This window comes from Balaenoptera physalus (genome assembly GCF_965194825.1).
Source record: "Balaenoptera physalus genome assembly, chromosome: 9".
Taxonomy (NCBI): Eukaryota; Metazoa; Chordata; class Mammalia; order Artiodactyla; family Balaenopteridae; genus Balaenoptera; species Balaenoptera physalus.
Window position 1 is genome coordinate 70,146,464 of NC_138888.1, and position 288,358 is coordinate 70,434,821.

At 39.1% G+C, this 288,358-nt stretch overlaps 7 protein-coding genes and 1 pseudogene across 20 annotated transcripts in view; 2 read left to right on the top strand and 6 right to left on the bottom strand.

Moving 5' to 3' along the window:
- Positions 1-1,687: 1,687 nt before the first annotated feature.
- On the bottom strand, positions 1,688-45,966 carry SLC35A1 (solute carrier family 35 member A1). 6 transcript variants are annotated; one of them, XM_082473987.1, is made up of 8 exons: positions 45,946-45,966; positions 26,035-26,212; positions 15,166-15,325; positions 14,822-14,974; positions 9,745-9,811; positions 7,527-7,703; positions 6,937-7,071; positions 1,688-4,978 (listed from the first exon to the last, which is right to left on the bottom strand). In XM_082473987.1, the coding sequence occupies exons 2-8, from the start codon at positions 26,169-26,171 to the stop codon at positions 4,851-4,853; spliced, it is 957 nt and encodes a 318-aa protein (XP_082330113.1). In that variant the 5' UTR covers positions 26,172-26,212; positions 45,946-45,966; the 3' UTR covers positions 1,688-4,850. The 6 variants fall into 6 exon arrangements, with proteins under 6 accessions (XP_082330113.1, XP_082330110.1, XP_082330112.1 ...); XM_082473984.1 differs by lacking the exon at positions 45,946-45,966 and adding an exon at positions 30,327-30,466; XM_082473986.1 differs by lacking the exon at positions 45,946-45,966 and adding an exon at positions 28,499-28,681.
- Positions 39,841-77,932, bottom strand: CFAP206 (cilia and flagella associated protein 206). Of its 3 annotated transcripts, XM_082473942.1 has the most exons (18): positions 77,830-77,932; positions 76,278-76,406; positions 74,952-75,036; positions 74,164-74,194; positions 73,159-73,251; positions 72,367-72,717; positions 70,996-71,104; positions 68,960-69,043; positions 66,014-66,104; positions 63,550-63,738; positions 62,606-62,764; positions 61,286-61,494; positions 52,454-52,573; positions 51,116-51,314; positions 49,071-49,211; positions 45,946-46,139; positions 43,848-43,991; positions 39,841-40,303 (listed from the first exon to the last, which is right to left on the bottom strand). In XM_082473942.1, exons 1-18 carry the CDS (start codon positions 77,854-77,856, stop codon positions 40,073-40,075), a joined length of 2,586 nt encoding a protein of 861 aa, XP_082330068.1. In that variant the 5' UTR covers positions 77,857-77,932; the 3' UTR covers positions 39,841-40,072. The 3 variants fall into 3 exon arrangements, with proteins under 3 accessions (XP_082330068.1, XP_082330069.1, XP_082330070.1); XM_082473943.1 differs by lacking the exons at positions 73,159-73,251; positions 74,164-74,194; positions 74,952-75,036; positions 76,278-76,406; positions 77,830-77,932 and having other exon boundaries at positions 70,996-71,108; positions 72,367-72,507; XM_082473944.1 differs by lacking the exons at positions 73,159-73,251; positions 74,164-74,194; positions 74,952-75,036; positions 76,278-76,406; positions 77,830-77,932 and having other exon boundaries at positions 72,291-72,367.
- Positions 77,649-133,201, bottom strand: LOC309666530 (uncharacterized protein C6orf163 homolog). The gene is given in 14 exon segments (XM_082474021.1): positions 77,649-77,996; positions 81,776-81,832; positions 81,963-88,800; positions 102,310-102,588; positions 104,020-104,123; positions 104,390-104,518; positions 105,482-110,223; positions 116,768-116,970; positions 122,083-122,190; positions 123,646-123,740; positions 130,033-130,113; positions 130,748-130,799; positions 130,801-132,119; positions 132,425-133,201. Coding segments are annotated over 7 exon segments (1,011 nt in total). The 5' UTR covers positions 130,837-132,119; positions 132,425-133,201; the 3' UTR covers positions 77,649-77,996; positions 81,776-81,832; positions 81,963-88,800; positions 102,310-102,588; positions 104,020-104,123; positions 104,390-104,518; positions 105,482-109,787.
- LOC309666524 (density-regulated protein pseudogene) lies at positions 127,389-129,244 on the bottom strand (annotated as a pseudogene). The gene has a single exon. The product of its transcript is annotated as a density-regulated protein pseudogene (transcript).
- Positions 133,202-133,351: 150 nt separating the features above from the next.
- On the bottom strand, positions 133,352-144,281 carry SMIM8 (small integral membrane protein 8). Of its 4 annotated transcripts, none has more exons than XM_082474018.1 (4): positions 144,196-144,233; positions 140,583-140,679; positions 136,356-136,513; positions 133,352-133,820 (listed from the first exon to the last, which is right to left on the bottom strand). In XM_082474018.1, exons 3-4 carry the CDS (start codon positions 136,488-136,490, stop codon positions 133,662-133,664), a joined length of 294 nt encoding a protein of 97 aa, XP_082330144.1. In that variant the 5' UTR covers positions 136,491-136,513; positions 140,583-140,679; positions 144,196-144,233; the 3' UTR covers positions 133,352-133,661. The 4 variants fall into 4 exon arrangements, with proteins under 4 accessions (XP_082330144.1, XP_082330145.1, XP_082330143.1 ...); XM_082474019.1 differs by lacking the exon at positions 144,196-144,233 and adding an exon at positions 144,072-144,092; XM_082474017.1 differs by lacking the exon at positions 140,583-140,679 and having other exon boundaries at positions 144,196-144,281.
- Positions 144,282-144,379: 98 nt separating this feature from the next.
- GJB7 (gap junction protein beta 7) lies at positions 144,380-167,239 on the top strand. The gene is given in 3 exon segments (XM_082474003.1): positions 144,380-157,670; positions 166,445-167,120; positions 167,123-167,239. Coding segments are annotated over 2 exon segments (669 nt in total). The 5' UTR covers positions 144,380-157,670; positions 166,445-166,471; the 3' UTR covers positions 167,143-167,239.
- Positions 167,240-185,427: 18,188 nt separating this feature from the next.
- Positions 185,428-277,789, bottom strand: ZNF292 (zinc finger protein 292). 3 transcript variants are annotated; one of them, XM_082473925.1, is made up of 10 exons: positions 277,682-277,789; positions 275,318-275,473; positions 274,922-275,118; positions 228,581-228,735; positions 228,308-228,386; positions 225,896-226,031; positions 210,341-210,543; positions 204,098-204,234; positions 201,680-201,821; positions 185,428-194,993 (listed from the first exon to the last, which is right to left on the bottom strand). In XM_082473925.1, exons 3-10 carry the CDS (start codon positions 275,087-275,089, stop codon positions 187,851-187,853), a joined length of 8,163 nt encoding a protein of 2,720 aa, XP_082330051.1. In that variant the 5' UTR covers positions 275,090-275,118; positions 275,318-275,473; positions 277,682-277,789; the 3' UTR covers positions 185,428-187,850. The 3 variants fall into 3 exon arrangements, with proteins under 3 accessions (XP_082330051.1, XP_082330052.1, XP_082330053.1); XM_082473926.1 differs by lacking the exons at positions 201,680-201,821; positions 204,098-204,234; positions 277,682-277,789 and having other exon boundaries at positions 275,318-275,703; XM_082473927.1 differs by lacking the exons at positions 225,896-226,031; positions 274,922-275,118; positions 275,318-275,473; positions 277,682-277,789 and having other exon boundaries at positions 228,581-228,599.
- Positions 275,349-288,358, top strand: part of LOC309667348 (uncharacterized protein) — a gene marked incomplete at its 5' end in the record, with an annotated part of 23,260 nt that continues 10,250 nt past the window's right edge. Inside the window, 4 exons of the mRNA XM_082475726.1 lie at positions 275,349-275,508; positions 278,167-278,783; positions 287,507-287,543; positions 287,637-288,358. The exon at positions 287,637-288,358 is cut by the window's right edge and continues 10,250 nt beyond it. Of these exons, the coding sequence (XP_082331852.1) occupies positions 275,349-275,508; positions 278,167-278,783; positions 287,507-287,543; positions 287,637-287,737 (915 nt within the window). The 3' untranslated portion in view covers positions 287,738-288,358. The remainder of the gene's footprint in view (positions 275,509-278,166; positions 278,784-287,506; positions 287,544-287,636) is intronic.

Genomic DNA, 288,358 nt, shown 5'->3' on the forward strand with positions numbered 1-288,358 from the left:
ATTGTGGTCTACTGGAGACAAAGGATTAGAGTTTAAACTCTGGCTTGAGGGTTTTTTTGTTTTTCTTTTTTAATTGAAGTATAGTTGATTTACAATATAACATTAGTTTCAGGTGTACAACATAGAGATTCAATATTTTTATAAATTAAACTCCATTTAAAGTTATTACAAAGCAATGGCTATATTTTCCTGTGCTGTGCAATGTATCTTTCTTCCTTATTTTATACATAGTAGTTTGTATCTCTTAAGCCCCTACCCCTATCTTGCTCCTCCCCCCTTCCCACTCCCCACTGGTAACCACTAGTTTGTTCTCTACAGCTGTCAGTCTGTTTTGTTATATTCATTTGTTTGTTTTATTTCTTAGATTCCACATATAAGGGATAACGGAGTATTTGTCTTTCTCTGACTTATTTCACTAAGCATAATCTCTAGGCCCATCCACGTTGTTGGGAATGGCAAAATTTCATTCTTTTTATGGCTAATATTCATGTATATACAGCACATCTTCTGTTGACGGACACTAGGTTACTTCCATATTTTTGCTATTGTAAACAGTGCTGCTATGAACATTGGGGTGCATGTATCTTTTTGAATTAGTGTTTTTGTTTTCTTCAGATATATACCCAGGAGTGGAATTGCTGGGTCATATGGTAGTTCTATTTTTAGTTTTTTGAGGCGTCTCCACACTGTTTTCCAAAGTGGCTGCACCCATTTACATTCCCACCAACAGTGGGAGTAAAAGTCCCCTACTGTGTCTGTGCGCAAGTGTGCACACTCCTCGTGAGCAGTGTCCAGGCTTCCCACAGCCCTCCTGTCCCACCAGCCCTCGGACCAGCCAGGGGGCTGCCTTCCCTGTGCCGGACCCAGGGCTGGGGTGCCCAATATGTGGCTTGAACTGCTCACTTCCAGGGAGGATCTCCACCCGTGTGATCTCCCTTTTTCTGAGTCCCCTCCCTGGGGCACAAGTCCCAACCTGCTCACTTCTCTTCCCTTCCTACCCGATTCTGTGTGGATCTTTCTTACAGCCTTGGCTATACAGGAGTCTTTCTGCCAGTTTCCAGTTAGTTTTCAGTGAGACTGTTCCACATGTAGATATACATAGATAGATAGGATTTTTTTTTTTTAGTTTTTAAATAATTTTTTATTGAAGTATAGTTGATTTACAGTGTTGTTAATTTCTGCTGTACAGTGAAGTGATTTGGTTATACATATTCTTTTTCATATTCTTTTCCACTTATGGTTCATCACAGGATATTGAATATAGTTCCCTGTGTTATACAGTAGGACCTTGTTGTTTATCCATCCTATGTATAATAGTTTGCATCTGCTAATCCCAGACTCCCATTCCTTCCCTACCTTGGCAACCACAAGTCTGTTCTCTATGTCTGTGAGTCTGTTTCTGTTTTGTAGATATGTTCATCTGTGTCATATTTTAGATTCCACATATAAGAGGTATCATAAGGTATGTCTTTCTCTTTCTGACTTACTTTGCTTAGAATGATAATCTCTAGGTCCATCCATGTTGCTGCAAATGGCATTATTTCATTCTTTTTTTTATGGCTGAGTAATAGTGCATTGTTTATATATTCCACATCTTAACCCATTCATCTGTCGATGGACATTTAGGCTGTTTCCATGTCTTGGCTATTGTGAATAGTGCTGCTATGAACATACAGGTCCATATATCTTTTTTTTTTTTTTTTTTTTTTAATTTATTTTTGGCTGTGTTGGATCTTCATTTCTGGGCGAGGGCTTTCTCTAGTTGTGGCAAGCGGGGGCCACTCTTCATCGCGGTGCGCAGGCCTTTCACTGTCGCGGCCTCTCTTGTTGCGGAGCACAGGCTCCAGACATGCAGGCTCAGTAGTTGTGGCTCACAGGCCCAGTTGCTCCGCGGCATGTGGGATCCTCCCAGACCAGGGCTCGAACCCGTGTCCCCTGCATTGGCAGGCAGATTCTCAACCACTGCGCCACCAGGGAAGCCCCATATATCTTTTTGAATTATAGTTTTGTCTGGTTATATGCCCAGGAGTGGGATTGCTGGATCATATGGCAATTCTATTTTTAGGTTTTTGAGGAATCTCCATACTGTTCTCCATAGTGGCTGCACCAATTTACATTCCCACCAACAGTGCAAAGAGGGTTCCCTTTTCTCCACACCCTCTCCAGCATTTGTTATTTGTAGACTTTTTAATGATGGCCGTTCTGGTGTGAGGTGGTACCTCATTGTAGTTTTGATTTGCATTTCTCCAATAATTAGCAATGATGAGCATCTTTTCACCACATGTAGATATATTTTTGATGTGTTCATGGGGGGAGGTGAGTTCCACTTCCTCCTACTCTGCCATCCGATCTCCTCTGCCTTGACATTTCTTACAGTGCCATTCATCCAAAAACTCTTCTTGTAACTGAGATTATGTGTTTCCATGTTTTAAAATTGATGAGGAAGAAAAATGTCAATTTTCTTAGAATTATGACTGTTCTTAATAAATTTCAGGAGCACAAAATTGAGCTTTTTGGTCAATACAGCTGACAACTACTCCCAGAGAACAGGTCTCATACTTTTCATGGCTGTATACAGGTAACTCTTACCAGACTATGTGAACTGGGGCATTGAACACATTTGAATAACAAGGAATTACTTTACAGATATCGAATTAGGATCTTTGTAAAAATTAGTCCATTAAACCACATTTGAAATGGAGTTTCTCAAACAGTTTCATGTATCTGCGTATTGGTAAGGATATTTTGTGTGACCTGCTTTAGGAAACATGAGTAGGATGTGATCTGTTTGATGGTTACAGCTATCCTCATCTGAGAATTTCCATTCAGATCTGTTATAATTTATTCTAACTGTTGCTACTAGAAATCTTCTGAATACCAATGACAATCTAATTTTATGCATAGAGAAGCAAATTAGCATGAACTAAAGCTTCTTTAGTTGAATGAGCATAGTTTTATATTGGCAAGTATGGTATACCTTCTTAATCCTAGAAAAGACTCCAATTTTAAGTGAATTATCTTCCAGATTGTTTTATTTTCTACTTAAAGTATCATCAGTATTTCCTTAGCACAAATCAGCCATGGAATAAAAAGTTGGGACATGTTTTACACGTCCAATATCTCCCTCCCCTTCTTTGAACAAACATTCCCCTTCCCAGATCTGTGGTAGCTTCTTTAGTATTTGTTTTTTTTGGGGGGGGGGGAGTTGTTTGTTTTTAATATCTATATATTTATTTTGGCTGCGCCGGGTTTTAGTTGCTGCGTGTGGGATCTTTAGTTGAGACATGAGAACTCGTAGTTGCAGCATGCATGCAGGATCTAGTTCCCCAACCAGGGATCGAACCTGGGCCCCTTGCATTGCGAGCGTGGAGTCTTACCCACTGGACCACCAGGTAAGTCCCTTCCTTATATTTGAATCTTGAGTAAAATGACACAAGGGACAGTGATGGTTAGAGCCGAGTCTCTCTGAAAGCAGCTCTCTGAAAAGGCTGTTCATTAATTCCTACAATCTAGAGCCATACAGCCTTGATTGCAGTCCTTATAAATTCCTTTTTTTTTTTTAAGGCTAGCTGGAGGAGGTTTATAGCCATTTTTTGCAACCAAAGAACCTTGATAAAATTACAACATACAGAAAGTAAAAAAATTAATGTTTTGGGCTTGTGTTTATGTTTCTGCATTATCTTTTTTTTTAATTAATTTATTTTATTTTTGGCTGCATTGGGTCCTCGTTGCTGCACGCAGGCTTTCTCTGATTGCGGTGCACAGGCTTCTCATTGTGGTGGCTTCTCTTATTGCGGAGCACAGGCTCTAGGGACACAGCCTTCAGTAGTTGTGGCACACGGGCTCAGCAGTTGTGGCTCGTGGGCTCTAAAGCGCAGGCTCGGTAGTTGTGGCGCATGGGCTTAGCTGCTCTGCAGCATGTGGGATCTTCCCAGACCAGGGCTTGAACCCGTGTCCCCTGCATTGGCAGGCAGATTCTTAGCCACTGAGCCACCAGGGAAGCCCATTTTTGCATTATCTTAATGGTCATATCTACAATACAAATAGTGATCAAACAGGTTTCATATAAATAAATTTTTATTGCTGAATTTTCCCATAACATTATAGAAATTTTTTTTTAAAAACACTGAAATTTCACAAATTATTGAGCTCAACAGTTAAACATACTTCATAAAAAAAAGTACAAAAGTGACATTAGAAATATTTTTTGAAGAAAATTATATCATCTAAGAGCAAAGAAATGTGAATCCAGACAATGAATGGCACAAATACAGCACTTTAAAGGAGTACTCAGTCACCATCCAGAAATCATTGTCTGAGTTATGAAATAGATTCAGTTTGAGAAGTTATATATTCAGTTTGTTTCTGAACTAGCCTGTCTTGTTTTTGCCTCTCTTTTGTAAGAAAAGAGCTAGGTCTTTACTGCTGCTGGGACCAAATACTGTACATGCATTGGAGAATAAGGACGGGTCACCCTTCTCCCCTGGTACCTGCACAAGAGAACAGTTAGTACAGAAATGGCTTTGGCACTTTAACCCTTAACATAATCCCAAACCTTGTTAATTAAATATTGTAGCCTTGCATGATTTTTTTCTAATACCACATCATCTCCATACTTTATATGTACATTATATATACAATAGTAAAAATCCTTCACTCTAAAACAAAACAGGTTGATTCCAAACAGGCCACATTAAATCTTTGTAGCAATACACTCACGTAGCTTTCTTCTTAATGCTTATGCGACACAGTTTTTGTTCATTTTTTTAAGCTACCTTCTGGGATTGACTTAAGGCTCTAGTTTAATGCAAATGGTTTAGTCTTAGCAGGAATCTCTTTTGAGGCTAAAATCACACACCACCGACTCTCTCTTTTGAAGTTGGTTCTCCTTGTTGGATGGATGTAGTGTCTTGCCTGGGTAATCCATAGAGATATATAGAAACACATACAAGAAGAGTACCCAGAGCAAAGGTGAGTGCTGAAAAGAAGAAAAAAAAAAAAAAAAAAAGAATCTGTATTTGTGTCCTTAAAACTGTGTAACAATGATTAGTTTAAAATTTTGAAGACTTTCAATTGTGGGTTTACACTATCAGATTGCATGGAAAATAAATTTTAGTGTTCTATATGATGATGGTAAGGTTTAGAAAGGTCATCAATTCTAGCTCCACCCCCACCCCACTCACCAAAAAAAGTAGTGAAATCAAGGGAGTGACAATCACTGACTACATACTTTCCAAGAACGCAAGTATGACTGTCCTGGACCACTGACAAAGAACATACTAACATCCCTCTATGCTGACTGAAAGAAAACGCAGTGGAATATGGATTTTCCATGATACTAGAAACCTGTGAAAGTTTTAGAGTAAAAGGCAGTTAAGCAAAATTCAAAGAGTTAGGTGACCAATGATTCAAACCATTGAAGATTTCTGAATAGGAGATGAGGTGGTGATTTAATGAGTAAAATTCCATTTTCTGCTAACATCTTTTTTTTTCATCTTAATCCTGAAAATCTGGACACAACTGAATTACAACTTGCCCAAACTTGACAAGTAGGCATCATATAAATAAATCCTTATGTCAAAACTAAACCATATTCTATGTGGAGTACAATGGCACAGTCTTAATAGCTTTAAAAATGTCATGCAGAGAAACAACATCGAGCTATGACTTTTAGTTCATCCCTAACTAGAAAAGACTAGCTTTGCCTTCCAAAAGGGGAAGAGGGTAAATTAAATCTAAATAGGAAACTAAGATTGCTAAGACATTCTAATTAATTTCCTTGACCATCAGTAAGACAGAACACTGACCAAAAAGCATTTATACTGTTTCCAAATATTCTTTAGGAGCACAGGCATAGGATTTGTTGAGCATAAGGATGGATCAGAGCTACAAGTGAAAATTCACACAAATCAGGTAAGAAAAACATCAGAAGGAGGGCCTAGAAATATCTGTTACTGAAATGGTAAGTAGTTGGCTTTATACAAAATACCTACCTACTATGTGCCAGGCACTGTTCTAAGCACTTTGCCTAAAACAACCCTACGAGATAGGTGATATTATCATTCCCATTTTACAGACAAAGAAACTGAGACATGGGTTAAGTAACTTCCCCAAGGTTTTACAGCTAATAAATGGTACAAGCAAGATTTGAACCAGACTATCAAATTTTTTTCTAAGATTTCTACAAGGTTGGTATTCTATTTGCATTTATAACAAGTCAATTTTAAAATGAAATGTAAATATAAGCCAGATCTGTTTCTTTTATTTAATGTTGACAGATTTTTCTCATGTATTAGTTTATGGTATAATTGATCAGTAAAGAAAATTATCACAGCATAAAAGCACCAGGAAATGTTAAGTCAATATCACTGCTTAAATAATTCAGAAGCCAACTAATGGTGGATATGGCTAGGGAAAATTATATTAGAAGGACCAGCATAAAGGAGGTCCTAGAATGCCAGCTATAGTAATGAATTTTGTATTAATTACATATTAAATGAAACAAATAGCTTTATTAAAGAGAAAATTTAGATTTGGATTGTAGTTTCAAAACCAGTTTATACCCAAGTCTAAAACAGGAAGGTACAAACTAAGGGGGAAATGAAAGAAGTTCTCTGTTCTTACCTCAGAATAAAAAGCCAAGTTTACTCTAATTCCACTGTGTGGAAATTAATCAGGGAGGCCTTGTCTGCAGAAACACTCTTTCTACTGAGTAGCCTGATCACTTTCAGCTCTAGAACCATTTAAACAACCTAAGTACTGTGGACCCACATTCCACACCACTATGAACTGCTGCACCTGTAGGATAAATTGTAACAAAACTAGGAATTTCTGTAAACTCTACAAGCAACTGCCATATTTAATGAAAGATGAAATGAACCAAGGAAGTGAGACGCTCTTCCATGTTAAAAACTTACAGTACAAACTAAGACATACTTATCTGTAATCCAAACAGCATCACTGAAGCAATGGTAGAAAGGACAATGGCTGCTGCCGCAGAAAAGCCTTTCATGATGTTGTCTGTGTACTTGACCACAACAGAAGTGTAGAGGCCTCCAACACTAGCAAGAACTCGCATACAGAAAGAAAGAAAAGCTTAACACTCAAATAAATGAAACATTCTATGATGGAGAGGCAGTTTTCACCCCCAGAGATGCCACACTAATTTACCTAGGAAAATACTATTTTCCTTAGAGGCAGCCATCTGAGAGATTTTGTACTAGGAGTCATAGTTCCTACAAAACAGCACTGTTTTTCAGATGCCCAAAGGGCTATGTAGTCTACTGCTAAACTGTACACATTTATTGCTAACACATTAGATACTTTTTGATTGTGAAGGCAAAATTGCTTTGGGATAGCTTTGCCACAAAAGTAAATCAATAAAACCAAAATTACATTTTCAAACTGGTATTCACAGTATCAAAGGAACAATTTCAAAACGCTATAAAGGCTTAAACTGGACATCTAACTTGAGGAAAAAAAGGGGGGGGGAATCTACCCAGAACCTTTAATTCCTGGATACTTACAGATGACAAGCCAGACATAATATGTGTAACCATAGAAAAATCCTTTTTCTTTAATTTCAGCTCCATCTGACAAGTAGACGCCAACTAATGTCACAACAATCCCTGATAGATACATTTGAATGTTTCTCACCCAAAGGGAAGTGTCTGAACTCTTTAAAACTTTTTCAAAATACACTCCTGAAAGAAAAGCATGCAAATATGAAATAGATATTATTAGAAATTAATCTAAAATGTCTTTTAGAATAATAACCCAAAAATATGATAATATAAAGTATATGATTTGCGGAACAGACACATTTTACATTAATTAAATGCAGATTTATTATGTTGGTTGTGACGCATGGCATACCGAACATTACCAATTTGTATTTTTACAGAGCATCTAGAATTAATAACCAAGAGGGAGCTTTCTAACCCACATTTAACAGGAGACTCATATTACTATTAATAGTTTCCGCCTTTATTATAGCAGTGAGATAGACCACAAAAGCTCTTTATTAATGCCACTAAAAGACTTGCTTTGGTCAGCTGGAACACTATACTATTAGAGTCAATTATCTTAAACATACCCCTATAATATCTGCCTAGTATGAATACTCCCAACTTTGCAAAATAACCTATATAATCACCACTTAGGATTTTTTCTGAGTGACACAACCAAAATAAAATTTAAATAGAACTTGCTGAGTGAAGCCATTTTCCTTTAAAGCAGGGGTCCACAGGCCAAGTTCACCCACAATGTCAGAAGGACCGTGAACTCCCTAACTAGATATGTTTTGTGTCTATGTGCATTTTTCTGGGGGTGAGGATCTGATGCTTTTTTAGGTGCTCCAAAAGCGCACATGAGTCCCCACCCCACCCCCAAAATCACATAGCACTGCTGTAAGTTTTATACTTAAAATGAATGCATGTTTAGCAAGGACATTAAAGATTTTTGTTATAAACACTGTGTTAATTAGAGACTTAGGAATTGCCACTAAAGTACTAATCAACTAAAACTTCAAATGAAAACCAAGATTGTTTTTGATGAACCTATGTTGGAAAGAACCAGAGAATGGAACAAACATATAATAGCTTTTCCTATTTCTACTTTTGATTTTCCTATCTGGGAAAACCATTTAACTATTGGAAAACCATTTAACTATTCAGTTCTCAGTTACTCCAAGCATAGAGGAATAGTAAACCATGTACCATTTCCTCAACTGTGTATTAAGAATACACACCTTATGGTAAATAGACTGTTGGACACAAACATTTTACTGTTCAAAACAGTGCTAAAAATCAAATAGTGTATTATTTGGGGGGTAACCCAATTTTTGTTTCTAATTTGTTGTTTCCTAAGAATAAAAGTTTAGCATGATGCTATCATTAAGTATATTCCTAAATTTAGATTTTCCCCTCTTATCAAGTGACTAGATACAGAAGTGAAAAATACTTTCCTAGTCAAAAATAAAGAGTACTATTGAAATAGCACAAATAAAGATAAATAATAAAGATGTATGGCTATAACTAATATACTCTTTACTTTCAGTTTCTTCTCTGTTGGAACTATTTCTAAAACATTTCTTACATTGCACTTAACATTCATACTTTGTCTCTTCTTGATTCAGTGAAGGATAGCCTGTCCCTACATATATGAGTCCAGACTTCCACATTTATTTGATGTTAGTGATTTTGATTCTTCCCTCCCCTTTTGGCTGTTACTTCTGGGTATTAGGTTTTCTTAGGTATCACCCCCCTTTCCTCCCTACTCCATAATTCCAAATCTGTTGAAGCAGAGGAAGAACTTGAGGTTACCAGGGAAATACAGATACTGAGCTAGTAACTAACAACCTAAAGCAGCAGAATCGAAACTGAGGATAGTGCCAGGAAAACAGAAAGAGGTACTTGAGCTTTCTGATGGCTAACTTCCTCCATTTTTGAATTTATTTGGGGGTTCTTGGCTGGACCGGGCATAGTCAAGGATAACAGAAACACATTCTTAGATAACTGCAAAGATGAATAAGGACTGAGGTCTAAATTGAGTTAAACACTACCACATGCTTACTGGAAAAACAGCTGACATAAAACTATACAGCTATTAAGTAAGAAGGTAAGCTTTAATAGGAATACAATTGTTTGTTAGTTTGATAAAGCAAGATAAAGTCAATCCCTATTTAAAGTCTGATGTTTTTTAAAAAATTTGACAACAGAATAAAATGATGCTTTTATGACTTACCTGCAAATCCTGAGCACAATACAGCAACAGCTATAGCACCAAACCCTAATAATGGATTCTGTTCCACCTGCAACAGTAATGTTTTAAGAGTTATTTTTAGTGACTCATAAATACAATTCATCCAAGAGAACAAACAAATGAATACAAAAATCTGTTTATAGTTCTGCTGAAAGTAGGTGCCATATCAGACATGGCTATTCTATAGAATAAGATAGGACCAAACAAAAGGCCATCCCAGAGATAAGCCAAAGTACTTAAGTTAAAAACCTATCCCTCAAATTATAGCCAGAGTAAACGCTTGATAGAACGTGTGCCTACTTCCTAATAACAATGGGCACCCAAGCACAGAACTGTGCAGTCAGCCCGCCTCTTCATTTTAACTTCTGCCACCACCATAACTCAAGCTCTTACAGGACCAAGCATGGAAATGGTAGCAGTTTGACTTGTTTAATTTATTCCCTATCACCTACAGGATGGAGTAATAACATGTAAGATTTCCTACTTCACTGAATTTTTATCAGATATTAATAGCATGCCATCTATGTGCCAGATATACTGTTTTATATTCTAAATGAATAAAGATGAAGATGATACACAGCTTTGATTCTTAAATAGTTCATGGATGGGAGAGATGGACACATATATATAATCACAATACTTTGCTAACAGATGCAGGTATATGGGCCCCCAACCTATTGTTTCAACTTTATTTCCTCTTCCCTAAACTAACCATCAGGAGCTTTCATCAGTCTTTCCTCAGAGATAAATGTTATCTCAGTGGTAACACTGAAACTAAAGGGTTGAGACACGTGTCTGTAATATGACAAGCACATACCTTGTTCAAAATAAATAAGCCTGAGAGAAGGAGGGTATTACTTGATGTTAAGTACCTGAGAGAGAAAGCTTGGTCTGAAATGTCTGCATGAAGATAAAAGGAGAAATAGAAGACATTATGGACTAATGGTTCTCAAAGTATGGTGCCTGGACCAACAGCAGCAGCATCACCTGGGAACTTGAGAGAAATGAAAATTGACAGGCCCCTCCCAAGAGCTACTGAATCATAAACTATGGGGATGGGGCCTAGCAATCTGTTTAACCTTCCCGTTGAGTCTGATGTACACTGAAGTTTGAGAACCACTACTATAGACTACAACTGATAAACATGGATGCTTTCCTAATACAAACTACAAGGCCAGCATAGAAAGGAGAAAAGATAACGGTGTGAGATTTCATCTATCCCAACAACTGCTTGGAAGCTCAAGCTACTGAAGACAGTGTCTGTCTGACAAATTCTTGGTTACTTTTCTGCCGGTTTAATCTCTACAGTTAGGAAAAATGGTGATAGTCGACACTGCTTCTCTGGACTTAATTCTGACTGATAAGAAACTGCTGGGTGGGACTTCCCTGGTGGCGCAGTGGTTAAGAATCCACCTGCCAATGCAGGGGACACGGGTTCGATCCCTGGTCCGGGAAGATCCCACTTGCCGCGAGCAACTAAGCCCTTGCGCCACAACTACTGAAGCCCACACGCCTAGAGCCCATGCTCCACAACAAGAGAAGCCACCGCAATGAGAAGCCTGCGCATCACAAGGAAGAGTAGCCCCCGCTTGCCGCAACTTAGAGAAAGCCCACGTGCAGCAAAGACCCAATGCAGCCAAAAGAAAAAAGAAACTGCTGGGTGATGAAGTGGAAGTGATGGAAACCTAGGAAAATGGCAACCATGTCGTTTTAGCATGAGCAATAGCCAAACACAGCATAGTTAAGAGACTTGAGCTCCAGTCTTGAATAAATCAAATTCAAAAAAATAAAACTTAGAATTCCATAGCTAGTGGGAAGATGGGTTATGAGGGTAAGAGTTTCTTAAGAATGACAGTAAAGAAAGAAATCAGTGTTACTAATTAAGGGCATCTTCAATGGATTCTCATTTTATAGGAACACTAAAAAAAAAAAAAAAAAACTACAGTACACAAAACCAAGAGGAACCAACCAGGAGTTTTAGTATCAAAACATTGAAAACTCAGTATAAGTGGAGGCTTGCAAAATTTAAAGAAGGCCTTTAAAAGTATGTTTAGTTTAGGAAGAAAAGAGTATGCTTCTTCAGCTAGATGACATACTGTTAGATAGCAAGAAAATAAGAGTCACCCAAACCTAGTTTCCATTTTCTCTGTGAATAATGATTTTAAATGAATGAATGGGAACCAAAGTCCAAGACATGTGGTTTGCTGTTGTGAGAACACCTACCTAAATAAATTCAGAAGTATCCTGACCAAGAATAGTAGCAAATCAAGGTACTGATCACTGTATCTCTGAAGAATAATGGGGCATAGAAGCTATGCCAGAAAATTTGAATTGGGCAAATACTGTCCTGATTTTCAAAAAGGCAGAGGGAAAGAAAAGCTGCAGAAATTATAAACAGCAGCTTGAGACCTGTAAGGCGGCCCAGTACACTCACCAAGAGCATAGGCTCTGGAGCCATGCTGCCTAGGTCCAAGCAAGTTTGAGTCATTGCTAGCCTTCTTTGCCTATCAGTTTCCTCATAAGAAAATGGAAATAAAAATACATGCCTCGTATGGTGGCTCTGAGCATAAGTGAGTTAATGTATGTAAAGCGCTTAGAACACTGCTAGTATCCAGTATGACATGTGACTGCAGCTGCTGTTGTTATTACTGAATACCAGCGAAATGCTACAACAGGTGACATGGAGAACTTTTGAAGAAACCATCAAAAGTGTAATGGTCATCACAAGAAAATGGTGTGGCTTCCATAAGAATACGACTTACCAAATTTTCTTACTGAAAGAATTCCTAGTGTAAGTGCTGAGGGGAATTCCATAGAGATAATGTTTAGCAAGAAATCTGACAGATTTGCATAATATTTCTGTGAACAAGACAGAGAAATGTAGTGAGGATAACAGTAGTTCTATTCACAGCTGAGTGAGTGCTCATATAGCAAAGTGCTAGTTAACAGAATAAAACCAAGCTAGACCAACAACCAATATCAACCAGCCAGGCATATGAATAAGCCATCCTAGAAACAGATCCTCCAGGCCTAGGCAAGTCTTCAGTTGACTGCAGCCCTAGCTGATATCTTGATTGCAACCTTATGAGAGACCTCAAGCCAGAATGTCTAAAAGAGGCCAGCTCAGGCACCCTCTAATTCCTGACCCATAAAAACTGTGAAAGAATGTTTCTTAAGCAAGGAAAAAGAAAAAAAAAAAGTCAAGCTAAAGAGAGTCCAGAGGTATGGCCACAGAACTCTGGTCCTGTCCTGTCTAAAATTTTCAGTGAAGACCCAGAAGACATAGGCGTCAAATCTGTAGAAAGCATAACATTCAAAGAAAAAGCTAATAATGCATAAGGACTGGAAAGTCCTCAAAGGCTTGAACAATAACCCAAAGCTAACAAGATGGGCTTAATAAATATAAACACATTTTGCATTTTGGTTTAGAAGAAGCCCGTGGCACAAAACACATCTGAGACAAACTATTTGTGTGAAACAGCTACATGTGGTTGTATAATCCGTTATATAATGGATAGCCTCCTCCAGCCAAAAAAAAACCTAATATAACCTTACGCTGATTTAACAAGTCTCTGGTATTTGGAACAAAGGAGGTAATTAGCGAACTACACCTCACACCACTCAGTCATTATCTGGAGACAGAGTGAACTTTTAGGACACACTGAGGAAAAAGAACGGATAAATGCACCTAGAAAAGAAATGCGAATCATAAAGTCTCCAGAAGCCATATTACAGAAAGAAACAACAAGGTTGTCTCCGTGGGGTAGGAGAAAAGACACGGAGGGTGGAGGTGCGACACTGTTCTCAAACATTCAAAGGCTCCTCGTATGGCGTTAGCAGGGATTTGAGTTACTCTGACAAGAACAAGGAACAATGAGAGGCAGTTACAGGGAGCTACATTCTGTTTAAAATATGAAAGAACTTTCTAGAGTGCTCCAAAAGTAGAATACTCTGCTTTAGCTTACTAAGCTTTTCACACATATTACCTAGGTGAGGTGACCCTTTTCTAAAGGTGTAGGGTGTTACTGGAAGTTCATATTTAACTTTTAAGTGTTTGCCTTACTTCCCAAACAAATTCTTTACAGTTCTACATCTGAGTTATACGTGCAGTGCCCAGTTGATCAGTGTTTTGAAATGTCACCGAGAATATGAGCACGTTTAAACATCATGTAAAGACAATACATATTAATTTAAAACTCACTTTCTGGGGAAAAAAATTCTTCCACCAGGCCAGAGAGTAACTACCTAAAAAGGAGCTTTCTATTTTCACAAGCTCTGCGTACATCCCCAGCTGCCTTATACTCCTAAGAGAACCATGGTCTTTCATCTGCTAAGAGTTAAGAGTGTGCAGTTGCAGAGAGAAGCTCCTGACCTTCAGGCCCTTCACTATAGTTCCACTTCCTACTTCTTCGGGAAAATAACCAATAAAAGCATACAATATATTAAAAAAAAAAAATCAGGTATGTACTTTAACATTTAACTCTTGAACTAAAAGTCAGAAGTAAAGGCGCTTTTTGCCCTATTGTAGTTACCAGTTATTGGGAAAAACACTACTCTTCTGTAAGCCCTACTGCTGACAGTGGATGCGTGTGCAAAATGATAAAAAATTTTGTGAGTTGCGGGAGAACACGAAAATTAGATGGGGAAAACTTTGCCCAGTATTTCTGAGAAAATGTCTAAAAGAGGCCTAGAAGTTGTGAACATAGCCACTGTGTGGAAGTTGGCACAACTGAGTTATAGGTTAGCTGTTAACTGTGCAACTGTGGGTATGTCACTTCACCTCTTTGGACCTCAGTTCTGTTATCCATGAAACGAAGGAGGTGCATTATATGGAGTCTAAGATACCACCCGTCTCTAACGTGGTTTACGCACATTCTTCCTTCTCAAAAAGGAAGCCCGGAGGTATTGCTCTCCTTAACAATGACATCATCCTAAGGGGGAAAGGCGCATCTATATGGCAGAGGTTATGAGTCATGCTCCCTTCTTTTCAGTGTGACTGTGCAGTGCTCAGGTCTTTGGGAAGTTCCCGTTTAGCTACAGCAAGCACTTAGCTTCTTACCACGACTCCCGTGGCCTGGGCTGGTCTCCACTGTACGAGGACGACTCCTCCACACAGCATAAAAACTGAAATCCACTGTAACCTGCTGAGCGTCCTGTTCAACATTAGAACAGTACATAGAGCAGTACAAGGAATCTTCAACTGGTACGTCACCTACCAACAAACAATGAACTCATCAGCTCGGTTAACATTAGACTCTGACACAAATATATTATTTCTGATATCATTAACAGAACTGTAGAGAAAAATATTCGATAGTTTGATAAAGGGTTAGTAAAAAATCTTTTCACCGTGAAAACATTTTTTAAGATTTTGCGCCTGCCATTATCATCTACTTCACCTACCTGGTATACTGCTGCATCCAGATTGCTAAGAGCCAGGAAAGCCATGTTGTTCTGCACCGCATACACTAAGGAAGGCACGCTCAACTTCATCAGTTCCTTGGGGCTCCCCAAGACATTTTCTCTTAAAGATGCCTTGAATCTACCCAGATTACCAGTTTCTCTTTGAAAACAAAAAGGGGAAATGAGAAGGGATGAGGAAGAAAATGAAAGATCATCCTTTCTATTAGATACTGTTACACATAGGATAGCTACATTGTGTTAAGTTCATCGATATAATTTAGCAAACTTATTTCTAGAATTTTTAACTAATTTTAGATTTATTAAAAGAAGCAAACCAGCAATGCATCCCCATAAAAGAAAAACAACTACAATCTTTATGTGGGAAAATATGACAATTAGGTTTATCATCCTCATCCTCTGGTCAGAGTTTCAGGGGCTTTTGAGTATATTAAACAATGAGAGTAACAGGAAACCAGAATTGCCGATATTACCTATGAAAAATTAATTTAATCCCTGCCACTTTAACTGCCATTGCATCAAGTTCACCCAGATTATGTTTTAGATTAACCAGGTTGCATATACATTTTTTTAATTTTTAACATTACAATAGATTTAAATTGCAAACAAAAGAAAAAAGCGTTAGTAGTTATAGAAGTTACTTGGGATAGGAATTGAGTGATGCAGGTCAATATTATTTGTAAATTAATTCCGTGTTTGTGCAATATGGTAGAGAGTAAATCTTTAAATAAGCATATTCTCATAAAATTCAAGTATCTGTATAATTTTGCAGGAAATCTGAATAATTTACTAATATCAGTAGGGTAAACTGTACCTGTAACATACATAAAGCTTACTACTTGAGTGCATATTGATTGATGCATGCTCTTAAATATTCTTATTTTTCCTCAGGAGGAACTAGCTAATCTGGCTCATATTTCCCCCTGTTGTAAATCAGCTCATTTATTTCCTGAAAATACACATCAAAGAACACTTTTATAAGCATTAACACCAAAAAAAAACTACATCAAAAGGCTCCTAACTGCCCCTCACAAGATCCTTAAAAGGACCATAATACTTTGTTGGGAAGATCGAGCTATTTCAACTCACAATGAGCCTCTATATTTTGGGTTAACAATAGAATCAACAGTCACTAATTGGATATGTTCATATTTGAATAGTGCAAAAATAATTACCCAAGTTCTGAGGAGGAGCAAAAAGTCCATAATGTCTAATTAACTACCTATGCCTATCCACTGTAGAACACTCCAGCCCCCAAGAAAATTATTAAGACAGGAAATTTGGCCTAGGCCACAGAAACAAAAGATGCCCTTCTTAGTTACAGACCTTACTTTGCTGCCAAAGCTACATGCTGAAAAGTAATGCACACAGCCTGGAGGGAGACTATACACTCCATGCAGAAGAGGAAGAGAACACCAAAAGATTACTGGGAAAGTCTGCACCGTAGTTTTCTAGATAGCTGAAGGTGGGCCCTTTAAACCAACCTGGCCCTTTAAACCAATGGTGAAGACTTTACCATTCTTTTTTTTAACACAAATCTAAGATGTTCTATATAATTCTCCACCTCTTAAAAAAGAGTATAAAGAATAATTTCTCAAAGTTTTCCCTCAATTATAAAATTGAAGAGAAAAAAGATTAAAATTAAAAAGAAGAATCACAGAGGTCCAACTCAAAGAACCATCTTAACAAGGTGATATAATTGAACATTTTCTTTATTGTCCTAATGCTCACTAGGAAACATGATGGCAGAGACATAAATCTTACAGGCTGTGTGAAGTACAGGACACTGCTTTTACTGTATCATTACTTAATGCCCTTCCAAAATGCTGACTTCTATACTAATATATCTTCAGAGTGGCTCCCTAAAGAACTACTGAGAGGTACCTGTTTGTACCCATCTTTCACAGTCCACCTCCTTCCATGTCCATTTATCTCCCACATACAATTCCTCAAGCTCTAGTTTAGTAGCCACGTATCCCTTCCCTAATCCCTAGCTATGGGCAATGCCATCTTACCTCCACTCCTTAGACATACTCTAAACCCTCAATGGTAGCAAATGAATTTCTGCCTATCCAGAGAACAGAGTTGATCTCTTTATCACTGGCTGTCTTTGCTCTGCTAGAATACAGGCTGCTTAAGGATCTAACAGCTTCTTCTATTAACCACCATGCCTGTACCGATAATCAAGGCTGCTGTGGTCCCTTTTCTCCCTGTCACTTTTATCTTTTCTCCCACACTTTTCAGCTTTCACATCAAATGAAGGGCCTGTGAGACATCACCAGCCAATCTGAGTACTCCTTTCCTTCAACATGAAAAACCAGTAGAGTACGGTGTGTCCAGATTAACCTTCAGGTCTTTGGCTCTTCTGGCTATATCCTTTTTATTGGATACTTAGGAACTATTACTTCTCCACTGCCGGGAAGACTTTACTATCTTTTTCTGCTTCCTTCTCTAATGCAGATATTAGAGAAGCCAAGGTATACCAGAATGCTAACTACTGGAAAGCTCAAGCTTCACCATGGTACCTTAGAATTATATCAATATTATATAATTATAACAAGATATTTTGAAATAAGTTACAAAAAATAGCAGAGAATGCTAAAAGAACTTGTAAAAGAAAACAAAAGCTCAAAATAATGATATTAGAAAGTAGAATAAAGAGATTTAGGAGGTATAAGAAAGAATATAGGGGACTGTTACCACACAGAAGGTTTTAAAGGAGGAAATAAATTATTTCAGTATTAGATTATATCTTGCTTAATTTAATATATTTAATAAGAATACAGCTCTAAAACTTACAGTTTTACTCACTAAAGTTAAAAAAAATAATAGCAATATATCTTCCAGAAAACACTAGTAATCATCTATCCTTTTGTTTTACTGTTAAGTAGACAAAGATAAATGATCAATTCTAAATATACTACAGCCTTGAATAGTGTTCTCTGAATACTAAAAAAACATAAAAACCAAAGACCACTTTTTCTTCCATTTTCCTGCTCTGATATTCTCTGGAAATCAAATCCCAAGCACTTTAATGAGTACCTTTTGTTAAAAACGAATTTATTGAATTTAATTATATAAATGACATTGTGAGATAAGAGAAAGCATGTGTATAATCAAAAAGCATACACTAATTTTTTTAGATATAGTCTGTCCCATTAAATGTACTGTTTGATTTTTATCACTGGAATAGAATCCATGTGCAACCTGTTACCTCAAGGAATGCTGAAGCCCCATGTTGACTGCAGAGATTCCACTGCTGCCCCCCCCCACAGTTCCTATCAACCAGCTGAAGCCGATTCTTTCTCATCTACGTTTGGTCAAAAGTAGACCTCATTCTTCCAGCTCCTGATCTGAGGAGAACTACTAGGAGGCCTAAAATCCTTGGCTAGGTTACCAAGGCACTGTGCAAAATGGAATCATACAGCAGAGGTTACTCATGAGCTTAAGAAATTTAAATTTCCCTTACAAATTTCTTATCATCTGCAAAGTTAATTAAAATTAACTCACATAAAAAGATTTTGGGGAGCTAGGTATAAAAACCAATAATGAGGTCATTTGAGGACAAAAATACCCATCATATGAGGTACATGACTTTTACTTCCTCCCCATGACCCTAAACCCCTTATAGCATTGAGTACAAAGAGGCAGTCAAAATGTAAACTCAGCAAGAAAAACAGAATAGGGCTGGATAATCTATGACATAAGTACCTGACAGCTTCATTCATTATTCTAGATAATACTATGAAATAGTAAAATAATTTTCTCCAGTCTTATCTGGATAAGTAGTACAAAGATTTAAGATGCATTTGGTTTATTACTAAACACACCCAAAGTGTATGTACATTTACACCTCCTTCTAGGTTTCTTTAGTCTTTACAGGCTGTGGTGGATAGCAAACAATAAAAAGCTGACTTCGTTCTAAGACAACATGCAGTGTTTTCATTTCCTTTTCACATCACAAATGACAGACTTAAATCAAAAGTGTCAATTTTAATAGCTATGACAGGGTTTAGTAAAGCATACAGCTAACTAGCAATTTTCCTGTGAATTGTTATAGTAATTATTTTATGAAAAACTAAAATATTTTTAAATGTACTGTTTGATGTTTCAACTGGAATTGTAACTTAGAAATTGGTAACTTAGTCAAATACTTAAAAAATAACTTACTCACATATAAAGCTTTTGCGACATCCAACTGCTAAGCTGCTCCCCTCCCCAAAAATAGGATTTATTAATTTCCTTTTCGATATAAAAGTGGTCTGATGTAATTATACATGTGCACAGCAGTGTATATAAAAAGATAATTATTACGTCTTCGTCTTGTAGTAGCAGAAGACTGGACACACCCAAATGCCCATCAATAGAAACTGGTGTATGTGATACATCCATATAGTGGAATACCACACAGCTCTTAAAAAGAATGAGACAGATTTCTATGTACAGACATGGAACCATCTCTAAGATAAAACATTTAAGTGAAAAAAAAGTTAAAAAGCAAAGCAGTGTAAACTGTATGCACACACAATGCATGTAACCAAAACTCCCCAATCAGACCGTATAAACCTTAAACCTTATTTATCAAAGTAGCCATTCATTAATTCTTCCCCACACTCCCCTTTTTTTCTTGCAGTTCTAAATTAACTTTTGATTGAAACAAGTATAATTTCATATTCCAAAGATTACTGGAAATTGTAAGTAAAAGCAACAAGGATGGCGGAAAACTCCAAATTAATTACAAACAGAAACCAAAAAAAGAAAAAACAACCCTGTCAGTTTTTTTAATAAATACCAAAATTACACTGAAGGAGAAAAAGAGAACTAACCCAAGTATTCTAAAACACAGTCTTTTTACTATATGCTCTAAAACTAAAGGCAAAAAAAACTACATACAAATACTGAACTTTAGTTAGTAGGTTTGCTTTTTCACAGCTGTATCTTAGAAGTTCTGAATCTACTTATTATGTATTCTAGGACTGAGCAAATAAGTAAATATCTTGAGGATAACGGAAGTCAAACTCACCACCACTGGAAAAGGGAATACGGAAAAGGGAACAGTTGTAATGAACTCTGTGGTACTGGATCAGAATTGCAGGTATCAAACAATATATAACTCATAGTTGTATACACAAACACATATATATACAGAAACAGAGAAACAGACAGGTATGTATGTATACACATACATGTTACCTAGCTCTGTCTACTGAAAGGGCCCAGAAGTTGTGATACCTCCAGTAGCAGTGTGCACACCTCATGTCTAGATTCTGGTTTCTAAATACCATTTTGGGAAAAAAGGAACAAGCCTTCTTAGAGAAATGTATGATTTTGGGATTGGGGCAGGGAAAGTATAAGATAAGCTTTGAACATCTTGCTATGCTAAAAAGAAACTGCTCAAAGGCTGATGAAAATATGTAAGTGAAAAAGAAAAGAAAAGAAACAGGAGGAAGCTTGAAGATGATCCCACTGTCCAAATCTGGGACAATTTGAGCATCGAAATAAATGATAATAATGGATTCCAGCCAATATAATAAAATAATCCATGAATCTACACTGAGAGGGAGAAGGACAGGTGAGGGGGAGAGAGAGGAAGAGGGAGAGAAGGGAAAGTTTCTTAGAGTAGAATGCCAACCAATAAATGCATAGGGAATGATGGAACTGGGAAATTACCATTTGGCAACATCAAAGGACAATAAAAATGATGAGAAAGAGGATATATACCTAGTTTCAAAGATTCTCTCCACAAGATACTTAATAGTTAAAAAGAGAAAATTGGTAACTTTATCTGAAGAGACCTGGCAGGCACTACCTTAATCAAGGAATCAAAGTTAAATCACCAGTAATGGGGCAAATGGATATTATGTGCTTCATGATGCACTGCACTGAGAAGGACACATCATTTTCGTGATATTCCTGACCAAAACCCTAAATTTAATCATAAGAAAGCAATCAATAAACATAAACTGTGGGACATTCTACAAAGTAAATGGACTATGCTCTTCAACAATGTCAAAGAAAAAAAAGATGGAGGAACTGTCTCAGATTAAAGGCAGCTAGAGATATAACACTACTGTAAAGTGTGATTATTTTACTGTTAAAGGACATCAGTGGGCAACAAAATTATCTAAGGTCTGTGAATTAGATAACAGTATTGTATCAATACTAATGTCTCAATTTTGATATTCTGTTATTATGTAAGAGAATGTCCTTGTTTTTAGAAAATATGCACTGAAGAATTTAGGGACAAAGGGGCATCTTGTGTAAAACTTGCTCTCAAAACATAAAAACAATATACACCCACACAAATACATAGCAATCAAGAATATGGTAAAATTTAACATTTGGAAATAAAAACTTAAGAGAAAAAACAAAAAATAAAATTATTGCAATTACTGAAATGTCTAACAATGTTACTAAATGCTTATCTTTGCCCTAGCTAATCACAAAACTGCTCAATTATTTTGTTCTAAAATACTTATAATTTGAAAATTAGAAATCAGGGAACTTGCCTCCTAATCCTATCACTGCCAATCACTTTCTAGGTACCTCTGGCAAATGAAAACTTCCCTCAACCTAAGATTTCTCATCGTAGAAGATGAAATAATAGCTAAGGCTAAAGCAGTGGTACGAGAATGAAGTGAAAATTAGCTGTGTTTACCTGCATGTTTCCCTCACCGTTTTTTTAGGGGAGACAGGGAAGAATGTTTCCTTAACACCTTCGCTCTCTGGCAGCCTGCCATTCTCAACAGCAACAATCCTGAGTGTCTGAAGGCAGCAAAGTTAGTTGCTGCAATCTTAAAAGAGGATGTTTGGCACTTTACGTAACACATTTTGACAGTGATTAACAGTTGGTATTCCAGAGTGTAGTTACTTGCTTTCTAAAGAAAAGAAGTTAGATATCTGCTCATTAGGTTTTCAAAAATTCATTTTTCGCAACTGCCCCCCAAAGAAGCATTATTCTTTGATTTTTCTAAGGCAATTTCAAGTTATAACATTATATATTATAGCAATCAATAGTGCTAAAGTGCTGGCTAGTGTCCCTTAGTGCAAGAAAGCTGTGATGTGCCTTATGGAGAAAATACATGTTAGATAAGCTTTGTCCAGGCATGATTAATAGTGCTGTTGGCCCTGAGTTCAATGCTAATGAGTCAACAATACATATTAAATAAGGTGTCTTTAAACAGAAACATGGTTATATAGTGATCAGTTGATGAAAATGTTGTGACCAGAGGCTCACAGGAACCCATCCCTGTATTTCCTCTAGGAGCAAAAGTTCAGTATTCAGTAATTCAGTGTCCGTGGTAACTACTGAGATAGTAAGAATCAACAGTCACCAAACCCATCACCAAGTCCTATAGATTCTACTTCTAGAACATAACTCAAATCCATTACCTTCATCACCTGCGCTGTCGTCATGGCCACAATCCCTGGGCTCTAATAAGCTCCCTTACTTCCAACTCTTATACCCTTCCAATCCATTCTCCTCAAAGGAATCAACAAAGTAACTCAAATATGGGTCGCCATGTTAGTCCCTGATTTAAACCATTCAGTGATTTTCAATGCACTTGAGATAAAATCCAAAATCCTTTACAGGCCCATAGGATTACTCTTGATACCCTGCCGACCTCTCCTGCTTCATCTTAGCACCACTCCCCTCTCACAGCACTCCAGACACACTGATTTGTTGTTCTTCAAACACACTGTTCTCTTTGCCTTCTCTCTGCTCTTCTCTTGCCCAACTTCCACTCAATCTTCAGGTCTGGGTTTAAACGTAACGTCCTCAGAGAGGAAGCCCTCAACATTTTCACTGGGTATGTTTCCCACACAGCTATGCTTTAGTTTCATTAACTATTGTCTCATGACATATTGCTGAAGAAGCTGAAGATGCAATCACGATATCCTTTCATTTCATTCCGTAGCTATCAACCTGTGACCTCATAGGGTAAAATAATTCTCCTTTCTCTATCACTCTTTTACCATTCCAAGAGATTAACATTTTTCACAGATGCCCTCTTAAAAGTAATCCCTTTGCTCCAAGAAATATTTTCTTGTTATGAATAGCAGGTATTCCATTCTACCAATGTGTTTTGAATAAGAACATGATAATTTGCCAACATGTTTCTCCATAAAAATTATATTTGCTTTAAAATCCAGTAATTTTAAATGCATTTCACTTCTTTCATGCTTTATGATTTTCCAGTGCTTTTTCCACTTGGAAACTCGTTGTGTTTTAAATGATTCTTCTTCACAGCCAAATTCTTGTTAGCCATGTAGTGTCAAATGCCAGCCACCAAAACTCTGTGTCATAATACTTTACTTTGTCCTGATTGTCCCTGGTCTTGTGTACTCTGCAGGTAAATGTTCATAAAAGCCTCTACGCTATGCTGGTGACATACACAGTAACTGATTACTGGTGATGATCATGATGATGAAGTACAGTATTTAGTTTTCCACACTGTTGCTATTTCAACACCATTATTGGGACTTGTCTGGTGAACTCTTGGAAACTTTTCTGCTTTTATTAATATTTTGATATAATTTCCAAAAACGTTTCCACAAAACAAACTACAAATGACCATATCCATAACACTGAATAACTTAAGAACAGCAAGCAATGCAAAGCTGAAAAAGCATCAAAATAAAACAAAAAGTCATGCAGGTGGGCTGGCAAGACACTAGCCCAACTGCTGAGTTAAACCAAAGGCCTCATTGCTTTTCTGCACATCGGTTTTTAAAAAGTCTTAACAGTTACGAAACAACAAAACCATGATTTGATCTTACAGTTTAAAATAGCTCATTTCATGCTTGACGGCCCTATTTCATTCCTGGGTCATAATTTTTTCTCCCTAAGGAGCTGGGGAATAAGGAGAAGAAATGTGTTCCCCTATTCCCCTTTTTCCAATACCGCCATTTTTGTTTTAAAAGAAGTTAAGCCCTAAGATTTTATTCATTTATTAACGCTTAAATTGTTATATGGATGTTGTTCTAGAGCTTCAAACAGAGATTTTTTCCTTTGGAACACTGCCTTTTAAAGTTTTAAAGGTACAGTAAGGCCTCTCCTTTACCTGACATTATGCAGAATAGTGGAAGCCAAATTTCCTTAAAAATGGATCTTGTTAAGTAAAAAGCTGTGAAAGGTCTGAGGTTTTACCCTACTTGCAACCTAACAAGTTAGGCTGCCACAGTATCTCTGCCTACATGATAAATTTTAAACACACATTTTCTATTAAAGCTTTCCACCATCAAGTCTCAAGTTATTTTTCTGTTCTTTCTTCCTTCCCCAAGCCATTTTTAGAGTATTTTTTTCAGATGGTTATTTGTAATAATGTGTGTGTTTACTAGTTCATTTTCTGTCTCTTCCACTGAACCTAAGTTCCAAGCTAGCAGAAACCATATCTATTTCATTCATAGCTGTATATCCAGCACCCATTATAAAACTGTCACACAGAAATCACTTAATAAATATTTGTTAAATAAAATTTTAAAGTGTTTAAATGTAATTAAACCTACACACACGCTATTCCTCACTACTTCCCACTCTCACCAGCCCACATCTTGAAACCTAGATGAATTCACCCACCCACATGACCCAGATGGGTCCCCATCTCAAAAATCGTTCCCCAAGTAATTTCCTACCAGATTTTATTTAATTCTCACAGCCCTATTTTCTCCAATTAAGAAATGAAGAAACTATACAACATAACCCAAAGCTCACCTCCTCTTGTTTCATTTTCTGTTGTCTGTTGTTGCTGTTTTTCTCTCATCCACAGACTATGGCTGTTTTCCTCTGTCTTGAATGGACTCTGACCCCTAGTTTTATAGACTCAGTTTCTAGAATTTCCCTTTTCAGCCCCATAAACTCACTGCATATATTTCTTTATTGGTGGTGAGAAAGTCATCTGATTTTTATCAGACAAAGTATTCCAGTCTATGAATAATATAATGTGGGAAATGAAAACAGACAAGCATAAAACTATTGGGCTTATGGGCAGGACTGAAGACTTATTAACATGAACTTTAAAAAAAAGAAGAAATGAAGAAACTAAAGCTCAGAGAAGTTAAGTAATATGTGGAAAGTCATAATCCCAATGAGTCTAGGACTAAAATTAGGTCTGTCTCACTCCAAAGCCCCTATTCTTAACCCTCTCTTACTTGGCTAAAACGATTTTCATAGGATGTTACTGATACAAAACCCAGTGCTGCCACATAGTAACAGTACAACAAGGAGGAACCTCAGATGCTGTATAGATAAAATAGGGGTAATTATAGTACTTAACCTAAAAAATATATAAAGATTAAATGAGATAACTAATGAAAAGCACTTAGCACAGTGCCTAACACTTAATACAGGAAACACTCAAGAAATGTTAACTATTATTATCATTATATTCCTCTACAGCAGAAGTCAGCAAATGTTTCCTGTAAGAACCAAATTGTAAATAGTCTAGGCTGTGTGAGCCATACTGTCTCTGTTGCAACAAAAATAAGCAGCAAACTGGATTTGGCCAATGGGCCACAGTTTGCTAACCCGTGCTTTAGGGTGGAATTCTTCAACTTCGGCACTACTAGTACGTGGGGTTGGATAATTCTTTGTTATGGAGTGCTGTCCTGGAGGACGGGACACTGTAGGATGTTTATCAGCACCCTTGGCCTCCACCTACTTGATGCCAGCAGCATCCCCCAAGTTGGGTCAACCAAAATAATATCTCCAAGGGAGCAAAACTCTCCTGAGTTGAGGAAGACTGCTCTAAAGCAATCAAACATACGAAGATGTAGCTTGAATCTTCTGATAAAGAACATAACTGAGTAAAAAATTAATAACTTAACACACTAAAAAGTATTTATACTCACTTAGCTAAAATTCCCACACTTAGCAATAACTTTATAACTTCTGTGATACACACGGCTGTGGCTGAAAAGTAGAGTTCTTTGTCTGATGTCCTTGTGTATCTTAAAGCTATGGTATAAGTTGCAGCCACCAGGGTCATCACTGCCAAGCAGTATAACTTGAACAATAAATGGACATTTTCTGGAAAATACGTGCAACAAAGATATTATTTAGTAGACAATATTATGTATATAAAAGTTAAGCAGTGTTATACCTCAAAATGCTTTCCAATTTCAAGCACAAAATACGTTTAAAAATTTATTTCAAAACAATATTTCCCAACTACATGAACAGAAACAAACATACACACACAAAACACAGCTGACTTTAAGTATCAACTGGTTAGGCATAGATTTTGTTCCTGGGGAGGGCTTAAGTGCAAGGTTATGTGGCATAACTAACTCTAGTTTAGGATGTTATAAATCACGTACTTTATATATCTTTATAATTCATACTTGTGAAAGCAAAACACGAAAGCAGGATGAAAACGATTACTGCGATGTATGTTCTAAATAGAGAGACAGCAGAAAGAAAACAAAAGGAATAACGGAGTGATAAAATAATATAGAACTTCATCATAATAAAAAACAAATTACGTCCAGCCTCTCATTTCATAGCGTTATAAGAAAGATAATTCATAATACCATAAAAGAGAGTATTAAGAATGAAGTTCTGTAAAACTTGAAATCCAGAAAATATACACAACTTATGAACACTCAACTTAAGAACTTCTTGCAAGTATATCTGAGCAGCAGCCATCACTCAGGTGCCAGGGCCGGTCCAACACCTTCAATAAAACCACAAGCACCGGGGTACCAGGGCTCCTTCCGTACGCCCAGCCCTGCTCTGAGACTACCATCACCTAATGCTCAAACTATGTCTACTTTCTTTACCCACTTCACACCTCTCTCATCCCCAGCTGTCTGTAACCTTCTTTCAAATCTTCAGGCACATGTTAAACAGGGATCAGCAAATTTTTTTCTGTAAAGGGCCAAGAGTAAATATTTTAGGTTTTTTAGGCCACAAGGCAAAATCAAGGCTATCATGTTGGTACTCAGGTGACAAAAGAGAAAATATACTTTCACATTTAATTTATATTTAATTGGACAAATTCAAAATATAATAATAATTGAGTACAATGCTTTACAGTATTGAGAAGAAGGGAATTCTATGGGGTGGGTGAGTAATATTTTGCTTCATTGGTCTTCAAAGTTAGGGTTCCATCAGATTAATTTCAAACATTCACCTGTAAAAACCATTCTTAGCTGATAGGCCATACAAAAACAAGTGATAGGCTGGGTTTGACCAATGGGCCATACTTTGACAACCTGTGTTAAGAACCAGAGGGACAGGGGGTAACTCTGGGCTGCTACTGTAACTACATTACACCTAAGTACACTTTTGTTCACCGCTTTGGAAGCCTAACCACAATTCTAAGGTGACTTGCACAGGAAAATAAAACAGGAGTTTCAAATAAATTATATGATACGGTAGAAACTCACTAGGAAACAGATTCTTCAATATAAATATTTTTCCCTGGGTGAATTAAAAAATTATTTGTAAATTTCAGGCAGATTTTTTAAATTACATTAGGTCTTAACTAAAAAGTAATATGGTAGAATAGAAGAAATAGAGCTTCTCTGACTAAACTTTCTTTCCAATAGATCCGAGAACCCAAAAAGCAATGTTAATGTAAAAGGGATTGAAGGAGATTACTATAATACTTGGCTTGCTCTAAAACTTTCCTACACAGGAGGAAATGTAAGACTTAAAAAATAAATAGCAGTACAGGAGAAAGCATTTCCCATCTTCTGGATCAGGGGTGAGTAACATTCCTCTCATTTTTATATGACCTGCAAGCTGAGAGTAGTTTTACATTTTTAAAAGGCTGGAAAAAAGTTTTTCGTTAATCTTTTGGGATGCGTGAAAATTATATGACATTCAGATTCAGTGTCCATAAAAAAGTTTTACTGGAACACAGCTACACTCATTTGTTTCTGAACTATCTGGGTACTTTTTTTGCCCGGCAACAGCAGGGTGAGTAGTTAGACCGAGACCATCAGCTGTTAACAGAAAAAGTTTACCAGCCCATGTCCTAGATTATCAATACTTTCATAAGTAAGAGAGGTTAGGATTGCCAAACTAAAAACTACTTTATTTTAGCTCTTATATAGGTTCCTGATTCCAAAACAACATAGTGAATGTTTAACACTTTGAAAGTACACCTCTTAGCATCGTGATTAATGGGAATATAGAAGATATTCTTGAAAATAACTAGTGATGGAAATAGAAGCGTAAGCAAATAAGTTTAGATATTTGTATAACATATAGGGCTTTGGTATAGAATACCACTTTTGAAACATATAATAAACTTTTTAAAAATACTTAATGCTTTTTTAAGCATTATCTTCTCTAATTTCAGCTTACCATTAGATCAAAATATCTTCTTCACTCCAGTCATTAATTCTCCAATATGAAAGTTCAATTATTAGCAATTTCAATTTTTTTCAGGGTAATATCAAAAGTCCATACAGGGACTTCCCAGGTGGGCCAGTGGTTAAGACTTCGCGCTTCCACTGCAGGTGGCGTGGGTTCCACCCCACATGCCCAGAGGCTCCGCCACGGGGAAAAAAAAAAACAAAAAGTCCACAACTCAACTGCATTGTTGAGTGGGCCCACTGGCACATCAGCACTGTTTTCTCCTTCTCACAAAGTTCCCATTAGCTCCCACGCAGTATCTGTTTTTGTGTGGAAAATGCCCCCCAAACGAAATTTACAGTCTGGAGTTAAATCTTTTGCTCAGTTATATTTTACTATATTTTAGAGGAGACATTATTTGTAACACCTGAGAACTTGGAAATTCAGTAAGTCCCAGATAAATAAATCCTTTGTGAATATCAGGAAGCTCAGGAAACTGCAATTTTGTATTACACATTTCTAGTGGGCATATAAGATTTATAACATGACCCAGGCACAGCAAATATGTATTGGCAATAAGCCTAAGTCTGTAAATTGTGGCAACTATTTCAGATAATGATTCGACTTATGTAATTCTGAAGTTGCCTTCACCATTAATCTCGCTATTCCTATTTTATGTCAGTTATCAAAACAATTCTACTTTTTTCCCTTTACTTCCTGTGTTGCTACAAAAAGACTCTTAAGGTTGGGCTTATTTGAGAAGCAAGTAAGAGAAGCATATGCAACTACAGACAATACCCCCTGGGCAGGGCCTTAATGATAAACGTGGCCTCTTCAACCAGGAAAATAATTTGGCACCCATGCAAAAAGCTGTTCTTTAAATATTTGTTCAACGTTTATTCAGAGGTAAAGCCAAGAGCTCTACGAAAGAAGGGTGGAGAAAGAATCCGGGTGTTGTCCAACCTCTCCTAGCTACAGCTCTACCATTCAGAAATGCAGCTCTGGTCCTTACTTACTTACCGGACTCAGCAAAGCAAAAGTGCTGCGGAGTTAATCAGACTCACCCTCCTGAAATGGCAATTAGTCATCAAACAGTATTACTCTAATGTGCTATCCCTGGGGAAGGGGGCGGGGGGGGGGTGTGGATCTCGCCCCACCCCTCCGGCAAAACATCAAAGTATTCCTTCTAACAACATACAACATTCTCCTTGGGAGTAACTCTGTTAACGGCTGCTTTCTCCACCTCGTTACGGTTGCAATGCTATTTTAATGCCGCAATGATGTTTTTAGTGGCTGTTACGTTGGCCAGTCGCTGCTTAGGCTCTGCACCCGGAGCATGCCCTTATGCCTCTGAGCATCCTAGGGCAGGAGGCGCAGCGGAGACCGCAGCCGCGGTGACCCCGGCCGGGACAGAGACCGGTCCTGCTTCCCGCTGGGTGATGCGTCTCCAGCCCCGCACCTGCGCCCCGGCCCCTCGCCGGGTCCGCCGCAGCCCGGGCCTGTCTGAATTCGGTTCCCACCCACTGCCAGCTCGTCGAGGCAGGCGCAGTTTTGGGCTGCCGAGCTGTCCAGCGCGGAGTCCGCCGCGGGGAAGGCAGCCGCAGTGCGAGGCTGGCTGCCCCGCACTGCCCCGAGCGGCGGCGGCGCGCGCTCAAGCCCGGGAGCGGCTCAACACAAACTCCTGCTGCCCGACGCCCCGGCCTGGCCCCTGGGCCCCAGAGCCCCGCGGGCGCGGAGGATGGCCGGCCGCCGACAGGTGCAGACCAGCGCTGACGCTCGCTCGCCACCGCCCCCCGCGGGGTCCCCAGTCCCCAGTCCCGGCAGCCCCCGGCCTCACCTCTCACGGCAGCCATGGTTCCCCGACAGCACCGCGCGGAACTGACGCGCACCCCCTTCGCGCGCGCTGCGCAGGGCACCGGGGACCGCCTCCTGGGTCATAGAGACGAAAGCCGCTCGGCCTAGAGCGCCTCGCCGGCCGACCAGCCACAGATTCCCGCCCAGCCAAGCACAAAGATTAGGCGGACGAATCGGAAGGCTGCGGAAAACGGGAGGATCCGGATGGAGGAGAGGCCTGTTCCGCCCAGTCTATGTTGACGAGTGCGTAAAACTCGGTTCCAAGTCGCTCTCTTGTAAACTACAACTCCCGGCCGGCTAAGGAAGCCGGAGCCAAGGGAGCGGAGCGTTGCCTTCTGGGAGCTGTAGTCCTCACCAGGTGACTAGGCGGCAAATAGGAATTGGGCTTAGACTTAGGGATTCGTGCCTGGCAAGCTGTTGTAGCACCTCCAAGAACTCGTAAAGTAACAGAGACTACTTTCGACAGCGTTGGCAACTTCTGTAACTTCCTCCTTCATTAAACTCCTTTGTTACCTCTTATTTAAACTTACAGTTATGTCCCCTATATACCAACCTTCAGGTGGCGAACTTTCAAAGATGCGAACGTGCATGCCATTAACGTCAGGCGTGAGTGGAATTGCAGCTTGCCCTCCCTCTCGTATTGCTGACGATCCTTCAGCTCTACCATCTCCCACACCTTCTCCCTCCTCCAGTCAGTAACTCTTCTTGCCTGTTCACTCGATGCCAGCGCCTATATGCCAGCTGTTGTACTGTACTACTGTACTTTTCAAGATACTGTACTATAAGGTTTCAAGTGTTTTATTTTTTGTTTGTTTTTATGTATTATTTGTGTGAAAAGTATTATAAACCTATTACAGTACTCTGTAGCCGATTATGTTAGTTGGGTACCTGGGCTAACTTTGTTGGACTTATGAACAAATTGGACTCACAAACATGTTCTTAGCACAGACCTCGTTCTTATGTAGGGGGCTTACTGTATAGTTTATATTACATATTGTTCAGAAGTCTTGTGCCTGTGTCCTCATCGTCAGCATTATCATTAATTATATTTACCTAGCCAGACATGCTAACTGCACGATCTTCACACAACGAAAGGGCTTCGAAAACATTAGACATATCAACAGGCATTTACTTCAACTGCTATGATCTCCACGTTCACTGAAGCATATTAATTAGCATAAGCGATGTTAGAAATAATTCACTGGCAAAATGAATGGTCATCAAGATATGTGGATTGATTAAAAATACTACGTAAGTACCTCAGTTCTTACAGGAACGTGAGTACAAGATTCTGAGATGCCCAGCAGCCTACACCTTCTGTGGCATGATCTTTCTCCAAAATGACTTTTTGAAGGTTTGGGTGGTCAATGTTATATACCATTGTCTTATCATTATATACATAGATACAGATATATATATATATATAGTCTATTAACATTATTGGAATATTTTGCATTCCTTATTAGCATCACATTCATATCAGAAGGGGCTCACAGAAGGAGATCACAGTTTATATAGTCAGACATCTGAGTAACCTCACTTTGGAACAGTGTTGGAGCTTCCCTCTGCCTGGTGTATGTGTGCTCACTGGTGCTGATCACCTCTTCCTGTAACTGGTACAGTTCTCACTTATGGAATTATTCAGTTCCATGCTGTGTACTTCTTATACGTGCACTTAAGCAAAAACTCATATGTGTACTTGAAATTAATTGTGAAAATTAAAAATATTCTATCAGACATTTCTTCTTTTGTTTTATAACTACTGCTCTGTACAGTTTATTTATCTCTTCCCATTTTGGAGTATCATTATAGTCTCAACTTCAATTAACTATAATTATTCTCCTCTGGACACTCAAATTGTCCCAGTATGGTCCCTGTAAGCCTACTCCTTTAAATCCGCACAAGCTTTTTGAAGCATTTTTGATTTCCAGGTTCCAGGTTCCAGGTTCCAGGCCAGTCTTCATTCTTCCCTGTCCTAGGCCATGGAATCAACTACACTTCAAGAAACTATGGTTCCTTCTGGGGGAGAATAGTATTACACACACACACACACACACACACACACACACACACACACACACACTGATCATAATTAGGGTGGTGGGTAAAATGCTTTTGGGCCAGTTTTGTGGCATTTCTGGTTCACATACATATCATGTTGCTGAACCCCACCTTTCCTGTAAATTTTCATTGCCTGTGAAGAATTTCTACTCCATTGCCATAAGCCTTGACTAGATTTTGATGGCCTTTGTCCTAACGTGATCAGCCCAAAACCACCAGGGACAAACCTATAGTCAGACAGAGTCAGGATTATTGGCTCATTCCAGCGAGAGAGACTACACACCAAAATAACTGTGGGAGGTCTCAGGAAACAAAGGAAAAGACAGAGTTATAGAATGTGGGGGAAGAATGGAGTTAGGTGAAATTTAAAAAGAAGCGATATTTTGCAACAAAAAGAATAAAATACCTAGGAATAAACCTACCTAAGGAGACAAAAGACCTGTATGCAGAAAACTACAGGACACTGATGAAAGAAATTAAAGATGATACAAACAGATGGAGAGACACACCATGTTCTTGGATTGGAAGAATCAACATTGTGAAAATGACTATACTACCCAAAGCAATCTACAGATTCAATGCAATCCCTATCAAACTACCAATGGCATTTTTCACAGAACTAGAACAAAAAAATTCACAATTTGTATGGAAACACAAAAGACCCCGAATAGCCAAAGCAATCTTGAGAACGAAAAACGGAGCTGGAGGAATCAGGCTCCCAGACTTCAGACTATACCACAATTCTACAGTAATCAAGACAGTATGGTACTGGCACAAAAACAGAAATATAGATCAATGGAACAGGATAGAAAGCCCAGAGATAAACCCATGCACATATGGTCACCTTATTTTTGATAAAGGAGGCAAGAATATACAATGGAGAAAAGACAGCCTCTTCAATAAGTGGTGCTGGGAAAACTGGATAGCTACATGTAAAAGAATGAAATTAGAACACTCCCTAACACCATACACAAAAATAAACTCAAAATGGATTAAAGACCTAAATGTAAGGCCAGACACTATAAAACTCTTAGAGGAAAACATAGGCAGAACACTCTATGACATAAATCACAGCAAGATCCTTTTTGACCCACCTCCTAGAGAAATGGAAATAAAAGCAAAAATGAACAAATGGGACCTAATGAAACTTAAAAGCTTTTGCACAGCAAAGGAAACCATAAACAAGATGACAAGACCACCCTCAGAATGGGAGAAAATATTTGCAAGTGAAGCAACTGACAAAGGATTAATCTCCAAAATTTACAAGCAGCTCATGCAGCTCAATAACAAAAAAACAACCCAATCCAAAAATGGGCAGAAGACCTAAATAGACACTTCTCAAAAGAAGATATACAGATTGCCAACAAACACATGAAAGGATGCTCAACATCACTAATCATTAAAGAAATGCAAATCAAAACTACATTGAGGTATCACCTCACACCAGTCAGAATGGCCATCATCAAAAAATCTACAAACAATAAATGCTTGGAGAGGGTGTGGAGAAAAGGGAACCCTCTTGCACTGTTGGTGGGAATGTAAATTGATACAGCCACTATGGAGAACAGTATGGAGGTTCCTTAAAAAACTAAAAATAGAACTACCATATGACCCAGCAATCCCACTACTGAGCATATACCCTGAGAAAACCATAATTCAAAAAGAGACATGTACCACAATGTTCATTGCAGCTCTATTTACAATAGCCAGGACATGGAAGCAACCTAAGTGTCCATCGACAGATGAATGGATAAAGAAGATGTGGCACATATATACAATGGAATATTACTCAGCCATAAAAAGAAATAAAACTGAGTTATTTGTAGTGAGGTGGATGGACCTAGAGTCTGTCATACAGAGTGAAGTAAGTCAGAAAGAGAAAAACAAATACCATATGCTAACACATATACACGGAATCTAAAAAAAAAAAAAAATGGTTTTGAAGAACCTAGGGGCAGGACAGGAATAAAGACACAGACGTAGAGAATGGACTTGAGGACACAGGGAGGGGGAAGGGTAAGCTGGGACAAAGTTAGAGAGTGGCATGGACATATATACACTACCAAATGTGAAATACATAGCTAGTGGGAAGCAGCCGCATAGCACAGGGAGATCAGCTCGGTGCTTTGTGACCACCTAGAGGGGTGGGATAGGGAAGATGGGAGGGAGACGCAAGAGGGAGGAGATATGGGGATATATGTATATGTATAGCTGATTCACTTTGTTATAAAGCAGAAACTAACACACCATTGTAAAGCAATTATACTCCAATAAAGATGTTAAAAAAATAATAAATTAATTAAAAGAAGCAATATTTTGATAGCTTCAAAGCAGGGCTGTGTGTGAAAAACTCAACATCAGATCTGGACTGCAGAATAGTCTCAGGATCCTGTTTCTTGGAAACCCTGAAGTTACTATAGATGTGGACTGTTTTATTCAGGAGACCCTTAAATGAAGGCTTTGCACCTACGTTGGAAACTGAGGCTGCTTCTTTGTGTCAAAGTGACTTAAATCCTTCAAGCAAGGATGGAGTGTTTCATTCTTACTGATACAATTTCAACAGCAAGGTTCCTAGTAGCGTACGATTTTAGAGAACAAAATTTTTCAGTGAATTAGAAAGCAGACACTCAAAAAAGGGGGTTGTTATTATAGTTTACAACTGTAGCATATCCTCGAGAGGTATGTTATTCCCTGTTAACTTTGCAGCTGGGATTTCTGTGTTCGTTATCCCAGCCCAATGAATGGCCAAGCAGATATTTATATTTTTAGTTCAAGCTAATTTTTACTTTCTCATTTCTAATTATCCTAAGTCTTCGAGGACAAATATCAGTTGAATGTGTTTCTTTTATGTATGCCTAGTTTTCTATACAAACCTTGGTTAGAGCAAGGAGCAGCCATCTTCAACACGTGAGCCATAAGCTCATTTGCCTGATGATGAAATAACCTTACAGCAGCTGTTGCTATTTCCATTTCAGACCCCAGTGATATTCCTGATTGTCCCTACCAAACTGCAGCATTTGTCTCGATACCCTGCTCACTTCTATCTCTGCTCTGGTATCAGAGCTACCCTAGTCTCAGTGAACTGTGCGAAAGGAAGCCCACTATGTCTCCATTAGTAACAAAGCATATAAAAGTGTGAACTTCATTCATTAAACAAGAGGACTGTGCAGGAAGCAAATACCAAAAGGCTTAAGGAGGCTGTAGTTCAACTATGGTAGCTGTATAATAGATTATTAAAAGTGGTAAGGTTTAAAGTATAGTAAACCATTAACCATAAAGAACTGTGTAGACAAATCTCAAACAGTAGACAGAATGAGATTAAGCATATTATTCTCGTTCTGCTATTAAGAAAACTTCCAAAACCAATTTGCTAGGTTATTATTTTAAAACAACTCTTTCCTATGGTATAAAATTACTAAAGATAAGCCAGAAGAACTGTTGCATTTTAGAATTGAGAAAATTTGTTTAAAAATACAAAGAGACAATGTACAATTCAGTGTCTGAACTAAAAGAGTTAAATGTGAGTAAAAATCATCAGTATCTAAACATTTCTTATTTGAGCTTAACTCTCCCTTGCCTCTTCTTCCATTTTTAGTTACCATAATCCCGTTTCTCTTTTCCTGCCAGTCACTGGTAAGTACTCTGTACTTAGTTCTACAATTTTCTGCTTCGCTGGCTGCAATCTTATTTCTACTCAAGCCAACTCTATTAAAACAGCTTAGCAGCTGCCAACTCCATTCCTTATCCTCTTGTGTTTGTTCATCAGACATTTACTAAAAGTCCTAATGTGCCTAGCATTATTCTAGGCACTAAGAGCTAGAAAACAGAAATTGGGGAAAATGAGGATGGGAGTGCAGCAGAAATGAAACACTGGGGCTTCTCTCCTCTCCTGGCTAACAATGACAAGGCACTTACCAGACAAATGCTTTACACGTGTTAACTAACTCATTTAATCCTCTCAACAACCCAATGAGTTGGGAAATGTTATTACCCCAGTTTTTATGATGAAGAAACTGCAGCAGAGAGAGATTAAATAACGCAGCTAATAAGTAGTAGACCTAGACTTTACTTCCATAATCACAGAGATTCCTTTACATCTTTTTCTACTCTTCTGACTGCTCCTCTGTCTTATCTCTTCCTCCTCATTCCATCCCCATTCGTTGGGGATGATCCCCCAAATTATCTTTCTCTAGATCAAATTCCAGTCACCTCTGCTTTACTATCTTTGTCATTTCTTAACCTCAAAATTTCTAGTACTGAACACATTCTTTTTTGACCAACCAGTTCCTCTTCTCAGTTATCCTCTGTTTCCTACAAACCCTAGGGTAGAGACTTTGATTTTCCCTTCCCTTCCCTGGAATGTTAGATTCCCTTCATTAAATCTCACATTTGCGCCTTCATGTCTTCCGTTACTGCAATGCCCTAACTCTTGTGACAGCTGCCTCATCGTCTCCCCAATTCCAGTATCTCTCTCCCACAGTGGATCTTCTGTTCAAGAATCTGCCACAGTTTTCTAATATCCTACTACAGGAAGGCAAAACATTCCTCTGCTTGGCTTTCAGTGTCCTCCAAAATCTATACCAACCCTGCTTATCCAACTTTATTTCCCACCACCTTCCCCATAGATGATCTTCCTTTTCCTCTTGGTTTTTCTCCCTCTTTTCCAAAAACTACTTTGTGACTAAACTACCACCTTGATTATGAGAATAATCACTCAACCAGTACTCTGCTTCCAGTTTGTCCTTTCTTTCATTCCTTTTCTTTTAAAATCCATTCATCCAACAAGGTACTATAACAATACCAGGGATATAAGAATGACTAAAACACAGTTCAAATCTCAAGAAATGCACAGTCTAACAGGGAGACTACAGATGGACACATATAGACCTTTTTACTTCAAGTGTTATAATAAGAATATGAATAAAATCCAGTGAAAACTCAAAGGAAGAGCGATTAATTCTCTCAAAGGTGATGGGGAAAACCTTCACTGAAAAAGTAAAATCTGATCAACAGATTTCATGGGAACAAACAGATTTCCTGAGGGTGTCTGTGGAGTACATTCCAGGAGACAGAGTGACAAGCAAGCACAGAGAGGGGTGGTATCAGAGACCGTAACATACTCAGAGTTTGGGCTCCATTTGCCTGTATGTATAGTGTGTGCAGAGAGCATGAGGGGGCAGAAAATGAAACTGGAAGATACATGGATATATATGAAAAGTCTTATATAATATGGCAAGGAGTTTTTATCCCCCAGATAATGGAAAAGTGTCTTTTTAAGCAAGGGAAGTGAAGGTTGTAGGCGAGGAAGCCAGGTGACCTGATCAAATTTGTGTGTTAGAAAAATTACACCGATGAATCAGGCAATAGGACTAAGTCCTAAACTACGGCAATAGCAGTGAGAATAGGAAGACACGGTTCCCAAAGGCAGATGAAGCCAAATCAACAGGGCTTGGTGACTAGTTAAATGCAGGGGCTGTGTGAGAGAGACAATCCAGAAGTTTTTAATTTATCCTACTGAGTAGGTAGTGATGCCTTTGACCACAGAAGGAAATACACAGGGAGAAACAAGTTCGGTAGAGGAAATGAGTTCGGCCTGTGACCTGCTGAAATGGGGGTAAACAACTGACACTGGCTCCAACATATGGTTGGAAATCTTTAGAGAGTGATGGGGCTTGGGTAGACAGTGGAGGTCTTGGGAGAAGATGAGTTTACCGTTTGATCTAGCTCCCTGTATTCTCATTCTGTTGTACTTACCAGATGACTTTCTGATATTTAGCTTTTCAAATAGTATTTGGTATTTTTATGCACTTGGCAATTCTACTTTCAGCCCTAACTTGGTAACCCCAAATTGTGGCTTATCAGCCATCCTTTTCTGTGTTTAGGAATCTTGCAGAATCAAAGGAGGGTTGATTAGAACAGGTAAAATCAAATTCCTGAATTTGCAAAGTTTAGTATTAGCTGTAATCATCCCACCCTCTTCAGGCACAGAGCCCTCCCAACCCCACGTCCACTCCACACCACCTCCACCCCCAGGCCCTGCCTCAACAGCCAGCCAGCCAGCCCATCTTTAACTTCATTTTTAAACTACAGGTATGATAAACAACAAGGTCCTACTGTATAGCACAGGGAACAATATTCAATATCCTGTAATAAACCATAATGGAAAAGAATATAAAAAAGGATGTAGATATATGGATAACTGAATCACTTTGCTGTATAGCAGAAATTAACACATTGTAAATCAACTATGCTTCAATAAAAAAATTAAACTACAGGAATGAAAATCATGACAACTTAGAAGTAGATCTGTTTGAAGTTTACCTTTATAGTATCTGAGGAAAATGGATTTTGAAGCATATCATATTATAAGTAACATTTAACCTACATAGAAAACAAATTATACAAACACCTTAGTAAGAGTCACCTAAGCCAAAAATATGTGCTAAATGTAAATGACACCCCCTGCCCCCAGGCTGCCAAGGCAAGTTTTAACAGTCCCTCCGCTTGAGAGACTTCATTATCCATGCTTAGGTACTGGGAGTGTGTAAGGCATTAACAAAACAACAGCTCTAAAATTCGGCTATCAGTAATTGACAGGGGCCCTAAACACAACCTATGGAGTCAGGCAAATAGGTCAAAGGAGTGAAGTAGGAGACCCGTAAGGCAGCAAGAATTAAAACCAGAAGTACCTGCCCTATGAAAGGGCAAAGCTACTAGTTACAGGAATCCTGGCCGAGTGCTGCTAGATATTCCGATCTTTTCAAGGGGCCAGAATCCAGATTCCATGTAAAATTTCCAGATTTTAAAAAACCTCATGTGGGACTTCCCTGGTGGTCCAGTGGGTAAGACTCCGCGCTCCCAATGCAGGGGGCCCAGGTTGGATTCCTGGTCAGGGAACTAGATCCTGCATGCATGCCGCAACTAAGAGTTCACATGCCCCCCACATGCCGCAACTAAGAAGTCCGCATGCTGCAACTAAAGATCCCGCACGCCGCAACGAAGATCCTGCATGCCGCAACTAAGACCCAGTGCAGCCAAAATAAATTTTAAAAAATACATAATAAAAATAAATATTTTTTTAAATAAAATTTAAAAAAATAAAAACATCATGTGGATCTTTGTTCTAACTGTTCCAAATTAGTGAGGTCTTATTACATATCAATTTAATCCATGTTACATTTAATAGCTAATGAGGCTGAAAATATTGATTATGGTTTAAATTTTTAATGTTCAACATTAAATATGATTTTAGAAATAAACTTCTATCCCAGGCACAATCATCTTATATCAATATATAAAAAGTTATCGAAATAAATTTCTATCCCATGCATAACAATCTTATATATATTAATATCTAATCATCTTATATTATTAATATCTAATAATTTCAGTCTTAATGCTGCCAAACTTTTTCTTCCAAGTCAAAGAGGAATGGACAGAGTTTTACTTTGCAATTTTAATAGAATGAAAAATGTATTACAGAAAACAATTTTTCATTTGTTGTAGCAGTTTGACAGTCCATATGGGTGAGAACCCAAAAACATTCATACCACCAATGAACGTGCCAGCCCCACAAAATTAGCTAGTTTTCATGGATGCAAAAATACTTTTAAATATATGCCATTGTTCACAATTCAGTGGTATCTACGTTAAAAGTGTGGTCTCTAATTAGGTTTCATCAATGGCCCTAGTTAAGTTCACCTTGACTTCATAGGTGGTCTTGGTATGGCCCCCGCGGAAACCAGCTATGTAAATCTGGGGCCGGGGCACTCGGCTGCTGCCTTCCCTCATTGACTGTGTGCTAGCATCCTTTGAAGGGTACACCTGGGAACAATTTTCTCTTCTCATGTGACTAAGATCAGTCTGTACCGAGTGAGTAACTTTCCGACGCAAATTGGCCTAAGTAGAAAGAGAATACACAGGAATGAACATTTCTCTAAAGAACAAATAAAATACTCTCGGGTACCAGTTAGTATCGGCTTTTTTTTTTCCCTCAATCCACAAAGAAATTAGTCCTGCAACATAGCATTTTCTGCAAAACATTAAAACATTGGAAAATTTAGAACATAATAGAAAAGAAATACCCTTTGCTGAGAAGTAGGAAAATAGATTAAATAATGAAAATGGACCCAAAGAGAGAACAAACAGATTCAAACTTACAGTGAGCTCAATTCTTTGTTGATATAATAATATAATAATTCATTCATTATTATACTTTGAGAGTCATACAACTTGGATTTTCCCACCATTCTTGGCTTATTTTTTTAAAAAACAAAAATTTAAGATTTCCATTGTCTTACCTAAATGGGCTTCACCCAAAACTTTTAATAGAAAAAGCTCTGATGTTTCCAGATAATACTTTACATTTTTCTACATTATGCTTACTCCTTTTATGGATCGCAACTAAACATGAGGTTAAACAGACTGCTCAGGCTGGGAAGCAAGGAGGAGTTTATAAAAAAGAGAATAAGAGTTTTATTGAAGTTGTGGTAAAGTCCAAGGAAAAAACTCAGAAGGGATTAAAGCATGTGAGTTAAGAAGGAGAGACCTGGAATTAGAGGAAACATTTCAGCGTTTGAGACACTGCAGGTGATTGAGAACCAAAACTACTTCTCCCACACACAGCTTATCGTCTACATTAACAGAACTTTGCTATTCCTTTGTCTTCACTAGCATAATTTTACTATTCCAAGAGACTCTTGCCAAAGCAAATAACTTGATTGTTCATTACAGAACATTCTGAAAGATGCATGACTCTTCAGTGGTAAGCATTAACACACAGAAGAAGCCCTAAGACTCTGCATCCCTTGCCTGAAGATTCACCTTGCTATTCCCATCAATCCTGGACTGCTTTTTCATAATCTTTACAACCCAGTTCAGGCCCCCAACACATCCCCTGACTGAGCCCAGGCATCAAAAGACGTGCCTTCCACCAAACTTCAAAGTCTCAATAAATCCTGACCTTGCTGTTCCCCCTCTGAGACACCGCAAAGCTCTGCTGAAGGGGTGGTTTCCCTTACAGCTCTAAGCCATATACTCAGCTTTGTCTTATCGACAGGTCATGTTGGTAATACACGGGGAGCTGGCATTCAACATGCTGCAATTCTAGGGGATAATTCCGTCTAAGGTGGGAAGAAGAATGAAGTCGAAGAGTGAGAAGAGAGGGTCCAGTCAGTATGAGGTTCAGCCCCACTGAACACTGCATTCTCTTAACATTTCCAGGCCAGACCTAATCTGCCACCTATACCTCTCATATCCTGTCCAACCATCACTCCACTCTTCTCCTTTGTCTATGTGTATCTCAAGACCAACTTAAAATGTCACCTAAGTCAATGGAGTAGAATTTTTATTTCACTTCTGTTATACCACATACCAAGACATACCAAAATATTTTTAGTGTATCAATGTCACTTGCTAGACTATTAGTTCCTGAAGAACAAGGTGGTAGGATATATATACGTTACCCAGTATACATCTGATGAGCTCAAATGAGTCTGGTATTGATAGATAACAGAAAAGAATGCAGGGAATGGGAGCTTCATGAACTACAGAAGAGTAACTGGTAAGAATGCTAATGGAACAATGATCCGGAACAGGGGTCCCCAACCCCCGGGCCGAGGACCAGTACCGGTCCGCAGCCTGTTAGGAACCGGGCCGCACAGCAGGAGGTGAGCGGCAGGCGAGCGAGAGAAACTTCATCTGCCGCTCCCCATATCCCCCATCGCCCCCATCGCTCCCATCACCGCCTGAGCCATCTCCCACCTCCCCTGCGGAAAAACTGTCTTCCACGAAACCGGTCCCTGGTGCCAAAAAAGTTGGGGACCGCTGATCTGGAAAATATTCCAGGAAGCTGAACCTTCCGCATCTTGAGAAATCAGGGGACTGAAAAGCTGCCACCAGATAGGGTGGCAAGGGAAATGATGTGGTTAGTGAAAAGAGAGACTGAATATACAAACGGACCTAGGTTGGACCTTATATGATAACAGAACTCTAACCCACAACCTCTGCAGCAACCAGTCTTGGAAGCCAAACCACAACCTCGGTAGCTGTAGCAATCAGCTCAAAACAGCAGAACCGCCCTATTTTTTTTTTTCTCCTGCTGCCTCCCTTTCCATCTCTGGACCAACCAGAGAAAGCCAAATATGCTCACTAAGCCAATCACAAAAGATGCCCCCCCATCACCCGCTGCTAGTTAGCCCGCCTCCAGTTTCCCCTGTCAATATCCTCCAATCAGAGGAATACCTGAAGCCTTCCCCTTTTTCACTATCAAACTTTCTCACTCCTCTCCCCAACTTTGAGTCTCTGCCAAACACAAGTGATGGTGACTGGCTCCCTTGATATAGCAAGTTTCGAATAAATAGCCTCTGTTCTCATTTGAGTAGTCTTCCTTTATTTCCACACCTGATTTCCGTTAAAGAGCTGCATAAAATATACTGAGAAAGGCTACAGTTATGAAAAGAGTTTGTTCCTTCACACTATAAATATTTATTGTTTAAAATGACCAGATACTATCAAAAGGAAGAGTGGGGGGAATTCCACTGAGTCAGATAGGGATGAGAGCTTCAAAGAAGGCTTCAAGGGTAGGTACCTACTGTGATTAAGATGACTGCGAATCAGAAGGACAAGTGAGACGTCTGGAGAGAACAAGCTGACAGTAAGAGGGGACTGTATCTGTGCTATAACAGCAGTAGCATTCTGCTCCTCAAACAAAAGTCCAAAAAAGAGAAGGGTATGCTTTAAATGATCAGAGGAAACTGCAGGGCTTTAAATACTAGCACCTCATAGGTTAGCACAATTAATTAAAACTATTATATACATCAGTAGACAGAGTAGAGATTGAGAAAAGGAGATAGAGAGAAAGATAGCAACTATCATTGTTCTAGTTACTGGCTGATATAATTTGAGAGCAGTTTCATGCTTCTGTATTTCTATATATGCTTAAAACTAGAAGATAGGGACTTCCCTGGTGGCGCAGTGGTTAAGAATCCGTCTGCTAATGCAGGGGACACGGGTTTGATCCCTGGTCCGGGAGGATTCCCACATGCCTCGGAGCAACTAAGCCCGTGCGCCACAACTACTGAGTCCGCGTGCCTAGAACCCGTGCTCCGCAACAGGAGAAGCCACCACAATGAGAAGCCCTCGAACCGTAACAAAGAGTAGCCCCCGCTCGCTGCAACTAGAGAAAAGCCCACGCGCAGCAACAAAGACCCAGCGCAGCCAAAAATAAATAAATAAATAAACTAATTTTTTAAAAAAACCTAGAAGATAATCTTACAATGTAAAGCTGGAAAATTATAAATTATACTAATTATTTTTATTTTAGCAAAAAAAACTGTGTACAACTCACTGTTTTATATAAATAATTTAGCTTACCAACTCTATGAGTAACAACATATTAAAATTCCCCAACCTATAAATAATTTTAGAAAATATTGTTACAAACCAGTTTTATAGCTTTTCTTCTTAATTCCCATTCATTCCACTCATATGATCTCACAATTGTTGGTGGCAATAAATGTGTATCCGTCTGTGTGCTACTTTCACACTTTGCAATTGGTTTTATATAATGTTTGTCAACCTCTTTCATCTAAAGAAGTGGAGTTTTGTAATTAATATTTGTAAAAAATAAACACTATTTACAGATAACTAAAATATTTAGCTAAAACTGACAAAACATTAGGAAAACAAGAACATGAAACATACTTGTAAATACCAGCAAAATTTTAAAAATTTCATAATTAGCAAGCCAAATGTAATTATTTTCCCAGGCATTATGGATTTGTGCCTGATTTTTTGAACTTAATGTAGGAGGTGTAGTTTGGAAGGAGAAAACCTAACATCACTCATCCCAAGTCAAATGTCCCTCTCCAATTTTCACAGTGGGGACCATAAGTGAATACCTTATTGGAAATGGATAGAAGTTTAGAATAGCTACTAAATATTAGGTATACATCACATTTGTTTAAAGTATCAGAACATCTTTAGAATATATCTTAAACTCAAGCTCTGCGTACATAGCAGATTATTATCTATTTTAGTGGAATATATTCATCTTTCTGCCAAAGCACCAAGAAGCTCACTATTAAAATATTAAGTATTCAGTGATTCCAGGCTAAACAAGTTATGATTATGCTGGAAATGAAGTTGCTGGAGCGGGTGGCAGAGGTTTAAGAAACTCAAGTCCTAGTAAAGAGGAGGGGGAAGAGATGAACTTCTTTCCCCAAATCAAGAAACAGATGATTACTGAATGCCTACCATTTAGCATAAGATATAATTTTTGCCTTCAAAATGATCTTATGACATACTTAGGTAGGTAAAAAGATGCTGAAAAGATAATTTACAATATTATGCAAGTAAATAGCAAGAAAAAATAATGAATACAGCATTGAAATATGAAGAAAGAATACTCACTTCCATAGGTATTAAAGGTCAGTGAAGGATTCAATACACAGGATTAAATACACAGAAAGGGAAGAACAAGACCAGATATGTAGAGGAAAACTGTTCTTTAATAGAAAAGTATCTATGTACGTAACACCTTCCTGGTGATCTGATTCTAGCCTTTCACTGTCTTTGTGCTTTCTTAAAAGGGCAGCTGGAGCATCACATCAACAGACTGGCAGCTGTTGTCAGAACAAGAGTGCCAACAGCTGCCCCCTTCTGACCACGTTGTCCTTGGCTGGTTGTCAGTCTTCCTGCCCAAGTGTTCAGACCATCCTCTGTTCCTCACTGTCACCAGCCCCATCGTCCTCTTACCAGTCACTGCTGGGATCCCTGCCAACCTGGTCAGTCGTACCCACACCAACCTGCTTCACTGTCAAAATGTTGATAAATACAACAAACACAAACCATTCATAAACCATGTATTGCAGGGTTTTAGTTTAGTGAGTTTAAAAGAGGTAAATTAAACAAGAGAGGATGACAGAAAGAGCAATTAAAATGTGAACAGTACAAATGAGAGACAAAGAGGAAGAAAACAAGGACACACAGCGGTAGAATGTGAGCCCCGTGCGGGCAGGGATTGCTACCTGCTTTGTTCACTGTGCCCAGAATCATGCCTGGTGCACAGCAAGCGGCTCAGTAAGTGTCTGCTGAATGAATTAAGGAATCGGCACACACACACACGGAAACACACCTTCAGATCCATTTTGTGGCCTTTCAGACTACTGCAATTTAAACCTGTTAAATTATTTTACAATTCTGAGCCTAAGTTACCACCTATGTTATCTGTGCTAAGCTCCTTCCATTTCAGATAAGGAAATACTGTAGTTCCAATGATTTATCTAAATGTAGTCTTGCTCTTTCAGATTTTTCCAGTCTAATTCATCAATTTGACTCCTTACCCTGTTTTCATTTATTCTTTGTGGATTTCCTTAGTTTCCATCTTTGGGTGTGAACCCCTTTCAGATAACCTGTAAAGGCCCTCATTCTGACCCTGTCTCTTGCCGGGACTTGGGGGACCATTCTACAACAAAATGTAACTTTTTTTATTAACTACACCTTTAAATGTCATGAATTCTTAAAACGCCAACCCTGCTTACCTGAGAATATGGAATAAGGGTTTCAAACTGTTGATGAAGTTCCAGTAGCTGAATCAATTCTGCATTTTTTTTGGCTTTTTCTCTAATTTTATCAATGTAATTTTCAGGATTTTCTGCAAATGAATATGCAGCATCTCTGGTATTGAAAGTGTAATACTTTTCTTTATATTTCAAAATTCCAATTGCTGGATTTCCTGAAAATTAAGAAAAGGAATTGAATTCGATATGAAATACTGAGACTTCCCTGGTGGCACAGTGGATAAGACTCTGCGCTCCCAGTGCAGGGGGCCTGGGTTTGGTCCCTGGTTGGGGAACTAGATCCCGCATGCATGCCACAACTAAGAGTTTGCATGCCACAACTAAGGAGCCCTGGAGCCGCAACTAAGGAGCCCGCCTGCCGCAACTAAGACCTGGTGCAACCAAATAAATAAATAAATATATTTTTTAAAAAAGATATGAAATACTGATTCTTTGTTTATAATACATTCATAGAACCATTCCCTATACTCTATTTTTAACATATCACTTATGTCTTTATTAGCTAAAATGTTACAACTAGCAATTTTAAGTTATACATTTCGTTAAATTATATTTTACGTAAAATTCAAATGAAATTTATTTTATACATTTTTTATTTTATTTTATTTTATTTTTTGGCCACACCATGAAGCATGCAGGATCTTAGTTCCCCGACCAGGGATCAAACCTGTGCCCCCTGCATTGGAAGCACGGAATCTTAACCACTGGACCACCAGGAAGTCCCATATTTTTAAATTTTAAATTATGATTTTTATCTAAAAATATTTCACTATCCAGATATAAGTTGTTTAAAAATCTTTTATGAGAAGCCACTTAATCATCTAGCAGGTTTTTCAAATCTCCTTAAACTAAACTAACTACTAGAAGCACTGTTTTTAAAATAATTCTGTAAGAACTACAAAAATGAAACATCTGTTCCAAAATGTACATTTGCATGTTAGAAAGTATCTCCCACTATGAAAAGATACTACATAAAATATGGGTTAGAAGTATCCACAGTTTGTGGGAATTATATAGGAAACATAACACTGTCTTATTTATTTATTCTTTCACTTATTCAACAAATATTTACTGACCCTGTTCTTGGCACTGAGGATACAGAGAAAAGAAATCAATCAATATACCATAGCCCAGAGAGTGATCAGTGCTACAGAAAACAAGTAAGCAAAGCAGGTTAAACACATAGTAAAAGGAAGAAGGGCGAGACTGATATTTTAAGTTGGGTGATCAGAGAAGGCTGAATAAGATGAGGGAGCAAGGTATGTAGCTGTGGGGGAATAGAGCTGTCCAAGCAGAGGGAATAGCAAGTGCAAAAGATTCGAGGTGAAAATGAGCTCGGAATGTTCGAGAATAGCAAGAAGGCCAGTGGGGCTAGAGCAGTGCACAAGCGAACGAGAGGTGGGCAGTAAAGTCAGTGATGTCATCTGAAAAGGACCCTGCCTGGTAAGCCCCAGCATTACCCGGGGACTCAAGCCCTGTGGTCTGCAGTCCCGAGGAAGGAGGGACTCCCAGGGGATTCCTCCGAGGCAGTGCAGGCGGCTGATGCCCAGGAAATATTGTAGCACGTAGAAATAAAGTCTCCAGACTAGCTGATTCTGAGAGGATTCTAAACCCAAAGCCCCTCAAGCCCTTCTACGTTTTTTCTCTTCCTCCCCCTTTCTTAGAATCATAGTTGGTAGGAGCTGGAAGGGACCAAACACACCTCCTAGTTGGTCCTTCTCCTTTTCCTGACGTGGAAGCTGAGGTCCACAAGAGACAAGAGATTTGCTGAAAGTTACTCTGTTTATTAATGGGACAACGGGGACTAGACCCAGGCTCTCCCGGGACTTCCCTGGTGGTCCAGCAGTTCAGACTCTGCGCTCCCAACGCAGGGCGCCCGGGTTCATCCCTGGCCAGGGAACTAGATCCTGCATGTGTGCTGCAACTAAGAGTTCGCACGCGCAACTAAGAAGCCCACATGCCACAACTAAAAAAAAAAAAAAAGATTCCGCATGCCGCAAAGATCCCACATGCCGCAACTAAGACCCGGCACAGCCAAAAATAAACAATAAATAAATATTAAAAAAGAAAAAGAAACCAGGCTCTCCCAATCTTGGCCCATAGCTTTTCCAACCACATCATGCTACCTCTGTGTCACCCCACATCCATGTTTCTGTGTTTGTGTCTCTCATGACTCCCTTCCCTTCTTATTTGTGGAGGGAGGGAGAGAGAGAGAGAGAGAGAGATTTGAGGGGGGGGGGCAGCGAAGGGAAGGAAAAAAAAGACAAGGGGAGAGAGAAATCATCTCCAGTCTATTGCTTTTTACTTCTTCATGGCTCTTGATTGACTTCTCCTCAGTGTCAGTGATCCTCACAGGACCTCAGAATACTATTCTCTCACTTCTCCAAAGGTAAACCTTTTATTACTCCCATAATGAAAAAAATCTCTACCATAAAAAAAAGAGTCAATGTGATGTTCTCTAGCCTGTATACACACAATCCCAATAATTCTTTGTAATAATTCTATTGCCAATTCACATGGCACTTTTTGGATAATAATTTATTTCATCTCAATTTCTGATTTACTCTTTAGAGAAGTTCTAGTGATATATACATCATAGAGAAATTTTACTTGATAAAATATTGGCCACGTCCTTATACAGAAATCCTGATCTATGTTAATGGGATATAACCATAAAGTGACAAAGAATATTGTTTAATAAACATATCAGTCAAACTAGTGTTGCGCTTTCAAGTAATCACTTTGGAAGATGGTCTATTTTAGGAATGCCACATGACACTTCTGAAATCCTTCATTGACATAAGAGTCATCCCCCTTTTATGACAGCGTAGCATCCATATTTCATTATATACACATTCCATCACTTATCGCTTGTATTATAATTTCTTGTTTATGTCAGTCTATCAGGTTATGCCGCGAGCACTTCAAAGATAAATACTGCATTTAGGTCATCTTTGTAGCTCCTTTCCTAGTTCACCATTAGAGTCCATAAAATTTTACAAAGTGAGTGAGTGAGTGACAATGAGGGCACATCATTTAAAGAAAAAATTGGAGAAGGGAGAACAGTATTATTTCCAATGACGTACCTGGAAGAAGAAGACCATCTGTTGTAGCAAATGTGTAAGCACAAAATCCCCGATACTGAATCAACAATTTGTCAAAATTGGCTGTTGTTTCTGGGAAAAGCCATTCTAGTTTTCTGAAATCCGCCAGATTTACTCTCTCTTCTAAAATGAAAGAGGAGCACAAGAAAAACGGTATTCAGTGGGAAGAGTAAACCACCCAGGAAATGAGCAGAAGGCACTTGGCTGCTATCTGACTAAAACAGAGATAAGTTAACTTCGTTCAAGACAGTGTAGCTCTTAATAATATGCGAGGTGGCAAAATACTTTGAATATGATGCTCATATACTAGGACTGTCAGTTCTTTAAACAATTGAGAATGTTCTGAGCAGAAAGAGGCAAGGAAACATCTCTTAGTAACTTAGTGATTTTGGTAACAGAGGATATACTTTTCTGTTATTCACACTTCTAAAAAGTCTTCCTAGTTTTGCCAATTTTTTTTAAGCAAATAAAAACGTGAATTTATAAAACACTGATCCCCGAGGTTCTTACTTTTGCAGTGCTACCTACACTCCTGTTTCTGGCTCTGTATCCAAACAGCAGACACTACTAGTGACCCCGTGGCTACAGCTGAAAGTAAATGCATACTTTGGAGGAAACAGACCTTCTTCACTCTTTTTTCCTGATATGCCTGAAAGCCTCAAACGGTGATGAGATGTGGTGAGTGTAAATTAAATTCTTTCAAAAGAACACTGGGTCTCCCAATTCCCTGGAGCAGTAACTTGATAAACTGTGTTCTAGTGAATAAAAACGTTTGACTTATAGTAGGAAATGGCACGTCTTGCCAATATAGTTGAGTTTAATATCTACTGCTGAAGTGACTTTAATTTTTCAGTTTCATTTAGCATTTGCACAGATATGCTGTTTTAACAAAATGAAAAGAGTAGGAAAAACTAACTGGAAGGATGTTTTTGAGTCTCTCTGGTTTCATTTTCAGATTTTATGTATTCTAATAATTTAAGAATGCAAATTACCGCTACTTTTTTGTTTCACATCTTTATTGGAGTATAATTGCTTTACTATGTTGTGTTTGTTTCTGCTGTATAACAAACTGAATCAGCTGTATGTATACATATATCCCCATAGCCTCTCCCTCTTGAGGCTCCCTCGCACCCTCCCCATCCCACCCCTCTAGGTGGTCACAAAGCACCGAGCTGATCTCCCTGTGCTATGCAGCTGCTTCCCACTAGCTATCTATTTTACACTTGGTAGCATATATATGTCAGTGCTACTCTCTCACTTCATCCCAGCTTCCCCCTCCCCCCTGCCCCCATGTCCTCAAGTCCGTTCTCTACGTCTGCGTCTTTATTCCTGCCCTGCCACTAGGTTTTTATTTTTCGCTTTTACAAAAACAGAATGTGAAAAGGAAATTTGGAGAGTCCATGATCTAATTTCACTTTCTGGAAAAACTTTCTTTTTAGGCAACAATTCAAATCCCAGACTCTATTTTGACATTTCTCATGAATTTTGAGTTGTCTTTAAGAAGACAGCAGGGACTAAACAAGTAAAAGGAAGTTTATTGATAAAGACAGCCTTTCTATAAGAATCAATGCATCTCTTAAAGGGCCTAAAATAAGCTCAATTTTATAGGGATAACATTTATTGATTTATAAATTTCAACCTGAATCTGGGTAGATATATGGCAAATAGCATTCCAAAGAAATGGAGCTTTATTTTCAACAAATATAGCAAGGATTAATACCCTTTTCTACTACAAACCGATAATAAAATCACTAAGACTACAATAGAAACCTATAAGCACAGGAAATCACTGTTAACCAAAACACTAACAATAACACTAGGAATGGTTGTTGCTGGATAGCAAACTCTTCAGTTTATATATTTTCTGTTTTCCATATTTTCTATAATGAACATTAGCAGTCTTACAATCAAGAAAGATATTCAAAACTTTATCAGAAAGATACAACTGAAAATTTTAAAACAAAAGAGTGACTTTATTCTAGAGGTAATTTTAGGAGGAAGAGGAAATAATGGATGATTTCTGTTACCAATGTGCTCTTTCATTCTACAGACATCAGTTTTCACAGTCACTCCATCAAGAAGAGCTTGCGTCACTTTCTCAGGAAAGAACAGTTCATGAGTCCCCAGAAATGGCTCAAGATGAGTAGTTAAATTACTGAGGATGCTAATCAAAACAGTTTCATCCTGAAAGCTAGTCCACAGATTGGAAAGGGCAATGAAGGTGGGCTGAGGAAGAGACAAAAATGTTCAAAATGTCACTGTTTAATAAAATTACAAATCACTCTACTCTTAAAAATAAGTACAAATTTTTGTTTGTAAAGAGATTAATTCTCCCGTAAGACAAGTAAAAGTAAAAGTCTCATGAAATTAGACAACAGAATCTCAGTAGAAATTGGACTCATAAATTATGAGAAAATAAACTTGTATTTCAAAGCATTTTATTTTGCTATGATTGCCAGTAAGTTAGTTTACTCAAAAAAGCCAAATACACATGATCACCTAAGAAACATTCATGGACGCTTCACCTCAAAAGGTCTAGGGGAAAATAGCTTCTTTTTTTAAAAAAAAGCTAAATATGACTCATTATAATTAGATTTATCTGGCTTAGTTACAATTCAAAAGAACTTGGAAAGTCTAGGGATACATCTTGGGCCATTTCTTGTGAGCTTATGAGTTAAAGATTTTGTGTCAGTGACATAAAGTATTTTTTTATTCCTATTAAAGGTCACTGACTTATACAACAAATAAAAAATTAATCAGGCCCTACTTATAAGTGAAACAACTTAGCCTTTTGTTTCCAGGTTTTTAAAGTCGAATGTTGGGAATGATTACAGAAAATGATCAGAGACTCAAAATGCTCTATAAAATACTGCATGTACATCTTGTACTTCTTTGGGGCTCCCAGATTTGCCCATAGGGTGGTATAGATAATCAGAAAGTCAGAATAAGTGCAGGCCTGGTAAACAAAGTGATTTTATCTTGTCTTTTCAGAAAGGTCACAAGTTACATCACCTCTGTGCTGAAGGCAATTTCTTAACCAGCTCCTGTAAAAAACGTTTTCAGCACTGCACTATGGATTATTTTTGCTGCCACAGACAATGCTGATATTATGGTTATTACAATATATACCTGCACTTTGTTGAGTAGCAATGGTCTACCAAGGGAATCCTCTCATCCAACTTGTAACATCCTGGTTATATGATTATTACTACAAAATAACCAAACACAACAGGATCACCTCACATAAAGCTAATACTATTATTTTTAGTAATTAAATAAAATTAAAATTACTTCTGATCCAACTTTATAGGACTTAAGAGTACATTCACCTTTAAACAAGGTCAAAGTGGATGACAAATGCTTACAAAGACTTGTGATGTTGGGACAGCCGTCTTTGATTTTACGGTAAATTTTAATTGTTCCAGTTGGGCTCCTAACTGCTTTATCATCATTTCCACTTCCTGAGCACAAGTAATTATATCCGACTGTGAAGACAACATAATTGGCATTCATATTTTCATAATTTTACTGCAAACGTTATGTATGTGCTAAGCCCTACCTGCTCCCCACATCTCCTGAAAGTAAGCTCAGCGAGAGCAAGGATTCTGCCCTCCGTGGTCTCCCCAACGCCAAGGACAGAACTGCATGTGGATGGTGCTCCAGGAACATTTGTTGAATGGAGGAATCTTTTGAAATACAATGGCTATAATTTTTCTCAAATGTATACAGGTATTCTTTGGTATTCAGTATAATTGCATTCCCGAGCAGTGGATCCTCTGACATAGTTTTCTAGAACTGTTCTTTTCCCATTCCTCAAAGGTAAAATTAATGAGGTATTCCTTTGAAAACTACTTTGATACCCAGATTTTTAAAAATTGCATTCAAGAATGCAGAAAATGTTACAAATCATAGCACTGAAAGAAAAACAATATATTTCTCATACAACCATAGCAATCTGAAAATAAGGTGTTAAATGCTGACTCTGAAATAATTACTAACATTTATTCTTATTATGGGCTAAGCACCATATTAAATACTTATAAGTAAAAAAAGAGGTAAGTACAAATAAGAAAACCAAGGTACAGAAAGGTAAGTAAATTGCCCAAGGATACACAGCTAATGAGGGGTAGAATCATGGTTCTACACCAGATCGTCTGAGCCCAGGGCTCTTATCCTAAGATGTGACCAGAAATGGCAGTGGTATGGGGTTATTAGCACAGTGTTAAAGAGTAACAATTACGTGAAGAGAAAAAAACTGCATTTGAATTCTCAGATATCTGTAGCCTAACTATATGTTTTACTAGACTATTTTTAAATGACAAAAAATTATTACTTCATAAGACATATCAAATATCATCCGTGTATTTCAACTAATGAATTTTTTTATTCACAATGTAAAGTGCATCCTGTTTCAATTTTACCCATACTACTCTTTAAGCATCTCCCCTCCTCTTGCCTCATTCTCCCATTATTTATTTATAATAAAATTTATAATAATAATTTACATATTGTTTATCCTATCTAATAAGTCGCTTCTCTAACCCTCAGAGTTTTTTCCCCTTGATTGCTAGTTTTCTTTTAGGAATCAAATAGGAAAATGTAGTCCTTAAAGTCTTTAGAATTGTACACAAACAACAAGAAACAGAAATAATTCACGTATGTTCTCCAAAGTAAAAGTTACATTCAATACATAACACTTCTTTAAAAACTATAAGTAAAGATACTCCAGACCTACTCCCCCAAGCTATGCTTGCAGGCTCCATTCACAGATTAGGCACACAGAACTTCTTGATTTTTCCTGATAGTGTCCTAGAACAATCACTCTGTTTACATTTTACCAAAAAGAACTTGTTCACAACCATGTAGAATTTTTAGTTGCAAAGTGAGTCCTCATAAATAAAGGGAAAGATATTCCCTGCTCAGGGATCAGAAAAATTAATATTGTTAATATGACCATACTACCCAAAGCAATCTACAGATTCAATGCAACCCGTATCAAAATTCCAGTGGCATTTTTCAAAGAAATATAACAAACAATCCTAAAATTTGTACAAAACCACAAAAGACCTCGAATAGCCAAAGCGTCTTGAGAAAGAAGAACAAAGCTGAAGGCATCATGCTTACTAATTTCAAATTATACTACAAAATCACAGTAATCGAAACAATACGGTAGTGGCATCAAAACAGACACATAGATCCATGAAACAGAACACAGAGCCCAGAAATAAACCCATACATATATAGTCAATTAATTTACCACAAAGGAGCCAAGAATACACAATGGGGAAAGGATAGTCTCTTCAATAAATGGTGTTGGAAAAACTGGACAGCCACATGCAAAGAATGACACTGCACCACTATTTTATGCCACACACAAAAATCAATTCAAAGTGGATTAAGGACTTGAACGTAAGACCTGAAACCATAAAACTCCTAGAAGAAAGCATAGACAGTAAGGTCTTGCCCTCAGTCTTGGTGACAGTTTTTTTTTTTTTTTACTTGACACCAGAAACAAAGGCTACAAAAGCAAAAATCAACAAATAGAACTATATCAAACTAGAAAGCTTCTGCACAGCAAAGGAAACCATCAACAAAATGAAAAGGCAACCAATGGAGTGGGAGAAAATATTCGCAAATCATGTATCTGATAAGGAATTAACATCCAAAATATATAAAGAACACAACTCAATAGCAAAAACAAACAAAAAAAACAATACAATTTAAAAACAGGCAGACGGGGGCTTCCCTGGTGGCGCAGTGGTTGAGAATCTGCCTGCCAATGCAGGGGACACGGGTTCGAGCCCCGGTCTGGGAAGATCCCACATGCCACGGAGCAACTGGGCCCGTGAGCCACAATTACTGAGCCTGCGCATCTGGAGCCTGTGCTCCGCAACAAGAGAGGCCGCGATAGTGAAAGGCCTGCGCACCGCGATGAAGAGTGGCCCCCGCTTGCCACAACTAGAGAAAGCCCTCGCACAGAAACGAAGACCCAACACAGCCAAAAATAAATAAATTAATAAATTTAAAAAAATAAAAAAAATAAAAAAAAATAAAAACAGGCAGACGATCTGAATGGACATTTTTCCGAAGAAGACATACAGAAGGCCAACAGGTACATAAAAAATTGCTCAACATCTCTAATCATCAGGAAAATGAAAATCAAAACCACAATGAGATATCACTTCGCATCTGATAGAATGGCTACTATCAAAATGACAAGAAATAACAGGCATTGGCAAAGATGTGGGGATAAAAAGGGAACACATGTGCACTGTTGGTGGGAATGTAACCTGGTGCAGCCACTATGGAAAAAGTAGGGAGGTTCCTCAAAAAATTAAAAATAGAACCACCACATCACCCAACAATTCCATTTCTGGGAATTTGTCTGAAGGAAACAAAAACACTAACTCAAGAAGATATATGTGCCCCCATGTTCATTGCAGCATTATTTACAAGGAGTTCTGCCATTTGCAGCAACAAAAATGAAATTTGAGGGAATTTTACTAAGTGAAGTAAGTCAGACAAAGACAAATATCATACGATCTCACTTATATGTGGAATCTTTTTTTAAAGATTTATTTATTTATTTTTGGCTGCATCAGGTCTTAGTTGCGGCATGTGAGGTCTTCACTGAGGCACACAGGATCTTTTGTTGTGGCGTGCAGGCTTCTCTCTTGTAATTGTGTCGTGCGGTTTTTCTCTTCTCTAGTTGTGGCACGCAGGCTGGGCGGGTGGGCTCTGTAGTTGTGGTGTGCGGGCTCCAGGGCACGTGGGCTCTCTAGTCAAGGCGTGCAGGCTCAGCAGTTGTGGCACGGGGGTTTCAGTTGCTCCACAGCACGTGAGATCTTAGTTCCCTGACCAGGGATCGAACCTGTGTCCCCTGCATTGCAAGGCGGATTCTTTACCACTGGACCACCAGGGAAGTCCCTGGAATCTTTTTTTTAAATTGAAGTACAGCTGATTTACAATCTTGTGTTAGTTTCTGATGTATAGCAAAGTGATTCAGTCATACATATAAAAGTTTTTCAGGTTCTTTTCCATTATAGGTTATTACAAAGTATTGAATATAATTCCCTGTGCTATATACAATAGGACCTCACTGCTATATGTGGAAACTTTAAAAACAAAAAACAAAAAACTGAGCTCATAGATACAGAGGACAGATTGGTAGTTGCCATAGGTAGGGGAGGGGGAGGGGAGTGGGCAAAATGGGTGAAGGGGGTCAAAAGGTACAAACTTCCACTTATAAGATACATAAGTCGTGGGGATGTAATGTACAGCATGGTGACTATCACTAGTTAACAATACTGTATTGTACAATTGAAAGTTGGTAAGAGAGTAGATCTTAACAGTTCTCATCACAAGGGAAAAAAATGTAATGATATGTGGTGAAGAATTTAACTAGATTTATTGTGGTCATCATTTTGTAATATATACATATATGGAATCATTATGTTATACATCTGAAACTAATATAATCTTACATGTCAATTGTATCTCAATAAAAAAGCTAGTTTCACTTAGCACTATCCTTAATGATGCAGTAAAATGTATTAATTTGATTGAATTTTGACGTTTAAGTGCACAGCTTTTTTATTTTTTATTTTTTTAAATTTATTTTATTTTATTTATTTTTGGCTGTGTTGGGTCTTCGTTGCTTTGCGCGGGCTTCCTCTAGTTGCAGCGAGCGGGGGCTATTCTTCATTGTGGTGTGCGGGCTTCCCATTGTGGTGGCTTCTCTTGTTGCGGAGCACGGGCTCTAGGCACGTGAGCTTCAGTAGTTGTGGCACACAGGCTCAGTAGTTGTGGCTCTCGGGTTCTAGAGTGCAGGCTCAGTAGTTGTGGCGCACGGGCTTAGTTGCTCTGCAGCATGTGGGATCTTCCCGGACCAGAGCTCGAACCCGTGTCCCCTGCATTGGCAGGAGGATTCTTAACCACTGCGCCCCCAGGGAAGCCCAAGTGCACAGCTTTTTAATAATCAGTGTGATCAAACAGAAAGTATATATAAAACACTTCTATTGCATATTAAAACACATAGTTCTCTTACATGACTGGATTGCAAGCTGAACTAGCCGTTTTTCCCCTCCAGTAGAACAGCATTTTTACTTGAAAGAACAACTGGCAGACAAACTATGGTTTCTGAGCCTTAGCTGTCGGAAGATATTTTCTTGAGAGTGAATGAAATGGTCTGTCACTTCAGGAAAATGATAGTTTTTGTTACCAATGATAAAATTCACATTTTGGAAAACCTGTATCTGCCACCACGAACTTGACAGCATCCTAACACAAAGATATTTCTAATGAGATTGTTGGAGGAAATAAATAAGAATAAAGTTGTTTCAACTTTCTTATCATAATGTAGTCCAAAAAATGCTTGGAGAAAGCATGTGAACCTAGCATTCTTCTTCCTCTCCCCCACTTTTTAATTTATAAGTTTTTCATACTTTCTTCCATGGACATTTTTCAACAAGTCTAAAACAAGCATAAATTCCACCTAACTGATATCTTACTTGCATTATCAGAAAAATCAAGAAGTCCTGTATAATCTATGCTACGAATGGGCCCTGCAGACATAGCTTGGGGGGAGGAAGTGTACAAAAGTCTTGACTTACATATTTTAAGAAATATTGTGTGTCATGCAACATTTACTTGCACGATAACAATAAGTGGCTTTCTCTCCATGGTGACTGCCTTGCTCTTCAAAAGCCCACAGAGGATGGAATTCTGTTCTCTCAGCTAAGACAGTCAACAAGACTGCAATCACTCCTTCCTTTGCTCTTCCAGAGTATTTGATTTGTTCACTGCAGCAGATAAAGTCCTGATCAAAAAACAATACCTCACTATCTTACCCAAGCTATAATTGGAATTTTCAAATGTCTATGTAAACTGAATGTAGCACTGGCAAAAGAAAAATTTTGCATCAAAATCAATACTTCAAAAAAGCATATTAATATCTGTTCAAATAATGTGACTTTAAAAAAGAGTATTCATAGATTTCATACCCAGGAAAAGGTTTCAGCTAAACATAAACTGACGTATTTTATAACCTAGTGATAATACTGATTAAACTGAATCCATTCTGTAACAATTAACCTTAACTGTAACTAAGGTAGATTGATGGGGGAGGTTGGATAGCTAAAAACTATCATATCCATGTCAGCCATAAAAAAGAATGAAATTTTGCCATCTGCAACAGCATGGATGGACTTAGAAGGTATCATGCTTAGCGAAATAAGTCAGAGAAAGACAAATACTGTATGTTACCACTTATATGCGGAATCTACAAAATAAAACAAACTAGTGAATATTAAAAAAAGAAGCAGACTCACAGATATAGACAACAAACTAGTGGTTACCATTGGAAAGAAGGGAGGGGGGAAGGGCACGATAGGGGTAGGGGATTAAGAGGTACAAACTACTATGTATAAAATAAATAAACTACAAGGATATATTGTACAGCACAGGGAACATAGACAATATTCTATAATAACTATAAATGAAGTATAATCTATAAAAATTTGAATGACTACGTCATACAACTGAAACTAATACAACATTGTAAATCGAGTATATCTCAATAAAAATAAAAACAACAACAACAAAAAGAAACACTGATTAAGCAGCAAAAAAGTCAGAAGGCTAAGAAAACTCATCCTGACCCTGACTGAAAAGAGTATGAGACAGTCATAAAGAGTGTTAAGATCAGAATGTGAACTTTCTAATAACACGAGCAACAGAGGGCTTGGAAATGAGATACTGTCTAGAAAAGTAAGAGGTCTTCAGCTTGTGCCCCTACTGAGATGAAATTAGAGCTGTTCTGCTAATGCCCCGATGATGGTGATGGTAATAAACACTGCCATCATCATCATCATCATCATCATCATCATCATCATCATCCGTTTACTGAGCTCTCACTGTCTGCAAGCACTGTTCTACCTTATTTACCTAGTGGAGACTATCAATAACCCCTTTTTACAAACGTGGGAACTAAGGCACAGAGAAGTCAAGCAACTTCGTCAAGGACACAGATTTCGTAAGTGGCAAAGTCGGGATTAGAACCCATGCAGTCTGGCTGCAGGACCCACACTTATCACTTCTACACTCTATTAACCGTCCCTCTAGCTCTGAGAGTAAGAACTCCAATGAGAATATAAGACTGTCAGTTAGTTGGCTGAATATGTTTCATGAGTGAAAGCTGTGAGAAGATACTATATAATGAACAATGTCCTCTACAACATCCTTACAGTATGTGTGACAGTTTCCCAAAGTTCTTGCTTATAATATCCCTTCTGGACATAAATGACAAAAGTAAATGTGAGATTCTGCTCCTGTGGACCTGTATGCACTCACGATAAACCGACCGTGAAATCCTCTTAGTATCTTACTAGTTACATAAGGCTGCTAGCCACAAGTCAGTGTTAGGGGAACATGTACCCTAAAGAATGATTTGGTTTCAAATAGTTGATTTAGAGTCCTCCCTTCTGAAGGCAATTAGATAGCAGGTCAGCTGTGAGGACCACTCCTAGTTTGTTGCAATGAAGTCATGTCTTCTGGATGTGATCTTTCTATTCTCTGTAGCAGAGGTAAGGAGAGAAGACAGATTGAGTGCAGCCGAAAGTGGCAGTGAGTCATTAAGATACAAGTGAAAATGAAGAGGGGGCAGAGTACAGCTTGTTCTATCCCTCAGGACATTAGTATTCACCTGTACAAAAGACAGTTCCACTGATCCTGCGGTCTTATGGTTTTTGGAAAATAGAGGCTGTGTGAAGGTAAACAGTGACCAGGGGGATGGATGTGCTAATTAATTCAGTGGGAGAATCCTTTCACAATATGTATGTATATCAGATCATCACACTGTACACTTTAAATATCCTACAACTTTGTCAATTATACCTCAATACAGCTAGGGGAAAAAAACAGAAACAAAACAGTAACTGGTGGAAACATAGCTTGCTGCCATGACATAGTTAACAAACTGTGTTCCCTGGAATCTTAGGGTGGCTTGGGGATGCTCCTTGGTGAAAAGGTCCTCCAATCCTTTCATCTAGATACTTGCTTTATATTTTTAGGATTTTGAGTAAGTTTCCATCTGAAAGGGCTCTGCTGCTTTAAAAAAAAGTTTAAAATCACTACTTCATATTTTTCAGCTCTCTGGGGATAGTGTTTGGCTTGTTCATTAGATCTAAAAACATCAGAAATAAAAATCTTTTCTACCAATTTTTACAATTAGAACAAATAATTACATAAAAGTTCTTTGAGTGCCAACAACCTGCCAAACTATATGTTAGACACTTGCTCTGAATGAAAGCAAACAATGCAGCATTGCTTATATATATATACACATACCTGCTTAACTAGGGCAACCATGCAACAATCATATTACCGAGGAACAAAGAGAATCAACTACCAACAATCGATTCCTGCCAACACATCTTCATTAAAATCAACATCCAACTTTCCAACTTCTATTTTAGTTCTTGATCCTACAGATGCAATATATACTGAGCAGTTACTAAGGTCGCCTTCTTTATCAACGACCTGGTTCCATCTTTTGTTTTCACCCCATAATATATAAAGAGGTGGTAATAAACAACAAGGTCCTACTGTATAGCACAGGGAACTATATTCAAGATCCTGTGATGAACCATAATAGAAAAGAATACAGGGCTTCCCTGGTGGCGCAGTGGTTGGGAGTCTGCCTGCCAATGCAGGGGACACGGGTTCGAGCCCTGGTCTGGGAGGATCCCGCGTGCCGCGGAGCGGCTGGGCCCGTGAGCCGCAATTGCTGAGCTTGCACGTCTGGAGCCTGTGCCCCGCAGCGGGAGAGGCTGCGGTGGTGGGAGGCCCGCGCACCGCGATGAGGAGTGGCCCCCGCTTGCCGCAACTAGAGGGAGCCCTCGCACAGAAACGAAGACCCAACACAGCCATAAATAAATAAATAAATAAATAATTAAAAAAAAAAAAAAAAGAAAAGAATACAAAAAAAGAATGTGTGTGTGTGTGTGTATATATATCTCAATCACTTTGCTGTACAGCAGAAATTAACACAATATTGTAAATCAACTCTACTTTAAAAAAAATCCGTCTAACCAGTGGGTTTTTTTAAATTAAACTACATATTTAATTCAAAGCAAAGAATATATATACAAAGAGGCTGCATTCTGTGGGAAAGACCAGCTCTTATGACATTAACTCACCAAAATGATCTGAAGGAAGATCTCATATTGTCGCACGTTATACAGTGCTTCTTTTAACATATAGGGCTGAAGTTCTCGACTCAAGAGTGGGTTCTTTGCTACTTTCTCGAGGATGGCTGTGTAGCGGTATGCCCGGTCCTGGACCACCTCAAGTTGGGAATCAACATGCTGAGTGGTGGCTGGGATTGCTTCCCGTAGAATAGCTGGCACTGGTTTGAGAGGTATAATAAGAGAGACATGAGGCGATCTAAAAAGATTCAGAAGAAAAAGCCTAGAAAGTGGTCATATTTAAACATTAGGCTGAGTTAGTTTTTTTCCTTAACCAAATTAACAATAAGGAGGCATGGCTCCTACACCAGGATGGAAAGAGTCCAAAAAGAAAAGCCTATTCAAAAAAAAAAAAGACATTGCCAGAATAATAACCAAAAGTTAAAGCAGATCAGCTTTTGCTACTAAAATATAGAAGATCCTAAAGAATAGACAGGCGTTGGTGTTATGTGCTGTATTAACCACGTGCCTCTAGAAAAGCCACTGTATCTCTCCTTCTGTGTATCTTCTTTACTACTAGTAAAAAAGAAAATAAAAGCGTACCACTTAAGAAACTCACTGGGATACTGAAAAATAACAGAATTGTCTAGCAAGACAGGAAACTTTATGAAGAATGGGAATTGACTTTTTAGAAGAGTTTTTAAATTGCAAAAGAAATTACCTTATTGTACTAGATCAGTGATCTGGTAAAAAGACACTAACACCTTCTCAGTGGGCCTACGTGTGTACCAAATGCATAAGGAAGTTATTTCTACTGGTAGGTCTGAGCAAATATTTCAATAAGTACTTTCAAACTTACAGATAATGAATGCATTAAGTATATAACAGCATAGTAGAGGCTCCTGAATTTACAGATTTGCAAGTATCTCCTCTTGGACCATTTCATTCCATTAACCACATCAACAATGGTTTGCTTCTCAGGGTGATTTTTATTTTTTAAATCACTGAATTTTATTCCCTTTTGGTTATTTGACTTGGAGTAAAGAACACAGAGCTCCACTGAACTGGGGAGGCTGGCCTCCAGAAGTCCCTCTCAGTCCTTTCACTGATTCATGCTCCCATACTAGCTTCATGGTACATAAAATTTAAGGTCTTGCCCCAGTAAAATGAAAAATTACTATACATTATGAACAGTCACTGTACTTAAGGTATGGTCAAAACTGCAAACCTTAAATCTAAGAACGCCAGTGGTGTACTGTGAATTATTTTCCTCTGTTCCCATTAAATTTTAAACTTACCTAACCTATAGAATTAACTTAATAATATACCTACAGTCATCAATGCCTTCTCCTCCCTTTCCACAGTCTCGGTTAAATAAACGAATTCCAGTAACAATCATGGTGAGTTCTTTCAGCTGGCGTTCTTTGTCCTTCTTAGAAAGAGTTAGAAATGTCCCAAGCTCAGCCTGAGGAAAAACACTCTGTAGGGCAGCTAAAACAGACCACAATAAGGACAACAAAATGGTAAGTAAAGATATCAGAATGTAAAAAACAAGTTCCTTTCAGCAGAAAGTTAAGGGGCTTGTCTTTATAGAGTTACTTAGCTGATTCTTTAAATGTCTGATACCTGATTCCAGAATACATAGCAAAATTTAGCATTTATCAAGAAAGCTGAGCTACTGAAAATAATGCCATTGCTTCACGTCTATTTTCATAATTAAGCATCCATCAGTAATTTTTTGGCAATGGGCATTAAAACAAGCTTTCTAATTAGGGCTCTGAGTAGAAAAAAAATGATGCTTTAAAATAATTATGGAAGAAAGCCGTGGGAAGATTAGAGATATTGCCTATTCCTTATCTTAAAGTACGAAAGTGGGCAAGTATTTCCTGTTTCCTAAAACAGTGCCATTTCCCATCATCCATCCCAGATGACAGACTCAACTCCTCTCATCAGTATGAAATCTCCTCTCCCAGCAGTCCCCGTTCCCCAATCAGCCTGGTTAATCATACTGCCAATGTTTCTGTAGTGAGGAGTAATAGGCCCCTAGGTACATACAGCTCTAAGAAGATTAACAATATTCACTTCCCAAAAGTGCTACTTGAGTTTTAGTGTTGATACACTGTGTAAGAAAAATCTGGGTTAAGTTTTAACCTCTTATTTGTGCTAATTTTTTTTCAGATAAAAGAAGAAAACTTCAATCTTCAATACTTATAATTCAACATATTTTATAAGATACCATGTTCATGGATGGAATGGAAATGGTGTATATTTTTTACCTGTTGCCTCTCTGACAATCTTGATGTCTGTTGGGGACCCCAGCCCAGAGCGCAGTAACACGTAGCTGACGATCTTGCGGTAGAGGCTTTCCAGCTCTTCTCGAACACATGCTCGACTATCTGTAATTTCTCTGCTAACAGAGCTTAATCTAGACTCTACGACCCGGTGATGTTCTTCGAGAAATTCCTCTAAAATTGGCAAAGGACAATGTTCCGTATATTGATACTTAGAATTCTTCTCACATAAGAAAATAGGACCAGTGACTTCCCTGGTGGCGCAGTGGTTAAGAATCTGCCTGCCAATGCAGGGGACACAGGTTCGAGCCCTGGTCCAGGAAGATCCCACATACCACGGAGCAACTAAGCCCGTGCACCACAACTACTGAGCCTGCACTCTAGAGCCCACGAGTCACAACTACTGAGCCCACATGCCACAGCTACTGAAGCCCATGCTCCACAACAAGAGAAGCCACGGCAATGAGAAGCCCACGCACTGCAAGGAAGAGCAGCCCCCGCTCGCTGCAACTAGAGAAAGCCTGCATGCAGCAACGGAGACCCAACGCAGACAAAAAAATAATAATAATAAATAAATAAATAAATTTTTTTAAAAAAGAAAATAGGACCAGAGGAAAAAATGGCTTGCTATAGCAATTCTACTGCATGAAAACAAGTATTTTCGTAAGATGTAGTAAGCAAAAATAAACAATGGCCAGCAAGTAACCTCAAGACAAAAATCTAGCGGGAAAGACTTACTACCGCGATTTAAATGGCATGCTTTATCAAAACACGTAAGCCTTTAAACAGACAATCCAAACGTAAGAGCAGATAGGGCTAAAACCTCCTACTTAAGCAGAAAGTACACAAGACAATTTATAATATATATTATAAACACATACAGTATAAATATTGTACTATCTATATTCTCTAGGTAAGTAGGTGTAGTATACTGTAAGTAAACACATCTAATATAAATATCCATATAGGTAGCATAAATATTCCTCTTCAATTAATGTGTATTTCTATTTTAGTTCTAGATAAATTTCCTTTGAATATCACTACTGTAATATGATGTTGTATCAAGAATGGTATCCCTCTCCCTTCTTCCTGTAATACAGTGAGGTTTAGGCTTAATCATGGAAGGAGCCACAGTTCACCAGCACTACAATTCTTGCAACTAAGTCAATAAGACACCCTATAACAAGGGCAATAATTAACATATCAACCATGCCCAGTTCATAGCTATAATCTTACCACAAAAACAACTCAAACTTTGAAATTAAGAAAAATCTAAGTTACATCATCAATTCCATTATTATTTATTGTTCTAATATATTATTATTGATCAAAAAAGCAAGATGTATGATTTTACACATGTAGCATAACTGAAAGGTTAATACAGAGAGGGAAAAAAAAGACAACAAAAATCACCAAATCGTTAATAATGATTGAATTACAGTGGGGCAGAGGCAGTGTAGTCTATAGAGAAATTTCATTTCCTTTTTTCTCTTGTTTCCAGTTTATTTCTGATGTATGTAAGAAACTATTTACATAAGGAAATATGTTCTAAGCTTAAATTTCCCATCAGTCACTTCATTTTTGGGTAAGTTACATAATTTAGGTAAGCATTATGCGATAATAATATAAACCAGGAAAAATAAAATCAGCAAATTAAAAAATTTTAACTTCAGTGAGTTGGTTGCTTTAAGTTATTATGTATTAGTGGTATAATAGTCAAAACACAATAGACTTGGAAACTTTTGACACTCACAAAGGCCATTTGTGTTCTTCTCATTGAGCATCTCCAACATTATTACATTCTTCAAAGTTGGAAAAAATTTCAAAAGATAAACAAAAAAGTTAAATTGTTCTTGGTCAACCAAATGAAGCCCTTGAGAAATGGAATATTGCCTGCCATATCAGTAAACAAAGGATGTCACAGCCATCTGCACTTGCAGCCCTCCAGTGTGAGCTGGTGAGCCCTGAGGGAACTCAGGAAGGAAAGAATACCTGCCATCTAGCAGCCATCAGACTGCAGCCACTCCCCACGGGGAGCCCTGAGGAAAATCAGGATGTGAAAACACAGGATACTGGCTCCAGATAGCTGAGGTCCATATCAGTGAGCCCAGACTCTTGCATCTTCTCATACAAAGAAAAGCCCTAACTTCCTTAATTTGGGATATCAGTTTCCTTTAATTAACAATACTCTTTTGACGTTCAGACTACTTGCCCTTTGTTGCAAAACTTCTGTATAAGCTGACTCCCCCTGCTTTGCCTCCTCAGAGCAGTTCTCTCAGGGTTACTTGAGATGCTGTCTCCCAGGCTTGAAGTCCTAAAATTTCCCGCTGAATAAAACATAACTCTCAACTTTTAGGTTGTGAACATTTTTTAAGTCAACACCCTTATTACCTGAAATACAATATGAATCTTCTTTAAAAGGGTATCAAAATCGGTAGATATATGTTACCTCGACTTGTATAATTCATATCAAAATAGACTTGCATCTTAATGGTGTCCAGGGAAGGATTTTTACTGTCCAATAGCCGAGTCACGCAAAGCTAAAAAAGAAAATCACATACATGCTTCCAGTTATATTTTCTGAAACAATCAGAAGTATTTTCCAAAGTTATTCTCAAAATCAAAGAACAACATCAAAGCCATTATTTCTGATATTTATCTACCAATAACCATTTTTATTACTTTTTTTCTCATTGAGGACTTTATGCTTTACAGTTTACTTAACGAACAACATTTATTAAGCAATAAGTTATTCCCCCTGAGTTAACCAATATTACCATACCCAAGTGACTAATAGTCTAGTTGGAGGCAAGGAACTTGACCTTTTGCTTAGTCTCTGCAGCCTGAATGTGGGTGAATGTGCCATGAAGCTTATGCTCCTGTCTACAGCTCTTCCTGAGTTCCTTATTACTGTTTTTTTTTTGTTTCTTTTTTTTATTTTTGGCTGCATTGGGTCTTCGTTGCTGCACACGGGCTGTCTCTAGTTGCGGTGAGCGGGGGCTACTCTTCATTGCGGTGCGTGGGCTCCTCATTGCGGTGGCTTCTCTTGTTGTGGAGCACGGGCTCTAGGCGTGTGGGCTTCAGTAGTTGTGGCACGTGGGCTCAGTAGTTGTGGCTCACGGTCTCTAGAGCGCAGGCTCAGTAGTTGTGGCGCACGGGCCCAGTTGCTCCGCGGCATGTGGGATCTTCCCGGACCAGGGCTCGAACCCGTGTCCCCTGCATTGGCAAGAGGATTCTTAACCACTGCGCCACCAGAGAAGCCCCGTCATTACTGTTTATCTGAGCCTTAACATTCCTTTTTTGCTGATGATGGAGGTCATGTGCATTTTATAAAAAGCTGCCGCGGCTACGTCTCCTGCTCACAGACTTTCTCTGGCTCTACCTTCTGTTTCAAAATTTCTTCCTCTGGTCCATTTCCTCCTGTTTTTCCCCAAACATGATGGCTCATCCCCCTTCTCTGCTTTGCCCCTTTAGAATAGAGGATCAACCTGAATTTTTCTTTTCTTCTCTCTTCTGCAGCCCCCCAAGCCCAGTCTTCCCCCATCTCTCCTGTTAGACTTTATTATGTCTGCACCTAGCGGGCACATCAACAGCTTCACTCTCAACCCAACTCCCAGGCCACCAACCCTCCTTTCCTGGGAGGAGGAAGAGGGGAAAGCAGGAGTGAGGACGGAACACCATCTTTAGGGGACCCATGCACCTGGACCCCTCCAGGTGGAGAAGTGCCGTTCCAAGCACAGACTTTACAAATGCACAGACTAGCTCATCAACATGATTTTTAATTGAGAAAAAAGAAAACAATCTTTATCACTTGAATTATTATATAAATTGACAGTTAATGTACCTGTCATATTAAAAGTATATTGAGCACAGGGAACTATAGTCAATATCCTGGCATAAACCATAATGGAAAAGAATATAAAAAAGAATGTATATAAGTGTATAACTGAGTCACTTTGCTGTATAGCAGAAATTAACACAACACTGTAAATCAACTATACTTCAATAAAAAAATAAATTTAAAGAAAAAGTATATTGAGCTTGATTCTTTCCAACTTAGTTGAGTTGGAGGGGAAAAAAAAAGAACTCTTCTTGAGCCATGTAAAGGAGAAAAACATTTTCTGCCCTTCCTTGATTCTCCTCCACGGCTGTCCAATCAAATTTCTGAATAACCATCAGTCATTTCCCCTATCGCTAAAAACAGGCTTTACACTACATTCTCAAATTCAGCACAGAAAGACCCAGCTCTCAGCTGCCTTAGAGAATCATGGAGTCTCTTCTGCACAGTTATCGTAACGACATATTCCCCAGCTCCAAGCTTCCAAAGCTCTTCCTGACCCTCTAGCATCTGCAGACAGACCTGCACTCCACTATGTGAATTGCTGGCTGTGAGAGAAGACGGAGATGATGAAAATTTTCTCTGCCATTTGTTTGAGCTCAGAAAATATCACGTACAAGTCTGGGAAAGCTTGTTTCAAGTCTTTTGTGTGAAGGAGGGAATTAAAATCATTAAGCCCAGGAAAAAAAACAATAATGTTGAAATTTTAGGAAATACATTGAGGAATATCTAGAAAATAAATATTTAAGCATCTAAACCCAGTGAGTCAAACTTAAAACATATGAAAAAATTAACAAGGTCTAAAGTTCCTGCCCTCTTTAGTTCTTAAAATTGCTTTCCAGGCACACCTACTTGATTCTAACGATGAATTCTTTGCTCTGGGTTCAATTTTTCCCTTAGAATTGAAAAACACAAATTACATTGAATCAATAATTATATGAATCTTAATTTAGTACTATAATTTCACAGTATATGACAAGTCAGTTAATAATGTTCTCAATGTAACATTAGATTAATAACAAGATGTCTCTAAAATACTGTGGCAGACACTGCTACCTGCCAGCATCCGTACCCCTCCTTCCTTACTAACAAAGCCCCAGTTTGGATTAAGGCAAAGACTTGGTCAGCTAAAAAGGGAAAGAAAAAACAAATCAATATCCCAGGCTCACTTGCAGTATCATTCTAGTCAATAAATGCAAACAGACCGGAGGGAGTCTGGGAAAGCCTATTATTTTCCAAAAAGAAAGTGACAGACCCAATTGCATACATACACATTTTTACCTTTGTCCTCTTACCTTATGCCTGCCTAGAGGTGGGAGAGCTATCTTGTGACCCTGGGGTGAAAACACATGCATGCTGGTAACCCAGGAAGTCAGGAAAAATAGCCTATGTACCTCTAGACTTCGTTTTATGTGAAAAAATAAACCTCTCGCTTGTTTGCACCACTATTTGGTGGGGTTTTCTTTCAAGGAGCTGAAGGCAATATTGACCAACACAAATACTATATTTAGAATTGCAAGTAAGTAACTCAAAATTTGAGAACTGTTGGATAATCACCTTTACAAGTTTCTGCACATCACCTTTCATGAGAGTTCTATCCGTGTTAAAGCCATTACTTGGGTCCAGGACAACAGCTTTCACCTTAGAGTAGGAAAGAGTCCATTAAATTTATTTCATGTTACTACAAAATTAGTTTAACAATTCTCCATTTTTTAAATAACTGCCTCTTGACTACCCAGCCACTGATTATTCAGCTGATTTTCTTATAACCCAATTCATCCACACCTTCATTAGAGGCTGAAAAAAGGGAGCAATAAACATCAAATCTGAACATGGTGTTAGAAAAAAGACATGGAGAAACAGGTTGAAAGCAATGGCTAGATTTTACATTGGGAAACTGAATATTTTTATCGTATTTTTTATTGTGTATTGTTAAAACAAAAGCAAGAGTAGAGAGACTGAGGCAGGAGACAGATGGGCTCCAGGCTAGGCCTTTACCTCTAGCCTCCTGTTTACATTTCATAGGGCAGGAAAAAGTGGGCTTCAGGCCAGACACTTACAGCTAGTCTCCTGTTTGCATTTCCTGAGACAGGAGTTAGATGGGCTCCAGGTTAGACGTTTAAAATCAGTCTCCTATTTACTCTCCGAAATGGAAGCTACCACAGGGACAGGGTAAATAGCCAAGTTTTGTCTCTTGGGGATGCCTTAAGATAACAGTCATGGGGAGAACAAAGAGGGGCACAAACTTGTGTGAGTAAAGGATCAAGGTATCTCCGCTTCCCTCCTCCCCCACCTTGGGGCAAGGGAGACACTAGGCATACGAAGAACGTGCGCAGAAAGTCTCCTTGGGGGTCAAAAGTCAGGGGACAATGCCAGGCCACAATGAATCTTGCTTCTCCCAGATGCCTTTGCATCGAGATCCATCTTGGCTGAGAGGTGCATGCGCACCTAGGGAAAGGGTCCTGAAACAAATTAGCCAGGGGTGAAAAAACAAGACGATTGCCAGAAGGAAGGCAAAGACCTGGAAGAACTGACCTACATAAATGATTTAACTGCATGTTTACTGCACTCCTCCTCATTAGGGAGGACGCCCACACCCTTTCTCTCCAGATGTGCATCTTTGCCTAGCTTCTTTTTTTCCTTTTTTAATAAATTTATTTATTTATTTATTTATTTTTGGCTGCACTGGGTCTTTGTTGCTGCACACGGGCTTTCTCTAGTTGCAGAGAGCGGGGGCTATTCTTCGTTGTGGTGCGTAGGCTTCTCATTGCGGTGGCTTCTCCTTTTGCAGGGCACAGGCTCTAGGCACACGGGCTCCACTAGCTGCGGTACATGGGCTCAGTAGTTGTGGCTTGTGGGCTCTACAGCACAGGCTCAGTAGTTGTGGCGCACGGGCTTAGCTGCTCCGCGGCATGTGGGATCTTCCCGGACCAGGGATCAAACCCGTGTCCCCTGCATTGGCAGGCGGATTCTTAACCACTGCGCCACCAGGGAAGTCCCTGCCTAGCTTCTGTCTTAACTAAAAAAACTGTTTCTCTGTGTGCTCTCCCACTTCTTGTTGTGCTGTGTCTCTAAGAATAAACCTTCTACCTGTTTTTACAATTTTTGCCTCCGTGAGAAATGCATTTTTCACTGGGGACAAGAGCCAGGGAAAAATAGCTTCTAGCCTCTAGCTCTTGCTGGTCTGGTGGCTAGGATTCCTGGTTTTCATCCAGGCTACCCAGGTTCAACTCCTGGGCAGGGAATTAAGATCTCGCTTCACGCCATCGCTCACTGCTGCCTCTCCGAGATCAAGGCAATCAGTAATTTTTACAACAGTGAACAAAAATACATCTTAAAAAAACTCCCACATAGGAAAACATTATTGATGTTTCTAAAACTTATCAAGATCTTCTAAATCAGTCTTCTAAATCGAGAACTAACATGCTTTATAGACTTAAAAAAAATATTTTTGGCTAACTTGTCCAACGGTCTCAGTATGTTTTCAACGGAATAACAGTTAGGAAAACACCACAGAATTTTAAGAGGAAAATGGGCACCGCTTAAACACATTTTTTAATAAAGCAGTAATTCACAAAAATATTCATTCTTACCATAAAAGCAACCAGAGTTTCAGAAACAATCTCTCCATGGGCTGCACATTCTTGTCCTATTTCTCGAATGATATTCTTTATAACACTTTCAGCCTGAGTGGGAGGCATTCTGGCTAAATAAAAAGATTTTTTTAAATTGCATTTACATACTATTTTTTCCTCTTTAGATTTCACCACTAACATATTTGTAAAGTCATATTATTTATTAACTTATTAGTATTTACGAGTAACTAGGCCCCTCCTGTTTTCACTACTTTGTATCATATTTATAAAAATGACAGTGAGAGCAATTGGAATGTTTCAAATGACTGAAACATTTCCTCTTTATTTAAATGATGGTGGTCACCAAAAGTACATTTATAGCATGATATTTTTAAATTTAAAAAAAGGTTAAACACTATTGGGGGCAGGGAGTAGTAGAATTAATGAGAAACCCCACTCCCATTTGTGTAGACGGCCGAGTACAGCTTGAAAGAGGAAATGCTTATTCCACCACATTCTCTAAATGACCTTTCATAATTATAATGACTCTTGGAAAACAATTCTTGCTTGGATCGTCTAAATTCTCTTTCTAGCACATCCAAGTTGGCATTTAGACTCTTGATGAAAAACATAAAAGCAAAAAGTATTACAGGAGTTACGCATCATGGAAATAAATGAACTCCTGGTTATTAATTCCATTTACTATAAACCAGGAAAAGGTGGCGGGTTTTAATGGCTATCCGGTTTTCTGATTCGTACCAGTAACTGAACACAGGGGAAATAAGCATGTAGAGAATAACAAAGGCAATCCCAGGTAGATAAAGCTAACTTTCAGCATTATTAGGGTTCAGGTAAGGTTAACAACACTTGTCATCTTGTCCAATAGAACCGGAGTGCCCGGTTTCCATCGTGACCCGACCATTTTCTAGCTGAGACCTCGGGCATCTGCTTCACCTCTCTTTGAAGCGGTTTTCTCATCTGAAAAATATAGATTCGACTACTATCCTCTCCCCGGAGTTGTCGCGGGGACTAAATTCTATACATTTAGTGGTTAAAACAGTGCGTGGCAGAAGGTAAGCGCTTAAAACAGCAGCTCCTAACTAGCCCGTGCTCAAAGGTCAGCCTTGCGTGTGCGCGTGCGCGAGCGCCCTCGGGCGCCGGACCCGGGCCGCTCACGACTCCCCTCAGTACCCGCCCCTGCCTGACTCTGGGAAGCCTAAACCCCCAAGTTCAGGCCGTCGGGGGCGTGCAAGCGGCCCCGAGCAGCGGCGAGCAGGCTCAGGCGCCGGCGCATTACGGGTTAGAAACCTGACCAGCGGACCTGGGCGCCTCCGGCCGGAAGTGACCGCTGTTTCCGTTCAGCGGCGGCGCCCCGAAAGGAGTCCTTACCGACAGTTCAGCCTCAACCAGGCTAGACGGGATGCTCCAGCGGCCCAGGCTCTGTCCACGGCCCCACGCTCGCTTCCTCGCGGGGTACACCCCGGGCTCAAGGGCGCGGAGCCTCGAATGGACTGACCTTGGCCGGAATGGAGAGCTGGAGCCGCGTCTACCCGATTCTTCCCCGAGGTCTTTGCGGGGACCTTCTGGGCAGCTGGGCTCTCTCGGAGGCAGCGGTGTAACCATGGAAACCGAACGCTAGGGCCCGAAGGGGGCGGGACCAGGATGTGGGTAGGGCCAAGGTGGGGAGGCGTGGCTGGGTCCAAGCTTGATAGTCTTTCCCGGGAGGATGGACGAGAATAACTGTATAAAACAAAGACAAGCAAAATAGAGAGAGACCCAGTAACTTCCCTGGTGGTGCGGTGGTTAAGAATCCGCCTGCCAATGCAGGGAACACGAGTTCTATCCCCGGTCGGGGAAGATCCCACATGCCGTGGAGCAACTAAGCCTGTGCACCATAACTACTGAGGCTGCGCTCTAGAGCCCGCGAGCCACAAGTGCTGAGCCCACGTGCCACAACTACTGAGCCCACGCGCAGCAATGAAGACCCAACGCAGCCAAAAATAAAAAATAAAAATACAGAGAGACCCAAATCCCAGGCAGAAGAAGGCAGGTTCACTACACCTCAGTGGGTTAAGGGTGTCAAGCACAAGATTTCTTAAACAAGAGTATTAACTTGGTAGCATGGAAACCTATGCAGCCTTTTTTTTTTTTTTTAAAAAGGGCATACAGGCCTTTTCTCACCTTCTGAGATGGCCCACACTCTGTCTGTGGAGTGTGTTTCTCTCTAAATAAATCCACTTCTTACCAATCACTCTGTCACTCACTGAATTCTTCCTGTGATGAGACATCAAGAACCTGATGCTTCATTAAGTCCCGAAACCAGTAAACTTAAAAAAAAGAAAAAAATCCGGGCTTCCCTGGTGGCGCAGTGGTTGAGAGTCTGCCTGCCAATGCAGGGGACACGGGTTCGAGCCCTGGTCTGGGAAGATCCCACATGCCGCGGAGCAACTAGGCCCGTGGGCCACAACTACTGAGCCTGCGCGTCTGGAGCCTGTGCTCCGCAACAAGAGAGGCCACGATAATGAGAGGCCCGCGCACTGCGATGAAGAGTGGCCCCCGCTCTCCGCAACTGGAGAAAGCCCTCGCACAGAAACGAAGACCCAACACAGCCATAAATAAATAAATAAATTTATTTTTTAAAAAGGGGGATACAGTGGGGGAGGCGAGCAGAGGCCAGTTCCTAGAGATGGGAAAACCGAAGGGTTGTATTCTTGAGAATTGCAGTGCATATAAAAGTATTGTTGCTGGAAATAATCAATAAACAATCCACAACAGGAACAGAAAAGAGTTTTAACTGAGGCCTACAGCCCTAGACACAGCCTCTCAGATAACTCTGAGGATTTGCTCCTGAAAAGCATGGTTTTCAACAGTTTTATATTTTGTCAGAACAAAGAATATCAAACAAGTCAGGGATGCATTCCTTCAAGGTTTCAAAAAAAGAGATTAGCATGTACACAGCCAGTCAGTATGGCCTTGGCACTAGGAAGGAAGTCTTATCATTGAAGGAGTACCAGCATTGGCTGCCAAGGAAAGAGCTCTAATTTTAACACGGACAGGGTCAATGCACTTTTCTTTGATGATTAAAGCAGATGTACAGTGTATGTTTGATAGGCCACAAACCGGCTGTTTTCGTTAGCATAAAGTTCAAGTTAAATTACGTATAAGCCAGGATGACTTTCCCCATACCTCAATATGTGAACATTTCTTCCATTAGTATCTAGTTTTAAAAAAAACAAAAGAAGGATCACAGTTTAATTTCATGTCCTCTTGTTCAAAGGAAGTCAGTAATAGGAGAGCCCAAGATGCCAGGAGAGAAAACTGCACGTTCTAGAAGCACATACAACGCATCCGAGTCTGGAGATGGAATAATGAGGTTTTGTCCTTTAACAGTAATGTTCGTTAGGTCTACCTACTGACATGAAAGTACGAAACAGCATTAAAATGATATTAGAAGCAGAGCATCAAACAACAAAGTTTTATTTTTAAAAAGGCTACTGCCAGTAATTTTTCTCAAATTGCAAGCAAATATACCAAATAAACTTTACTTAAGGACATTGACAAATTATTAGGAAATGAATCAACACAAAAAATATGCAAGTCATAGTATAAAAGGATTATTTATCTTCCCCTTCTAGAAGATTTTTGTGGAATGTGGATGAAGCTTGTGCAAAAATAGATTTTTAGAGTAGCAAGATACATAAGAGCAAAACACTGGAAATACAAACACCTGAGACTTAAGGAATGTTGATAAAGTAAAACATTAGGCAGGCATTTAAAATGTGAGTAAAAACCTGGTGTTTGCCTTATATTTTTAAAAAGCCAAATGCAAAATATATATATACAGTATGACCTCAACTATATTCATATACATATATACATAATATATAAAAAGTGTATAAGTCAATTTACCAATATCCTTAGCAGTGTGTGGATCTGAGTAAGTTATTTATTTTATTTATTACTTTATTACTTACCTGAGTATGGGTTAGTTATTATTTTTATTCCTTTATACTTTTCTAGATTTCTAGATTTTCTATAATGAGTATATAGTCTTATGATCTATAAAACAAAATAGAGAAAAAAATGAGAGGACTACCGATTCGTAGAGACTGAGCCCAATTTGGAAACTGTAAATACACAAGGTGACACAACAAAAAAGAAAGTGATATAGAAAAATTTTAATTAAGTGGTAATATCGAGGCAATGAGAGCATGGCTGTTTCCATCTTTATACTGTAAGATATCTACCAAAATGTGTTTCATGAGCATATATTACTTATATTAGAATATTAAGTATTTTTGGGGACTCCCCTGGCGGCCCAGTGGTTAAGACTCTACGCTTCCACTGCAGGGGCACGGGTTCAATCCCTGGTTGGGGAACTAAGATCCTGCAGGCTGCGTGGCATGGCCAAAAAAACCAAACAAGAAACAAGGATATTAAATATTTTTTAAGATGCTAAGAATAATTCCATCATGTTAGGTATAATTTTAAACTAATGGGCAAATCCTGGCACAAATACTTCCTGAGTGTGTCTGATACTGCTAGTTGCCTACCTAATATACAAGTTCTTCTCCCTTACCAACCCTGATTGTGTTGTAAATGACAATGTTCTATTCTGAAAGAAAAAAAAAGATATCTCAACACCCCCCGCTTTCAGCTAGGGGTGACGTGTGACATGGTCCTGGCCAATGAGATGTAAGTGGAGTCAGTGGATGGAGAGGCAGAGAAAGCCCTTTCATTTTTATGTCTATCTCCTTCCCTTTTCTTTGTACTTGAAATGAGAATGTACTGGCCGAAGTTCCAGCAGCCTTACTGTGAACATGAAGATGAGAACCACAGCTTAAGGGTGAGGAAACAAAAATCTAAAAAAGAGCCTGAGTTCCTGGTGATATCTCAGAGCAGCCATATCAGTCTTCTTGACAGGCTACCTCCAGACTTCCCATAACATCAGAGAAAATAAACCTCTATCTCATTATTTAGGTTTTCTGCTACATTCAGCCAAATTCAATCCCTAACTGCTACCTACAATAGGTGTGACTTTGGAAGTATTATTTAGCCTTTTGTGCTACATTGAATAATTGGCCCTAATTCTTCACTGCTCCTTGCACGCACACCCTCGTTATGGACTTATGTGGAGTATCCTTCCTTGCCCTTTGATTTTGAGTTTAGCTATATGACCTGCTTTGGCCAATGGGATGTATGGAAGTGACAGTGTATCAAGTTCAGAGTCAAGGCCTTAAGAGACCCCACGTTTCTTCTTTCCCTCTTGAGCTTGTGTCACTGTCATGAGAAGAACATACCCTGGCTAGCTCTTGGGTCCCAGGAGAAGAATGAGAGGCATATGGAGCAGAATTGCCTGAACCAGTCTTTCGGTGAGATGCAGAGCTGTCCAGATGGGCCCAACCTAGATCAGCCCAACTCCAGCCAACCTATAGATGCGTGATAACAAATAAGCATTGTTTTAAACCACTGAGTTTTGGGGTAGCTTATTATACAATATTACTGTGATAATAGTTCATCTGTAAACCTCTCAATGGTCCAAATTTCTCATTTATGAAACAAAGATAATAATAGCATCTACCTCATAGATTTTTAGAATAAAATGAGGGAATCCTTATGAAGCACTTAGCATAGTGTCTGGCATAGCTTAAGGGATCAATACATTTTAGATATGATTATTACCTTTAACACTATTAGACAAGATCAATATGAAAATGTATTTCACACTCCCATGACTTACTGGACTTCCAGTCTTTGTAAAACAAGTTTTTTCTAGTTTTAGCATGGCAGCAATTTAAAAAGAAACATGGAGGAACTAGAGAGCCTCCAAAAAATGATAAGAAGAATCTTGTCAGAAAGAAATGGAAGGAGTTGGATATATTTACCTTAAGAAAAACATGGCCTGAGAACTAGTCTCAGTTTTGTTAGAAGAGAAAGAGGACTTTATGTTGTTTCAGAACACCAGATTACAAATCTACAGACAGTAGTGGATCTAACTTAACATAAAACAAACAGAGTTGAGCAGTTGTGATGGAAGTCATAGGAAAGTGAGCTCCATTTTACTGAATGTTTTTAACTCAAAGATAAATAGGATTACCTTCACGAAATGGCATAGACTTAATTCCTATGATTAAGTGACTTTAAGATGTCAGGGATCAGGGACCATCACACTTTTAAACAGGGGAATATACATATGTGAGTGTGTGTGTTTGTATTTCCCTAAAGTCTTAAGAGCAAATGAGTTGAGCATTTTAGCATGTTTACTAATTTTTGTTGAACAGTGGACAGTGTAAATGTTATCCTTGTTGAGTGCCTGAATTTTGTTGTCTCCCTACAAGGAGTGTTGAGCTTTGGTTTTTTTTAGGCAGTTAAGTTATTTGTGTATCATTTTGATTCCTTTGAAAACTGTGTTTCAGCTGTACTAGGATGAGGCTAGAGTAGTCTTCACTCCAGGGATAATTTTGCCCCACTACTAAGTAATGACTGCTCAGAGGTTTTCACTGAGGACTTCCCACTCTGACTTGTCAGAGCTCAAATGTCTGCCCATCCTCTGTGAGTTCTGGGAATCATTTAGCTTGCAACTCCCTGGTTATTCTTTGATGGGCTGTGTGGATTTTCAATCAATGTATGCACAGCCAAACATTTAGCAAAGACTCAGATTTATGGAGCTGTGGTTTTTTTGTTGTTTTTTTTTTAAAAAAAACTCTGCCCTTCAAATTCCAGCTCCCTCAGCCTCTGGGAATGCTGGTCTCTGTCTCCTCAACTCAGCTAGATCTCTAGTCTCTGTTTGGGTTTATTTTCCGAGTATTCTGGAAATTGCCCCCATGCAGAAAGTTAGGGCAGGCATTCAACCTCATATGCTCCCTTTTTCTCAGGCATCACAGTCCTGTGCTGTCTGTCTTCCAATGTCTGAAAACAGTTGTTTTATATATTTTGTCCAGTTTTCTGGTTGTTTGTGGCAGGAAGTTCAGTTCAGTCCTTGTTATTCCATCATGGTCAGAAGTGGAACTGTGGATAATCTTGGAGAGAGGATAATAGGAAACAGTCATCTAGGAGAGTAGAAAAGTATGCTTAATAGAAAATTTCAGTTCATTGCTGAGAAGAATGGATATTCATCTGAAGGTTACAATCATGAATATAAAGTGAAAGCAATCTGCCAAGTGATGTGACTTTCTTCAGACATTGCTGAGTAGCTCAGGGGCCGCCTGGGAAAAATAGTTTTCCTAGTCCAGAATTGGAGTGTTGCCAGAATAGCTGTTATAATGATAGATCAGGACTTTTAAACCAGCCTCGATCAACAAAAGCAATTTAGCAGTTCTTTAGATATAGCAAAGACCTTACTAAGAAAGTTTCCATTTACTAACAGAAATATATAATGAACATTTGCAAGAGTTTACCAAGTTATTTCACAGATAGTAACAAATGAGTGGTTCCTTACAACAGCGTCACAAGAGCGTGAACTTATTGTTCATTGCATTTTACAAATTCAAGATTCAGAGAGCAAAAAAGACCAGCCTAAGATTACACAGCTACTAAGTCACAGGGCCATCTTAGTTCTATTGCTCAAATCAGTATTTAAAATTTGAAGGGAACTCTTTTAAGATTCTAAGAAAAGTTCTAGACTCTTTCCCCCAGAAAAATGCATAAGGTCCCTAATTTTACATGTAATTTCAGAGAATTCAGATTCTCTGAAACTCATGCAAGTGTCAGTAGATTAAGATTCTCGAATGCACCTGGACAGTGGTTATGTGGATGTTCACTTTATAATTATGTATTCAATGGTGCATATGTTACATTAACGTTTTCTGTATATGCTCTATTTCATAATAAAAAGTAAAGAAAAGGCACAATAATGTAGAACTTCTCTACTTTGGGTTATGCTTTTTGGCTATAGATCATTAAAATAGAGCTGCATCCTGGTTTCCAAAAAATCCTCAAAAGTTAAAAAACATCCAGATCTTGTGCTTTTCACCGTACCTCATTCTTCTTCTCCATTATTATCCATATGTTATGCAATGGTTGGCTACTTTTAAAAGAAAAAAAAAACACAGCCATTGTGTTAGTCTATATAATATATGTGGTATACCAATTTTGAAATGGAGCAAGTCATAGTCTTAGAATTCGCTGACAATTTCCTTTTCCAGTTTAACTTTCCTTCTCCACAAAAATGCTTGCTAATGGAAAGGGAAGCTGAATTTTCAGGGTAATGATGAAAAAGAAACTGTGGCACAAGCAAGACAATACAAGTTGCTCCTTACTGCAGTTTCCCTTAGAAAAAGCATGAACTATTTTCAGTCTACTTCCCACATCCTTTCAGTCAAGAAGATCACAAGATAATTTTTTTAAAATATTTATTTATTTATTCAGTTGCATTGGGTCTTAGTTGCGGCAGGCAGGCTCCTTAGTTGCGGCAGGTGGTCTCCTTAGTTGTGGCTCGCCGGCTCCTTAGTTGCGGCTCACCAGCTCCTTAGTTGTGGCATGCAAACTCTTAGTTGTGGCATGCACGTGGGCTCTAGTTACCAGACCAGGGATCAAACCTGGGCCCCCTGCATTGGGAGCGCAGAGTCTTATCCACTGTGGCGCCAGGGAAGTCCCACAAGATCATTTCTTAATCATCTTCCTGAGAGAGATTCCTCTTTAGAGGTTAGTTACATGGGCACAGATATGAAGAGGCAGAAAAAAAGCAAATTTTGAGTTTCCTGACATAAAAATAGCAAGCTTCTTAAGTTCATTAGGCTGACCCTTAAAAATCTACTTTTCTTTATGATTGTCAATTACCTTTAAAGATAAGATGAATGATGAGCAAAAGCACAAATTATTTTTGTTTCCCACCTTTTTCTCCATCACATGAATCAGCCAGTGGGAAAACAACAAACCTTAAGATCAGATTTTCACAACCTAGATGGGGTTGAGGGGAACCTGAAACACTTACTGCAGATCCCCAAGCATGGGGTCCTGCTCTTTCATGTGCTGCAAGAGAATTGAAATTACAAGAACACAAAATGAAAAAATTAAATCAGTGAATTCTATTAGAATCAAAATCGAGCCTCTAAAAAAAAAGTGAAGGCAAAAGTTTCTTTCTTAAAGGTATTTTCCCCCCAAACCAGGTAAATATCATACACATAAAAAAAAATTTCGTACACATAGTCCTAATGAGGAAAGCGGGATCTAAAGCATAAAAACCTTTGCATTACAGCCTCTGTGGCAGTGATTCTCAACGCTGGAGAGTGAGGGATAGCATATCAGAAATACCATGGGAGCCCCCATGGTAAACGCTGGTATCTTATCTACTTACCTACTCTGTATATGCAGATAATGTTACTAGGTAGCTTTCACCCACCCACTCCCACACCCATATCCCCAGTCCTTACATTAAGAACCAAGTCTTCATTATTGTCTCTTGAATTACTTCAATTCTCTCCATTCCCACTTCTCCTGAATTTATTAAAGCAACTACTTTTTTGGGGGGCTGGGCCTGGATTACTACAGCAGCCAACTAAATGAGCTCCCTGCCTCCAGTCTCGTATCCCTCCAAATCCTTGCCTACACTAAAACGATACTTCAAAAATGGAAATCTGATCAAGTCATTCCCCTGCCTAAAACCTTATGAAGGCTTCTCAGTGGCCTTGGGGTAAAGTCCAAACTCCTTGGCATGGCATACAAGGTGATCATGATCTGATCTCAGCTCAGCCATCCAACCTCAGCTCTCACAACTACCTCCACTCCCCCAAGACCACACTCTTTCTGCTCTCTGGCCATGTTGCATTACTTGCTGGCCTCCAGATCTTTGCACAGAGGTTACTTCCTCTATCTGAATGTCCCTTTTCCCTCTTCACCTGGTTAATTCCTCCATGTTTTCAGAAGCCATGTCTCCTATGAAACTTTCTCTGACCTGTCAATATTGGGTTTAGAGTCCTAAACCTTCACCTCCATCTGATTCCAAAACATTTTCACCATCCCAAGAGGAATGTCCATAGCCCATCCCCGCAGTACATACACCTGACAGAGCTCTCAGTACTCTTGGGGAGTCTATTTTCTTGTCTGTCTCCCCGACCAGACCACAAGCTCCTGGAAGGCAGGGAAGATATTTTGTGGAATCCCCAGCATCCCTAAGAACAGAGCCTGGGATGTAATGCTCACACCAGACGATCTGGGTTAGGGAGGTGAGTTTAGGAGTGGGCGAGTGAAAAAAAAGAGAAATTTTAGATGGCTTTAATGTCTTTACTGAAAAGTTAGCATGATTTTGGAAGGAATTACAATTTTGGAGGGAAAAGAGGGGGCATTTAAATGAGAGGTCTTCAGAAGATCTTCCTCTGACATAACTTTTGACTCTCATGCTTTAGGATGTCTTACCTACCTCCAAGTACCCCTTTAAACATCCCCAGGAAGAGAGGATGCTTAGTCTTCTCTCCTTCCATCCATGCCTCAAACTAGAGTCGGCAGTTTCCAATGATGCCTGGGCTTCAGAAGGTGGGCACTGACTGAGTTACAGATCCCTAGACTTACAGGAAGAGCAGGTGTTGGAGGTGGGCATGAGGCCTGGGGATTGGGCTCCAGACTGAATTTCATCTTTGTGCTTCCCTCTCCCTCTGAAGGGCACTATAGCATGGCTCCCAAGGACAAACTTCAATTTTGTACAGTCTAAACCCTTATTAAAGAAATAATATTTTCAGGCTCACAGACATAGAAAACAAACTTATGGTTACCAAAGGGGAAAGGGGGGGAGGGATAAATTAGGAGTTTGGGATTAACAGATACACACTACTATATATAAAATAGATAAACAATAAAGACCTACCGTACAGCACAGGGAACTATATTCAATATCTTGTAATAACTTATAATGGAAAAGAATCTGAAAAAGAATATATATACATTTGATTCACTTTGCTGTACACCTGAAACTAACACGACATTGTAAATCAACTATACTACAATTTTTAAAAAAGAAATAATTTTTTTTTCTCAATTATCAAGGAACTCACCTTGTTCTGTAGTCCATAAGTCCTCATTTTTTTGAGGAGGAATTTTTTTGACCCTCTTCCAGCTTTGCTGAAATTGTAAAAGAGCTGCATTCCACTTTTAGCAGCTATTTTCTTGTGGCCAGATAATGGCCCAAAATTCCATCAGATTATTTTAAGACAGTTGTCCCTCCAATGGGGAGGGTTGGACTGCCAATTCCTCCTGGCACACTGCAAGTATATTCCGTAACATCTTACGGAAAAACCCAAAATAACTTTTTGGCCAACCCAATAGAAAGCTAGTAATAGGTCACCTGAATTTCTCACCTGCACTCCAAGCTCATTATCTCTAACACTAATCTTCTCTCCAAGCCCATCCCACTCTTGGCATTCTTTGTTGGGATGAGTTGTCACCGATTTAATAACAGGCCCAGTGACTGAAGCAGCCCGGAACCTGCTTCAGGTAATCTTCCTTCTCTCCCTCTGTCACCCTTCACACGCAGTCTTGTCACTAAGCCAGCCCCTTCTACCTTCTTAGCCTGTCTGATGTCCATTCCCTTCCCTAATTACTTCCCTAGTTACTATGTTTGGAGGTCTCTTAAATGTTTCATCTGCTTCTAGTCTGCCCCCCTCCCAAATGCAAGGCTGATCAAGTAATTCCCTATGTACAGCTTTTTGAAGATTTCCCACTACCTACAACAGAAAATTCAGTCCCCCTAGAATGGGATGGAAGTTTCTCCTTGATCTGGCCTCATCTCTAGACCTGCACTGTCCAATCTGGTAGCCACCAACCACATGCATCTGTTTTTAAAGTAGTTAAAATTACATGAAATTTAAAATTTAATTCTTCAGTTGCACTAGCAACATGTGGTTAGTGGCTACCATATTTGACAGTGAAGATATAGAACTTTTCCATCATTGCAGAAAGTTCTATTGGCACTCATGCCTGCTGTACCTCAACTCGAACTTCCAAATGACTCTCACCCTTGAGCATTCTGTGCTTTGGCTAAAGCAACTTCCTTTAATTAGAATACTTGCCCTACCCAACTGTGACTTTCAAGACACAGTTCAAATGTCACCCTATTCAGTGAAGTCATTCCTAACCAAATCTCCCACCTACACATGGTTGGTCACTTCCCTCTTTGGGCCTCCACTGCACTTTATGCAGACCTCTACCCTAGAGCCCCAACACTCCTTGTCACTTATTGGTGTTCATGTCTGTTTCCCTTGAATACAGTGTGAGCTTGAGGGGTGAGGCAGGGGCCTACCAATCTTACTCATCTTTGTGTTCCAGGCTCCTAGACCAATGCCTGACATATAATACACACTCAGTAACAATTATTGTGAATGAATACATATTACAAATAAATATTCTTAAGGTCAAGAGTCTATCAGTCTTCATAAACAGCTAATACTCCAATTTAAATCCTTCACTGATAGGTAAAAACCTTGAAGAAGAAATATATTGTCATTCAGGTCATCAAAATACATCAAAAGGATATCCTCTCCTAAATCACAGTCTCATGCTAGAGCTGTGTTCCATTTAAAATTAAGCCATGAGCAGTATGACAGTTTGAGTGGGTAACTGAAGTGGTTTGACAGGTGTACCAAGATGAGCCCGACTGCACAAGGAAGCAATTCTGGCTTCAACAATTATTAGATACACACCTACAATATTAAAAGCATGAAAGTTTGGCCGGCATTTAAATATTTATTAAGTGCCTAGTATAAAAACAGTTTATCGGGACAAAAAAACACACAACCCAATAGAAAAATGGGCAGAAGACCTAAAGAGACATTTCTCCTAAGAAGACATACAGATGGCCATTAGGCACATGAAAAGATGCTCAGCATCGCTGATTATTAGAGAAATGCAAAATCAAAAATACAATGAGGGGACTTCCCTGGTGGCACAGTGGTTAAGAATCTGCCTGCCAATGCAGGGGACACAGGTTCAAGCCCTGGTCCAGGAAGATCCCACATGCCGTGGAGCAACTAAGCCTGTGTGCCACAACTACTGAGCCTGTGCTCTAGAGCCCGCAAGCCACAACTACTGAGCCCGTGTGCCACAGCTACTGAGGCCCGTGTGCCTAGAGCCCATGCTCCGCAACAAGAGAAGCTACCGCAATGAGAAAGCCACACAACACAATGAAGAGTAGCCTCCGCTCGCCGCAACTAGAGAAAGCCCACACACAGCAATGAAGACCCAATGCAGCTGAAAATAAATAAATAAATGAATAAATTTATATTTTAAAAAAAGTCTACGAATAACAAATGCTGGAGAGGGTGTGGAGAAAAGGGAACCCTCCTACACTGTTCATGGGAATGTAAATTGGTGCAGCCACTATGGAGAACAGTATGGAGGCTTCTCAAAAAACTAAAAATAGAGTTGCCATATGATCCTGCAATCCCACTCCTGGGCATATATTCAGACAAAACTATAATTTGAAAAGAACCCATGTTCATAGCAGCACTATTTACAATAGCCAAGACATGGAAACTATCTAAATGTCTACTGACAGATGAATGGATAAGGAAGATGTGGTATACACACACACACACCCACACACACATATATACACACAATGGAATATTACTCAGCCATAAAAAAGAATGAAATAATGCCATTTGCAGTAACATGGATGGACCTAGAGATTATCATACTAAGCGAAGTAAGAAAAAGACAAATACCATATAATACCTCCTATATGTGGAATCTAAAATATGACACAAATGAACATATCTACAAAACAGAAACAGACTCACAGACATAGAAAACAGACTTGTGGTTGCCAAGGGGTAGGGTAGGGAAGGAGTGGGAGTTTGGGATTAGTAGATGCAAACTATTATACATAGGATGGATAAAAAACAAGGTCCTACTGTATAACACAGGGAACTATATTCAGTATCCTGTGATAAACCATAATGGAAAAGAATATGAAAAAGAACATATATATGTATAACCAAATCACTTCACTGTACAGCAGAAATTAACACAACATTGTAAATCAACTATACTTCAATAAAATTATTTTTAAAAATAGTTTAGTGGGACACTTCCCATTATAAAAGTAACATATTATCTTTATGGAAATCTGGGGGTGATAAAACTCCATCACTTACAGTTTCATTAACAAAGGCTGATATTGTTAACATATTTGTGTAATTATTTATTCTGTATTTATCCATGTATGTATGTTTTATATTCTTATCATACCTTATATTATTCTTTTTTTAACATCTTTATTGGAGTATAATTGCTTTACAATTAGTGTTAGTTTCTGCTGTATAACAAAGTGAATCAGCTATACATATACATATATCCCCATATCTCCTCCCTCTTTCATATCCCTCCCACCCTCCCTGACCCACCCCTCTAGGTGGTCACAAAGCACCGAGCTGATCTCCCTGTGCTATGCAGCTGCTTCCCACTAGCTATTTTACATTTGGTAGTGTATATATGTCCATGCCACTCTCTCACTTCATCCCAGCTTACCCTTCCCCCTCCCCGCATCCTCAAGTCCATTCTCTACATCTGCGTCTTTATTCTTGTCCTGCCCCTAGGCTCTTCAGAACCATTTTTTAAATCAAATCTTCTTAAATAAATGGGCCAATGTTTAGGTTGTCTATTCTATTCCATTGGTCTATTGGGTGATCCCTAAACCAATACCACACTGTTTTAATTGAAATATTTGTATGATAAGGCTATGCATCTGATAGGCATCATCCCCCTGCCTGATTCTTCCTCAGGAGTATCTTAGGTTATATAATGAGTTAACGATAGCCCCTGTTTATTGGCCCTTATGTTGTTTACTTCTTCACAATATGCTTGGACTATTAGCTCAAAGCCTGCCAGTGCCAAACTCAAATTCTTACACATCCAATTGCATTAAATAGAGCCCAAACAAGCATATTTTTTAGCCATTTAGAGCCTGCCTGCCTCTCACAAAACTGCAACTAATATCTGCTAGCCATAGATAAGACAAACATTGTAGCTGTAAAAGACCCCAAACCATTGCTGCCTGTCTTAGCTCAGGCAGCTACAGCAAAATACAGGCTGGGTGGCTTAAACAAAAGGCGTTTATTTCTCATAGTTCTAGAGGCTGAGAAGTCCAAGATCAAGGTGCTAGCCTGGTCAGGTTCTGGTGAGAGCTCTCTTTCTGGTTTGCAGACATTCCTGGTGTCCACATATCAAGGGTGGAGAGGCAGCAAGCCCTTTGATGTCTCTTCTTATAAGGGCACTAATGCCATCATAGGAGCTCCACCCTCATGACCTTATCTGAACCTAATACCTCCCAAAGGCTCTGCTTCCCAGTACTATCATATTAGGTGTTAGGGCTTCAACATAAGAATTTGTGGAGGACAAAACATTCAGTCCATAACACTGCCCTTCAGAACTCTCTGACCAGAGATGTCTCTCATTGCTGAAGGACATCATCTAGATCTGTAAGTCCCTCTCCGATTCCCCTCGGCCCTTGACTTCCTTTGCCCTCATCCTCCTTCTATTCTTGGACTTTGCTCTTCCTTATGAATTTTAGGATCATCTTTTCATGTCCCAGAAAAAAACTTATTGGGATAGTTATTGGAATTGTTTTGAATCTATAGATCTATTTGGGCAGCATGTTTAAATCCTTTTATCCTTTAAATTTTCTATTACTGAACATAAAATGTCTCATACATTTTGGCCTTAACTCTCTTTCAATAAAGTTTTAAGTTTTTATTCATAGAAGACTTGAACATCTTTTGTTATATTCTGATTGTTTGTGGCCAGTATGGAAAATTACATTGGTTTTTGTGCGTTGATTTTTGCTAAACTCTCTTATTAATTCTACTAATTTATTTGTAGATTCTCGGCTTTTCTAAGTATGCGATGATATCATATGCCAAGAATGACTGTTTTATTTCTTCCTTTCTTATACATTTACTTATTTTTTTAAAATTTATTTTATTTATTTATTTTTGGCTGCGTTGGGTCTTCGTTGCTGTGAGCGGGCTTTCTCTAGTTGTGGCGAGCAGGGGTTACTCTTCCTTGCGGTGTGCGGGTTTCTCATTTCGGGTCTTCTCTTGTTGTGGAGCACCGTCTCTAGGCACGCGGGCTCAGTAGCTGTGGCTCGCGGGCTCAGTAGTTGTGGCACACGGGCTTAGTTGCTCCGTGGCATGTGGGATCTTCCCAGACCAGGGCTCGAACCCGCATCCCCTGCATTGGCAGGCTGATTCTTAACCACTATGCCACCAGGGATGCCCCCTACATTTACTTAATTTTTAATTAATATACTTTATTTTATTTTTAAAAAGGCTTTTTAAGAGCAGTTTTAGGTTGATAGCAAAATTGAAAGGAAGATACAGAGATTTCCCAATTAGACTTTCTTTTTTAGAGAGGCATTAGGTTTACAGAAAAATGGAGCAGAAAGTTTAGAGAGTTCTCATATACTCCTCACTCCACCCCCCAGTTTCCCCTACATCTTGCATTTGTGTGGTGTATTTGTTACAACAGATGAGCCCATACTGATACAATATTACTAACTAAAGTCCATGTTTGCATTAGGGTTCACTGTGTTGTGTATTCTACAGCTTTTGACAAATGGATAATAACATGTATCCACCATTACACTATCACACAGAATAGTTTCACTGCCCTAAAACTCCCATGTACTCCACCTACTATGCCTCCCTCTCCCCTCCTCCAGCTCCCTCCTCTTATCCCCTCCCCCAGCCCCTGACAACCATTGATCTTTTTTTTCTGTCTCTCTAGGTTTACCTTTTCCAGAGTGTCATATAGTTGGAATCATATAGCATGTAGGCTTTTCTGACTGGCTTCTTTCACTTAACGATATGCATATAAGTTTCCTCCATCTCTTTTCCTGGCTTGATAGCTTGATTTCTTTTTAGCATTGAATAATGATGAAAGAAATGTTCACATATTGAGGCACAGGGAAAGTCATCCTGGCTTATACATAATTTAACTTGAACTTTATGCTAACGAAAACAGCCTGTTTGAAGCCTATCAAACAGACACTGTACATCTGCTTTAAAGAGAAGGGCACCTTGACCAGAAGTAAAGAATGTCCCTGTTAAAAATAAAGTTAAATGTCTCCCTTCCTTGGATGCCAATGATGGTACTCCTTTGATGATAAGACTTCTTTCCCAGGTGCCAAGGCCATACTGACCAGTTGTGTACATGCTGATCTGTTCTTTTGAAAACTTGAAGGACTCCATCTCTGACTTGTTTGATGTTCTTTATTCTGACAAGATATAAAACTATGGTGAAAACCATGCTTCTCCAGAGCAGTTCCTCAGAGATATCTGAGAGGCTGTCTTCCGGGCTACAGTCCTCAGTTTGGCTCAAATAAAACTCTTTTCTATTCCTATTATAGATTGTTTATTGATTATTTCCATCAACAACAGTAATATTCCATTATCTGGATGTACCACAGTTTGCTTACCCATTCATCCATTGAAGGATATCTTGTTTGCTTCTGAGTTTTTGCAATTATGAATAAACCTGCTATAAACATTTGTGTGCAGATTTTGTGTAGATAGATAAAAGTTTTCAACTCTTGTCCTTTTCTCATCGAAACAAACTTCACAGTGATAGTTTTGGACAGGAGGGCCAGGAGCACTGCACAGTACTGGAACCAGAGGTGGCATGGGGACAAGTTCTTTAGGGGCAGCCTCCTTCCCCAATAAATACACCTAAGTAGAAAGAGCAGCGAGCTATGCGAATGCAGCTTCTAGAAAAGTCCTCAGCTCCTTCCAATATGTTGCTGCTCTAGCCAGTCCGATACAGAACATTCTGAGTATGACCAGTGTAATAAGTCAGAGAGTCCATAGGGCGTGCTGGGAAGGGAGAGTTAGGACTGGTCTACAACAGAGGAAGACAAATATCATATGACATCACTTATGTGTGGAATCTAAAAAAATGATACAAATGAACTTATTTACAAAACAGAAATAGACCCACAGACATAGAAAACAAATTTATGGTTACCAAAGGGGAAGGGAGGGAGGGATAAATTAGGAGTCTGGGATTAGCAGATACACACCACTATGTATAAAATAGGTTAAACAACAAGGACCTACTGTATAGCACAGGGAACTACTCTCAGTATCTTGTAATAACCTATAATGGAAAAGAATCTGAAAAAGAACGGAATCACTTTGTTGTGCACTTGAAACTAACACAACATTGTAAATTAACTGTACTTCAATAAAAAAACTTTTTTAAACACTAAAAAAATTAAAAAGACTGGTCTACAGAGGCAAAAGTGGAATTGACAGACTAAGTAACCTCTCTGGTTTCCTCATTTTAGAAAACCATAAGAGGAGGTGTATGAACAGAGGAGCCCTAAGTAAACCCTCAGCCCTGTAATTCTGTTATTTTAAATCTACAGTGGCCTAGATTTGCTCCATTTGTGGACTTTCTCCAGCAGCACCCTGGAACAGAAAACTGTAGCAAAGCTCAAGCTGAGGTGGAGAAATGATAGGGGACAGTGGGTTGAGCTGACCAGGGTATATATAACTGAACTTATACCTGTGGGTGTCAGGAGGCTAACTTGGCAGAAAGACTGTTACTTCTGATATCTAGTGATAGGAAGCTGAGGTCTGTGGAGCCGAAATATCAAGAAGTGATGGGGGAGGGGAGGGATAAATTGGGAGATCAGGACTGACATATACACACTACTTTATATAAAATAGGTAACTAACAAGGACCTACTGTATAGCACAAGGAACTCTACTCAGTACTCGGTAATGACCTATATGGGAAAAGAATCTAAAAAAGAGTGGATATATGTATATGTATAACTGACTCAGTCCGCTGTACAGCAGAAACGAACACAACATTGTAAATCAACTATACTCCAATAAAAATTAATTTAAAAAAAGAAAAGAAGTGATGAAAGGTGAGTGGTGGGTCATCGGTGCTGTTACAGAAATTGTCTAATGTTGGAAGGGTGGGAAGTCCAAATTTGTGATGCTCCCAGCATGTATAAGTGAGGTGCTATTAAAGTCCTTCAATGATGGAATTGAGGGAATGTATACTGCCAAGTATCTGACTTTCATTCCCAGAAAGAACAATAATCAGATTGTGATCCTCAGAGGTAAGCATAGCTCCCAAGAAGGAAGAAGTTCCCTCCTGCTGCATGAATGTCATCTTTCATACAAAAATCAATGCAAAGAACTGCTTCCAAATTCAGCCTCAATGATATACAATATGTGACAACTACTCAAATGACTTAAATGATCCCTATGTAGACCACAGGGCCACTTTTCTTACCTATATGCTAGGGAGCCACCTGCTGTCGAAATAGGATCCTACGGCTACAATTTCTTCCATTTTTTTCCAACTACGTAACTGCATATGCTTAGCTCCAATAATCTAGACTAAGAATTTTATAGAATTTAAGAAGCCGACATAACTTTTAGTGAGAAGTAACCCACAGTACGCTCCCTGTCTCTTTTGCGAGTCAGAAAATATTTGTTAAGCATTTATATCCATTTGTTACACATTGCAATTCTCAAAGAAGTTTCTGTTACACAGGAATTAAGGAAGCGGTCTGCAATAACAAATGTCCCTGCCAGTTTCCTTCTTAGTGTTTTTGGGAATACTGTTCCTTCCCTGAAATTGTCTTTGCCTGTCCCAATGCTACCCAACCTGCAACCTCAGCTCAACTCTTACCTCCTCCATGAAGGTCCATGAAGCTGCGTGGACCTCTGCTCTATCCCTGAGGCACCCCTCTTCTTGGTACTTCATCACACATGCACTGCTTCATGGTGATATAGACTAGGAAACTAACATTTACCATATGCCAGCACTTTGTTGTAAGCACTTTACCTTTATGAACTTATTTAGTTCTCATATTAACCCCTATGAGGTAGTCACTATCATAATCTGCATTTTGCAAAAGAGGAAACTGAGGCCTAGAGAGCTTAAAAAAAGACTTTGTCCAATATCATCAAGGTTATTAAGCAGTGGAGCCATAATTAAACCCATGCATCTGCCTTCCCAACTTGTTTATAAGCACTCAGAGGACAAGAACTAAGTTGCAAAATTCTTTTGAGTTCTTATAGTGTTTAGCCTGGCGCTAGAATCTTAGGAGCACATGTTTATAGTTTTACTACAGTTTACTGATCTTCCAGGAAATCAGAAGACCCAAGGAAGAGGATTGTTGGGTCCCATTAATCAGCCTGATATAAAACAAGTCTGGCAAGAGACTATAGTAATAACAGAGAACTTATACTGGGGCTGTACTATGAGCCTGGCACTGTGCTAAGTATTTTTATATATTAACACATTGAATCCTTTTAATACGTCATTTCAGAGAGGTACTATTATACATATTTTATGGATGAGGAAACTGAAGCATAGAGAGATGAAGTAACTTACTTGAGGTCACACAGACTCCAGCATAAGCCTAACCTATATGCTATCATCTCACACTTACTGTAAAAGGATGTTTATCTGCAAAGGGATTTAGAAATTGTGGAGAACACACAGTGATGAAGATGGCCTTCCTTAGAGAACACGGACTCCTAACCTTGTAATCTCCCAGTAGGACTGCACAGGCCCTTGGGGATCCCTCTGGTTACTGCTGCCAGCACTGAGCTGGCCTCAGGGGGGCACTGCTCCCGTTTTAACACCTCAGCTTTTACACGCTTGCTTTTAAAACTGCGGCAATCTTGAAGCAAGGCTGGAACATTTAAACCAGAATTTACCAAAGTCCAGGGTATTAACACAAATAAAGAAATCATAACAAAAAGTACCATAATCTGGTTACAAGGTGTGGCCCGCTCTCCAAGTTTTGAACAAAATGGAGACTTGACTTTCCTTCCTGCTTTCCATCCTTGTGTCTACCACTCAAAAGCACTCAGCTGGCACCTTTCCTCTTCAAAGTCAGGCCCTTAGAGGGCTGGGTCCAGGAGGATGTGGGACTTTCCTGTGGGGTGAGACAGAATTCAGAATTCCTGTTTCCTTTATGAGGGCCTGCCTTTTCCACAGATGATGGACATGGGAGATGAAGGGGAGATGCCTCCCCTTCAGCCACTCTTCCAGGAATGAGACCTGTTCTTAAGCCTCCGAGGGAGAACATCCCAAATTGAATGTCTGTATAAGATATTTACTGACACGGTAGTAGACGGTCACACACTAACTCCTTTGGTCAGGGTATCAAGAGATTAAAGGAATCCTCACACCGGGATGCCTGAGAGATTAGAGAAGCCAGCAAAATGAATAGAGTCTGGAAGGAACACAGCCGCACGAGCCAGTGTGCATGCGCAAATGCGCCCCCGAGCACGGACTAGGGGGCAGGGATGCACATTCTGTTTCCAGATACTGTAATTTGGGGTGCTAATAACCACCAGGAAGACTGCATGTGGAGACAAAACCGAGGACAGTACACTCGTGCTCACTCCTGCTAATGCTGCCTCCAAACCTGCCAGGAGCCTGGCTACCTTGAGGAGAACCAGACCCATAACTGTAGATGCTCAAAAAGCTATTCGTTACTTTCACCAACTGCCTATGTAATGCTTTTATTTTTTTTTTTAATAAATTTATTTTACTTATTTATTTTTGGCTACATTGGGTCTTCGTTGCTGCACGTGGGCTTTCTCTAGTTGCGGTGAGCGGGGGCTACTCTTCGTTGCAGTGAGCGGGCTTCTCATTGTGGTGGCTTCTCTTGTTGCGGAGCACAGGCTCTAGGCGCGTGGGCTTCAGTAGTTGTGGCACGCGGGCTTCAGTAGTTGTGGCTCATGGGCTCTAGGGCATGGGCTCAGTAGTTGTGGTGCACAGGCTTAGTTGCTCCACGGCATGTGGGATCTTCCTGGACCAGGACTCGAACCTGTGTCCCCTGCATTGGCAGGTGGATTCTTAACCACTGTGCCACCAGGGAAGCCCTTATTTTTTTTAAAACCAACTATTTCTGAATCTGGCAACAATGCTTTACCTAGAAGATTCTTCTCTGGATCTTACCTCCGGAATAAATTTGGTTATTTGCCTCTACAATCCACCACATCTAGGTCAGAATAGATAGACAGACAGACAGACAGACAGACAGACAGACAGACAGACAGACAGACAGATAGATAGATAGATAGATAGATAGATAGATAGATAGATAGACAGATAGATAGATAGACGCTCACCGTGGTCCAGCAATTCCTTCTAATATGGTGCACACCAAAAGTACAAGGCTCTACAGAGTCAGTGGTTACTGACAAGAACAGATGGAACAGTTTCTTCTACTTGAAAAGCATTTCCTTCCTGATCATGTAGAAATTATGTTATCGGTCATGTCTATTTTTTAGATGCAACTGTTTTCTAAGAAAAGCTTCTGTAGACACAGATATCTGTGAGATCTTCACATAAAGGTCCGCAAATGACAGCTCGCAGGCCAACTCCATCCCCCTACCTGTTTATGTATTGCTTGCAAGCTAAGAAGGATTTTTATACTTTCTTAAACCGTTGAAAAAACAAAGAACAATAACATTTTGTGATGTGAAATTCTGTGAAATTCAAGTGTCAGTGTCCGTAGTAAAGTTTGATTGGGACACGGCCATGCTGATCCTAAGCATTGTCTAAGGCTGCTTTCGCTCCACAACAACGGAGTTGAGTAGTTGCAACAGAGATGGTAGGACCTGCAAAGCCTAAATATTTCATATTTGATCCTTAACAGAAAAAGTTTAGCAGTTCCTGACGTAGTGTAACAGGCACTCTTACTTTGATGCATAAACTACATCTTCATTCTTTTTCAGATCATCTCAGTGGCCTTATTTTACAGATGAAGAAATGAGAGGCCCAAAAAGGTTATTAACAGAATGATGCAGAGCCTGAACTAAAACATTTGGCCAGATTGTTTAAGCTCTCTAGACCTTAGTTGCATCACTTATCAAAAAACAGCATTGACCTCATACAGCGGTGGTGGAGGTAGAAGGGAATAATGCGTATATGGGGTTTAGCACAGCGTCTGCCATAAGTGCTTACTAAACACTAAACAGCTGTTTTTATTAGCTCATAATATCATTATTACTATTAAAACTCAGATCTTCTGATTCAGCCTAGTACCTTTTTCACTACCATAAACTGTACTCCGCTCAAAAAAAAAAAAAAAAAGAAAAACAAGAATAGGTTATATAATCACTGGTTTTAAAATGTTTCTGGTGTTTTATCGAGACTTGAGATAGTTTCCACTCACTCCCCAGACATCTGATCCACTCATATCCTCAAGTTTCTACCAAGGTGACATCATAGCGGCCACAGATGGTCTTTGGGGAGATGAATAGCACTTACTGAGGAACATCTACAACCATTTTACCTCTTCTGATCTGTAAAAGGAGGAGAATGCTTGTTCTACATAACTGAAAGCTCAAAGCAGATAAGAGACATGAAGGCGCTTTGAAAAGTGAAATGTCTTTGCAGTAAAATTATACATCTATGAAGTCTTTTGCAAAAGTAGACAATTCCTAAGATCATTATCCATTCATTGGCCATCATTGGCCATCAGGAGGCTTGTCATCTTGTGATCTATGACCTAAATATAATGCTTAGGTTCTCTTTATTCCTTGATTCGGAGAGAAGCAAGCAGTACCCAGCTCAGAACTTTGGAGAGGGTGTCAGTGATGGAAGAAGAGAGAAAATGGTCAGCGGAGGGAAGTGAACAGATCAGGGATCTCCTGAAGCTTCCTGCCATCTACGTACCTAAGCATTACTCACCCACTCACCATGTGTCTCTCTCCTAAGGACCCTCTTTACCTCCATCAATCTGCCTTCCTTCTTCCTCATCTTTCTTTCTCCTCCTGTCTTCCCTGTTTGTTTCTTCTGTCTCTTTTCCCCCACTCCATCCTGCCTCTCCTTCTTTCTCACTTTGTCTGGAGAATGTTATTTATCATTAGTTCTTATAGGATAAAACGCTTCTATTCCATGTTCTTAATGTTATGTTATTCTCCCACTCATGTAAATTGTTGTTCTTATTACTTGAGAAGAAAAAATTAAATAAATAGGACTTTACTGTTTGCAAATGTGTCATTTTGTTAATCCTTGGGTCTTCTCAAAACCCCATTAGAAAGCAGTGTTCCGAGTTACAGAAGTGAAAAATGATAGCAAAAGCTTTCACTCTTTTTTTTTCTGAATAGGAAAGTGTCTCTTGACAACAAAAGAGTTTCCTGCATTGTGAACTTGGAGGATCACTTGGTTGCTTTAGCTCTTTATTTTTACTGGGGACATCTTTCTCTGATCCATTTTGAAGATGTTAATAATCATGCTATCGCCTAGCAAATAAATTCTAGTTCTCTAGCATGGTGTTCGAGAGCCTCCGTGGTTAACCCTGACCTCTCTCCAGCCTTATTTCTCACAACCCACACTTTATGGACCATATTAGATGATTTCCCTGACTCTGCCTTTCCTCCTAAACTCCTCTCTGTTTGAATTACCCAACTTCTCACCAAATCTGCCAACTGAGATTGGACTGGTCCTTCAAGGCCCAGATCAAAACTAGCCATTACATTTCTCTGAACTCCTGCACCCCTTTGTTAATGCCTCCATTGGGGCACTCCCCAGATTTGGAATTGTGTTGTTCTTATCATTGTTTATGAACCCATCCTCTCCCACTACTGTCCGATATATCTCTGTAGTCCCTATGAACTTACACAACAGGTTTTCCATGAGTGCTTAATGAATGACCAAACCTACCACCTCCAGCCTAGATTTCCTATCTAAGATCTGAAAAAAATTTTGATTAAAAATTTTTTTCCTTTATATTTCCATTCCATTTAGGAGTCAAATCCTTATTTAATACCAGATTGTATCTTAGCATTTCTGACATGATGTTTGATATGCCACTGCCAGGTGTTTCTCTACCTAAAATCCTAGCTCTGAGAAAAATAAAAATATCTGCCATAGGCACTTATTCAAGTGCCTGTGATCACAGAAGGACTGGGCAAACATGACTATGAATCTGATGCTGACCTTTAGGATGGCTTTAGGTTTGGTAAAACTATTACATGACCTCAAAGCTGGCTTTACTTTTAGATTCCAGTAATCCAGAAAACACTCTGAATTATTTATTTCTCGGTAATGGGTCTTAAAATGTGATGTTAACATCCTGGAAAAAATTACATTTGAATCTGTTTATAATTGAAAGAGAATATGGTTGATGATATTTCTTGGAAGTGCCCCTCTCTACAAAGAAAGTAAGAATAGGTTATACAATCATTTATTTTTAAATGTTATCGGTGCTTTATTAAGACTCAAGACACCTGATCCACTAATGTCCTCAGGTTTCTGAGAAGGTGACATCATAATGACCACAGATGGTCCTTTGGGAGACAGATATCATTTACTCAGGAAGAAAAGGCAGTATATTTTTAGCTCAGATGTCTTAGCAACATAAGAAATTAATTTTGTTAAAATCAAAAGTCATTCTCTCAAAAATCTACTGCTTTTTTTTTCTCTTTTCAAATTCAGCTATTTCCTTTCAAACCCAGCCTTTTTCATGTTTCCTTTTGAAGACTGTTATAACGTATCCTTATGACCTTTTATAAACAATCCTTTTTTTCTCTTACAGGCTCTTTATATTTAAATAGAAATAAATGTACATGATGGTAGAAATACTACATTGAGCTTATAGGACATAAAGAGACGTGAAGCAAGGTAGGTGGCCTTGGTCCTAGGATTACGGAGGATGTGATGCGTCCATGGTGGAGGACAAGGACATCGTCACCTTTCCTGTCTTCTCAATCACCTTCTCCCTCTGCAGAAAACCTGAGTGCCCCTGACAGCGCCCCTAGTGGTACTAAGTAGGAATGCAAGCATTCTTAAATCAGCGTCCTTAATGCCGCCCTTTGAGATGAAATGGGGGTTAAGTAGTATTCAATAATATTCCTCAAGCTGAGTTCCTGGTCTCTCAGAAGGAATGACTCATAGGTTAAATCTTCAGAAATAGGCTTATGAGTAAAAGCTGGCTGATTTGTTATTCTCTAAAAACCATGCCCAAAGTCGTCTCCTCTTCAACACCCGTACCCCTCCCTGACCCTCCTCAGTGCTTGCCCCACTCCTAGCACAAGAAAATAGCTAAATGCACATTTAAGGTTTATCATAGTCTGAGGGGCATTTCTGGTGAAAACCATATATTTGAAATAATTTAGATACTCATCTTAGGCAGTTTGCCAAAGATTTAAAACACTAAACTATTCCTCCTAGGTGCTCCATACCATCACTTACTGTTTTTATTAATGAAATAGACTGAGGTTTGCAAGGCTGGGCTGGTCAGTTTCTCAGAGGCACTCTGCCTGTAATTGTTGTAGTTTTACACCAGGTAGTGGGGCCAGATACAGAACACAGGTTCATGGGTTTCTTATTCTTAATGTACAGATTCTAGAACTTTCTCAGTTCCAAATGAACTTAGTGTCTCAATAATTCTTCATGGCATTCCCTAGGCCAAAAGAAGTGCCTAACTATCTGGACCTAGGCTAAATCAAGTACCTAATAGGTCTAAACAACTAATAGTAGTAGTTTGTGTGGTATCTGACAAATGTCACCGTGTTTTCCTTGAAATTTAAAAATATCCTGCTTCACCCCCGTGAGTTTGCTACGGCACCTGGGGCAAGTTGGCATACAGTTTGGGAATACAGTCTTAATGTTCTAGGGCATTTAGCAATTAACCCAATTCCAGTTCATGTATGGTTTCCTTATGAAAAATAACCAAATAAAAATTGCCATGATTTCACTTCTCTCTAGATAATAAGACAGTGACATGTATCAACATGGATAGATCTCAAAAACATAATGTTAGGTGAAAATAGGCAAGTTGCAGAATAATGTATACAAAATAGTAGTATCTATTTAAAGTTTACATCTTATTTATGAACACAAATGTGTAGTAAAATGAGGACCGGAAGGACGCACACTCATTTAAGAGAGTGGTTATTTCTAAGGAAGAAAGCGAATGGGATTGAAAGAAGAACAAAGAAGACCCAGATTTTATTTGTAATATTTTATATGTGCTATTAAATATATAAGGCAAACATGACTGCGGCATGAATGTGGCATATAAAGCAAACTATGGATTGAATGTGCTCCCCCAAATTCACATGTTGAAATCCTAGTCCCCAAGGTGATGGTGTTAGGAAGTGGGGCCTTTGACAGGTAATTAGGTCAAAAGGATGGAGCCCTCATGAATAAAATTAGTGCCTTTATAATAGAGAGACATAAGAGTTTGCTTCCTCTCTCTGCTCTCCGCCATGTGAGGATACAATGAGAAGACAGCCATCTACAAGCCAGGAAGTGGGCTTTCATCAGACACCAGATCTGCTGGTACCTTGATCTTGGACTTCCCAGCCTCCAGAACTATGAGAAATAAATGTTTGTTGTTTAAGCCACCCAGACTATGAAAATTTGTTATAGCACCTTGAGCTGATTAAAACAATGACCAAATGTTGATATTTGTTAATTCTGGATAGTGGACCATATAGGTGTTTCTTATATGATTCTCCGTACTTTTCTGCATCAAAACAAAACAAACCAAACACACACACAAATCAGAAAGTACTGAGCAAGAATTAAAAGAGGTAGATCAAGTATTATTTTTCTAGAAAATCTATGACCAACTCGTATCTTTAGCTATTTAATTTAGTTTTGGATCATAAAATAATTCTGAATCCTTTCTGAGGGTCAGAATAACCATGTGATACCTACTTACTCTATTGTATTCAAAAAACCCCCCAGCAGCTGTGCTTTATAAATCAGCTGTTTGCTAATCCTAATAAATTGTAGCTTTTGCTACTAATTAGTTCCAACAGACAGGCAGATTTACATTCAAATTTAACACATTATTGTGTTTAAAAAGAGACCATATCTTGTTAATTTTTTTAAAATTTCAGTATCTTAGGACTTCCCTGGTGGTGCAGTGGTTAAGAATACGCCTGCCAATGCAGGAGACACGGGTTTGAGCCCTGGTCTGGGAAGATCCCACATGCCGCAGAGCAACTAAGCCCGTGCGCCACAACTACTGAGCCCAAGTGCCACAACTACTGAAGCCCGAGCGCCTAGAGCCCATGCTCCACAACGAGAAGCCACCACAATGAGAAGCTTGTGCACCGCAAGGAAGAGTAGCCCCTGCTAGCCGCAACTAGAGAAAGCCCGCGTGCAGCAACAAAGACCCAACACAGCCAAAAATAAATAAATAAAATTTAAAAATAAAAAGAATTTCAGTATCATATATAATAGATGTTCAATAAACGTCTTTGGAATCAGTAAAACTAACCTATCCTTTTCTCAGCATTTAAAAAAAAATTTTTTTTAACAACGAGAAAAAAACGTTTAGGCAACATTATGTAGGAGTTTTATAATATGGCTTGTAATTTTTATTATTTTTAAACATTATATTAATTGTTACTATAATACATTCATATGGTTCAAAATTAAAAGGTTTAAACTGATGTACAATGAAAGCTAAGGCTCCATTCAACACTTGATCCCCAGCCACTCAATTCTCTCCTAAACAGGCAACCAGAATGACCAGATTTTTGTATATGTCTAGAAAAGAGATATTTTATACACATACAAGCAAACACATAATAACATATCCGTACTCATGGCTCTATGTACCATCTAGAGATGATATCGATTAAACAGTCATTTGGATGTCTAATAGATGTTTCAAATTCAACATGTTCAAACTGAATTCCTGCTCTTTTCCCCCCAGACAGCTTCCCCTGCAGCGTTCCCATCCAGTCCATCACGACCCCAGCCTTCGGGCTGCTCAGTCGTCCCTGATCCCTCTCTTTCTTTCACACGCCACATCCAGTCTGTCAGGAAAGCCTACTCACTACTTTGAAAATGTTTCCAGAGTCTGGTCTCTTCCCACCAGCTCCTCTGCTGTCTCCCAGGCGGCAGCCAACGGCCCCTCTCAGCAGGATCACTGCCCTCCACGGCTCCCGGTGCTCTTGCTGCTTCCATCCGGCTCTCCCACAGCCTGGTCTCCACAGAGCGCAAGAGGAATCCTTTTACACTGTAAACCCTAAAATGCCACACTGTACCTCCAAACCCTGCATGGTTCCCTGTTCATGCAGAATAAAAGTCAACCTCCTTACAAGGCCCTGCATGGACCAGCCTCCCATCATCTTCCGAACCTTTTCCTACTCTTCTTTCCAGCTCACTCTGCCCAGCCTCTCTGTGGCTCCCAGTGCACAGCAGACACAGTCCTGCCTTAGGGCCTTTTCCTCACTCTTCTCACAGATCCTCTCCACAAACCCCCTCACCTCCTTCAAGTCTCTTCAAATTTTGCCTTCTAAGGCCCAACTTGACCACGCTGTTTGTAACAATGCACGTTATCTTCTTCCCCTCCCCCAGCCCCCCGATCTCCCACGCTCTGCTCTATTTTTACCCATAGAACTTACCAGTTTCGGATATACTATATTATGTTCACATTTGTTGTTTACTGATGGTCCCCTTTAACAGAATGTAAGCTCCACTACGGTTGAGATCTTTGTCTGTTTTGCTATGGACACATCCCAAGTGTGGAGTGTGATGCCTGACACAGAGCAGATGCTCAAAGATATTTGTTGAAGAGGTGAATGTATACATAGATTTATACTATGCATATCATTAGAACCTTGACTTTTCACTTAATGACATATTCATTCATTCGACAAATATATCTTGGAAGTCTAGGAAGTTTTTTTATCAGCACATATATTTTTTTCTCCTTTTTTATGGAAGCTTATTATTTCATTGGAATTGCAGCATTAGAAAGATGTACCATAATTTACATAACCAGTTCTATTGTTTCTAGTCTTTTGTTTTTACAGATAATACTGTAATGACAATCTGGTCCATATATTATTTTACATGTATAAGAATATCTGTAGGATAAATTCCTGGAAGTGGAATTGCTGGGTCAAAGGGTATATGCTTTTTAGTTATAATAGGTATTGCCAAATTGAATTCCATAGAACTTGTACTAATTTATGTTCCCTCCAGCCATGTATGACAGTGTTTGTTTTCTCACACTTTTACCAGCACAGTTTTATAATTTCTTATCTTTGCTAGTCTGATAGGTAGAAAATGAATTTTTAATGAAGTTTTAATTTGCATTCCTCTTATTTTGAGTGATTGGAACATTTCTTCATAAGTTTAAATGATGTTTGATTCTTTTTCTATTTTCTAGTTATATTTTTCATCTATTTTTCTATTGGATTGCTGATCCACTCCTTATTGATTCCTAGAAGTTATCTATATAGTAGAGAAATTAGCCCTTTGCCTACATAGGAAATGGAAATATTTTTCTCTTGTTTGTGGTTTGTCTTTTGACCTTGCTTATGATTTCTGGCCTAGCAGATTTTTAAAAAGCTTTTAACGAAGTTGAATTTATCATTTTTATTAATACTTTTTTCTTCTGGGCTTTATGACAAACATAAAAGGCTATCCTCAATCTGATTTATTTAAACATTCTCAAGTGACTTCTAATATTTTTGCAGTTTTGCTTTTACTTTTAAACCTTTGGTCCACCTAGAATATATTTTAATGAATTATAAGATAGGATTCAATCATCTCTGCCCTCAATGACTATCTAGTTACCTCCAAACCATTATTTAAATAAGGCATCTTTTCTTTACTATTTCAAGATGCCATTTTTGTCTTATGTTTAATTAATAAGTGACATTAAAGAGATTTGAAATTGAATGTTCCATATTTTGGAACAACACCCCTAAGTTTTCCCTATACCTTTACATTTTATTCTTAAATTCTATTCTGTGTCATCGATTCTTGTGTCTGTTCATGCCCCAGGACTACTTTTTCAGTTTCTAATGGCATAGAGTGAAAAGGCTAGTGCCCCATCATTGCATTTATTGTCAGAATATCCCTAAAAATTCTTGCTGCTTATTTTTCCACCTGAAATTTATTTTTTTAAATATCTTTATTGGAGTATAATTGCTTTACAATGTTGTGTTAGTTTCTGCTGTACAACAAAGTGAATCAGCTATAGGTATACATATATCCCTCCACCTAAAATTTAGAATCAGCTTGTCTATTACCTCTCAAACAATGCCAAGACCAAGATCAAAAACAACAGTAACAATAGCAACCCTGAAGTATTTCGGTGGGTTCCGATTACATTCACACTCTCCAGTTCCAATCCTAGCTATTACCGTTACTGTACTGAAATCATTGAAAAACAAAGTCTTTTCCTATTTTGTCTCTGAGCTAACTCTTGCTGGACTTCTGGTTGCAGGAGCACGCATAGTTTCATCTTTATGACTGCCCTGGGCTGTTGTTCTGGGCTCTGAGCCCCACGATCCTCATATCCCTTCATTTGTTTTTTTTCATGCTATAGCATAATTTAAAGCAGTTTGTTCAAAATCATAATTATAAGGGACTTACCTTAATATGCCTTTTATTAACTTCTTTTACACAGAAGTCTTATAATCCTGAAACTATCTTGCAGTCATTCCAATTCAAGTCTGTGTGTTGTGATTCTGACCTTTAAACTTGTAAGCATACCTTCCACTTGAGTTCTTAAAGATTCAGACACACGGCCGGTTTCTATGCACCCACTCAGGTGAAGTACGTATTCTATCTTGCAGCTTTCTGTTCCTTAGCAAAGTGCTTAACATCTGTAGTCAATAAACATACTCCACAGGGTGCAAGAGAAAAAAGGAACTGAATAAAACAATTTTAAAATAAATGTCAGCAGGCATCTCATAAGATTAAATTTTTAAAGCTAAAATAAAGTTCTACTCACCATTGACTAAATATACTTTAAAATCTACAAGCAGTAGATAGACTATAATTCACATCCATGTATATATATATATATATATCCATAAAATACTGAGGAAATAAAAATTAATAAAATCGGTACATTCTAAAAATTAGAATCAGTGGCTATAGGATTTGCATGAAAAATGCAGAGCCATATATGACTTGTGATCTCATTTCTGTAGGGATGAAAAATAACAATAACTAACAGTTACCAAATACTACTTGTTTGTCAAGAAGTCTTTTCAGGCAATCAGTCTCATGTTGATGACTGAAAGAGGCAAAGAAAAGGCCTGGAGATGAGACCCAAGGAGTGACTTGGTCACACCCTTCTAGAGTGTCGTTCTCCCTGAGCAGCTTGCCTCAATTCCTCAGCAATAGAACAGTGGGGTTTATTCCCATAATGTTCCCATTACTTGGCGGATGCTCCCTGGCCGAAGTCCACTGAGTGTATCTCTGAAACCAGACAGTATGAAGCCAGACCATGACTCCGGACTCCCTGGAATGGGTGACAGCAGTTGTAGCATTGCCTTTTGTGTCTTCCTGAGGCCTCTGACAAAGAGGCTGGAATTTCCTTGTATTCCAGAAAACCCAGAGATGGTATTTTGTCAAGTAGGAAGCTGTTGGCCCCTGAACCAACAGGGGAAACAACCATCTACTAGTGGCCACCTAACAACCTCAAGAAGAACAAAACCATATGAGAACTAGGAAAATTTATCTTTGAGATCGTAGAATCCACTTTGCTGAAAACAAAATTTAAATCAAGCCATTCCTTCGCAAATGTGGACAGGACTAAGCACAAAGCAAGTGTACCAGTTTGGCTAGCAGGCTACTGATGGTAGATATTACCGCCTTGGCAGTACAACATGACATGAGTTAGAAAATGAGCTGTGAGCCCATTACTGCTACTTCTCCAGCCCTCGACAGTGTTATAATGCATGTACTCACTATCCTTCTACCCACTTAGCTGACTTCTCTAAGAGTAAGGACCACCACCTATTTCACGTACCAAGAACCCGAGCATCTAACACGGCACCTGGTATACAGTAGGTTGCTTCCTACTGCATGTTGAATAAACAAAATCAATAATTAACATCCCATACATCTCTATGATTTCTAGAGATGTAGATTCTTTAGAACAGATTGTAGAGCTTCTAGAGATATGTAGATTTCTAGCTGAAATGCCTAACTCTATGGATACATTCTATTATGTAATTAAATGATAATCCTTCAAATGGACCAGTAATAGAAATAGCTTTCCTTGGGAATACTGAGTCAGGGGAGAGGGGATGGGAAATACTTATGCATAGAGTGATATGTCAAGGATACTACCTGGTCCTGGAGTTTGTTGTGGGTCCTCAGCAGAGAGAGTCCAGTGGATCTTAAAGTCCAGTGGTAGGAAACAGACACCCAAAGCAGGTCAGATGGAAAGAGCGCTATGAGAAATAGGAAATATCACATATGGTTAAAAGTAAGGAAAGGCAGATCGATAAACTTGGATCCCTGCTAGTTTTAAGACCTAACATGCAGTTGCTATGTAGAAAAGGATAATTTGAACTTCATTCAATTCAATATTAAAGTGTTTCTATTTAGAACTAGAGTAAAACCATTGGTTTTCAATCCTGCTAGTTGGAATCAGATGGTACTGCGTTGAATGCATCTGCACTTTTCAAATGGAGTGACTTGATGGGGAATACCCAACCTCGATGTGCTTGAATTTCTTTAGCTGGTTGCCATGAGGCAGGAGCTGAATAACGCAGGTGAAGCACTCACGCATGCCCTGGCTTCCAATAACTGGACAGCAAAAGGCAACGGTTTCTTCTTTCCTCTTCTGAGTGATCTCAGCCAAGCAGAAAGGAGAGCTTATTAGAGGCAGCAGAATGTCAAAACCCTCTGTTCTGTAAACAAACCTATTTTGTCAAATAGTGTCTACATGATGCCAGTGAAAAAAAGGCCCCCAAAGCTAGAATATGCAGGCTATGAATAGGTCAAATGGAATCAAAGTTAGAGAAAGACAATACTAGAATGACTTCTTTGTCACATAAAGGTCCAGTGATTACTAAATAGCCCGACTCCTGTGCTTTGTGACTGCTATGGGGGTGAGGTAGCTTCTCCATCTCTCCTAGGGATGCTAGGCACCTGTTTCCCAGCCTACAGGTCTACTGTCTCTGAAAACAAGGTTCTTTTCTTGGTGGAATGACTTCTATAAAATTTAACTACAGTAATTTCTTAGGGTCCTCAAATTAAGTTCCCAGATGGCCTCCAGGAATTAACATAGCTTCCTAAATATCAGAAACCATGGGAGCTGCATAGACTCCTACTGTACAGGGAGCCTCTAAGACAACTAAGAAAAATGCACTTTAAGCTCTTTTGTCTGTTTGTTTTTGGCTGCGCCTCGCAGCTTACGGGATCTTAGATCCCTGACCAGGGATGGAACCCAGGCCCCAGCAGTGAAAGTGCCAAGTTCTAACCACTGGACCACCAGGGAATTCCCTAAGCTCTTTTTAAAGTAACTTTCCAAAATGGTTACAATTTTAATAACTTGCATGGGGCTTAGTATCTAAGATCCAGAGTGGCTTTTCTAGGTATTGTACTCAAAGTAATTGGTACCAGGAGAGTTACTAAGTGTTCTCAAGACAAGTTATACTAAAAATTGGTTCACTCAGGGAATCTTACTTTCTGAAAATAGCCTTAGTCTCAATCAGATTTTGTTAGAAAATCTGAGTAAGTGTCCCACTGAGATTTCAAAGACATACCTCACTTTCAGTTTTTCACTTGACATTGTAATTCTCACCTTTGAGCTTCAGGCAATTGATCTGTCTCAGGACCCGCCAGGGACTCTGCCCTTCTCGACACCTGCGTGGTGAGGGGGAGCTCTGGGTTATGCCCCTCCATAAATTCTTTCCTGGGCTCCGCATCAGGAGGGTTCCTCAAGCACATTCAGGGGAGGCTGATCAATTCTTGGCTCCCAGCCCATGCCCACTGGAAGAGCAAGGGTTCTGCACAGTAATTCAGACTTGCCCGCTACATTTCCAATGTGTTTTGAAAGCAGTGCACCCTTGACGCCTACTCAGTGTTTACACAGGCACTAAATTAGGCTCTGTGCTGTAACGGTGGAAAACACATGGCTCTGCAGTCAAACAATTTGTCATTTTTCAACAAGCAACTTTCCTTCTCTGAGTCTCAGTTTCCTAATTTTCAAAATGGGGGTAATAGGAGGCATCTTACGGGGTTGCTGTGAGATTTCAGTAAGACAAGGTTTAGTAAGGAATTTAGTGCAATAGATGATACCTAGCAGATGCTCACTCAGTGGTCGTTGCTGTATTTTCCATTGTTTCCTTTTTTTATCCACAAGGATCATCCTTATCAGTATCATGGAAACAAGAGACTGCTGAGGGCTTCCCTGGTGGTGCAGTGGTTAAGAATCCGCCTGCCAGTGCAGGGGACACGGGTTTGAGCCCTGGTCTGGGAAGATCCCACATGCCACGGAGCAACTAAGCCCATGCACCACAACTACTGAGCCTGAGCTCTAGAGCCCGCGAGCCACAACTACTGAAGCCCACGAGCCACAACTACTGAAGCCCGCGCACCTAGAGCCTGTGCTCCGCAACAAGTGAAACCACTGCAATGAGAAGCCTGAGCACCGCAACGTAGAGTAGCCCCCGCTCACCGCAACTAGAGAAAGCCCGCGCACAGCAACGAAGACCCAATGCAGCCAAAAATAAATAAATAAATAAATGTATTAAAAAAATAAAAAATAAAAGAAACCGCTGAGAAGTTCCGTAGATGGGATTATGGAAACACGAGGGAGGTCTCATTTTTAGTTTACTATCAGCTTTTTCTGCCCTTTAGAGCAGATTATCCATCCACCTTGAACTTTAATTCTCAGGGGTATATCTTGGAGACATTCAAGCTAGAAAGAACTGTGGTTTGAAGTGATCAAAGTGAAGGATTTGGGTAAGAGTAAAGATACTGTTTCTTCAATTTGGCCTTGGGACAGGCAGAGCAGAATGAGAACAGAGGACTGAAGAGGTCCCCTCCCCTCCGTGGTTCGTGCTGACTCCAGGCTCTAAGGCGAAAAGCAAGTGGGGCTCTGGGATCAGGTCAGTCTGTCCTGACAGAACCCCCTGTGATCACCCCTACAACAGGGGGGCTGATTAGCACTGTGGGGAAGCGGGGGGAGGAGTCCTCTGGTGGGCAGGTCAAGCTGGGATCAGGACAGTAACAAGATCTCTAACTCTGCCCTTATTGGAAGCATCCACATTACTTTAAAAACCCTAAGGGAGCTAACGGTTGGGATTGGGGTGGGAGCTGAGGGTGAAGTATCAATATAAACAAGGAAAATACTAAAAACACAGATAATTTATTCCAATCTGGTTGAAGCCTGAGAAGCTAGATTCCTTTTTCCAAACCAAAAATAAGTCGCCTGCTTTCTTTTTATGTTACGCACTGTATCACGGATACCAAAAGACACACCTTCACTGTGGCCATGAAGTGAACGTCTTCAGAAGATGCTTTCCTTCTGCTTTCCTTCCTTGTGCTCAGCTGCGAATCTGGTGAATGACTCCAATAACTCAGACACACAATCCTAGGTACAACTTCCTTTCACTTCTAGAAGGGACAAAAACGATGCATGCCGTAGAGGACAGACCACGTCCTTTTGGTCCTCATCAGAGAAGCCACGAAGACACGCACCTGCAGAGTCAACCAACCAGGCACCAAGGCCTTTACATCTGAACAAAAATAATGATGGAAGGCGTGGGCTGAAGACTGACTCTGTGGATTTGAAACCGGCTCTGACCCTTCCTCGCTGTATGACATTGAGAAAGTGACTTGACCTGTCTGTGCCTGTGTTAATGGTTCCTACCTTTCACAGCCTGCTGTGAACATGAATGAGTCCACTTGTGTACGCACAGTTGGCGCATGCTAGCACTCCCCAGTGTCAGCTGCTGTTCTTATCTATTCAAGTCTGCAAAACCCAGGTCTCTCTCATGTAACCATCTGCCTGTGCCTTGTGATATTTTGAATTCCCTCTCTGTCACTAGCTGTGTGCCCTGGAGAAAGTTACTGAATCTCCCTGAGCCTCGGTTTCCCTCTCTATAAATTGGGGGCAGTTATAATTACTTTCAAAAGTCATTGTGAGGATTAAATATTAAGGTTTTTAAAGTGCTTCACATGTAGAGAAAAGGGAACCCTCCTACACTGTTGAGAATGTAAATTGATGCAGCCACTATGGAAACACTACGGAAGTTCCTTAAAAAACCAAAAATAGAATCACCAGATGATCCAGCAATTCCACTCCTGGGCTTATAACCGGAAAAGATGAAAAGCCTAATTTGAAAAGATACATGTATCCCAATGTTCACTGCAGCACTATTTACACTAGCCAAGACATGGAAACAACCCAAGTGCCCATCAACAGACAACTGGTTTAAGAAGATGTGGTATATACACAATGGAATATTACTCAGCCATAAAAAGAATGAAATATTGCCATTTGCAGCAACATGGATGGACCTAGAGAATATCATACTGAGTGAAGTAAGTCAGACAGAGAAAGACAAATATTATATGATATCACTTATATGTGGAATCTAAAAAATAATACAAATGAAGCTATATACAAAACAGAAACAGACTCACATAGAAAACAAACTTATGGTTACCAAAGGGGAAAGAGGTGGGGGGAGGGATAAATTAGGAGTATGGGATTAACATATACACATGACTATATATAAAATAAACAATAAGGATTTACCATATAGCTCAGGGAACTATATTCAATATCTTGTAATAACCTATAATGGAAAATAATCTGAAAATATATATATATATAACTGAATCACTTTGCCGTATACCTGAAACTAACACAATATTGTAAATCAACTATACTTCAACTTAAAAAAAAGTGCTTCACACATGTAAATACATACATAGTAGTTTTCATGTTATCATTTGTCAAAATGGGATAACAACCACCCCTGTCCTGCCTATCCCATTGACTGCTATGAGAAGAACGTGCTGGAAAAAGCAGTGTAAAGTACTGTATAAATGTTCTGACTTCCAGCCCCTAGGCAATCGATTAGTATGGACCGCAGTAGTCCTGCAGAATCAGGAAGCTAAACACTAGGAGAGTGTAGTCCATTATGCAGTTGTAAACAAATCACTACTTTTATCATTAGGAAATCCCAGACCGGTCAATGTAAACAAATCCACCTAGGGCCTGCTTGACAATAGCACTTTTTAATTTACTGAAAATGGCTTTCCAGGTATTTAATTTTAAAGCCACCAATATAAGTTGGTGATTAATAATTTAAGGATGCTACATTAAAGTGGATAGATTTTTTTGGAGCAGTCTTTATGGCTTGGGTTTTCTTCCATTTTAATTCAGTAGATGTTGACATTTGTTGGTCCTGAGCATTGTGGTACAGAATGATTTTCTGCATTTTGACCTAAAGGAGATGAGCTCCAAGCACTCCTGGGCTTGGGTATAAACATAAGGGGACTCCCCATCCCTGAGGCAAGGAATCTGACCTCTAAAGACATATTTTTCTTTCACAAATGGCAAATATAAGAGAGTCCTTTCTGAATTATTTTATATAGGCTTCCCAGAATTTAAGTTTTATCCTATTGAATCTGAGAAACTTTGCTTTTTTTCCTACAAAGCTATTGCAGTTCACCAAATAATAATCTTTAGACTAGATTACTAGACATACTGGATTACTAGACACACCTCTCCACAACGGAAACCATCTAAGAACATGTCCCTTTACTGTTTTTTAACTGCAACAAATACTAAAATAGTTAAATGTCTGATGTAAACGTGAGTAAAGCCAGATACAGAAGTATGTTTAGACTTCTTCCAAGAAATCTTCTTCCCTCCTAGTCAGTTTTGACCCCCCTCACTGTTACCTCTCCTCCATTAGACTTGGAACCTCATTGTAGCCTGGAATGTGCTTTTGAATATTTTGGTTTTTCATCAAAATGCTCACAGCTCACTAGTCCCCTGCACATAACCAGGGATCAATAAATGGTTTTTGAGTGAATTTATTTAGCCTTTAGAACAATGTCTTTTGTAGTGCCATTTCAGATGAAGACTTCTAATCAAGAGTTGCTTGGTTCTCCTGGGTAAGAAGACTGGAAGGTGTTTTCTTTCTTTCTGGCAGAATAAAATCTGCATGTCCCGGTGAGAGCTTCGGAAACGTATAATTGATGTAGTTTTGAAACGCTACCCTGGTTTCCTGTAACTCCTCCTCCAGGAAATCTTTCCAATTTGTCATGATTCCCAGTTGCTTCGCCATGGACAGCAGCTCCCCCTGCGTGTTAAGCAGTTTGTCCATCACATTTCGAAGCGTGGCCTGATGTGTTTTCTCTGCTTCTTGAAGCACTTCCTGAACCTCTTCTTGCTTCTGTCTCTGAGCCACGCAATAGTAGACGTTCATTGCATGTTCTTTTTCCTTTATCAGATGGCTCACACTCTTCTTTTGATCCTTCATAACTGTGACACCAGCTCTCAAAAGTTCCTCCATGGTCTTTCTACAGAAAGGAATAAGGGTTGAATATTAATAGTTAGATGGATTAGCCACCAAAAAAAAAAAGATTTTGTCTTTCACCGCAGATGTAGGAGAAATGATTTCATGGTTTACATGAGCCACCAGTCTGAGACAGGCTGGTAGAGATGAGCTTTGATTAGATGTTAACAATAAAAAAATATTTTTTAGAGCAGGGAAGGAGCACATTGATTTCCCCACTGTGGGCTAGGGTGAGGCCACTAGTCTAGTGTCTGACGCTAACTTTAGGGACTCGAGTTCACTGTGGTCAGAAAAATATGAATGCAGAGTTCTAAAAAAATGAAGAACTAGGCTCAGATTTCCAAACCCTTAAAGAAAGCATTTCTATATTTCAACCCAGCTACTCACCTTTAGCCAGAGGGGAGGAAACTGTCTCACAGGGTGAGTTTAGCCCTACTGTTGATTCTATCTGAGCAATACTCTAAGACAGCAGCCTCAAACTTTTTGGTCTCAAGATCACTTTTCGCTCTTAAAATGACGAAGAAACCCAAAGGACTTTTGTTCATATGGGTTATATCTAGTGACCTAACAGTTTTAAAAGTTAAAAGTCAGACATTTAACCAACATTTATAAATTCATGTGAAGTATCGATAAATCCATTAAACATTAACATAAAACACCTCGTAGGAAAAATATTGTTTCTAAATCAAAAAACTTTTGGTGAGAAAAGTGGCATCATTTTACATTTGTGGCAAAACTCTTTACTGTCTGACTTAATAGAAAAAGGTGCTAGATTTTCATTTTGTTTCAATCTGTTGAGATATCACACATCATAAAACCCTGGAAAACACCACTACATATTCATGAGATAGAGTGAAAAGGCAAATCACATCTTAGTATTATTAAGAAAATAGCTTTGACCTTGGGGACCTGCTGAAAGGGTCTGGGACCATACTTTGAGAACCATTGCTGAATGAATTCATAGGCCTCTGGTTATAATGTATATAATTATATAGAATTTATAGCAGCCAACTATAAACTCAATAGTAACTCAATGATTAATATATTAACTCAATGATTACTCAAACAAGTCTATGAGACAGTTCAGTCTATGAGGCCTATTTTATAGATGAGGAACTGTGGCTCAGAGAGGTCAAGCAACTTGCTCAATTTCACTTTATTAGAAAAAGTGGCAAAACAAGTGCTACAACCCAGGCAGTCTGGGTTCAGGACAAATCTCTTAGCCATTGAGATACACTTCTGGTGGATATCTCCTGATACCTAGTTGGAATAGAACCTCTAAAGATTTGAGGATTAAAAAACCTACAAATGTTGAATTCGAGTATTTATGATTGTTAATAAAAACCCTCGGGCTTCCCTTGGTGGCGCAGTGGTTGAGAGTCTGCCTGCCAATGCAGGGAACACGGGTTCGAGCCCTGGTCTGGGAAGATCCCACATGCCGCGGAGCAACTAGGCCCATGAGCCACAATTACTGAGCCTGCGCGTCTGGAGCCTGTGCTCTGCAACAAGAGAGGCCACGACGGTGAGAGGCCTGCGCACCGCGATGAAGAGTGGCCCCCGCTTGCCGCAACTGGAGAAAGCCCATGCACAGAAACGAAGACCCAACACAGCCATAAATAAATAAATAAATAAAATTTAAAAAAAAAAATTCAAATGAAACAACCTTTTAAAAAAAAAATAAAAAAATAAAATAAAATAAAAACCCTCCCCTCTCTGCCTCCTAGTCTAATACAGTCCTTCCAAGACTTATCCCAGCTCCTACCCTCCAAGATGCAGTTCTCTCAGTCTCTGATTCTTTCAACTTGACTTTCAAACCTGACAGATTTTCCCAGTCTGGAGGTAAACATCATTTGTCCTGAGCCTCTCCAGCTGCTATGCTATTTTTCTCATTCCCTCTCCCACCAACTAGGCTATATCCATTATTAATAACAAGGGTCACCATTTATTGAGTACTTACTGTGTCCCAGGGACTGTGCTAAGCAATTTACATGCACTATATCTCATTTAATTTTCACCCACTGAAGCCGGTTCTATTTGTATTTATTACCTCTTATTATTCCCACATAACAGGTGAGGAAAGTGAGGCTTGGGGAGACAGTTATTGTTCAATGTCACACAATGGGGCAAATCGGAGAGTTCCTGCCCTTCAGTAGAAAACATTGCCTGCTTCAATAGCATAAGAGATCACTATACATTTCTTATCAGGAGGGCAACACACTGAAAATAACATTTTAGAATTGTTATTCTGGGGCTTCCCTCGTGGCGCAGTGGTTGAGAATCTGCCTGCCAATGCAGGGGACATGGGTTCAAGCCCTGGTCTGGGAAGATCCCACATGCCACGGAGCAACTAGGCCCGTGAGCCGCAACTATTGAGCCTGCGCGTCTGGAGCCTGTGCTCCGCAACAAGAGAGGCCGTGATAGTGAGAGGCCCACGCACCACGATGAAGAGTGGCCCCCGCTTGCTGCAAATGGAGAAAGCCCTCGCACAGAAACGAAGACCCAACACAGCCAAAAATAAATAAATAAATAAATAATTATAGAATTGTTATTCTGATAATATCAGGTAAACTGAATCCGAGTTGGGTGAAGTAGAGAGACCAATTCGTACTATTTTGTAACATTCTGAGTGTACAATGATCTAAATTAATGATGAAAGAGAAAGGGATAGGAAGAGGGAGAGAAAGGGGGAAATACAAGGAATATTACAAAGTCACAAGTGCCAGAATTCGTTATTGCTAGGATTTAGGGGCTACAGAAAGAAGAGGAATCAAAACCAACTTCCTGATTCTCAGCCCAGGTCACAGGACAATAGAGGCATAGATAGTGTTCAGAAGGTGCATCTACACACAACCTTAGGATTCAGGCTGATGATTTATAAAATCTTTAGGATGTCGGTGAGATTGTGGAGATGATGATCAGAGCCCGTGGTGCTTAGATCAGAAGGAACTGGAAGGCATTTCCTTGAGCCAGCCCCAAATCCCCAAGGAGGAAGTTACACCCCTTCTCCAGAACCACGGCTCCATCACAAGCAGGTGGGAGTTTCCTACTAGGTCGGCCTGGCTTTCTCTGGACCCACACAGAGGAGGTGTCCATCTAAGGGGCTGACTAAAAAGCTCCACCAGAGCTGATCTCAGGTACATCTGCTCAAAGTGTACCTTAGATGACACCAGCTCCCACCCTCCATGACAGCCCCCTTTAAACTCCTTACTACCAAAATCTGTTCTCGCTTAAAAGGATCTGATATTTTTTTAAATGTCCTTTCCAACTTTCGCCAGTTATTTTCCCAGTGTTGGTACAGTAAAAACCAACACTTCATTTCTCCATAGGCAATTCCTAAGTTATGCAGGGATCTGTTTCCAAAATTCATTTGTGCATCCAATGTTTGGAGAAACACTGAACATAGCAGATCGTTTGCCAGGTGAGCCCACAAGGAGCTATTTCACTTGAACTACAGGGCTCTTAGCACTATTTTAATTAGCTATAACCAGTGTGTTTTTAAGGAAAATATATTCTGATGTTCTACCTGAGACGCTGGGAACCTATTGCACCTGGTCTGCAGGACGATTAGTGATACCCAAGCTGGGGCGGTAGACATCAGACGGGGCGGGGAGGAGAGGAGGCATCTCCAGAGTCCAACCTTCAGCAGCGCGTTTATATCTCTGGGGTATTAATGCTCCCAACTCCCCTTGGCTCTGCCTCATTAAACTCCCGACCTTCCCCTCCATGTGTTTGCTCATGCTGTCCCCACTCTTTTCAGTCCTTCACAAATGGGACCTCCTCCCTTCTCTCTAAGGCCCAAACCAAGACTACCTTCCTCCAAGAAACCCACCTCACCACACAGCCCACACACTCTTTGCTTGATCTTTCCAGGACAGAGAACTCCTCCAGCACCCATGTGTTCTTTGCACAAGTCCCTCTAGCCTTGCTCAAAGGGGACAGTTATGCTTTAGTTATGTCACATAATGTTGAGGCAAGAGCCTTACCCCTCAGTGCCCGAGCTCAGAACCACATCCCCAGAAGGCACTTGATGAACCCTGGTGAAGTGAGCACGGTGGCGTAAGGGAAGGTCACAAGCTTCGGTATCATACACACCAGGGTTTGTATCTTCTCCAGGTGACCTTGGGCAGTTGCTTAGTCTCTCTCTAAGACTCAGCATGTTCCTCTGAAGATATGAAAGATGACTCAATCCCCCAGGAAGGGATATGAGGATTCAATGAGAAGCATACAAAGGGCCTTGCATGGTCTAGTGTGGAATAAAGGGCAGCTGTCACCAGGAATTACAGCCATGACCACACACATCCCTGAGCAGTCACTTCAGTCATGCCTTTGCCTTGGGCGAGAAAATACTTAGAAACTTTCCGAGCAAGATGTTTCTTTCTTTTTTCTTTTTTTTTACCTTTAAGAGAAAGAGTACAGTGTCTCCTAGATAATCTGTTTAGAACTCAATCACCTCAACCCACAAAGAAAGTTTTCTGAGCATTTAACAAACTTGTCACAATATGTAAGTATTCTGAATCCTGAAGTCTTGAGTGAAAGTTTGGAGCCAAGTAAGAGATCCACAGTGGAATCCTCAACAGTGGCCCTTCTCCATATATTAATTTCTGCAAATGCTCTAAAGAACGCTGGAATCTAGCAATGTCTCGAAATAAGACCTGGTGTGCTGCAGAGTGGGTTCAGCTGATTGGAACAAACTTGAACCTTTGATAACTATTTAAAGGACACCCACCATGCACGAGGTTCTCCGCCAGGCACTTGGGACACATCAATAACAAAATGGACATTCTAGATGGATATACTTAAATAACAGGCATGGGAGTTCCCTAATCTTAGTCAACTGGCTTAATGAAAGGTGGCTGTTGAACCTCACAGAGGAAAGGGCCAAAGGGGGACAAAAGCGAAAGAGTGAAGGAGGGAGCAGGAGGCTGCCGGTGTGCGTGAAGAGAGGACCCAGAGGCTCCTTCAGGATGGACAGAGCTCCTGCAGATGGAGGGTGGGAAGCAGAGGGAGAGGAGAACCATCTTCCACTGCTTTGGACCACAGCTCACTCAGGAGTTACCACCTTCTCTAACTTTCTCCTGAAATCCTCTCGCCTCTTCCTCGTCTGCCTCACAGTGACTTACAGCCTGTGCAAGAAGGGGGGACGACTGAAATAGCCGCGGCTGCAGCCTTCATTCCTATTTATCTGCACCCCCTACAGAATTTTACCTTTGGCCCTATTCTAAACAGTTCTAACAAGGACGATTTTACCCATTAATTATATACAAATAGATTTGTTAACTCAAGCAGCAAAGCAAGAGACAAGCCCTAGTCCAGGAGGTGGAATACAAAGGTTTCAGTTTTGGTCCTGCTGCTTCAGCTACATGAGCTTGGTCAGGTCGCTGAACACCTGGAAACCGAGGTCCTCTCTTGGCCACTAGGGCTCCTGACTGCTGTCCTGTTAAAACTGGCCAATTCCATCAAATGTTCATTACATATATAAAATGGTTCCTTTGGTATTTTTCACACATATATATATGATCCAATTTATGTAAAAATTATTTCCGATTATGCACATATATAAGGCTGTAAATACATCAAAAGGGCACAGAAGGATACAGACCCCGTTCTTTAAAATGATTGTCTCTGGGAGACAGGGACGGGGTAGGAAGCAGTGACTTAGCAATTTTTGCTCTCTATATTTCCATAAGGTCAACTTCGTTTACAGCATTATGACTTGTGTAATAAGAAAAAGACCAAAAGTAACCCATCCACAGTAGTGTATGGTATGGGCTAGAGAATGTGAAGACTGACTTATATGTGCCTGTGGAAAAGTATTTCTTGATTCCTCTTCTACCCTAAAACTGGAGATATAGAATGAAAAACACAATTTTTAGAACAGTAGTTATCTCGCGAGAGGGGGGAAGGGAAGGAAATGTGGTTGAGGAAGAACATGGGACTTTTCAGTCCCTTCAGATGGCTGGTAGGCCCTTGAGTATTCGTGTTATTTTTCTTTAAACCACACACACACACACACACACACACACACACACACACACATATTCTACAATATACTATATAGTGTTCTCTATGTTTGATATATTCCATAATAAAAATGTAAAAACAGGGCTTCCCTGGTGGTGCAGTGGTTAAGAATCTGCCTGCCAATGCAGGAGACACGGGTTCGATCCCTGGCCCGGGAAGATCCCACATGCTGCGGAGCAACTAAGCCCGTGTGCCACAACAACTGAGCCTGCACTCTACACCCACGAGCCACAACTACTGAAGCCCGTGCACCTAGAGCCCGTGCTCCACAAGAGAAGCCACTGCAATGAGAAGCCCGCATACCGCAATGAAGAGTAGCCCCCGCTCACCACAACTAGAGAAAGCCCACGTGCAGCAACAAAGACCCAATGCACCCAAAAATAAAAATAAAAAATAAGTAAATTTTTAAAAAATGTAAAAATACAAAAGCTGGGAAATATCCACCTATGTGCTTCAACCTTATCCCTTTCTCCAAGTTGATTCTGACAGAGTAAGACACTGATTTGCAGGGGTGACCCCTGGAGTACCTTCTCTGGGCCTGGATCTCCTCCTGGGCTATGTGCCTCTCCTGGGCCCGGGCTTCCTCCACGGCCTGGACCTTCTCCCGGTGGCACTCCATCATGATCCTCTGGATCCTGTGGACCATGCGTTGCTCGGCAGCCAGGTGTTCTCGCTGCAGTTCTTCCTCCATGTTTTGATGCAACTCGATCTTGGTCTTAGATGCCATTTCCTTAAGCAACAGAAAAACTAGGTTTAGGTGTTACAGCTTTGATGTTTAAAAACATTATTCAAATCATAATTCATCTGCCCGATGGAATGTACACCAGTTAAACCTAATGATTTAAAAGAAGAATGTATTTTAAAAAGAAGCAGACTCACAGATATAGAGATCTAACTAATGTTTACCAGTGGGGAGAGGGAAGGGGGAGGGGCAATACAGGGGGTGGGGAAAAAAAGGGGATTATGGGGTTGTATGAAATCATATGTGTGAAACTTCTGAAAATTGTAAAGCACCATAGAATTTAAAGAATCTTTCATTCAATAAAAAAATATTTTTTTTTACAGAAAAAAATGGAAAAAGAAAAAAACTGGAATGGTATATCCTTACCACGGAATATTACTTGGCCATTAAAAGGAAAAAATAAAGAAGAGTGTATACTATATGGAAAAGTTTCATTTATAATGATGTTAAGTAAAATCAGAAATGCACAAACTATTTAGCATAAAATACGTATATAGATAATATTGGAAAGGAATTGCAAAAAGAAAAGTAATTGGGTCACGGGTATTTTTTCTTGATTGTCCAAATATTCTATAGTGTCCTATTATCTTTATTCATGATTAGAAATACAGAGTACGATACTGCCTTAGGAAGTCAGTCCTGGAAAATGGTAGAAATAATGACTATGAAAGTCTCCCGGGTAGGAGGAGACCTGAGGCCCGGGCAGCAAGCGCCGCACAGGACCGCAGTCACAGGAAGCTGCCTGCCAGTCCCCACTGTCGTTCTGGAGCATTCCGGCTCATTCGAGTTGAGGGGCTCTTCCTCGTTCACAAAGGGGACGGGAGCAAGGGCTCCACTGTGCCAGGGTAGAAGGACCTGTGGAGCCTTCAGCCGAGTAAAAAGAGGAGGCACTTGCCAAACCAGGACCTGAGGGAAACAGGCTCCCAAGGAAAACCCTGTATCCCTGGAAATGTCCACTGACAGCACCGTGTGACAGGCACAGTGCTAGGTCCGATGCCACAGACAGAAGGAGGCTGGAATCCTCCTCGGGACTCGCTGCCTAGCAGAGACCCAGACCCCATCCTGCAACCAGTGGTTTAACAGAAATACACGCCAGAAAGGAGGGGCAATTAATTCCATCCAGGAGTTTCAAAACTTTCATTTAAAGGTCAATTTGTATCTGTTTCAGGGATAAGAGAGAACATAAAGAAACAAAGGTGCTCAATATTCTGTGATAACCTAAATGGGAAAAGGATTTGATAAAGTATGGAAACATGTATATGTATAACTGAATCACTTTGTTGTACACCTGAAACTAACACAACATTGTAAATCAACTCTGCTCCAATATTAAACAAAATTTTTTTTAAAAAAAGAATAAAAATAAAACAAAAGAAACTAAGTTATTTCACAGAGTGAGTCAGTGGAAGAGCTAGGAACAAAAGCAGGATTCTCGCCCACCAGCTTCTCGCTTCATTGCTGGCTGTGATGCTGGGGTCTTTCCAGAGATTCATCAGTTTGTTTTCCTTCCAGAAACGCCGTCCAGGCTTATAAGACAGTGAGGTTCCTCCCTCCCTCCTCCTCCCTGTCTCTCAGAGACAATCACTGAGCAGGGAATGGAAGGTTCTGCTACAGGTAATAAGCCTGAGTCTCTATCTCGTAGTCAGAGGCCGTTATTTAACGTCTTAGGGGATATTTTAACTTCTTAGGGATTATTTCTGGGTTTTCAAGTACATTTCCAGTAACTGAGATTGCTGAATGGTTGAGCCTTAGATAGATGAAGTATTATCATAATACATTTCTATTTGAATCATAGAATTTAAAAATGACACACCAGCCCTTTATTTTGACTGGGTTCTGAACTAGGATTCAGAGAATTAAACTCTGTCCCTCTTTTATGTAATGGTTTAGTAAAACCAAAATCATTTTACTGCCTCATACAGCATGTCCAATACCTATTTAAAGCTATGAAAAAATAATTCAATGACCTACTGTTTGGCAGTGTTCTTACTCAATGGAAAGCCTTCCAGTTAAATTACTTTTACTGAAATGCATTTTGAGTGAATCAGCCTCTATCTGGAGATAAGAGACAGCCTCATGAAATCCATCCTCTTTACTGTGCAGGTGTTTGACAGACCTTCCTTTATTACACAATGCCTCCCTCATGAGAAGTTTCTCTCAGGTATCACATGGAGGAAGATCTGGGCCATCTGAGTCCCGGATTTGTTTTTACCTCATGGACATGGTGATTCATAGCACTTTCCTCTGTGCATTGACTGTCAGAAAGCTCAAGGGCCAGCTATGATAACTGCACAGGACCTCGTGGCATACAGACATTTCTAAGTTCTGGATTCACCCTGACTTCATTATATTTCCTACTCTCATTTTCCCTTAGCTTCCATTTTATTATTTACTTTTTAATATTATTGTATTTGAATAAGATAATATTAGCACCTTTTCAAAATCCTATCTGTCCATTGGACAAGACCTGGAAATTTTATTTAACAGCAAGCATCTGACACCCAAATTCTTAACATCACAAAAGAGCAACACCTGGTGATTTCTACGTCTCAGAATGTAATGCTGTTTGGTTCTAGAAGAACTTGGTTTTCTGCTCTCTATACGGGTAATCTCAAACTTTAACATGAGAGAATATGGGTGACTTTATATGTGTTTATATTAAACTTTAATATATGTGAGAATCACATGGGCTGCTGGTTAAATATGCTGCCAATGACTCTGTAGGTCAGGTGGGGCCCAGGAATCTGCAGGTAAGTAGACTCTAAGGAGGTGGTTCAGAGACACACCCTGAGGAGCAATAGTGGTGTTTATGTCTGGGGACCCTACAGCTGAAACAACCCTCCACACCTCTCTTAGACAAATCACTCATTCATCATAATAATAATAATAATAATAAAAAGTCCCTGAGACTTTTTTAGAATAATTTGGAAAGGTCAACCTCCCTCTTTAAAATTTCTTAGGACTTCTTCTATTTTAACACTAAGTGCATCAACTCAACCCAAAGACTATATATATGGGGCACCATCAAATTACCTAGAGCAAGACTAGTATGCAAGCTCCTTGAAACAGGCATCACATCTAAGTTACCCTTGCATCATCACAACCTAATGCCAGGAGTGGTATTTAAAATGTGTATCCTCTGGCTGCAGCACAGGGCAGGGTCCTAGAGGCCCACACACATGGAAACGGTTGCCCCTTCAAATTGCTGGGCTGGGGCTTCCCTGGTGGCGCAGTGGTTGAGAATCTGCCTGCTAATGCAGGGAACACGGGTTCGAGCCCTGGTCTGGGAGGATCCCACATGCCGCGGAGCGGCTGGGCCCGTGAGCCACAACTACTGAGCCTGCGTGTCTGGAGCCTGTGCTCCGCAACGAGAGGCCGTGACAGTGAGAGGCCCGCGCACCGCGATGAAGAGTGGCCCCCGCTTGCCACAACTAGAGAAAGCCCTCGCACAGAAACGAAGACCCAACATAGCCATAAATTAAAAATAAATAAATAAATAAAAATTAAAAAAAAAAAAATTGCTGGGCTGCGGGAGGTCCAGGGTGGTGAAGGTGTTAGTGGCCCGGGGAGTGGTGATTTATCAACTGATAGAGAAGTATTTCACTATTCAAGAACCAGTGTGGCTGTTCTGGTCCCAGCTAGCTGAGCAGCAGGCCTATCTGGACATGTTATAAATGCTCCTCACATTTTGAAGTGAGATCAGGGATGGGCAGTGGACTATCTCAGCCTGCCCCTCAGATGCCATGGCCACTGGAGCCAAGCAGGGAGGGTCAACCATCCCTTAGGAGCCCTGGGGTGGAGCTCCCTTTCCTGCCAGAAAGTTTTCTGAGGACAGTCTATTTAATCTCACCTGGTACAGAGCTGACACATGGCAGGTGCTCACGGCCGAAACGAGAGACAAAAGGGCCCATGGTCCCTGAACTGTTTATTCGTTATGTTCTTATTGAATTAGGCCAAACCTGGGTCCACACTTCTGCCACTTTCCCTCCAGCCTCTGCCCAGGAATCATCACACCTGCATCGTGCCCTGTCCTGTCCCTCCCGTGACCCACGTGTGAAAATAGTTCTGTATGTTTTTTCCTTTGAGCAGAGTTTGGGACTGAACTGTGTAAGGAACCCCTGGGTCTCTGCCTGGACAGTTTACTAACTACCCAGAGTCGTGTACTGGAACAAGTTACAGGCTGGAAAGAGTTCCCCTCATTGTGTGATCTCTGGTCCTGCAGGAAATACCTGAGAAACAGAGGTCCCTCTTGGCATCGTGGTAAATGCAACATGAGGAAGAAGGATGCAATCAGAGAGCTCAGGAGAAGGGACAGAAGGGCCTGCTTCCTCTGCTCAGCCCGTTTTCACACTTACAAAGTCAAGGCACCGTGCTGGCACCGGGACGAGGGTGGTAGTGAGACAGACACACCCTTATGGAGGCTGCAGGCAGGTGGCGATCAGATATTCAACAAGTAATCAATCCTCCAATCTATTTACTTACACCAGCGCTAGGTGGTGATGCTGTTAAAGAGGGCGGGGTGGTAGTGAGACAGACACACCCTTATGGAGGCTGCAGACAGGTGGCGATCAGATATTCAACAAGTAATCAATCCTCCAATCTATTTACTTACACCAGCGCTAGGTGGTGATGCTGTTAAAGAGGGCGGGGTGACAAGGACAGTGTATGGGTAGCAGGACAGAGCTGATCAGGTAAGGCCTCCCTTGACCAGTGATGTCTGATGTCTGATGAAGTGCAGGAAGAACATTCTGGCAAAGTCCCCAAGGTGGGGAAGAGTGTGGGGCATACAGGTTTGAGGGTCCAGAAGAAGGGCACTGAGAGGAGGAAAGAGAGCCAGTGGCAAGGGGTGTGGGGTCCGGCAGGCAGGGATGCCTCCTTCATACCTTAACCCCATAAAGGTTTGGGTTCATTATATCAAAGGCCATTCATTATGCTTCATTACGGCAAAGGGATTCTCTTGCACCCATGCATCACTGTTGCCATGGAGTCCAGCATATCTTCTGTGAAAATCCTGGGCCTCCCAACCAACCTCCATGGAACACGCCAGAGCTTTTTACTAAAGTACCACTAAAAAGACAACAAACAAGCCACTATAAAAACCTGTAAATCTTTTTGATGTTCCTCTTTCAGAATCTGGATTTTCATTTTGTGCATGTCATTTGCTTCTTCAAGGGCTTTCTTCACTGCTTCTCTTTGGCGTTCATCAGCCTTTGAAAGAGTTCATTTATTTATTAATATATATCAGGTTTTCATGTTTAATGAAAACTAGCAACCACCCTGGGGCCCCTGACTACTGGCTCTGTTCCCATCTCGAACCTCCCACAGCAAACTAGGCCTCAGCCAGAGATGCCCTAACACAGCCCAAACCGTGGCTAAAATCACTGTTTCAGGAATTGCTAAGGAGAGCTTTACTGCAGGTTGCTGGGTTGTCTTTTTTCTTTGGCACTTTATTTCTTGCTTGATTGACTATCAAAGTAATGTATGCTCATCGCAGAAAATCTGGAGAATACAGAGAAGTGGAAAAATGCACAAAGCCTGAAATTGCTGAGAAGGGAGGCTGAGTACCCTCCCAGATCCCCTGCATCAGGGTCTTCAGGAAGAGGTTTCATGATTTTATTTCAAGAGAATGCCCAGAACATTTGTTATATTTAAATTGTATATTGTTATACTTATATTTAAATTGTACATTATTCACAAAAGCATTCTCTTGTGTTAGGGTATATAATTAATGGCTCACAATCAATTTAAATTTTATTATTATTGCTAAGGATACATGTCTAGTAAGATTTTTATATCTAGTAAGATTTTTATATCTATTACCCTTTGCACTGGAGCATTTTGTACTTTCGAAGTACTTTAATACCAAGCTTTTGCTGGGACTAACGCTGGGCAATTCCAACACTCTTTGCTATGATGTTTACTTTACAGAGAAACTGAGAAATAATGTTCTAGCACTGTGGGTTGTCCTGCTCTCACGGAGCGCTCATTTTCTTTAGGAAGTCACGTATGGCATTTTCCCTCTAACTGGAAGAAGTGGGAGCTGGAGGATTGAGATTCTGCTTTGCTGAAGCATCTGGGATCTGACCGTGAGCCCCAAGACCCTCAAATGGCCCCCACGGCCCTTGGCAGTCGCATGGACAAGGTGTCAAGGACTTTGGAGCGAAGGGGAGCTGGGAGAGGGGGTGAAAAGGAGAGTCAGCTATGACGCAGCATTTGGAAAAAACAGGCACTTAGGGGCATTACACACTGCACAAACGAATGGTCTACTATATACTAAATATTAAGCAATAATAAACAACTACAACAAGAATGTCTTTTTAAAAAGGTTTTAATCCCATGAGAATAAAGGGAGCAGGAGTCATCCACACATAGGGGCAATTTAGACAGAAGGAAGCTCCTGATGATTTCTACTTCTTACTTAGCACCTACTGTGTGCCCGGCATGTTATTTCATTGAACTCTCTCAACAATCCTACAGAGTGACTATTACTGTTCCTCTTTTACATTTGAAGACGCCAAGACTACGGAGTTGAAGAACTTGCTCCCCTGGTCCCACAGATGCCAGCATTCAAAGTCAGTTCTGCCTGACTCCACTCTTTCATACAAATCCAAAACATGAAAGAACCGCAAAGATGCATTCAGGTTGATTTCCAACTTCTTTTACCTTAGCCCATACGTCAGCTTCTGCTTTTGCAATACGTTCTTTGAGTACAGCTTCTTGCAACTGCTCTTCCTTATTCAGAATATCTGCCCCAATATCTGTGTGTTTGAAGAGAAAAAAAAAAATCACAAATATCCATAGACTGTTTCTTGGCTTTCCTTTTCACTGTTATCGAGTTATTTATTAGAGTTACTAAGAAATATATCCTTTCAGGAAATGTCAGTCTTTAAAGATACCCATGAAAGGGGTAAGCTCTTCCCTAACTGATTAAGAGGGAACTCACAGCACCTGCATCAGACCCAGTCCACAGGGAGGCAACTGGGGAAGTAAAATAGCAGGAGGAACACATTCTGCACCCCAGAGTTGAACGGTGAGTGAATATCCAAGAGACATTAGCACACTGTCCAGTTCCTCTCTGGGTGCTGGTGCTAGTTACCTCCACCGGGAAAGTGGGAGCAGAATGCTTTCTTTAATACGCTATATGCCCTTCTAATGTGTAGGTCTTCATGGGTTTAGCTGCTTTAGTTGTGGGTAGGAGTTTAGCACTTCTCTGTCAATGATCTTATTTCCAAATAACAATATTCCCATAATACTTCCCTCTCCACCCAGACAAGAAAATAAAAACCTAAAGAGGTTCGAGGACCACACAATATCAGAGAGCTGGGGACAGAGCTCTGAGTGCACTGAGCTGGGCCCAGGGATTTCTCCATCTTCTCCTGCCAGAGTGGGTTGTCAGAGGTGGCTCACAGCCTGCATGAGGATGCTGAAACCAAACACACACACACACACACACACACACACACAGTGATCTTTCTCTCCAATTCAAACTATTACAGTACTTATTTATTCCATTTATTGCTCACATCTTAGATGTGTCAAAATATTAACCATTCTGGTGATTAGGTCTTGATGATCAGCTCCCTAAAATTACAAAGCACATCTCAAACTGCAGTGTATCTCTCGTGGTGCCTCACTGGCCATAAACACAGATAAGACATTGGGGACATATGTTTTGTCTGACCAACATCTCTTTTCTCCCTCTGGTAACAGGACCCATTTTGCTCAAGAACTTCCCCCTCTCACCTGTTCTGGGACTGCCAATCACAGCAGCCAACCTGCTTGGCCCATCACATGATCCCCATTAACTGGCCCCACTAATGGGCCCGGGATTGGGCACATGCTCAAGTCTGGCCAACCACACTCTTCTCCAGGATTTTATATAAAGCTGTAAGGAGAACAGAGCTCTTTTACCTCTAAGGTTTTTAAACTGGAGGTGTTTGGTGATTAGGAGGCATTAAGAGGTAACATGAGGGGGACTTCCCTGGTGGCGCAGTGGTTTAGACTCTGTGCTCCCAATGCAGGGGGCCCGGATTCGATCCCTGGTCAGGGAACTAGATCCCACGCGCATGCAGCAACTAAGAGTTCACATTCCGCAACTAAGGAGCCGGTGAGCCGCAACTAAGGAGCCCGACTGCCACAACTAAGACCTGGCGCAACCAAATAAATATTTTTTAAAAAAAGAAGCCAATTTCAACAAGTAAATTTTTTAAAAAAAGAGGTAACATGAGGGAGTTTGTGGTGAAGAAACATTTCTATGTTCTAATTGTGGTGATGGTTACATGATAACTGTCATGTGATAAATTCAATAAAACTACACACCAAAGAAAAAAAGTGCATGTAAGGTCTGCACCTGAATAACAGTATTGATCCAACACCAATTTCCTGGTTTTGACAGTGTAGCAGCATTATGTAAGGCATCAATGAGAGAAGCTGGATGGGAACTCTCTGTTCTATTTTTAAAACTTGCCAGTCTTCAACTATTTCCAAATAAAAAACTATTAAAATATGTAAAAAATATTTTAAAACTTAAAAAAAAACCCACAAGCTGAGGGCCGATTCTGAAGGTTCTAATTTACTGGGTCTGTGTTGGATTAGTATTGTAATAGGAAAGAACAAATCTGACTCCATATTAGATCTGTTTCTTTTACTTTAACCTTTGTATTCTATTGCTTTTGCTTAGAGTTAAGAATGTTGCCTATCGCCTGAAATTTACAGGATAGCCCATTCTCAAGGTTCTAACCTTTAAAGGTGTTAACACTTCCCCATCCATATAGAGATAAAAAGTTGCAGAACAGAGAATAACATTTGTCTTGTTGGAGGTTACAGTAACATCATGACCTGACCTACCCAGACAGCTGCAAGAACAAAGGATTCCTGCACCAAGAAGTCTGCAACAACCAGCCACCACCCCCCGCCCCTTTTAATATAAAAGAAGCCTGATTTCTGAATGGGGTACCATGGTTCTCTAGGACATTAGTCTGCCATCTTCTGGGTCTGCTGGCTTTCCAAATAAAGTCGCTATTCCTTGCCCTGACAACCCGTCTCCTGATTTACTGGCCTGTTGTATGGTGAGCAGAACAGGTTTGGACTCAGTAACAGTACTTTTTTTTTTTTAATGGGTAAATTTGCTTTATCAGATAGTTTTATTTAGCTAAATTCACAGTTAATGCAGAATTTCATTTTCTTAATTTACATCTTTATTATACATTCTAAGATTTCAATTATTTGAAAACCCACTAATTCATTTAATATTGCAATTTGCATGGCAATAAACAATGGGTTCTAATTTTCTTAAAGGTGTCTATAGCAATTTAAAATACCATGAGTCTTCTTTTCAGTTTGTAGCACCTGACTTAAGACCTTTATAAAAACAGATTTTAAATTCATTTAATGTACTCATTAAGATTCATTGTCACTGTTTCTCTTGTAAGGAAAACAAATTTCAATTGCTATTTCCCAGACTATATTGAGTAATGGTGTATATTACTTTCAAATGGTTAGGAGAATCTTACTCACATAAATTTATAGCCAGAAAAAGAACTCAGCCTCTTTGAATGCCTATCCACTCAAAACAATGATGAAAATAATGTATAAAATGGATTTGAGGGTCTGACCTCCTACTGAACATTATCAAACACCTTTCCAAGTATTCCTAGAAAATATTTTAAAATATATGCAAATATTCTACCATATGACAAACCATCATTTCTTTAACCATTTCCCAATTGTTCATCTTTATCATTTGTAATTTTTTTATATCATGAGTAGCACTTTGAAGAACACCCTCAACCACAGTTTTAAGCCAGACATTATATCTTTAGGATAATGTCAAGAAGTGGGTCAAACAGTGCAGATGGTTTTAAGGCTTTTAATATACTTTACCAAATAATCTCCAGAACAGCTTGAACAACTATTACCAACAATATGTTAATAGGCCCACAAAGTGAACTTGGCTGGTGACAGTGAAGCAAATTCAACTACAGATCCATGAGATGCTCAAGCATCTCAAAACTATCATACCAAAGAAGCAAGGAGACAGTTATTACTGGTGATGAAGCCAAATTCAAATTCTTCAAAATATCACTCAGCTTAACAACAACAACAACAAAATCATGATTTGATTAAATCATGATTATTTAAAAATAATCAACAGAAAAGCTTTCCACAAAAAGTCTAGTTTTTCCAAAAATAAAAAGTTAAAAAGTCAGTACCAAATGACCAAAATTTTTTATTTGACTAAATTCTATTTCATGCATAAGCATGACACCCTCTCCTGTTTATTTGACTTTGGCAATAAAAAAAAAACAAACAAGCAGCCTTGTACAGAACAGTGAAAATGCCAGGGGTGAGGGTAGGCTACAGTTTTACTGTGGGATAAATATATATATATATATATATATATATATATATATATATATCTTAAAAGGCCTCTCTCCCCTTGGCCATATCAACAATCAGTTCAGATCATTAAATACAGACAAATTTTCAAAATCGTTTCTTCACTTCTCCAAGATCTTCAATGCTATCATCATCCACTTCTGGCCATTTTTCCTGAATGACATCACTTATGTCATCTGTAAAGTCTCCCTGAATGATGATTTCATCCTCCCCTATTACTGAGGCACGCAGGAGAATTTCTGAGCAAAAAACCTTTGTGCTTCTTCAAGATCGATTTCAAAAGTTGCAAGGCCACACACTCTTGTTACATATTTCTTCTTTGCTCTGGGAATTTTGGCTATCGTAACCTTTTGTGGTACAGTCTTCTTTTTTTGTTTTGTTTGACCCCTTCCACCTCTCTTTTGTTTTTTCTTCTCTTCCTCTTCCCCGGCTGTTCCTTGACCCTCACTAATTCCAGCTTCTTGTTCGGGTGAATTTTCTACAGTAAGTTTTGCAAACTCATTTGGAAAATTCTTCTCTAACCATTGTCGACATTTAGCAACATCAGGCATATATTCACAGTACTCTGTTGGTAACGAATAAGACTCCGCAGTAAAGGACTCGAAGTGGGTAATCTGCATCTAACTTGGTATTGCTCCTCGGGTCTCCTTTGCAATCATGCCCACTGGATTCAGAAATGTCAGCAGCCATTTCAAAACCCAGGTGGTCGCACAGTCTCCGCCATCTCCGCGCCCGCCACTACCGCCAGATGAAGTGACACATGAGACCTCTCCCCCGGCCAGAGCTGCCCAAGAGCTCGGTAACAGTATTTAATCCAATGAGTCTGTGTTTGGATTTAAAAGTTCTGTAGGACACTGCCAGGGTTTAGAACTACCCTATGCAATACTCATTAGCGTTTATACAGACATTTCAACATGCTTTAATTTATTCACTTAATGTTTGGATTCAGATATCCTAGGAGGCATAAGGAATCAACCAATAAAAGCATATTAAGAATAGATATCCACTGTTCTGGGTGTAAAAGGTCAAATCATTATAGAGATAATAATTAATAAGTCATACTAAACAGTTACTAAAAGTTAAAATCAGTTATCAGTTTTGGTATTGATATTTTTAGAGGATGATCCCAATTTGATCTCCCGCTACATTTTAGCTTTTTCAAAACACCCTCCATTCTCTAGCTTCTTACATTTTCAAAGATCAGGAGTGAAATTTAATCACCACTAATTTAACATATTAAGGAAGAGAGGATATGAGAAGTATTTTGAGAGTTCTTAGGAAAACACTTTTAAGGCTTAAAGTCAGACTGAAAAATCTGACAGAGATGAGGAGAGAAGGAAACCTGTAATTACAACTTGATTTGCTTACCAGAAGTGTATATATGGGGGGGAGGGATAAATTGGGAATTTGGGATTAACAGATACACACTACTATATATAAAATAGATAAACAACAAGGACCTACTGTCCAGCACAAGGAATTATACTCAATATCTTGTAATAATCTATGATAGAAAACAATCTGAAAAAGAACATATTTTATATAAAAGAATATATATTTTATATAAATATATTATATATATATTTATATAAAATATATTTATATAAAATTTTAAAATATTTATATAAATTTTTATATTTATATATATATATAAAATGAATCACTTTGCTATATACCTGAAACATGGTAAATCAACTATATTTCAATAAAAATTTTTAAAACAACAAAAGGATTTAAAAGAGGAAAAATAAGAAGTGTATATATAGTACATATACTCATGTTACCCAGATCTACCTACTTTTATGTCACCAGCTACTAATAAAGAATATAGTTTTACCACATGCTAACGCATATATATGGAATCTAAAAAAAAAATGGTACTGATGTACCTAGTGGCAGGACAGGAATAAAGACACAGACATAGAGAATGGACTTGAGGGCAGGGGCGGGGAGGCAGAAGGGTAAGCTGGGACGAGGTGAGAGAGTGGCATGGACATATATACACTACCAAATGTAAAATAGATAGCTAGTGGGAAGCAGCTGCATAGCACAGGGAGATCATCTCGGTGCTTTGCGACGACCTAGAGGGGTGGGATAGGGAGGGTGGGAGGGAGACGCAAGAGGGAGGGGATATGGGGATATAAGTATACGTATAGCTGATTCACTTTGTTATACAGCAGAAACTAACACACCATTGTGAAGCATTATACTCCAATAAAGATGTATTAAAAAAAAGAATATAGTTTCTTTCACCCATGTATTAAGGTATTACTTAGAGATATTTCCTCTCCTATGTGTATGGAAGGTGCCCAAGTATGAGGAAGGGCAAAAAGAACTCTCAGTTACTATTATGTGCCAGGCTTTAGAATAGGTACAAATATTTCATTAAAGCCTCCAGACAAATCTGCAAGATAAGTATTAACATACCTATTTACATATAAGGAGACAGACTGACAGGCTAAGCATACTGTCAAGGCACACAGCTGGGAAGTGGAGAACTGGATTTCAACCCACATTCTTCTCATGCCAAACAGACACCCCTGCAGGACAAGCAACTTTGATCAGGAGAGCTGATCAAAGTCTACACATCAGGAAGAATGTCATATAATGCTATGAAACATTAGAACAAAGGAAAACAGCAAAGTCACTTACCCAGTATATCTTTGTGAGTGTAAAAGCGTGTCTTAAATGGCTTGTACTCATGGATCCATTTGAAGGTTTCCCCAAAGGGGGCTGGTGGAATTATTTTATTACATACAGCACAGCAAACAAAGTTTGTGTAATTCGGATTTCTGATCATAATTAAATTTAAGATGTCTTTTACTATGTACAAACACTCTTAGGATCAGAAAAAGTAATTTTAAGAAAAGCTAGACGTTTGAGAAAGCTGGAAGAGGTTCAAGGTTTGAAGACAATGCTAGAAGCTTGCAAGGATTAAATGATTTGCCATGATTAGGTAGTGGTTATGTGTCTAATGGTAAAGAACAGTACTGAAAGCCTCTGCCATATAAGGTCTGGGCACTGGATTTGGGAAGATTTAAGCAGTTGCTCCCTCCTAGACTCTAGATTAAATTGTTAACTTACTTAGCAACTGTTGCTAGGTAAGACAAGCTTTGCTCATAAAAGTAACTAGAAATAATGACTAAAGGGAGCATAGTACAGCTGTTCATTTCCCAGATACTTTCTGTATTAGTTTCCTTCTGGGGATGTAACAAATTACCACATATTTAGTAGCTTAAAACAACACAAATTCATTCTCTTGCACTTCCGGAGGTCAGAAGTCTAAAATGAGTCTTAAGGGGCTAAAATTAAGATGTTAGCAGCACTGGCCCTTCTGGAGGCTTTAGGGGAGAATCTGTTTCCTTGCCTTTTCCAGCTTCCAGAGGCCACCCACATTCCTTGGCCCATGGGCTCACATCAATAGAGCCTTTTCTCTTCCTGTTTGCAGGGTGACATTGTTTCTTCCTCTGATCATCTGCCTCCCTCTGGTAAGGACTTCTGTGATTATATCAAGCCCACCCAGATAATAAAGGACAATTTCCCCATCTCAAAATCCTGAACTTAATCACATCTGTCAAGACCCTTCTGCCATATAATGGAACATATTCACAGGTTCTAGGGATTAGGATCCAAACATCTCTGGGGTGGTTGGGGGAAAAGGAGTATTATTCAGCCTGCTATACTTTCTGTTAAATGGTTTGTTTTAAAGAATTGATTTTTTAGGACAGAAAAGGAGGGAGTTTAATTTTTTTCAGGTTATCTATAAATATGTTTTTGTGCCATGACAATAAAACTGGGAAATATCACAAGTATCTTAAAGGAAAATTTACTTTCATTAAGCAAGCACTCAAAATTACTAAGCTTGGTTTTAAAAATCAGAGTTAACTAATTTGTTGTCCTTGTTTTAAAATGGAAAGTCCTACATCTCAAGAACCCCCTCGGTGCCTGGCAAACTGGGACAGATTGGTCACCCTATAAGGGTATAAAATAATAAGTAACTTCACTGTTTACATCAGGAAATTCTTATCAACTTGTCAATTGAACTGCTTGCTCCTCTGGGCAAATAGCTCTTCTATCAGAAGAGATTGCTTCCCTGGGCAAAGAGGTCGCTTACACCTTATCAATGGTTCACTTACCAAGACTTGCTTCAAGACTGAATCTCTTATGTTACTGAGTTTGCCCAATCTCAACCAGATTCCTGCATTGGAAAACATTCCTCCTACCACTTGAACCCAGACTACAAAAGGCTGTAATTATCTTGCCCTGAGCATCCCCTCCTTAGACAACTGACTCTGTCAAAGTGGCATTTTCCTTTAGAGAAGGAATGAAAACATCAGCACACAGCCAGGCAGCCTTTGACACTGCACACAGAAAGACTGTGCTACAGAACTTGTAACCACCCTGTAAATAGTAGCACAGTTAGGTTACTTGCTCCTAAAATTCAGTGGGATTCTTCCCTTGCACTACTTTTCACAGCTGTGTGCCTTGAGGAATCTACTGCTACCCTGGTTCATTCACACACGTCACATGGCTTAAGGCTGCCCTCTGTCCAGTTCCTGCTGCCCTTCTTTGCTGCAATAATCTCCTGATAGCTCACCTAACTAATACCTCCCTCACCAAACAGCAACTTATTTTGTTGACTACTAGAAGAACTCTAAAGACAATGATGTGACATTAAATGCGTAAGTTGAAAACAGAAGAACCCTAGTTCTTTAATAACCAACAGCAAAGGGGCTTCCCTGGTGGCGCAGTGGTTAAGAGTCTGCCTGCCAATGCAGGGAACACGGGTTCGAGCCCTGGTCTGGGAAGATCCCACATGCCGCGGAGCAACTAAGCCCGTGAGCCACAACTACTGAGCCTGCGCTTCTGGAGCCTGTGCTCCGCAACGGGAGAGGCCGCGACAGTGAGAGGCCCGTGCACCGCGATGAAGAGTGGCCCCCGCTTGCCACAACCAGAGAAGGCCCTCGCACAGAAACGAAGACCCAACACAGCCAAAAATAAATAAATAAATAAATTTATAATAACCAACAGCAAAAGATAACACTTTAAATTAAAAGGCATTTTATACCTCCTAAGTGCATTTTAAACTATTTGAAGTGTACTATACAGAGACACCTAGCAAAGAAATATTTAGGGCTCAGTAATAAAGATTTAATTTAGGTGCATGTAGATAATTAGCTAAGCTCTTTAATATTTACAAATCAGACATAATTACATTTTCATGCATCTTGCAAAACCACAATAAAGCACTGGAAATTAAATATTACATTATGATGATAAACTCTGCCTGTGCAATTATTTTACTTGTTAATAATAAATGAAACAAAATTTCAGAGATGAGATTTATTACTGAGCTCCAATTCCAATGATTTGGAGAATACGGTAAATATCTAGAAATGAAACAGGTCTAGAACACTCATCAGAAAGGTATATATATATAAGGTAAACCCATGTTCTTATGGTTATTTTAAAACCAGACCTTCTTTTCTTATCTATTGAGTAGTTCTAGTTTTTAAATAACTGTAAGAACATTTGGTCTACATTTACAATATCACTGTAACATTAATTTACAAAAACCAAAACAGATAATGGTTGTAGTCAAATAAAAACATCATACTCAGTATAACATACTTTCTTTTTAAAAAAAGAAAAACTCCAATTACTTTGGGTTATTCTCTCATTTAATCTTTATTTTAGTAGTTGAATGGGACTATCTTTTCAATTAAAATAAAATTCTGGACCAAAATTAGCTGAAATGGAAAATCAAAATATAAGACCCATCTGTGACTCTGTAAAAACTATTTGTTTTTAACTGCAGGCTTTACGATAATTTACAATTATTTTTTTCTTCATAAATATAGGTTCTATGCCAGGTAGAAAATGAACACTGTCCTTGCAAACAGTAAAACAAACTAAACACCCACAACAGTTGTAAATGCACAATTCCCCTTAAAATGTTAAAAATACCATGTAAATTTAAGAGCATCAGTACTTTTTATTATATAGAACTTAATTCACAAAAGTGACTTCCATTCTCATGGCACTTTTACAAGAGGATTTAGTCAAGGAAAAATCTTGAGCAGCTCTTTCTGTGGAAAAAGAATGCGATAATGGCTACAGTTTTGAAAGGACAACACTCACTATAGTGGCCTGGCTGCAGCCGCCATCCTTCTTCCTCAGTAGCGTCTTCTAGAACAAGAAACAAGACACTGTGTGGCGCTCATCTTCACCTGAAGATTTCAGAGTCCCCAGTAAAGCTCCATCTGCAGTAACCAGCACTGTTAATCCCACTTAGATGTTTTCCTCCTCATATAACTGTGTCCCTCACTATCAATAGCTTCATAGAGGTCCTTCTTATTCTCCTGTGTCGCATGTAGATAACCGATATAAGCCACACAAAGTGAAAGGGTTATCAATCCGAAAGCCATTACAGGTTTGTTCTGTCAAAGAAAAAAAATTATAAGACCTCATTAAGACTCATCATTTGAGGAGACTCAAGTATCTCTTGCACTCTCCTCCTGACATGCCAAGGCTTTAGTACCACACCAGCATTCCTACGGTATTAATTTCATTTATAAAAATTTACCCAGTTCTTTATTCAATTAACTCAACTCCTGATAATTTAGAGACTATAGAAGACTCTTGCTTCTTCTCTCCACAGCTGGGACATCTCTGACCTTCACCTTTAGGAAGGTGAGGCTGGAAGAGGTGCGGGGGAAACGAGAGGCATGAAAACTGGTCCAGTGCTCAGAGTTTTCAGTGTTATCTGTGTGATGCAGAAAAGTTGCTTAACTTCTCTGGGCCCAAGCTTCCCACTTGCAAACCTTAAATTAGTTAATTTTATTAGGAAGTGAGGAAGGAAGTATACATGCTATTCTTCTCACCTGAGTTCATGGATAACTGGCAGAAACCCTTTCATGTCATATACCAGGTACAGCAAAATATACACGCTCTTCTCTGGGAACTTATTCTATTACCTCAAGAAATTTAGTGATTGGAAGAGAAATGCTACTATAATAACCTTGATTTGCTGCTGTAAAATCCAAGACCCTAAGAGGCAAAGTGATGCAGCTCTGAATATTTTTTTTTAAAAGCTTTTTAAATTTGTATTTTCTGCTTCTGTCACCATACCTGTTATATTACTATAATTTCAAATCTTAATAATCAAAAAAATAAAGGTCAAGCCTCAGAGCAGTTTAAATTTACAATTCTTTTTTAAAATATTTCTTATTTTATTTATTTATCCATTCATTCATTCATTTATTTATGGCTGCGTTGGGTCTTTGTTGCTGCGCACGGGCTTTCTCTAGTTGCGGCAAGGGCTACTCTTCGTTGTGGTGTGTGGGCTTCTCACTGCGGTGGCTTCTCTTGTTGTGGAGCATGGGCTCCAGGCACATGGGCTTCAGTAGTTGTGGCACACGGGCTCAGCAGTTGTGGCTCACGGGCTCTAGAGCACAGGCTCAGTAGTTGTGGTGCACAGGCTCAGTTGCTCCGTGGCATGTGGGATCTTCCCGGACCAGGGCTTGAACCCGTGTTCCCTGCCCTGGCAGGCGAATTCTTAACCACTGCACCACCAGGGAAGCCCTAAATTTACAATTCTTGAAATGTATTTGGCAATTAAAAGAATACATTAGGGACTTCCCTGGTGGCACAGTGGTTAAGAATCCACCTGCCAATACAGGGGACATGGGTTCGAGCCCTGGTCCGGGAAGATCCCACATGCTGCGGAGCAACTGAGCCCGTGCACCACAACTACTGAACCTGCGCTCTGGAGCCCGCGAGCCACAACTACTGAGCCTGCGCTCTAGAGCCCGCGAGCCACAACTACTGAGCCTGCGCTCTAGAGCCCGCAAGCCACAACTACTGAGCCTGCGTGCCACAACTACTGAAGCCCGTGCACCTAGAGCCTGTGCTCCAGAACAAGACAAGCCACCGCAATGAGAAGCCCAGGCACGGCAATGAAGAGTAGCCCATGAACCGCAACAAAGAGTAGCCCCCGCTCGCCGCAACTAGAGAAAGCCCACGTGCAGCAACGAAGACCCAACGCAGCCAATAAATAAGTAAATAAATAAATAAATTTATATATATATAAAAAAGAATACATTAGTTCACCGTTTTTAAAACATTTTACCTTGATTTAATTATCTGATTGTTAAATTGACCTATTTAACTTTCAAACAGCTTATACTGGCAACTATGTTATTAAAATTCTAATCACATTCAATACATTTAAGTACATTGTATGATTTGATTTGAGTTTTTAAAAAAGTAAAATTTATCATATCAAATATATTCCATAACTTGCTACAAAAATATGAATGATTAGCTAACTCCCTAACAGTGTAGAAATGCATGTTTTGAAATTTTTCAAGATATGTTTGCAGTATCCCCCTAGGTTAAAATATTAATAAAGCCTGGAATTGTAGACTATAAGAATGATCAGATTTTCAGTCTGTTTTCTTTGTTTCAATGGAGGATCTTATTTACTTAATAATACTTGATCAAACAATAAAAATTTCCTTAAAATTAACACAGATATTAAAATAAAATTTTAAACGGGAATTTGAAAAGTCAATCCATTAAAATCCAACCATTTTCCATTAAAACTCTCCAAACGTGCTCAAAATAATTAGTTTTATATGTGTATTAAGTGAAACAGCATTTAAGATTTTCCTTCCACCTGCTTTTTATTCACAGAGAGGTCTTCCATGATAAAATCAAATAATAAGAACTTTCTATTTCTGACAGCCTAGTTAAATTGAACATAAAGTCTTATCCTGGGAACTTCCCTGGTGGTCTAGTGGCTGGAACTCCGTGCTCCCAGTGCAGGGGGCCTGGTTCCATCCCTGGTCGGGGAGCTGAATCCCACATGCAGCAACTAAAGGTCCCACATGCTGCAACTGGGACCCAGCGCAGCCAAATAAATAAATACATATTAAAAAAAAAAAAAGTCTTATCCTGGATGCATTTCTTACAGGTTTAATGAAGAGCTCTGGATTCACAGCTCGAAATAAGGTTGTGGTGCGGACCCCTCTGAGCCCAGGGTTTCCCAGGTCTTTTTCCTTGGGTGGCTCCTTTTTAACGGCTGGAGGCTCAGGTGCTGAAGACATCTTGACTAATGATGATTTAGTACCTAAAAATAAAATGAGAGATGTTTTTTCCCTTCCAGACTGTGTTCTTTTGATAATGCTCTTTAAGAAACTGATTCTGTTTTCATTCTTTTTTGAATTCCAGTCCACTTTTCCACCAAAAGTGATGGTCCATTATTTTCTTCCTTTGTATAACACATACTTTGTAAATGGAACTTCAGGTTTTGCTTGGTAAAATGGCTATTTTATTTTTCATCTCTTAGACCAAACTAGTGAGGTATGCAAAAATTGTCTTCCTACTTTTCCAGGAGGCTAGATAATTTGTTTGTTGGTCTGAGTCACACTGTATCTTGTTATATGAAGGGGGTGCTAAGGGTGGAAGTGGCCGGTGGGTTATCCACACCTTCTTAATTTCCTTCCATTTTCACTCTTCCTCACCTTCCAATAGCCCTTTCAGGACAGGAGCATTCCATTGCTCCACTTCTCCCACCCCCTCTGCCTTCCTCCACCGGCCACCCCAGCACCAGCACCAGACAGGAAGGGTGAGCAGCTGTCAGTCCCCACTCCCTCTCTGCCTATCAGCCACTCTCTGGAAACAACCACTATGCTACCTCCTTAATCTGAATACCCTTTTTTCTCTTAATTACTCAGAATTTATCCTATTAGATCCGAGTATGTCTTTTGGCTTCTGGTTCTCCCAGCTGGAATGTCATCATTTTGTGAATATTTTTCTCTTCTAGATACTATTACGCAAAAGCTTATTCCTACCATTCCTGCCACCGAATTCTTGGGCGGGGGGGCAGAGTTGCAAGGGAGGAGGTAGGAAAAGACACCTTCCAAAGAAAGGCTGAACTTGATGGCAATATAATAAAATTCTTCGGGGGAAATGTTGAACGCTATCATATAGTAAATGTTATGAAATGAGAGTCAAACACTCACATTTAAACATTCATTGGGGCTTTGTTTATTCAAGTATTCTTTAAGTCTTCCATTTTATAGTCTTTATAAAAGCAATATTTTTGCAACTTTATTACTTATGGAGAAAGTTAGGAGTTCAGTTTTTTCAAAACATACTGATTATTCAATGGGAAAGCTCAACACATGTGTGATCCAAACACAGGAGTGTGCTATGGGCACAGCAGTTGTCCATCAGCAAGATGATCTTGCATTTCACTCCTTCCATCCCCTTGCTAACCATTCTCAGCCATTCATTAAATAAACCTCCCATACTTTGGGCATGTGTATTGGCTTCATAATCACTGGGGAGCAAATAAACATTTCTGAAGCCCTGGGGGTTAGCTGACTTGCCAGTGACAAGTGGTCTCATCTCTTCCGACCACGATGCATTACAGCAGAATAGAGCAATCATCAACCTCTGTTTACCTCTTCTGCGAAGTCTACCTTGGACACGAAGTATATGAGGTAACAACTCGTAAAACACTTATTTCATCAGCATTTAAAACATCATTCAAGCTGTAACAAGCAATTTTTTTTAAATTTCAACTGCATTCAAGTTACTAGTTTTCTCTACTGAACAGTGTTTTTTTCACTACAGACAACTTCTGAATCAATTCCATAACATGCCTGAAATTTGTTCAGCCAGCACACACTTGTTTGAAACTCCCAAGGCTGGCAAAAAAATCCAACGTTTTCTTTAGAACCAGGGGTCCACTCATATGCCCGTCTCTTACGTGAACTTCTTGAAACTGTCGACTGAAGAAAAATGCACAAACTAAAAGTTGCGAGTTAAGTTTTATTTGGGGACCTTACTGAGGACTATAGCCTGGAAGACAGCCTCTCAAGCCTCTCAGATATATTAATATTTATATATATACACATGCAAGATTCTTTGGTCTCCTCTTTCCTTAGCCGAACCTACATTTGCTTTGTGACGAATCAAACAAACAAGCAATCAAGGTAGTATTTATTATACTGCAACCTCTAGACATCCACATTCTGTTTATGTTAAACTGTTTATGTTAAACTCTTTGCCAGAAATGACAATTAAAGAACACCTGGGCTAGAAACCACTGCAAATGTTTACTGAAAGAGCCTTTTACAATTTAAAGTTACCTACTACACTATATTTGAAAAGATTTAATATGCCACAATTTCCATTGTTTGTGATACTTTGGGGAATGTATGAAAATAATATTTTCCATTATACGTCATTCTTTTACTAGGCCTGGAATAAGACAGCTCAGTTCTATTGCTGCTTCTCCTTTAATGAGCCACAGTCACTGAAGATGTTACAACAGTTCTCCCCAAACTGCATGAACTTGTTTATGCCACTGATCAAACAAGTAAAGAATTTTAACAACCTTCTGTACTTTAAGTAAAAAGAAACAGATTACTGAGGCCAAAAAGGGCCTTAGTAGGTAAGAATTTGTGATACATAAGAACAGAACAGGGCTTCCCTGATGGCGCAGTGGTTGAGAATCTGCCTGCCAGTGCAGGGAACACGGGTTCGAGCCCTGGTCTGGGAAGATCCCACATGCCGCGGAGCAACTAGGCCCGTGAGCCACAATCACTGAGCCTGCGCGTCTGGAGCCTGTGCTCCGCAACAAGAGAGGCCGCGATAATGAGAGGCCCGCGCACCGCGATGAGGAGTGGCCCCCGCTTGCCACAACTAGAGAAAGCCCTCGCTCAGAAACGAAGACCCAACACAGCCATAAATAATAAATTAATTAATTAATTAAAAAACTCTAACTCCTGCCCACCTAAAGTGTGATGTTTACTATTAAAAAAAAAAAAAAAAAAAAACAGAACAAAGCAGAACATTTTTTTCATGTAAGAGAAGGTTCTTCTGCATCTCCTCACATGCCCAGCACACAGAGCTGTAGGAATATAACTGGGGCAGAAATTCAAGATGTGGTGGTTGAATAAATAAAGTCTGTAAGATGCAAAACCTTAGCTGTTTCTTCACAGATGTGTCAACTGTCAGTGCTTTTTGGGAAAACAAGTCTCTATTTCAAAAGCAAACTTTTAATCTAGCAGTAAAAGCTGACCAGCTACTTTCAAGTGCAGAGCTAATATAATTCCATTTTAAAAAGCTGCAGCACTGGGCTTCCCTGGTGGCGCAGTGGTTGGGAGTCTGCCTGCCAATGCAGGGGATATGGGTTCGAGCCCTGGTCCGGGAGGATCCCACATGCCGCGGAGCGACTGGGCCCGTGAGCCACAACTGCTGAGCCTGCGCGTCTGGAGCCTGTGCTCCCCAGCGGGAGAGGCCGCGACGGTGAGAGGCCCGCGCACCGCGATTAGGAGTGGCCCCCGCTCGCCGCAACTAGAGAAAGCCCTTGCACAGAAACGAAGACCCAACACACCCAAAAATAAATAAATAAATAAATAAATTTATTAAAAAAAAAAAAAAAGCTGCAGCACCGTAAGTTCAAAGCACAGCAACAACCTATTCCAACATTACCAGTCGAATCAGCAGTACCTAAGACAACAGTTAACATCTAGCACACATCCATCAGAACTTCCTAAGTCTCCCCATCACTTTCTCCCACTTCTTCCCTTACTCTTTTTTTCCCACTGCAGGTAACTAGCACTTTCTTATTTGTATATGATCCTGATCAATCTCTAGATATACTTGCTTTCAAGATATGTTTATTTATAAGCGAGGACCCTCATTTATTGCATTAAAAGGGGAATCTCCGGACTTCCCTGGTGGTCCAGCAGTTAAGACTCCGCACTTCCAATGCAGGGGGCCTGGGTTCGATCCCTGGTCAGGGAACTAGATTCCGCATGCCACAAGTAAGACCCAGCACAGCCAAATAAATAAATATTACACACACACACACACACACACACACACACACACACACATACACACACCCCCCGCCCCCCCCAGCAAGGATGATGGGAACCTGGCACTGAACTGCTCCTGGCAAAGTAATTTGGTGATTAGTTTCTGTGTGGGCCCACCTGTAAAACACTCAATAAATCAGGTATCCCAGGGCCACCACCTGGCTGTGCAATCTGTCCAGGTGCCCCCATTCTTATTTCTTCTTCATTTTTCCATCACCCATTTGTTGTTCCCTTATCAATTCATGAAAAGAAACTGTATATAATTTTTTTTAAATAGAAGAGAGTAGAATTTTTCATACTTGCCTGTAAAAAAGATCTAAACTAAACTGTATTTACTTCATATGTCCCTCCTGGAGAAAAGACAGTCTCTTCAATAAGTAGTGCTGGGAAAACTGGACAGCTACATGTAAAAGAATGAAATCAGAACATTCTCTAACAACATACACAAAAATAAACTCAAAATGTATTAAAGACCTAAATGTAAGGCTGGATACTATAAAACTCTGAGAGGACAACACAGGCAAAACACTCTTTGACATAAATCACAGCAATATCTTTTTGAATACAAAAGGATCAACCTCCTAGAGTAATGAAAATAAAAACAAAAATAAACAAATGGGACCTAATTAAACTTAGCTTTTGCACAGCAAAGGAAACCATAAACAAAATGAAAAGACAACCTACAGAATGGGAGAAAATATTTGCAAACGATGCGACTGACAAGGGATTAATCTCCAAAATATACAAACAGCTTACGCAGCTCAATATCAAAAAAACAAACAACCCAATCAAAAAATGGGTGGAAGACCTAAATAGACATTTCTCCAAAAAAGACATACACATGGCCCATAGGCACATGAAAAGATGTTCAACATAGCTAATCATGAGAGAAATGCAAATCAAAGCTACAATGAGTTATCACCTCACGCTGGTCAGAATGGCCATCATCAAAAAGTCTACAAACAATAAATACTGGAGAGGGTGTGGAGAAAAGGAAACCTTCCTACATTGCTGGTGGGAATGTAAATTGGTACAGCCACTATGGAGAACGGTATGGAGTTTCCTTAAAAAACTAAAAATAGAGCTACCATATGATCCAGCAATCCCACTCCTGGGCATATATCTGGAGGAAAACAATAATTTGAAAAGATACATGCACCCCAATGTTCATTGCAGCACTATTTACAATAGCCAAGACACGGAAGCAACCTAAATGTCCATCAACAGGTGAATGGATAAAGATGATGTGGTATATATACACAATGGAATATTACTCAGCCATAAAAAAGAAAGAAATAATGTCAATTGCAGTAACATGGATGGACCTAGAGCTTATCATACTAAGCGAAGTAAGTCAGAAAGAGAAAGACAAATACCATATGTGGAATCTAAAAAAATGATACAAATCAACTTATTTACAAAACAGAAACAGACTCACAGACATAGAAAACAAACTTAGGGTTACCAAAGGGGAAAGGTGGGAGTGTGGATAAATTAGGAGTATGGGATTAAGATACACACAATACTATATATAAAATAGATAATCAACCAGGACCTACTGTATAGCACAGGGAACTCTACTCAATATTCTGTAATAACCTATAAGGGAAAAGAATCTGAAAAAGAATGGATATATGTATTTGTATAACCAAATGACTTTGCTGTACACCTGAAACTAACACAACATTGTAAATCAACTATACTCCAATATAAAATAAAAATTTAAAAAAAAGATCTAAACTAAACTGCATTTACTTCATATGTCCCTCCTGGTAAAAAGTTCTTTACCTTTTTCTTCTGCCCACCCTCTGGTGAAGGCAATATGCGATAGGAAAAGGAAGCAACAAAGGTAAAGGACTGACTCTTTGCACCAATGTCACAAGGGTCATTCACATCCTAAAGTGTGAGTGAGAATGGTGCTCCCCTGGAATGAATAATGCACACTGTGCGAGGCTATACAAAGATGTTCCTAAGCCGAGTCAGGAACAGTCATTTTTGAATGATTTTCTCTCCTTTAGTAAAACTCTTACTCTGCAGGATGATCCAGAATATATTTGGCAACTGACATTAAACAATTCAGTGAAATAAAATTGGCATGACATAAAAATTAGACCAAGATATAAAGAATCTGAGTTACTTTGGGGGAAAACCTCAATCTTCAGATATTCATTTTTGAAATAAGCATCTCAGTAGAAGATAAATTTAGAAAATTATCAGAATCATAGAACATTAGAGAGAAGGCATGTCAGCAATAATCAAAGCCTTGTTTTTAAGACTTAGGGAATTAGAAAATGGACAAAATACTTTAATGAGATATAAATATACTTGTTATTTTAGTTCCACATACCACACTATTTTAATATTTAAGAAAATCACTTGAAGTCTGGGGCAGGACACCTTAAAAATAGTTTGAATTAGAATAAGCAAGTTTGGGACAGAATCAGAGGACTTGTCTTGAGGGAGTGTAGCATAGCCTCAAATGCCAACTTTGCTACGGATTAGGTGTATGTTTTTGAGTGACAACCTCTCTAAGCCTCAGTCTGCACCTTTATAAAAGGGATAGTATTATCTAATGCATAGAATTACTATGTGAATTAAATGAAGTAACATTTTTTAAAGAACAAAACAGATGTTCAATAACTGGTAGCTACTGTGACCTTCACCATCGAATCCAATCCCCTTTTTTCAAACAAAGAAATCTAAACCCACAGAGATTGCCTTTGCCCAAGGGAGGGTGAGATAATCCAGGTCTCTCAATTTCCAGCCCACCCCTAGACCACCACTTCACCCCACCTTACTCCTACATTGATAAGACTCTGCATTTGTAAGTTATTACAAGATTTAAGAAACATAAAATTATAATCACTTAAATTTTAAAGATAAATTCTGTATTTGCTGTTTTTAAGGTAAAAAACGCCATTAAAAAATCTCTTTCCATCTCTTGAAATTTACTGTACCTAGAAAAAGGAGAAAGATTTTATTTTTTTTTTAATATACTGAGCTCCTCTATGTTCTAGGCCCCGAGTCTCCACACAGATATTTTCTATCAAGGGTTCTTTTTTTTTTTTAATTTATTTATTTATTTTTGGCTGTGTTGGGTCTTCGTTTCTGTGCGAGGGCTTTCTCTAGTTGTGGCAAGCGGGGGCCACTCCCTATCGCGGCCTCTCTTGTTGCGGAGCACAGGCTCCAGACGCGCAGGCTCAGTAGTTGTGGCTCACGGGCCTAGTTGCTCCGCGGCATGTGGGATCTTCCCAGACCAGGCCTCGAACCCGTGTGCCCTGCATTAGCAGACAGATTCTCAACCACTGCGCCACCAGGGAAGCCCCGAAGGGGAAAGATTTTGACAACGGTTGTTGCCTACAATCTGAGAGGTGTAAAGTACTATCTGGGTCCGCTGCCCTCCCCATAGTGTGGTACCCACACTACATCTGGCTATTACTCAAAGACAGATACCTTTGAAGGCTCCAGAAAAAAACAAAACAAAACAACTGCACTCAGTTAAGTTCCAGACATTGTGTTGCAGGGGGAACACATGACTAAACACAGTTAAAAAGGAAAGAGGCACCTCACGTGAAAACAGTTACAAAACCACTTTCCCCTAATTAGAAAGTTTGGTGAGCTAGGATACCAAGAAACTGTCCAGGAAATGGGAGGGTTCTGGCGGTGGAAGTGTCCACGGATGGGGCGGGACACGCGCCCGGTGGGGTCAGAGATCTCCCAGACCCGGCTCAGGGCGCCCACCGAGAGGCGAGGATTCGGGGGGCCTGAGAGAACGCCGCCGAGTCCACGCACCTGGGAGCGAGGTCCGCAGGGCGGCCGGGCCCTCCAATGCCAGGGTCGAGTGCGCTGTAGGGCGGCCGCCCTGTCCCCACCCGCCGGCCCGCCTCCCAGCCACCCCGGCCCCGCCGCCGCTCACCTGCCGCGAGGTCACCTCCTCTCCGCGCCCGCTGCGCTCCGCCTCTCCTCCTGCGCCTCGTCTCCCCCTGCAGGAGAGAGCGGCCCAGCGCGCTCGGCAAGCTCGGCGCCGCAGCGGCCCCTACAGCCCGGAGGCTGCGGCGCAGGGGCGCGGGAGCGGAGGAGTACCAGTCTAGCGCCTCTCCTCCACCTCCCAAGCCCTGCAGCCCGCCCGCGGGATGGAGTTTGCAAAGCCATTTTTGGTTTCTTCCTTTTTTACCTAAGTTTTCAGCCTACTGGGTTCAAATAACTTTCCAGTTTCGCGTGTGTGTTTTGTATAAATAAAAGGAGACATCAGCTAGAATTACATAAATTTATTAACGGAAGGGGAAAGCTTTCTGATTTGGGAAAGAAGGCTCGGATCTGGTTTCCTCCTAGCCCCATTTCAGGGACACAGTCATTTAAATGTACGGTTAATCCTCTGACATTCTGTTAGTGCCTTGAGAGTCTAAGATGCAAGATACGTGTGGCTATGGTTGTGATAAGAATAGATATGGATACCGGTTTGCACGTACTTTGCTGATGTTGAAGTTTGTTGGAATAAAAGTTGTGTTAAAACAAACAAAATAGAATATCAGGTGCCCAGATTTTGGCATGGATTTATGTAAAGTTTTGGCAAATGGATTTTGAATTTAAAACTTGTTCTCTCAAGCCAAATTGACTTTAATTTGAGGTTTAATTTTTTAAAGTTCATTGACATCTGGTATTAGTAGGCAATCTTCTGACAAATAAGTTAAATTTTAATTAAAAAGCTGTTTGTAACATGAAAAGGTGCTCAACATCACTAATCATTAGGGAAATGCAAAACCACAGTGAGATATCGCCTCACACCTGTTAGAAGGGCTATCATCAAAAAGACAGGAGGGACTTCCCCGGTGGTACAGTGGTTAAGACTCCACCTGCCAATGCAGGGCACACGGGTTTGACCCCTGGTCCGGGAAGATCCCACATGCCGCGGAGCAACTGAGCCTGTGCGCCACAACTATTGAGCTTGCGCTCTAGAGCCCGCAAGCCACAGCTACTGAAGCCCGCATGCCTAGAGCCTGTGCTCCACAACAAGAGAAGCCACCGCAATGAGAAGACCATGCACCGCCTTAAAGAGTATCCCCTGCTCACCACAACTAGAGAAAGCCCACGCGCAGCAACGAAGACCAACACAGCCAAAGATTAAAAATAATTAATTAATTAATTAATTTTTTAAAATAATAAGATAGCACCATCAATATTTAATAATATTTAACAGCACATCTGGTATTTGCTAGGATTAGGAACTTTTCTATTTGATGGGATTGGCTGCATAAAACAAAGTTTCATCTGTGTGAAAATGCATTCAGATTTATGAAAGACAACTATTTTAATCAGAAGTTCCCAAAGTCTGCTCTAGGGACAATACTGGTGGTCTGTGAGCCTTCTCAAGGGAAGGGTACTTTTTTTTCAGGCAAGAATTAATCTTTGCATGGGCTCTAGGCATGCGGGCTTCAGTAGTCGTGGCACACGAGCTTAGTTGCTCCGCAGCATGTGGGATCTTCCCAGACCAGGGCTCGACCTGTGTCCCCTGCATTGGCAGGCGGATTCTTCACCACGTTGTTGCAGTAATTTTTATAAAATGAATGCTGGATTCTTTTCCCTAGCATCATGCCAAGTCAAAGTAGGTGATATAATTAATGTGGGCTCAGCATACTACTGTTATTTCAGCTGCAAATAACTGAAAGTAACTTGAGTGCAAAAGGATCTGTATTACCTCATGTAATTAAGTACAGGGAGGGGACTGGTTTGGGGAACAGTGAGATATGGGACATCCATAGATGCCAACAGGGCTCCCTTGTCTCATTTCTCTATGCGCTTCTCAGGTACACTTACTGCATGTCTTGGGTACCTCCCTGCTGGCAGTTCCAGCCTCCTACCACGTTAAGGTACATCCAAGTGGAAAGGGAGCTTTTCTAATCATCCATATATCAAATCTCATAAAAGAATTGTGACTGGCTTTCATGACCTTTGGGTCATGTACCCTTTTTCAGGACAAATTGTTGTGGACAGGAGGAAGGGATAGCAGGGCTGGCCCAGCCTGGGTCAAGGTCATGTTATCCCAGTTGTGGAGGAGACATTCTCTGGGGGTTGGGATGGGGTAGAGGTGCTAGGAAGACAAAACAAGCAGACGTCCACCCCACAGGTAGACCTGCTTCCTGAGAAGTTACACAGAACTCCTGAAAAGCAGCAGCCGGCAGGGACCACAGAATAGAGCTTTTCCACCGAGGGGTGCTGCTGCCTCATGCTCACATGGTGGTGAAGGGATGCCTTCTACTCACGGTGGGTGACTAAATGAGGTGGCCAGAGTGGAGGAAATGGGTGGGCCTGGTGCTGAATGCACAGGAGAGACTCCTGAGGGACTTGAAAAAATAGTGTCGTTACCTGCCATCATATTATTTATTTATTTATTGTCTTTCTTCTCCATTAGCATGTAAGTTCCATGAAGGCATGACTATGCCATGAAAGCTCCATGGAGCTTCATGTAAGCTGCATGAAGGCTCTATGTTTTGCTCGTAGCTATATTTCCAGACACATGAAGAGCTCCAGAAATATTCATAGAAGGGATGTGAAGTGGACTAGTGAGATTCTAAGGAGGAGGTACCATGATGAAGAGCAGCCAACCAACGCATGGGCCTCTGGACCATGAGAGACACTTTCCCAGAACGGGGTGAAAGTGAGATATTGTGAAAGGGGTCCCAGTGGAGGAGGGTAGAGCTGCCACGATGGGCCTGCAGGCCCCGGTTGTGAAAGGAAAATCAAAATGGAGTTGGTATTGCTAAGAGAGCTCTCTCACATGGAGCCTGGAGGCCATCGAGAAAGTGTGACTTACGCATGTCTCAGCCTGGATGGAACCTGACCTTTGATCACTTACCGTCTAAAGCAGGCATCCAGAACATCTGCCCAATGCTCCAGAAACTCAAGATATTTGTTGGACGCTTACCCTAAAATAACCGGTGACAGCCTATCCCTTAAGGACAAATATTTCCTTTCCTGCATCAGAGTCAGTCATAATTCTTGAACAATCCTGTGGCTTTTGCTTTTATAAGCCCCTGACTCTTTCTCTTCCCCGGAACAGGCTTTTAGTTTTACCTGATTCTGTGTCTCCCAAATTGCAATTTTTTTAAGACCCCCCCCAAAAAGCTCTTTGTTCTTTGCAGCCTCGATACTGATTATTGTTGGACATCAATTCTGTAACTGCCTCTGACAGCACCCAGGGATGCAGAAACAACTTCTCTCAACTGAGGCACAGATCTTTTATTCCTTTATCAACTTGCTCCCCTCATTGGATAAAAACACAAACAAACCCCCAAGCCCACCCTTTTTCTTACTCTTCCACCTTTGCCCAAACCCAATTTCCAGAGAGGAGGGGAGCCCTCTGAGGTAGAGGGGGCCCAAGCAAGGCTTTGTGGCCAGCCCGTTGTCAATAGCCACGCCCTTGTGTGTGGAGGGCATAGGCCCTGAGGTTTGCCTATAGGCAAATAAGTCAGTGAAATGTCAGTATCAATGTTTGAGTGACCTTATTTTTATCCAGTTGCTAGAGAAAGTTGGGGATATTGGGGTTGTACGATTGAATAGAAACTGCTGTTCACTGTACATACCTTTGAAATAAAACCATTTTAATGTAGAGGTAAAATGCAGCGTATTACAAAATGTACAAACGTTTAGAGAGAAGTCCCAGAGACTAAAAGATGAACTCACAAGATGGCTTAGTGTTTCTGAAGTCTTGCCAGTTGGTCTGACATTCACATACCCTCAGCATTATCCTACATCGAGGATTGGCAAACTTGAGCATGCGTCAGACTCACCCTTGTTAAAACACCAGTTACAGGACCCCATCTCCAGCGTATTTCAGAAAGTAGGTCTGGGGTGGGGCCTGAGAAATTCCATTGCAAGTTCCCAGGTGCTGCCACTGCTGTTTCTTGGACCTCACCTTGAGAACCACTGACATTCATGATGGGTCACTTCCCTTCTTCATTTGCCAGATAAGACATAACTGCTTTTTATTATATAGTTTCTACCCTGGGGAGAGAGATGTGTCACATTTTAACTCATCTTAAGAAATTCCTCTGAAGATTTAAATGTCTGACCCAACGAAGCCTCCAGCAAATCAGACGAAACAATCATTTCAGACGGTGGAGACTTAAATACAGTTAGTGTTGATCATAGGTCTGCATGGATTGGGATCAGGGCAAATCTAATCAAGTGAGTGGGACAATTTTATTTGGAGGCAATGACATTTATCCTGAGACGGTGTTTCCTAAGTTTCAAAAAATGCGAAGATTTGGACCTACTGCATAGTACAGGGAACTATACTCAATATTTTGTAATAACCTATAAGGGAAATGAATCTGGAAAAAAATATATATGTATGCATAACTGAATCACTTTGCTGTACACCTGAAACTAACACAACGTTGTAAATCCACTATAATCCAATATAAATAAATAAATAAATAAATAGAGATTTTTAGGAAGATTAGAAACTCTATTCTAATTATTTTTAATGCCTTCCTTTTAGGACAGAAAACAAATAACTGAGTTACTTAGATGCGTAAAATGTAATAAAGTCCTTTATTGTAATGGTCCTAAAAGGATGTTGTGTCATGGCTTAAACAAAAATGAAAAGTCTCTTTAAGTTCAAATAAGAAAGCTTCCCTTGTCTTCTATTTTCTTTAATTTCTTTCTTTTTTCTTCTCCTGTTCTTTCTTTAGTTTGAAAAAACTTGGAGCTTTTCCTCAGGTCATGTGGAAATTGTTATACAGCAGATGACACGCAGGGCAGGTTATTTGTGGATTACAGTAAGTGGTTTTATTCTCAGGAAAGCTGTGAATGTGCTAAATTAAGGTTACCTGGTGACAAGTTAAGTGCTTTTCCGGATTAATGAGAACAGTTGTAAAAATTCACAGTGAAAAGGCAAATCTCCAGAAGAGGCCAGCCTCCGTGTGAACAGGCGTCAGGGTTTTCTAATCTGAGCCAGAGGCTCGCTCTATCTCTCTTTTAGATCAGTCAGCCTCCACCTCTCACTCCAAGCAACCAAGAGTGTCTGTCTCTCTTCCAGCCATGCAGATGTAAAATGCAGCCTATTATAAAACTTACAAACATTTAGGGAGAGACCCCAGAGTCTAGCAGAACATCATGAACATCATATTGTACAATGTTTGTTTGTTTGTTTGTTTGCAGAAAGGGTGTAGAGCTTTGATCAATACAATTGGAGGGGCAGGCAGGGAAAAGCATGCTCTGCCATTAGCCCCTGGAGGCCTGATGGAGTAAAGCAAAGTGACACAGGCACAGAATAACAAGGCGGGTGAATCAAGACAAACAGGGTAACAGGATTGTGTAATTATGAGGAATTATTTTCTTTTGTTCAGATTTTCTTTAATATTGTTGCTGTACTTATTTTCAGTACCAATGATTTAATATAAACTGGTGCTAGAATTTAAGCCTTTCCTTTACTCACCTCTATTTTTCAAGTAATCTTTTTGTTCAGTTGAAGCATTTGTTTAATTGAAGGAAAGTATACAAATTCTAAGTGAACAGCTTGATGGATACTCACAAAGTGTCCACACTCAAGTGACCACCACCCAGAATAGGAGCTAGAATATCCCAGAAGAGCATCCCAGAACCACATCACACCTCCTTTCAGTCACTATCCAACCCCTTCCCTGGTAACCGCCATTTCAACTTCTATCACCATATATTAATTTTTTTAACTGTTATGTTTTAAAATTCATTCATATTGATGCATTTATCAATCTGTGGTTCATTTCCATTGCTATATAGTATTGCATTGTCCTGAGAAGTGAGATTTCCTGCCTCAGCATGAACTTAACTGATGGGACTGATAGCTGAGATTAGCCAGTGTCAATATAACTGGGAAGATACAGTAGCAGATCAATAAAGAAATTTACTGTTTGCCTCAGGAAGTTTTTGCCAACCAATTTCTATAAGCAAACAGTTTTCCAATCTGGGTAAACAACTCACTTATCAGGACAATTGTTTTCTCTTCATAAAACTCATCTGCAGAATGTTGCTTTGCTATGACCACCAATCCTAAAATATAGTGTCATGAACTTGACCTAGTCCCAACCAGTTTCCTACCTTGAAAGACCTGGCATAAACCTTGTGAGCCCAGAATCTCAAACCCTACAAATACTCTTCCCTAATTTCCCCACTTAGAGACCCTACCAAGACTGTAAGCTGTGCCTGATCAACAGTTTTCCCTAGCAGTCTTTGTGAGGAGGTTGACAATATGAATACATCACAATTTATGTACCCATTCTTATGTTGGTGGGCATTTGGGTGTTTCCAGTTTGAGACTATTATGAATAATGCTGTTATGAATATTAGCGTATTTTGATGCACATATGTATACACTTGGGATTGGAATTGCTGAGTCATCAGTGGGTGTATGTTCAATTTTATTACATTTAACAGTTTCCAAAGTGATTGCACCAGTTTATACTCTCACCAGCAGTATATGCACATTCCTACCAAAACTCTGTCTTTTTAATTTTAGTCATTCTGGTGGGTGTGTAGTGGTACTCCCCCAACAATCTTTCTTCTTGCTCTCAAATGCCTGACAGAGGTCATTACACATGCTGGGTTTCCTTTTCAGATTTTCCGATAGGCTAGAGATGCTGAACAGTCCCTGGGGTTTAGGCTGTGGCTGTGAAGCATTGGCTCTGGGTGCCATAGTCTTAATTCTATGTACAACCATATGCAGGCTGTGTGTAAAATTAACTGTGTTTATTATACTGCAAGGAGCACAAGGTAAGCATACGTAGGCATCAAAACTTAGAACGGTTGTCTGTCTTATGTCCATGTTTACTTTACACAACACCATCTGCTGAGATGTTATGGCAACACACAGAGTGGTCAATCCACAGACCTTAAGCCCTGAATGGAATTTAAAGTGTGTACTTCTCTGAACCACAAAAAAATATGTCCAAGGTACTTTTTTATCTGCGTTGGGTTTTGTTGTGATTTTTTTTTTAAGTTTAGTCAAGCACTGGAGGAAGTATTTGACCTAATTATTTCATCTTCTATAGTTATGTATGTATGTCTTAATATTTTTACCCATCTATTCAATTGAAATAACCAACAGCTCCTACTTTTAACCTACTGAGATCCCCTTTCATGCGGGAATCTCAAATGTTTCATCAACTATTATTCATTACTTGCCTTTTCAACCCTAAATTTAACTAACACTTATCAAATGCCTATTACATGTCAGACACTGTTACCCAATACTTGCACACTGCTGCCAGATAATCGAGCTAACAATTCCAAGCACATAATGAAGTTATAGTTGCAATGAGTATTCCAGCCACCGTGGAGTGGGAGATCCTTACTCATGTATGTATTTATTTCTATTTCATATTATTAATCTCTAGGGTACATTTGCAGATTTCTATAGATTTTCTATACACAATGGGATTTTGTTACCTATATTTGTGTCTCCCATCTAGAATTTAACTATTAAAAAAATATTATTTTTCAGAAGGGTGGGGAGGCATGCAAGTGATTAAATTAGGAACTATTTGTTGGGCAAAAATTGGTGGAGAAGATACACATTTGTTGTTTATTCTCCAACATCTGCATTAACATTTACATGCACACAAAGCCATTCATATTATTGTTTTTCTTAAAGAAAATTCAAATAATAAGGGAAGAGAGATGAAAACCTAGGCTTATCTGGCATACAAGTGTAATATTTGTTTGGAGGACATGTCTTGATTAACTTAGAGCCCCCTCAAACCCTGAAAGCTTTGAAAGCCTGGTGGCTAGACTGATGCCAGAGAATATGTGACTTTCTTTTCCTTAGGAAAAACAAGATCTCAAACATTTCCTGGACATGGAAAATGCTTAGAAAATATTTGATGCTTTCAGTGCAAATATTGAAAATGCGAGTGCTTTCAGTGACCTGGGGGGAGATGCGGTGCCTAGATGGGGCCCGGAGCTGTGTCTCTGCTGATGGCCGCCTGGTGTGGGACAAGCCCATCGTGCCACTGGGTCCAGAAAGGGCTGATTTAGGAGTGGTTACAATCAGGAAATGATGCTCACATTTTCCTTTGAAAAATGTTGAAAACTCATTTTAGGTATAGAAATGTGACCTTTCTGACGCCTCAGCTATTCTGTACCCACGAAGCATTTTTCCTCGATCCTCCCCTACATCAGTCAGAAGTTAGATGAATCACCGATGGCACCAGGGCAAGAGGCAGCAACTGAAGACACAGAGCCCTTCAGTTCATTCTCACCAGAATGTGAAACCTCAGAAGCACTTGATAGTGCTCCCATCAACCATTACTGAGAAATATTTAGGGAGGGGACAGATAAATTAGGAGTATGGGATTAACATATACACACTACTATATGTAAAACAGATAAGCAACAAGGACCTACTGTAGAGCACAGGGAGCTATACTCAATATTTTGTAATAACCTATAAGGGAAAAGAATCTGAAAAAAATATGTATGTATAACTGAATCAGTGTGCTGTACACCTGAAACTAACACAATATTGTAAATCAACTATACTCCAATAAATAAATACATAAGAAATATTTATTGTGTTCCTGGAGTTGTTCTAGATGCTAAAAACTCCCATGAGCTCCTGGTATAACTGAGAATTGCCATGTTAGAAAGAGATGAGTAGGGACTTCCCTGGTGGTCCAGTGGTTAAGACTCTGTGCTTCCACTGCAGGGGGCACAGATTCAATCCCTGGTCAGGGAACTAACATCCCACATTATAAGAATGAAATTAGAGGTGACTCTCTCCCTGAGTCGGCCCGTGTGTCTCTCTACATGTACCCTTTTTCCTCCTAATAAGCACTTGATTTAAAAAAAGAAAGAAAAAAAAAGAACGAAATTAGAACACTCCCTAACACCATACACAAAAATAAACTCAAAGTGGATTAAAGACCTAAATGTAAGGCCAGATACTATAAAACTCTTAGAGGAAAACATAGGCAGAACACTCTCTGACATAAATCGCAGCAATATCTTTTTTGACCCACCTCCTAAAGTAATGAAAATAGAAACAAAAATAAACAAATGGGACCTAATTAAACTCAAATGCTTTTACCCAGCAAAGGAAACCATAAACAAAATGAAAAGACAACCGACAGAATGGGAGAAAATGTTTGCAAACAAAATGACTGACAAGGGATTAATTTCTAAACTACAAACAGCTCATGCAGCTCAATAACAAAAAAACAAACAACCCAATCAAAAAATGGGCAGAAGATCTAAATAAACATTTCTCCAAAGAAGAAATACAAATGGCCAAAAAGCATATGAAAAGATGCTCGATATTACTAATTATTAGAGAAATGCAAATCAAAACTACAATGAGGTATCACCTCACACCAGTCAGAATGGCCATCATCAAAAAATCTACAAACAATAAATGCTGGAGAGGGTGTGCAGAAAAGGGAACCCTCTTGCATTGTTGGTGGCAATGTAAATTGATACAGCCACCATGGAGAACAGTATGGAGGTTCCTTAAAAAACTAAAAATAGAACTACCATATGACCCAGCAATCCCACTACTGGGCATATACCCTGAGAAAACCATAATTCAAAAAGACACATGTACCACAGTGTTCATTGCAGCACTATTTACAATAGCCAGGACATGGAAGCAACCCAAATGTCCATCAACAGAGGAATGGATAAAGAAGATATGGTACCTATATACAATGGGATATTAGCCATGAAAAAGAACAAAATAATGCCATTTGCAGCAACATGGATGGACCTAGATATTGTCATACTGAGTGAAGTAAGTCAGAGAAGGACAAATATCGTATGGTATTGCTTATATGTGGAATCTAAAAAAAATGGTACAAATGAACTTATTTACAAAACAGAAATAGAGTTACAGATGTAGAAAACAATCTTATGGTTAACAGTGGGGGAAGAGGAGAGGCATAAATTGGGAATTGGGATTGACATATACACACTATTATATATAAAATAGATAACTAATAAAGACCTACTGTATAGCACAAGGAACTCTAGTCATTACTTCGTAATGACCTATATGGGAAAAGAATCTAAAAAAGAGTGGATATATGTATATGTATAACTGATTCACTTTGCTGTACAGCAGAAACTAACGCAACATTGTAAGTCAACTACACTCCAATAAAAATTTTAAAAAAGAAAAAAAAAGGGATGGGTACTACTTCTTTATGTAAATATCGTGTGTTCACAAATTGTACTGGAAAGCAATTGTTCTGAGATGCAGAGGCAAGTTCTCCCCATATGTGCTTTGCTGCCCAGTGCAAAAGGTAATTTTTTTTGTTTTTCGAGTCTATGCATACTTCTCTCATTTCTGGTTCCATTTTGTTTTTACAGAAAATCTCACAACCCAAAGTCAGCGTTGCTTTCAGTGGACAAAGATAACAACTGCTACTATTTATTGAGCAGTTATTATTTCATTTAAGCATTATAAGAAAACCAAAGAAGGGAATGCCTTTCCCATTTTGCAGACAAGGAAATTGAGGCTCAGAAAACGCAAGCATCTTGAGCAAGTTCATGAAGTTAAGTAAAAAACAGGTCCGGAGGCTTCCCTGGTGGCGCAGTGGTTGAGAATCTGCCTGCCAACGCAGGGGACACGGGTTCGAGCCCTGGTCTGGGAAGATCCCACATGCCGCAGAGCAACTAGGCCCGTGAGCCACAACTACTGAGCCTGCGCGTCTGGAGCCTGTGCTCCGCAACAAGAGAGGCCGCGATAGTGAGAGGCCCGCGCACCGCGATGAAGAGTGGCCCCCACTTGCCACAACTAGAGAAAGCCCTCGCACAGAAACGAAGACCCAACACAGCCAAAAATTAATTAATTAATTAATTAATTAAAAAAAAAAAAAACAGGTCCGGGATTCCAACCCTGGTTTGTCTGAACTCCGGTCTATGGGATCTGTACTGTTGCAAAAAAACATTTTAATAGAGAATTGACACAAATTCTGATAAGTAACTCCCTTGAACCTTGCCTCTCCAGGCTAAATACCTCCAATCCATATTTTCAAGACTCGTTTAGAGACACCCTCTCCACCCTGGTCACTGTCTTGTAGACCTACTTGAGCTTGTCAAAGGCCTTATGGAGGCCAGAAAAAAACGCAGTGCTCCAGGTCTGTCTAAAGTGAGGAGAAAAGACTCCTGACCTCCCTTGGAAGAGACATTATGCTAAGAAACAATAAAGGTCAAGTTCAGAGCACAGTACTCTGTGCGTGAGTGTTCCCAATGCACAGGAGTGCTTATACGTCCATCACTGCCGCCAGCTGTGATGTTAACGCTTAGACCTTGGTCGTGTTCTTCTCATATGGCTCTGCATTCGACACACCTCTGTTGTCTTTGTTAACACAGCGATCCTCAAGCAGGTTTTCCTGCAGCCTCCACCCCTGTCTGGTTCATCCAGGGGGCCACGCTGGACATTTGAAGGCTCTGACTTATACTGCCTCCGTGTTCTGGGCTCTGCTCATGCTGACGTCCTGCAGGGACACATTCTCACAGTGAAGAGAAAGCAGAGGAGAACAAGGTGAACAAACAGCATTCATTCCATTCTCTTTCCAGCTCTGGCTTCTCTTACCTCTCCCCACCCTTAGCTTTCTGACTTCAAGGTGGTGTTATTTCTACTACAACACATCACTCCTTTTGCAGTCCTTATTATGTTTACTTCTTCCAAACAAAAAATGGAGGGGGGAGAATGAAATCTCTTTGTCAAAAACACTGAAAGCATCGTGAGCATAACTGAGAAGGTGTCAGGTTCATCAGAGGCACTGTGTCCAGGACACACCCATGTTCTTGCCTCTTGCTCCACAAAGATACAACCCACATCCTCTTCTGCTACAGAACCTCTCCTGATAGCCCCCTAGGCCCAGCAATTTCTCCCTCCCCTAGCTTGTGTGCAAGATGCTACATGATCCTTGAGGACAAGAACCTTCGTCTAGAAAACTACACCTCTGCCATACTGGGTCATCGAATGCTACCTTTGTTTGGGTTAGTGCTAACCTTATTGGAAGGCTGGGATCTTCTGAATCATTAGTGCTTGGGGATTCAGTAAGGCCACCCTGAAGGTTGCCCTAACAACAAACCACCTCAGTCCAACTATTCCTGGCAGAAGTTGTCTCAGTACAATCAGGTAACATTTTAAGGTCACAGATGAAGTTTGATAAGTGCTAAACAAAGGAATGGAAACTAAAAGGGATGATCAATTCCAGAGATAAGGCTTTGGGATCTTATCGTGATATCAACTCTTTGGAAACTGGGTCAGTATTCTAGGATCCTGGGATCTCTCTGTTAAAACAAAACCAAATCAAACAAGATTTGCTTTATTGGGTATGGAAGAGGTTTATCCAGTAATTATCCAGTAGGATAATTAATAATGTAGATCAATGTTTTTTCAAAATAAACTGCAGTCCTCTTTGAATTTTGGATTAAATATATGAATATATGGAATAATTTTAAAGGTCACGAATGTTAAGAGCAGTAAGGGAGAACTGAAATCCACCTGGTCTGTGGAGGTGGCTATGACAGTGCAAAAGTCTGGGGCTTGGGTTTCCTGCCCAGCTCTTTTCTACACTTCATATACTGGCTCTGGGACCTGCAACAGGCTGCTCTCAGGGGTTCTGTTTTCTCATCTCTAAAATGAAGGCATTCAATCTCATGACATCTAATATCATTTCCAACTGTAAAATTCTGTTTCTAAGTTATTCTTGTTCCAAGAGAAAAAGGGTTTCATTTTCATTTCTGCACGTCTTTAATTTTAGCTAAACTCATGCCTAGAAATGGCTCCATAAAAAGATAAAGTACTTTTTCTTTCTTTCTGTTTGTGATATACATAGAAAATGTCTGTTATCAATGCTTCCTGGGTTTAGAAAAGTGATGTTTACTATGCTTTTTACTTTCTGGATTTCTAAGATTATGACCCATGACGTGAAGTTAAAACAAGCTCATCAAAAATAGATTGACTTAAATTGTTCTTTTGCCTATTTTTCCCCCTTAGATGGCTTTTGATAAAGAACCTTGGGAAATCATTTAAAGAGATGAAACACCCTCCCTCATTGTCCCAGCTTCTTTGCTTAGATAATGACAAGGTTTTATAAAAAGGCATGTTCAATGAACTGTGTGTACGTCAGTGGCTTTGAATTGGTTTTTCAGTTTCAGTTCTCTTTTAACATATATTTTAAACAGCAGAGACATAAGAATGCGCATCGAAGTTATGAGCCAAAACAAATGATCAGGTTACACCTGTTCCGCTTACGCTACCTTGGAAACCACTGGACTCCATTTTCCTCAGCTTAAAACACCAGTTCCCTCTCAGGGAAATGATATAATCAACTCATGGTTTTTTAAATGGAATGAGCAGCGGACTGGATTTCTTTTTAATCTTCACATCTGTGTCAAGAGGTAAGTTAAGCTTATTTCTCTTATGGTAGGATTTGTTTATTTACTGGGAAAATGCCATTTCTTGTAATTGGGTGGTCGTTACCTCTTTCCCAAAAGTTTCCCTCAGGGAAGGGATCCTAATTATGACAAACCTAGACATACTGCTCTTCAGTTTTGTGCCGCATCACAGATGCCCTTTCTGGATGTGCTGCCGCTAAGTAAAGTTGCCCGTTTGGAACGTGTGGGTGACAAGGGCTTCGGGAGCCTGTGACCAGGGCAGAAGCCTGGCCTGAGCACAGGGTGTGGACTGATGTAAGTGAGGTGATGGGAGCACAGAGGCACAGCCCAGGACCTTTCAGTGGCCTTTTCTGTGTGGCCTGAGGACAACCTTTGCACTGTTCCTAAGAGGGGGTCCTCTGAAAATGGCAACGCCTTTATTCACACGGGAAAATGAAATCCCAGGCACGTAGTGCATATGGACACGTGTCAGCCTGGGTGGGTACTGTTCTACTCAGCACTGCTTGTGGACCCTCAGTATTGACAATTCAAGTTTTACTATACTGTTATTGATATGTATAAAACATAAAATCAGGCGTAAAATCATTTTACATCTACAGGCTAATCTTTAGACTTACGGCTTTTACGGGGCTATATTTACAAAAGAAAAACCAAACGTTGCGAAACCAGTAAATTAAATTTAAACTAATTAAAGTTTAGCAGACAAAAGCTGTCGTTTTGCTGAAATGAAATCGCTACTCACGGCGAGGGTGAGATTCTGACGGCAGAGCCCCTGTGATGGGCCTGCTTGACGCGCCGGGCTGGTCCTGGTTGCCTCCTCCACCACCGGTCCCCGGTCCAGCCACCAGCACCTTGGTTCCCGCGGCTCGCCCTGTGGCTTCATGTGGCTTTTTCCTGAGCACAACCCGTTCTGTGCTGCTGCTCACAGGCCTAGGTGATTAAAGTTCTGCAACTCGGTTCCAAGATGCTTTTAAACATAATTTATATATATCAGAGGTCAGTAAACGTTTTCTGCAGAAGGCCTGATAGTTAATATTTTAGGCTTTGAGAGCAGTTTTATCTCTATTGCAACTACTCAACTCTGCTGTTTTGGCATAAAAGCCGCCCAAAGACAATAGTAAATGAATGGGCATGGCTGTGTCCCAAAAAACTTTATTTACAAAACAGGTGGTGGGCTGGATTTGGCCTGAAGGCTGTGTAGTTTGCCAAACACGTAAATGTGAGCGCTGAAATCCTGGGGCAGCCCTTGTTATGAGCTGGTCATTCAGCGGTGCTTTTGTTTGCCTGTTTGAAGATCCTAGACCGAAAGCACACACACAAACTCTTCTCATAGACCCTTGAGACTCTAACAACAGCCCTTCAGGGGACACAGGTCCTGGGTTGAGAAACTTTCTGCTTTTGGCATTTCCCAAATAGGCCATCTCTAAAAATGAAAATGCCTTATAATCGAACAAGGGGTTAAAGTGTTCACACGTGTCAGCACGTTCTATGGGCCTCAGAGATGGAAAGAGGTCCTTGAGAGGAAACTGTTTTCTTTGGGGGTTAAATGATTTGTGTGCAAAGCTGGACAGAAATCAGCTCCAGGGGGAGCTGGAGACCCATCCTGCAGGACCTGGCTTCTGCTGCTGGATTTTCTACTGACTATTGCGCGTTGTGGACAAGCCACCTCCCTGAGTTTTGGTTTCTTCGTCACTGCATTAAGGGTCCTACCACACGCTGCCTACTACAGAAGATGGGGTGGGGGGTCAGATGAGAGGCTGTGAGATGTTTTGGAAACGGTCAAGCACTATCCAGGGATAATAATATCCAAGGTATTATTATTACTGAGAAGCAAAAGAAGCTGGGTATGGAGGCTGATGGCTTTTTCAGGGCTTGTCACCAGTGGTGCATGTGGCATTCGATATCTGGTGCCCCTCTAATGCAAGTTTCAAAACAGCACTCCTTGGTAACGACAGAGCAGGTCCCCGGCTCCTGGCAGTGCCAGGGTTTCTTGGACAGTGTTTGTGCCCATTCAGAGCCCAGAGAGGGCACTTGCTTCCTGATGCCTGAACCACACAAGAAGTGAAGCCTCCTGTGTGGCTAGAAGTTGCTGGCATGGCAAAGGCTCATCCTGCAATAAGAGAAGAACGGGCGGGCTGGTGCTCAGGCCCAAAGGCTCAGAAGCTCAGGTGTATAGTTAGTTCACCCCGAGTGGAGTCATCCCTAAGGGACTCATCCATGTTAACCAAGCCCCAGGAAGCCTGATTTATAAAGCACCTCTCCAGGGACTGGAAGTCTTGCATCTAATCTCAGGAGAACTTCATTGCACAGCTTAAGGAATCTCAGCAAGAAAACAATTCCTCAGAAGGTTGCTTGGTCACTTGGAGTAATGAGAATCAAATGATTGTAATGGACATTTAATCCAGGATGTATAGGAGCCAGATGCATTAGCTATCCTTGTCCTACCAGATGGTTACTGGGACTCATTTTTTTAAACCTAAGACTTGTGCATGTTCTCACTAGCTCTGACAATAGCTCAGCATGTTTGCAGTAGGGTTTGTCCCAGAAAACCCAGGATCCTCAGTTGCAGAAGAGAGAGTGGTGTCTGCACATTACTGTGTTCTCCCTACCCAGAGAACTGTGTAGACTCTTAGCAGGTCCATGTCATTTTAGGTCGTTTCTGTTCACCTACCTTTCATGCAGACCTCTACTTTTTTGTGAACCTTTGCTGCCATGTCTTGATGCCACTCACAGGACCACATGGTTGGTTATCTTCTCTCTGTTTCTTCATTTACTACCCACTTTACTCAGGTACTTTCTGGTTGCTATGATTGGAAAAAAGTTTCCAATTCTCTTCCTTTTTTTTTTTAAATTTATTTATTTTTGGCTGCATTAGGTCTTCGATGCTGTGCACGGGCTTTCTCTAGTTGCAGCAAGCGGGAGCTACTCTTCATTGCAGCGTGCGGGCTTCTCAGTGCGGTGGCTTGTCTTTGTTGTGGAGCACGGGCTCTAGGCCTGCGGACTTCAGTAGTTGTGACATGTGGGCTCAGTAGTTGTGGCTCACGGGCTCTAGAGCACAGGCTCAGTAGTTGTGGCGCACGGGCTTAGTTGCTCTGCAGCATGTGGGATCTTCCCGGACCAGGCCTCGAACCCGTGTCCCTTGCATTGTCAGGTGGATTCTTAACCACTGCGCCACCAGGGAAGCCCTCCAATTCTCTTCTTGATGTTCAAAGTCTTGCATAATCTTACACCCTTAAATCTACATATCTACCAACTTTCTAGTATTTTTCCATGTTATCCCAGGAATACAGGACAGATGATCTCTCTGGGGTGGGTTTCTTCTATAAATAACATCCCATGATGTTTTTTACTCATTTCACACTCAAAGGAGGTATTTGTCTCCAAATTCTGAGTTACTTAATTTAGCCTGACAGTGCTCTCACTCCAGGACGTTATGTTTTATGGAGGCCTGTGATACTATTCTTAATTTCTCTTAAACAGTTAGTAGAACCTTAGAATAGCTGGTGGAGGATTTTGAGTTTTATGGGTTTTGCTCTTATATTTTTGTCATTGATCCATTTTGAGTTAAATTTTTTTAATGGTGTGAGGAAGGGATCCAACTTCATTCTCTTGCATGTGGAAATCTGATTGTCCCAGCACCTTCTTCTCACTCCCATTTTTTTTTCACAGAACAAAGAATAAACTTTTTAAAAATGTGTTCAATATCACTAATAATTAGAGAAATGCAAATCAGGGCTACAATGAGGTATCACCTCACACCAGTCAGAATGGCCATCATCAAAAAATCTACAAACAATAAAGGCTGGAGAGGGTGTGGAGAAAAGGGAACCCTCTTGCACTGTTGGTGGGAATGTAAATTGATACAGCCACTATGGAGAACAGTATGGAGGTTCCTTAAAAAACTAAAAATAGAACTACCATACGACCCAGCAATCCCTCTACTGGGCATATACCCTGAGAAAACTATAATTCAAAAAGAGTCATGTACCAAAATGTTCATTGCAGCTCTGTTTACAATGGCCAGGACATGGAAGCAACCTAAGTGTCCATTGACAGATGAATGGATAAAGAAGATGTGGCACATATATACAATGGAATATTACTCAGCCATAAAAAGAAATGAATTTGAACTATTTGTAGTGAGGTGGATGGACCTAGAGTCTGTCATACAGAGTGAAGTAAGTCACAAAGAGAAAAACAAATACCGTATGCTAACACATATATATGGAATCTAAAAAAAAAATGGTTCTGATGAACCAGGGGCAGGACAGGAATAAAGACGCAGATGTAGAGAATGGACTTGAGGACACGGGGAGTGGGAAGGGTAAGCTGGGACAAAGTGAGAGAGTAGCATGGACAGATATACACTACCAAATGTAAAACAGATAGCTAGTGGGAAGCAGCTGCATAGCACAGGGAGATCAGCTCGGTGCTTTGTGACCACTTAGAGGGGTGGGATAGGGAGGGTGGGAGGGAGACGCAAGAGGGAGGAGATATGGGGATATATGTACATGTATAGCTGATTCACTTTGTTATAAAGCAGAAACTAACACCCCATTGTAAAGCAATTATACTCCAATAAAGATGTTAAAAATAAAAGTGTGTTCAAAGCCCTCCAGAATATAAGTTCCAACCTTCCTTCCCAGCCTCTTTAAATCCACTCCCCCTAGAGAAACGTACACATGCACATTATTTCCCAATACACACTTCACTTATATTCCACAGAACTCTGTTCAACTTATTTTGTCTGTAATACATAACAGACAAAATTAATTTAGATCAAATGTTTGGGGGAAATTTCCAATTTCCAAAATTATTCCTGATATTGGAATATTGAATATTTTACTTTCTGAAAATATTTATGTTTTCCAAACTAAATTCCTATGCAGTTAACTGCTGCTTCTTAAGAGAAAGGAGAGAGTCATAGGATAATTTGTACATTAGACATGGTAAACGGAAACTCTTTAAAAATTGAGAATAATCCTTAGTAATTTAATAAAAGGGATAAATTAAAGACCCTTTTTAAAAATAAGGAGACAATCTACATTATTAAGAGATAAAAATGTTGAGCTGATGATTTCACTGCTTTCAAATGCTTAAAGGGCTATTACTGGGAGATTCCTAACTATTATCCTTCATAGGAACAGAGCTAGAGAAAAAAAAAAAATATATATATATATATATATATACATATGTATGTATATATATATATATATACTTACCTTGCAATTGGAAAGACTTCACTTTGACACCAAGAAAAGGTTTTTAATGGAAAAACTAAAAATTATAATGATAATGCTTACTGAGCACCTACCGTGTGTCAGTCTCTGTTTTGAGCCCCATGAGGTAGGTACTATTATTATCACAGAAGAACTTGGACTTGAACCCAAGGAGTCCAACACTGCGTTCAGGCTCTTATCTGCTATGGTAAACCACCCCTGTTAAAAGTGAACTCATATTAGAACACCCCTCCCTCCTGAGAAAAGCCATTGCCTTTCCATCAGTAGAGAACTTCAAAATAGGATGGACATTAGTCAGATGAAATTCATAGTCCTGACACATTTGATGGCGTCAGTCTTCTGATCCTATTCAAACACCAGTCACTTTCTTACTACTTTTCTTTTTGAAAAAAAAGAAAATCTCTTACCTTTATCCGTTCTCTGAAATGTCCAACAGGGTACTTTTAAATATTTTGCAACATTACATAAACATCCTCCTGAGTAATACAGACAAATGCCCAGTGACACATGTCATAGAGAAACATAAGACCCTTTTGTCCCCTTTTTAATCTTTGGGGCTTTGTTTTAATAATTCATGGAGATGTTTACCTTTCAGGTGGATTTGAGAATCCTTTTTATTTAATACAATTTTGTTTGTGTTCTGAAAACCAAGGACACTGAGGTATTTATTCCCTGCTGAATAGGGCATTGTGTACATATGTCTTTGTTGTCTTTGAAAATACCTCTTAACCTTCATGCACCTCCTCAGGGTTCTAGCATGTGGGCTTGTTACATAATGTTCCCTCTGGAAGAGATCATGTGATGTGCTCTGGCAGGAATGCTACTATCACAATATCCCCATTTTCTTTACCCCCTGGTTCCCCTCACATCATCATTTCCGTGATGCTCCTTTGGCAGAGTCTATAGAGAAGGCAAGAAGTAATCCATCTTTGTAATAGCAGATACGGCCTGAAATGGCAAGGTTTTCACCTGAGAAATCATGAAGTATCTTAGCAGCAGACCTGGAGCTCCAGTCTACATCTTCTGATTGCACTAGAGAGTTAAGAGCAATGGTTTCAACTGGAGAGATTTTGCTACATCTCCCCAGTGTACATTTGGAATTGTCCGGAGACATTTCCGGTTGTCACAAATAGGGTGGGAGGTGGTGCTACTGACATCTAGCTGGGAGAAGCCAGGGATGCTGTTAAACTGCCTACAATGCACAGGACAGCTGCTGGAACAAAGAATTATCCAGCCCAAAATGTCAATGGTGCCGCTGTTGAGAAACTCTGTTTTAGAGTAACGAAAATTGGATTTGAACCCTGCTTTGCCTCTTATTTTTGTGACCTTGGGAAGTGGCTTGATTTTTCAGAGTCTGCTTTCTCATCTGAAAGAACAACACAACCGCCACCATAAACAAACCAACAAAAACCCCACTTTCCAGGCTGGTTGTGACAGACCAACTCAAAAGAGCACTAAACAGAGAAGGCTGAGCACACTGTAGGCTCAACAAACAAAAATCACTGCCCAGCCCATGGCGCTCAGTTATATGACAAAATGGAAGCCGAGAGTGCGAGAAAGACAACGTCGCTGCGATGAAAAAGAAGGCTCCCTAGCTTCCTATCCGCTCTTGTAGGGTAAAGAGCAAAAGAGACGGAGAGGGGCGCAAGAGAATTGAGCAGCATTGAGGGTGTACTAGGAGGGGAATGGAGGAGATGCTGAGACCGGATGTAGAAAGCAGTGGGAGGGCTGTATGGGTGAGAGAGAGCTCAGCAGTGACTTGGAAGTGAATTTGAGAGATATTTAGGAGGAATCGGAAGAACTTGATGAGCAATTTTAAAACGGTTGTGAGAGAGGCATCTAGGATGAATATAAGATTTCTGACCTGGGTGCTTGGGCGTTAGTGATGCTGTTTAACCACATAAGGAAATCAAAGGGCAGAGGAGATAATACATTGAACTACAGACATATCAAGTTTGAGATGCCTGTAGGATATTTAGATAATAGCCAGGAGGCAGTGAGATCTGGAAGTCTGGGGAGGAGCCTAAGATTTGGGAAACAAGAACCTGAAAGCAGTAGTTGCATCTGTAGGAATGCATGAGGTTTTGCAGGGAGAGCATATGGAGGGAGAAAAGAGCAGAGGACAGAGCTGTTCAGGGCTGAGCAAAGACAGCTAAGATGGTACAATCAAGAGGATCAGAATAACAGAAAGAGCGGGGAGAATGGTATGGAAATCAAGGCTGAAAGAGTTTCAAAAACACAAGTGCAGGCAACAGTATCAAACATCACAGGAAAATTAAAGGAGATTCGAAGTGTCCAGAACACTTGGTAATTGAGAGGTAGTTGAAGTTAAGTGCAATGCTGAGAAGAAAAACTAGACTCAGTGAGTTGATGAGTAAATAATAGTTGAGGAAGTAGAAATAAGGGATAAAGATAGAGGTTGCCAGAAAGAGAAGCTATGAAGAATCCCCCACTAAAAATGGACAACACTTCAGCACGTTTATACACTGAGAGGAAGGGGCAGTAGAGGGTGAAGATACAGAATTCAGAACAGGGGAAATGGGTAGATCAAGAATGGGATTAGAGCTGGAATGATCATTTTGAGGTGAGAAGAGACCAACCCTCTCCCTCCAAACTGGGTAAAGAAGGTAAGTTGGGCACCGATGTAAGTAGATCTGGAGGGATAAGGGAGCATGAGTTTGAGGGAGTTCATAGTGGAGAGGCTCACTTCTCACTATCAAATTGTAGGCAAGCAGCTGGGATGAGATACGGAACACAGGAGGCGGTAGGGACAGGGAATAACCTTTAAGGATTAGGGATGGGCACTGACAAATTAGAGAAAGTGAGTAGAGACTACAACTTCAATGTGTGGAATCCAAAAATTAATACACAGAAATAGACTCACAGGCATAGAAAACAAACTTATGGTTACCAAAAAGGAAAAGGGTGGGAAGGGATAAATTAGGGGTTTGAGATTAACAGACACACGCAACCATATATAAAATAGATTGGGAACTATAGTCAGTATCTTGTAATAACCTGTAATGGAAAATAACCTGAAATAAATATATATCGGAATCATTTTGCTGTACACCTGAAACTAACACAATATTGTAAATCTACTATACTTCAATAAAAAAAAGAACATTAAAAAAAAAGAGAAGCTGGCATGGGAGGGATATCTCAAGGTACCAAGGTCACCTTGGGATTCATATCTAATTCTTTCTAGATCAGCCATAGAGCCCAACCATCCTTAGAGAGAAGCAATACAGTAGAAGGATTTGTTTGGGAATGGGCTAGTGTGTGTGGGATGACAAACCAAATTCCAAATTAAACTGGGCATGGGCTCATTTACGTCCTGTGGACCAGCCGTGTCATCTCCTTGTATGAAAGTGAGCATATCCTATGGGATTCTTAGAGAGCCCTGAACATCCAGGGTTGTAATAATGCAAAAAGTCAAGTTTATCTTCCATAATTCCATAATCTACGAGTAAGACAGTAGAAATGATCAATGGAATAGAAGTAAATGAATCATGATGAAACTGTTTTCTTTTGCAGAATATTGCCTTCTTTTGAACCTAAGTCATGAGTTGGATGTTCCTCAGAGACCTCCTGAGTGGAGTAAATAAATACTCCACTGGGATCGGGTGGATCTGGCTGGCTGTCATGTTCATCTTCCGTTTGCTGGTCTACATGGTGGCGGCAGAGCATGTGTGGAAAGATGAGCAGAAAGAGTTTGAGTGCAACGTTAGACAGCCTGGTTGTGAAAATGTGTGTTTTGACTACTTCTTCCCCATCTCCCAGGTCAGACTTTGGGCCTTACAACTGATCATGGTCTCCACGCCTTCACTTCTGGTGGTTCTACATGTAGCCTATCGCGAGGGTAGAGAGAAAAGGCACAGGAAGAAACTCTATGTCAGCCCAGGCACCATGGATGGGGGCCTGTGGTACACTTACCTTATCAGCCTCATTGTTAAAACTGGTTTTGAAATTGGCTTCCTGGTTTTATTTTACAAGCTCTATGGTGGCTTTAGTGTTCCCTACTTTATGCAGTGTGATTTGAAGCCTTGTCCCAACACTGTGGACTGCTTCGTCTCCAAACCCACAGAGAAAACGATTTTCATCCTCTTCTTGGTCATTACCTCATGCCTGTGCATTGTGTTGAATTTCACTGAACTGAGTTTTTTGGTCCTCAAGTGTTTTATTAAGTGCTGTCTCCAAAAATACTCTAAAAAACTCAAGTCCTCAGTGTGTGAGTGCCACAACCTCAGATATGTTAAATATGGTGAGATGGGGGACCCTCCCTTGCTCCAGAAGCACCATTTAGACTCAGCCATGAGCACAGCCCAGGGAGGGGAAACAAAGGTACTCTGTGGCACACAAGAGGCTTAAAGCAAACCCGCATCCCTCTGAAGTAGACATAGGCTTCCTTGGAAAACAAAGGGTGTCAGCCTTAATGTCACTTGGGAGGAATTTTTTAAATTTTCAATATGTGCTCAGTTGTATATACTAGACAGAGGTCTCATTGTTTGGTGGTAGGGTTCATCCACATGAACCCTACATGAGTTGTGTTTGAATAGTTAATTGCAACTTGGTCTGAAGAAAGCCAACTAACAGCATTCTTCTAAGTGCTTAGATCTATCAACTGGAAAATATAAAAAGTGACACTTCTTTCAAATGTGATGGCCTCCAAGCAACTATTGAGGCACTGGCAATCGTTCCAAGTGGCAGCCAACGCTCCACTCACTCAGCCCTACTCAAACTTTGTAGAGAAAGACTATGATGAGGGTGGGGTAGCAGCTAACCAGGGGCACACAGAAGCACATTCAGTGAGAGGGTTCAGCCTGGGGAAAACTCCACAGAGCCCAGGATGCTTTGCAGTTTAGGTGTCCCTGGATATAAGTGGACTAGGGGAAAGGGAAGAAAGCCATCATTTACTGGTCTCCAACTTAAATACAAATGTTACTGGGAGATAATTCCACTTAAGCCTGAACTAGCAGACATTTGCAGGGATCATTCTAGAGTCACGAGGGAAGGCAGGTCTCACAGAGAGAAGCACATTGGTAGGGAGCAAGGGGAGGACCCAGAAAAAGAATATGCCTACCTGATAGTTAGCGAACACTTATCTTCAACCACAGAACAATGAAATACTTTGTAAATTTCCGTATGTCGGACCTTTTTACAATCAGGAATTCACAACGTACTATACAATATGTCATAGTTTGCCTACGATTTGCTAGTACATCTCCTTCTAGAATAGATAGTAAAATGTGTACTATGCTGTTACATTGGTTCAAAAAATGGAAAAAAAAAAAGGAAAAGATATGTTTATTATCACTTGATTTGAAAACTATGGCTTTCTTTTACTTTCCTATTTAAAAAAAAATCACAGATATATTCTCCTTGGATTTAATACTCTAACATATGTGCATTTCTCCAGAATAAAAATGAAGTGGTTTTGCGGTGTTACTTGACTGTCATTGATATCGTTACTTGGCTGCACTGGGCATGATTATTCTGTGAAATAAAACTTGTTCTGACAATTTTAGAATAGGATTTGCAACCCTGCCTGGCAAAGATAGCTCAGAAATCATTCTTCTCCGCTGGGATTTTTTTAAACAAAAAGTAAGTGCATAAAAATGTAATTTTAACTAAAACAAATCATGTCATGTCTTCCACAGCCTGCCCTCTTTAACATAAAATGTCTCACTACAGTTCATGCATAACGAAGGTTATTTGTGTCATTATGTAGCCTCCAGACCATGCTGCCAACAGCGGTCATAATCTGTTTTAAAGACTGTCTGGACAGCAGAGAGGATGTGAACTCTGTGGTCCCCCTCCTCCAGTTTACACCACACGTCACTGCTGGACTCAGGTACTTGCATCCATTGTACTTCACCTTGTGACATGAAAACATGTTTGTGTTTTCACAAAAGCTAGCCTTCACAAATTCAGGTAACCAGGAAGGACTTCAAGGAACATATATTTTTTTCTACAGTAATAGGTGGTTAAAGAGGTTTAAGGTTTTGGAGGCCCTGATCATGGCATGGAATCTAGAACACAGGGTTTTAGTGCACAGAACTGGAATGGACATCAGGGAATTTTTCAGTCTGAGAATGAATTTGCTGCTGAAACGCCTTTGGGGACCTCAGCTTTTTCACCTCAGTTATGACAACAAGCTCTGCTCAAGCTAAAAGGATTGGATGCATATGTACATTCTTGCCTTTCCACTTTGCGTACAGAGGAGACTTAAAGGTAATGGAGGTAAAGGCCATGCATAAAGTTGTTTAGATAGGAAGGGGAATAATTTTTTTCTTTTTAAAGCTTAATTAATTTACAAAATGAGTTTCCTATATGAACATTCTGGAGGCTGTCTTGGTGTCAGTGAAGACCCAAAGCATTTGATTGAGAGAAATTGGCAGTTAAATTTTGCCATCTTTATTCTTTCTCTTATCAATAAATATTTATTGAGCAATGATTAATAGAAGCAAGACACTGTGTTGTGCATCTTTAGATGTAATTCCCACCTCCAGAAATTTCCACTTCCATTAAGGAGCGTGGAGGTGAAGATGGGGTGGAGTATCTCACATCTGTATCCTGTATTTACATCACCTCACTTGATCCCCCTAAAGTGAGACCCACAAAGGCAGCTAGTCTTTTCAGGGACACACAGCTAGTAAAAGCAGAGTTAACAATCACCATAGGTCTGCCTTAAACCACCTGCTCACCACATCAGGCTTCCCAGATCACTAAACAGATGTCTTTCTAATTTCACTCAAGCCATTCCTGACTTGCAATTATTTTGTTTCCCTTGCACTCTTCCCCAGAATCTTTCTGGTTACAGACTTTGCCCCTGGCCACAGGGTTTCCTCTAATTGGAGCTGGAGGGAATTTTTTTTTCAAGTACTTGGATAGAAGAATGCCTAGGCATGCAAGTGGCTATGGTTCCAATCTTCCCAAGGAAACTAAGCCAACTTTCTTCAGACAGACAAACTGCAAAGACTAGACGGGAGGGGAAAAAAGGCAAATACCTGAGGATGTTTGAATTCTTTGATCCTGCTATCCCTGACACTGGCTCCAACCCTACCCTTTGTGCAGTTTAGTTACATCGAAGATAAATTCCCCATTTTTGTTTAAACTGGTTTAAATTGGGTTTCTGGGTCTTGCAACTAAAAGAGTCCTAATAAAATCATGTTTTTCATTAATTTCTTTCCTGTATAATACAAAAAAGAGGTATGACTCTTCTCCTGTATTAGCCTTTCCTTCTTAGGCTTCAAGCATCCTAACTTTTACACGTGTGTACGTATAGAATGTTTCTGTCAATAGGAGGAAAGACGGGAAAGGATGTCAACACTGGTTACAATAAGAGAAGGAGAGATGAACTTTTTCTTTATAAATCTTTTCATTGTTTCACATGTACTTTTGTTTTTAATTTTTTAAAAAAATATCTCTACCTTTATTTCCCAAAGATGCCTTAAGCATTTTTTATTTTTTGGTTGCACGGCATGCGGGTTCTTCCCCGGCCAGGGATCGAACCCGCACCCCCTGCAGTGGAAGCGCGGAGTCTTAACCACTGGACCGCCAGGGAAGTGCTTAAATTTTTAATAAATAAAGTAAAGCAACTGAAAACCCCAAAGTGCTCCATCTCTTTCTAGCTCACATCTCATCACGTGCATGTAACACTTGCCTTAAACACTGATGCCAGTGTATTCCTAGTTTACATTTTATTTTGTTTGTATATTTAGTATGACACAGCACAAATGAGAGGGCATTTCGCAGCTCTGCGAAAAACTGGTGAGGAAGGAAAGCAGTGGTGGGGCACGTGGAGGTAAAAAATGTCAGCGTTCAATTGAATTTTAATGACAAAAGCCCAAGGGAGGTGTTCTGGGAGAGACCTGCCAGCAGCTCTTTCTTTAATATAAAATTGGGTCTTTTCTCACAAAGCAAATCTTCTTTCAGCTGTAAAAGACATTGGTGATTGTGGCGAGTTCTGAGAATTTTCCCGAGACCTATCTTGTTTTCACTGTGCCAGAGAGTTTAACAAACAGCCTTCCTATTCTGAGAAGATGAAGATGATCTTTTAAAATTCTATAACTGTACCCATAAATTCTGTCTGAAAGCAATGGGAAATGAGTTCTGGATGTTACCCAAATAAGCCACCATTCCCGTCTACTTACAGGTGAAGTATCAGATCCTTCGCCAGCTATGGAGATTTAATTTTCTATTAAAAGAAAAAAGAAAAAATGTTGTCCAGACAAAAGTGATATATGTAGTTTTTTAAATCTTGTTTTAGCTTTTTTATCTTGAACTTATTTTTATCTTAAAATTTCTCTCAGACATTAATGTCTCCTGTCAGAGGGGAGATGGGCAGAATGGCTGTGGTAGAGAACTGCGGCAGGCTCTGTTTGTCTGTGCAGAGCAACAGGAAGTTGAAGAAGTGGACTCCAGAGTCCTAGCCCTCAGGGAAAGGTCACTGTTAAAACTCTGCAGAAGACTGGGGCAGAGGAGACGAATATTAAGCAGTACAATTTCCACATTCTTGTTATAAAAATGTCATTAATTAAATTGATGATCATCAATCCCCTGTTACTAAAAGTATGACTCACTAGGTTAGCCAAGTGCCTTCAATTAAAAAGCATTGATCTCAAAGGAGAGTAAGTACAGTAACTTGAGACCTTTCTGTAGAAGATTAGCAAACCTGATAAGCCAATCTTCTTAGAGAAGATTGCTCCTAATCACATTAATTTAATGATGATATTAAAACTACTGACTGTGACCAAGGTCGAGAATTGTGTCTCATTCACCTCTTCACATCCTTGTGTTGCCACAGCTTAGGTCCCTGGTACTGAGCAGCACAGTGTTTCTGGGGAAAAAAATGTTTGTGTTCCTCTTGCCTCTTCCATCTTTCATCTATCCAATATTTATTCCTCTCCACCTAAAAGAATTCTGATTTTGTTGGGGGTGGCAATGTGCCCAGCTTTAAAAAAAAAAAAAGCACATTTCCAGGTCTCCTTTGCATGTAGTTAGCAGTGTGTGACAAACTTCTTGTCAAAACAAGATTTTGTGACTGATGCTTTGGGGAGAGTTAAAAAGTGGGGCCGATCTACCTTGCATGCTTTTTGCTCCCCCCGTCTCTTCCTGACTGAGACATCATAGCTGGAGCTGCAGTGAACATCTTCTACCATGAGGTGACTTTGAGGATGGAAGCAAGACCTTATGGATGAAGGAGCAGAAAGAAAGCTCCTGGGACATTGACACCATTATGGAATTGCCATTAGCTCTGCACCGCCTGTCTCCATGCTTTTGTTTTTGTTGTTATGTGAAAGAGAACTTAACTCCCACCTGATGTAAGTCATAGATTTGTTAGTCTCTTTTACTTACAGACAAAAACAGTTCCTGACTACATTCATATTACTGATTAGGATGAAGACACAGAAGGCACGCTTCTATCTACTGAAGACAAAAGAAATGACCAGTATATTGAATGGCAGAAATTAGACATGTTTATAGATCTCAATAGAATTTTGTTCAGAACAAGTCAGGTGAGGAACTTCCCTGGTGGTCCAGTGGGTAAGACTCCGCACTGCCAATGCAGGTGTCCCAGGTTTGATCCCTGGTCAGGGATCTAGATCCCACATACGTGCCGAAACTAAGAAGTCCACATGCTGCAACGAAGAGCCCGCTGCCACAACTAAGACGCGGTGCAGCCAAAATAAATAAATAAATAAAGTAATTAATTAATTAATTAAAAATATATTTAAAAAAGAACAAGTCAGGTGAAATGCAACAAGTAATCATTCTGCATCAAGATTAAAATTTTAATATGAGACCAGGATTGATATCGGTTCATGAGGTAAAGTCCTTGGAGTTTTAGCTGTCCATCACCTTAACATGAACACAGTGTAATACGACGCTAATGAAAGAAAGTTCACTTAATTCTGTTGTACTAGAAGTTCGTGTTCAGACTATAGGGAATGACTTTCCCAATGGTTGGAAAACAAATAACTTATTTCATGTTCCAAGATTTGAGAACCAGGACCAATGGGTGAACATCACAGAGATAAAGATTTTTACCTAATATAGAAATGTTCTATTAATTTGAACTGCATCACAATTAAATGATTGCCTGATAAAGCAGTGAGACTTTATATTGGATATATCACTATATAAACCTGATACCACAGAAAGATCTCTGATTAATAGAGAATTGCCTTAAAAAAACAGATTTCATGTATTATACAATAACAAGACTCCTCATTACAACAAACAAGTTAGGCAGTTCCATAGAAATGGTTATAAGATTTACCTTCTTTAAAATCATGGCATTATAGTGACATGTAAGATAATCAATGTTTTGTATGTTTTCATTCTTCTTTTCTTCAGCTTGAGAAATTCTGATTTCATTTCAAAGTTTAGATCAAATATTTCTATCAGAGAGCAAATTTTTTTTTAATTAATTTATTTATTTATGGCTGCATTGGGTCTTCGTTTCTGTGCGAGGGCTTTCCCTAGTTGTGGCAAGCGGGGGCCACTCTTCATCGCGGTGCGCGGGCCTCTCACCATCGCGGGCTCTCTTGTTGCGGAGCACAGGCTCCAGACGCGCAGGCTCAGTAGTTGTGGCTCACGGGCCCAGTTGCTCCGCGGCATGTGGGATCTTCCCAGACCACGGCTCGAACCCGTGTCCCCTGCATTGGCAGGCAGGCTCCCAACCACTGCGCCACCAGGGAAGCCCAGAGAGCAAATTTTTGATATAAAATGGGGATAAATAATACCTATCTTATAGGGTTGCTGAACGAATTAAATGAGATGATCCACACGAAGCACTGGCACATAGAGGTTATTTTTTTAAATGTTAGATATTAATACATGGCTGTATTATATCACTTCTCCCTATATTATTCGCTTGGTTTTTTTTAATCCCCCTCTAAATATGAGCATATTGAATGCAGGCAAGAGCCAAGGCCTTCATCATCATACCTTAAGGGCTTAATCCACACTAGTTGCTGGCAGCAATTAATGTATTCATGAAATTTACAGCATAACTATGTTGTATAAACTAAAAAATCATAGTATTCTGGAATTGGAAGAAACCTTAAAAATACTTACAAATGAGAAGACTACAACTCAGAATGATAAAGTGACTTGCCTAACGTTAGAGGAAATGACAGAGCAAGAATTCGGTTTTTTAAAACTCCAAATCTAGCCTTCCAGAAGCTTCCTGTACAAATAGCTTCAAAGATCTCTGGAATATTCGTATTCCATGTAATGACCAACTGTGTTGCACCCAGTTTTTGTTTGTTTGTTTGTTTTACTTTATTAGGCAACTAATTCTGATTTTGCTGATTCTGATTGTGTTGGGAGTGGCAACGTGCCCAGCTTAAAAGGCGCATTTCCAAGTCTCCTTTGCATGTAGAGGTGGCACTGACTACCTTCTTATCAAAACAAGATTTTTTGACTGGTGCTTTGGGAAAAGTTAAAAATGTGTATAATCCATGCAACGTGACTCTAGTCTGTTTCCGTTGTAAACGGTGGCCTATTTATCCTAAACTGAATCAACAGCTAATATATCATAGTCATCTCCCAATTTTTAAAACTGTTCCAATATCTATTCAAACTATCATAAGTAGTCAAAAATATAAATGACCACCACATATTAGCCCATGCCCTTTATAAAGATAATTTAAAAAACAATGAAAACGTAATTCCTGGTTCAGTTTCTGGACCTTAGCTACACACACACTTTCCAGTCTTAGCTTGCCACCTTGTGGCCACTTACTCCTGTGCAACTCAGCGTTTGACCAGCACATACAGCAAAGCCTCTGGAACGGAGGAGTTTACACACACATACCCACTTTAAACTTATTTTATATGCAGGTAAATGAGCTGCACCTCAAATTTTACTTCCAGACCAACTTCATTCCAGCAAAGGCTTACAAACCTTAAGTCAGAGAGACAGATGCTGGCAGCTGCAAGTGAAGTGAATTAAAAAACATGCACTGAGAGACAAGTGCACAAAAACCATCTAAATATTTATGGAATAGGACACGCATACACGATGGCTGAAAAGGAGTGTATGTAACTTTTCCTGTGAAGCCAACATGAACATCGCCTCTAATAGAGATGGGAAAGCAAGGTAATAACAGGATTTAAATATAGATTTTACCAAATCCAAATGGTGGCAGGGTCTCTCTTCCCACTCTGACAGGGTTATAAAATCTACTACAATGTCTGCTTTCTCTGCTGGAGGTATACGTACATATGTGTGTGTACATGTACATATATACTATTATAACTACTATATAAATTTCCCTGCAAGCAGTATTCTAGGATTGGTAACCTCAGTAAGAACACATGGGTCTCCTGGAATAGATGAGTCAGGTGGTGACAGCCAGCTACCTCCTGTGGTTGTGATTAAATGAGTGGACATATCAGGAGCAGTGTCTGACACGATTATTAAATATTACCCATTGTCCTACTAGATAGAGCCAGACTTCAGTCTTGGGTTCCCAAGCCTCCCTTCCAGGATCTTTGAGTTCAGCGCTCAAACTGCTGGTCCACTGAGCACCTGATTCAATGTATCAGACTTGAAAGCTCTGCTGGAGCATGTCTGCCCTTTGCTTCCCTGTTGTACTTCTGAAAAAAGCTGCCTACACGTTATAGTTTGGTTAGTGAAAAGAAAACAAAACATAGCCAGGCTGTAGGAATGCTGGCTTCCAGGCTATAGTTTTAAAATCGAAATGTAGATTTTCTCTCATTGTCAGGGTTGTAAGCTTAGAGACAGAGAGAGAGAGAGAGAGAGAGAGGGTGCGGGCGAGCACAGGAGCACAATAATACAAGTTAAAAGCTCAGTGATTACACACAAGCAATCACTATTTTGTGTTGGAAAGTGCACACCATTATCACACAGAACATTCTGGATGTTTCTGGTTGCTTCACTTCCAGCAGAGGTGCTGTTGCCTTTCATAGTTCTGGCTCATCTACTTCGGCTGGGGAACTGGTGTGGGATCAAAGTTTTGTTGGAAGAAACTAGAGTTGCTTCAGTTTCTCGTTTTATATTGGTAACATGTAGACTACATTTCTTTTAGAAAAACTATTTTTAAAGTGTAAGACACCAACATATGCCATGACATGTGACAACTTATAATTTTGCCTTATTACTAAAATAAGTATATGGCACTGCTTCCCATATTTCCAATGAGAACTTTCCCTGTATAACCCTGCCACTCTCCACCTTCATCCTCCTGCTTTGAAATGGAAACACCTTCAACCAGCAGGACAGAGAGAAAGCGTTCTGAACCAGGGGTCAAGAGACCTGTTTTGTAGGTTTACTGTCACAAGCCATTTAATTTCCCTATATGTCACTGTCTTAATAAAACAGGGTTGCTAATTTTCCTATTCTTCTCATGGAGCAGGGGTTGAGAATTACACTTTAAACTGTATAAATCAGGTTAGAACACCACCCAACTGCCATCATGGATTAGAAAATTTCCTTTGAGGACAGATATACTTGAGAAAAAAACTTTGTAATGCTCCAGTTTTAAGTAGCTGTAAGTAGGTTTAGCAAATACATTAAGGATGCTTTTGAGATTTTCAAATAAGTAAATGTAATGAGTTTACCAGCTAACAAAGTGGTTTTGTAGGGTTGGAGGTAACAAGCAAGAATTACCAAAAGGTTTCAGTTGTTTGAACATCTGGGTTGTATAGATTGCAGAAGTGTTGTAGAAATATGTAAGAGATTGATGCTCTGTATAATCCCATCCCCCTTCCCATCCCTAAGTGTCTAGGTGTTGCTTAACACTGTGGAGCCTCCGTACAAAAGGGAGGACTTTGACTTGGCAAGGGTGGGGGGCAGTCCCCTGGTGAGGATGACTCCTAGGTACCTGATTTCTAAGAATTTCCTGGTGTGATCTGCTCCTGAAGAGTTTGAAACCCACCGTGTCCTCAAAAGCCCTGTGACTTCAACACCTCACTGCTTCGCAGGGACTTTGGCACATGAGGGCTACTATTACCACCCCGATGCCCCGTTCCTCTTCTCTAACCTCCCCTGTGGGATAGGGGCACTTAGGGGGTCCAGGACTGGTAGCACTAAGTCTGTGCAAGTGCAGCTTGCAGAATGAACATTCTTTTGCCACACCCACAGCTATTCTGGGGAGCACGAGAACCTGGTAGCTAAGGGGGCAGCAAACAAAACCCCTGACTACAGTCTCAATTATAGGGCTCCCCGTACACACTGACTAGAGTAGAGAGCTGGGCAGAATCCACTCTAGCCCTCCACAGTTGCTTCTCATTTCCTTCTCTCTCTCAGCTCCTTTGGTTTCTGAGTGAACATCGCCAGTAGGGGCCCTTTGCTCCTCTATGTTCCCTACCTTCACGGCTCTAGATTGGCTTCCAGAAGTGGTTTTCCCTCCTTCGGAATCAATATTAAACTACAGATGAAAAAATTTCATAAATGTGGGTCTTAAAAAAGGAGTACCATTTACAAATCATCTCCTAATACTGTTTCCTAATCACTTGGGGAAAATTCCCTCCAGCTACCAGGACAATTTTCACAACATCATTCCAGCTAAAGACACTGAGCAACCTGTTAGCTCCTGTAGCTGCCCGTGTTCTCCCTATCAAGGGATGTACAAACTCTGGAGTCAGTCTGCTTGGTTTCAGCTCTCAGCTCTGCCACATACTAGCTGTGCAATCTTCAGGCAAGACACCTAGACTGTCCTCATCTTAAAATGAGGATAAGAGCACCGAACTCTTAGAGTTGGTGAAAGAATAAATGGAAGTACAAGGAAAGTTCCTAGCATGGTGCCTGGCACATAGTAAAAGTCAAATAATATTAACTGTTTTACTATTACTAGCAGATCTGACACATGGGACTCAGGCCTGGGAAAGCTAGATAGAGCAGGTTCCTGCTAGTCTGTACTCTAGGTCTTGAAGAAAGAATTCAAAGCTCATCTTTATATTCTGCAACTTTATCTTAACTTAACCTGGATCTCCCAAGACTTTTGGGCCAAGAGGATACCATGAAGAAGCTACTTTCCAAAACTCCTTACATGTACCATGTAGTCTGGAAGCACGCGCTCCACTGAATCTCTTAATTTAGGACTTCAGCACTGGACTCAGTCTTCTTACACCACTTCCTACTAACAGCATCTTCTGTGTACGGTCCATCCAATAAATTAGACCAAAAGCTGTTTCAATTTCTCAACTCTGTCAGCCTTCATCTACATTCTAATTCAGAAATACACTTCTCTGGCCATTTCCAGACACTGTGTTACATTACTCCTAAAATCTTAAATTGCAATGCTCTAGTCTTTCATACCTAATTCTTGGCCTTATGCCCACTATACCCTCTCTTTGACACCATTAAGACCTCCTGTGGAATCTAAAAAAAAATGATACAAATGAACTTATTTACAAAACAAAAACAGACTCACAGACTTAGAGAATTTATGGTTACCAGGGGCAAGGGATAGATTGGGAGTTTGGGATTGACATGTACACTCTGCTATATTTAAAATAGATAACAAGGACCTACTGTACAGCACAGGGAACTCTGCTCAATAATCTGTAATAACCTAAATGGGAAATGAATTTGAAAAATAGATACATGTATAACTGAATCACTTTGCTGTACACCTGAAACACACTGGTAATCAACTATACACCAAAATTTAAAAATTGTATATTGAATCTTCTAACCCCCCCTCAAAAAAAAAAATAAAGACCTCCAGTCCCTTGACCACTCCATTTTCTTTTTAAAAAAAAAATTATTATTTTTGGCTGCGTTTGGTCTTTGTTGCTGTGCACAGGCTTTTCTCTAGTTGTGGAGAGCGGGGCCTACTCTTCGTTGTGGTGCGCAGGCTTCTCATTGGGTGGCTTCTCTTGTTGCGGAGCATGGGCTCTAGGCGCATGGGCTCAGTAGTTGTGGCTCGCAGGCTCTAGACCGCTGGCTCAGTAGTTGTGGTGCACGGGCTTAGTTGCTCCACGGCCTGTGAGATCTTCCCGGACCAGGGCTCGAACCCTTGTTCCCTGCATTGGCAGGCGGATTCTTAACCACTGCGCCACCAGGGAAGCCAGACCACTCCATCTTCTTCTGTCCTCTTGGCTTTGTTTCCTACCCTAACCAGGCTCAATTCATTGATGTAATACTCCTCCTGGGACTATGCAACCTCTTCCTTCTTCCTCCTCTATTCAAGCTGAGGAACACTACTGGAAATATTACATAACCATGCAGACAGTGCTACTACAAGATTATGCTTTCCTAACTCAGCTGGGCCTTGAATGCTGATCAGTAATCCTTTTATATTTAGCCCCTTCTCTCATTCTTCACTTCAAACTTTAACATTTAAATGTTGATTTCCTACTTTTCCAAGGCTTGCTGTGGGGCAGGAATGTTCTGTTTCCTAGGAACTCAACATTCCTACTTAGCAAACAGACTTAGTCTAAGAGATGTCCTTTCTATTCGGTAATGCTAATACCTCCACCTGCTCTTGAGACCAGGTTCCATCTACTACTCTATGTCAACTTCTGCCTCTTTAATGGGTACCTCCCAGAATTCACAAGTATTCGACTTTACCTTAAAGGCCTTCAAATAAGGTCAGCTCCTGACTGGTTTCCTTCCCCATTTTCTCTCTTCTGGCTTCCATAATGCTCCATACCCTACCTCCTTTCCTGGCTGTCACCTAACCCTTCCTTCCCCAGTCTTCTCTGCTAGTTTTTCTTCTGCCCACTGAGTGTCCACTAAGTATTGGTGTTCCTCAGGGTTCTCTCCGTGGTGACGTATTTTTTTCCTACGTGCTTGCTGCTTCTTTCAATTCCAGCAAAATGTATTAAGTGCTTACTATACCTCAGATTATGGGCTAAATGCTCAGGAGATAGAAGACAAAGACAGGATGCTTGTCCTCAAGGGACAGAGCTGTTGTTTCAGACCCCTATAAAGAACTGATCACTATACCTCTCTGCCTTAATGACCTACAAGAACCTCAAACTCAGTATTAACCTTTCCTTCAATGCTATGTTCCTTCTACAGACATACCTGTTTTATTGCTCTTTGCTTTACTGCACTTCACAAATAACTGCATTTTTTACAAACTGGAGGTCTGTGGCAACCTTGTGTCCAGCAAGTCTATCGGGGTCATTTTTCCAACAGCATTTGCCCACTTCACGTCTGTGCCACATTTTGGTAATTCTTGCAATATTTCAAACTTACTATTCTGTTTGTTATGGTGGTCTGTGGTCAGTGATCTTTGATGTTACTCCTGCCAAAAGATCACAACTAGCTGAAGGCTCAGATGATGGTTAGCGTTTTTTAACAATAAAGCATTTTTTAAAATTAATTTTTTTGAGTATAGCTGTTTTTGAGCAATGTTGTGTTAATTCCTGCTGTGTACAGCAAAGTGAATCAGTTATACGCATACACATATCCCCTTTTTTGGATTCCCTTCCCGTTTAGGTCACCACAGAGCACCGAGTAGAGTTCCCTGTGCTCTACGGCAGGTTCTCACTGGCTGTCTATTTTATACACAGCAGTGTATGTGTGTCAAGTCAAGTCATTCTCCCAATTCATCCCACTGCTCCCGCAACAAAGTATTTTTAAAGTGTGCACACTGTTTTTCAGACGTGATGCTACTGCATACTTAACGGACTACAGTAGAGTGTAAACATAACTTTTATACGCACTGGGAAACCAAGAAGTTTGTGTGACTCGATTTATTGCGATATTTGCTTTATTGCGGTGGTCTGGAACTTAAGCCACAGTATCTCTGAAGTATGCCTGTATATTATCTTGGTAAACAGCATCATCATTCACAATTACCCAAGCCAGAAACTAAAGAATTTTATGATAATCTATTTCTCGCATCTGAACCCCTCTCTACCAAATCCTCCTCGCTGGCACTTAAAATATGCTGCATTTGTAAAAACTAGTTGGAATCCATAACACTCTCCAGCTACCATTCTACCTTCTCTTTCACAACCAACTTTCCAAAAATAGGTGTTTCCACTTGCTCTCTACATCTCTCAAAACTGGCTTCCATTCAAACTATGTAATTGCCAAGGTCACTGATTACTTTCTTACCGCTAAAGCCAGAGGATGCTTTCCATCCTATTTGTCTCATGATTTTTCCTATCTCTTAATCTACTTTTAAATACTGAGTTCCTCGGAGTTCAGCCCTGGGCCCTTTTCTATACACTTTTTCCTAGCCAATCACCCATTCACAAAACTGCTCCTCTTCCAGTCTCACCTACCTGAACAAATGGTATTTCTTCAACTACTTATTCAAGGCAAAACCCTGGAAATCTTCTCTACTTCTCCCCTCCTCTTCCTTTCCCATAACTCATAATGATCAAGTCCTGTCAAATACTTTTGGTCTCTCCAGTCCATCCACCTTTCTCCTTCAGCCATCACCACTCCACACCGACAGTATCCTCTCTCCCCTGGATGACTTGGACAGCCTTAACTGGTCTACTTGAATTCCCCACTGGAATGCTCTCACCAGAGTGAACTTTTAAAACTGCAAATGTGGGGCTTCCCTGGTGGCACAGTGATTAAGAAACCGCCTGCAAATGCAGGGGACATGGGTTCAATCCCTGGTCCAGAAGGATCCCACGTGCCGTGGAGCAACTAAGCCCGTGTGCCACAACTACTGAGCCTGTGCTCTGGAGACCGCATGCCACAACTACTGAGCCCGTGCGCCACAGCTACTGAAGCCCGCATGCCCTAGAGCCCGCACGCCACAACTACTGAGCCGCATGCCACAACTACTGAAGCCTGCGTGCCTAGAGCCCGTGCTCTGCAACGGGAAGCCACCACAATGAGAAGCCCGCGCACCACAACGAAGAGTAGCCTCTGCCCAAAAATAAATTTAAAAAACCCCACAAAACTGCAGATGTAAGAATCTTATTCTTTTGCTTGGAACCCAAATGTGAACCCAGGATAAAGTCCAATACAATTAGGTCTTTCTAAGACACAGTGTGATGTGGTCCTTGCTTATCTTTCCTTGCTCACTTCAAATGCTATCAGTTTTGTTTTGTTTTTTTTACCATTTCCTCAAAAGTTATTCCTACCAGTTTTTCAGTTTCCCCTTAGTCTGAAGCTTTCTCTGCCTTCCTTCCTCCAATACCTCCTTCTTCAGTGAAGTCTTCATTAACTGCTTCCCCTCACTACAGACCATGCAGTATCATATTCTCACCCTATTATATATTCTTACAGTACCCCTAGAACTAGTAATGATAGTAATTGTGTACTTCTGAGCTCCATGAGAGTTTGAGTCAAGTTTTCTTCAACTTCCATTTAAGCATTCAATAAAATTTTACTACTGCTAAGTACCTATTATGTTTAAGGTACTGGACTAGGTGCTTGGCATAAAGCAGTAGGTGATCTAACTAGAAAGATTTCTGCCCTTGTGCAACCTATAGGTTGGTTTTGCTGCAGTGGTGGTGGTGGCGTGAGATTTAAACACAGCAGAAAAAAAGCCATTACAACTCAAGATGAATGTTACCAAGGAAGTTGAGTGCTGTAATGGAGTAACTGGCCATGGGGCTAGAGAACCTAACTTGAGAAGCCTAGGTAGTGACTTCAGACAGAGTACTGGGAAAGGAATAGGTTGAAGGCGGGGTGGGGAAAATGACTTTGATATGACATGATATGCCTAACTATGAGGTAGGCAGCTGAACATGAAAGCCTGGAACTATAAAAAGTTTGGTCCTAGGGTTATGTGTTCAGGTATGACAGGTACACTGATAAAACTAATCTCCACAGAATGGAAACCATCCAAAGAGAGTGTAGAGTCACACAAGGAGCCAAAGGTCCAGGTCCTGGAAGAGCAACTAGGATTGGAGTCAGTGATGGAGCAGCCAGAAACGGTAAGGATAAGGAGAAAGCCAAGAGACAATGCCAAGAAAACCAAGAGAAAATACTTCAAAGAGGAAGTCATCAACCCTACTGAATGCTCCTGAGGCAGCAAATGAGGGCAGAAAAAGAACCTACAGGTATGACAGCATGGAAGAGACTGGTGATCCTGATGAAAGCAATTTCAGCAAAGTTGTAGGGACACACAAAGTGGTAGTAAATGAAAAATGGAGGCAATTCAGATTAGTTATGATGGGAACTAAATAAAAGGGGTTATAGTTGGATGGGATCAAATGACCACTCTCCCCACCCCTTTCTTTCAAGAACAGTAGCTATTAGGGACATATTATGAGCTGTTGGAAAGGATCTAGTAAAAGACTGATGAAACAAGAGTAGTTAATTCCAAGTTTTTGAGAAGGTGAGGAGGGATTGGCTTTCAACAAGTAGAAGAAAGTGCAGATATAGATGGGTTTGTAAATTTAGTGATGAAATTTGAGAAAGTTCCTGTCAAATCTTTGTATTTTCTCAGCAGAAAAAAAAGTACATAAATCATTTAAGTTTGTGGAAACAAGTTGTTACAATAAAACTGCAGAAAAATTGCCAGTTTTGAGCCTATTTAAGTTTTGAGATTATAAACCTGCCTGTTGTAACAATTTTCTCCCATTCAACTGCTCAAGAGTAGACAGAAAACTGCGATTTTTCCAGATCATGACACAAAGGGAGGTGCAGGGGTATGGTCTGAGGATATTTGCAAAGTGGGATCTAGTCTCTAAGCCAGACAAGTTGAGGACAGGGAGTGAACTGATGAATAGTGAGCAAGTGGTAGCATTAACTGTTAGTCGTGATGAGGTAGAAATACCTTTTAATGGAGGTATCTCGAGCAGATGAGCTGGAGAAAGATTATGGTTGGAGAAAGGGAATCTGAATTCCAGATTTGGAAGTGATACAGGTTTCGATTATGTCAAAGCGTAGGGCTCCCATTTATGGAGCGATCACTGAAATGAGAGGTACCTCTAATGAGCAAGGTCATCAGGAAATAAAACAAATTTTGTTCACTGAGTGGTAGTGTTGGGCGGCATAGATAGTGACAAATATAAAAATTAAAAACACTGGTATGGAGAATGAACATGTGACACTTCATTAGAGTGATCCGGGTGGCTCTCTGATTAGGTGACATTTAAGCTTTACTATACAAATAGAGGAATAAGCATTCCAGACAGAGGAGTAAATATGTGTAAAGGCCTTGAAGTGGTGGTGGTGGTGGTGGGGAAGCTTAGTATGTGCTCCAGGAGATGGAAGCATCTGGAAAATGGGAAGTAGCATAAGAATGTCTGGAGAGGTTGGCAGGGACTTTGAGTAAGGAGACTGGATTTTAATCAAAGTGCACTTAATGTTCAATAAATATTATTTGGATGTAGGGTGATGAAACATTAACAACCAATACAGCAGGGGAATCAATCCAATTGGAATGGATAAACTGACCAATCAGAATATAATCACCACGTGTAAACAGCTGGTACAGGTGCACTGGTGCACACCTGCTGATCATCAGCTCTGGCTGAATGAGTGACATTTTAGATGGCTGTTTCCCAAAGCATGTTCCTTAGATCACTAACTTAGTGGGATATACCTAAGTATTAACATTAAAAAAAATTTTTTAATGTTCACGGTCATTTAAGTCTGAAAAATTCCCACTTTAACAGTTAACATCTTTTCTGTACAGCAGAACCTCTGTCTTCAATATGCTGATGTGCACTGGATTCTTTAAGGGGAGCTACAGCATGCAGTTTAGAAAACGTCTTTCATCACTGCCATCACCTTCCCACCCACTGATATCACACTACACTAAACATTTTGAAAAAGGCTGCCTTACTGCTCCACTTCTTAACACCTCTCACATTCATTAGTCTCTTTCTCAACTCCAGTAACATTCTTTTTTCTGGCGCCCATCAATTTTTGCACGGGCTATTTCAAGTCTCCCTGCTTTTAACCTCCAACTTATCCAACCTATCCTCTATACAGTGCCAATTATCTTTCTAAAATCGGTACCTGATCAAACTGTTCAACTGAAACGCATTCAGTAACCACTTAAAAAACAAAACATGATAAAGACTAAATGTGGCAAACAAGAACCTTCACGACCTGGCCCATCAGCCTCCTCAGTTTCAGCTTCTCCAACTCCCTATCCTTCCACACAGAGCACCTGCAATACTGCAAACGCACTATGCCGCTTCCTACCTCCTGCCTTCCCCTTTCCCCTCTGAGCAGCCGCCAACCACTCATTTATCTTTCAAGACCCATCTTTCTAGAAACACTCATAACCACCTATCTCTTTTTCCCTGAAAAACAGAGCATTCTCTCCTTGATGTCTCTAGCTTCCATGTACTTTTGTCTTAATAACTATAGCAACTGTTTGCTTACCTGATGATCAAAATTTGCCTTTGTAAAACTCTGTCCAGCCATTTAAAATAATTAATTATGCTGAATTTAACATTGCTGAAAATTTCTCAAACTGTTATATTTCACTTAATGATGTATTCTGAATAACATGTTCTGATCTGTAAGATTCAAATTCTCTGCATTTAGAAGAGGGAAAAAAATCCACGTTTCAAATGATGAAAACTTAGGCAAACTTACACTGTAGGAAGAAAATATCTCAAAGACAAGAGATTGCGGAAAATTATACCATGAAAAATACATACTTTTTGATACTTTTTTAATACTTAGGCATTACATTCTGTATCAAATTTTACCAACATGCTGTTGTTCTATAAATTCATTATTTATTTTATACCATAATTTGATTTTTCTGTTCCATGCTAAAAAGCCCACTATTCCATAATTACTTTTAGCATACAGTACCTGGAATATAAAAAAATTAACTCAATGTTGGCAAACTGCCCCCCCCCCCGCCACGACATGTAGGAGAACAATTACAGAAGTTCTAGTGGTTAATTTTCTTAAGCTAATGAGCAAAAGAAAAGCCCCAGTACACTGGCATTTTCCCTTAACAGGCTCTTCACGACATTCATCAGAAATAAACCTACTTACTGCTGTACTACACAGGGCAGTTTGCCAAATGCCTACCTTTAAGATCTAGGTCAACTTCTAAGAAAACTGTACGGAAACATTCAGTTGTTAACAAAAATTTAATATTAAAATGACTCAAAGTTAAGTTATTATTAATTTAGAAAAAAACATGTATTAATCACCCATAAGAACAACTTTTATTTTAATAAATAACAGTGGGCTTACCAAAGGACAGGGATTTTAATGTGTCAAGTTTTATGCATATTGGTAATAAACCTTAAGGAGGTGAAACCAACTATTCAATATAACCCATTCGGCCCTAAAAATAAAACTATAATACTTTAATAATAAAACTTAAAAAAATATTTTCCAAAAGAAAATAATTCACTCCTTGACCATGCTTATTTATTCAGAGTACCAGCAATTTCAGTTAATGTTAAGTGCTTCATTTTTCCTGCAAGTCTGATGTTGCACAGAGAATATACACATTTTCATATCACAATATCTCAGGCTAATAATATTGTGAATGCAACTGGTTTATAACAAAGTCAAAAATCAATGCTACTATTTATGGCAAACAGAAACAAAAGTAAATTTGAAAGGATGTTTTCTTTTGTTTCCAGTACTGATTTTAATTGGAATTCAAAGGAAGGTCATAAACTCTCCTGAAATAACCTCTATCTCTGGCCGTAAATCCACAGTATAAATATGGTGAATAAAGCTAATCTATAAGAGCTAACTATATACTGAATAACCAAAATAATCAATTATAACAACTAATACTGTTCTGGAAGACCAATCTAATGAAAAAAGTATCATTAGATATGGTGGGAAAATACAGACAAATCTGTACAATCTAACATCTATAAACAGTAAAATCAAAACATCCAACTTCCTTATAGAAAGTGTTTCATCTATGTAATTATAAATGTTTAAGGACTCTTGCATTTTATAAACACAAGATGGGCTCACTTTGATGATACCAATTTTAAGATTTATAAAAATGTTTAAAAAAATCTTTCCACAAAAGTTTATACAGTTTAAAGCTATACACCAATCTATAAATCTCAGAAAATGGGGGGGAAAAAAACAAATAAAACCCAAAAACCTTTATAAGATCACATGTATAAAACAAGAAATGAAATGTGATTTTATTTAAGGCAATACTGGGCTACTTCACAAATCACCACCTCAAATATTTACACTGCTCCACACTACTAGTTTCTATCACATTCACAAAGGATTTTTTTTTAAATACCAAATGTTTAAAATCTTTGATGTAGTAAATTCTTTATTCACATTTCCATTATATTTCATGGAATCATAGTAACTATATCCAATTAGAAGCACTGAAAAGAAAACTGCAGCTATAGGAAATTGCTAAAGAATCTGCTTTAATTTCACATGAGTACCACCCAAAAAATCCTGGAGGGTAAATTTACAAAGCAGAGCAAGGTGTTGATATAATGTGCCTACTTCGTGAAAAGTAATTTTTTGAGATAGTCTTGTAAATAAATGTTTTATGTAAAAATCAATGAACTATGGCAGAGTTTCTAGTTTTAGTTAAAAAAATTCTTAATTTAAAACAATAAAAGAACAGTTTTAAAAACTTGATCACTTAGTTAAAAATTAAAATTCCAAATATAAATGTGTCATTTAATAGTTTAGACTTACACACTGCTGGTGGCAGCAAATGATTTACAATAATAAATATATACAAAAAAGGTATCTACAAACAGAGTACTGTTACACATGAGCAGTGACCCGGTGAAACATATCAATCACACAGACAATTCAGTTTAGTTCATGGAAAGGGCAACTGGCTGATAGAAATTTGAGGTTTAGCTCAACTATTTACAGTAACTGAAATATTGATTCTGTTCCTCAAGTCCCATAGGGATAAAAAAAAGTTTTACATGACAAATGTCATGTTGATTTTTTTTTCCTTTTCTTTTTTTCTTTTTTGGCCAGGTTAATTCATGTCAGCAACAACAAAGGAAAAACAAAAAAGTTACACAATTCTAGCATGCTTGATGGCTTCCTATTTAAAATAAAACTGTAAATAATGTATTAATAGCACATGAGTTATCAGTTCTGCCCTCTCCCCGTGGCTTTGCCCATACTGATTTCTTTCATAACAGACACATCTGGATCATTTGAATGCACTTCAAGTTTTTTCAGACTGACGGTAGGTTTCATTTCCTGAAGTTGCTTTAAGACAAGCTCAGTGCAATCTTTAAGAGTCTTGTCTAAAACAATTTTTACATTATCACTGCACTGAAGCTGTGATGGATTGGCAAACTGTACAAAGGTTTCACTTTCTTTACAAGAACATATATGATTTCCACTAGTCACAGCAGTCTTGTCAACATTTTTTCTTGCATTTGAATGGGATCCTTTTTTATTCCCACTATTTGGATGGTCTTTGTCAGTATTTTTCTTCTGCTTCACTGCAGACTCCTCAAGAAACTTCAGAAATGATACTTCGAATCCCATTGGTTTAAATGAGCTCCAGTCAAAAGATGCAGGATGCTCCTCAGTGGTTTGTATTGCAACAGCGGTTTCTTCTTCCTTGTGCATACTACTCAACTCAACTGCCAGTGCTGGTTCAGCTTTTTCAACTTTCCTCTTTTTATTTTGGGAGACATTTTTTTCTTTATTAACTCTCTTCAAATTACTTGCTTTTTGTTTTTCTGGCTGGCAAGGGTTATCTTCCTGAAAATCTTTACTAACATTTGAAGAGGTCTGAGCTTGGGTCTCCACACTTGTGTTGTCTTCATTTATTAATTTGGTAATAAATAATTCTGTTAGCTCATCCACTTCATCTTTTTCATTTTTTTCAACTTCCTTCTGTGGAACTACAGTTGTTCTTGAGTTATCATTGCTCTCTGATATACCTGTGTCAGAATCTTTCACATCACTCTTTTCAACTTCTTGCTCAGAAGTTTCCTTTAATTGTGAGTTACAACACCGTTTGAAGACAATGAGAAGATTGCGGTGTTGTGATGTAAATGCCTTAGATAATTTATGGCATTTATAATGTCTAATTATATTGCTTTCGCTTGTAACAACTGATGTACACCCCTTTATCATACATGGATACTGGGTGACAAATCTGCTCGTACACTCAGATAAGGCATCATTTCTAGCCTTTATAGAATATACATGCTTTCCACGTTTCAGAGAATAAGGCTTATTTTCTTCAATCTGAACAATCTTTGCAGTCTTGTTTTCCAAATTATTTTTTTTCTTTCGTTTGGTCTTAGGCATTTTGGTTCCTTCCCTTCCAGATCTGTACTTTGTCCCCCGATGTTTAGACTTTGTCTTTTCTTGGTTTGCCTTGCTTGATATATTTTCCTGACCAGGTGTTAATCTTCTTGGCCGAATCAGATGAGCTTTATGTTTGTCATTATGCTTATTAAAAATGTGTCGGAGGAGATTAGACCGGGTTGCATATATTCGGTCACAGCCTTCACAATCACACTTGTATATGCCATCTTCTTCAGTTTTACTTACCCTTGCCCCAATTCCATGATCTGCCTCAAGATGAACAACATAGTTCAAATATGTGGTAAATGAAGATTTACACTCTGACTGATCACATGGAAATTTCCCAACATCCACCGAAGCAGTCATACTTTCAATTTCCTCAGGAGACATCTCGTGAAGTTTCATGTAGTGTTGTATTAGGCCAGTAATTGCTTGGAAAATTCGAGAGCAGTCACTCACCTGACATCGAAATTCTTTCACAGTTTGTTTAGTTTCAATTTCTTCACTTTCTTTACCAGCTTCGCTTTCCTCTTCAACCTCTGCAGAAAATGCAGGCAGATCTGATTTGTGCACAGCCTGGTAATGCAGAATTAAGTTTTGCTGTATTGTAAAGGCGGCAAAGCAACCCTGATGAACACATCGATAAGGTCTGTAGGGACTGTATCTTGTGGGAAACTCAAGAGATTGAGAAACTGGCTTCTTACGTTTTCTCTCCTCTTTTTCTTTTTTATGTCTCCTAACTTTCCGTACTTTGGTTTGTACATTTGTGAGAGAATTTGTATTACATTGTTCTGAAGTAACTGTAATCACTTGTGAAGAACTTTCTGTTTTTTCAGGATTTTTTTTTTCTAAAAGTTGTTTTTCTGGGATCACTGCTATATTACTGAGGGTATTTTCTTTCATTGCTCCCAATTCTAAAGCAGGCTGGAATTCCCTTTTATTTTCCTCTGTCGTAGCTAGCTGTCTTTTTACTTGTGTAATTCGTGGGGCTGACGAATTTTCACTCTGAGATTTTCTTCCATAAGGCCTTTTTATTTTTAACTTTACCATTTCTTCTGTTGTAAAATGATGTACCAACTGACAGTGTGCCCGGAGATTCGAATTTCTTGTAAATGTCTTTGTACATGTAGGTACTACACATTTAAATGGAGCAAATTTCAACTGATTCTTCTTAATTTCAAGAATCATCTCTGGAGTGTATTGATGAATTTTACCATAGTGCTTAAATAGTGCATCTTTTGTCATAGCACTGTAATTACAGCCTTGGTTTTGACACACAAAGGGTTTATTAACTCTGTCATTAAACTGAATGTTGCTTATCATTTCAGAAACTGGCTGAACAAGTGTGACATTTGGAATTGATTTAACAGGAGTGGGAGTCAGTGTCACTGATGTATTTATCAGTACACACTGGGGTGCTGGAGAGGACAGGTCGTTTTCTAATTTTAATTTCTGTAAGCCTTCTAAAATCTCCTGTACTTGATCCTCCTTATGTAATATTTCAGACTGAGGAATGTTACTTTTTGTCGGCATGACACCTATGAAGGAGGAAAACTGAGAAGAATCAGATAATTTGTTATTTTGTACAATGTTTACTGAAGGAAGCTGAATGTTATAATTTATTTGAGCATTCTGTGATGTTTCACCAATACCCTGAGATCCACTTTTTACCTCAAGTATTTGAGAATTCATAGCACTTTTAATAATTTCAAGAGTCTTTTCAAAGTTTTGTATAACATTGTCTTCAGAAATCTGCAAATCAGAAGTTATTGAAGGTGTGCATGAATTCAAAGCCATCATTTGGGAATCACCATTTTCAGTTTTTAATGTTAAGGGAGCTAACACTGTATGGGACTCAAGACTGGTTTTAAAGTTTTCTTTCACATCAGTTATAAACAACTGATTGTCAACATTATTTAATTTCTGTGTTAGATTTTCCACCAAACCCTGAGGTTCACAATTGGGAATTACAGTTGAATGAAGGTTAGTAGTTGGTATCTCAATCCTCTTTGCTATAAGTCCCATTGCCGTTAAGTCACTTGTTACCAAGTTTTGGGGAGCATTAGGGGCAATTAGTGGAGGAGCAACTTTCTTTCTTCTCTTAGAAGCACTGTTTCCCTTTTTATTTAAATGACTAGACCTTGTGTTCTGAGGACCACTTATAACGGAAACTCGTGAACTGTTACTGATAAAATTTTGTGATGGCCCACTAGAATTAGGGAATGAACTAGAGCACAGACCATTTTCAACAGTCTTCAGTAGTAAGTCATTTGCTGGAAAAACAGGCAAACTGTTGCATTCCTCAATGGAGGAAGTTTTGGAGTTTCGTGTCCTATTCTGGTCTGTCAGCAGGGGGTTTGCGTGGCATACAGTCTGCAGCAGGGATGGCACAGGTGGATTTGGCATCACCGTTGCATTTACTGGTGCTGGGTCTGAAACACAACCTGGGGGGACATGAGAGAGCACATCAGCACCCTCAAATGTACTGGGAATGCCGGCAGTTTCCAAAGCCTGTTTAATAATTTCACTTCCCTCTTGACTAACACTTGTATTAAAGTTAGTCACACCACTCCGAGGAAATGTATTTGGTAAAAATGCTGAGGAGCGATTTTCAGCAGCAAGAAGTTGCAGGAATGATGGATCTTTAAAACATGCTCCTGGACCGAAGGCAGACTGCTGCGGCTGCTGTGAGTTTACTGCATTTGTGGAGAGAATCATGCTGGCAAGAAGAGAAGGCTGCCCGTTACTCTGCAGAAGTTCTTGAGCAATTTCTGCCCCATCCAGTGGTTTACAGTAAGATCGCTTAGACAAGTGTCCACCCAGAGATCTGGGGTTAGTAAAAGCCCTGTAACACCTGCTGCAAATAAATTTCCCGTCTCTGATAATTGCCGGCCACTTAGCCCTTTTGTTGTGCTTGGGTTTTCTTTCCTTCCCATTTGGGCCCTGCCCACGGTCTTTTTTCACTTTTTCCAGTGCAGACTGTTGGGCACTGGTGCCACTGAAGTCATCTGCAACATTGACTTGTGAAGGGAAAACTGCATTCTCACCATTACCTCCCTTTAGAAAAGGGGAATTAGTGTTTCCTTCAATCTGTGAGGAAAAATGATTTGTATTATTTTCCAGCTGGGAAAAAACAGAATTAGTCCCACTATCTGCTGGTGAAGGGAAGAGAGACATTGAACTACTTTCTGCAGGTAACGGAAGGAAAGGATCTGAGCCGCTGTCGATATTCAAAGGCAAAACTGTTTTGGTTAGATCTTCCATTTGTGCTGGCAAGGTAGTACTAGATAAATTTTCCATTTGGGAACATAACATACCACCTTGTTCATTTTTATCCTGAGAAGGTATATTTGGATTTATGACACTTTCCACTGAGGGCAACAGTGGAGCTGACACATTTGCTAAATGAGCTGGGAAAATGGAAGGTGAGACGTGCTGCAACTGATTAGAACAAGTAGGATTCCCATTGGCTTTGGTCTGTGGTGTAAAAAATGCATTATTAGAGCTGCTCACCTGTGATGGCAAAAAATAAACAAACTTTCCATTATTTGGTGTACTTAAGTTGTTAGCTTTCTGACCCCTTTTGCTTTTGCGCTGCATTTTGAATGCTGCATACTGGTCGGGGTGTGCTGTCTTCATGTGTTTCCCAATACTCTGTGAAGAGTTATAGGTTCGAGTACATCCCTCAACCTGGCAACTGAATTTCTGAACTGGTGCTTTTGGAGGCACTGATGGAGTTCCTAAAGAATTACTGAGGTTGGGCTGTGGTGGAACAAATGTGATACTTTCTAATGTCTTCAGAGGTAAATTATAAAGATTGGACGATGTTTTAACATTACCTCCACATTCAAACTTGGCAGTTGGTAAATTGTTTTGAAATCCTGCCTGATTTTGCACAGAAAAGGTCATCAGGTTGTTCACTTGTCTTTCTAAGTTTTGTGGAGTAAGGTCATCTATTTTGAGGGCTTCCGAATCTACTAAAGAATTCTGAGTAATCTGGGCTTCATTAAAACAATCCTGTTCTTTTCTCTCTTGGAAACCTGAATGACACAAATCATTACAAGGATCTTCAACTGGTGTAGGTAAGTTTGTGACCAGTGATTCACCAGTGCCTTGCACAGCTGAGTTTTCTTGCTTTCCAAAGTTATCCTCGATCCCCTGATTGAGGGATACCTTAATGGACACAGCGACCTCACTGGCCTGAAGCAGAGGAGCAGGAGCAGGGTTTTCCAAACCATCTGGCAATGGTCCATCAGCTTGCCTGAGCTCTGAAGCAGAAATCCGGTCTTGTCTGGTCACAGGTGATTCTGCTTTGCTTTTATCCCAAGCATCACTTCTATCTGCTGGGAAGGTGTTTTCAATGTTATTTTCTGAAGGAAGCACAGATCCTCCTTTCTCAGTGTTCCCTTCTGCGTTCTGATTCACTCTGGAAGGCTGAACAGAATCTCCAGATGAATTAAGCTGGTCTTCAGGAGGCAGCACTTTTTCAGGAGTACTGTGATCATCCAGATGCTTTTCTAGTTCACTCTGAGAACGATAAACTTTACCACAACCTGTGAACTTACAAGTATAGGTATTATAATGTTGCGCTTCATGATCATATAGTAAATAAGCTTCTGAAAAAATTCTGCCACATTTAGGAAACATGCACTTTGCTCTAAAGACTTGATGTTCCTTTCGGTGGGTTAAGAGCTCTGCGTAACTATTAAAACCGGCCTTACATTTCATTTGTATACAGATATATGGTTTACTGCCACAGTGCATTTGTAAGTGATCATTGAGATGAGTAACACTTACAAAATGCCGTCTACAGTACTGGCAAATAACTTTTTTGCTTTGCATTTCAAGAAAGCGCTTGGCATCTTCATTATCCTTATGTCCCTTTACATGAGCAATTAAATTTTTAAAGTACTTAAAGCCCTTTTTACAAAAAGTTACAGGGCAATTGAATTCATTAACAGGTACTGGTTTCTGGACTGGGATCACCTCTGGCTCATAAGATTTGTCTTTGTCATCAGTTTCATCATCTGAACCATCATTATCATTAAACACTATGAAGTCTGTTGAATAGAGACTATTCTTCTTGATAGGCCGCTGTTCCTGCTTGGCCACAGCATTAGTCTTCTGATTCTCATTGGTAGTTGTGATCTTAGGAGGCCTTCCCAACCTCCTTAATGGTTTCATAGCTGCTAGTCTCTCTTTACTAGATTGTTTAACATGCAATGTGACGTGAGGGACAAAAGTTTCTTTAGAATTAAAGTTCTTTGCACATATGGGGCAACTGTAAATTCCATCTTTGTAATGTTTTTGAGCATGTCGTACTATTCGATGACCAAGGAATTCTTTGTCACACAGCACACAATACTGCATGTAGGCTTGCCAGTTCCTGAACCTAGCAGATATAAATCCCCTCTCTCTTAGTTGTTTTATCTCTCTCTTTTTCTGCTTTTCATCACAAATGTCTCTAAGAAGGCCAGAATTAGCACCAATTCCACCATTCATGGAAGTTTCTTTACTCTCTTCCTGATAGTCTGCTACTTTCTCATAAACCTCACTGTCATTTAGTTCATCTATTGAAGACACAATGGATGCTTCTTCTCCCATTAATGCAAGACACTGTCGTTTTAAGGTTTTCCAATCCCAGAATTCTGGATCAAAGGGCCACTGAGTTTTCAATACAAGTAAGAGCTCACAGCGTAGAGAATTTGGTATTGGAAGATTCTCTTCATCATATTTCTGGTCTGGTTGGTTATACAACATTTCCACAGCATAATATGCATCTACTGTAGGCTCAATAAGAAATTCACTCAGTTGACAAGCACGTTTAACTTCCAGATCATCAGGCAACAAGCACGAAATGGTCTTGCAAATAGATATTTTCACTTCAGTATTTTCTGTAGATTCCAGGCGAAGAGCTTTTACACATAGTTCTATACAAGTGGCAAGTCCAGCCCCTTCAGTCTGTGAAAAAGCAAGTGAGAAATGTTATCTTAATTTACACTCATCAACACAGATTCGAGAATTTAGTAATTTTAAAACTGAGGTTTGCTTTTCTCAAATTTTGCAATAGCCAATATATGCAGATACCCCTTCCAAAGCATTGTAGCTTTGTGTGTGTGTGTGTGTGTGTGTCTATGTGTGTAATGAACTGTAGAGAATAGCAGAAAAAGCATAAACTTCGGGAGCTAAGTTAAGACATGAGTATAAAATCATCTAACGGCTAGGCAAACTTGGACATTATTTAACTTCTCTGACCTTTCATATCACAATATAAAATAGAGATCAAAACAACACAAACTTCATGAAACTGCTGTGAGCATTAATAGATATCGTGTATCTAAAGTAGTTGGTATAGTTTAGTATCATGTCTGGCACACAGTAAGTGATCAATAAATATCATTAACTTTATCACAAATTTCATTTCCTAAGTTTATATTTATAATCCTTCTGAAACAAAACCCTTAGTCCAATTACAAAACTGAGAATGTCCCCATAATTCCTAACTCATTAGTAATGAAAGGAGATTTTCACGTTTAAGAGAATAAAGTTATTTGTTCCTTAATATTGGGAATTCTAGTTCTATCGTAAATTTGAATGCCAAATCACCTACCTCATGGCTGGACCATCTTTTTTTTTTTTAAGATATTTTTTGATGTGGACCATTTTTAAAGTCTTTATTGAATTTGTTACAATATTTCTTCTGTTTTGTGTTTTGGTTTTTTGGCTGCGAGGCATGTGGGATCTTAGCTCCCTGACCAGGGATCGAACCCACGCCCCCTGCACTGGAAGGCGAAGTCTTAACCACTGGACCACCAGGGAAGTCCCTGGACCATCTTAAGAATTAGTAGTAGCAGGAGACACAATAAACTTTTTTCCTTTTGAATTAGCATCTTGAACTATTATTATAATATAGCAGTAATAAAGGTAAGATTCATTTGAAAGATACATGTAATGAAGAAATAAAAATGGGTTTTAAAAGGCTAAAAGAGAACAAATATATGAAAAATAAGCCAGTCACAAGATGTGGCCACATTCATGGGAATGAAATATGTGTGACATAAGATCAAAGGGCAAGAAAGTCAAAAAAAGTCCAAAAAAGCTGAGAGGATCTGTATTTTTACAGGTTAAGAAGGAAATAAAATATTTTACTAAAACAGAAGCTTAGATTTGTGGGCCAAAAGGAAAATGAGTAAAAGAGGCTGAGATGCTGAACTGGCCATCTTAATGTTATAAATACATTTGAAACCTTAAGAAATAAGGCTAACAAAACAAACTATGTTAAAATTTTTATTCTTCTGAGTTTTCATCTTTGTGTGTGTGTGATTGAAAATTAAGTTTATAGGTAATATTCAGATCATAAACTGGTTATGTAACAACTGTTTTTAAGAGTTGAGTTTGAATTCACAATTTCCCATAAGTACAATGTGATTAAACAAGTAATTAGCCCATAAAAACCTATTTAATAGTATCAGTTAATAAAAGTACTGATAGCACCAGCTTGAATTTATGAGTCACTGGAGCAGAAACCTAAGTGAGATCCATTCAGAGAAGGTATAGAGACTCATCCCCCTCTCTAGCACAGGCACAGCAGCAGGCAATCTTCTGAAAAATGCAAGGTTTTATCTTTGGTACCCCCCTTTTCTATTCCTTTCCTCTGGGCTGCCTAATATCCTTGACCCAAAGCTACCCAAGGCTTACATGCTGATATTCCTTCCCCATTAACATCCCATTCAGCTCTTCCCTATCCACCCACAGCATCATGGCTTACCCTGCTTTAAAATTCTTAAATGGTTATTACCCGTGTCTTTCAGAATTAAATATAAACTTCTTAGCACAGAATGAATACAAAAGGGCCCTCACAATCTGACCTATGCCTCATCTGGTCTAGCCTCATCTTTTATCTTTTCCCTACCCAAATAGCCTACACTCCAGGCAATGTGAACTGTAGTTCCCCAACTACGCCATTCTCTCACGTCTTGATACAACTTGTGATATTGTAATATACTGCTAAGAAATATATATTTTGGTCTCCCCCCCCCCCCAGTTCCCACATAGTTCCTAAAACCTTTGTAATTTCCTAAGTAATAATAGCTATAGGGGCATCTTTTGTTCCCAGCTTTTGAAATAGGTGAAACGAGTGTTTTTTGGTTATTCATAACAAGGCCCTTTCGATCACACTGGAGTTTATTAATGAGATGATTTCTGAAAGCCCCTAGATAACCACAGGCTGGGGGCTGGCTGTCAGGGGAACCAACCTGTGATCAGAGGGTTGAAACTTTCAGTCCCCCTCCTCTCCCTCCAAGGAGGAGAGAGAGGATGGAGGCTGAATCTATTACCAATGGCCAAAGAAGTCTCTATAAAAACCCATAAAGAACTCGGTTCAGGGTTTGTGAACAAGTAGAGGTGGGGGAGAGTAGCTCACTCTCTCCCCCATACCTTGCCCTGTGCATCTCTACCATCTGGCTTTTCCTGAGTTGAATCCTTTTAAAATAAACCAGTAATCTAGCTGGTAAAGTGTCTTCCTGAGTTCTGTGAGCCACTCTAGTTAATTAATCAAATCTGACCAAAAGTTGTGGAAACCTCTAATTTATAGCCAGTTGGTCAGAAGCACAGGTGACACCCTGGACTCAAGACTGGTAGTTGACGTTGGGGGAGGAGGGCAGTCTTGTAAGACTGAGCCCTTAACCTGCGGATTCTATGCTATCTCTAGGTGAACAGTGTCAGAGTTGAGTTAAATTGTAGGACACCCAGCTGGTGTTCGGAGAATCAGAGGACTGCCTGGTGCGGAAAAAAGTCTCCACACACTTGGTGATCAGGAAGTATTCAGTGAGTAGTGAATAGAGGAGAAAACAGTTTTTTCTTTACACTACCTTTCATTCTTTTTCTGTTACTAGGAACACTCTCCCTCTCCAGCTTTGTTTGGCCATCACTATTTGAGAGTCTGAACAGACCAGTGGGTTAGAGGACCCTCTTCTTTTATTCAATCAGCACCTACTTTATACCAGGCACTATGCTCAGTAATGTGCTCTCCCTCTCAGGAGTCTCGATATTCCACTATATTTGAGAGACCCATATTACATTGCAACTGTTAGTGTGTCTCCATCAATAAATATGAGATCCTTAAGGGCAGGGCTATATTTTTCAACTCTCTGACTTCAGGGGTCTAGGAAAAAGCATAAATAAAATGATGAACCAAGCTATCTGCTCCATTTCCTTTGCAGATCTCAATTAGAGTTTAAGAAGGAAACAATTATTTTAGGTAATATGTGAGTAGCTAGGCAATAATTTTCAACAACTCCTGGAGTTTTGGGGAGAAAAGGGGGGGGGCACCAGTTAACTCAAATCATCAACCTTCAGGCTAAATTTCATCATGTTAAAAAATGAGGAGTTACACTAGAATGCAGTCACTACAACATAACTTTAAGGTCTCTTTCATAGTCCTAAAACAATAATCATCTATGATTCTACTTTTAAGATAAAACCTCTGTTTGATCAGATTTCAGAAAATAAAAACAAAGGGAGACATTTCATGCAACGGGAACCAAGATTTTGGGGCAGAGCAATTACCACATTGCACATGATCCTGCTCCCCTGGACAACTTTCCCAAGCTATTCACGCTTTAAGTGCTTTCTTATGTGCTTTACTTCTGAGCCCAAAGTCTCTCTAGAAAAGCACTACTCAATAGAACTGTCTGCAGTGATGGACATGTTCTTTATCTGTGCTGTTCAATATGGTAGCCACTAGTCACATGGAGCTACTGAGCACCTACAATGTGGCTACTGTAACTGAAGAACGGAATTTTATATTTTACTTAGATTAACTAGCCATAAGTGTCTGATGGCTACCATAATGAACAGTGTAGCTCTTGTCCAAGATTTTTCCCCCCTCTCCAACAAGGTCTCCTTGTGAGCAGGGTGTAAGGTTGAGGGAGGAGAGTCCCTTTTACCTAACCTCCTCAATTCCACTGATTAAGAAATGAAATCCAAAGTGGTTAAGGTTACCAGGTGGTCAACAGCAAGTCAAGATTTATACCCAGTTTGTCTGGCTTCTAGTTTCAAGTTCCATCTACTTTGCCATGCTGCTCTTTAAGTTAGATATAAAGTAGTGGCACAACCTATATTTTAAAATTACATAGTAATTTTCTAAGAAACTTATTGTTAAATTTATTTTTTAACTGCAGCGCTACGACATACAAAATGAAAAAGCAGGATGAGTTAACAAGGTCAATAAAGAAAAACTGGAAAGCAGAAGGATTCATTCCTGTTCTTTACTCCTGAAAATGAAGAGAAATTATTTCAGGAGAAAAAAAGCAAAGATACATATAATATTTTCTGACCAGCTATAGATCTTAAAAGACATTTTTTAAAAAGAATAAGAATGTCTTTTGGTTCCTACTTTCAAAAACAAAATTCAAGGATTCCTAAGACCTGTCTGGCATACCATTCCATGCAGTGCTAGCAACTTTGGAAAGTGACTTCCGTGTACATTTTAAAGGGGAAACCAAGTGCATCCTACAAGGGTTACTATAAGAAAAATTAATTTTGTAAAAGTTGGATTCTGATTTTTGCTAATAGATAAATGGAAACACGCAATCTCTGCTCATCACTTCCCTTTTGAATTGTGTCTAATCTACTGTTTAATCCATCTATTAAGTGTTTTCATTTCTATGACTATGTTTTTATATTTCTAAAAGTTCTTTTCTTTTAAAAATCTGCTTGGTCATTTTTATAGGACCTCTCTTTCTTATACTTCAATTCCTTATTTTATATCTTTAAATATATGTGTTTTATAATTTATCCATAACTGTATTATTTAAAGTATTAGGCAAATAATTCTATCATTCTTTCTGTCTACTGAAATTCATTCATGTCAGATTGTTTCATATGTTTAATAGAGCTTGAGGTTAACTTATTTATGTCTTTAAATATATGTAATTTATCGTTTTTATCCTTGCATGTTTAATCCTATTGTTAGTTCTCTCTGTTAAAATTCCCTCATGGCAGACTGTTCTATGTTTTGTAAATCTTGATGGTGAACCCATCTTAAGAAGGGTTTTATCTAAGAATCCTGTACTGAAGGTATGTCCCTCCAAAGCAGTTCTTCATTTGCTTCTGCCAGGGATCCCAGGCATTACCAGCCCAGGACTCCATCCTTACCTTCTTAAATACCACTTACGTAAGGGAGCAAAATCTGCCACCACCAAATGCATCTCTCTGACGTGAGGATTATGTTAGGCTGATTACTTTTAAGAAACAGAAGACTAAGGAAGTTCTTCCTGTTACCCGCCACCCCTATCCGTTACTGCCTAAAAGAATTTAGACAGAGGGCCTGTTCCTGGAATAGAGCTGTCACCAGAGATCTCTGCAAAGAATATGGACTAGGGGTGGTGGGGAGAAACTCTGCAGGGCCGAGAGATCAGAGTCCACTGTGTCCGGTAGTCTCTGCATGGCCCAGCACACCACTGGTTTACCAAACATTGCTTTTCCATCTTCATGTGAATTGCCTTCCTCCCCTCTGAAGTCCTAAACCACTACCCCCAACATCCTCTTGTCTTTAGCTGAAGATGGTATTTAAGGTGAGAGTTTCGGCCATTTTGACGAGTTACTCAATTTTCCTGGGTCTCTCCCATGTATACATGTTATTAAACTTTTGCCTGATCATCTCTTGTTAATCTGTCCTGTGTCAATTTAATTCTTAGACCAGCCAACATAACTAAGAAGAAAAGGGAGAGGAAAAGGTCTTCCTCCCTGACACTCACTTGGTGTGGGGATTCCTGGTTATATGGAAGGGTAAATGTGGACCCCAAATCGTGTGAGGGCAGACCTATGGTTACAATTTATTAGGGAAAACATTTTCCTCCTCTGACCCACAGTCCAGTCGGACACGCACACGGTTCCCTATCATCATCTGTGTTACACAGTATAATATTTTTCTAGTCCACTTTTCAATGAAATTAATGTACTTCAAAAGTTGGTGGAGGGAAGAAGGGGAACACGGAACTCAGTTCTAACTCCCCAACTTGAAAGGGCCCAAGATCCCATCTCTTACCTTATCCCTGTGTGGATATAAAAACTCAACCCCCTTAGTAACATACCCCAATCCTCACCAGGTTAGGAGAATCCTAGCATCAGCTCAAATTTCTACTCCAGTTTTTAGGTTTCTCTTATTTTTGAGCCTAGGGATTTCCCCAATATTCTTGCAATCTCAGCTGCTATACATTAAGAACAATGTTTGTTTTATTTTATCAAGTATTTTTGGGTCTTTTGTAGAAGGATTTTTAGATACCGTAATCTGCCAGCCTGCTAGCAAAGGAAGCTATCTCTATATTTCTCTTTACACTTTCTAAATTTCTATAGAGCCAAATTATCAAAATAGTATAACACCTGGCAGTAAAAATTGTGGAATGATAAAATGCAAGTATTAGGTATATTGCTTATCTTCAGGCTAAGAGCAAGCCCCTGGCTCTCATTTGCATTTTTAAGTTTCTCTGTATCAAGTATCATCAGGACTAATAAGAAAATCAATGTTCAAAGCACTAAATGAAATAAACAAAAATCACTGGAAGAGGTGCCAAAATAATAAAGTTAAAGTCTTTTATTAAAGGTAATTTATGTATTTGAAATTAAGATACCTTGATCATTCTTACCTCTGAATTAATAACTTTAATCAGGAAGAAAATGTGATATACCGTCTTGGTTAACAAAGAAAGTTGACGACATCTTTCTAGGTACACTTGTATAGATGGTTCTACTCTTTGCTGTAATTTACTCCAAAAGAGAGTGAGTTCCCTTAAAAAAAAAAAAAAAGTAAAAAAGTAAGCTGGAGCTATAATGTAAAATCACGAACATGTCAGGCTAGTAATTACATGTGAAATTAAAACTGGTTATAGATTCCAATTCTATATGTGGAATGAGGTTTAAAAGAAAAAAAAATCTCAAATTTCTGAAGACTTATTAAATAAAAATCAAGATATGACTTATCATTTTACTGATTAAGATTTCTGAATCTCAGAGAAGCACTCACTACCTTTTACTAGGAAAGCACCTGACATTTAAACAAGTTATACAAATGGTAACTTTGGGCCACATCTGAACTTTAAAGTAATAAGAAAGTGCAAAATGTGTGTGTATATATAAAAAGCTTCAATGGCATAATGATTTTTAAAAAGCATTTAATTTTTACCTTCTAACTTAAATTTAAATTATTAGATAATGTTAAGAATCAAGGATGACACAGAACCCAGAAGAAAATAACTAATCTGTGCCACAGCAGTGGAAAAAAAAAGAAACTTTGAAAAATAAACTTTGAAATTTATTTCAAATGCAATTACACTATATTTTCTTAGAAAGCAATCCTACTGAACTGATGAACTTTCCTCCCTTTTACCTATTGTCCTATTTCTCTTCTGTCCTCCATAGTTAACTTCCACAAAAATCTTCTTCCTTGCTTCAACTTCCCCCCTCAAGTATTCTCCTCCATACAGGCCTTTCCTATTAATTCCTCAGGTTCCACTCCTAGAAACTGTGCCCTTTCCACCATCAACTTGAATAACTTGCTCATTTACTGGATTTTAACCTTCATACTGAGGACTTCAAAATCTGTCTCTCCAGTCTTGGCCACTTTCACCTCTCTAGTTCTTTATAAGACTTTCCCACTTTGATCTCTTCTGAAACCTGAAGCTTAATATATGAAAAAGATGATTAACATTCTCTCCAGCTCACCGTTCTTCTAATTTAATGCATCATTATCACTGATCCTATCTATCAGCCTCTGCTTTTTACTATCCTCAAGACTGTTATCTTCAACATTTCTCTCACCCCACCCCACATCCACAGGAAACCTTCGTAACTTCCCAGCTGGACTATTTACTGGCTTTCTAGTTGATTTTCCTATCTCAACTCAATTACCTGTACTGCCACTTCCTACCCCCAATTGGCCCTCACTGTTCAGGCTCCAATCCATTCTCAGCTGTTAGTCTTAAACAGTGTTTCTTGAACATAAACTTCTATTTTGCCCTCCTTCTACTAAGGGCTTTTAATAGACTGCTTTTGCTTTTCATATAAAACCCAGACTTTGATGCCTTCTGTAAACCAATATAACACATTAATTTCTTAGTCATCATTAATATTTATGTTATATAGAAAACCTACTTGTCCTCAATAAATACATGTTATTTATTCTCCCTTCAGAATCCTTCTACCTGCCTTTTATCTCAATCCTCTCTGTATTGCATATACAATTTTTCCTTCATAACTGAGCTCAACTGTTCAGAAAACCTTTATAATTATGAACTTTAGTCTTTTTGATTATACAACCATTTACTTAGCTTGCCTGTTCTATATTCATTTATATGATGTGTGTCACTTGGTAAATATCCTTAAATATCAGAACGTTGTAAACTAAATTTTCTTTTGTTTTTCCACAATACCAACACAACACTGAAGACTAATAATGCTGTCGACTGACCACATAAATTGTCAGTTTTAGCTAACACTAACTTAAGACAGTTGATCTTAAGTTTTTTGAGTTAACTGAAGTCATCATCTCCGTTAGCTGTGTCCTCCCAAAGGATTATATATAATAGGTTTGCTCACTAGGAAATGTACTATGAAGTTAGTGAAGTAGAATGATACCTCACAGAAATGAACTATATTTCTATACATAAATGACTAGCAGCTAGTTATGTAGTAAAAAAGTCTGCAATATGCAGAGGAAAAATACAAACATTAAATCAGAGGTTGCTTACATGTCTGAAAAAATTTTTATTGTGGCATTAGACATAAGCCCTTCTTTCATCTTCCAACATTTAAAAATTAATCATAATTGATCATTATATGATCATTGCTGGTATACTAAGGAGTTGTGTGGTCCTTAATATAAAGTTTTTAAAGTTATAATATGAACTACTTGATAATCAGTTTGCACAGCATATAATATCTGAAAATAAGCTTTTTGTCTTTGTAACACTAAAAAGATTTTTAAAAATGTGTTCTTAAGCTATCTGCACAACCTATCCTGTAATCTTATTGAACAAACTTCTCTCTTCAAAATAAAATCAACTCACCAAGCACAGTACATATCTCCCTGTTGAAGCTGACGTGATAAAAATGCAGTGCATAAGACAAGAGCATTTTTTTCATCACCCTCAGATTCTAAGTTACAGATCATTTCTAGGGCATCTTTGCAATCAACTTCTGAAATCTACAGGGAAAGGATATAGAAATATGCCATAAAATGGTTTTATGTTAGAATATATAGTAATATACTTTACAATTTTTATTAGATATTTACAGATCATGTTCATCAGTAAAACCTCATTAACTCATACACTATCAATTCACAGTTTGTCATGACTAGGCTGCAGTTTAAAGAAATAATCTTTCTTCAAGTCAGAGAACCAACGATTTTCAAGACCTTTATAAGCATTCATTTACATGTAAATAACTAATGCTAATTATAAGCAACCTCTACCCATTAAATCAGGCCTATAATACTGAAAAAGAAAAGCTGCTACTTGTATTTCTTCCCCTGTACCCAGTAATTTAAAAAGCATTAGAGGGCTTCCCTGGTGGCGCAGTGGTTGAGAGTCTGCCTGCTAATGCAGGGGACACGGGTTCGAGCCCTGGTCTGGGAGGATCCCGCATGCCGCGGAGCAGCTAAGCCCGTGAGCCACAAATACTGAGCCTGTGCGTTTGGAGCCTGTGCTCCGCAACAAGAGAGGCCGCGATAGTGAAGAGGCCCACGCACCGCGATGAAGAGTGGCCCCTGCTTGCTGCAACTAGAGGAAGCCCTCGCACAGAAACGAAGACCCAACACAGCCAAAAAATAAATAAATAATAATTAAAGGTGCTAATAATTAAAAAAAAAAAAAAGCATTAGAATCAGCAAAAAGACAGAAATGTCTACTGGATATAGACTAAAAAAACAAAGTGTCTATTTATTGGAGGGGAAAAAAGTATAATATGAAACATTTTATGTAGCTATACCACTTTTAAATGAAGCTCACCTCAGTTTTCTATAAATCTCCATTATTTTTCTTTTCATATAAATTCATTCCATCTCAAAGCTTGTCAACAGTCATGCATGCATAAGTATAACCTAGATGAAGGCAACTTGCTTCATTTAATTATGCACTTACATCTAATGCTTTTTTTTTAAATTAAAATTTATAACCTCATTACAATGATTTACTACATAAAACAAACAGAATTTACCTATGATCTCTACAAGTATTTGCTGTAAGATAAGGATTTGACAAACAGCAAACAGTCACAAATCACTGGTGTTCCACAGAATTAGAAAGATTAATTCCAACATGGTACAACTGACAAATGGCAAAAAGAATTGAAGATTAATACAGGCCACTAGCACCCATGTACCACAGAGGTAACTATACACCTCCTTGTTGACTTTCTATGTCTCCTCATTACTTTTTGAGTACAGGAAAAGTGTGTGTGTGTATGTGTAAAATGTAACGTGTTTAGGATTAAACAAGTGTCTGAATGGGAATGAGGGTAATCTTGAGGTTGATCTTTGATAATGAGGATAAAGATTGCATGGGGATAGATTCAGAGGTTCCATTTTTTACATTACACTGAGCTAGAAAACACTAAGATAAGAAAAGACCCAACTCCGAGTCTATGTGTTTAACAACAATGATTTCTTAAAGGAAGTATGAAGTTAGTGTCAGAGTTACGACTGAAACCTAAGTCCTGGAACTCCCTGGCATGGTACTCTTTCCACTACTCCTCTGTCTGCCTCTTTCTTACAAATCTTTATCTCTAAGTGACCCTATGTAAACAAACACAAAAAGGGCTGAACAATATATATTTATACAATTAATATTTTCAAATATCTACAGTAAGTTAAATGCATTGTTAGACATTTTATATATGTATGTAATTATTATTTAATCATAACTTTTCTACTAGGTAGGTATCATTAACATTTTATACATAAGATGTCAATAAACACAGTAAACAGCAGCTACTATTATTCATTTGTGTCAGCTTCTTCAGAAATAGCATTGTTAATCAACATGATAGCTTGCCTGGTAAATACTATTTCTTTTTAGAGATAAGGCTCAGAGAGGTTAAGTTACTTGCTCAAAGTTACATCCTTAATTAGCAGAGTCAAGATTTCAACCCAGGTCTCGCTTCAAAGTCTGTGCTCTTTCTAGAATTCTACATGCACAAGCATATTGAGGGTCTTTCTTGCTAGATATTGATTTTACATGTTCAGGTTTAACAAAAATTTTTACATCTTGTAAGTCTGATTTATATTGAATCAAATATTTTTTTGTTGTTCTTCTAAAACCTAAGCCATTCTTACTGAATTCTCATATAATGCAAAATGTGTACATTATATATAAGGAAAGAAATTTATTTTCCCAATGATATTACCTATATTAGCTTATACTTAATAGTTAAAAATATATATTTGTATCTATGTAAGGTAGCCTATATAAATTTATCCACTTATATACAACATACCAACTGAAACATCTGCTATATTCAATAATACAGAAAACCTCACTTTTTATAGGTATACTAAGGAAACAAGTTTTACTATGTGATATTTGATAGCCTTCATTCCCGATTTGCCACTAGATGGCCCACTTGAAAAAAATAGGACACTAAAGCGAAAATGAAACCTAAACTAATAAATGGCTTAATTAAAATTGTGCAAGTGAAATACAGGTCAAATTTAGCCATCAGTGAGCAAGAATTATTTTTTATAATCCAAGGCAGCATAAAGTAAGGATTACCAATATATTACCTATATAAGAACTATTTATACATTATAGATAGCTATTTTGTATTGCTTTGAAAAATGAGTAAAAATCTAATACCAGAAAATTTAGAAATATGAATAAAATTTTTAAAGCCAATTAAAATGATCTGTTTGTTAAAGATATACTATGCTAAATCCCTTTGTAAAGCATAAAAATCATTTCAAAAATGTGAATAATGACTTCCATGTCTTAATACGGCTCTTTCTGCAAGATATTCAAAAAATAAAGAACACTTCATCAATATTTTACATACATTTACCAAGTGTACTTTTAAAATGTATTAGCTTTAACATATTTTAGGAATAGTCTTTTGCTTATCAAAATGAAATTGCTTTCCGTCTAGAAAAGGACTTAAATGGTAAACCTGTCACATTAAAATAATTAGCTAATGTTTTTTTTTTTATACTCTCAGGGTAGCAAAATCTTAGGCTAGATTTAAAAGACGAATAATCTATAGCGTTAGGAAAGAAAAAAACTTCATATACTGTTTATGGGAGTATACACTGGCATAATCTTTTTTTGGATGGTACTACGGCCCTATTTATTAATTTAAGATGTGTAGGTTCTTTGATCCAGCAATTCCACTTACAGAAATTTACCCTACCAGTATACCCCCAAGAAGAATGAAAGGATGTATGGACAAGGCAACAATTTAAATGTCCCCTAGTTTGGCTAAGATATTATTACAAATCTATACTATGAAATTATGCAGCCATGAGAAAGAATGAGGTTGATCTATAAGAAATGATATGGAAAGATGTCCAAACTAAGAGGAGGAAAAGTGAACAGCAGCCAGGGTATGTGTAAGTATGTTTAAAGTGTGTGTGTGTATATGTAAAAATATCAGAAATATCAAATTTCACACTTAATGATTAGTCAGAGGAGTATTAAACGGGGAAATAATGGTTAGAGAGACAGAAGGTAGAAGATTTTACTTTTTTAACATCTATGTATTTATTTTGACGACAAAACCAATAGAAATACTGGATATAAAATAAACAATGCTAACTTCATTTTTACACCTACACCAAGAATCCAGGCCAAAGTCCATTCCTTCTATAGAGAAGCCAGATGAACATTCATCTCAGTCTCATTCCTCTGCTACCTCTATCACACTGAAAGGGTCCTGAGAAATAGTCAATCCCTTGTCTACTGGCTCACTTGGACAAGGATTTCCTCAAAAGGACTACAGATCCAGACCATGGTTGACTCTTTCCAATATCTATTCCTGCCTACTCTAAGGAATGGGTAAAAACCTCAAATGTTTACAAGAACCAGACAGGTAAAGTGAATGTTTGAAGTGGGTCATGTAGCATACCTCTTCTGAAGGGGGCAATGTCTGGGCAATTGTTCCAAAGTGATTACCTTTCCTTGGGGCAGAAATAACGAGACAACTTACTCCACTTGCAACAATGAAGAACCAGTTTCAATATGTTTGTAATAGAAACATAAAAGAGTAATCAAACAATCTCTAAGCAAAAAGGGATTTTTAACAAGGAATGTGTAGACTTACACATATCCCATCCCTTTCTACACTAAGTGATCTAGTTTTGTTCCTGGGGTGGGAAAGAGGCTTTAGTGAACTCTGCTTAAAGAACATGAAATATCTTAATTCCACCTGCTTAACAAGAGAAGGAAAAAATAATTTCATATGACATCAGAGATACCCAGGGTCCTCAGAGAGAATTTTTCTGAGGCTCTCCCAGAGTAGGCTGGGCTGCTGCTACTTAACTCTGGATAATTAGACCAAAAGGGAATTTAGGTTCAGTATTGCAAGATTTTTTGATTATTCAAGACAGCTAGAAATAGAGATTTTTCCTGGAGATTACAAATTCATAGTCTTCAACTTCAAACAGGACTTTCAAAGTTAACCTAACCACCCTGTCTTTAGATAGATTCCTACTAGAAGGCATGCTTCTTTAGGGTAGGACCTATGCCTTACTTTTAAATCCCCTCAGTGTTTAGACAGCACACATCTAATCTCTTACTTAATAAAATCTGCTGAAGGAAGGATGGACGGATGGACAGATTGACTTAAGGGCTGGGACTGAACTGATAATGAAAACTTTAGTGGAGCTGAAAAATATCTAAGATGCAGCATCACAATAACTAATTTATTTAAAGACTAAAAAACAATGTTACACACATTTCAAAGGCTGTTATCCCAAGAAACTTGATACATCTGCCAATGAACTTGTCTACAGAGTTATCCTGAACTAATATGAAAATTTCAATCTTCTATTTAGCTCCTGTTATACAGCGATTAAAAAGCCATTACCTGAGACAAAAGAGAAATATTAAAGAAAAAAACAGCTAAGGTCTAAACTAATGATATCTCCCCTAAGCTAGAGCCCTTGGCTCTACTCTACCTGGCCTAGAAATTACCAGGCATCACTCTCCCAGTATGCTCATTATCCTCAACATACACAACAGGCTTATTTCTAATCTCAGTCCAAGGCTATCATCTTCCTCTTTATTTTCTATTCTCAAGAAAAGTCAATCACCATTATAATTACAACCTCTAACCTCACGTGGGCATTTAGCTTTCTGTCTGAGGTTATCCTTCTTCTGGACTCTGATTACAATCTCTCTCTGACTACTCAGGGGATCATGCATGCTCTGTTAACTGTCTTCTCTGTTGTTTATCTCAGCTTTTCCCTTTGTATATCCTAAAATCTGTCCCACAATCCCTTTGTTCTCCATTCTCTATTGCTCTGGAATCGAAAGATACTTATATTAGAGATATAAGACACATGTACATTAAATGTTCACACAACACTGTCCAATGTATTATAGTTTATCTATACTCTTTATATACATATTCCCTGTTTTTTGATCAACAGCTTTCAATTCTCCTACCCTGTCTCCAACTTCATTTTGGAATTATGAGTCCTCCAATTGCAAAATTCCCATTTGGATCATGATTCTACTTTTTGAATTCTGTAGTATAAAATACACAAATACATGAATACTATGCTTTATGCCAACTAGAAGTAAAAAAAAAACCAGAATCACCTGTCTTACAAAGAAAAAGTTTTACATTAAGTATGCAAATAAAATATTTATATAGATAGATAGATAAAGAGAGAAAGATATATATAGAGAGAGAAAGAGAGAGAGAAAGTACTCCTAGCGGGAAGTCATATAAATTTTTTAAGTTACTTAAATTAGCCAGTTAGAAAAAAATCTGCAAGTATCCTGAAGTCAGGTAAAACTGAAATTAAGGCCCAAACACTAATAAACATCCTAACTAAATTAAGCTACCACCATCTTTCCCATAATTTAGCCAAAGCAGTTAAAAGAGCCAAATTATTTAAAATAGAAGCCAGATGAAACGTTTACGTATAACTCTGAAAGCTGCTTAGAATCACTATCTAAGAGCACACCCCAGATTTAAGACTGACAACAACGGCTCTTCACTAAGAGAAAGGGAAGTCAAAGACATTCTAATCTAATTAAAAATTATTTTCTTGACTTTAAAAAATAATTACTAACAAAAGAAAAGATACTCACCTCTTCGATTAACTTTTCATTTGGTGATGATGTACAAAGACAGACAAGGTAAGTTTGCTTAAAACTACCTTTTGTACCAATCTCTGGATGGTCAGAACACAGCTTTGCTAGAGCAGTTGCTTGACTTAACTGATCTGTTTTGATTAGATGTTTAATTCTCATATCCAACAAGATGGGACCCTCAAAAGCTAAAAATTCATTCACTTTAAAAAACAAGACATAATAGATTATTAACATTTGGTAATAGTTCATTTGCAATACAAATACTTATAAGGAATATTTTTTTAAAGCACAGAAACTAAAACTCTTTTTTGTTGTTGTTGCAGTTTCCTATTAGTCTCAGGCTATCACAAAATACTTGATCTTATAAGCAGAAGGAGTTATGCTGCTAACTTTTTAGAGCTGCATTAAATATTTTTGCCCCTGAAAGTACCACTTACAATGAGGTGAGTTAAATTCCTGATTTTAAAAAATAATTTTGCATTGAATTCTGAAACTCAGTGTTATTAAAATTATACTAAATTCTTTTCCCCACAGCATTTATTCTTGAATACCAGGCGTTAGCATTTCTAGAAATTTGCAGAGTTAGGACATTACACACTTACATGGGAAACCACAAAAGGATGTTTGGATATTCAAGAAGATGAAATTCAGCTAATATTGTGTTCAATACTGTTGATGTATTTTTCATTTTACAAAGGTGAAGTCTATCTTGCCTTAATGAGTGTTTCAGAACAAATTTAAATATCTACAGAAAAATAAATAAGGGGGTGGGGGTAGTCTGCTGAAAGTTCTGCGGGTTTTTAAAATACCAATCAACAAACCTCAACACTTGCATAATAAAATTCTATTCTGTTGAAATCTTATATTTCCTAGTGCTTGTTTGATCAACTACAAATAAAAATTTAACTTTTTTTTTTTGGTGAAGGAAATTTTAAATTTTAACAAATGCAAATTTAAACTTTTCCCTAAGTTTTCTTTACCAGGATGAAAATCGTGTTTAAAAATTTACTTGGTGATGGCTAGCTGGAAACCTTTGGAAGGCTTTCAGTAATAAAATTTTAAATGCCCTATAAATACTATAAAATACACAGTTTCTCACTTGTGAACAGACTGGAAGACATGTCTAGTAAGTAAGTTGTGGGTTAGAAGATGGAAAATAAGAGATGTTCTTCCCTTCTTTAAATATCCTTTGCTACCCTCTAGTACCTTTATTATTTAGATCTAACTGTACTCCACTATGAAAATGCTCTTCTATAAAATAGTATGATTACGGCTCCTCAGTATTAAAACCATGAGCATGTAAGCAATTTAACACAGGATCACAAATTTCATCCTTTTCTTGAAGTCTAGACCTTTGTACCTGCTACTCTCTATTCTTTACATATTAAACTAAACCAAAAAGTATAAAGACTGAACACAGATAAATACCACTATCTGCATAACCCTCTGGTGCCTCTGATGATATGTCTGACATATACAGGGCATTACTTTTCTTTTTTTAATATGACACGATCCTGGTTAAGACAGTTATATGGCAAATACCTTTTCACAGTTTAGTTCAATGGCCAAAGTAAAATCTGTAAAGATTTTCAATGACAACTTTAAGGAAAGAAGAGTTAAAACAAAGTTATTCCGGCTATAAGTCACAGACTTTAAAATACAGCTTGAGTTTCCAGGAAACTCTAGCAATAAAAAGTCTGGGAATTATTTCAAATACTCCCACAAAAACTCATAATCAACAAACTCTGAAGATCATGGCAAAGACATTATTTAAAGGTGGCAAGATTTTTAACAAAACTAATGACAATCTTAATAGGAGGAATTTCAAATAGTCCCTAAAATCTCAAAGAGCAGCATGTATAGTTAGAATGACAAATTATACAAAATAATTTCTGTACTAACAAGTATAGTAAAATATATGCTATTATTATACATTCCAAAAACATACTTGTGTGTGTGTTTTTTTAAACAATGGGAAACCTTTGCCACACTTAGGGCAAAATTGATTTCAAAGAAATACAGAATATTAGAGCAGAAGGAACTTTATAGATCATTTTGTCCAGCTCCATCATTTGGCAGATGAGTAAACTGAGGCTCACAGAAGGCAAGTGACCGTCTAGGGTCATAAAGCCAGTTAATGACAGAACGAGGACCAGAATAATGGGGTCTTGCAACTTCCGCCTTAACACAGTGGTGTGATGAGAAAAAAAAAAAAAAATCTTATTTAACTAGTGTGTCTACTAGTTATCAGAACAGCACTACACAGCAGTAAAGAGCTGTGAAGTAGCATTAGCTTTTAAAGGAAAGTAATAATGTATTCTGAAGCTCATGTTTCAAACAGATCAAAATTAGATTACATTCAACAACACTCAATTCAGAACTTCTCCCTCAGGGAAGGGAAACTCACTCCCCTCACTCCCCCTCTCTTTTCTCCATTTTTCTTGTACTGCTTTCCTTGTCCCAATTCCTCTGTATCTTTCTCTATTTCTCTCTACTCCAGGACATGTTTTCCTTACAGAGTTATAATAGCACATCAAAGACTACCAGACTTATGAAACAAGTTTTGTTATCTTTATCCTTGAGTACCTAGTCACATAAAATTTCACTCCCTACCCTGCTTTACCCATCCCCATCCCAGAAAACGAAAAAATACCTTGAATTTTACTTGTGTAGCCTTTTTATCTATTTTGTCTGTATTTATGTACTTGGGGGAAAAAAGCAGGTTTTACTACATTCAAGCCTATCGAGAGCTGGATGACATAAAATGGCAATGTAAATGAATGATACCCAGCCAGTTCAATTAAGAAAGTAATAATGCCCTTCTTCCCATAAAATGCTACTTACATAATAGTAAAAAAGAAAAACATGGAAGATAATTTTAAATATATTACAATATATAAGTTGAATATTTGTGATAAATCTTTATCCAAATATTAACTGATCATGTACCATGCACCAAAACTTAGGACTAGGTCCTGGATTCCCCCCACAAAGTGGAGTCAACCTGTTTACTGGGTATATATCTCCACACTCAGATTTGCTCACAATTCCCCTTGCAGTATCTCCGGGTAGCTGTTTCACAAGCATCTCAAACTCTGCATACAAAAATCTCTATACCACAGTATGTGGTATCTCAACCCAGAACTAAGAGTTGGCATTAAAATTGTTCTCTTCTGCCTCCTCCTCATCCTAACCTACAATCCACCATATAATCCTGTCACTTCTAACTCCTAAGTACTCAATCCTATTCATTTTTCTCCATCCCTACGCCAACCACTCACTGACCCCCACCTCCCAGCCCAAATCATTTATCTATCAGACCACTTTGTTGCACTCTACTAGTCTTCTGCAGCCGCTCTTCCTCTTTACATCACATCTCCACTAGGACTGAGGGTGCCTTTTCTTTTTCCTAAAGCACACGCTCGACTGTCTTCTCCTAGTTAAAACCCCCAAGTGGCATCCCTCTGCCTTCAAAGGGTAAATTCCAAAATTACCATCATGGCCTACATGAATCTGCATCACCTATTTCTTTTTAAAAATACAATTTATATTTTCTTTTAAAATTTATTCAGCAAGATTGATTGGGCAAGAAATAAAAGGCATCCAAACTGGAAAGGAAGAAATAAAATCATCTGATTGCAGATGGCATCATCTTATAGGTAGAAAACCCTAAAGATTCTACCCAAAAAACAAAAAACTATTAGAACTAATAAACGAATTTAGCAAAGTTGTAGGATATAAAAATCAAAACACAAAAATAAGTTGCATTTCTATTCACTAACAATGAACAATCTGAAAAGGAAATTCAGAAAACAATTCCATTTATAATAGCAACAAAAAGAATAAAGTACTTAGGAATACACCTAACCAAGAGAGTGAAAGACTCGTGCACTAAAACCTGTAAAACATTGCTGAAAGAAATTAAAGATGACACAAGTAAATGGAAAGATCCCCATGTTCATGGACTGGAAGACTTAATACTGTTAAGATGTCCAACTACCCAAAGCAATCTACAGATTCTATGTAATCCCAACAAAACTGCAATGGCTATTTTGTAGAGATAGAAAAATTTATCCTAAAATTCATACGGAATCTTAAGGGACCCCAAATAGCCAAAACAATTTTGAAAGAGAACAAAGTTGGAGGTCTCACACTTCCTCACTTCAAATATACTACAAAGCTAATCAAAACTGGCACACAGATAGGCATGTAGACGATGCAACAGAATAGAAAAAACCCAGAAATAAACCCTCACTATATGGTCAAATAATCTTCAATGAGGTGCCAAGACCACTCAATAGGAAAATGATAGTCTTTTCAACAAATGGTGTTGGGAAAACTGGATATCCACATGCAAGAGAATGAAGCTGGACCCTTATCTTACACCATATAAAAAAACAAACCTGAAATGAATTAAAGACCTAAATATAAGACCCAAAACTATAAAATTCCTAGAAGAAAACAATGGGGAAAAGCATCAAGATACTGGATTTGGCAATGATTTATTGGATATGATAACAAGGTACAAACAACAACAACAAAAACAAATGAGACTACATCAAAGTTAACTTTTACATATCAAAGGACAGAAGCAACAGAGTGAAAAGGCAACGTACAGAATGGGAGAAAATATATGCAAATCATATATCTGATAAGGGGTTAATGTCCAGAATATATAAGAACTCCTACAACTCAACAACGACAACAAAAATCAAATAATCCAATTGAAAATGGGCAAAGGATTTGAATAGACATTTCTCCGAAGATTATATACAAATGGCCAACAAGCATATGAAAAAATGCTCAACGTCACTAATCACCAGAGAAACACAAAGCAAAGCTACAATGAGATATCACTTCACAGCCAAAAGAATGGCTATTATCAAAAACAAAGCAAAACAAAACAAAAAAACAGAAAATAAGTGTTGGTGAGGATGTGGAGAAATTGGAACCTTTGTACACTATTGACAGGACTATAAAATGATGCAACCTCTAAGGAAAACAGTATAGAAGTTCCTCAGAAAATTAGAAATAGAACTACCATGTGGTACAGCTATCCCACTTCTGGTTATGTACACAAAAGAAGTGAAAGGAGGGTCTCAGAGAGATATCTGCACTCCCATGTTCATAGCAGCACTACTCACAAGGGCCAAGAGGCAGAAGCAATCCAATGTCCATCAATAGATAAATGGATAAACAAATGTGGTATATACATATGATGCAGTATTATTCACCTTTAAAAAAGAAGGAAATCCTGTCACATGCTACAACACAGTTGAATCTCGAGGACATTATGCTAAGTGAAATAAGCCACTCACAAAAAGGTAAATACAGTATGATTCCACTTCTATGACGTATCTAAAGTAGTCAAAGTCATAGAAACAAAAAGTAGAATGTTGATTAACCAGGGGCTGGGAGTGAAGGATGGGGAAAGGGGGCAGTTGTTGTTTAAAACAGGGCTTAATTTTGCAAGATGAAAAAGTTCTGGAGATCTGTTTCAAAACATTATGAACATACTTAACACTACTGAACTGTACACTTCGAAATGATTAAATGGTACATTTTATGTTGTTTTTTTACCACAAGAAAAAAATGCATTAAAAATCAATTCAGCGGGGCTTCCCTGGTGGCGCAGTGGTTGAGAATCTGCCTGCCAATGCAGGGGACACGGGTTCGAGCCCTGGTTTGGGAAGATCCCACATGCCGCGGAGCAACTGGGCCCGTGAGCCACAATTACTGAGCCTGCGTGTCTGGAGCCTGTGCTCCGCAACAAGTGAGGCCGCGATAGTGAGAGGCCCGCGCACCGCGATGAAGAGTGGCCCCCGCTTGCTACACTAGAGAAAGCCCTCGCACAGAAACGAAGACCCAACACAGCCATAAATAAAATAAATAAAATTAAAAAAATAAATAAATAAATAAAGTTGGGTTATTTAAAAAAAAAAAAAAAAAAAATCAATTCAGCATTGTTAGACAAAAAATCCAAATTCAGAAATTTAATAAAAACATAACACTTGGGGCTTCCCTGGTGGCGCAGTGGTTGGGACTCTGCCTGCCAATGCAGGGGACACGGGTTCGAGCCCTGGTCTGGGAAGGTCCCACATGCCGCGGAGCAACTAGGCCCGTGAGCCACAACTGCTGAGCCTGCGCGTCTGGAGCCTGGGCTCCGCAACTGGAGAGGCCGCGATAGTGAGAGCCCCGCACACCGCGATGAAGAGTGGCCCCCGCTTGCCGCAACTAGAGAAAGCCCTCGCACAGAAACGAAGACCCAACACAGCCAAAAATAAATAAATAAATAAAAATAAATTAAAGTAACTTTCATCTTTAAAAAAACACAAAAAAACACATAACACTTTAAACTCTACATCAGTGGTTCTTAACACTGGCTGTACAATTATCTTGACTTCTAAAAAGTACTAATACCAGGGGCTCAAACCCAGAGACTCTAACTTAATTGGTCTGTGGTAGGCCTCCAGCACAGGTATGTCTAAAAACTCTCCAGGCGATTTAAGCACTGCCAGGATTAAGAACCACTGCTCTAAGGTAAGTATATTTCAGCGTTCAAATTACCAGTTAGGGACAGTCTTAATCTTCACCTGACCTCTCACCTTTTCCTGGAAGAACAAGCTACATACACAAGAAATAGAATTTTCACTTGAAGATTTCAGAATTTCTTAAATCATGTTGCTTGCTTTGTCATTAAGTCTGAAACATTATGATCATAACTGATTCTTTGACATGACCGATATAAATCAGAATTTTTAAACATTAAAAAAATGTTCCATAATATAGATGAACCTAGTAAATATGTAACCCTAAAATTTGTGTGAAATAAGATTGAATTATTACTATTACATTTGATTAAATTCTGACAACTTTATCCATGTAACATCATTATGAAATACACTCATTAGAACAGAAATAATGAATTTTTCTAGGATGTTTAGAAAAGCCAATTAGTGTATGTTTTAAAATCATTTTTAGTAAAAATAAAATCTTGGTGGTCACCATATTATATCTCATTATGTAATAGTAGAATATTATTAAGGTTAACAAAATGCAAAATAAAGCATCAGCCTGAAATGGGAGAGTGAACACTTTCACAATTTTACTGCAGTTAAGTTCTATCAGCTTAATTCTATCCAGAGTCACTGATCCTCAATGATCTAATAAGGGTTATACACAAGTAAAACCTAAACACAAGGCAATCTAATTTAGCAGTGATTTTTAAAAATAAAATCTAAAATGCTCCACTGATTTATTTTTTATAACAAGGTCAGTTAAGAGCAAAAGGGAGAGACAAGGCAAAAAAAAAAGACAACCAAATAGAAACAAGTTAAGAAAACTGTATTTCTAAGAGTACTAAATGTATATATAGTCGATAAGGTGTTCTTTTTAGTGACTTTCTATAAGAAATGTCCTAACACACACAAAAAAACCATCAACAGATGTAAGTCTAGGTCTCAGAATCACCCCTTTTGGTATTCTCTAACACAGACAGGTAAAGATATAAACACACACATGAAAAATATAGGAAAAGTATCAATGAGCAAAAGAACTGGAGATTTACTATTAGAAAACAAATTCAGCTGCATGGAATCAGATCTGGCCTCACACTATTTACCTGGAAATTATTAGTTATCATTTGTTCTCTCCTCCCATCTCCTCTCCCTTTAAAATATTATTACATTTTACGTATGTTAATATCGGGTAAACCTAGCAGCACTTTTTCCCTGCTCATTTTAAAATGCAAAGTTTATTACTGAAAAGAAGACATTTTCTCACAAAGCTCTGGAGGATTTATAAGTACTGTGGAAAAGCTGAAGCTTTAGAAATTTCCTTTGAAAACCAAGGGGTTCAAAAAAAAAGAGAGAGAACCACAGGGCTTAGGATTCAAGAAAGAACGGGCAAGCTGATAAAAATACAATTTATGCAATTGCAAATTATTCCACAATAGAAGTGGAAGGGAAAGGGCTGAAGGAATTCAGTGTGACTGTTAATAGGGAGCTCTTTCAGAGTTTAGATTTTACAATAATGACATATACAAAAGAAGGAAAAGCAGCAGGCTCAGGACCAAGGATGCGTGCACCATGAGTGTCAGCACCTGGTACTAACCTATGCGAACTGTTATTACAGCTAAAACTCAAGATGACCCCTAGCTCACCAAAAAAGTTGAATGTGATCAAATTGGTGGAGATGGGTTACTTCTTCAGAAGGGTCTGCTCCTTGGGTTTGATTATGTATTATTTATGATGACAGAGAAAAAGAGGATTCCTTTATTCTTATGGTGGTTCTGATAAAAAGCTTTAAATTGAAAAGGTAGAACAAACAATGGAGAAAATGGAAATAGATGGGAAGATGTAATTTTCAAAATAGGGCTTAAGGTATATTTTGCAAACTGTAGACTAGAGGAATAGATATATTCCTAAGAGTCTCAAAATTAATATATTAAAAACATGGCTTGTGAGTAGTCAGGAAAAAAAGCATGACTGTTAAGAGCCAAGACAGATTCATCAAACATAAATTAGGTTACACTTTTATAAAAGTTAATTCAAAATGTATCACAGACCCAAATATAAAATGCAAAACTATAAAACTTCTGGGAGAAAACAGGAGAAAAATCTATATGACCTTGGGTTTGGTAATTATTTTTAGATAAAACACCAAAAGCACAATCCATGAAAGAAAAAAATGATAAGTTGGACTTTATTAAAATTTAAAACTTCTGCTCTCTGAAAGGCACTGTAAAGAAAAAGGACAAGCCACAGAGTAAACTGAATATATCTGCAAAACTCCTATCTGCTAAAGGACTTGTATCAAAATATAACAAAGAACTGTGACTCAACAATAAGAAAACAATGGATGGACCTAGAGATTGTCATACTGAGTGAAGTAAGTCAAATATCGTATGGAGAAAGACAAATATCGTATGGATACGCTTATATGTGGAATCCAAAAAGATGGTACAAATGAACCTATTTACAAGACAGAAACAGAGTCACAGATGTAGAAAACAAACTTATGGTTACCAAGGGGGAAAGGGAGAGCAGGGATAAATTGGGAGATTGGGATTGACATGTACACACTACTATATATAAAACAGATAACTAATAAGAACCTACTGTATAGCACAGGGAACTGTACTCAATACTCTGTAATGACCTATATGGGAAAAGAATCTAAAAAAGAGTGGATACATGTATATGTATAACTGATTCACTTTGCTGTACAGCAGAAACTAACACAACATTGTAAGTCAACTATACGCCAATAAAAATTTTTAAAAAATAAGAATACAACACAATTAAAAAGCAGGCAGAAGATAAATGGATGCCTCTCCCAAGAAGATATACAGATGGCAAATACTCATGTGAAAAGATGTGCAGTATCACTTGTCAGTACAGGAACACAAATTAAAACAACAATGGGATATCACTACACACCCATTAGAATGGCTAAAATTCCCAAAATAGACAACACCAATTGCCTGTGAGAATGTAGAGCAACATGCAGAATGGTAGTTTGGCAGTTTCTTACAAAGCAAAACATAGTCCTACCATATGACCTAGCAATCTTACTCCTAGGTATTTACCCAACTGATGTGAAAACTTATGTTCACACAAGAACTTGCATGCCAATGTTTATAGCAGTTTTATTCATAAATGCCCCAAACTGGCAGCAAACAAGATGTCCTTTAATAGGTGAATGGATAAACAAACTATGGTACATTCACACAATGGAATACTATTCAGCAATAAAAAGGAACGAGCTATTAAGCCACACAAAGACATAGATGAATGTTACATGCATATTGCTAAGTGAAAGAAGCTAGACTGAAAAGTCTATAATTATATGACAATCTCGAAAGAGCAATACTATAGAGATAGTAAGTGGATTAGTAGTTGTCAGGTGTTCTGGAGAGGGCTGAATCGGTGAAGCACAGTTAATTTTTTTTAGGGCAGTGAAACTATTCTGTATGATACGGTAATGGTGGATACATGATACTATGCATTGGTCAAAACCCATAGAACTTTACAGCATGAAGAAGGACTCAAGGTATGCAAATTTAAGAAAATATTTAGGAGGTTGGGAAGCCCAGGATAGAACGTAGAATATGGCAAAAGAATCTGTCTTACAAATGTAATGAAAGAACTTCACTGAAAGAGGTGAGAAAACGGGGTGCTCACCTAACTTTGGATGAGTGGAGTCAGCAAGAATAATGGAAAGAGGAACCGGACCCACAGGGGTAGAGGTTATCAATTCTGAAACCACTATACATGTATACTAGGATTGACTAAGTATATGGATGGCCAATGGTAAGAGAAGTAAGTCTGAAAAGGCTACATACTGTATGATTCCAATTATATGACATTCTATTGAAGTGAGAGGTTACAGGGAAGCAAGAAGAGAAGGCTAGAATGATACATGTGATATAGATCAGAGTTGGAGACATCAGTATAAACTCTCACATTTAGTTTAATATAGATACAGCTGGTTACATATAGAAACATTTATAGATATGTGTACATACACAGATTAGTTATACTTACATATATTTTCTTACTTTGTCTGCCGAGAGGTCCTAGAGGCAATGACATCTCAGTAGCAATGAGCACACCCAATTACCAGGTCTTGGTTTCTAATATCAATACTATTCTCCAATAAAAGGAACTAGGGTTCCTTGGAGAAATAGCTGATTCTAGGATTAGGGCAGGAAATATGCACGATAAGCCTGGAGCATCTTCTAGTGCCAGAAAACAAGGAAGTACTCAAACAAAAAACATAACTCACAATGATGGGGATATGTCAAAGGGTCAAAGAAGTTAACTCAAAGAGTTCTTGGGGGCCAAAGCTGAACTATTTGAGCAACAAAATAAAGTAGTACTGGATTATCACCAAAGTATAAAATAAATATTCATGAGTCCATATTGACTAAACAGATAGATAGACAGATAAGGAAGAAAAGACAAATCTCCTGTGGAGAACTCCAAATAATCTGTGTAGATACTGCCTCCTCGAGGAGGTGGAGCTTAACTCTCCACCTCTTAAGTGTGGGCTGTACAAGGTAAGTTCTTTCCCAAGAGTACAGCATGGAAAGGGGGGGAAAGAAGTAATTTCACAGTGGAGAAACCTGACAAACACACTGCCTCAGCCAGGTGACCAAGGTGAACACCAACAGTGAGAAATCATGTTGATTATATGTACCTTTGGTATGATGTGATGACAATGGCACTTTACCTCTGTGGTCTTTCTCCCCTAGACCCATAAGCCCAGTTCTAATCATGAGAGCAGCATCAGACACATCCCAATTGAGGGGATACAAAATACCTGACCAGTACTCCTCAAAACTGTCAAGGTCATCAAAAACAAGGAAAGTCTGAAAAACTGTCACAGCCAAGAGGAGCCTAAGGAGATATGTCAACTAAATGTAATACGGTATCCTGGGTGGGATCCTGGAACAGAAGAAGGACATTAGGTGAAAACTAAGGAAATGTGAATAAGGTATGGACTTTAGTCAGTAACAAAGTATCGATATTGGTTTATTAATTGTGACAAATGTATCATGCTAATGTAAGATATTAACAGTTGGGAAAAATGGTTGTGGATTATTTGGAAACTCTTCACAATTTTTCTGTAAATCTAAAACTATTCTAAAATAAAAAGTTAATTTAAAAATTAATTAGGTCAGACTAACCTCAATATTAAACAATCTTACTTTAATACAACTCTAGCCAAATACCTCTTGTGGTCTTTCACCAAATCCTGATAGACAAAAAGGAGAGCCATGGACCAGACATAAGGAAATAGGTTTATTTGATGAAACAACCATAATCAAAGGGCACTGGCTAAAAGACTGAAGGCAAGCAAGAAGATTTCTATAAGTACCCCATAGGGTAGGTTTTTGGATATGACCTTTTTAATGGTTATTATCAAGAACCTGGATGCCAGGCTTCCCTGGTGGCACAGTGGTTAAGAATCCGCCTGCCAATGCAGGGGACACAGGTTCGAGCCCTGGCCCAGGAAGATCCCACATGCCACGGAGCCACTAAGCCCGTGAGTCACAACTACTGAGCCTGAGCACTAGAGCCCGCATGCCACAACTACTGAAGCCCGCGCTCCGCAATGAGAGAAGCCACCGCAACGAGAAGCCTGTGCACCACAACGAAGAGTAGACCCCGCTCGCCGCAACCAGAGAAAGCCCACACACAGCAACGAAGACCCAACGCAGCCAAAAATAAAAATAAATAAAATGAATTAAAAAAAAAAAAAAAGACCTTGGATGCCAACACAGTGTATGCTAATAAGATCTGCTTAAACAGGGAAGGACAAAAATCTTGAATTAACAAAACCAAGATTTTAAATGATATTGACAAGTTGCAGAGGCAGAATGGATCTAACACAGTGAAATTAAGAAGAAGAAAAAAGACTACTTTGTGTGCCAAAACACAACATATAAAAATGTAAATAATTTAAGAGCAGTTTTTTTTTTTTTTAATTTTTGTGATTTTAGTAACCTCATTGAGTTGTGAGAGTAAGGCTACCCAAAAAGGTAACGTCATCTTAAGTCACACTAAGATGAAGGGGATGAGAGTACCAATGACTTCAGAGCCTGCCAGATAGCATTTGGGGTACACATAAGTTTTGAGAACTACACATGAGTGAGAACAACAAACAAAATGCACTAAAAGGTCAGGAATCATGACTGTAGATTTAAAATCATGCCACACCAGGACGGCTTTTAGTCTTTAGAATAAAAGAAGACTAAGTGTAGACAGGATGACGATCCGTAAGCATCTCAACTGCTACGGCACGAAAGAGGGATTTGTACTTTGTTAGGTATGGCTTTAGGGGTAGCACTAGAGCCAAAGGATGGCAACTCTAAGAATGTAGTTTTCCACAATTTACACAATGAAGATTATCTAATAGCAGGCTATGAATGGACTGAATTACACAGTTACCATTCTCTAGAAGTCTTCAAGCAAAGGCCCATTTATTTCTCAGTGATGTTTTAGAAGGGAGTTAAAATTGGGTAAAAAATAAATGTGCATTCAGTGCCTTTCCAATTCTGAGATAACTAAAGAAAAGCAAAAGTAATATGTAAGCCTAAAGATCCTGTGATATTCAATGGACATCTACTTGAATTATGCTGATTTAGTTACTAGAGTTATCTTATTCTAGGATACTAAAACCTTAAGGTGAAACCAGCATTTTTAATTTAGTCCCACACACCGTCAGTCCCTAAATCAAAGAGCATTTCTTGGTTTATCTGGGCTTTAGTAGTTCTAAAATTAGTCAATAAAAATTAATTATTTAAAACAAATCAAGATTAAGTGGATCATCTACTGTTCAAACAGTATATCAAACCTTCAAAGGCTTTGCTATAAACAAACTAATGAGCACAGCTTATTACGGTGTACTGATTACTGTCTGAGCTCTAGCTCTTCTCATCAAACTTGCTATAGCCTAGTGTAGGTTAAACCAAGGGGCTGGATATATCATATAAAAAGCTAAAAGTTCCACATGCTGTAGAAGCATCCAATTTGAAAATATAAATCAATTAGCATGTATGTGTAAAATGTTAATTCCCTTCAAGTTTTTCAAAGGAGGAAATAAACATACACTTCTAGTCTATGTGATTACCCACAGACTAACTCCCATCAAAGAAGTATTCTAAATAATGGAGGACCAAGTAAAGATTATGGCTGCAGAGTCTCTCAGTCATGTAACATCTCTCTGGTTGCTTCATGAGTTGTATTGAAAGCTGGCTACCTACAATCCATCTGTTATTGTAGAAACTCCTTTTGCCTGCACAGTCCAAATTATTCCAGTGGCTATGCCATGTGAAGACCATGGAATAAAGCAGCACAGAGATAGGCAAAGACATTTGTTAACAGAAACAATGTTAGGCACATTTAAACAAATAAGGAAACTAGCACATATTCTTTTAAGGTAAATTTTAAATCTCTGCTAAGGTAAAGGTTCCATTTTTCTGCGTTAGCATAATGTGTGAGTTTGGCAAAGACAGTCTTCAGAAACCGACAACAGAAAAAAGGATTTAATTATTTAAGCTAGGCGCAATTTTATTTTATTAGGCTGGGTGCAACGTGGCATAATATAAAAAGGAGAGAAGCTGGGGACCTCACTTCAATTCCTGGCTCTACCTCACATCACTGACAATGTGATGTAGAAATGACAACTAATCTTTCTGAGCCTCCATTTTCTCACCTGTAAAACAGGGACAATAAAGATCCCACTTTTTCCCCAGGATCAGTGTGAAGGCTAAATGAAACCATGCACATAAAAGCACATTTCAAACTGTAAGGAACTATACAATGTAATTTGATATTATTATTAATATATTATACGTCCAATATTTCCAAAGCTGGGAAGACTAAAAAGTATAATTTGGTTAAAAGAATAAAAACATGGTGGTGGTAATATATTGTGGATAAAAAACTAATATGCCAAAGGCAAAACAACCTCTAAGATTCTCAACTTTTAAATGTTGTTGTTGTTCTTCTTATTTTAAATAATGAGGGTCTGAGAACAATGTAGCTAATCTGTGGATATACACAAAGGAAGGGAGGTAATAAAAATAAACTTTTGGTGAAAACTAAGAAACAGATAACACTGCTAAAACTATCCAGAAATGCGGAGAAATGTTAAGAGGGGAGTCAGGTAGGAACAACCAGCTTGAAGAGAAGTTTCGAGATTAGCTGAGAAGCCTTTTGGTAAATATCAAAGTACCAGAAGAGTTAACAAACAATGAACCTACACTCCTTTCTCAGAGCCTTCAGAAATTGCTATCATATAGCAAAATACCTAGAGTTTGCCATCAATCAACAAGAAAACATCAATAAACAATGGAAGAAGCTTATTTACTTCTCTAGTTAAATATCTTGGGAAAACTTGGGGTGAAATCTGGGCACTTTCCTAAATAATCTCAAGAAAAGTACCAAAGACAATAATTGTGCTCTTCTTCGTAGCACATACAATTTTTGAATTCTGAACATTAAGTGTTATACATATTAGTGATTTAGCCATCTAATTCTGATAGGCTACCTGCCAGTTTGAGTTTGACTGGGATCTTTGTTGCCTAAGCTCATACAATAATAACAAAGCAGGATAAAGTAAGTCTGAGAAAAAAGCTGTTTGAGAAAGACTACTAATCTCAGAGACAGAAGATTGGAGAGTTCCCGCATTAATTTCTTATTCTGAGGAAAATCATTTCACTACCCTGTTTCTGCTTCTCCATCTGTCAAATAAGTTAGTTATCAAATATAAGCTAGATTGCCACCTGTCAGGATGTTTCAGAGGGAATTCCTCTGATAAAATAATGTTGAGAAAAAAACTGTTACTCTAAGATTATATAATCCTATAAACACATCTTCCCCCAATTAAAAAAAAGGTGAAGGGCCTTAAGCACCTCACATAAAATTTAATTAAATGGTCCTTCTTGGAATATCTTGAGATGAATTATATCAAAACAGTTTTAAGTACTTATTTCTAGTCTAATGATTCTTTTTTTTTCTCTCTGCTCTCTAGAAAATTTACCTTTATCCTTATCCAATGGTTCCTGGGAAAGAATAGTGCACAGTACCGGGTTTTTCCACACCCCAGTCTCTTGAGCTAGAGTAGCTAAAAAATGCAATTCACAGCTGCCATTCTCCATCAGCTTTTCATGAGCTACCTATAAATATTAAATAAACATCCAAAGAATTACAACAGATTTTCAAAAGCAAGCTTATCAGGCTTTAAATATAATACTAAACTTTTGAAAAATAAGACTTTAATCTTAAAATTTTCATGTCACATTACAAAGTGCTGAATCCTTTACTTCTGATTTTTAAAGATGAATCTCAAGGATAAGAATTACATTAATTATAAATTTTAAATAAATAAAATGTATTTCTAGAAATAAGTTCATATTATTTTCTCCCCAAAATCTAAACCAAGAGCAAAGTTATTTCTCAAGGAAGCTATTAGAGTATCCATAGCATGAAAGACCTTACACGTTTTATATCCTCTGTGTTAGTAAAAAATTTTCCAAAAAAACTTCTATCATTAACAAATGACAAATCTGCATCAAGGCCTAAGTGACAACTTGTATACACATATTTCAATAAAAGGGACTTATGAAAAGAAAACAACTAAATGTATGATTTTTCATTTATTCATGATATAGCCTTACAACATCCTATTAAAGCTGACACTGAACCTTGCTTACTTGTTGTTTCCAAGTGTTCATGCAATTAGCATATTCTTCAGGTCACAAAAGACCAACAGTTTTAACTCAATTCAGAAAATGTTTATTGAGAATTTCTACGGGCAAAGTATCAAGGAAGAGAGCAACTAGTCCCTCCGTTTATGGGGCTTGTCCTCTAGTGGGGTAAAGAGATGCTTAAAAACAGTTAAAACACAGGCAAAATAAAACAAATGCTGTTAAGCAGGTAAAAAATAAGCCTGAGGAAGCTCTGAAATGAAAGCAAAGTGTCATGGAAACTCTTAAAGCTGCACGCTGTGTTTGTATAAAAAGTCTATTCCTCAAAACCATAAAAATCTCACTGAACAAGTTCAAGTGCTTTAAGAAATTTTCTCTGAGCAACTGCTGAGAGCTCCATACTGGGATTTAAAGAGTTATTTCCTCCTCATTAAACCATATGAAAAAGTATCAAGTAGTGCTATTGTTTCAAAAAAGAAAGTTGAAAAGTTTACCTTATGTTGACAAACAAAATTAATATGAGGAATTCAGTATTATATTTGTATATAAACTATTTATATAACTAATTCTGTGGTAGAGTGTATCTGAGTGCCAAACAATGAAAAAAAGTTCTGAGATAATCATTTACCTAAAAATAATCACTTGCTGGAAAAAAAACCTGAGACACGTTACTGATATGCTGAAGTACAAATTGCATGATCAAAAAGTTAGCTGCAATGTGACAAACAGGACAAGGCACTTTCAACAGTTATTAAGTATCTACTATGTGTAAAACTCTATGTTGAATCTTTTGGAATAAAGATATGAATCCTATCTTCAAGAATTTTGCACTTGATGTAATTTTAATATTTAATATTAAAATAGGAAAGTTGGTTTCTCTGCCTAACTATAGTTTACTTCACATGCTTCTAAAATTTGAAACTAATCCTCTTTTACTATCTCTTCTATGGAAAAACATAAGGCCAAAAGATATTTTAAGAACTCTGGCTAGAGGAATAGAGAGACAACTATACTTTTTGAGACTAGCTGGCAGGAACATTCTTTTTAACTAACCAATTAATCAAAATTTACTTGAAGCTATAAAATATCCAGCACAATCTAGTGCTTAACAAAATTTAACATTCTTGAAATACTCCAAAACAACTAAGTGCTAAACTATGTAGTACTTTTATAAGTAGAATAACAGCCCTAAGTAACAGAGATAAAGCATGTGTTTTCAGATATAGGAGAAAAAGTATGGCCTATGGGGCAAAGAATCTTGGTTCAAATAACTACTCTGATATTAGCTATACAAGTTTGGGCAGATAAGTATTTTAGAGTTGAGCCTCAGTTTCCTCACCTTTAAAATGGGAAAAATATACCTACCCCCACAAAGTTTTCATAAGGATTAAATGAGATATGTTAAATTCTTATAAAGCATATTGCAATTTTCAACAATTAGTTAAACTGTTTCTAAATACAAATGAGGGCATTTTCTTTTGTGTTCCCTTACTGCTCTGGCAAAGTTCTAATTATCTGATCTTAAAGAACAGTGCAATATTCAACCAATCTACTTAAATGTACATATTCATTTAGTAAACATCTATTGAGCACTGACTATATGCAAGACATTAATGTTAACAAGAACAGCAATTAATGTTTGTCATTACTTAAATCATTTAAAGTTTAACCAAATAATTTATTAAGAATAAAGAAAATCACCATAAAATATACCTATATTAAATCTAGTAGGTAAATATTCTCACCTGCACCAGTGTCTGAAATTGTTCCCACTGTTTATCAGATAACTCAACAGGCAGACACAGTAAAAGTTCAACACAGCTTCTAAAAAACAAAAAGTTGGTAAGGATACAAATAATTACTAAAATTCAAAGTAAAATAAGATGAATAATTCTAATATCATCAGTATACTGTCCATAACTAATCTATTTAAAATTAAACTATCATAAGATCTGAGATACAGAGTTAAAAACAAAAAAGCTAAATCTAATTTTTTATTTACTCAAAGGTCTACTCACAATGCCAAGCGTTCCAGAACCAATGCTACATTTTCACATTCAGAGGTAAGATAAGGTCGGGCTTTAACGTAACTTTGGATAGCCACTGTGTATACCTCCAATAAAGGTAAAGGATCTTCTGAAGTTTTCCATTTCTCTGCATATTCAAGGAGTGTCTGTTTGGAAGTAAATAAAAATACATATTGATTAATCAACTGTTTTTCTTTCCTCCCTAAGAAATTTTGAAAAATAACTTTTATTTATAAAAACAAAAAGTAGTTTATACTGATTAAAATATTGAAAGTAATAAAGCCGTAATCTTATTTCCAGCAGCTCTTTGTAGGAGACAAGGTTAGTGTTAATTCATCCAACAATAGCATCTTTTCATGAAGTCTGGTTTTAAATAGTGAAAGCATTATCTCCTCTCTTTCCAAGTCAAAATCCACCCTTTCACCCACAAATTTCTAAGATTTAAAAGTTATTTTAAAAAGAAGACACCTGGGCAAGTAATACTTGACCAGGCATGCAGTGAAGAATTTCAAATATTTATGTGTTCTATTTTTCATGCAAGGAACATAAAATTCAACACTTAACAATAAATTAACCACATACGGTCAGAAAAGACATGTAATTTTTTCAGTTAATAAAAAATAATACTACATAGTATATTACTGGTTTTTATGACGAGCTTTATCATTAAAAATATCATCTAAAGATGTTCAACACACATAAAATCACTATTAAAGAATGATTACAAGGTCAAGAAATTTTTGTAATAAAATGTTTGTTTTTTTGGGTTTTTAAAAATTTGTTTATTTATTTTCATTTTTGGCTGCGTTGGGTCTTCGTTGCTGCGCGTGGGCTTTCTCTAGTTGTGGCGAGCGGGGGCTACTCTTTGTTGCTGTGCGCGGGCTTCCCACTGTGGTGGCTTCTCTTGTTGCCGAGCATGGGCTCTAGGTGTGTGGGCTTCAGTAGCTGTGGTGCACGGGCTTCAGTAGTTGTAGCTCGCGGGCTCAGTAGTTGTGGCTCGCGGGTTCTAGAGCACAGGCTCAGTAGTTGTGGCGCACAGGCTTAGCTGCTCCGCGACATGTGGGATCTTCCCAGACCAGGCCTGGAACCCGTGTCCCCTGCATTGACAAGCGGATTCTTAACCACTGCACCACCAGGGAAGCCCCTAAAGTGCTTGTTTTTTACAATAAAAAACTCTTCATCAAGAAAAACAAAATGCTGTTTATCCTACAGAATGAAGAGATAGAAGAAACTGGCAACAGTAGTTAGACACCTATGCGTTCTATAACTACTAACATTGTGAGTTACTAAAAACTATCTAAAAGGTTCTACTATTATGCTAAATGAAGTAGAACTCTAATTAAATGTTTTCAGAATATAGAAGACTGCCACAATTAGTCTTTCTCACTCTTCAAGGTTTAAGACTCATCAACATGTGGCAAATTCAGGTGTTATTTCCTAGAAAAGAGGTATCTTGAAGGAAAACTCCTTAAGGCCTTGCTTGTATCCTCTGGTATACAGAAGCAGCTTTCTACAAATGTGCAGGTAGGAAAGTAGGAAGGGAGGAAGGTAGGAAGGTAGGAATGAAGGAATTATATTCTACTATCAGACACTCAAAAGAAAACACTTATTACCTTCTTCTCTCTACAACCCTCTAACTACTAGAAGTAGTAAGTGATCAAAGAGAATATGGAAGAAAAGAAGGACAGAAAAGGTAATCTGGTAAATTAAAGAGCAACATAGTAACAACTTACTCTCTGAGGAGTCATATATTCACAAACCCTGACTCTCTCCAAGTTGGATTGAAGGCCCAGTACTTGCAACTGGCATCTGAAGTAAGGGCAGTCTTGTGGGACTGAGCCCTTTAACCTGTGGAGTCTGAGCTAACTGAACTGTGGGACACCTATTTGGTGTTGGAGAGTTTGAGAAGTGGTCCTGGAAAAAACACCATGTGTTTGGTGTCAGCAGTACAAATATCTCTCAATAGGACTTAAAGAAAAATCTAAACAAAACCTACCAACTGAAGGGAAAAATCTGCATTCTAGAATTGTTTTGGGATTATCCCTCTACTTCTAGGAATAAAACTGGTGATATGATGGAGGATGACCTCACTCACATCTTCAAGGTTTTTGGAATTAACACCAACTATGCATACAATTCTTACTTTAGCTAGCACCTGTCTTTCTACATAAAATCATTAAATATTATTTTCCTTTTTCTGGAAAAAGAAGTTTAGGTGTCTGGGGAATTTCATGCCTGGCCAATGTACCCAATTGCACGTGGGTTCGACTGAAAGCTTAGGTTTCCCCTATTAGTACTCTTGCAATAATGAATCAATTTCCCATAATAGTTTTAATTTTTCCTGAAAAAGAAAATGTATTGTAGTGATTTCCAAAAAGCTTTGAAATTATAAGCTTCTTCCTTTCTTGTCTCCCAACACCCCCCAAAAAAACCCTAAATGTTTTAGATACCTCTTATATACTACTGCAGATCCTCTAGGACTCACTTGTCTCATTTCACCTCTATGCAAACCCTCATGCAGGCATAACCTAGCAGCTTCATCTCCTGTCATTCTGCAAGCCCTTTGCTACCTGCCACAGGGCTTCCATGTGACCACTGCTCTGGGGTCCACTCAGTGCCCAGATCCACACATTTGCAACCGGGAAGAATAGAGGAGTTAAACTCAAGTGTAGGGGAGTTAGTGCCCTTTGGGGAAAGACTCTGATCAATCCAAGATGAGAACCAGTAGATAAATTCTTCCTCTTCCTTTCCCACCCTCCCACCCCCGAACCCTAGGGGTGATCCTGAAATGCAGTTCATATAGCTTCTAAGAGGTTCAGTCTGATAGATTTAACAGGTGGCCAGCTTGATGATGCATTGTCATATTGGCTGACATATTCCTGCTTTGCTTTATTCCCCTATTCCCTCATTCCTGCTCATTGTGATTGGATTTCTTATTAAAATAATATTACATGAAAAAAAAATCACATATATCTACATGTATGTACATATATCTACATTTTACTACCCAAGCTCTACATTTCTTGATATGTCTAGCTCTGCAAAGGGTACTTACACATTACTTCTTTCCTTTATATAATTGAGTTCTACTGTCCTCAGGTGAAAAAGTTTTTTTGTTTTTTCTACTAAATTTATTTATTTATTTAATTTTGGCTGCGTTGGGTCTTCGTTGCTGCACACAGGCTTTCTCTAGTTATGGTGAGCAGGGGCTACTCTTTGTTGTGGTGTGCGGGCTTCTAATTGAGGTGGCTTCTCTTCTTGTGGAGCATGGGCTCTAGGCATGCGGGCTTCAGTAGTTGTGGTGCGAGGGCTCAGAAGTTGTGGCTCACGGGCTTAGTTGCTCTGCGGCATGTGGGATCTTCCTGGACCAGGGCTCGAACCCGTATCCCCTGCACTGGCAGGTGGATTCTTAACCACTGCGCCACCAGGGAAGTCCGAAAATGTTTTTAAACTTACCTTTAATTATAATCAAAGATGATTTCTTTTGGGTATAACAGAGTCTGAATTGATGAGAAAAATAAATGACAAGTTGCAGAATGTGAGAACCATAAAGCACCTTAAAAATGATATACTTTCACCTCATTTTATAGATGAGGAAAGAGGAGGAGAAAGCAGATTCTGGTGAAAAGCACACCTTTTAGGTGGCTTTTTAACGGTCTGGGAATAATGTAACTAGGGAAAGGGTAGAAGAAAGGGATCACAGCAGATTATAAGAGATGGTAGAAAAAGAAAACTAATGACATGCTCATACTGACTACATATAGGAGAATAAGCTTAAAAGTTGGGTTAAGTATCTATTTTTATAAAGGTATGAGTTGATATTCATAACCAGTAAGTGTATTGATAGTAGAGCTTCCCTTCTTTCTCAAGACACTAAGATTAGTAGAACCATTGTGAAACTGGAAGCATTCCTAACATGACTAGTTAATAAATTATGCTTTCTTCAACTAAAAAAGTTACTTATTTATATCTACTACCTTAATCTATACAAAGGCTTTCAGGCAGGAATTCCAGAACAATCAGACTCATATTTTTTACACAGAATCAGAACAGACCTTAAAGATCACTTAATTCTGTTTTACGAAGTCCAGTGACCTGCAATTCGAATATTAACTGAATTGGTAATCAGCAAAGCCAGGCAGCCTCCTCACTCTCTGTGAAACATTCTGTCCACTACAAATACTGTTTGTGGTAATGTCACAACTGTAAATCTGTAGATTACTTTATTACTTCAATTATTCCTCATAACTCTATGAGGTTATGTACTATTTATCTAGTTTGCCAGCCATAGTAGAATTAAATAACTTGACCTCTTTATTGGTTAAGCTTATTTCAGCTGAAAGTAAGAAAATCCAACTCAAAGCAGCAGAAACAGTAAGAAAGGTTTCCCACATAATAAGAGATTAAGAGGAAGAGCAAGTTCTGGGATTGGTTAGTTTAGCGGCTCAACAACGTCCTCAAGGACCACCTCTGCCTTCACTCTGCCGTCCTCAGGTGGTGCCCCACCCAGTCCCTAGGTCTCAGCAATAACCAGAGAAAAGATGAGACTACCACTTCATGTACATCTTTTCAAGCAACAAAGAAACCCTTCCCAGAAACCATAAACCCAATTTCTATCAGTAAATTTCTCCTCAGGTCCCAACGGCCAGAATTTCATCAGACACCTATGTCAAAAATCACACAGCCATAAAGGAACTCCATGGTTGCCCACTCTCCAAGGTTTCTCCGAAGCACAAAGCCATGCTGAAGAACGAAAATGTGTGAATAAAATCAGGGTTCTATTAGGAAGGTGGGGGAGGGGCCTAAGCCTCACACTTTGGTTGCCTCTTCAATGGTTTTTACTCCCACATGTGTTCAAGAATGAGTAAGTTAATGTGTGTGTGTGGGGGGGTGTTTTTATATTTAAATACACATACACAAATGAACAAAAATAAAAGTCGTTGTGATCTGGTTTGGAGAGGGATATGCGAGGGGATGGTATAGAGGATAAGATATAGGAAAAGAAACCTATAAGTCTTCCTATGAGGCACCAGATTGCTTCCATTAATGAGTAAACTGTAAACTAAGTATAGTAAGAAAAGTTAAAACTGTGTTCTATAAAGAATGATTAATGGAACTAAGGACGGGGTGCTTAATCTGGACAATAAATAACATTTACTGAATATTTACTATATGCTAGGCACTGTTCTGCAAGCTTTACAATACCTATTAGCAATTAGATAAATTACAGTAATATGCTTATATTAAAATGGACAAAGGCATAAAATAGTTAAAGTAACAAATAAGCCCCAAGAGCACAGAACTAGAGGCAAAGAGGAGATTCAAACCTTAACAGTCTGACTTCAGAGCCTGAGTTCTTAAATACTATGCTCTACATTTCTACAGAAATAAAACTTTGATTCACAGCCAAATTAACAAATCTGAAGACTTGTCACATAAAACAAGAGTTAGTCTTACTCTATGTGCTCTCACAGGACAAACCAGCACCACTAAGTTAAAGTTTTAAGGAGATACATTTCTGCTTCCTATGAGACTGCATCAAGCAATTACAGTTAACCAAAAATTGAACAGGTTGGCCTCCATCAATGAAGTTACTCAAGCAGGCGCAAAATGGCTCTGAGTTCAGAATGCAGTAAAGCAGTCATATTTGGGAGACACATTCCATCCCACCAGAAGAGACTACACTAGTGGGGGTGGCTCAGAGAGGTTTTGATTGGCAGGCATATTGTTTAAGAATTAATTAGTTTCTAACACTTAAAAATCATAAGTTTACACAGAACTTGGATTTCTGACTTTTTTTTTTTTAATTTGGAAACCTTGGGTCCGTATTCCGGCACTGAAATAACTGGCGGGAGCTGAGGCACGGGCTCTCTGTGTGCGGGAAGCCTTACCTAGCTGCCTCCCTCTTTAAGGGGCCTATTGTATTCCTGCGAGTTATCTGTCATCACCACCTTTCCTATAGTGTGTATTACGATCAGAGAAAGAAATACAAGCAAAAGAAAGGTTAAAAGATCATATTCCAGCAGGATCTCTACAACAGTGTTTCTCAACCTCTTTTTCATTTTCATCCGCTCCTCAGGAAACTTCTGACTTTTTTCCCTAACTGTCCCCCACCCCCAATGAAATTTTAATACCACAGATGTACTGTCTATCTGTTTATGGGTCACAAGCTATTGTAATATCTAAGATTCTTTTTGCTCCTTAAGAACCAATTTTCACCCCCTTGGGAACAAAAATGCACGTTTAATATTCTGGCTGTTAAGCTGATTTCTCATTATCTAAATCAGCAGAGACTAGGACATATATACTCTAGGGAGGAAGACAGTATAGATTAACTTCCAGAAGCTTCCTTTAGTTCCTCTAAGGATTATTAGGAGAGAAAACGAAAGAATAATAAAAGGGGAATAAAACCACAGGGGTGTTAAATTTAATAAGCATGAGGATTAAATGACATTATTGCCCTACATAAAGGTAAGACTGGAGTGTTTGATATGTTTATACTGTTACACTCATGGTCCAATTCCAATTTATAGCTATGATTCTCTAGACTGGAAGTTCTCAAAAGTTTTGATCTCATGACCCTTTCTTAAAAATTACTGAGAATCCCAAAGCGTTTGTTTATGGGGATTATAACTATTGATTTTCACCATGTGAGAATTAGAAATGAAAACTGAGATGTTTAATTATATACTTATAAATAAATTTAAAATAACAACAAACCCATCACATGTTACTATAAACAGGGTATTTTTAATGAAAAAAATTGTTTTCAAAAAAATTAGTGAGAAGAGTGGCGTTTTTTACATTTTTCAAATCTCTTCAATGTTTGGCTTAATAGAAAAGAGCAGGATTCTCATATCCCTGCATTTAATCTGCTGCAACATCACAGATCATGTAACCTCCAGAAAAACTCCACTGTACAGGAATGAAAGAAGGCGAGTAACAGAGTTTTGAGTTTTTTGTACCCACTGAGCCTTTGGTGAGTGATACTCGTTTATAATTTCAAAGTTACTAAAATTTATTTTAAGGTTTTGCGTGAAAATGGTGGATTGGACACATACATTTTGCACCTTGTTCTCTCCAAACCTCACTAAACCAACAGTAATTTTTTTTTTTAAACTGGCATAAACCCACAAGGACTAAGAAAATAGGAACAGAGGAAAGAGAAACAAAATTTTAAACACTGTAAAGCATATGGAAGATTGGCACTCTATGGAAAATGACTCCAAAGTAGGCTTTAGGTAAAGACCTAATTCTGAAGAATCACGGAAGGGCTCAAGAACTGGGAGCACCAGATGCCTCTGGAAATGGGGGCAAAGGTGAGACTGAGAATGAGAGGATTGGCTGAAAGTCTATTTAAGCAGTTGGCCTCTCTTATTTCTGCATCCCTCTCCACAGCTAGGTGACCAAAGCTGGGCACTACTCCTCTCTTTCCCCAGCAGTTTATTCTGGAGAGAAGTATAGAAAAAAAGGTGTCTGCACAGAGATAAGGGGAGCATTAAGTCAACTTTACATACTGACTATAGAGACAGCTTCCTTTCTCATGTCCTTTTCCCTCCAAAATTGCCAGAACCTCCTTAGCTGAGTCCTTCTCAGGAAATTCAAGAGAAAAGACCCAAAGATTCTGACACCAGGCCTTCCCCCATGAAAAGAAAACAGCTAGGTGCCCCTATAGTGAAGACCACAACAAATCCCACTCATGAGCTTGGAGCTCTCAATCAGTTTTTCAGTGGTATACCTTTAAATATGGACAGCCAAGGACCACTCAAGAGGTTGAAACAAATTAGTTAAAAAAAAAAAAAAAGAAAGAAAGAAACTTGGAGCAAGCAGAGACTATACAGGGAGAAGACAAAATTCCAAGAAACTATCATTAATATTCTAGAGGGGGTGTGTGTGTGTATGAGAGTCTATTAGACCTATGAAAAAAAATACCATATCATAAAAGAATATTGATTTTAAAAAGATTCAAATTAAAAATATAATAGCAGAAATGAAAACCTCAGTTAAAGAGGTGAAAGATAAACTGAGGAAATTTCCCCAGAAAGTAGAGTAAAAGGGAAGGAAAGAAAAGATAAGAAACTTTGGAGAATAGTGCTAGAGGTCTCAAAATCAACAAGATGAATTCCAAGAAGTTAGAGAAATGGAGGGGAACAAATCAAAGAACTAATTCAAGTTAATTTCCTAGAATCTAAGGACACGAATTTTAGAATTGAAAGACCCACTAAGTGCCCAACACAATTACTCAAACTAGACCTATACCAAGGTACTATTTCATAAAATTTCAGAGCTCAAGGACAAAGAGAGGATCAAAACAAGCTTGGGGGGGACCAGGGAGCAGACTTCTCAACAGCAACACTGGAGCCAAAGGAAAATGAAGCACTGCATTAAAAACTGAGGGGCGATTATTTCCATCCAACTATCCTAAGTATTAAGACAGAAAAGTCATTTTCAGACATACAAGTTCTCGAAAATTTCAACTTCTAGGCATATTTTTTCAGGATGCTACTGAAGAGGGAATTTCACCAAAATGAGGGAATAAACCAGGGAAGGAGTGAAAATGATATCTAGGAAAAAGGGAATCTAACACAAGAGACAGGAAATGAAGAAAGATTCCAAGAAGACAGCTGTGCAATGGGCCTGAAAAATAACTACAGCATATCAGATGGCTCTAGGACAAATTTATTCAAGATGAAATTGACAAGACTACCTAATGTGCCTGAATAAGCTGAGAGGAGATTTATACAACTGAGGGAGAGTTTGGATTGAATTAGTGATATATACATAGAATATTCAGCTAAGGAAATAAGATAATTTAAGTACATTAACCTGCATTCAGCAATTAAAGAATGCACATTCTTTAAAAACACAAAACACTTACAAAAACTGACCATAAACTAGGTCACATAGTCACAAAAAATAACAAAGAATTAATATCATACATTTCACATTCTTTGAACATGATGCAATAAAGTCAGAAACTATTAACAAAATACCCTTACAAAGAAAACTACAAATTTTAAAATTTTTAAGCGTATTTTTAAAAAATTTTTATTTTATATTGGAGTATAGTTGATTAACAATGTTGTGTTAGTTTCAGGTGTAGAGCAAAGTGATTCAGTTATACATATACATGTACCTATTCTTTTTCAAATTCTTTTCCCATTTAGGTTATTACAGAATATTGAGCAGAGTTCCCTGTGCCATACAGTAGGTCCTTGTTGGTTATCTATTTTAAATATAGTAGTGTGGATTTGTATGGAAACACAAAAGACCCCGAATAGCCAAAGCAATCTTGAGAAAGAAAAATGGAGCTGAAGGAATCAGGCTCCCTGACTTCAGACTATACCACAAAGCTACAGTAATCAAGACAGTATGGTACTGGAACAAAAACAGAAATATAGATCAATGGAACAGGATAGAAAGCCCAGAGATAAATCCACATGCATATGGTCACCTCATCTTTGATAAAGGAAGAAAGAATATACAGTGGAGAAAAGACAGCCTCTTCAATAAGTGGTGCTGGGAAAACTGGACAGCTACATGTAAAAGAAGGAAATTAGAACACTCCCTAACACCATACACAAAAATAAACTCAAAATGGATTAAAGGCCTAAATGTAAGGCCAGACACTATCAAACTCTTAGAGGAAAACATAGGCAGAACACTCTATGACATAAATCATAGCAAGATCCTTTTTGACCCACCTCCTAGAGAAATGGAAATAAAAACAAAAATCAACAAATGGGACCTAATGAAACGTAAAAGCTTTTGCACAGCAAAGGAAACCATAAACAAGACCAAAAGACAACTCTCAGAATAGGAGAAAATACTTGCAAATGAAGCAACTGACAAAGGATTGATCTCCAAAATTTACAAGCACCTTATGCAGTTCAATATCAAAAAAACAAACAACCCAATCCAAAAATGGGCAGAAGACCTAAATAGACATTTCTCCAAAGAAGATATACAGATTGCCAACAAACACATGAAAGAATGCTCAACATCATTAATCATTAGAGAAATGCAAATCAAAACTACAATGAGATATCATCTCACACCGGTCAGAATGGCCATCATCAAAAAAATCTAGAAACAATAAATGCTGGAGAGGGTGTGGAGAAAAGGGAACCCTCTTGCACTGTTGGTGGGAATGTAAATTGATACAGCCACTATGGAGAACAGTATGGAAGTTCCTTAAAAAACTAAAAATAGAACTACCATACGACCCAGCAATCCCACTACTGGGCATATACCCTGAGAAAACCATAATTCAAAAAGAGTCATGTACCAAAATGTTCAATGCAGCTTTACTTACAATAGCCAGGACATGGAAGCAACCTAAGTGTCCATCAACAGATGAATGGATAAAGAAGATGTGGCACATATATACAATGGAATATTACTTAGCCATAGAAAGAAACAAAACTGAGTTATTTGTAGTGAGGTGGATGGACCTAGAGTCTGTCATACAGAGTGAAGTAAGTCAGAAAGAGAAAAACAAATACAGTATGCTAACACATATATATGGAATCTAAGAAAAAAAAAAAGAGGTCATGAAGAACCTAGGGGCAAGACGGGAATAAAGACACAGACCTACTAGAGGATGGACTTGAGGATATGGGGAGGGGGAAGGGTAAGCTGTGACAAAGTGAGAGAGTGGCATGGACATATATACACTACCAAACGTAAAATAGCTAACTAGTGGGAAGCAGCCGCATAGCACAGGGGGATCAGCTCGGTGCTTTGTGACCACCTAGAGGGGTGGGATAGGGAGGGTGGGAGGGAGGGAGACGCAAGAGGGAAGAGATATGGGAACATATGTATAACTGATTCACTTTGTTATAAAGCAGAAACTAACACACCATTGTAAAGCAATTATACTCCAATAAAGATGTTTAAAATATATATATATATATATATATATATATATATAGTAGTGTGGGACTTCCCTGGTGGCACAGTGGTTAAGAATCCGCCTGCCAACGCAGGGGACACGGGTTTGATCCCTGGTCCGGGAAGATCCCACATGCCGCAGAGCAACTAAGCCCGTGCGCCACAACTACTGAGCCCGCGTGCCACAACTACTGAAGCCTGTGTGCCTAGAGCCCGTGCTCCGCAACAAAGACAAGCCACTGCAATGACAAGCCCACGCACCAAAACGAAGAGTAGTCCCCACTTGCTGCAACTAGAGAAAGCACGCGTGCAGCAACGAAGACACAACGCAGCCAAAAGTAAATTAATTAATTAATTAATTAATTAATAAATACATACACACAGTAGTGTGTACATGTCAATCCCAAACTCCCAATCTATCCCTCTCCCCCCTTAAGTCTATTTCTAAATCACGGGTGGAAGAAATCATAATAGAAATTGGGGAATACTTAGACTTGAACTATTGCAAAAGCACATCAAAATTTGTAGGACGCAGCTAGAACAATCTTAAGAGGAAAATTTATAGATGCAAATGTTTATACTGTTATGCTACAGCTTTGAAAAAAACATGCAAATTTGTTCCAACACAGTATGAGCAAAACATTAATTTCCCATTTGCCTATGTGTGTTTTGGTGAGAAACATTAGGTGAAAGCAGAAAACTATACCCAGCGGAACTAAACTTGCAGGAAAATACAAAATGCACACACCTCAAAAACATGTTATCAGCTACATCAGTTCACCAGGTGTGTGATGAGCCACACCCATCCACACGTGGTTTTACAACCTTCTGTCCAATTTCAGAGAACTCTCCTTCCACCACCTCACAATAACTCACAAACTGCATCCCTTCTGACACCCACTCCTACAAAGAAAGTACAAGTCTTTGCCAAGGTAAAGCACCACATTTATTTTAATAGTTATGTACGTCTTAACCACTAAAGGGGTATAAAATTGTACTACAGTTTTTATAAGGTTCTGTGTGTGACACTGATGAAGTTTTCGAGTGTTGTGCCTCTAACCCCATTTTCCCCATAAGCCTTGTGATTTTTGCTGTGCAATTTTGCATAGCAAGGTTTTTTGCTAGGGATACTTATGCTGTGATAAAGCAAAACTGGCTGCATTAGAAAAAGACAAAATGAAAAAGTCATAGAGAATATTACTGGGACAAACAGAGAAATCTGAACATATATTGTAATTAGATAATATTATTGTGTCAATGTTAAAATTTCCTGAGTGTGATGCCTGTATTTTTGGACTTAAGAGATAAATACAAGTCCAATTTTTGGACTGAGGCAATGTCATGATGCCTAGCTCTAAAGGATTCACGGAGAAAAAGAGCATTAAAGCATGAGACAAAGCAAATATAGCAAAATGTTAACACCGGTGAATCTTGTAAAAGGTACATGAGTATTCAGTGTACTATTCTTGTACTTTTTCTATAATAAAAAGTATGGAAGAGCAAAATATTGGGGATGGCAAGTGTGGTAGACTGAATTCCTCACTCCTCCTTGTATCCACGCTGTTTTTCACATGACTTTGGAATACTTCTCATAGTGGTAGAGAATATTTTCCTACCCCATGTGACTTGTGTTGACCAAAAGAATGTGTCAGAAGTGATGGTAGGTCATCTATGACTTTAAGAATCTTGCTCCTTCGTATGCTTCTACCATCAAAAGGAGAAGATATGTCCAGATTAGCCTGCTGTTCCCAGGAAGATGAGAAGATGCCATTCCTGTTGCTCTAGTTGAGGCCAGCCTATACCAGGCAACATCCAGCCAACCTTAAACCTGTGTATGACTGAAGCCAACACCAGCAGATTGCCTAGCCAACCATGCCCTGACTTCAGATGAATGAGCAATACATACTTGCTATTAGATGTCACTAGGGTTTTGTGGTTGTTACACAGAATTTTGTGAAAACAGCTGAGTTAAGTAGCTAACTTAAGTTAGACAAAGAGAATAAATTCAAAGAGAGTTTAAAAATTTTAAAGTAGTAAAAACAAGAGCAGATATATTTATATATGAAATACAAAATGAAGATACAACAGAGAGGATCAACAAAACCAAACACTGGTCATTTGAAAGACCTAAAAAAAAAAAAAAAAAAAAACCTTTGGCAAAAATAATCAAAAAAAAAGAGAAGGCCCAAATAAATAGAATTAGGAATGAGAAAGGGACCAAAACTACAGAATACAGATTTTTTAAAAATCTTAAGATAATACATTGAATAACCTTATTCCTTATTTGAAACAGCTTTAAAATCTTTTTTTAACTGTTTACTTGTTTTTTAATGAAACAGCTTAAAAATCTGAATGAAATGGGTAGAAATTGTTACTAAGACTATCTCAAGAACAGAAAAAGTCCTTTACCCACTAAAGAAACTGAAACCAATTAAAAAAAAAAAGAGAATCAAGTTGGTTTTCTACAGGAAAATCCATTAAACGATCTTTGAGGAAACAGACTGTCTATTATAGAAACTTCTGGAAGAAAGGAAGGGAAAAAGGGAGGGAGGGAAACTTCCCCCAATTCATTGTTTGAGGCTACTATAAACTTAAAAACTGGGTAAATGTGATATGAGAAAGGAAAAATCACAGGCCAATCTCTCTTAATAAACAGATTTTAAAATCCCCAATATTACCAAACCAAATACGGCAATAAACTTTAAAAAAATTTTTAAATATTTTGAAACAATCACAAAGTTACAGAAAGTTGGAAATACAGTATAGAGAAAATTTTTTGCTGAACCATTTGGGAGTTAGTTGCCAACCTGGTGCTCTACTGCTTTCAAATATTTTAATGTGTATTTCCTACAAACAAAGACCTCCTACATGATCAGAGAGTATGACCACGAGAATCAAGAAAAAAATACTGGTACATACGCTACTACCATTTAATCCTCAGACACCACTCAAGTGTGCCAATTATCCCAAAGATGTCTTTCACAAAAAAGGATACAGTTCAGAACCATGCCTTGCATTTAGTTGTCACGTCCCTTCGGTCTCCAAGTCCTAAGTGAAACTTTAAAGACTCATTTAGGACCCTTACAATATCAAAGATTACAGGCCAGTTATTTTGTAGAATAACCCTCAATTTAGGTTTGGTGTTTTCTCATAATTATATCCATGTTATGCACTTTGGCAGGAATACCACAGAAGCAATGATGATTTCTGCTCACTGTATGCTATCAAGCAGCACATGATTTCAATTTGTCCCATTATGGATGATGTTCATTTTGATCATTTGATTAAGTCAGGGCCTGCCCTCCTCACTCCGCTTGGGCTCAGCATGCTGGAACTGGCTGTCTCTCCAGGTAGTTCCCCCTTCTCCCTCTGCTTAGGCGCTGACATCCTCTGCCAGGCTGCCCCTCTGTGGAAATGCCCCCCTTCTGAAGCCCCACACCAGGCTGCTCTCCCCTCCCCCACCCCATGGGCAACCTACTCATCTCACTTGGGCTCTATATCCCCACATGCAGTCACCCCTGCCAACTCCCTATGGAGCCCTCCTCACCCTAATTGAGCTCTGACTCCTGCACCACAGAGCTGCTACTCATCCAACCTGGGCTTTGACCCTCACTCTGGGCCTATGCAACACTCCTGCTCCCACCACAGACACCTACTTTGTCCCCTCTACATAAGGAATCAAGGACTGAATTATTCAGGAAGGGAAGAGGAAGGGCTGCAATGTATTTTTTTAAATGTATTTTGGACCCAGAAGGATTTATCTTGGCAATATGAAGACAGTAAAAAGATTTCTCTAATTTTAAACTAATTTATCATAGTAACAGATTTAAAGGGGAAGCTATATGATTACCTCAATAATTACCAAAAAAAGGACATGATCAAAATAAAAACCCATTCAACGTAAAGAAAAAAAAACAAAACCTTTTTTAAAATTTATTTATTTATTTATTTATATTTATTTTTGGCTGTGTTGGGTCTTCGTTTCTGTGCGAGGGCTTTCTCCAGTTGTGGAGAGCGGGGGCCACTCTTCATCGTGGTGCGCGGGCCTCTCACCGTTGCGGCCTCTCCTGTTGCGGAGCACAGGCTCCAGACACAGAGGCTCAGTAGTTGTGGCTCACGGGCCTAGTCGCTCCACGGCATGTGGGATCTTCCCAGACCAGGGCTCGAACCCGTGTCCCCTGCGTTGGCAGGCAGACTCTCAACCACTGCGCCACCAGGGAAGCCCAAAACAAAACCTTTTTGCAACAATGAATAGAAGGAAAGCTCCTTAACTTGATGAAATGTATTCAGTAAAACCCACGGCAAACCTCATACTTAATGGTGAAAAGTTAAAAGCATTTCCCTTTAAAGTCAGAAACAAAACAAAAACATCTGCTATCACTGCTTCTACGCAACACTGTTGGCCTAATCAGCACAATGAGAAAAAGAAATGAACACAATAAAGGCTGCAAAGGAAAAATAAAAATGTCATTACTGCAGAAAATGCATACATAAGTCCAAGAGAATTCAAATTAGTTGCAAGATATAATCAGGATATAAATCAATTCTATTCACAAGCAAGTAGAAAATATAACTGTTAAAAAGATACCACTCACAATAACTAAACCCATGAGATACCTAAGAATAAATCTAACAAAATATATATAAAATCTTCAGAAAAAAATTATGAAACTTCACTTAAAGACATAAAAGAAGGCCTGTATTAATGGAGATACTGCATTCATGGATGTTAGAAGACAAATTTTTAAAATGGCAATATGACCCAAATTTGATAAAGTCAAAGCAATGCCAAAGAAATTCCCCATAAGGATTTTTCATATAACCTGACAAGTTGACTCTAAAATTCACACAAAAAGCCAAACCAATTTTGAAAGAGCCAGGTGGGAGTACATACCCTAATCAGATAGCAAGACTTAAAGAGAGGGAAATTAAAAGAGCATGATATTGGTACAGGCATAGATGACAGAAAAGAATTAGAGAGAGCTTTAAAACAAAGCTAAGTATATATGGGAACTTGGGTATATAACAGATGTGCCGTTAGTAACTAGTGAGGAAAGTACAGACCATTTCATAAATAATGCTTAAACAACCAGCTCTTCAGGAGAAAAAAACTACAACTATTCCCAGCATACAACAAAATTATATTCCATATGGATTAAATATCTAAATATCTAAATGTGAAAAGCAATACTTTAAAACTTTTAAGAACACAGGAGGAGCAGATCTCAAGATCTTGAGAATATTTCAAGGGACAATGAAGGATTTCTTAAACAAAACACACAACCATAAAGGAAGACACTGACAACCAAAGCTACATTAGAACTTAATATCTGGTTCACCAAAACCCCACATAAAACCAAATGAAAAGCTACAAACTGGGAAGAAGTATTTGCAACCCATATTCCCAGGAATACATATTAACATGTCCATAATAAAAGTTTCCTCTGACTAGAACTGGTGAAGGAGGTTACTCCCAACTACCAAGCTAGTCAGAAGCCTGACTTCAAAGAACTGATGTTCATCTGCATCACTTGCACCTCCCAAGTCTGCCTCAGCATCTCAGGTTTGAGCTTGTCCCTTACTGTACTTTCTTCTGGGGCTGCTGCTTTTGTATCATCTTTCTCCTGAACAGTGAGAATTCAATGAGTCTCTCTCACTTGTGATGAAATCCAATATTATTTCATAATCTTACTTCCACATTATTCCAGATACTTTGTTTCCCCATACCTTAGTCTTTTGTCCTTGGCAAATGGCCCACTGTTGTAGTTATTTCAGTGGCACTTCAGCATTTTCAAAGAAAATCAATTATGAATTTGACATAATTTGCACTCTCATACACTCATTCTAGGATGTGAAGTAATCATTCAGAAACTGAGCTTCTGATAGCTTAAAATCCTAAATAATCTCCAATATGGATGCTATAATTCTCCAGAATTTCTCAGAATGCAAGGCCTACTTTCTTTGCAGCATTTTGGTGGCATGAACATCATGACCCCAACATTTTCTCTTCCCTACCTTGACGTGGTGTGGCCCATTAATTTCTCTAGTTCTTATAATATATCCTTTGCTATAAACAAGTTTTACAAAAGCAACCAAATGAGTTCCTTAGTGTAGAGCAGGGGTCCCCAACCCCCAGGTACCCCTGGTACAGTTCCGTGGCCTGTTAGGAACTGGGCCACACAGCAGGAGGTGAGTGGCAGGTGAGCGAGCGAAGGTTCATCTGCCACTCCCCATCGCTCGCATTACCGCCTGAACCACCACCCAACCACCGCCCCCCCAACGCCCCCCCCCATCCATAGAAAAACTGTCTTCCACAAAACCGGTCCCTGGTGCCAAAAAGGTTGGGGACTGCTCGTGTAGAGGGTCTCAATCTTGGACTAATATGAACATGTTTGACACTAACCTGTTCACAATGCCCACAGGTGATTCTAATTTCCTAAGAAACCTGATGTAATAGAGATAAAAAGTAACAATGTCTAGTACATTGTAACCTAGAGAGGAAGTGTTTTTAGATCCCATCCATTGAACTAATTCTCATAACACTATATAACTGTTTCTGCATACAGGACACCCTAAAAATGACAATTAAAAAAAAAAAATATATATATATATATATATATATATATTTATTTATTTATTTTTGGCTGTGTTGGGTCTTCGTTTCTGTGCGAGGGCTTTCTCTAGTTGCGGCAAGTGGGGGCCACTCTTCATTGCGGTGCTCGGGCCTCTCACTATCGCGGCCTCTCTTACTGAGGAGCACAGGCTCCAGACGCACAGGCTCAGTAGTTGTGGCTCACGGGCCTAGTTGCTCCGCGGCATGTGGGATCTTCCCAGACCAGGGCTCGAACCCGTGTTCCCTGCATTGGCAGGCAGACTCTCAAACACTGCGCCACCAAGGACGCCCCCAAAAAATGACAATTTTGACTTCAGTTTAGTCTCCACAATATTTCTAACTTTGTACATATACTCTAAGAACCATGACAGCATGTGTCTGGATGACCTGTACCTTTATATTGTGACTCCAAGAGTGAAGCAGTCACAGTGAAGGTAAACACGTGGTTCAAGTCTAGAGTGATAATTTTATTCCAACATACAGCTGAATATCACATGGGAGGTCCAAAATCCTAGAGAGGGAAACCTCCACAAAGACTGGAACCTTAATATCTCCAGGGACCCACACGCACAGTATATATACATAATCATACTCAAATAAGCATAGTCAAAATCCCAGAAATAATAACAGCATGAGTCTCAATCTCAACTTGCTAGGGTTCAGCAGAAAAGGGTACCATAGTCTACTGGGTATGTCTCTCTATCATGGGCCAACTGCCACAAATACGACATTCCTACTGATATGGACTAAATATGTGTGTGCCCCTCAAAATTCATATGTTGAAATAATAACCCCCAGGTGATGGTATTAGAAGGTGGAGCCTTTGAGAAGTGGTTAGGTCATGAGGGCAGAGTCCTCATAAATGGAATTAGTGCCCTTACAGAAGAGGTCCAAGAAAGCTCCCTTGCCTCTTCCATCATGTGAGACGTGGTGAAAAGGTGCTGTCTATGAACCAGAAAGTGGGCTCTCAACAGACCAGATTCTGCTAGTGCCTTGATCTTGGACTCGCCAACCTCCAGAACTGTGAGAAATGAATTTCTATTGTTTATAAGCCATACAGTTTATGTTATTTATGTTACAGCAGCTCAAACGAACAAATACATCTACTTTAGACGTGAAATATGACAGCAGGAAGCCCAGCTTAAAAGGTGATCAATTCCCTTCAGTTCTATAATTTACAACTATCTTGGATGGTAATAAAATTCAACAGAAACTAGTTTTTCCTTGGTCACTTATATTATATCCACTGATCCACAAAAACTTTGATTAAAAGCAAATGAAAAAAATTACTTCTTTTCCTAGGAAAAATGTTAATACAAGCTGAACTATGAGGGGATGTGATCCATTCTCAACATAACAAATGGTATTGGGATAACTGGATATCCACACACATAAAAATGAAATAAGACATTTACCTTACATCACATGCAAGAAGTAACTCAAAATAGACCATATTTAAATAAAGTGCTAAACATATAAAACTTCTACAAAAAAAAACATAGGAAGAAATCTTAGTGACACTGGATTAGGGAAAAAGTTCTTCGATACAACACTACAAGTATGATCTATAAAAAGAAATTGGACTTCGTCAAAATTTAAAACTTTTGCACTTCATAAGACCTCATTTAGAAAATAAAAAAATACAAATTCAGTAAAGTTGGAAGATACAAAATCAACATAGGAAAATCAGTTGCATTTTTATACACTAACAATAAACTATAAGAGAACGAACTATAAGAGAAATTTAGAAACTATGAGAGAGCAAACTATGTGTCTACAAAAGAACAAGCTGTAACAGGAATTAAGGAAACAGTTCCAGCTTTTAAGAAAAGCTTCAAAAACCGTAAAAACAAACAAACAAAAAACACTGGAGTAAATTTAACCAAGGATGTGGAGAACTGTACACTGAAAACTACAATATTGAAAGAAACTGCAGAAATCACAAATAAATGGAAAGATATTTCATGTTCATGGATCAGAAAAATTATTATTGTTAAAATGTCCATAACTACCCAAAGCGATCTACAGATTCAATGCAATCCCTATCAAAATTCCAATGACGTTTTTCACAGAAATTGAAACAAAAATTTGTACAAAACCACAAAAGACCCCAGTAGCCAAAGTAATCTTGAGAAAAAACAAAGCTGGATTCCTGATTTCAAACTATATTACAAAGCTACAGTAATCAAAACAGTATAGTACTAACATAAAAACTGACATATAGACTAACAGAACAGAACAGAGAACCCAGAAATAAACCCATGCATATATAATCGACTAATCTCTAACAAGGGTGCCAAGAATACACAATGAGGAAAGATGGTCTCTTCAGTAAATGGTGTTGGGAAAACTGAATATCCACACACAGAAGAATGAAACTAAACTCCTATCTTAAACCACACATAAAAATTAACTCAAAACAGATTGAAGACTTAAATGTAAGGAAGACTTGAAACTGTAAATCTCCTAGATGAAAACATAGGAAAAATAGGAAAAAAACCTCCTTGATACTGGTCTTGGCAATGATTTTTTGACTATAATACCAAAAGCACAGACAAGAAAAGTAAAAATAGACGAGGACTACATCAACCTGAAAAGCTTCTATACAGCAAAGGAAATAATTAACAAAATTAAAAGGCAGCCTATAAAATGGGAGAACACATTTGCAAACCATCTACCTGATGAGGGGTTTATATCTGAAATATATAAGGAACATAAAACAAGTCGATGGGAAAAAAAATTATTTTAAATGGGCAAAGAACCTGGATAGATATATTTCCAAAGACAACATACAAGTGACCAACAGGTACATGAAAAGGTGCTCACCATCACTAATCATCAGGGAAATACAAATCAAAACCATAACAATGTATCACCTCAGACCTCTTAGGATAGCTATTATCAAAGAGACCAAGTAGGTGTTGGTGAGGGTGGGGAGAAAAGGGAACCTTTGTGCACTGTTAGTAAGATTGTAAAGTGTACAGCCATTATGGAAAACAGTATGGAGGATCCTCAAAAAATTAAAAATGGAATGTATGATTCAGCAACTCTACTTCTTGGACATATACCCAAAGGAAATGAAATCAGTATCTTGAAAAGATATCTGGACTCCCATGTTCATGCAGCATTTTTCACAACAGCCAAAATATGGAAACAGCCTATTAACAAATGAATGGATAATGAAAATGTTGTGTATATACACAACAGAATATTATTCAGCCATAACAAAGAAAAAAATCCTGTTATTTGCTGCAACTTGGATGAACCTGGAGGACATTATGCTAAGTGAAATAAGCCAGACAGAGAAAAAGACTATGATCTCACTCGTACGTAGAATCTTTAAAAAAAATAAAAAGTCAAAATCATAGAAGCAGAGAGTAGAACGGTGGTTGCCAGGGACTGGGGGGTGGGGGAAACAGAGAACTGTTGGTCAAAGGGTACAAACATTCGGTTATAAGATAAATAGGTTCTAGGGATCTAATGTACAGTATGGTGACTAGAATTAATACTGTATTGTATATTTCTAATTTGCTAAGAGAGTAAATCCTAAGTGTTCTCAATACATGTACTCTCACACACACACACACGGTAAATATGTGAAGTGATGGATATGTTAAATCAACTTGATTGTAGTCATCTCATAATGTATATGTATATAAAATCGTCATCTTGCACACCTGATATATAATTTTATTTATCAATTCTCAGTAGACGTGGAAAAAATTAAGCATTCATTAAAAAAAAGAAACAAAGAAAAAAGAAAATGAAAAGACAAGGCTTAGGCTAGGAGAAAATGTTTGGAAATAATATATCTGATACAGGACTTGTATCCAGAATACATAAAAAACTATTACAACTCTATAATAAAAACACAAGTAATGACCTTCTCCCAAAAATGGACTAAAGTTTTATATGGACAGTTCAGCAAACATAACAAATGGCTTAAAAAGCACATGAAAAGATGCTCAATATCATTAGTCATTAGGGAAATGCAAATTAAACCACAAGATACCACTACACATCCACTAGAATGGCTGTAATTAATAAGACAGACAATACCAAGTTTGGTGAGAATATAGAGAAACTAGAACCCTCATGCATTGCTGGGAAGAATGCAAAATAGTACATACAGAATGTAAAATGGCACACACAGTCACTTTGGAAAAATAATCTGGCAGTTTCATAAAAAGTTAAACATAAATTCACTATCCAATTCTACTAGCAAAGCACCCCAACAAATATAAACATGTTGACAAAAATAAATGTATATGAATGTTCATAGCAATACTAACTGGCAACAAGCCGAATGTCCATTAAATGGAGTGGATGGATAAATAAAATATATTATATCCATATGGCTGAATATAATCCAATAAAAATAATAAAAAGGAATGAAATACTTCATAGTTTTTACTCCACTTAGTGAGAATACTCATATATCTTGCTATGTGTTTATGGGATGCAACCCAAAGCCCCTCTGAAGGTATTGTGTAAAATACAGTATATGCACCATATAGCTTTTCAGAAAGCCATAAAATTCTGAATTCTGAATCACATCTGGCTTCAATGGTTTCACATAAGGACTGTGGAATTCACAGAGAATTAATAACTTTCCCAAGCCCTCCTAATACATTCAAGTATTTTATACCTTATAATAACCTATATTAAGCAACATCCATTTCCCAACTACAAATTAGTTCTTGTTTTAATATTTTTTAAATGACTGAACATGAAGCACACAGTTAATGTGTACTATGTAATAGTGACTTATTTTAGAATTTAAATTTTAAGCAAATTAGTGTCATTTAAGACATAGATCTCTAGCTGTCCGAATTTCCTCTGATTTAACACATCAAATTCACAGAATCAATTTGAAACTAATGAAAAAGAAAATACCGATCAATATATATTAAACATTGCTTAAAACATTAATGGCTCAAAATCATGCTTTTTCCAGAAAATATTAGCTACAATTCAGAGATACCTGATATAAAGGTTTAAAAAATGCTTCTAAAATAGAAACTATCTGAAAACCACTTTAACTGTAGTACCCTAATAACCCAGAATCAGAGATGGAAAACAAAACCTTCTGAAAGCCTTTTCCAAGGCAAAGCATAGTCTATGAAAAAGGAATTTTCAAACCTCCCCAGCTGTCAGGAATATAAGATTAAAGGCAGCAAGGAGCCGCCAATTCACTCTGCAAGATGGCAGAAATTCCAAAACCTTAAAAACAACCAGTGTTGTAGAATGTTTAGTACAGTCTTTTGGAGGTCAATTTGGCAATACAAACATTTTACATGGGTATACCACTAAACTAAAGATTCTGGTTCCACAAAACAATCCTAACCAAATGCTGCCACACACATGCAAAGACACTGATACAAGGGTTTTCTGACACTTTCTGTAATCCAAAATATTGGAAACAACCCAAATGTCACTAGTAGAAAATTGTTTAATAAATTATGGTATGTTCACACTATAAAATGTTTTATTTAAAAAGAATGAAGTAGGGCTTCCCTGGTGGCACAGTGGTTAAGAATCTGCCTGCCGATGCAGAGGACACGGGTTCAAGCCCTGGTCCAGGAAGATCCCACATGCTGTGGAGCAAAAAAGCCCACGCGCCACAACTACTGAGCCTGCGCTCTAGAGCCGGCGAGCCACAAATACCGAGCCCAAGTGCCACACCTACTGAAGCCTGCAAGCCTAGAACCTGTGCTCCGCAACAAGAGAAGCTATTGCAATGAGAAGCCTGCGTACCACAACGAAGAGTAGCCCCCGGTCACCGCAACTAAAGAAAGCCTGCACGCAGCAACGAAGACCCAATACGGCCAAAAATAAACAGATAAATAAAATTAAAAAAAATTTTTTTGAATAAAAAAATAAGAGTGAAGTAGTTCTGAATTTACTGACATGGAATGATGATCAGGATATATTATCAGGCGAAAAAAAATGTACAGCACAGAACAATACATATTACATGATTCTGCTATTTAAATTTGAACATATAAATGAATTACATTTATGTGAATGCACAGGAAAATGTCTAGAAAGATACTCAATTTTTGTAACTAGTTACACCTCTGGAGTGAAGAGTAGAACAGGATAGGGAGGATGACGCCTTTGTATTGCTTGTATTTTTAAATAAAAAGAATGCCATTTTTATAACTTAAAAAAGGAAGTAGTTAAAAAATGGAAAGAGACTATTAATACTATGTTCTGGAGAGTTAAACAAAACTAATCACATAGAAGTGTTTTATCTATCTGACTTAAAGAATGTTCCTACTACATAGAAAACTGTGTTAGAACTGACTTTCAGGGTATGCTAAGGACGATTATATTTGTATGGATAATTAACACCAGTGACCCCACCCCAAACAATGACTTCACTGGCTCCTAGTAAATCAAACTCTACAGAGAGATTATATATTAGAGTCCAATTTCTAGAAATGAGTTTTATATCACCAAAAAATATTAAAGGTGATCAAAAATAAAATAAACATGTTTCAAAGATGTTTATTAGCTATTTAAATATTCCTTTGAAGGAATTTTTCTGCAGTCTTCTTAAAAATATATATCCACTGGCCTAAGAGACCTCCATTTTCTGGTAAATTTTCCTGTAGCAAGCATAGGCATTTTTCACTGCTTCAAGAACTTCAAAATCTTCTAGGATCTTCTATCTTGACAATGTTTACTTCCAAGATAATGTTCACCAATGCCTCTGAAAGTACTTGAATAAAGAATGCTGAGAGTAGGGCATAACCATAACAGTGGAATTTTGTTAGTTATGGAGTTTTAGGGTTAGCAAGAGAGTAAAAATGGAAAGATTATCTGTATATAAAACTTAACCTCGGGCTTCCCCGGTGGCGCAGTGGTTGAGGGTCCGCCTGCCAATGCAGGGGACACGGGTTTGAGCCCTGGTCCAGGAGGGTCCCACATGCTGTGGAGCAACAAAGCCCGTGTGACACAGCTGCTGGGCCTGCGCGCCACAGCTGCTGGGCCTGCGCGCCTGGAGCCCGTGCTCCGCAACAGGAGAGGCCACCGCAGTGAGAAGCCCGCGCACCACAGCGGAGAGTGGCCCCCGCTCGCCGCAACTAGAGAGGGCCCGCACGCAGCAACGAAGACTCAACACAGCCAAAAATAAATAAATGAAAAAAAAAACTTAACCTCTATTTAAAAATTTTTCTTCTAGATAGAAAGACTTACTGTGCTAACACACAAACACATACACACACACACACACACACACACACACACACACACACACACAGAGAAATGGGGGGGGGCAGTAATCCAAAGGAGTCTGTCAACTGCAAGAGCTCCCAACAGCCAAAACAGGAACAATTTGGGCAACAAAACACAGCAGTGTTAAATTATAACACAAAGTATAAAACAAATATCCATGAGTCCAAACTGATGTAAATAAATGACTGAATAAATAAATGTGGGAAAAGAGACAAACTTCCCATGTAAAAGAATCATGAATAATTTATCTAGACACCACGCTCAAGGAGATAGAGCATAACTTCCCACCTCTTAAGTGTAGTGACTTCCTTCCAAAGAGTACATCATGGAAAGGGTGAACAAAGAGTAACTTTACAGTGGAGAAACCTACAAACACTACTGAGCCAGGTGATCAAGGTCAACATCAACAGTGTTCCGTCACACTGTTAACAGGTACCCTTAATGTGACTGTGATGACAACAGCACTTTACCTGTGAGCTCTTCCTGCCAAAAAACCTTAGCCCCAGTCTAATCAAGAAAAAACCATTAGACAAATTCCAATTGAGGCATTTTCACAATACCTGACCAGTACTTCTCAAAACTTAAGGTCACCAAAAACAAGAATAGTCTGAGAAATCATTACAGCACAAAGGAGCCTAAGCAGATATGACAACTAAGTGTAATGTGGTATTCTGGATAGGATTCTGGAACAGGAAAAATACTAAGATAAAAAAACTGAGAAAATGTGAATACAGTATGGACTTTAATGATACTATATCAACATAGGTTCAATTAACTGTGACAAATGTACCACACGAACGCAAGATGTGACTAATGTGGGAAACTGGCCCTGGGGTACATGGGAATTCACTGTACTGTCTTCACAATGTTTCTGTAAATCTAAAACTATTCTAATAAGAAATTTGTTCTAAAAAACATTTTTATTTGTTAAAATCTTTCATTAATATGTTAATTTTCAAACTTGATATTTGGCTATTTTTAACAAGTGAACTTTCTAAAATAAACAAAAGATAATACAGCTGGCCATGTATTAATCTAAACTTCAGAATTTTTCTTAGATAATGCAAAAAATTAAACAAGAATACTGACCTTTTTTTTTTATAATGTGATCTGTTTTTTTTTTTAATTTAATTTTATTTATTTATTTATTTATGGCTGTGTTGGGTCTTCATTTCTGTGCGAGGGCTTTCTCTAGTTGCGGCAAGCGGGGGCCACTCTTCATCGCGGTGCGCGGACCTCTCACCATCGCGGCCTCTCTTGCTGCGGAGCACAGGCTCCAGACGCGCAGGCTCAGCAATTGTGGCTCACGGGCCTAGTCGCTCCGCGGCACGTGGGATCTTCCCAGACCAGGGCTCGAACCTGTGTACCCTGCATTGGCAGGCAGATTCTCAACCACTGCACCAGCAGGGAAGCCCAAGAATACTGACATTCTAAAACCTAATTTAACATAAGTATATTTTTAACTCTTTAATCACTCAAGTTTCAAATTAACACGGTTGCAAGCTAGTATTATCTGATTTGTTCTCCTCTGTCTTTCCACTGATACACTGATATAACCACCCTTGGATATATACAATGTTTAAACAGTTCTGGAAACTTAGAATACTGGTTAAAAATCTGTCCGGCCTCAGGATAAATTAAACAATGCATAGAGTCCTATAGCAGAAATACAAGACCAGGAGGATGGTAAGAGATTTCTTAGGTATCTGCCAATAGGAATCTTTACCTCAGAGAGCTCTCTATTCTAAAGAAGGTGCGAAAGTAACCTGAGTTGTTTCCCTCCTCTTACCGTATTAGCCATCTGTACATACCTCTTTCCAGATGCATTCAGGAGACTAGTTTCCAGAGATGCAAATGAAGAAGGAAAACACATGGACAGTGATGGAATCATAACCAAATCTCAATCTGGGGTAGGAGTTTTTCCATGTACTGTTTCTGGCAAGCTACAGACCGCTCAAAATATCCAGGAATAAATTTAAATTCCCTGGACATGTTTTGCTTGGCTCACACAATGTTTTTCGGGTTTCCCCACCTCCCTCCCCTGACATTTTGAATTAGATGCCAATATTTCAAAATTGGGACAATGCACATAAAAATCTGGATTTCTAGTTCTTCTCGGAAGACTCAGAAGATCTAGTAACACTGGGTCAAGAATCCCACGTAGCAGTGATAAGCAGGAAGGTAGCAACTGGGAAATCAGGGAGGAGCTCTCTGGTTCTTCACTGCTCCTTCCCTACCCAAGTGCTTCATTTATTTGACATTCCTGGGGTTTATAGGCATCTAGTGTTGTCACTGCTAGCATAGACAAACAGTTAAGTAGTGAAAGCAGGTTTTTTTTTTTTTTTTTTTAAATAGTCATACACATATGACCTAAGAAAGTTTTACCATCACTTCTTCTTCTTTTTTTTTTTTTTAAATTTATTTATTTTTATTTATTTATTTTTGGCTGTGTTGGGTCTTCGTCTCTGTGCGAGGGCTCTCCCCAGTTGTGGCAAGTGGGGGCCACTCTTCATCGCGGTGCGCGGGCCTCTCACCGTCGCGGCCTCTCTTGTTGCGGAGCACAGGCTCCAGACGCGCAGGCTCAGTACTTGTGGCTCACGGGCCCAGTTGCTCCGCGGCACGTGGGATCCTCCCAGACCAGGGCTCGAACCCGTGTCCCCTGCATTGGCAGGCAGACTCTCAACCACTGCGCCACCAGGGAAGCCCATGAAAGCAGTTTTTAACGCAGGAGCACCAAACTACATTAGGTCATCAGTAAATATCAAACATTTGTCCACAAAATAGGTTCATCGAACAGCCCTTCAGCTGAAGATCTGGCTACGGACATGTATATTTTCCAGTACTAAGTGGCCACGCCTCGGAATCCAGAGATGTAGTCAAGAGAGTTATTGGACAAGATGATTTTTTCCTTAAATTTCACTGGTATTTATCATGATTTATCTGGACCCATAATTATCTGTATATTTTATGTATTTAAGTCAGAGAGGACTGACAACTTGCTACATTTTTTTTTAATATTTCAGCTGACTTTTTTTTTTTTTAACTTTTGGGTTTTATTTATTTAATTAATTTATTTATTTATGGCTGTGTTGGGTATTTGTTTCTGTGCGAGGGCTTTCTCTAGTTGTGGCAAGTGGGGGCCACTCTTCATCGCGGTGCGTGGGCCTCTCACTATCGTGGCCTCTCTCGTTGTGGAGCACAGGCTCCAGACGCGCAGGCTCAGTAATTGTGGCTCACGGGGCCTAGTTGCTCCACGGCATGTGGGATCTTCCCAACCCAGGGCTTGAACCGGTGTCCCCTGCATTGGCAGGCAGACTCTCAACCACTGCGCCACCAGGGAAGCCCTGCTACATTTTTGTAGTTAATTTTTCCCTTAAAATTTGGACTATTATTCGTATTAGGATTAGAAAAAAAAAGTAATTTATTTGCTCGCATAATAACTGGAAAAGATTAGAGTGTCTGATGACACAACTGGAATCTTGAATTTACAAAACCATACATACCAAAGGCTCCCATCTTACCCTATTCATCTACCCCATGAACCTTTGCTGTAATGTAAAAGTAGTTAGGAAAAAGTTTTTTGAGTTCAAATTTTCAGAGCAACTATGAGTTCAGGAGTACAGAAACAGCTCTTAAAAAAAAACAAAACAAAAAAGACTGAACTCAGATAACAGCAACAGTGTGGTCTGTCTCTTTGAAGACCCCTCTTTTCCAAATTATCCTTCCCCAAATTACCCATATTTCCCCATTTTTATTTATCTACTCAAAATCTTATCTTCTTAAGATATACCCACACATTATCACATATTAGTCTAGATGTTCCTTAACAGGTAGTTGCATTTTCCCACACTGATGAAATAGGGGGTTTGAGTGAGGATGCAAAGTGGGGCTCACAGAAATATGAGAACAGTGGCTACTTGGGAAAGAGGGCAGGGAAGGGAGAAGGAATGAAAATGAAGTGTTAAGGAGCCCTCCTCCCACCCTCCCCCCAAAAAAACTGCTCACAACTATTATTTCTAAATTGGACAGCAAGCTTGCCTACTACTCAGAAAAATAATAGGAAACCCTTCTTTCCTCCATGGCATCCTGTTCCTAGAGTACAAAATAACATTAAAGCATACTCTGTGAATAAAAAGACTTTTTTGATTAGCTGGGAATTTACCTCCACTAACAACACAGAAAAGTATGCTTAAAGTTCTAAAAGAATACCAAGGGTACACCAACAAAATTAAAACAATTACTGTGTTAATTAAATTGCCATACTGTTGTCACCTGAAGGGAGCTTTTAAAAAAAGTAACTTGTCAGTAAGTTACCATATATACAATATACTTGAATTTCATTTTAGTAAGATACAACATATACTACATATTTCAATTTCATGTTATATTTTCTTGCAGGAGCCTACCAGCGGAAAAAAAAATGTATTTGATAGTAATATATATTATAAATTTTTTTCCTATTATTTTTACTGTTGCAAAGAACTCTATTTTCCTTTAAGATGACGAGACTCACCTCTTTGTAATTATAATCTTTCTCTAGTACATCACACCTTTACTGAATGTCACGTCAAAGACTTAAAGTACCATTCTTTCCACTGCAGGGGGAAAAAACTCCCATTTGTAACTTTATTAAAAAGCACATTTTTTTCTTTTCAAGAGCACTCACTGTATACATAGTAATTATAAGCTAGATTTTTTTAAGAAATCGGCTCCTCTACAGGAAATATGATTCGCTTTTAAAACTTTACTTAATATACTAACTGGATAAATGCTCCACTGGGAAAATCATCATCTACAGAGTCAGGGCCATCAGTTTTATCTTCAATAATATCTCTACTCAAAGCTGTCACAAACAGTGACGTTAAAGCAGTAGGACCAGGAAGTAAGAAACCCCTCAAATAGGATTCTGGTGTCCTACTGTTTTATTAACTTTTAAAAAGTAATGTAATTTATTTAATACACTATGCAGACTCATTACTTCCATACCAGTGTAAAGGTTACTGAATATAGCAAAATTATTTCCTATAGAATCAATAATCTGATCATTAACTTTTATTCTTTTCTTCTTCAACTTCTGGAAACATTATCATCATCCATTTTAAGTACATATCACTGCTTCAAAGAAAAAGCTAGAACTAGGGCTCACAAAAACCAAAGTGGAAGTCAGAATTCCAGCAACTGGAAAATTGAGAAAACTTCCTGGGAATGAATGTAGTATTAATAGAACACTTCAGTCAACTGTACAGCAATAGCTGCAGACATGTGGTAAATGTTATTAAAGACATGAGAGGAATCTTAAAATCAGCAAAGCTACTGATTTTAAATATCCACAAGAAAACTCAAATATGAAAGTATTAAACAGAATCAAATTCAGATGTCTACAAATAAACCATTTAACAAGTGAGCACGACGAAGAAATTAGTCAAAATAGCACTTCTTTGTCTCCTTGTCTCAACAGCTCCACGTCCTCTGGGAGTGTGGGTGTGCTTTTCTTTTAACCCAACCTCCTACTTGGGGAATTTTTTTTTAAAAGATAACTCATGCCTGTCATTTGCTAATTTACTAGAAAAAAAAGACCAGGTGGAAATTTTTTGAGCAATAAATATGCCAACAACTTAATAGGATAGAAAAGTTCTCACTTGATGTTTCCTGACTGTTTAAAGTATGAGAGATATTTAACTATGAAACACAATCACTCCATTCCCTTACCTCAACAATTTTTGGGACCAATGATTTTTAAGGACCACTACTACATAATTATAATCCCACTAGAATGAAAACCTGAATTTACAACCATGGTATTTTTTTAAATACCAAAGCTAGTTTCCATGGACTAGCAGGTGAACCAAATAGGCAATGTGTATAAGGCAGAAAGTATTGATACTAATCTACATACAGTTTTTACGCTCAGTATGTACTTTATCTCATTTTAGCCCACTGCATCAGATAGGGTCAAACCAAAAAACTGGGAACCACACAGTAATTTGAACAGGGAAAGTTTCACATAAAGAATTATTAATTTTAACAGGGGAGTAACACATATAAACAGGTAAAGAGCACTCTAAAGCAGGAGTCACCAACCCCCAGGCCACAGACCGGTACCGTCCGCACAGCAGGAGGTGAGCGGCAGGCGGGTGAGCGAAGCTTCATCTGTATTTACAGCCTCTCCCCATTGCTCGCACTACCTCCGGAGCTCTGCCTCCTGTCAGATCAGTGGCAGCATTAGATTCTCATAGGAGCTCGGACCCCACTGTGAACTGCACATGCGAGGGATCTAGGTTGCGCACTCCTTACGAGAATCTATAACGCCTGATGGTCTGAGGTGGAGCTGAGGCGGTGATGCTAGCGCTGGGGAGCGGCTGCAAATACAGATCATCGTTAGCGGAGAGGTTTGACTGCACAGAGACCATAATAAATCGATTGCTTGCAGACTCATATCAAAACCCTATCAGTGAGAGGCAAGTGAAAACAAGCTCAGGGCTCCCACTGATTCTGCATTATGGTGACCTGTATAATTATTTCATTATATACTACAATGTAATAATAACAGAAATAAAGTGCACAATAAATGTAATGTGCTTGAATCACCCCTCCCCACCCCCATCCGTGGAAAAACTCTCTTCCACGAAACCAGTCCCTGGTGCCAAAAAGGTTGGGGACCGCTGCTCTAAAGAATACCCAAGAAGTGAGAGAGTACCAGAAGGAAAAAAACAAACCTGAAGGAGGGCTCTTCCCCAAAGCTAGGATCTGGACCTTGTTGGAGAAGGTATGGTTACAGCCTACTGGATCGCAAAGAAGTTTGCCAGGTTAGGTTGCCTGGGACTAAGTGGCCGGTAGGTGAGTCTGCAAAGGGAGTTGAGGACCTGCTTGCAAGCAGTACCTGCATGGGGAGTGCCACAGGAAACAACCTTGTACAGCACAAGCAGCCGTGCAGGGAAAGTGGGGTGCTGGTGGCCGGGGTGTGCAATGTCCGTGGCAGGAGAACTGTGGTGAGGCAGTCACAAAGTCGGGGCTAGGGCTGTGAGCTCACGAAGAACCTGTCCACTCGGGGCACTCATCTGGAGCAGAGGACCACTGGATGTCCCCCTATCTGTGCCACTAGCAGTCATGCAGCAGGAGCAAGAAACACAAACAGAAGCCCCTTCTTTATGTAATGGCCCTTCAGCATCCTCTACTGACACAGCTTAACATCGATCAACAGAGAAATGCTTAAAGGGCCAAGCTCCAATATCACAGAGCAGGTAACAGAGTTGATTCAGAGCTAAGAGAGAATCTGGTAACAGGCACACTCAATACTCAGGAACGTTCATAAAGGGTAAAGCATGACAGAAACAATAAACTGGAAATACACAATACATTAAATTTGCCTAAAAGACAGTATGAAAAAAAATTCTGATTGAGTCACTGCTGTCATTTCTCCAGTACACTATGAAAATGGAGAAAATAAATCCAGCACTTATTTAATAACATATTTCAGAAACTTCAGCTACTCACAGCACTATAAACCAGAGGTTTCCAAACAGAGTGTAAAATGCAGTACAGAGGGGGAAAAAAACTTTTCCTATGAAATCTATCTAAAACAAACTTTATAATTTAACAGACTCAAATAACTATATAAGCTGAAATAATACGCATGTGCACACGGATGTGAAATTTATGAGGCATTCCCATACTGAGAGTTCCTATTCAAATGTTTACTGGTAGGATACCCAATTAAAAGCAGCTTAAAGACCACTGATGACCTACTTTACCCCATGGATTTTAGGTACTTCTTTACATCACATAAAAAGGCCAAACACAACACAAATGCAGTTTTTTTCTTATTCCAATGAAATAAAGAATTGATCGTAGTTATATTCGGAGATTAGTAACAGATTTCTTCAACAAGTTGCCCTCATTGTAATTTATAAATATGTATTGATTACCCTTAAAAGACCTATACATTACTCAAAGAAATTCAAAACTAATAAGATTCCCACTACTACTAAACAAATAACTTTACTTAACACACTCTTAAATAAAACTATTACTCAAATTCCACTACAATAACTGCTTATATTCATTGCTCTGCTTTCCTGAGGTTTAGTTTCAAATGATTAAATTTTACTACTGTAAATTCTCTTTGTGCCCTAAAACAAATTTCAACATTAACACTTATATATTCCTCCCAAAAAGAAAAAAAAAATGTTTTACTTAGTTTGGGTTTTGCCTTTGTTTTTTAAAAATTAAGTCTGAGTTAACTGACTTGGGCAAGTTACTTTACTTCTCCGTGCCTCAGCAGTCTCTCATATATAGGGATAGTAACCACCTACTTCAGAGGGTTGTTGAGGATTACAATGAGTTCATCTCTCTCAATCTCTCTCCCTCTCAAACACACACACACTTACACTTAACAGTTCCTGGCACACAATCAGCATTTAATGAACACAAGCTATTAAGAGAGCTACTACTTATCATTCATTCATGTTTGCTTTATAAAAACTATACATATTTGATCAAACTGAATCCTTGCCTTGAACACAGAAACGCAATGTCAGAATTGAGATGAAACAACTGCGGTCAGAAGAAACCTAATTTCAGGAAGTAATGGCCTCTTATGAGCACAAAATTCACCCCACAATTAAAACCAGCCTATTCAAGCAAAAAAAGAGGAGACAACCATTTAACAGATTTAATCACTTATTAAGCCATGGCCCCTGCTTTTAAGGAGCTCCAATTTGGGGAGAGGGCAAGGAGACCATCTTAATATAGAAAAACTATGATAAAAGCCAGAAAAAATACAGTTCAATAAGAAGGATGGGGAATATGCCATTAAATCCATTTAGGAGTACAGGAAAGCCTCATGAAAAAGATAATAACACCTCATAATCTCATCACAGATTGAAGGAAAGAAATATGGAGAAATGGGGTTGATAAAAGAAGGAAATCCTAAAGGGGAAAGCTGGAGCCAAGGCACAGAGGTGAGGGAAGTTATGTAAACTGCAGTATAAGAACAGACTACAAACCCCTAAGGCTCTATATAAAAAAGAAATGAAGAGATATGGCTGCCCATCAGCCAGGCTGGCGTGCTAGGTGTCATGTCATGAAAGTCCCTGAATGTAAGGCTAGTGAGCTTGAATTTTATTTTTCATGGAACAGCATTTTATGTGGTGCTTACTAATGTGGTGGGTGCTGTGCTGATGCCTCATTTACCTCACAATACTACCATCCTCATCTAATGTATTAAGAAACTGAGCCCACTCAGTAAATGGTAGAGCTGGGATTTCAACTCATGGTGTCTGAGCTCTTCCACACTGTGCTACCTTCTAAAAGTCTTTAAAAATATGATATCCATGCTTTAAAAAGATAACATAATCTTAGCGACAATGTAGAAGAAGATAGATTAGTGGAGAGAATGGAGAACAGAAGAGTACCTTCATGAAAAAAAATGTCTGTTAAATTTTTTGTTGCAAGAAACTAAGTGGCCACTAATAGCATATCAGATCTAACCAGAGAAGGATACAGGAAAGAGTGCATGAATAAAATTGACAGAACTCAGTGACTGGGCTGTGGAGGTGAAAGGCGGCGCTAAAAATGACTCAAGATTTCAAAACCTAAGTTTGAGGGGGAGGGGAGGAATGTCACCAATACCAACAGGCTTTCTTTTTGGTGGGGAGTAGGGAGTGGAGAGGAGAGTAGATGAATTCAACTTCAGATTTGTTTAATTAGAAGTACCTACTGAACCTCACGAGGAAGAGTTCCACAGGTGGTTGGAAGCAGGAGTCAAGAGCTAAGAGTGGCAAGGTCCAAGAGAATGGACCCCTGTAAATCCTATCCAGAGTGAGTGACAGGAGATGCTGTCAGAGGGGATGCCTGCTGAAGATGAGTATGTAAAGCACGGACTGTCAACCAGGGCTGACGAGCCCCCTTCTGATTAGAGTCCTGTCTCAGATACGTTGATGAGATAGGGAAAATGGTTGAGGGTCATTAATGAGTGAAAGGAAGAAAAGAACATTGAGGAAATGCCACAAAAAATTTCAGAAATGTTGTATCTACTCCGTTTAAATATATTAATACTAGCTAATAATTACCATGCATTTCCAGCGGTGAAAGGAAAAGTCAGTGAAGACGACTAAGGAGCAGTCACAAAGGTAGGAGAATCAGGAGAGCAGTGTAAATAAACTGAAGGGAGATGAACTTAAGATGGGGTCACAAACACTTTTAAATGCCAACAGGGGCTGAGCAGGCAGCCACTTCAGCCTGTACCCATGCGTGAGTCCAATATTGCCCGATCTTCTGATTTTCCAGGAAAAGCCAAACACTCTCATTTCAACATGAAAGCTTATGATTTTTAAAATGCTAACAATTAAATTTTATTAAACACAATATGCACGTATATGAAATAGTCTGAGCTGCTGGATTGTTACTTGGGTCTAAATTTAATAAAGTATTACAAATATGCCAAGCAGTGACCTTCAAAAGAGCGTCTTCTTTAGTGTGGTGAGGGGTAGAATCCAAACTGCAACAGAAGGTAAGAAATGAAGGCAATGTATAGGGTACTTTTCCAAAGAAGTCTGGCAAGGAAGACTAGAAAACAAGAGTTAGAGAAAGACATTTTTAGGATAGGAGACATCTCATATGTAGAGAGAAGGGGTTAAAGAAAAGGGAGAAATCTGAAGACACGATCAACATAGCAAAAAGATGAGAAAGACACACACACATCTCTACAGGCTAAAGGACAGAAGTGTTGGAAAGAAAAATGTGAAGAAACAGGAAAGTGGAAAGGTTCTCTGAGAAGGTGCACAGATGAAAAGATCCACTTGCCAGGGAACAGCCACTTCTTTGGAAACACAAGGAAGAAAATAAAAGATCTAGAGAAAACGTGAGATGAAGATTTGAGGGAATATACAAGATGGCTTAGGTCCTCTCAACAAATTTTCAGAAAGAATTAAACATAAGCACTAAGTATATCTGTGGGACTGTTTCATGCGTAAGTTTCACTATTATTTAATATTTATTGTTTCTCTGATAAGGTACAGTTTCTCTATTTAGACATATTCACATCAGTGTTATGCTTCCAGAGAAGCAAATTTATTTTAAATCTTAGGTACCAAAAAATGAGTTTATTTAGTGTGCCTTGGTATGTAAAACAAAAATAAGCAGCACAATTAAAAGTCTTTAAAGATAAAATATATTCAAGTCTTCAGTGATGGCTTTATTATGCCTCTAAGACAAGAACATTCATTATCTTTTGGGAGAATGTAGAAAAGCAGTAGAATGAAGGAAAATAAGAAAAAAGAACCATTTGAGAAGAAAATAACAGCAGAAAAGAACTCTGCTTGAACTCCCTTTACAACCCCTGGCAATAGCGTTGTTATTTTCTGGATTAGTACTGTATTTGTCAAACTGTTCTGCAGCAGTAACTTTTCTGTTTTATACATAAGATTTCAAGTAAGACTTTGGGGGGGGAGAAGGAAAAGGGAGTTCCCCTCATTTTTTTTTTAAGTTTGAAAACCACTAGGTGATAAGAAACTAAAGAGTATTTTACTAAGATTAATATTCTTTTTATTTTTTTTTATAAATTTATTTATTTATTTTTGGCTGTGTTGGGCCTTCGTTTCTGTGCGAGGGCTTTCTCTAGTTGCGGCAAGTGGGGGCCACTCTTCATCGCGGTGCGCGGGCCTCTCACTATCGCGGCCTCTCTTGTTGCGGAGCACAGGCTCCAGACGCGCAGGCTCAGTAGTTGTGGCTCACGGGCCAAGTTGCTCCGTGGCATGTGGGATCTTCCCAGACCACGGCTCGAACCCGTGTCCCCTGCATTGGCAGGCGGACTCCCAACCACTGCGCCACCAGGGAAGCCCAAGATTAATATTCTTTTATGAGGGAAAGTTTCAGACCTAGTCCCTGTAAATGTATTAATAGTTAACATTTGCTGTGTGCTTCCAGCATCATAATATGCAAAGTGCTCAACAAACATTATATCTTAGTCACAACAGCTTTAAGGCAGATATTATTCTTACTTTCAGTCTACAGATGAGCACACAGACACAAAACCGAGCCTGAAATCCCACAGAAGTAAGGGAGCTGGAATTCTAATCATAGTTCAAAATCTACACTTTTAGTTACTAGGTAAATACTAGCTTTTCTCATCCCAGCCTCTCAAATCCCAGGTTTAAAATTTTGGACAAAGGAAAGATTTTAATTGCAAAGTCAATAATCTTCTCCTGGCACATTCACACACATTGAGTAATCTGCATGCCCCCCATGACAAAAAGACCTTTCATAAATTAGTATAAAATCTAATCCTGCCTTCTCTAAAATGTAGGTTTTAAACAAGCTGGTTAATCAGTAATCTAATGCTATTTTCAAAATGACGATAATAGATGACTTCAAAATGATAGAATTATTAATGTAATAACATTATGCTAGGTCACTATCATGTATAAAACATCAAAGGTGTTTCCCAAGTAGTCTCTAAATGTAAATGAAAATGTTATTTTATATGACAACAATCGTTTTAAATAATCATGCCTTTGATCCATTCTTATACCAACAACCAGCAAAGTCTGTAGCATCTCCATGTCAAGGATAAAAAACAAACAAAAAAACCCCAGGAAAGTCTTAAGTAGCATGCCAAGGGTCACAATAAACAATTTCATGAAAATTAAAATCAGTGTCCTTAGAATTCCAACACTTTAATTCACAGTATCTAATGAGCTGTCAAGCAAAGTATATATAAAAGAATCTGGAGGGTAGGTTTTCTTCATCAAGTAAAACAAGATTTATAAAAGATAATTCGGTGAGGAGGGGCACCAAACACCACAAGTGTTTTCATTCAAGATAGGTAAATCCTCAAAGGTCTTCTGGTGTTAAAAATAATTTCTCTTTAGGCAGCATTTACAACATCAGATTGCCTTTTCAGAAACACTAAATAGGTCACAATATTAAATATACTAAGTCTGACTCATTCTTGCCAACATATTCAGTTTTACATACTAGAGTTCATTCTGAATTACTAAGGAGCAATAGTTATGACAAGCACTCAGAAACCCTTCGTAGAAAATATCTTCACGCAGGGAATTCCCTGGCGGTCCAGTGATCAGGACGCTTTCACTGCAGGGGAGTGGGGCAGGGGAGGTTCAATCCAAAAAAACCAACAAACAAAATGACTGGGATGGTGATCAAGTCAATTAATTACTACTTTTAAATTTAGATTACCTCTTTCTAAATGTAAAATCTGTATCTAGGAGTGATAAACTTAAAACATAACATTGCCTATACGTCAAGCACCAATAAGGATGCCAAATGTTCCACACGAATATATTATCCATATATTTGAAATTCATTTTTTAAAGAACTGTTTCATTTTAGCCATTTAACCATATATCTCAGTCTTCCTAAACAAATGCTTAATAAAACTGAACATTTTCTGATAAATCAATGTCATACTGAACAAGTATTATATAACAATGATGAGGTCCTAAGAGGCAATTTGGGTAAACAGACATTTAAACAGACTAAACGCTTTTTAATCCTATGATCTCACAAGTCTTCAGATTAAACAATTCATTGTTAGTAAAGCGTAACAGTGCCTGTTTTGAAAATTAATTCTCTTCCTCTTCAATCTGTTTGGTCTAGACTCTAACTCCAAGGTTCACCCTCACCCCAGACAAAGCATGAGCTAAAATCTTGTCTTGATTGTTGGGGACCTCCTATTTGAACCCAAAGCCATTTGACTTTCCACTGCATAACACTGCTCCTCTGAACAAAGTCACAAAGGCAGTAAAATGAGGAATGAACAATTTAGATGGAGCAGAAAGTTCCTGCTGAACAGTGAAAATATAACAAAAAAGTAAACAATAGAGCACGGAGACCACTGGGCTCAAGCTTAAATTTGGATTTGATCCTATGTACCAGTATTTCTCAAATTGATTCCATGGACATATGCTGGGTTTTTAGCAGTCATTTAAAATTGTATTTTAATTTTGATGCTCCTCATAAATAAAACCATATGAATTTTCTGAATCAACTAGACTAGAAGGCCACCTTACAACTTAGGACTACCTATGTTTGTGCTTATTACTGAATTGAGCCCATTGACTCCCTATAAGCAGTGTTTTCCAATTTCTCGGTTATGACGTATTAGTGGATCATAAAATCAAGAGCAGCTTTTAAAAACAATAATAGTAAATGAAAATAGAATGCATCACACACAGTAAAGATAAGTATTTTTTTGTGATAATTTTGTTTCAGTGGACAACTAAGTGGTGATGTAAAAAAAGTTACATCTTAATCTTACTCTGAGCTGAGTAACTCTAAAATCTACAGACTCTCTTGGGTTTCTGCAAACACAAATTTGAGAAACACTGTCATGAGAACTGGACTGCCACTGAGATAGAAGGATAAAAGCAGGATGCTGGGGGAATTTCACAAACTGAATGGAAGGTTAAAAGCAAGTTCATCAGTTAAAAGGAAAAACAAGTTCAAATATTAGGACAAGAACTAGAATGTTATTACTAAACTGTACAAGGTAGAGACAACACAAAACACTACATACAGACCAGGTTTAATATTAAGGTAAAGAACCACGGCAAATAAGAGGTTGTTCCACAAACTTTCCAAAGTTACAGTGATGGAGTGGGATGCCCTTCTTCTATTTGGAGATTTAAATTAGAAAGCAGGAATAGAAATGCCTTTTGCCAATCAAAGAGAAAAGGGGCAACGAGATGTGCTTTGATGACAGAATATGTGTGACAAAAAAGAAAGCAGAGGTGGGGCTATAGAAACAAAAAATTAAAGTCTCACCCAAAAAAGTGCACGGAATTGCAGTGGAGAATAAACAGAAGTGGGATATGTCATAGACTGTTATAAAATTGGTCCCTGAAGAATCACATCTCCCTGTACCCACGAAGAGGCTGGGTATGACTATTTGTTGAGCCAATGGGACAATGGCGAACATGACACAAGCAGAGGCTTGAAAAGCAGTTGTGCTACAGAACTGGCTTTCCTGCTGCAAAGTAAAGAAATTCAGGCTACGTTACTAGAGGGTAAGAGTGGAGCAGAGATGAGCCAACTTAACTGGGGCCCCTCAACCAACCCACCAACCACAAGACATATGAGTGAGACCATCTGGGATCATTCAGCCCCAGACAACCTACCAGCTGACTGCAGAACAACCCAAAACCCCCATAGACTTGAGAACAGTAATAAAAATGGCTGTTCTTTTAAAGCCACCGTGTTTTTGAGTAGTTTGTTACATGGCAGTAACTGACACAGGATACTTCAAGAAAAACCAAAGGCTCTAACATTCTGAACTTTTTAAAATTTCAATGCCTCAACCTTGGAAGGGTAAGTCTTTAAGAAATGTAACCATATATTATCTACGCTTACAGGATTAGTTAAAATTCCTTGGTTTGGATCTTTAACCCTTAGTCTGGTTCTAATCTACCTTTTCTATCCTATTTTTCATCCCAACCCATGACATTTTTCTCCAAGATGCCAGTTTGAAAAGTTGTTCCAGTTCTCTGAGGTTTATTCCCATCCTTCCCACTTTAGTTATCCACATTCAAGACCCAATGTAAATAGTGTTTTCCTTTCCTTTCCTTTCAATTTCTAGCTAACGTAAGTAATTTTAAAATGCTCTAGTTTTCTTAATTCACACTCTACTTATTGTATTAATCACTAGATACTTTACTATCTAATAGTATTACTTAACTATTAATATATGTACCAGATTTTGCAAGCTCTATCCACGCCATAATTCTCCATAGCTCCCTTAGTGCTCCCATATAAGGGGAATTTCAATATGTTTAAAATAAATTAAGATGTAACTGACTGAACTTTCACAAATCTTCTTGGCTAAATATATGTAAGGTGAGAAAAGGTAACATTTTTTCCTATGAGGTGCACTGTGCAACTCTAAATGATAAGAGAAACAATGAATGAAGAGGCTCTCCTGGAAGACAATACATAGCTAAAAGTTACACAGCATATCTGACAAACACATTAATAAAAAGTAAACTTTCCATTTTATAAGCAAGGCTACCACACATTGGTTTATTTTATGAACTGAATTTATGTGTGGGAGTTGGGAAAAATAAGGTAATTTCTCAACTTTGACAGAATCTCCAGGAAAATAAGTACAGCAGCAGTTTCATACAGTTAAGACCATACATTTTCAAAAATCCTTGGTTTTGCAGATTAGTCATATAAAATATCATGAATGGCAACTGCAAAATACCTCTTCCCTTCCCCCATTTTAATTTAGGATCAAGAAGTGTTAAGAAGGAGGCAAGCAAAATTTGTAAAGTTTTCCTTTGCTAAAACTGGTATAAGTATATTCTGGAAAGTAGAATTTAATATCTCCAGCATGCAATCATACTAATTACGAACACTTAATAAATTATTTCCCCTGAGCATTACCTAAACTTTTAAAGTTTAAATGACTTATTACTCCCTCAATACCTAAAGTAATTATCACTAATTAACAAGCAAGCTATCTTTTCTTCTGATTTGAAGTGACCTACAAATTAACTTAAGATAGTCTCTAATAATCAAAAGAAAGTCGAGTTTCTCAAGGAAAATATTTAAGTATTTTCAAAATTCTTGCCTCTGCAATTAAAGCTAAGCAAAACGCACAAAAAAAAGAATCAACTTGTATCAAATAGTTGAAAGAAATATAAACAAAGATATACTGTAACTGCACAATTTAAACAGTAGCTCTCAACAGTTTTCATTTCATTTGTTTCTTATACCAATAAGGCACTAAACACAGTTAATAAAGGCATTAAGGTCTAGGTCAAATCCTACTTTTTTAGTAAAGCCTTCTGTCTGATACCCCAGCCTGATGTGCTTACTACCTATTCTGAACTCCACTGAAATTACTACACATAAAATTAACTTACTCTTCTAAATAACCACCAACAATTAACTGATTAGGCACAGCTGCAGACTAGACTTACTACACAGTTTAAAACAGAAAGCCATAGATTTAGGTGGGCAGCTACAGAATGATCTCAAAGATACCTTTTTTTGGTGAAGAAAAAGATGCAGTATACAGTATGTCCTGATTTTTTAATTTAAAAAAAAAAAGAGTAAACAGCATTTCTGGGAAGATGCATAAAATACTATTAGGGGACTGTCTTTGTGGAAGGTGACTGGAGGCCTAGGGTGGGAAGGAGAGTAAGTTTTCAGTGTATGCCCTTTCTCGGTCTTTGAATTTTTAAAAACCATTTTAACATACCACATTTTCAATTTTAAAAAGGGGAATAAAAAATAAAGCAAATATATTAATGATACACAGCCTTTCGACATCTCTTCAGTTGTCATCTTGAAGTGATATTTAAATCTTATTAGTTTATATCCTACTAGAGTCTCCAGTATCTTATATTCCCTAACATTTAAACCTAGTCCTTGCATTAAGAGCACAGAATTTCAATTTTTATCAAAAGGTCAAATCTCTGCTTTAATCAGGATAACTAAGTATGCTGACTTTGCTACCCTCCTTAACCTAGTAAAAGTGAATTGTTTTAGTAATTGTTTAAGTAATTGCTCGTAATTTCTGCTAAGAAAGTAGAAATTTTCAAGTTCAATGTGCACTGAAGCTCAGTGTGTGCATTTATATATGGTTGAAAAGCACTGACCTGGATCTGCTCCAGATTAACTGCATTTCTTAATATAACTATATTAACATGAAAAAGCATAAGGACAAAAAAAATCTTAATATATTCTTCCTTCTGGTCACTGTTTCTCAAAAGGGCACTTGTGGGTATTTAGGCAGAGGGGTAAATTTTAATGGGGTGGGACTGTCCTGGTCACTTCAGAAAATGTAGTATCCATGGCCCATGGGCACTAAATGCCAGTTATCACATCCCCAGTCACTGCAGTAACCAAACAACTGACCCCACGTGTTTCTAAATGTCCTTAAGAGAGAAATGCAGTGGGAAAAAGTATATGCCCAGTTGAGAAGCTGCTTCTATGAATTAACGTATGAACAAAGGTAAGAAGCGTGCGTGTGTGTATGATACACAACCGTATTTCCACAACTGCAATTCTACCTTTTAAAATAATTATGTCACCAAAAGGTAAACAACCATAAACAGTCACAACTCATGTATTAATCAACGAGTCATCCAGTCCAGTATGTAATGCTGTCAACAAACACCATGCTCCAACAAATCATTCTTCGACTATTACGATGGCTTAACTTTTTAAATGAATAATCATTTTAAAATCCTTTTAGAACAATTTTCCTATTGGAATGCTTCTGTTCAAGCTCCCAAATAAATAACCTTCCATATAAAAGATATAGATCACAGTTTACTACAATTACTTGTCTACCTTCCTCCAGAGACTGTAAGATCCTTGAAGCCAGGGATCATGCTCATGGTTGCCTGGCCCTCGGTGTAGGTATTCAATAACAATGCTGAATGAGTGAGTGAATCCTGGCCTAGTCTAATACAATAAACAGTCCCAGAAGTTCCAACTACAATCTGTTTTTATATAATGATACTGAAACAAATAAATGCAATAAATTATTTCTGGTTATCCTATATTCTTATTCTAATTTGCTTTTAGGAAAATTAAACATTATCCAGATTACGGCTAGCTTGTAAAGATATAACGAAATCTAAGATTTTCTGACAAATACTCCCATATGCCCATCCTCTACCACCTTCCCTTCCTCCTACTCTTAAGCTTTAAGCAAATGTTCATATAAAAGTGGGGCATGCTTCCAGGAAGCAACCTAATATAAACAGCAAAACAACACAGTTAACAATAAAAAAAACTTAAATGTTTTTCATTTCTATTTTACTTCTCAGAACTCAAGAAATCTGTTACTATCCTACACCTCACTGAAAAGGAAAGAAAAATCTATAAACTAGAAAGAGTAAGCAACTTTATTTCTGTAGGTTTCACTACATTCTCCAGAAACTCACCTTTTGTTGAAGTAAAAATTCAGAATATAAACTAATTCACATTTAAAAGCACTAAGCATCAACACTTGCAGACTATTAACTCTGAAGCACACTAACTCTGACAAATATTTATTCATCTTTGCCTTCTTGAAGCATGTGAATATCCCAGTTTTACAGGAAAAGCTTAGATAGAAAAAGTTAAATGATAATCTCCAGGTTAGAAATGTAGATACAATTTCTAGCTCCTAGTATTTCTAGCACTGTTCTTAAACTGCTCCAATAAATTCTGTAATTGTTAACCACTGCTCTGCTCAACTTGTAGCAAAATGTTAATAATAATGGCTATGATACAATTTTAAAGAAACAACTGTTTCAAGTTACCTCCCATCTGGCAAGACCAAATTGGAAACTTATTATATATATATATATATATATATATATATATATATATATATATATATATATATATATATATATAAATAAATGTTCTACAGGAGATTTTAAACATCAGATACACTCTACTATTCAAATAATGGAGATCATTTTTAAATGCATTTACATTATTGTGGGATTTTAGTGCATGCAATATGTCATTATTTTTGAAATCCACAAACCCAGCATTTGTTTTATTACTATTTCATGTAGCACTGGTCAATAAAAACAATTTACATGTTGTAACACTAATCACTTAAAACTAATACAGGAAATTACCTTCATGCTGACAAAAAGAAATACTGTTTCATACATTAAAAATAATTTTAAAGTGATAAATATCTGATGTTGCACACCCTCCAAATTAAGTCCAACTTGTATGAGATTCCACTTTCCCAGAATTATTAATCCTGATTATAAATATTGCTGGTCAAGACTATTTACAGCAATAAGCCTTAAATCCATCAGTGGAAACTGTTACCTGAAAAATGTCTTTCAGCAAAGCTAGACTTTAATACTTTTCACTGACTAAAAAGCTAACTTTAGTTACAAATGAAAGAGTTCCTTTCATGAGCATCTTATTAAAGTTTTTTTTTAATCTACGATAAATTTTTAAATCTGAAAGACCAATTAAGAATGAGTGGTTACGGTCAGGATGGTGAAATTAGTAAATTTCAACAATTCTTTAAAACTAGGATTCAAAGGAATGATAGAATCTCTAATTATGCCATAGGTATTCACCAGACCTATATTACCTTAAGTGGGTGGCTTTCACCTTGCATTTATTCCCAGACAAGTCACCATGCAATCTCACAAAATTTTTTTGTTTGTTTTTGGTTGTTTTGCTTTTTAAGATAATGAACCGCCATCAAATAATTTGCGACAATAAGGTGCATAGAACAATGGAGAATTTCTGGTATGGGATCAAGTATCCCTGATCTTATAAAGAAAGATTTCAGAACCTGGAGGCCAAAAGTTAAGTGAAAATGTGATCTACTCTGAAATGCTAAAACGGTCCACCATTGTTCGACCTCAAGTTCAGTATCTTAATGAAACAACTTCTGTATCATGACATGTTCACAAGCTAACTCTAAGTGTAACCCGTATAAATTCTTTCTCTTCCTCAAGAAGATAATCTAACCAAAATCTTGACCACAGCCAACAGCAGCACCTTGAAATTTCAAACGTAACTGGAGGGTAGGTAATCAAGTCCAAATGTAGACACAAACTCCCCGATTTCTATCAAGCAAACAGTGCTATTAACATTCCAAAACCTGGTTAGAACGCAGTTACTGGAAAGCAGTGTCCTTGTGCAAGAAAAGGAAGGAAAGGCCTGAAACTGACCTGAGCACGGGTCCACATGAACCTCAGTCTTCTCTGTTCCACCGGGAGGCCAAACAGGGAAGGCTCCAAATAATAGGGGGGTGGGGAGACGGGAGAGGAAGGGCAGAGAGGAAACCACACTCCTCCAAGGGTGAAGGCAAAAGAGAAGCGGACTCTGGAAAAGCCGCTGCACAGGGACATCCGACCCTAGGATACACATACAGGGACAGCTTCTCTCCACCGAGGAGAGCAACCTTTACCATGGAAGAGGTGCTCCTAGCAAGTAAAGGCAGGAAGGGACAACCTCCACGCCGCCTACCCCCGAACGTCTCGCCCAGCTAGAAGGGGTCGGCGGGGACTGCTCCTCGGAACATCAACAAAGGCCCCTTCAGTCCTAAGGCGAAACTCGAACAACAAAGGCCCGGAGACAGCGAGAACGGGGCCGGGGGCGGGACGGATGAAAGCAAAAGGAGGCAAAGGAATCAAACCAGTGGGGGCGGAGGCCCGTTGGAGTGGGAAGCGGGGGCGCAGAGGCGGGGGGCGCGGTAATCCCCACTGCACAATAAGAGGAGGAGGAAGGGGACCTGGCCTCCGTTCCCCCCTTACCCTCTCCTACAGCGGAGAGGGCTCCAGTCCTCGCAATCTGCATCTCTCGGCCGCGGGGACCGCGCAGTCCCGAGTTCGGGGAAGGAAAGGGGAGGGGGGATTTTCCGCCCTGACCACAACTCCCTTCCCCCAGCCGGGAGCCGCCGACAACAACCGCCACAACGGCAGCCACACAAAGGCGCCTTCCTCGTACTCCCCCGCTCCCGCCCGGGCGGCGGCGCAGACGATGCCAAGGCAGCGAGGACCACCGCACGGCCGCCAAGCGCTCGCTCGCCCTCTTCCCCCTCTAGCAGGGGGAAAGGGGGAGGGGACCCCAGGCGCCCTCACCTGGCACAGCTGCTGACAGTACTCCGTGGCCGCCTCCACGGCCGGCACCCGGCTCTCCCGCAGCTGTCGCTCCAGCTCCTGGAGCCGCTCACCCAGGCGCTGCAGCTCCGCGGCGCAGCCGCCTCCGCCGCGACTCAACCTCTCCTGCTCGGCCTCTTCGTCCGCCATCTTCACACCCCGCTCCGTCGCGTACGCACCTGGGTCACGTGATAACACAATGCCACGTTCGGCGGGGTCACGTGCCGGGCGCGCTCGCACGCCGCCGAGCACGTACAAAGGGCCCGGTAGGGAGGATGGGGGGCGGGGAGAGTGGCGCGAGGGAACCCGAGGGAGGTGAAGGGAAGGGGAAAGGAGGAGGGCGGGGTTGGGCGGTGCGGAAAACCGCGGTTTACTTACCCCCAGCGGGAAGTGGGCAGCAGCGGACGAAATGGGCGGACCGGTGGAGGCCTGTTCTCGGTCACGTGAGCGCCGCGACGCGGGGAAAAGCCTGGGGAGGGGCTGTCTTCTCGACCGTCCGGATCCCGGCGTGGGTTCCCCAGTCTCCGAAGCCTTCTACGGACATATGCCCCAGTTCCCCAAGAGGACGGGTGAGGGAGAGCTCTGGGTGGGTTGGGGCAAGGGCTGCATTTGCGATTGGCCCGAAGGCAGGCCAGAGGCAGGGGAAGTGGGAGCAGGTAAAACCCACCCATGGACCAAGAGCGTGAGAGCCAAAGCGGGACTATGAACTGTCAAAATTGTCTCTGACTTCTCACCAGGAGGGGGAGGCGGGATCCAGTGCCTGAGGTACCAGATCTCGTCCCACTCCCCTCCTCGTCAGTCCCAAGAACGCCTCTCCCTTGGAAACACAATCTCTAGGGGGTTGAGGCAACAAAGAAAAATAACAATTGGGTCAGAGCAGAATGAGGTCCAATCCTCAGTCTGGAGAACGGAGCAAACTCATGAAAAGCATAGCTTAAAAGATTTCAGACTGTGAAATTGTGGACGTTGGAACCAGGTGATTTTTAAACCACGAAAACATTTCTGGAATAAGTGATAGCCAACTAATCTGTTCCGCCGCGATTTAAGACTCTCCTACACACAACAGAAATCACCGCCACATAAAACACGCTCTATATGAAAGCTCTTGAAAAGAAAGTAGGTCAAGAAAAAAAAAAGAGCAATAAGGACTCCATTAAAAATCACAACTGAGGGAAAGTTGTTAAAATAAAAGAACAAGGTTATCGAGAGTTATTACAAATTCAACAGCATTTTTTTCCTGGTGCTGCAAATAGGGATGGCATTCTGAACCATATTTTATTTACAACCTGGAAAGAATGAACACTTGGCACTTGAACAGAACAGTAGAAGTAGTACAAAAATTCAAGTGCTTAAGCCTAAAGTTCAGAATAAAACAAATATTTTGTTAGTAGTCAAAAATTAGACAAAAGGCTAATCTTTCTTACAACTTGTCTACAGAAATTCAGAAACAATGATAGTGATGAGGCATCTGGAGATTTCTAGTATTAATAGAAAATGTTCTAGACAGTATGTTGTCCAGAATGAATGTTTGTAATGCATCAGTGATGGTGATGTTTAAGTGCCATTATATAAGATGAGTGGGCACAAATGAACCCCTTATAAAAGCCATTATCAGCTAAAATAATAGTACAGCATATGTGTGCTGATATTACATATTAACAATACAGGTTCTTCAAATAGTTACAAATGGAAGAGGCTGGGGAGTACACTCAAGGGCTAAGGAACAAAGATATGAAAGTATCACTGAGAGCTTAAAAAGCAACGATTAAGGCAGCTAATGGATTTTAATATTTGCAGCTCACTCTCCCAAGTGAAGTATTTTAGATGTCCAAACAAGATTCCTCCAATGTATGTTATCTTAGGATAACCGTTAAAATATAAAAAATGAGAAATATGAGATTAGCCACATACACCAGTAAATGCTAGGACATCTAAGGCATCAAAGTCTAGCAAGACACATTTTCACTTCAAGTATAATGGTTTACACCACACCTGATCTATAGAAAGAAAGAAAAAAAAAAAAAGAAAGGAAAATATATCCAAAGAGAAATGTATCCACTTATTGATTAAAAAAAAAAGCCCGACTGTAGGTCATTTCCACTTCCTGCCCATGATAGCCCTAAAACCAAAAAGATTTGATTAGCAAATTGATTCTGAGCATTATCACTGCCTTGCAAATGTCCCTCAGCTTGGACGACTAAGTCCTTCACTTTTATTTGGTATCTTTCCCCCCACCTTCCCCTTCCTGCATTCCTCCGTATTAGAATCTATAGAAAATGTAACGACTAGGAGTGAGCGGTATAATTCACGACCATTTATTGAGTATTTATGCGCAGGCACTGCTTGATATGGGGAAAATCAAAGGTGAATGAAAACTGTCCCTGCCTTGAGGAAGCTTACAGTTTTGAGGAAGAGTGACCTGCAATGGCAGTTCGTATGACAAGTGTTCTATTATGAGAATGCATGCAGATTCAATTCGCAACACCAAAGTCGTCTAAGGTGCTAGCTGGAATGTCCATCGAATCACTACAGAAGTGCAGGTTTAATTAAATGAGGGCTGGAAATACTTTCCCTTGACAAGTCGACCTTGTCTTCGAGACCTCAGAAATTTCATTCTTATCCATTAAAAAAGTGTATCAACAAGTACACATGACGTATTGTACTTACATCCATTTGTTCTTGTAATAACACTGTCAGTTCACGGGAATCATTGCACACACGCGCACACACACCCCTACTTACTGAGACGTTCCTGGGGGAATTCGGAGGCCCGTTCCATGGAGAAAACAAGCATAAGCCCCGGGGCCAAGAGACTTGGCGTCTCTGGGGACCTCAGTGTCTGCGCCGCGAGTGCCCTTGCCCATTTTGGACACAGCGCGACTGCTATGGACGTGATACAATCATATGGACCTTCAGTCCCAAGGGACTCGATTTCAGAGTAAATCTGGGAGACAGAAAAAGCCCCCCACCCCACCCCTGCGATCAATAAAGCCGGGGAGACCCTTAGGGGACAGAGGTCGCTGCATCCAGGCCGCGCCTGCCTGCCTGCTTCGCGAGTTTCCCGGGCTGCCCCGGCCCCCAGCTCGCTAGTGCACTTTTTTTTTCCCCCCTAAAATTCTTGAAATAGCAGGGCCTGGGGGCAGGAAGGGCGCTGGGCTGTGCCTGCTAACAGAGCCAGAGGGCCGCGCCAGGGATGCGGCGGGCGCGGCGGACGGCTCAGGGCTGAGGCTGGGCACGTCCTTCCGACCGGGGCGCCGAGCAACCCCAGCACGCGGGGAGAGAGCGCGGGCCTCAGGGGGCGGAGAGCGCCCCGCCCTCCCGCCGCCGTTTCTCCCTTCCCCGGCTGTCTCCCGGGGCCCCGGCCACCGGGAAGGTGCGCGGGGCTGGAGCCGGGCTGAGGCCGCCTCCGATCTGCTCGGCTAACCGTGTCCTCGGGCCCCCACTCGGCCGAGGAGGAACGGGACTCCCCTGGCGCGGCGCGGCGCTCGATCGCCTGGCAGCTGCGCGGGTGCTCGCGCTCTTCGTCCGTGGGCCGGCGCTCAGCAGCCCCAGCCCCGGCATCTGCCGGCACGGCTCTTCCACCCGGCGCTGTGGATCGAGGCCACAGGGCGGCTGTGGCTCGTGGTTCGGGAGCCGCGGGCGCCCGGGGCCTCCAGGCCGAGGGATGCTGGAGCCTCTCCAGGGCGCGGCGGGGCTCCGGGGCTCCGGAAACCGACAGGGTGGGGATGCTAGAGTCTGTCTGGGGACGCGGGCACGGCTGCTGGGTCTTGGGCGGGTTCTACCTGCTCTCATCCGAGGGGCTGGGCCGCCAGGCCCCAGACAGGCCGCCTGCTGGATCTCAGAGGTGAGGGCCGGAGTCTGTCTGGGGATCGGTCCAGCAGGAAGTCCCCCCGGAGTCTGGGAACCACTTCTGTGTCCGCAGACACAAAGAGGGAGCATGGGTTGAAGGTCTATTGGGATCGGTTAAAAACACACCACACTTTCCCAAGGAAAACATTTTTCATGAGAGGAGCAGCGAATGGAGTCCAATCAAAGTTGAAAACACGAGGCAGGTGCTGTGCCACATATTGAAATGATTCCAAAGGCACCGGAAACGCTGGGCCCGCATTTAAAACGATTAATTCTAGTCCTTGCGTTCTTCCCAGAAAGAAGATAGCATGTATATTTAAATAAACAGGTAGTTAAATGAGGAGAGATATTTGTATTGCCTATTCGGATTTTTTTTTTCTTTCCATGAGGAAAAGCCAGGTGCAGATGAGAAAGAGTAATACCATTCTAAGGAAAATGCTTTTAATAGAGCCTCAATTATTCAAACGTAAATTAACCGCGAAATAAAGCAAAATAAATCTTGGAAGCATAAATGTGGCATACGCTATCTCTGTAGAGAACCCCTGAGTTGATTCACAGCATCTCTCCCAAGAAGAAATATAGAAATTGCCTTTAGAAAGGCAATATAGAAGTGCCTTTTTCTTATATTTCTAAGTTTTCATCATTGTATCTCATTTACCTCATTGGAAACCCATCAGAGAGCATCACTTTTGTGGTATCTGGATTTTAAAAAATAGGGCTGTCAAAGTGTGTTGAACTTGGAAATGCACAGGTCTCTCTTCCCATTTTAGGACATCAACTTCTTAGGAGTTTTGCTGATTTCTGTGATTCTTTTTTTTTTTTAATTTATTTATTTTTGGCTGTGTTGGGTCTTCGTTTCTGTGCGAGGGCTTTCTCTAGTTGTGGCAAGCGGGGGCCACTCCTCATCGCGGTGCGCGGGCCTCTCACTATCGTGGCCTCTCTTGTTGCGGAGCACAGGCTCCAGACGCGCAGGCTCAGTAGTTGTGGCTTACGGGCCTAGTTGCTCCGCGGCATGTGGGATCTTCCCAGACCAGGGCTCGAACCCGTGTACCCTGCATTGGCAGGCAAATTCTCAACCACTGCGCCACCAGGGAAGCCCCCTCTGTGATTCTTATAGACGTATTCGTCAATATAACAACAGTGGCAGTAATAATAATTCAATTAACATCAATTTGAGTGTTTAGTGTTCTATTCATATACTGGACCAGGATCAGTCCCACCAAGCGCTTACCCTCTATCGTACCTTTACAGAAATGTTCACTTGCTCACTATTCCTCACTCCACATCCTCACCCTCTTGACTTCCTCTCTAACCAGGGCTCCTCTGTGAAGTTTTCCTTTGTCTTCCTGGTGGAGTGAAGTCTGGATACATCTGTCACCAGAGTAGAGTTGACTGATTTGTTCTGCTTTCCCTTAGCCCACCACCCCCCTTCCCATACAGAAATAACTACCCTTTAAAACTCCTGTAGCTTCGATCTACTACTTACTGCATTTTATTTTTTTTAATGTCATACCATTTTTTTTATTGGAGTATAGTTGCTTTACACTGCTGTGTCAGTTTCTGCTGTACAGCAAAGTGAATCAGCCAAACATATACATATATCCCCTCTTTTGGATTTCCTTCCCATTTAGGTCACTGAGTAGAGTTCCCTGTGCTATACAGTAGGTTCTCATTAGTTATCTATTTTATACATAGTAGTGTATATATGTCAATCCCAAGTCTCCCAATTCATCCCACCCCCCACTGCATTTTAATTCGAAATCCCTCATCTTGCCTTTTATTATAGTTAGTCTATAGATGAGCCTTGCTCATGAGCTTGTAAGCCCTTTGAGGGTAGACACTGTGTCTTATATCCAGGCTCCCTTCTCTAATATTCCTTGGCACATTTCAAGGTAAAATTAAGTAGTCAATAAATGCCCATTGAACTAAATTCAATTCAGTTTATTTTTGACCGTCATAGATATAGATTTACACTTATCCTCATATTATCTAAAATATCCTAGACTCTACAGGATGAGCAATGATGCTCTTTAAACTTTAGGAACTTATTTACAACTGCCTTTCAAATATTTTGGGGACTCTACTTTTTATCAACAAAATTATCTATAATCAAAAGTTATAGCAAGTAGACCCAAAAGAAGGCAAGATAGATGCTCAGTTGTTACACTCTATCAGATGAACTGCAAAAACACAGGCTCTATCTTTCTCTTTCACAAACTTAATCTGTGCTTTAGATCTAATTTAATTTTGTCTTTTCTCTTACATTTTGTCACAATATTGATTTTTTTTACTGTCTTCTCAAGAGAGTCTAAATTTCCAGTCCAATTGTTTTCTTAACATAACTGAATCTTTTCTCAATTTCTTTACCACGAGTTTACCCACTAACATCTACTGCATGATTAATATGGGACCTTACTACCATCCTAGAAATCTAAGGAGAAAATAAATGTAAGATTACCTCTCAGTCCAGGTAGGGCTTATCCTTCAGGATCTGAATTATCTTACAGCAGAACCTCTAAAACTTTAGTGTGCATAAAGATCACTTGAATAATTTGACTTAAAGGCAGATTCCCAGGCCACACCTCTAGAAAGTCTGATTAAGTAGACTGGAGTTGGGCCCTAGAAACCTGCTTTCTAACCATCACTTCGGGATCCTTCAGATCATACTGTTCTAGACCTGTAGTTGTCTAATTTCTGCCTTCCCTTCCTTCCCTCTGACTCATGGCCCTTGTACCAATTTTGTAAAAAAAGAAAGAAAGAAAGAAAAAAAAAGCCTAAACACCTTCCTTCTTGCTCCACCCACAACCAACGGGCACAAAGCACTTAAAAAAAAAAAAGTTCTAGCTAACTCTTCATAATTTGTTCTAATCATCCTGTTATCCAAAGCCTTTGTTTTGTGAATCATTTGACTCCTAAGCCCCTAGTTCAATGTGCTCCCATGTGCAGCACATGGGAGGTGTGTTCTCAATAAACATGCATTTTTCAACCTGTTCCTCATGCATTCCCTAGCCAGGCTATTTGTTGAGCAGAAGAATATGATTACTTCTTAACAGCTCTATCAGAAGTGGTGTGAAGGGGTAGGGGAAGAGAGTTCAGAGTTTTGTCTGTATTGGACTTCCCTGGTGGTCCAGTGGTTAAGACTCTGCACTCCCAATGCAGGGGGCACGGGTTCAATCCCTGGTCAGGGGCTTAAGATCCCACATGCCTGGTAGGGGAACAGGCCGAGCGGCCAAAAAAAAAAATTCTCTCTGTATTTATAAGTCTTAATGACATGTATTTTTTTATACATATAAGGGTAAGCGGACAGGGAAGAAAGACAATGTAAAATTTGATTTGTAAATTCCAAATATCCATGGTTCTGAGACTTCCTAAAATTGCTAATTAGGTGCCATTAATTTTAAAATTATAAATTTTATAAAATTTTCAAACAGCAAAGAAAGACATAAAATAGAAAATAAACGTCTTCCTCCATTCCTAACCTCCAGGATCAAGTCCCACCCTGCCACTTGACTCAGCAATGGTTTATTTATTCTTAAGAATGTTCTTCTTTTCCCTGGCGGTCCAGTGGTTAGGACTCTGTGATCTCACTGCCAAGGGCCCAGGTTCAATCCCTGGTGGGGGAACTAAGATCCCATGAGCCCCACGGTGGCAAAAAAAAAAAAAAATTTTCTTCTGCACATATAAGCAATATGTGCTTATCACCACTGCTTTCTTAACAAATCTACTCATACCACTCAGCTGGACAGTCTTCCACTTTACTTTTTTCTCTTAAAAATTAATTTACAAATTTTCCATATCATCATTCTTTGTAATGACCCTAAGATATTCCATGGTATAAATGAAGGTAATTTAATTAATTATTTCATGGATGAACAAGTTGGTTTTTTTCTCTTTTCTTTTTTTTTAACTATAAAAATGCTGCAGTGACCGTCCTTGTACATATATTTGATTATTTGAGCAAGTAAGTATGTATGGGATAAATTCCCCAATGAAGACTTGCTGAATCAAAGCAATTTGTGATTTTAATTTAGTCAGATGTTGCTAAATTGCCCTTCCAAAATATTGGACCAGCTTATAGTCCCATCAACAGTGTAGAAAAGGACCGGTTTCCCAGGAATTCTTAGTAGATCTATGTCTTGTCAAGCTTTTAAAACAATTTCATAATTTAAAAATAATAGCTCATTTTGATGAGCATTTCTTAAATTTTGGGACAAACTGAGGATCATTCTTAAATTGAAGTATAGTTGATTGACAATATTATGTTAGTTTCAGTTATACAGCATAGTGATTCAGTATTTTTTCAGATTATATTCCATTATAGGTTACTACAAGATATTGGATATACTTCCCTGTGTGATACAATAAATCCTTGTTGCTTCTCTGTTTTATGTATGGTAGTTTGTATCTGTTAATCCCGTACCCCTAAATTTCCCCTCCCCCCACTTTGGTAACTGTAAGTCTGTGACTCTATTTCCGTTTTGTATATACATTCATTTGTATTATTTTTTAGATTCCACATATAAGAGATATCGTATAGTATTTGTCTTTCTCTGTCTGACTTACTTAACTAAACATAATATTCTCTAGGTCCACCCATGTTGCTGCAAATGGAAATATTTCATTCTTTTTTATGGCTGAGTAACATTCCATTGTGTGTGTGTGTGTGTGTGTGTATAGCACATCTTAAGCCAATCATCTATTGATGGGCATTTGGGTTGCTTCCATGTCTTGGCTATTGTAAATAGTGCTTCTATAAACATAGGGGTGCCTGTATCTTTTCAAATTAGTGTTTTCGGTTTTTTCCAGATGTATATGCAGGAGTGGAATTGTCAGATCATATGGTAGTTCGACTTTTAGTTTTTTGTAGGAAGTTCCATATTGTTTTCCATAGTGGCTGCACCAATTTACATTCCCACCAACAGTGTAGGAGGGTTCCCTTTTCTCCACACCCTCTCCAGCATTTATTGTTTGTAGATTTTTTGATGATGGCCATTCTGACAAGTGTGAGATGATACCTCATTATGGTTTTGATTTGCATTTCTCTAATAATTGGTGATGTTGATCCTCTTTTCCTGTGTCCTTCACTTTTTGGCAAAATTTTCCATTGCGTTGTGAGGTCTTGGAGCTTCCAATCAAGTCTATATCATTCTCTGCAGACTAAATAAATTATAAATTTAACTTCGCTCAATATCCGTATTGCTTTTAGCAAACTCACAATGGAAAATTTCAGATCTTTCTATAAATATTTATTGAAGGGGGTCTATGCAAGTCACAATTTGCAAGAATGATGAGAAAATATAAAGATGATATGACACTACTCATGCTCTAATGATCTTATTTTCTGAGACATTAACCATCTTTGGAGCATCCTACCCTGAATGGACTTGCTCTGAGAACTGCCTGGCACACTGTCCCAGAAATTTGGGATTGGAATGCGGGGTCATTTGATCTGTGTGTGGAACTAAATGGATGGAAATAACAAGGCATATCTCTGGGAAGTGTGTTGCTGCAGGGTTTAAGGAGAAGCAGAGAAAGCCAGTGTTGGGGCAGGAAATAAAGCTGACGTGTAGAAAAAAGTGGAGCCCTTGTGGTCCCAAAATGCTTGTGACCCAGGGAGTGGCTTCCGTGAAACCTGACAGTCTTGTAGTCCCCACCTGGCCCACACGTGTGAGTTAATAATTTCCCTCCTTTTTACTTACCTTTACTGTGAAAAGAGTATAGGTCAGTTGTAATTAACAGAATGTTGACTCAGACAGGGAAATTAAATAAATAGCTATAAGACAAACGAGAAAGTAAGAAGCATCTTAGGTAAATGAAATGTGTAGAGAACGGTTCAGCATGCATGACTGAAAAGAGTTTGTGAAGGTCAGTAAGTGGGATTCAGCACTAGAAAGGTAGGTTAGAGCTGCACCATTTGGTGGACATTATGGCACCACTGACTGTTTTTCTTTTTGGCTGCGCCACGAGGCTTGCGGGATCTTAGTTCCCCAACCAGGGATCCAACCCGGGCCCCAGCAGTGAAAACGCCAAGTCCTAACCACTGGACCACCAGGGAATTCCCACCATAGACAATTCTGAACAGCAAAGTGACATGATAATAATAACTGTTACCATCTATTGAGTGCTAATAAAGTGCCAGGGAAACACATTTTATGTGCATATTTTCATGCAATTGCAACAATTATAGTTTGTAGAAATTATTAGTATCCACAATACAGATAAGAAATAGGGAATGAAAGATAAAGTGGCTTAAATAATCCTCCACCCTTAGCTCACTGCAGATTTGGGGGCTCAGCTCTTCTAAATTACATTGCCTTAAAGTCAGTGTTGTCCTTTAGAAGAGCAGCTCTAGCTGGAAATCCTTAGCACAAAATAGAAGAAGAGGCAGAAGGTAAAGAGGCTAATTAAAAAATCTTTCTCTCGTGAAATGTCTATTTAGGTCTTCCGCCCATTTTTTTTTTTTTAATTGAGCTGCATGAGCTGTTAGTATATTTTGGAGATTGATCCTTTGTCCGTTGCTTCGTTTGCAAATATTTTCTCCCATTCTGAGGGTTGTCTTTTCATCTTGTTTATGGTTTCCTTTGCTGTGCAAAAGCTTTTCAGTTTAATTAGGTCCCATTTGCTTATTTTTGTTTTTATTTTCATTACTCTAGGAAGTGGGTCATAAAAGATCTTGCTGTGATTTATGTTAAAGAGTGTTTTTCCTATGTTTTACTTTAAGAGTTTTATAGTGTCCGGTCTTACATTTAGGTCTTTAATCCATAGGGAGCTCAGCTCGGTGCTCTGTGATGACCTAGATGGGTGGGAAAGGGAGGGGGAGGGAGGTCCAACAGAGAGAGGATATATATATACCTATAGCTGATTCACTTCATTGTACAGCAGAAACTAACACAACATGGTAAAGCAATTATACTCCAATAAAAAATAAAAATAAAAAAAAGAAACCCTCCTCTAGGAGAGATTTATGAGAGCTGCTGGGGGATGACATTGGGAAGATAGAAGCTATACAAAGATTTCTTTGGACAGTCTGAACAGCTGATGGCATGTAAAGAAAAGGGGAAGCAGAAAGTCAAAGCTGAACTCAAGGCTTGGAACCTAAAACTTGGAAGAGCAGTAATGCCCTGAACAGAAATAGGAAAATAAGAGAAAGCTTAGCCTGGGACTTCCCTGGCAGTCCAGTGGTTAAGACTCCGCGCTTCCGCTTCAGGGGGCACGGGTTCCATCCCTGGTCGGGGAACTAAGATCCCACATGCCGCACAGCGCAGGCAGAAATAAAGAAAACAAAACAAACACACAAGAGAAAGCTTAGCCTGGGTGAGAGCAAGGGTGGGAGGGGACCTTGATGAATTCGTTTTGGGATGGAGATACCAGCAAAACATCTAGGTGACGCTGTCCGTCAAGCAGGTCGATGTGTGAAGGGAAAAGTTCAGATTGGAGATGTTGATTTGGGATGAGATTGCCAAAGTAGAGGATATAATGAGAAGGTTGATGGCAGAAACTTAGAAAAATATTTAGCGTCCAAAGGGATTTCTGAAGAGGTCTAAGATCCAATATAACAGAACCACGTTATGTCGCTGGAGGCAAAACAAAGAAAATAATTATCACTCAATAACAAGAGCAATTAAGACACAAGTTCAGGTCTTAAGGATCTGAGAATATATACCCCCAACCCAAGAAGTAGAAATTTAACAGTGACAAAAGTGTCAAAGGAAGTTATTTTCCAAAATAATTGTGCAGAAAATGGCTTTATGAGATCAGAGGTGGAAATGAAGGGCTTAGGCTTCAGTTCATGAAGGTCATCACTGCAGATATTCTGGGCATCCTGCAGACACACTGCAAGGCACATGTATTACACTGCAGTCATCTTTAACAGAACAAGGGAACCTAGTTCCCCGACCAGGGATGGTACCCGTGCCCCCTGCAGTGGAAGCATGGAGTCTTAATGACTGGACTGCCAGGGAATTCCTGGGCCTTTAGTTTTATTACTATGTTTTGAAGGGAAAGTATTTGGAGTAACTGAAAATTCTTAGTGCAAAAACCTTCTACAGAAAAGTAATGGTGGGGCTTCCCTGGGGCTTCCCTGGTGGCGCAGTGGTTGAGAGTCTGCCTGCCAATGCAGGGGACACGGGTTCGAGCCCTGGTCTGGGAAGATCCCACATGCCGCGGAGCAACTGGGCCCGTGAGCCACAACTACTGAGCCTGCGCGTCTGGAGCCTGTGCTCCGCAGCGGGAGAGGCCGCGACGGTGAGAGGCCCGCGCGCCGCGATGAAGAGTGGCCCCCGCTCGCCACAGCTGGAGAGAGCCCTCGCACAGAAACGTAGACCCAACACAGCCAAAAATAAATAAATTAATTAATTAATTAAAAAAAAAAAAAGTAATGGTGATCGGTTACCCTTTTAAAGTAGCCTTTTGCATCCTATATATATATAGTTCAAGTATATGAAAAATACAAAATACTCCAAAAGCTTGTTTGTCATAAAACTAGTTTTCATAGTTATAGCCCTACAACCTCAAATAAATCTGTATAGAGTAGTTTCTAATAATTCTGTGAGGAGCGATACATATTGATCATTTGGAAGTTAAAAAATAATGTTTTGACTGCAACCTTGAAAGTTTATTTGAAGCACATTTGATTCATTTTTAAGTCCTGCTTTTACTCGTTTGACAGGAAACGCAAGCAAAAAGAAAACATAAATTTCTCATGGTTTCTCTTTTCAGCTTTACTCCCCTGCTGTGTTGTGCCAGTCAGCACTCAGTAAGAAATGATTCTTACTTTCTAAATGATGCACCAAAGCTGCAGACAGTTGAGTGCTTGTAAGTGTTCAGTTACTTTCTACACTTGACATAGGGCAGAGCACCAAAGAAGGAAACCCTAGAAGAATGGAAATGACAGCAAGACCCTGGCATCCTGAGGCAGAGGTAAAAGAAGTTGCCTCCTTGGTTCACTGAATATTTCATATAAAACGAGTAACTCTTACTAGAAATCAAGGCACTTATCATTTGTCACTAATACAAAAGCAGAATAATATACCAGAAAGCCATTCTATCAGCAGAAATATTAAATAAGAAGGAAACATTAGCTCAGTCTTAATATTCCTTTATTGATGTAAGAGAATAAGTTTTCCCCTTAAGGGTATCTTTTAACATCTAAATTAATAAACAATTTCAAACATAGTATATTCATGGAATTTCATATTAATATTATACAGAGTTAACAATTGTTTAAAACTGTGTCTGGGGCTTCCCTGGTGGCGCAGTGGTTGAGAATCTGCCTGCCAATGCAGGGGACACGGGTTCGAGCCCTGGTCTGGGAAGATCCCACATGCCGCGGAGCAACTAGGCCCGTGAGCCACAACTACTGAGCCTGCGCGTCTGGAGCCTGTGCTCCGCAACAAGAGAGGCCGCGATAGTGAGAGGCCCGCGCACCGTGATGAAGAGTGGCCCCCGCTTGCCGCAACTAGAGAAAGCCCTCGCACAGAAACGAACACCCAACGCAGCCAAAAATAAATAAATAAATAAATAAAATATTTTTTTAAAAAACTGTCTGATTTAATTGAATAAACAAAATAG

Excerpts from the sequence above, each read along its gene's own strand:
- CFAP206 (XM_082473942.1), bottom strand. The coding sequence starts at position 77,856 with ATGCCTGAGAAAAAGGGAGCATATGAG. Across the intron at positions 71,105-72,366 it reads TGGTTGAGGCTGAACTGTCG|AATGCCTCCCACTCAGGCTG; the intron begins GTAAGGACTCCT and ends TTATTTAGCCAG. Across the intron at positions 66,105-68,959 it reads ATGTGCAGAAACTTGTAAAG|CTTTGCGTGACTCGGCTATT; the intron begins GTGATTATCCAA and ends TTTCTTTTTTAG.
- SMIM8 (XM_082474017.1), bottom strand. The coding sequence starts at position 136,490 with ATGTCTTCAGCACCTGAGCCTCCAGCCGTTAAAAAGGAGCCACCCAAG. Across the intron at positions 133,821-136,355 it reads CAGAGCTCTTCATTAAACCT|AACAAACCTGTAATGGCTTT; the intron begins GTAAGAAATGCA and ends TTTCTTTGACAG.
- SLC35A1 (XM_082473984.1), bottom strand. Across the intron at positions 15,326-26,034 it reads AGTGTGGGAATTTTAGCTAA|AGAAACTGGTAATCTGGGTA; the intron begins GTGAGTATAAAT and ends TTGTTTTCAAAG. Across the intron at positions 7,704-9,744 it reads ATTGTGCTCAGGATTTGCAG|GAGTGTATTTTGAAAAAGTT; the intron begins GTAAGTCATAAA and ends CTTTTCTTTCAG.
- ZNF292 (XM_082473925.1), bottom strand. The coding sequence starts at position 275,089 with ATGGCGGACGAAGAGGCCGAGCAGGAGAGGTTGAGTCGCGGCGGAGGC. Across the intron at positions 210,544-225,895 it reads ACCATTGGATAAGGATAAAG|TGAATGAATTTTTAGCTTTT; the intron begins GTAAATTTTCTA and ends TGTTTTTTAAAG. Across the intron at positions 204,235-210,340 it reads ATGAAAAGTTAATCGAAGAG|ATTTCAGAAGTTGATTGCAA; the intron begins GTGAGTATCTTT and ends CTTTCCCTGTAG.